General features: G+C 37.5%; 1 protein-coding gene, 3 long non-coding RNA genes and 1 other non-coding gene across 10 annotated transcripts; 3 read left to right on the top strand and 2 right to left on the bottom strand.

Moving 5' to 3' along the window:
• Nucleotides 1–65,424: 65,424 nt before the first annotated feature.
• LOC116858617 lies at nt 65,425–79,049 on the bottom strand. Its single transcript, XR_004380965.1, has 5 exons — nt 79,012–79,049; nt 73,213–73,400; nt 70,186–70,336; nt 65,936–66,035; nt 65,425–65,445 (listed from the first exon to the last, which is right to left on the bottom strand). It is a non-coding gene; the product is annotated as an uncharacterized LOC116858617 (long non-coding RNA).
• A 25-nt stretch (nt 79,050–79,074) lies between these two features.
• On the bottom strand, nt 79,075–256,994 carry LOC116858615. 5 transcript variants are annotated; one of them, XR_004380959.1, is made up of 5 exons: nt 256,890–256,994; nt 238,384–238,432; nt 217,554–217,609; nt 211,411–211,415; nt 204,700–204,709 (listed from the first exon to the last, which is right to left on the bottom strand). It is a non-coding gene; the product is annotated as an uncharacterized LOC116858615 (long non-coding RNA). The 5 variants fall into 5 exon arrangements; XR_004380958.1 differs by lacking the exons at nt 204,700–204,709; nt 211,411–211,415 and adding an exon at nt 79,075–79,178; XR_004380961.1 differs by lacking the exons at nt 204,700–204,709; nt 211,411–211,415 and adding an exon at nt 85,841–85,954.
• On the top strand, nt 79,169–151,135 carry LOC116858616. Of its 2 annotated transcripts, none has more exons than XR_004380964.1 (3): nt 79,169–79,273; nt 97,963–98,193; nt 150,917–151,135. It is a non-coding gene; the product is annotated as an uncharacterized LOC116858616 (long non-coding RNA). The 2 variants fall into 2 exon arrangements; XR_004380963.1 differs by lacking the exon at nt 150,917–151,135 and adding an exon at nt 99,174–99,220.
• LOC116858669 lies at nt 87,472–87,575 on the top strand. The gene has a single exon (XR_004380980.1). It is a non-coding gene; the product is annotated as a U6 spliceosomal RNA (small nuclear RNA).
• On the top strand, nt 256,780–259,826 carry CCN2 (cellular communication network factor 2). The gene is made up of 5 exons (XM_032843456.1): nt 256,780–256,956; nt 257,082–257,304; nt 257,488–257,739; nt 257,875–258,086; nt 258,474–259,826. The coding sequence occupies exons 1-5, from the start codon at nt 256,891–256,893 to the stop codon at nt 258,768–258,770; spliced, it is 1,050 nt and encodes a 349-aa protein (XP_032699347.1). The 5' UTR covers nt 256,780–256,890; the 3' UTR covers nt 258,771–259,826.
• Nucleotides 259,827–288,358: the final 28,532 nt, after the last annotated feature.

Here is a 288,358-nt window from a genome sequence, read left to right as displayed (position 1 = left end):
ACAATATATAAACTGCTAGGATGAGGCAGTACCTAAAAGGGATGCCCAACCGAGACTACGAGGTTGGAAAAGTCTTCCTAAAGATACAAAATCTGTATTGAGATCTGGAAAGTGATCTGATGGGAGCCAAGTGTTCTGGTTACCTCCTGTCACATCACAATCAACCCCCAAACTTAGAGGCTTTATGCGACGATTTTATTATGTTTCAGTTTTATGGGTAAGGAATTTGAGCAGGGCTTAGCAAGAAGATTCCTGTGCTCTATGTGAAACTCAGACAGTGTGTTCTTTTCCAACCCCTGTCACAACTGAAGCACTTCTTTTTTTTGATAGCGGCTCAAGGCTCACCAAGAGTGAGAACCTAAGAGATGGAATCAATAAGACTTCCCCTGATCAAGGCTCATTTACCCTATTGCATTACTTCTTCAACATCATATTGTTTCCTAATGAGTCATGTTTGTCATCCAGATTCAAGAGGAAGAGATACCAAGGTGATGAGTAAAAGGAGGCACAGTTCTCTGGGGAGCTAGCTACCTTAACAGGTGATGGGGAAAGAGGAGAAACTGAGTCTCAGGCGAGAAGAAAATGGCTTTTTAAAGAATTAGAGAGCTTAGCTGCTCTATACTCTGTGGCAGTGAAATACATGATATTTGCCTCCTTTTCTCTTTATCCAATACAAATTACACTTGTCATTTGAGAGTTACTATTTGTAAGATTTTTTTGGAATATACCTAGCCATTTTTCTCTAAGAAACTGCACAGTTTCCAATTTCCCAGAGGGAGGAAGAAACCATGAAAGCCACTGGCCATGATCTGTTGCCATTTGACCCTTGCCTGAATGGCTCAGAAATCTTTGAACTACTCAAACCCAATATACCAGCCAAGTTTGACCTATGGAACAAATATTTTCTGTTATGACATGAAAGGACTGGATAGCTTGTATGTTATACCCTTGTCAATATAACGACTTAATACTAACTTGTCTCTATCATCATCCGATACTATGCTACCTCTTTTCATAATATATAATATGATGTCCTTTTCTTAATTTGAGGCAAGCTTCTAATCTTATTCACTTATTCTGCTGATTAATCTCCTTTCTATTCCTCCTGGTAATCAGAGCCAAGAAAAAACTGGTCCAAGATCTGAGAATGTTGAAAGGGACATACTCCAAACACTATGATTTTTAAAAATAAGGCAAACCCTACTTGTAATAATTCATGTGAGATCATCTACTGTTTATTGCTAATCAAAGGGTGTTACCTTCATGTCTACTACTTTGCATTTTTAATTTAGGTATAAAATATATTTTTTTAGATTTAGGGCCTCAAGGCAAACAATTTCTAGGTTAAAAAAATAAAAAACTATAATCATTTGATTGTGTCATAAATGGCTTAATCAAAGACAAAGACAAATTTTTTTGTCTTCCTCTTCTGGGTAGACGTCAATTTGAGCTGCTGGCACATTAAATCCACACTTTATATATGAAATAACTTCTCACCTGATAGGCCACACATTTTTCTTTTCTTTTTCTTTTTTTTTAAGTTTAAACAGAATATAATGTTTTGAGATCTAGAAGGCATCTTCACTCACTTGTGTTTCAGATATTCAGCACAGTATTGTCTGTGAACTGTGTACCAATTTCTTTTTTTTTTTTCCTATTTAGAAAACTTGCTTAAATTCCTTTGTAAAGAGTGCATGTTATTTATCATAAAGCCTTTGGTTGAGTCTAAAGTGCTGGCGGAGACAAAGACCATTGTTAAGTTTCCCAGTGGAGGAGAGACAAGACACCTTCAAAATCCACCTGCCTAATGTTCAAGTTGAAGTTTGAATAGATGTGACTAAACTTCTCTGTCTTCCTTCTATTCCTTCTAATCTTCAGCGACATTTACTATATACTCCGACACATCAAGGCTGAGTGGGTATTTTTTTTATTAACATATAATGTACTATTAGCCCGAGTGGGTATTTTTTTTGAGAAATTAAGGATGGTTCTGGTTTCATGCCTGGGATGCCATATTGCAGACAGGGGATGTAGGGCATGAATGCCCAAGTCCAGAGATGGAGTGGCTTTGAGTGTGTGAGCCCTCTGGACATTGGCAGAAATCTTGAAGGAGGGTTTTGGACTTCTATGAGCATAAATGAATGTACAAGCCAATCTTACTAAGGTCTTGATGGGGTGGGAGAGTCACCGGACACCTTTGTCAAATAAAGGTGGAGATAATAATAGAAACTATATGAGACCATTTATAAATTATGACATCCTACAGAAAGGTAGTATTATTTTTAAAATATAACTTCAGCCTATGATTAACATTCTTATCTCTAATGGGTTTATGAAAAAGGAAAAGAAAGAGAAAAAAGTCATCATGAAAAATGGCACATTTCTACAAAGAAAATACTAGGTATGACAGACCCTTTAAGAATTACTCTTTTTACTTGGTAAGTGATATTTTAAATTTAGTAGACACCGTACTCTGTTAGTTAAGAACAGGCCTAAACAGTGTCATCAATCTCCAGTATATGTTAATGAATATTGTTTTACATGTAGGTGTCAAAATGAAATGTCTAATATGAAAATAAAGTCAAACCATTTAAAGTATCTTACTCTGTGACAGCATGAGTTATACCTGAAATTACATTTAATAGGAAGAAATCTTTTTTTTTTTTTTTTTTTGCAGAGAAACCGCCTCACAGGATTTTGGAACAATATATTTAAGCCATTTATATCAATGTGTCTATTTTGAGATTATGCATCTTTTTCTTTTAAAGATTTTATTTATTTATTTGAGAGACAGAGAGCATGAGCGGGATGGAAGGGCAGAGAGTGAGGGAGAGGGACAAGCGGACTCCCCCCTGAGCACAGAGCCCAGTGTGGTGTTGAACCCGGGACCCTAAGATCACCACCTGACCCTAAATCAAGAATAGGATGCTCAACTGATTGAGCCACCCAGGTGCCCCAAGATTATGTATCTTCTAGCTGATTATTGTCAAATTTGAAGATGTGATTAGAAAATAACAACAGTATCTTGGTTAGAGCCATTTTTCACTATCGTTAAGAAAATAAAATGCCCATATTTTGATTTTGGAATAATGGTATTAGTATAATACACTGACCACTAGATGGAGACAAGCCCTCCTAACTTCACCTATGTTCGTTTTCTTACTTTGAGTGGAAACCGGAAACAAAGGATGAGGTTCATGCAGTACTAGACGCTCAGAATCATCACTGATATAGGTCTTCTAGGCTTCATTTACCTTCAACCCTACAGGTCTCAGGAGCCATTTAGTCAGAGGAATGTTTACACAAAATTTTCTACTATCATTAGAAGTAATTTCCAAACTATGAAGACCATTATAAAAGCAGGTCCCTTTTCCTTTTCTAAATAATTTATTCAGATCTTCAGAATTCTTTGCTTTTGCTTGTTTATTTTTAGGTTTGGTCAAATTGTTTTTTGTTTTGTTTTGTTTTTATTGTGTTATGTTAGTCACCATACAGTACATCATTTGTTTTTGATGTAGTGTTCCATGATCCATTTTTTGTGTATAATACCCCGTGCTCCATGCAATACATGCCCTCCTGAATACCCATCACCAGGCTCATCCATCCCCGCTCCTCCGCCCCTCTAAATCCTTCACTTTGTTTCTCGGAGTCCATAAACTTTCCTGGTTCAACTCCCCCTGTGATTCCACCCCCCTCCATTTTTCCTTTCCTTCTCCTAATGTCCTCCATGCTATTCCTTTTGTTCCACAAATAAATGAAACCATACGATAATTGGCTTTCTCTACTTGACTTATTTTACTCAGCATAATCTCCTTCAATTCCATCCATGTTGATGCAAAAGTTGGGTATTCATCCTTTCTAATGGCTGAGTAATATTCCATTGTATATATGGACCACATCTTCTTTAGTTCACCTACTGAAGGGCGTCTTGGCTCCTACCACAATTTGGCTGTTGTGGATATTGTTGCTATGAACATGGGAGTGCATGTGGCCCTTCTTTTCGTACATCTGTATCTTTAGGGTAAATGCCCAGTAGTGCATTTGCAGGGTCATAAGGTAGCTCTATTTTTAATTTTTTGAGGAAGCATCACACTGTTTTCCAAAGTGGCTGTACCAACTTGCATTCCCACCAACAGTGTAAGAGGGTTCCCCTTTCTCCACATCCTCTCCAACATTTGTTGTTTCTTGCCTTGTCAGTTTTTGCCATTCTAACTGGTAAAAGAGGATAACTCAATGTGGTTTTTATTTGAATTTCCCTGGTTGCTAATGATGATGAACATCTTTTCATATGTCTGTTAGCCACTGTTTTTGATTAAACATCAGAAATAATCATTCAGGGCGCCTGGGTGGCTCAGTGGATTAAGCCGCTGCCTTCAGCTCAGGTCATGATCTCAGGGTCCTGGGATCGAGTGCCACATTGGGCTCTCTGCTCATCAGGGAGCTTGCTTCCTCCTCTCTCTCTCTGCCTGCCTCTCTGCCTACTTGTGATCTCTCTGTCAAATAAATAAATAAAATCTTAAAAAAAAAAAAAGAAATAGTCGTTCAATCATATCATTCAAAGGATATTTGGTGTTCCAATTTCAAGTGATTGTTTGCTTTGATATGATATATAGGGAAAACTGACATGAACTCATACTCAGGTTCTTACGTGATATTTCATCATATAACTGAAACAGATTTAATAAAATCAAGATTCTAGTCACTACTTTACATTCTTGCATCATTCTTTCCCCTCCCCTAACAAGCACTCTATCCAGAGGTCCTCAAACTTGCTCTAGTGTTTTTTTAAAAAGATTTTATTTATTTGACAGACAGAGATTACAAGTAGACAGAGAGGCAGGCGGGGTGAGGGGGGCAGGCTCCCTGCTGAGCAGAGAGCCCGATGCGGGGCATGATCCCAGGACCTGAGATCATGACCTGAGCTGAAGGCAGAGGCTTAACTCACTGAGCCACCCAGGTGCCACCGTTCATAGTGTTTTGTAAAACTCTGTATAGTCTTATACATTATAAAGAAGATATCTATATTTTTTCATTATTTTTGAAGAATGAGATTTCCAGTGCATTATAAAGTGGAATAAGCTAAAATTTTTAGGTACTTTTGTATTACTTTTTTTTACTATTCCAGTGGGATCTAAGATTATAGCATATGACCATCACCATCACCCATTTTAAAGATTTTTTTTTTTTTTTTTGGACAGGGAGAGAGAGAGAAAACACACAAGTAGGCAGAACAGAAGGCAGAGGGTGGGGGAGAAGCAGATTCCCCACTGAACAGGGAGCCTCCTGCAGGGACTCCAATCTGGGACCCTGGGATCATGACCTGCACCAAAAGGCAGACGCTTAACTGACTGAGCCACCCAGGTGCCCCAACCATCACCCATTTTAAAAAGGCATGATCAAGGCTTTTCTGTGAATGTTCCTTTTTTCTTCTTAAACTCACATTTCCCCCCACCAAATATCCTAATATATTTTATGCTTGGAAGCCATTCAACACTCTACCACATTTTTCTTGCACAAAAATATGTGTCCCTACCATTACATTTTCTATATGTTTGTTATCTGGTTTTTATCTAAATCCTACTTATTAGATTGCAAACTTCATATGGATAGAAATTTCTTTTCTGTTTTGTCACTGCTGACTTCCTAGTGCTTGAGACAGGGCCTCATACAGAGTAAGTGTTGACTAAGTACTTTTGAATGAATGATGAATTTTGAATGAATAAGTGCAAGTGGAATTTAAAAGTTTTCAGCTTATCTATGACCAGGAAACTCTATGTTTTAATTGTTTTGTCTAGTTTGAGTTATCATGACAATTATTATTAACATTCAATTTTAAAAACAATATAAAATACATTAAACTGTTGGTAATTATTAAGACAAAAAGTAAAATGTTGTTAGAAATAGTTCTCAGTAAGGGGAATGAGGCTTTTCTTATTTTTATTAAGCCACATATCCTGGAAGGGAATATTACTTTTTTAAAAAAATTTAAATTCAATTAGCCAAGACAAAGTACATCATTAGTTTCAGATGTAGTGTTCAATAATTCATTGGTTGTATATAACACCCAGTGCTCATCACATGCCCTCCTTAATTCCTATCACCCAATGACTCCATTCCTGGGGTCAGTTTTTTCCCAGAGTTCAGAATCTCTCATAGCTCGTCTCCCTCTTTGATTTCTTCCTTTTTGCTAGAATGAGAGTTCAGTTTCAATTCACTTTCATTATTGAAATTTCATAGATGTAAACTAAAAAAAAACTTTAATCACATAAATAAAACTGGGAGGCGTCTTTTAGAGCACTAGCATTTACTTGTTGAACTACACTTAAGTGCCAAAAATCACCTCATTATCTGTCATTGAAGGAATTTTAATGATCTATTAGTTAATAAATTCATCGGGTTCTTCTTTAGTTTTGCTGGAAGTTGAGAGTCAAAACACTTGGCGGCAATATGATGTCACAAAGACACCAGGGGTCCAGTGTCCTTTTGTTTCATGTCCTTGAAATATGCATTCCCTGGATGTGCATTTCTTTTGTAAAGTGAAAGTGGACTATCTAAAAAGGAAGGAGACAGTCATGACAGAACGGGAGGAAGAGTGGGGTCCCACTTCCTTCAAGACACTTTCTCAGATCCACACACATCATTCTGAGGAAAGGGTGCAAACCGAACTAAAACACCTAACAATGTACTGTCTTAAAACTGTGCCACCCACTATTTATTTTTTGTAGATGCCCAGGCTAGCCCAATATTAGGGCCACTGTTCTAGCCTACCTTCCAATTCTTTTAATTCCTCTGACTCACACTACTCAGAGCTGATGGAGTGCAAGTAGAGTGCTGCCCTCTCTTGTGGCAATGGGAACTGCACCAGCAGAAATATCCCACAATAACGATGTGCGATCAGTTCCTGTTGGGCCAATCAATGAACCACTACATAGAGCATTAAATGATCCTGCACTTATCTGAACAACCCAGTCTTTCCACCTGATGGACACAGTTGGTCATAAGCCAGTCCAGGGACAGTTGTGTTTTCTAACAGATTTTTTAACCATTTGAGCCAGAATAGTGTATCTAATTACTAGATTTACGACCACTATAGTTTATTGAAAGAACCACCATGATGGTGCAATTAAATACATATGTCTAGGCTCCATGGCCATCTAACCTGATGAGATAGGCAGTGCTATCTCCATCTGCTAATAATAATACGAGGGTGAAAGCTGGTGAGAAACTTGTCTAAGGTCACATAGGCAGTAACAGATGGCATAATGGCCACCTAATGAACATATATAACAATATCCACTCCGAGTAGTAACAATGACAATAATAGCAAGACAAGTAACCCTTACTGAGCACTTACTGTTATCCAACTCTAGAGCATTCCACCTGGTGAGTCTCAATGATGAAGTATCAAAAACCTTGTTCTTTGAATCATAGCAGCAGCAAGGAAATAACACTTGAAACGCTCTTGCTTAAAATCATACACTTTGAGAAATGCGATCATTTGAAGTTATATTAAAATCACAAGATAAAAACAAATTAATCTTAACCTGGAATATATCAGAATACCACCCACATTAAAGCAGATGTGCTTAGGGCGCCTGGGTGGCTCAGTGGGTTAAGCTGATGCCTTCGGCTCAGGTCATGATCTCAGGGTCCTGGGACTGAGTCCCATATCAGGCTCTCTGCTTGGTGGGGAACCTGCTTCCCCTTCATTCTCTCTCTGCCTGCTTTTGATCTCTCTCTCTCTCTCTCTCTCTCTTTGTCAAATAAATGAATAAAATATTTTTTTAAAAAAAAGCAGATGTGCTTAAAGCTGGGAGCCAATCAGAGTTGCTCCCTATGTTTGATAGCCTTCTTCAAAATCTCTGCTTGTCTAGAATTATTTTCAGGTTTTGCTTGGAGAGGTTGTGTTTCTGAACACAGATCTGTCTTGTCTGGCAAGTTTGTTAAAATTGGCTTTGTATTTTAGAATCATGCTAAACTCTGAATGAAACATTGTCCTGAGCATTTTGTTTATTTATTTAAAGATTAATTAATAAATTAACTGATTTATTTATTTTAGAGAACAGAGAACAGAGACAGAGAGAGAGGAAGCAGGGGCAGAGGGAAAGGGAGAGAGAGTCCCAAACAAATTACACACTGAGTGGGGCTTGATCTCACAAGCCTGAAATCATAACCTCAGCTGAAACTGAGTTGGATGAGTGTGCCACCCAGATTCCCCTGTTCTGAGCATTTCATCCTCAGAACAGCCTCATGAATCATTCTGATCTCCATCTTACAGTTGAGGAAACTGAAGCACAGAGAGGTTAATAAACTTACTCAAGGCCACATAGGAAATAGCGAAGTCAAGATTCAATCTGGGTAGCTTGTGGCTGTCATATGGTACCTGTAAAAAATTTTTTTTAATTCATAACTATACTAGAAAAACAAAGAAAAACCTCTCACTGACCAGAAACTATAGGGAATAACTGAGAGATAGAAAGCAAACAGGCATAGGGCAACATTGGGTAGATCTTGGGAGCAGAGCTAGAAAGGGTGGATGGGGAGAAGACAGAAGCAGGGGTAGTAACTCTTAGGTCGGTCCAGTAGCAGGAATATCTAGGAAGTCAAACACCTAGTACATGACTTCTTTGGTAGGCAGAATGTTCTGCATCCTGGAGGCACCAGTAGATGGTAGCTTGGGTTAGAGAAATGAGGCAGAAGTGGTTGGCAAGACCTAGGGAAGTCCTTACACGCAGAAGACTAGCTGCAGAAGTATTCAGTGCAGTGACACCTGTTTCTTTCAGGCCGTCTTTGGGCAAACAGTCTGCTGCACAAATACTAACAGTTCATCACAACTGGTAATCCCTCCTTGGATTGTGCAAACACACACAGCAGATAGTCCAATCAGAAATTTCAGTCTTCAATTAAGAGCACAATCAAGAACCAGTGAACATTTAAGAATAGAGTGAAACGGAGCCTACAAATTTGAGTAACCAAAAAATTATACCTGAAAACTGAGAATTCTACAAGTAAACATGGTGCACATAAAAGAAATAATTAAACAGATCATGAAAATTAAAAATCTGACCATAGAGGTTAAAATTTGAGACAGGACTGGTAGATGAAACAAAACTGGTCACATATCAATAATTATTAAAAATAAGTTAATGACAGATGCATAGATTTAATTGTAATATTTTTTCTATTGTAATATGTTTCAACTTTTCCATGATAAGGGACTGCAAATCATTGTCTTAAAAAAGCTGAACAGAAAAATTAACATGATGAAAGATCAAGCCAAGGAATTCTTATAGAACACACCACAAAAGATATGGAAAATGAAACTTGTTTCATTTCTTAAGAAAAGTTAAATAACATAAAAGGTAGTTCTGAAAGTTGTGAATATAATCTTATAGAAGTTACAGAGGAGTGATGGGTTACAACATACAAAGAATTAATGAAACTGTGGGTTGAAAGGGATACCAAAATCTGGGTGCTCAGTCAGTAAAGCATCCAACTCTTGATCTCAGCTCAGCTCTTGATCTCATGGTCATGAGTTCAAGCCCTGCACTGGGCACCATGCTGGCCATGGAGACTACTTAAAAAAAAAAAAAAAAAAAAAAAAAAAGGACACCAAATAGATAATAGACAGTGTTAAAATCAAACACAAATGAGAATTCCCTGAGAAGACAAAACCAGTTAGTCATACAAGCAAAGCTTAAGTCAGTTTCTGTTACAAGACAAGTGAAGTTAACTTGACCTGGGTCACTTCTTGGTTATGCCTCTGAAAATCATAAGCAAAACTTAAATAGTTACCTAAAATTGATATGAGGTCACCACTAAACAATTCCCTTTCATTTAAGAAGATTCTAATATTGTAACCAACCACTGTAAAAATTAAACACTGCCTTCCTACTCTGTAAGCTGCTTTGTAACAATATACTTCCATGCTTCAATCCGTGTTTTACTTTGCATGCTTCTGGTTTGCAAACTGTCTTTTTGCTGTGTGCACAATACATTTTTACTAATTTCTATTAAGTGATTTGTTGATTTCATTCCTGCTTTTTTATGAGCTTTTGATAATAGGTAGGTAGAGTGAGCTAGCTAGCTAACTAGCTAGGTAGATAAACTACCAGTGACACCAAAATTCCTTGTGTGGACATCACATAACAAAATTTATAAATGGCAATGTAAATGTAATGAGTAAATGACAAAGGCAGAAGTCAAAAGTGTGACAAATTTCAAAAGTATTCTTTCCATTGCACCACATCGAAAGCTAGGTTGTAGATTTCTGTTAGTATTTCTTCCTTGTAAGGCTACTGTGAGGATATAGGCTGAAACATGGGTCCACAAGTTATGGAAAGTATGAAAAAAACCTGTAAATAAAAGGGATTAAAATAATTTGAAGTTCAAGAGCACTAAATGTATACATTTCTATTGACAGCAAAAGAAAAGAAAAGAAAAAAGTCCAGATTAAAGTTCTCTGTATTGTGTTTTTGTAATTTTTTTTAAAAGATTAAATATATGCTATTTCTGACATTTTTAATACAAATATCTTTTTCACACTTCCATTTTCTATTTCTGAAGGCCTCTTTCACATAGATATAACCCAAAGAGTTATGTTTGAATATATTATTTTCTGAAGGGGATTTTATCCTCATTAATATAGATCATGATTTAAAGATTGTTTTAGCTGAACTAGAAAGCCCAGTCCTTATCGTTAGGAGCCATATTTTGTTTTGTTTTGTTTGTTTTCATTTTTTGATTGCACATGCCCAAAGACAGTGCCTGATTCTTTTCTTTTCTTTTTCTTTCTTTCTTTTTTTTTAATTTATTTGACAGACAGAGATCACAAGTAGACAGAGAGGCAGGCAGAGAGAGAGGGGGAAGCAGGCTCCCCGCCCGATGTGGGGCTCGATCCCAGGACCCTGAGATCATGACCTGAGCCGAAGGCAGTGGTTTAACCCACTGAGCCACCCAGGTGCCCTGACAGTGCCTGATTATTTTCAGCTGGTAATGGATTCTAGTTCTAGGTTGTTGTTTGTTTGTTTGTTTTTTCTCTCTGCCGTCTCATCCCATTCAAATGATTAATTATCAACAGATATATATGACATTGGAGAAGCATAACAGGACATTATCATTAAAGCAAACATTTTATCATTTCATGTGGAACATTCTCAAGTTCTTTCCCTTATATGTAAAAGTTTTTGTATATCAATTTTTCATAAGACAGGGAATAAATGGTAACTTTCTTAACCCTTTGAGTAGAACTATTAATGATTCATCAGAATGGTAAATATATGTAGTTTTTAAATTTTACCATTCTTTGTTGTCCCTCTAATGAGACTATCCTTAACTCCAAAAAAAGAAACAGAAAAAAGCATGTATCACCTAATGAAGCAAGATTAAAGCATAAGATGTTCACAGAGTTAGAAATTTCGACTCCTAAATGCATTTATTAGAAAATAAGACTGTTTTGAAAATTGATGAGCTTTTTATTCAAGAAGCTAGGAAAAAACCTACAAAAAGAAGAGAGGATCTTAGGTATGGAAAAGCAGAAATACATGAAATGACAACAGAGAAATAATAAAAGGATCAGCAACTAAAATATGGCTTTAAAAATGACTAATAATATGGCAAATATTTTACATGATTGATATAATAAAAAAAGACATAAGTAAATAACAAATTAAATAGTAACAGGACATAAATATAGATCTAATGCAATTGTAGACATCATCTGTGAATGCCAGTAACAATTTTTGTTCCATACATTTAAATGAGATAAAATGCATATTTTATAAAAAGAATTGGCAATAATTGTGTTAAAAGAAACAGAAAAAAAAAAAGAAAATAACTAACTCTTGGCACAATTAAAACAATTATTTCAGCATTTTATGGGACTCCGACCTTTCTCTCCAAATAAGGACTGGAAAATTCTAGATGTGAGTTTTATGAAACGGTCAAAGGATGCAGAACCTCTGCTATGTGTCAACTGTAAAAGGTACGAAAATTGCCAAAATTGCCAACTGGTTCTGTTATATTAATATATATAATATATATTAATACTGAAGCCAAACAAAAATAGTACAAGAAAAGTCAACTATATAGACGAAACTTCATTGTGAAGTTGGAGGTGAAAATTTAAGTGAAGTACTAAGAAATTAAATATAACATTTATTAAGGATCTATCTTAGTAGGTTGAAAAAGAAACATTATATGATCAACTTAGTATTGCTAAAAGAAAATTTAAGAGACTATTTTTATGACCTTAGGATGGGGAAGGAGTTCACTGTGGATAAACTGGAGTATATTGATTTTAAAAACATCTTTTTGGCCAAAAAAAAAAAAAAGAAAGAAAGAAAGCCATACTGATGAACAAGATTTTGAAAAATTTGCATTTTGGAGTGGATATTTATAACACCAATATCCAACAGAGAATAACTATGTAAAAGTAATAAATAACTCCTATACATTTAGCAAAACCAAGCAATGGATTGGAATAGAAACTGAAATCTCATGAACATGGTAAAGAGGCTAGTAAAAAAAGAAATTCACACTTGACAGCCACACTTCAGATTAACAAAAATTGTGTCTATTGTTGGCAATATCTGGTGTTGCTAAGGTTTGGAGCCTGCTAGAAGTGTAAATTGTTATATCTATTTTGAAATTTGACATCAGATAGAGTTGAAATCTAGAGAACCTGTGGCATATGTGCTCAAAGAGACATGTATGAAAATGTTCACCGTGTCATGAGTAATGGCAACAAAATGAAAAAGATCGGGCAGATAAATTGTAGAAAAATCTTGAAAATAGATATGGGACGCTAGGGAAATGGTCGACAGCTGCCCATATCAACTTGAGTAAGTTTCAAAGACAATAGTAACTGAAGAAAGGACATTACTGAAGGATGCATATGATACAATTTACGTAAAATCTTAAAACATGACAAACAACTCTGGACATTGTGTTATAATAGGGCAAACATGCATGAGAATGAGACCCAAATTTAGGTTGGGTCTCTGGGAAGGCAGAGATTGAGGAAGGAAATGCCATAAGATGTGAACATGATGGTGAGGGGACGTCAGTCATATTTGTAATGAGCTGTTTCTTAACAACAACAAAAAGTTAAAGTTGAAGCAAGTATGGTTAATGGTCAGAACTTAACGGAGCTTCATAGCTAGGTCTTGGTTCCAGACACTTGCTATGGTGCAATCTTACCTTCTGTATATTTGAAGTATTTCATGATAACTAAAGTAAATTCATTAAAAACAAGAATCTGGAAGCAATTCTTTAAAAGAAAAGGGGGAGAGGGTTTGGCAGGGGCTTTATACAGGATGGAATTGTATTAAAGTGTTTCACTTCCTGCTCTAAAAACCTAGGGACTTGGTCTTAAGGAAATCACATTCTTATCTTAACCTCAATGTTCTGGATAAAAGTTTAGGTCTGTTTTCCCTGACTTTCGGAATTTTTCCAAATGCGATCTTTCCGCAGTAAGGATTCAGGGGTCTTATGGTAGCAGTGTCTTTGGACAATGTGATCATTAAAGGAAGGTTACCTTGAGAAGTCAGAAAAAATGATTTCTTTAGATTCAAATCAAAGTTTGGATGCATATTAAGGAACAAACAAACCATGTATACATATTCTGTGATTAGGGGGAAAAGTTTGTACCGCCTTTTTTTTGTTGTTGTTGTTGTTGTTAGCTGTTTCTGGAGAAGACTTTAAAAAGAACTCTTTATAGTCTCTTTTGAGCGTTTTGTTTTCTTCTTTTCTGGGCATGGTTAACAAATTAAAAAGCCTATTTCCTCTCCACAGCTGTGCGTCATTACCTTGGGGACTATTATGGGAACAAATTCTAAAGGAGTTGGTTCTGCTGTCTAGCAGCAAGAGCTTTTAACACAAACAAGCCTGGAACCTCCCTGATTGTTCCTCTACTCAGACTGCCTGGAACCTCCCTGATTGTTCCTCTACTCAGACTGCCTGGAACCTCCCTGATTGTTCCTCTACTCAGACTGTCCTGCCAGCTGACTGTGGTACCTTCCCTGATAGCAGACCCCTGACCTCTGATGTAATGCTTCCCTGAAGATACCAGGATGCAAGCACAGGTCTGAAGTAAATTCAGTAACTTTGCTTACTGATGAGGTCCTGAAGAGGTCATGGGTGCAGCATCCGCAAGTTATGGGAAACTGGATTGTTCAAGGATATTTTGTGGTATTTAATTTTTTTTTTTTTGTAAGATTTTACTTATTTATTTGACAGAGAAAGAGAGATCACAAGTAGGCAGAGAGTGAGAGCGGAGAGCCCAATGCAGGGCTCCATTCCAGGACCCTGAGATCATGACTAGAGCCGAAGCAGAGGCTTAACCCACTGAGCCACCCAGGAGCCCTGGATATTTTATTTTAAACCTATTGGTATTTGTTAATTTTTACTCTTTCCATGAAAATGAGAAACTAAAACTAATTTTTTTTTAAATCCATATTTTCCAGTAGGGAAAACTAACATATTTTAAAGTTCTGACTTCTTAAATAGCTGAAATAGCATGTTATACCAAAGATCCATCCACGAAATGAGAAGTTTATAAAGATTATTTAAGGTTAACAGGGCAATAATGAAGCCGTTGCTGGTTTTGTTTATAATGTACTAAAGTAACTAGTTTGACTTCAAATATTTAAATTTACTTTGTTTGCTAGATATCCTCACCTTATCAGAAAAAAATTTACTTAACAAGACTAATTTGGAGAATTGAGAAAGTTAAGACTTTGGGAAATGGGACAAGGGTAGGGACAATAAAATTTTCGAGGATATTAACCATTTATCTGCTTGAGAGACAAACAGAATGATGTGGGTGCTTACTGAGAATGAACTTGACTGTACATAAAAATAATAAACCCTAGGGGCTCCTTCTAATTGACTTGCAACAATAAAAGAATGTTCGTAAATGGTGCTGGCATATGGTCATCTCCAGCTGAGATCACTGATCTCAAGAATCTTGGATTTTTAGAGTTGGAGCAGTTTTTATATCGATGAGGAACTATGGCTCAGACAGATTAATGGACTTGGGTAAAGCCACACATCACAATGGTCTAGGTATCTTTTTCTTTTCTTTTCTTTTCTTTTTTTTAAGATTTTATTTTTTTAGAGCAGTTTTAGGCTCACAGCAAAATTGAGAGGATGGTAGAAAGATTTTCCATATACGTCCTGCCCCCATCCAAAAATCCCCCACTGGAGTGGTAATTTGTTACAAGTGATGAAGTTATATATCATAATCACCTAAAGTCTATAGTTAACTTTAGGGGTTTTTTCCTTGGTGTTATACCTTCTATGGGTTTGAGTAAATGTATAATGACATCTATCCATCATTATGAAAAGTATTTTCACTCTCCTAAAAATCCTCTGTGCTCTGTACTCATCCATTCTCCCTCTGCCACCCCAACCAGTAGCCAACCCTTGATGACCACTGATCTTTTTACTGTCTCCACAGTTTTGCTATTACCCCAAGGTCATATAGTTGGAATTATACAGCATGTACCCTCTTCAGCTTGACTTCTTTCACTTAGTAATATGCATTTTAACTTTCCTCCATGTCTTTTCATGGCTTGATAGCATGAAGAGCTGAATAATATTCTACTGTTGGGATGTACCCCAATTTATCCATTTACCTTCTGAAGTATATCTTGGTTCATTCCAAGTTTTGGCAATTACAAATGAAGCTTCTATGAAACACCCGTATACAAGTTTTTTGGCTTTTTTGTTTTGGTTTTTTTGTTGTTGCTGTTTGTTTTGTTTTGGCTTTTTGATGTTAGTTTTCAACACTTTGGGGAAATACTAAGGAGTGTAATTGCTGGATTATATGGTAACAGTATGGTTGTCTTGTTTTTATTTTTATAAAACTGTCTCCCAAAGTGGCTGTACCATTTTGCATTCCCACAGTAATGAATGAGAGTTCCCGTCGCTCTTTCTCCTCTCCAGCATGTGGTGTTGTTAGTGTTCTGGACTTTGGCTATTCTACTGGATGTGCAGTGGTATCTCACTTCTATTTTAATTTGCAGTTAATGATAACATATGGTGCAGAACATCTTTTCCTACACTTATTTGTCATCTGTATATCTGCTTTGATGAGGTGTCTGTTAAGGTCTTTGGTCCATTTTTAAAGTAGGTTCTTATGTGTTTTTACTATTGTGTTTCAGGAGCTCTTTGTATACTTTGGATAACAGTTCTTTATCAGATGAGACTTTCACACATATATTCTCCCAGTCTGTGCTTTATCTCTCATTCTCTTGACATTGTCTTATCCAGAAGTTCTTAATTTTAATGAAATCTAGTTTATCAATTATTTTTTTCATGGATCATGTCTTTGCTGTTGTATCTAAAAAGTCATTGCCACATCTAAGGTCATCTAGGTTTTCTCCTCTGTTATCTTCTAGGTGTTCATAGTTTTGCATTTTACATTTATGTCTATGATTCGTTTTGAGTAGTTTTTGTGAAGGGCTTAAGGTCTGTGTCTAGATTCTTTTTTGGGGGGCAGTTAGTATGATTATCCAGTTGTTCCAGCCCCATTTTTTGAAAAGACCATCTTTGCTCCATTGTATTGTCTTTGTTTCTTTGTCAGAGATCAGTTGTATATATCTATTTATGTCTATTTCTGGATCTCTATTGTATTATGCTGATCTGTCTCCAATGCAACATTGTCTTGATTACTGTAGCTTTACAGTAAATCTTGAAGTCAGGTAGTGTCAGTTGTCCACCTTTGTCCTCCTTCAGTACTATGTTGGCTGTTCTGGGTCTTTTTTTCTCCATATAAACTTTAGAATCAATTTGTTGATATTTATAAAATAATCTTCTGGGGTTTTTGTTGGGACTGCCTTGAATCTGTAACTAAGTTGGGAAGACTTAACATCTTGACAATATTGAGTCTTCCTATTTGGTGAATATGAAATATTTCTCCATTTATTTAGTTCTTTGATTATTCATAGCTTTAGTCTATTTCATTTCTTTTGCATCCCAGTCATACCTTGATTACATGATCCTTTCAATCTGAGACCATAAATAATGCCCTATTAAACAAGTTTCCCCAAAACTCTTCTAGAGTCATCCTGAGAGCTACTTTACCCAAACTTCCAAAATTCTTAGCAAATTAATGAAATAACCTTTTGTTTTGAAATTCAATATGTTTAGAAATTCAATATGAAAGATATTATGCTCTGTGCTGAAGGTAAAACAAACTAAATCATTGTTCCTCAAGAAGCTAAGCTTGATGGTATAGATGAGACACCTGTAGAAACCTACCCAAAGATTTTTAAGGATATTTGTGCTCAGGAGATATCAGGGATTTGATTTTTCCCATCTCTTATTATCTTGAAACAAGGTTATTACAGCTGAATTACAGTGGGATTATTTGTTATTTGAATGAAGATCGTGTCCACATTACATTATCCCAAGTGATATTATCTGATATATAGGAAGGAAGGGTTTTATAACTGGTGGCATCTTGGCTTTGGCTATGGTGCTTTCCTTAATATTTTGGCTGGCTTAATAAGCATTGTCATTTCCTATATCAAATGGTTTATCCTACACAAAACATAGACCTAAATAGTGCTGTGTATAATTATCATTGTCAGTGTGCTTTTTGGTGTGGTTGTTTTTTTTTCTTTTTTCCTCTACTGTCTTAGGCAGAAATCTGTTCCAAATTAAAATAGACTTCTGATTAATCATTTGGAAGATGGCCTTCTGTTTGTCAAAGACTTATTCAGATTCTTTTATTGCAATATTATTAGCATTTCCATTTTTTCCTCTATAATCCATATTTTAAGATTAAATTTACAAAATAGGAGGTTATCCTTGAACTAGTAAAAAAGGAAAAAATCCAAAATCCAAGAATGTGATTATAACTTGGTGTAGTCATGAAAATTCATGCTTCCAACCCACACACAAGACAAAATTTTATTAGTGTACAGTTTGTACTGTATGACCTTACATTTCAGTCTGTCATGCCCTAAAAATGCTTTTTTTTTTACTTGGATAAGTAATAAAATTTACCCAATGGCTAAGGCTGTTTTATGTCTGATTTCCACTATGCGGCCGTACAACTTTTGGGAATGTCTGATCAGTGCCAAACAAGAGCATAATTTTACCAATTGTACGTCTGTTGGCAGAATGTTTAGTGTTTGGGCTCTGTCTCCCACTCAGAATTTTATCCTTAGATGTAGTTTGTCTAGTTTTTATTTTACAAGTCCAAGAAACTATTTCATTTTGGCCTAAAACACACCTTTTTTAATGTACATTATAGTGGTTTTCTCGCTGTTACTTTTGAGAAGAATTTTAATAACCCACAAAAAGTTGAATTAAATTAAAATATACACAACAAAACATTAGGCATCTAGAGGTTCAGAATCATGCATTCAGAGGTGATCTGGCTGGTTCTACCACTGAGTAGCTCCCTTACTTAAGAATTTGCCAGCAGATACCAGTTCTTCTGTTTCTCATTGTAAAGTTTTGCAGGCCAGGTAAACACACCACCAGGCAAGGTAGGCACAAGTCAAGATTTATTAAAGGCACTCTCCAGCGAAGTTTCAGGGCTCAGGAAAAGGGGAGCCAGGAAAGTCACACCGGGAGAGTTGGCACTCTCTCTTGGAGACTCCGGAAGTGGGAGTTGAGGAAGTCGCGCTGGGAGGGAGTCGGTAGGGTCTTTTATCTGGCCAAGGCAGGGCATGGGTTCACATCCATACATGGTAAGGTATTTGATGATTGGAGGGTATTGGGGGGGAGTCCTGATACTCCTGTTTCCTGCATAGGTATCGGGTTACCTATGGAGACCTGTGACCTGAGCATACATCCTTTTGGCAGGAGAGTCAAGGGTTAAGGAAGGGCGGTGGGGGGGGGGGGGGGGGGGGGGGGGGGGGGGGGGGGTGGAAGATGGTGGCCCCGGGTCATTTCTATTGTTCCTCCTGCATTCCCAGAGCCGCCAACCCAACACCATTACCATGTAATGCACTAAAATGAGAGTCCAAAACCCACTCACATGAAGTAAGCCCTTTTCAAGCCACATCAGTACAAAAATTCAATTAAAAAGCCTAAATGTGTCATCAGACAATTGCATTGATCAAGCTCATTACTAGAAGACAAGCAGTATCTTACCAAGTCGATTTTAAACTTCCTAGATATATAAATTCTTTGAAAGAATGAAAGGACAATATCTTAGGATACGTGAAGAATAGACAGGGCATTAGTCCTATATGCATCTGACTAAACACAATCCAGTTTTCTCAGGAGCTGCTTTGAGAGAGGGAGTCTCAGCTGTCAGCTTGGAATCTTTTTTTCCATAAGCACTTCACTGTGCCATGGGTGGGCAGCACATGGCAGTTATTGAGTCAAGTCTTAAGCATACAAAGAAGCTCCTCTTCTCCAATGGCAGTCTCAGGCATCTCTGACAAGAATGGGGCCATTTGGTGGGTCTCCAGCCTCTCAAGGTCATCCTACATCTCTACTTATGGTAGAAATAAATTTTGGAAAACTGTTTGCTTTTCCCTAGCAAATAGATAGACATGCTCATCTAAAATAACTTTTCCTTTCACTTTGCAAACTTGCTATTTTATTTCTAAAATTCTAGGATTTTCAAAATGTATTTAAATGGAGATTTTTCTAGCTCCAGCAGCAGGCTTAAGAAGAAGTAAAAACTATGTCACCTAAGGGAATGTATAATTGTGAATAAACATTGAGAGGCTACTGATGTGAAGAAGTTTTTTTAATATGTATTTACAAAGTTGATGGTGTTGCTTAATTAACAATATAGTATTCAGAATTCAAAGACAGGAGGTCATAAACTGTGACATGACTTAAAAGGCAAAACCTGAGGAACAGCCTTAACAACAAGAGGGCAAAGAAGGAAAGCCCAAAGAGACAGAAAAAGACTGGCCAGAGAGGAGATGTAATAGGATAATTAAGGGATTGACAAAGGCCGTTGAATGATAAAAGTAGGATCTCATTTACAGTGACTCAAGATGTGATAAGACAATGACAAAGAGACTCAGTATGTACAAATATTTCTTCAAAAAACTATTTGGCTGTCAAAGGGAGGAAAGAAGTAGAGTAATAACTAGGGGAGAAAGTGGGAATTGGAAAGCTATTAAAAATGGAAGAGGCTTGTATACTTTTAAAATACTCATAGAAAAAAATCCAGTTGAGAGTAAGGAACTTTAGATATGGGAGAGGAGGTAGGCAATGAATAGAGTGAATTCACTAAAGGAAGTTGGGAATGTTGGCACCCAGACAATGAGTGAAGGAGTAGCTTCAGATGGAAGAAGAAGCATCTCTTCCATTGTGTTTGTGTGGCTAGATACATAGATAAGTAGATATAGACATAAGTAGATAGATATGCATTACATCTATATCTATCTATCTGACAACAAGATGATTTGCGAATGTATGTACTTATGTAATTTTGATAGTTCTCATCTTACCAGTAATTTTTATTTTGTATCATGATATTTAAAAATCTATCCATTACCAAGTCTCTAATGATTGTCATCCCTAAGCCTGGTTTTATAACTAATATTTTTCTTTAATGTAATTAATGTAATTAAATGTCTTCCTCTGGACAGTCTTGAGAATTTACCATATTTACAATATTGTTTTGAAATTTTTTTTTAAGATTTTATTTATTTATTTGACAGACAGAGATCACAAGTAGGCAGAGAAGCAGGCAGAGAGAGAGAGAGAGAGAGAGAGAGAGAGAAGCAGGCTTCCCGCTGAGCAGAGAGCCCCATGTAGGGCTTGATCCCAGGACGCAGGGATCATGACCTGAGCCGAAGGCAGAGGCTTTAACCCACTGAGCCACCCAGGCACCCCTATTGTTTTGAAATATAAAGTACTCAGGTATATACACGCTTTGCATCATATACAGAATTTTTATTTCTATCTTATATAGTTTCTTTCTTTATAGTATACATTTATTTGGCATTAGGATTTCCCTCTAATGGATGGAAAATCATTTTTAAAATTTTGGTTATAGCTTTTAGATTTAGATGGTAGTCTGTATAAATAACTTAAGGTGTGTAGCTTAAGAAATAAAATAAGCAGAAATTCTGGAAAAATGTTTGCAAAAGTATGTTTATTGTATCATCATTCATAAAAAATACATAGAAAAATTGGACACAATCTAGAATTCAATCATAATGGATGAGTATATTATAACTAATAAAATACATACCCATTTATATCATTCACAGAATTTAAATAATATCAGTGTTTATATGACAGTGATTGATAAATGGCATGCAAATTTTGTAAGTGTAATTTCTTTATTATGTTAATATAACAATGCACCAAAAGAGTGTAGAAGATTCTTTGATAAGTTGGTTGTTTTGATTCTTTGTTTTTTATGCTTACCTGTGTTTTCAAAAAATAGGAATGTAAAAATTTCATAAGCAGAAAAAAATTAATATATTTTGAGAGACATGTTATTAATTCTTCTATTTTGAGGAACATATGTTTACATTGTTTCTAATCACTAAATTTTAGATGATATGCCCATCTTGTAATAAATCTATTGTTTCATCTTAAGTGTCAGACTTGATATTTACTTCAATACCCATTTCTATTTTGTGTGATAAAAATAATGTCAATTACACTTCAATAAAAAAAAGTTCTTTTTCTTCTAAATTTGCCACAATTTTTTTCTCTGAAAATTAAAACATTTGCATATAATAAAGGGAATACAGGCTAAAGGCAAAGGCAAAAAAGAGTCAAGTCCATCCCATTTAAGATTTGTGGTAGTTAACATAAATCATCTTTCTCTGCCTTTCCTCTAGCTCATTCCAGCTGGACTCGTTCCTTGGTCTGTGCCTTAAGTCAGAGGACAGTATGTACTCTACCTGTACTGAGCATTTTATTATTTGTTAGAATTTTTCCTAGTGCTAGGTCATTTTGGGCAAGAAGTCTTTGCCAGTTAGAAAAGAGGCAGAAGGGAAAGCAAAAATAATGTACTCTAAAAAGGACAGTACTTGCAAGTTGCATATAATTGTATTATTTTAAACCAGCAAGAGTTGGGTTTAGTGGTGGCAGCCACATCTATCCTGGAGCTTGTCACTGAAGAGAACCAGGTATTACAGGAGCCACAAGCAGACTGTACAATTAGGGTTAGGTGAAAGGATTGGGTAATCCTGCAACAGTCACTGTTACATAACACCCCAGTTGCTGCCCAGGGATATGAGCGGTAACTGAATATTACAGCGGGAACTGTTAGCTTTGTCGCAGCCAAGGGTCACTTGTTGTTTCCATTATAAACCTTGTTTTGTAGTTAGTTGGTTTATAACCCAGACAGTTTAATTCGCATCAGGCCAAAAGCTGGCATTCAAATTAGAAGCCCAGAGGCACTTTTTCCCCTCACAATGATAGAATTTTGAGCTAGAAAGAAACTGAGAGATCATTTAATTTGCAAAATCTTCTATTTTGCAAATAAGAAGACTGAAGCCCAAAAAGGGAGCGAAATGTGCAGAATGTTAGACGGTGACCACGAGGCAGAACCAAATCCGTGACACAGGTTTTTCTGCCTTCCTGATTAAAACAAAATACAACAAAACAAAATGAACCTTTACCATGCTTTGGTAATATAATCTCGTTGTAATGTAGCCACAGGGAGCAGGTGCTGGCAATCTTATCTATACCAGGGCTCCCCTTTGGTATGTTGAAGTAACTTGCCCAAGGATATGCAGCATGCTGAGTGGCAGGATAGGAAAGAATGCAGGCCTGTTTTGTGACTGTTTTGCATTTGTAGATTCTTTTTGTCCCCGTCTTATCAATTGATATTCCAATGACTCATTCAATATCACCAAAGAAATGACTGTTAAACCCTGATAAGTGGGGCTCCAGTTTAGTGCATTCTCATGGCCATAAAATGAATCAAAAATTGAATTGGGGGGAAAAAAAGAGGGTTATGAAGCCAGAATCATATTTCTATAAAACCACGGTTAGTTGAAAAGTGAGTTGAATCAGTCAACTGAACTTCGTTTTATCTCTATAATATCAAAAGAAAATTTTTGTGGTGGATTGTTTTTCTTTCATAAATTGCAACTGTTGTTGTCAATATTAACGAAGTCAGACTTTTTGATGTAAATAGAGTAAATGGCATTTTCTTGAGCTGTGTATTATATCCAGTTGGCTGGAACTAGATCTATACAACTTGATTTCATGCATAGCTGGCTTTCCTGAAATCCAACCCAGAAAAACATCCTACATCATTACACCATGGCTGAGTATTTAAAAGTGACCTTGTCTCCCAGATCTGGAGGCCCATTCTACCATGGCAGTAGAATAGGATTTTTTATAAGCTTATGCCATAAAATTTAGCGTTCAAATGTCAAAACATAGTTTTAAACCCAGCATGCAGTTAGTACTCCCACTTCTCTTTGTTTATACCCATGACTCCGTTACTTTTTTTGAACAAGTCTTTCGCCCTTATATTTGGTAAGTTTTTTTTAGTACAAGGACCATCCATATTTACATTCCTTCTTCCATACATGGTAACTTGTGTGGAACCATTTTGCTTTTCATTTGTATGATCAAAATTTATATTATTCATGATATTATTTACTTGGAGATATACTTGTGCAAAGTACAAAATTATTTTATTAACAGTGGTCGTTTCCTCTAGAAGAATATGATGAGAAATTGAATTAAGCCCAATTTAGGAGAGGAGAAAGAGGAAAATGCTATGAAAACTGAAACTTTTTCTGACTTTTGTTTATGAGAAATCAGAAAGGAGCTGGGAGTTAGAATTCTCAGAATATAATTTGATAAACTTAACCCAACCAAGAAAACTTATCTCTTGTTTCTTGTGCATTTTTCAGTACTTTTGTGTTCTTTTTCACCTTTATTCCCCCAAATAAGACATTGGCTTATGATTACATTTTGTTTATACTTTCTGTCTGTGGTCCTTGTTCTTTAAGTTTATGATACCAACAGCCTGAAATTCCCATAAACTAGGAAAACCATATGGAGGAAGTAGGTGGTAAATGGCAAAAAGAAAGCATAATATGGAGAGAATTAGTCAAAGGTTGTTGTAATAATTTGGCTCAGTTAGGGGAATCATTTGTTTTGCAGTTCTTGTCCAATATATTATAACATTATTGGAGATGACTTCATAGGTCAAGTGTCACTAAGAAACCTCATATTTTTATTTAGCATGAAGAGATCCAGACTTGCCAGAAAGTCAATATTTATCAGGGTAACTTCATTTAATATTTTTATTTTCTCCATAACCTAATCCCAATTTCTGGAGTTGACAACGTTAGTCAGTGGTTTAGGTTTCCTCATTTTGTTGGAAATGGTGTATGCCACCAACCTAACTTTTTGTTACTAAGCAGTGAAACTAGGCTAAAGGTGTTTTCTCACTGAATAGCACATATCTGTGGTTTTGAAAGCATGGGTATTAGTGGACTTCCTGGAATTACTATTGGGTTTCAGGTATGTTTGGGGGCCTATTTTAGGAGTTTAGGATCATCAGGTTGAACATTAATATCTTGCAGGAAGCACATGTCTTTATGAAAAATCCATGTGCACTCAGATTGCATAATAATGAAAACCTAAGTGTATTAGGGAGAGCTTGACAGACAAATGTAATTGTGCTGTCTGGCTGTAAAGCCACTAAAAAGGAAAACTGAGTTGAGATGAAATGACAGCTATGCAGCATCCTTGTTCTAAAAGTCTGAACTTCAGTCAACCCTTGAAGAAGTTGGTAAAACTGACCCATGTTCTCTCATGACCACCACTGTTCTTTTGTGTATACCCACCCAAGCATGGCTTACCTATAGTCACAGAAGTATCAGACCACGCATGAAACTCCATACTACCCATGTTTCTGGCCTGAATGAAATTGCATCTTGTAACTTCTAGGAACCTATGTAATTTCCACAGTGCTGAGAAGTAATTCAATAATAGAAGGTATCTTCTGAAAGAGAAAGTGACTTAGTCAAATTAGACAACTCTACTGAATAATCAGATACACACACATGGACATCCTTACATCTTTATCTATTAGATGAATATGTTTGTCCCGGACCATTTTCTGTCTGAATATGTAAAATTCTTCCATTGTATATTATATTCTATTACCCATTACTAATGCTACCTTTTATGTGTATAGTAGCTTAATACCCAAAACACTTTCATGTCTATCCAATTTTCATCTGTTTTTGCTTTTCATTCTGGGAGATTTTCCTTGATGTGACTAGGTTCTTAAACCAGGACTATTCTTTTATTCAGTCTTTTTATGAATAATTTTATTTCCACAATCATGGTTTTAAAATATTTTTATTTTTGGAAGCATAGTTTGTTTTTTTTTTTAAAGATTTTATTTATTTATTTGACAGAGAGAGATCACAAGTAGGCAGAGAGTCAGGTAGAGAGAGAGGGGGAAGCAGGCTCCCTGCCGAGCAGAGAGCCCGATGCGGGGCTCGATCTCAGGACCCTGAGATCATGACCTGAGCTGAAGGCAGAGGCTTAACCCACGGAGCCACCCAGGTGCCCCTGGAAGCCTAGTTTTAAGTTCCAATAAAGTTTTTGGTTCTCTGGCTTTTCTTCTTTCATAGCAACATATTTTTGTTTTATTGATAAAATAGTCTCTGGAATCTTGGAGGATGATTCCTTTAAATTCTCTTTTGATACAATTTCTTTCTTTTGCCTAGAGTATCAGCTTCCTTCTTTGTTCTTTTGGTTTCCTTTCAATACCTAGTGATCTATAGTGTTGGTTTTTTTTTAAATTTTGTTTTTGTTTTTATGTGTATGAATGAAAGGCAGAAAGGAAAGAGCAAGATAGGAAAATGGTATGTTGATTTATCCATTGACTAGGTTCATTATGCCTCCCCAAATTTATGTTGTGTTATTTTAATACTATGGCACTAAATCTAATGCTAAATACAAAATTTAATACTATAGTATGTGAGAGAGGAAAAATTATGCCTCATACCTATGGGTGCAGTCTAAAGTCCATCAGTTTGATCACCGAAATCTGTATACTTTGATTCATCAGTTTTATTTCTAGAAATATACACTAAGGAAATAATTAAGGTTATATTTACAAAGAACTAGGTGCAAGAATATTCATCACACCATAAAAATGTAAGAATGCAATGTCAATGTCAAGACTGGTGTGCTTGGTAAATAAGTCACAGTGAGTAAGATAACGGAGACTTTAGAAATTCTATCTTGAAGTACGATTTAAGAAAAAAAGGAAATGCTCACAATATTTGTAAAAAGAGAAAATGCAAAATAGTCGAAACAATATAATACTATTTAAAAAATAAAATAAAGGAAATATGTGTGTGTGCATGTGTGTGTACTACAGGGAAATACAACAAAATATTAACCAAGGTTATCATTGATGATGAGAACATTATGGTTGTTGTGTTTTGTTTTGTTGTAGTAATATTGTTCCTCTTATTTGTAACACATAACTTTAAAAATTTTTATTATATAGTACTCAATATACATAACATATGTAACATATGTATAAGTTCTGAAACACAATAATAAAATAAACAACAATTAATCAATTTCTAGATTTATAAACTAGAGTATTACCAACAGCTTTGGAACTACCTGTGTATACTTAATTATTTTTTCATATCTTATCTTCCTGTGCCCAAAGGTAATCACTCTCCTGAATTTTGAATTTATTGTTCATTTTTTAAAAGTCTTCCAAAATACATTCCTTAGTTTTTCTTACTTTTGAATCTTACAAAATTGAATCATATTTATAATGTTTTATCACTTTTTTCCCTGGCACATGTTTAACGCTTCATTATTTTCACTCCTGTATAGTATTCCAGTTTATCACTATACCCTTTTTTAATTAAAATGTCTTCTGTCCCTGATCATTTAAGTTTCAAATATTTTTATTATTTATTTATTTTAAAAGATTTTATTTATTTATTTGGCAGAGAGGGGTGAGAGAGAGAGCACAAGAGAGGGGAGCAGCAGGCAGAGTTGGGGAGGCTCCCTGCTGAGCACAAAACCTGATGCAGGGCTCAATGCCAAGATCCTAGGATATGACCTGAGCCAAAGGCAGACACTTAACTGACTGAGTCACCCATACACCCCTCAAGTATTTTTACATGAGTAACATTGTTAGAAAATTATTATACTTGGCTCAAGATCTAGAGGTAAAAAGATTACTCTAGATAGTAACTCGCAGAATAGCTGGGGATATGGATATCTGTATAATAGGAAGTCTTCTTTGAAGGTGGCAAAGCTTTAATTTATTTAGATCTTCTTTAATGTCTCTCAATAACATTTACAGGTTTTCTTCATGAAAGCCTTATACATTTTCATTGGATATATTTCTATGTATCTTGTACTCTAAGCTGACATAACAAAATGGTACCTATTTTACAATTTCATTTTCAACACTTTATTGCAACTACATACAGGTTTCTATATATTAATTTTCTCCAAGTACCTGGCCATATTGTCTCAGTAGTTCTGTTGATTCTTTGGGGCTTTTTTCATCTGTAAATTATAAAGATTTTAGTTTTTTTCCCCCAAATTTTAGAACTTACTTTTCCTTTTGTCTTACTTAACTGTCTTAGACTTCCATCTTCAAAGGAATATTTTGTCTCAAAGCCTGATGTTTAATATAGGTTTTCTGTTGACCTCATTTATCGGATTATAGAAACTTTTCTATTTCTGGTTTACTAAGAGTTTTTAAGATAATAAATAATTGAATTCTAGCAATTGTTGTAGCTACTGAGATGATTATATGTCTTTTTATTTTATTATTTTTTAAAATATTTTATTTATTTATTTGTTTTAGAAAGAGGGAGAGAGAATGGGAGTGTGAACAGGGGGAGGGGCCAAAGGAGAAAGCCATCTCCCTGCCAAGTATGGAGCCCAAGGTGGGGTTTAATCTCATGACTCTGAGACCATGACCTGAGCTAAATCATGAGTCAGGCTCCAAACCTACTGTATTACCTAAGTGCCCCTATATCTTATTCTTTTAACATACTGAATTACATTTATAGATTTTGCTGAGCTATTCAACAATGTTGAATTTTTTGATCATAATATGATCATGGATTAAGATTCCCAAAGTATTCTTTTGCTAAAATATTGTTTAAAATACTTGCATATTAGTGCACCTGGGTGGCTCAGTTGGTTGAGGGTGGGACTCTTGATTTCAACTCAGGTCATGGTCTCAGGGTTGTAGGATCAAGCCCCTCTGTGGGGCTCTTCACTTAGCGTAGAGTCTGCTCCAGGTTCTCTCTCTTCCTCTCCTGTTGCTCCTCCCCCCACTCATACACATGCACACACACTCACTCTCTCTAAAAATAAATAAAATCTTAAAAAAATATTTTCATGTATGTTCATAACCTCTAATTTTCCTTTCTCATATTTACTTGTTAGGTGTGGTAGGCAAAAAATTGACCCCACCCATCAAATGATGTCCACATCTTAATCTCTGGCATCCATGTTACTTGGGAAAAGGAGCTTTGCAAATGTGATAAACATTAAAGATCTTGAGAAGAAAAGTTTAGCTTTGATTGCTCAGGTGGACCCAATCTAGTCCTTCCAGTTCTTCAAAGCAGAGAACATTCCCCAGCTGTGGAGAAGCAGACAGTGTGAGAACTCAGCCCACCACTGATGTCTTTGTAGATGGCAGAAGCCACAAGGTTGGAAACACAGGCAGACTCTAAGCCCCAGAAAGAAACAGCTTTGCTCACACCTTAATCTTACTCTGGTGAGATCTGGGTCAGACTTCTGACCTCTAGGACTCTGAGAAAATAATGTGTGTTGTTTTAAGCAACAGAGCTTATTGTTGTAATTTGTTACAGCAACAATAGACAACTAATATATCTGGTTTTATTATTAAGATAATATTTGACTTACATGATGAAATGGGGTTCTTTTCCTTCTATTTACATTTTCTGGAAGAATCTGTACAAGACTGGAGTGATATTTTAAAAGGTTTAATAAAACTTTAAAAAATTATCTGGGCATGCTACTGGCTTTGTAAAAGATTTTTTAAAAATATCAGTTCAATTTTAAATTGTAAGATTTGGAGGAGAGGAAAAGATTTTCCTTGACCCTGTTAGGGTTCCTGGCTAAGTCTGAAAATTTAACTGACCAAGACAGAGTAGCAGGAGAAAAGCATACAAATTTATTTAATATAGATTTTATGTGACATGGGAGCCTTCATAAAGACATGAAGATTAAAAAAAAAAAAATGGAATTGAGTGCATTTATGCTAGGTTTAATGAAGAGTAGGCAGTAGCAAAAATATAATAGGTTAAGGAATCTGAAGAAATTGTAGTAAACTGGGAAAAACAGTAAATCCTATGTTTGGATTCTTCCTGGCATTCCTTTATCTTTGGGGGTAAGGATGCTTCTTTCCTCTGGGTATAGGGAAGGCACATTCCACATGAGGGTTTTATGACCCATTGTGGGGAGAAGAGGGGGAAGGTCAGAGAGACTGTCCCACTTCTGCCATTTTCTCAAGGTCCTTCAACTTAAAATATTTAATATGCCAATGCACTATATTTTGGGGTAGAATGTCCTAAAGCCAATCAGATTATTCTTAATCTTATTATTAAATTCTTCTTATTATAAGATTATTCTTTTGTTGTGCAACTTTTCCCCCAAGAATTTAAAATTTTCCTCCATTTAAAGGTTCACAGAATTCTGCTATTATCTTTTTAATCTCTAATTATCTTCTCTTTTCCACTACAAATATTATTTAGCCGTATCTCCTCTTTATTCTTCTTGAACAATTCAGTAGCTTAACTGTTTTGTACATATATATTTTTGCAATTTCTTTACTTGTATGCATCTTTGATCTTCCTCTTGAAGTAATTTCCTTTTATGCTGAAGAACCTATACCTCAGAAGTTGGCTTACTGAAGTTCTGCTGATGGTGAGAAACTCTCAGTTCTTATTTATATAAATATGTCTTTATTTTGCCCTTGTTACTGAAGAGACTTTGGCTGGTTATATAATTTGAGGTTGACAATTTTGTCATTTCACTGTGTCCTGCCTTCCGTTATTGCTATTAAAGAAGCATGTATGGTTAGTTCAATTTTTGGTTTCTGAGAAAATCTGTTTATTTTCTCAGGTTGCTTTTATGAACTTCTCCTTGTCTGTGAAGTTTTAAAAGTTTCATGGAAGTTTTAGTCATAGATTCATTTTTATTTATGCCATTTAGAATGCACTATACTTCCTCTGTCTATAAATTCTTATCTTCCATCATTCCTGGAAAATCCTTTGTCATTACCTTTTCAAAAGTTAGCTCTGCTCCATGATCTCTATTCTTTTTTTTTTTTTTTTAAAGATTTTATTTATTTATTTTAGAGAGAGAATGAGAGAGAGAGAGCATGAGAGGGGATAAGGGCAGAGGGAGAAGCAGACTCCCTGTGGACCTGGGAGCCCAATGCGGAACTTGATCCCAAGGACTCCAGGATCATGACCTGATCTGACGGCAGTTGCTTAACTAACTGAGCCACCCAAGTGCCCCTCCATTCTTGTCTCAAACTCTGCTAAGACAAAGTTTAGGTCCTTTTATTCTATTTTCCCTGTCTCATTACCTCCCTTAAGTAATTTTCATTTCCTTTTGTCTTTGTGCTGCATTTTTCAGTATTTTTATGATAAAACGTTCAATTTACTTATTGGCTTTTCATCTTTGTTAATCTGATCATCCCATAAATTTTAATTTGAAGGTTATATTTTTATTCTTTGAAGTTTTAATTTGTTAAAATCCCCCTGCCAGTTTAAGAAATATTTTACCTTCAATTTTAAAAATATTTTATACATGTCTTACATCTCACAATTCTCATATCTGCAGTCCATGAGACCTATATTGTTTGTTGATTCTATTGACTCTCATCAATGCCAGTCAGTCCAATTTTGCTGTAATCTTTGATCAGAGATAATATTTTACTGACATAAATAAATAAAAATTCTGAGGACCTGAATTTAAGTCAGCGTGGATTAATACAATAATAAAATCTGTTTTTTCCCAATTAGTTGAGTAAGAATTTTAGGAGAGAATACCTGTTACTGATACAGATTTTTCTAAAGGAGAAAAACTTGAATAGTTACTGTTTATTAAAATTGAATATGTTAAATAACAAAATTTATTTTAAGAAAGATAGTAGTAGAAAGCTTAACAAAAATTCTTAATGTGAAGGTGCTTAGGTGGCTCAGTTGGTTAAGCTTCTGCCTCTTGACTTCTGCTCAAGGTCATGATCTCAGAGTCATGGGATCAAGCCCTGCATTGGGCTCGTCAGTCAGTGGGGAGTCTGCTTGAGTTTCTCTCTCTCCCTCTGCCCCTCCTCACTCCCTGCATGCATACATGTGTGCTCTGTCTCTCTCTATCTCTCTCAAAAATTCTGTGTTTTTGATGCTACTAAGTTTTTTATTTTATTTTAAATAAATAAAATTTAAAAAATTTTTAAAAAATTGTGTTTTTGATGCTACTAAGTTCTTTATTTTTAAAAATTCTGTGTTTTTGATGCTACTAAGTTCAAGTCACTACCAAGGCAGTTATGAGAAAATCAGTGAGGTCTTAGAGTGAGTTAATTATTATGTCTAGTGGGTAACCTCAATTTCATATAAGAAACATAACTAAAAACAACTGAATACGGTGTTTTATAAGAAACAATAAATGTACTATACTATTTTTAAAAAATATACTTGTAATTATAGGTGAAAAATCCTTAGAATCTCTTAATAAAGAAGAAAAACTTTGTCCTTTTTAAATGAACTTTAGATAAAAACTCAAATTTCATAATGAAATATAAGCTAAGTATAGACTTTCAGAACTTATGAAAACAAGCCTATAAATATTTCCTAGCCTTTTTTTCATCGTCCTGATAAAACATAATGGTTATATGAGAGCTTGTTCTTTTCAAAGCAGCTATATCAATTGTCTAACCATTATATTTAAGGTTCTTTATTAAATTATGCTATAGATTGAAAGTCTGTATCCCTCCAAAATTCACATGTGCAAACCTAATCCCCAATGTGATGATATTTAGAGGTAGGAATCTGGGAGGTGCTTAGGTCATGATAATGAAGCCCACATGAATAAAATAGACCATGAACTCCTTTACCTTTTTTCCAGCATGTGAGGATACAGTGAAAAGATGGCCGTCTAAGAACTAGGAAGTAGGTCCTAACCAGATACCGAATCAGTCAGTGCCTTGACCTTGGACTTCCCAGTCTCCAGAATCATGAAAAATAAATTTCTCTCATTTATAAGTCATCAGCTGCTTTTCTTTTCTTTTTTTTTTTTTTTAAGATTTTATTTTATTTATTTGACAGAGAGAGATCACAGTAGACAGAGGCAGGCAGAGAGAGAGAGAGAGAGAGAGGGAAGCAGGCTCCCCACTGAGCAGAGAGCCCGATGCGGGACTCGATCCCAGGATCCTGAGATCATGACCTGAGCCAAAGGCAGCGGCTTAACCCACTGAGCCACCCAGGCGTCCCATCAGCTGCTTTTCTTATAGCAGCCCAAATGGACCAAGAGTTCTAATTAAATTCTCTAGTTTCTGTGTTTAGTTACTTTTCTAGGAAAGACTTACCATTTTTTTTTTTTCCATATTAGGGAGTGAGTCACTCTTGGACACACCTGCTCAAAATGTTAATATTAACAACCTCTTGGTTGAGAAAATGGGCAAAATATATTAAAATTAAATATATCTACTACCTAATCATTCCACCTGGGAAATTATCCAATAGAAATAAACAATACATAGGAATATTATAGCAGCTGGTACTGCTTTTTAATAAAAGAATGGCTACAAATGGGTGAAATGGAGAGTGGGAAGTTGAATTCATTAAAGTACATCCAAACCATGGAATGTGTTGGGAAAAAAATTTCCATGGGTCTCACAGTTTGAAACATCTTAGGAATAGAGGCACTGACTTTTTTCTTCTGGACTACCTTTTTAAGGATGTTTGTATAATGAGTAACTTTGAATGATAGAGATAGTGTTTCCTCCTGGAACAAATTACACGCTTACTGTCTACTATAATAAATGTTGTACTTTCCTCTCAATTAAAGAACAGACATGCTTACTGCTCATTATAAATATTGACATTCTTTATGGTAAGGGTTCCTCTCCTGGAATGCAAACTGCTGTATATGTAGGCTACATCTGGGCCCATCTATGTCACCTCCTAGGACTAGGGAGCAAAAGGAACTCTCAAAAATAGGTTGATGTTCATGTTGCTTATCATGCTTATCAAGGTGTCCCTTAGTGTCTTCCATCAAGGCCTCAACCTTCTGTTCCTACAAGAATATTACCTACAAGAATATGTGCCTCCCCCTCATACAAATTCTAACTTGTTAACTTGCAAGTAAGAGAACATATCAGACCCTGCACAATTCTTTAACAGTTTTGGTGACAAGGATGGGATGCTGACTTCTGGAAGAGAAAGGACAGGTTTCTGCAGGCCAGGTCTGGGAATGTGGCAAGATTCTCTAGGATCTGACAGCAAATGTTGGGTAAGGGGGAGTTCGTGTGGTAAAGTCCCTACTGTCTTGCTCGTTAATAAATGTTTAGAGCAGTGAGAGGTAGGATTGAACCAAGGTGCCCAAATGGTGCCTTGGTTATTCCTCACTCTCCTCTGGGTCCTTCCAGAGGAGAGTGAGCAACATGAGTTAATGTATATGAGCTAATGTTACCTTGACAATGGGACAGCAAGGACTATAGCCTCAGCTAAAAGGTAATGAGGCTACAACTGATGAACCAAAGAGGTTCCACAAGCAAAATAACTGGTCTCAGCACTGAGAACCTTGCTATTTGACACAGAGCTTTGGGCATACCAAAATCACTAGAAGTTCCTTTTATTGAACTCTAAGCAAGAATGTGTGTAATACCTGCTCAAATTGAATGCAATACTTTGTTTACTGGCATGGATCCCCTTTCTCCCTCCACACCCTCTGATTACTCTCTTCTTTTCTATACTAATCTCAACTGCTATTCAGAGAGGTCTACCTGTCATCAAAAGAGACCACAGGTCATACATACCAGTCTCACTCCTTATGCTGGGGAATTCTGCTGGATACAACTGCCCAAGTCACAATCTTACCCAGTCCTGTGGGGTGAGTGGGGACCCAGCTTCAGTGAATGGAGTTCAGGCAGGGTTCACAGTGGGAAAAAGAGGCTAATAGGGCTTTGGAGGTTGAGAAATTTGGGTCAATTCAATGTACTGTTGTTGTTGCTTCTATATCTGAATGTACTTCTTCACCCCAAAAGTGCTAAGGGGATTCTCCCAATCATGGAAGCCACATACAAAAAAAGACTTATAGAACACACACCCCTAATGACATCTTTGAGCTCAAGTTCCACTGACAAGTTTCAGGCAGTTGGGATTTCTGACAAAGGGAGGTAGTCTCTACCCTGAGGGACACTGGGGTTTCAGACTTATCACCTCTCCTGTGTAGCTACCAGGTATGGCTTTCTGCTACTAGGCTTTGAGCAAAGCTGAACCCCTGATGCATGGAAGCCTTGTGACTCTCTGGTTTGATAGTCCCATTTCTGGGGTGGGTCAGCTGGAACTCAATGACTCACACAGTGAGAATAGCTTAATTAGCCAAATCTGTCAGGTGAAAATGATATATATTCAGGAGCAAAGTCAGCCTGGCCTGGCTATATCTCATCTTGATACGAGGGGAAATTCCATTTCCCAGTGTGCTTTCCAAAGTTCAAAGGGGCTCTCAATTCACAGAGGTTCTCCTACATACCTGGTTTGGTTCCCTGATGGTGAATCTATGTACACTGTGTTTTGACCTCAGGAATTCAATTTCTAATAATTAAGAGTACAAGTATATTGATATGTTTGCATTCCGTTATGTTTGCAAGGATGCTTATTACAACATTGTTTTTTATAGCAAATGACAAGGAACTATTAAAAAATCTCTAATTTAGGGGCACCTGGGTGGCTCAGTGGGTTAAAGCCTCTGCCTTCGGCTCAGGTCATGGTCTCAGGGTCCTGGAATCAAGCCTTGCATCGGGCTCTCTCTGCAGTAGGGAGCCTGCTTCCTCCTCTCTCTCTGCTTGACTCTCTGTCTACTTGTGATCTCTGTCTGTCAAATAAATAAATAAAATCTTTAAAAAATAATAACAATAAAATTATAGAAGAATAAACATTTCTAATTTAGGGACTAGACAGAGAAATGAACTGTTCCATACAAACCATGTCAAATTATCCCAAAACATGACAAGTAAAAATAATGTTAACTTTTGTTTTTATGGACAGTATTTTCTCAGTGTTATGTAAAGTGTAAGAACATGGTTCATAACCTTTTCCATTTATTGATCAGGCACATACAACCTAACAAATAACAGTGTGCTTGCTTAGTTAGACAGGAAACCTTAAGGCAAGCCTTCTTGTTCCACAACAACAGCACCACTATGGTCTGAATACAAAGTCTAGTTTCAAGATTTATTATTACATAAAAAGGCAAGGCATTAAAAAAGGTAAAATTATCATTTTCATGCAAAAATAGCACATATAAAGATGTTTGTGTGGACAACCTGTGAAAGAAAACACAAGGCACTGGTAATGGGGTTTCCTCTGGGAAGTGACCAGGGGAACCCTAAAAAGTCTTTGGTGAAAATAAAATTTATTTTCATTGCTATACATGAAGAATCACATGTAGGTTAAGAAGTAGTATCTCTGGGTGGTGAAATCCAAAGGATGATTTATTTACTGCCTGTTACTCATTTTGTATTATTCATACAATGAACTTAAATTTACTCCAAAGATAAAAAAAAAAATAGAAATAGTTTAAATATTTTAAAGAAAGGATAGATCCATAATTTGGCAGCTGGGAGAGCAACAAAAGTTGTTGTAATCTTCTTGCTGAAAAGAAAAATACAATCCTGAATATAAACCCAGATGCTGACATTGGAATAGGGAAGAAGTAAAAATGTCACACAATTAGTAGGCAAATGGCTGGTAGAAAAAAATAAATCTAGATGCAAAATTACCCATAAGAAAATTACACAGATTATATAACCAAATGAAAATTCAAAGACCAATCCAACAATATCTTGCTCTTATTATTTATTTTTTATGCCTTCTTAGGTCCAAGGATATGACCAATCGAAGAAACAAACAGTATTGTAACAAGAAATTCTCTGTTCCATTCAATGGGTTTCAATAGCTGAGTTTCTCCCAGAATCCTATGTGGACTAGCCTCAGTCATTACCATACCATACAGACAGACAGATCTCTCTGGGGCTTTTGGCGGAGATTCTTTTATTCCCACAGCACTTTGAAGGATTTCAGATGGAGAACGCTGTACCATTGCCTTTGCACGTCTTCCAGACAGTGGAGAATGTGTTTGGGAGCAACAGATTGAAGTTCATCTTCTGGGGGCCTGTGAAAATATCTTCTGCTTTTGTAGATTGGTGAACCAAAAGAAAAAAATACCCTCAATCATTGGATTGGTATTATATACCACCAGTACCCTTCTCATGGTAATGGTCCCACACAAACCAGTTTATAAAACTCCAAGAATGTGAGATAGATCCTTCATCTTTTAGGAAAACAGCAACTCTTAAAACAATTATTTTATTTTATCCATGGATTGTTGCTAATGGCAACAGAAAGAATGCACCGGAGTGTCATAATAATCCTCCATTAAATCCGTGGTGTTTAAATTTTAATGCTATAATTCAAGAGCTGACAAAAGCCCATTGAGTGCGTCTATGGAGAGGAAAACAGGCGGGTCCATTTTCTCAGGGGTGATGCTATAGCAACATGGAATGAATTTGGGGTCAGGGAACAAGCAGTCTCCAAGCTTTGTTTGCATTTCCTGGCTAAAAGTAGAATTCAACATTATAAATTTTACCCAACTAAGTAGTTATTTTGAGCAGCAGGAAGATAGCTCCCTTTGCACCGCTGTTTACATTGAAAACAGAGAGAAGGTAACAAAACCAGAACTGGAAGAAAGACATACCGACAAATATATTATGAAATGACTCTCAAAGTGACCACTTTATAAACCCCAAAACTTCCCTATGCTTGATGCCCAACCCTTCTCTCCTGGACAAATGATGCTTTCAAACATGGAAAAATGTCACAATTCCCAAAATGCTTTTAAAATGAGGAGGCAAAAAGTCTGATCAACAGTCCCTGAATGGGACCTCCTTCTAGTCAAGCAAGACATGGCAAAGTACAGGGCTATTGATTACATCTAGCTCTTTATAATGGTACTATTGTTTCAGTGGGAGGATTTTTTCCATCAGAATAAACAAATATACCTGAATCATAACTGCCCTACAACATAAGGCAAAGAACAAAAAACAAATAAAAAATATCCTACCGAATTCCCAGAGGTTTGTGCTGCCAACTTTTCTTTCCCTAAAAGTGTTTTCACTTTTGGCTTTAGTGTTTAACAGCAGCCTACTGAGTCAATAATATAATACGTTTAAGGTGCTTATCCAGTGAATGTGTATCTATATGGTTCACGATATACAGATATGAAGAATGTTAGGTTTTCAAGTGCTAAGTCATAGACAAACGCACCTGTAAACCATGTAGGTCAACAAAACCCAAAGCTGTTCCTTCCTTTCCATCTCCTTGTCAAGACCCTCACTGTGTCACCTCAGCAATGAAAAATCCCTGCCCCTCCCAAACTCTCATGACTGCTGGTACCCACCCTTAACAATTCATCCTATGGCAATATCAATCGTCTTAAAACAAACAAACAAAACATTTCTCCCTTATTCAAAAATCTTTGATGCCTATAGAATCAAATTCACAGATTAATTTTGCTGTTCATTATAAGTAAAGCAAACTCTATAACTTGCTGTTCCACTAATATGGCTTGTTTATACTCTCCTCATAATATATTTAGTTAATGGACCCTGCCTAGAATTTTCCTAACATAACTCAGTTCACCCTTCAAGCTCAATTCAAATGTCACTCTTTCCAGGAAGCCTTTCAGGATCACTCTGTCTAGAAAAGAGTTCTTTTTCTTTTTTCTCCATGCTTCCATATAACATGTAAAAGTGTCTTTCAGAATTTTTTACTTTTTTCTAGTACACCATCTGGCTATTAATCCCTGAGAACAGGGACGATAGATTCAACTTGGAAGAAAAAAAATTTTTTAAAGAAAATCTTCCCTAAGCTGTATCGCTCACCTGGTTTTGCCAGTTAGGTACGCCAACTGTAGTATTATCTATGAGAGGAAGTGATGAAATAAAAAATATCAAAAAGTAATATATTATGATCAAGTATAAGTATCTTCAATAAAAGAATAGCTTAGCATAAAAAGAAAAATAAAGGATTAGTTTAGGTTATTCTGTGTGAATAAACAATCCTAAATCCAAGAAGTAGATCATGATAAAAATTAAATTTCTTCTCACGTTACCCATCCAGTGAACACTGGCAAAAAGATCCTGCTCACCATAGTCAGTGAGGGACCCAGGCTGTTGGAAGTGCCTTCTGTACACATGCTTACATAATCACTAAGTCAGAAAAAGGGAACCTGGCAAACTACGACACACTGGCTTTGAAGATTTCTACCCATAAACGACATATTATATCTCTTCCATTCACAACATAAACCAAAGCACATAACACAGCCAACCTGACTTCCAGGGGAAAAGACAGTGCAATCCTGCATGAATTCAGAAATGGAGACATTTTGAAATGTTTGAAGACTATCCCTTATGAAGACTGCCCCATATTTTCTCAAGAGTTGAAGAAAAACAAAAGTGGTAAATTTCAAAATTTACTTAAAACAGCAAAGTACTTAAAAGTAGGGAACTCTCTAAAGTTGATCAAAGATACCTTTCAGTAACCTAGGAAACTGTTTCCATATGGTGAAATTTTAGATATCTTCCTCTTAAGATTAGATTAAAAACAAAAATGCTTATTATCCTTGCTTTTGCTCAATACGAACTGCAAGTCCTAGTCAAGACAGTAAGACATTAAAAAGAAAATGAGGTACAAACTTTGGAAGAAAAGAAAAAAAACTTCCACTTCCAATAGTACAATATGAATTTGTTGATAATGTTATCTTTTGATTTTTTTGATTTTTCTATCAGAATAATTAATAATCATGAGCAAATTAAGCACAAAAATTATGTTAAAAATCAAAAGCAAAACATCAGTGATCTGCACAAAAGCATCAAATGAAATAACAGTTGTGTAATTGGTATCCTAGAAAGAGAGAGAAGAGGGAGTATGGAGCAGAAAAATTATTTGGGGAAAAATTAAAATTTTATTTAAAAATTCATCCATAATTATAAGAATCTAAGTAACCATCAAGCAGAGGGAAAAACCTTACAGGCACATGATGTTAAGTTTCTGAAAGTCAACATCAAATAGCACATAAGAAGAACAGGAAGAAAATATACTTTAAATATAGGAATCCACAGTAAGATAGTTGACCCCTCATCAGAAACAGTGAAAGTCAGAAGACACTGGAATGACATCTTTAAACTCACTAAAGAAAAAATATAAACCTGTTAACCTGGGAAAGTATTGATCTGCAGCAGATATGTACTGCAAGAAATGCTAGAGGAAGTTTTTGGCTGATGGTAAATGATGCAGGTGAAAATTTGGCTATACAAGAAAAAAATGAAACATTAAATACTGTGATAAGTTTTATGAAAAAAATTAAATCAGATGAAAAGGGTAAACATTTTTTTTTGAGAAAAACACCAAACAAAACTGATAAAAGAAAGAAAAAAATGGAGTTGTCCCATTAGCTAAATAAGACTCATAATTAACCAAAAGGCACAAATTTCCAGGTATAAAATAAGTAAGTGCTGTGTAAATAACATACAGTTTGGTGACTGTTGTTAATAATACTGTATTGTATATTCGTACGTTGCTAAGTAGATCTTATATGTTCTCATCACAAGAAAAAATGTGTAATTAAGTGTGGTGATGGATGTTACTATATTCATTATAGTGGTCATTTTGCAAATACGCATATATTAAATTACTATGTTGTACAACCTAAACTTCCAATATAATGCATGCCAACTATATCTCAATTAAAAAAAACAAACCTTCCCTCCAAGAAAATGCTGGGCTCAGATGGTTTCACTGGTGAATTTCATTAAGCACTTAACAAAATTATCCCAATTATATTTAACTTTTTCTGATTATTTCCCATAGAAATGTGCACTTCAGGGAATAGTATGAGTTTATTTGCTGAGTGGAGATATTTAGAACTCAGATCTGGCCAATTAGGAAATTGACTATAATTTCAAGTGGGTTATAATATTACTGAGCTTATCCACTTGTTCTTCAGTTAATATTTGACCCTGAGCCTTTACTGCAGCCAGTTCCCGCCCTCCACTCCGCACTCCTACTCCCAATAGAGGCTTATGCACAACAAGAGAAATGACAGACATAGGAATCTGATACGGCTGTTGGACAAACAAATCCAAGTTACAGTCTTCTGGAAGGTGATTAAAATCAAGATTGACAGAAAGACAGGATGTTGGAAAGACGAAAAAAGAGGAACACTGATAAACTTGAGCCTAGATCAAGCTGAGTTTTGCATTTCATAAAATGCTTCAGGCCAAATATTTGGTGGACTAAATGAATTGCAATTCCTTTCAGTCTTTTTATCACAGGGTACTTGCTGCAGATAAAAATGAGGGAAGAAAGGATAGTCTTTTATGTGCTTTTCGTTCTCGATCTAACAGTTGCTATTCTGGCTTCTAGGAGAAAATTTCCCCAAACATGAAAGAGAAGAGGTGAAAGCAAGGAAGGGAATGCTGTGTGTCCGTAAACAGACCCTGGAAGGTGAGCTGTCAAGGAAGAGGAAAGCTCTGGCACGTTGAAGCAGCATGCTTTCACGGTATCTTGAAGGACCTGGACTACAGTGCGTGTACTAATGTTGCAGGTCAGATTCCCCAGAAAGCTGGCTGAGATGGAGCTTTGTGTACACAAAGTTTTGGGGTACTTGCTGTCAAGATCAACACTTGTGCAGGATGGTAAGGAAGCAGAGTTGGGCCAAGGGAGAAGCTGAGATGAGTGCGGTAACAAATGCACTTGGGCTTGCCCTGAGGTTGGAATGGCCCTTTAGATACATCGGGAGTTGGGGAAAGGGGACCTGGCCTTCAACCAATCTTGGGAGGCATCTTGCCCTCCAGAGAAATAAGGATATTGTGCAATGAGGCTCTCTTCAGGGGAGAACAAAGCCCAGAGAGGACTGGCAGCTGAGAGCTATCATCCAGCAACACACTCAGTAGTTAAGGGAATTAGTCCTTCCTTCCTGGAAGAGGAATCCTGTCAGTGTAACACAATAGCCATTACTGTCCACTTTTACATGTCTTCACTTCTCTAGCTTTACCTAAGCCCTAAACGTCATTCCTCCAGGGCTGTGGTGATTGTTTTTCCCTAGGGCAAACCTATTAGAGGAAAATTAACAGAGAAATCTCTAGCCCTCACAGCTACAGCTGTGATAAGTTACTGTCTCCTTAGTCCACAATCTATCCTAGATTCTCTTCTATCTGTAGGAGAAGAGAAGAGATCTACTATCTAGATTCTCTTCTCCTACAGATAGTACCTGTGATGATCTTGGTGACTTAGTCTATCAAGACTGATGGGACAGCCAAAAATCATATCTTTTTGCCTAACCCCCCAAGTCATTAAGCCCTTCTGAGACTGTGGCTACTATATTTGTCCATTTACCATCGAAACTGGGCAAAGAAGTACTAAGAGATACCTGGCTCCTTGGCATGAAGAGTATGAAGTCCACAGGCATAAACCATACCTTGTGTTTTCATGGTGGGTGTTTTCTGTCTTAGGAACAAAGACCACTGAACACTCAAGAGGTCAGAATTTCAGAAAAAGGAAGCAGAAATTCCTTTTGGGTCATTCTTTCACCCTTTGATTCCTGGCACCATGTATTCTAACTAATGGGGCACAGCATCACATAGTAGTCTTTGATATTAGTCTATCCTGGGTCCTGGAAGATGACTCCCTATCTTTGCATGGTTTCATTTTTGAGCCTTATCTGTGACAAATAAAGTCTTATCTGACAAATATAAGCTATTCTATTGCTCTTCAATGCCAGCTGCTTTTGGACACTGTGGTATGTTATAGGACCTGTGCTTCTTCAGATTGTGGGCCCACTGTTGCACCTCCTTTGCCATAAAGTGAGTCTCTTAGTCCAGAGTTTTTGAACAGTGGCATATTGACGTTTTGAGTGAGACAGTTCTTTGTCACGGGGAACTATGCTGTATGTTGTAGGATGTTTAGCAGCAACTCTGGCCTCTGGCCACTAGATGTCAGTAGCACCCTCTCAGTTGTGCCAACCAACTGAGTCTCCAGATTTTTGCCAAATGTCCCCAGGGTGGGGGTGGGGGGTGGATTACCTTTGGTTAAAAACACCTTAGTCTGATGCGAAGTTATTCAGAATTCATGTGGATCAATTAAACTTTCTGTAATCCCATGGCTAATAATGATGCTGTCTGAGGCTCTTCAAACAGGAAAGGCAAATCCATACCTAGAATATATGTAGATTCAAAAAGCGTTACTGATTGCTTGGCCTCTTGAAAGAATGGTGCTGTATTTGGGGGTTAGCACTGTTCTCTCTTGCTAACGGCTGGGTCATTTAGCAGTGGCAGGAGTTATATCAGTCTTCGTAAATGGGACATCACATAGCTGGGCCCATACACAGCCTCTATCCTTGACACCACAGTTACTTTGTTTCTTTGTTCACCCCAGTATTCAAACACTGGGGTCAGAGAAAGTTGGCTAACATGGACTAGCTGACATTTTGTCCACTTTGCTTACTTGGTTGTTTGTTTAATGCCTGTTCCAGGGTAGACGTTCTCTTGTGGACACAAACATGCAACACAAAGATCTCCACACTTCATGCCCACTCCCATGAGTCCATCCACAAATCATGATTGCAGACCTTCTTGTCCCTGATCTTCCCACCTTTTTCCTCCCAAGCTGTTTGTCATCTATGAATTTACATAGATTTTAATCCTGGGCTATTTTCTTTCTGCCAAAAGAGGAATATCAGTTGTACCACCTGGAGCTCTGCCTATTGAGATGATTTTCACCGACTAATGTCTTTCAAGGTCACCATGGAGAGTGGCTATAGGGAAGTCCCAACCCATTTTTAGCTTGTACGCTCATACTTAGCTGACAGTTCATAAATTTGCTCTTTTCCTCCTTTGTCAGCTATTGTAAGGCATCGTATGCAAAACAGGTAAACGTTGGTTAACCTCAGAGGTCTTGCTTCGTACAACGGTGGTGAATGAAACGTAAGGTGACACCTCCAGACTTTGCTGCATGCTTGGGCCTTCTGGGGCTTCCTGGGCCCAATCCTCATATACCATTTTTATCTTAAGACCTCGTAGGTCTGATGAAGTGTAATTTGACCTCTATGACTGTTTTCTTAATCTCTAGAATGAGAGGTTTAACGAAATAACTTCTCTATAACATCTTTTCCAATTCTAGAGTTCTATGAGAGGAAGCATAATTTTATACTTTGAAGGACAATAGACATTGGCAGCTACTGTACCCTTGCTTTATGACCGTGGGTCCCTCACATAGTTTTATCTATGAATACCACAAATGCCCCTTTTTATCACCATCACGACCAGTTAAATCATTGTTACTATGAGAAAACCAATGTTTCCAAAGCCAATTAAAATCCTGCACCCACAATAGCAACATTGTTTCAAGTGTTCACCACTCAGTTTCTTGCTCCAGCTTGTGCAATCATCTATACACCCAATTTATAGTAAATGTCACATTTAGAATAATAGACTATAGGTGATCTCTGGGAGAAACCTTAAAAATGAACTTCCTGAGCCTCCTGGCCACATACAGCCTAATCTGTCAGAAGGAAAACTCAGGTTCATTGGCCCATCTGGGACCTCTGTGGTCTTTAATACTTTGGGTGCACTTTGGTCTGCAAAGAAAGAAGATTCAAGAATAGATTCACTAAGCAATCAGTGAGAGCTGTTGCCTAAGTCAGAGAGATACCTTGAAGCGGGACTGTGAGGCATGAGGATTACTGCTTAACTTATTTGCAATGGGAAAATGATTTTAAAGTTAATTAAGTATACTTTGAGAAAACGAAACAGACTATATTAGTGAGGGTTCTTCAGAGAAACGGAACCAATAGGATGTGTGTGAGTGCATGTGTGTATGTGTGTGCAAGGGATTTACATATATATAAAGATTTATTTTAAGGAATTGTCTCATGCAATTATGGAAGCTGTCAAGTTCACAATCTGCAGGATGGGCCAGCAGGCTGGAAACCCAGGGAAAAAGTTAATATTACGGTTTAAGTTCAAAGACTGTCAGGCTGGAAAATCAGGGGAAAGCAGGTGTTGCTCTTCAGTTCAGAGTGTTGCAGAATTCTCTCATGCTTGGGGAGCTCAGTCTTTTATTTTTCAAGACTTGAACCGATTAAATGAAGCCTATCTACACTATGGAGGGCAATCTGCTCTACTCAAAGTCCATCAATTTAAATGTTAATCTCATCTAAAAACACCCTCATAGAAATATCCAGAATAATGTTCAGCCACATATTTGGGCACCATGCCCATCCAAGTTGACACATAAAATTAGCCATCACACAGATTACAAAATAAATTTGTTTCAGAATTATTTTTCAGAAACAAATTTTGTACATGCTACAACATTATACTTGGATGCTACAGTGTGTATCATTTATTTCCATTTTTGGAAAATTGGCTAATGTTTTGAAATCCTCAAGTGACAACAAATTAATGAAGGACTACTTAAGTCCAGTGATAGTTACTGCATTTCCTGATATGAAAAGATATAATTTTTATTGCTTGCTAAAAACATAGCCTATAAATATTTTTTTATTTGACCTTGTGCAACAGCTTGCTCACCACTGATTTAGTATCCTCCCCACCTCCCCCTTTTTTAAGGGCAGAAACCCAAAGTCCTGAGAAATCTATGATACGGTAGAGTTTAATGTCAATCTTTGAAATACTTACTTTTTTCTCTAAAGATTTAGCCAAATAAACAAGCTGAAACATGAATCATATTTATTTATATGACCTAAATATAGTGAAAAACTTTTAATTTCATTGCTAATACAAGATGTGCTTTGTATATGGAAATTGTTCAATGTCCAGTTCAATGCCCACACATTCATTACTCATGTTCACCTCTTTTTGGTAACAGTACTTTTTCTCAGATATTTAGAAAATGATTAAAGTTTAGATCTTATTTTACTTGTCTTTGATATCTGATTAATTAAAGAAAAACCCCACAAAAGACAAGATACATTTATAGACACTCTTAGATCTACTTAAAATATTGAAATCTTCAGCTAAGCAGTATCTAAGTTTTACTCACACATACTTGTCCTCATAATTATGCTAACAAATATTAGTTATTGGAAAATTATTGTAAAAATTACTTTAGTAAGCTTAATTTCCACAAAAATATGCAAATCTTTCCATAATTTTCACAGTGCTAGTTCTGTTTATCTATATATTTTTCTTTAGTTCTATTTATCTATTTATTCTATTATCTATTTATTTTTCTGTCTATCTATTGTCTATTATCTATTTATCTATTTTTCTATTTATCTATTATTCATCTATCATATATGTCATTTAATTTACACTAAAAATTACAGAAGTAATACATTTTTTGAAACTATATTCAAATAACAGGAGAACATATAAAGTAAAAAGAGAAAACAGCAATTCCCTTGCCCCTAAAATCAGGAATTCATATTGATCTGCTTCTTCAATGACTGTATAATATGCCAGAGTGTGAATATAGTATAATATGTCCAAGCATATTGTTATTTATTATTTCTAGTTATTCATGATCATAAATGATGTATAGTCAACATATTATTTATCGTTGTGCATGATTGTTTCTTTACACTGGATTTCTACAAGAGCCACAACTGAGCCAAAGACTAAGGAAAATTTTACGTTTTATTATTTATTATAAAATTTCCCTCCCCAAAAATCTGTGATAAAATTAATACTCCCACTAACTGTGTGTGTGCATCCATTTCCCTACCAATGTTGAAAATTGTCCATCTTTTAATATAGTTAGAATCTATAAAATATTGTTGCCAGTGGAAAATTCTTTTAATGTTATTTAACTCCACAATGCAATGGTCCATAATTATTTTTAGAAGCTAATTTTTTAAAGTATTAACTGTAGTCACTCTTTCATACTCTTTTATTATTCTTGTTATTTTATTTGTACATAGGATCAGTATGTACTCATCCTGGTTTATCAGTCATTGCCTATAGGATTCTACTTACTGTTAATCAGGATCTATATCTCTACCTTTATAGCTATCTTTTTGTAATTTGACTCCAACATTAAACTTAATGTCTGAGTCCATACAATAATCAACCAGTGAATCTGGAATCTCCCAATGCCAAGACAACAGTACATTTATCATTGGTAATCTCAGGTTCCACTAAAATTTGTCTTTAATTAAAAATTCACCACACTACAGATGGCTTCTGCAAAATACTATTAGATATTGTTCATTATTATTCCTGCTACATTATTTACTAGAGTTTTATTTTATGGAAACATAGTAATACTGCAAATATTTTCCCAAACTGACAAAAATATAATATTTATTGTTGGGCAATATAGTAGTAATAAATATGCTTTGAGACAAAAAGGATACCACATTCATTTATATGAGTAGTTAATAATTGAGTATTTATGAGTATTTCATAATTGGCTATAAATCCAGAATTTATCACTGTATCATTTCAGACTGTTAATGACTTTTATAAATGACACTGAAAGAATTTCTCTAATGCAGCATAGGAGAAGTAACTGACAGCAAAATTACATGACCTTAAATGGAAATTATCCTAACCCCAGATACCTGTAGGTAACATAATTTTCACTTCAAAATTTGAAAGTAAGTAATTTCAGTAGCAATTTGACATTATAAACCTTAATTTTGGTGACTTTTACTGGACAGATTAGAGCAGAAATAAATGATATAGAAACTAAAAAAAAAACCAATAGAACAGATCAATGAAATCAAGAGCTGGCTCTTGGAAGAGATCAACCAAATTGATAAACCTCTAGCCAGACTCATCAATAAAAACCAAACAAACAACTAAGTAATATGGGGTGCCTGGGTGGCTCAGTGGGTTAAAGCCTCTGCCTTCGGCTCAGGTCATGATCCCAGGGTCCTGGGATCGAGCCCCGCATCTGGCTCTCTGCTCAGTGGGGAACCTGCTTCCTCCTCTCTCTCTCTCTCCCTGCCTCTCTGCCTACTTGTGATCTCTGTCTGTCAAATAAATAAATAACTAATCTTTAAAAAAAAAAGAAAAGAAAAAGTATAAAAACATATGATTATTTTAACAGATGCTGAAAAAACATTTGATAAAGTACGACATCCATTCATGATAAAAACCCTCAACAAAGTAGGTCTAGAGGGAACATAACTCAATATAATAAAGGCTTCGTATAAAAAATCCACAGTGAACATCATATTCAATGGGGAAAAACTAAGAGCTTTTCCCTTAAGGCCAGAATCTAGACAAGGATGTCCACTCTCATTGCTTTTATGCAACACAGTACTGGCAGTCCTAGCCACAGCAATCAGACAAGAGAAAGAAATAAAAGGCATCCAAACTGGTAAAGAAGAAGTAAAACTTGCACTATTTGCATATGACATGATGCTACATATAGAGAACACTAAAGACTCCACCAAAAAGCTACTAAAGTCACAGGATACAAAACTAGTAAAATTGCAGGACACAAAAATCAATACAGAAATCTGTTGCATTTCTATACAATAATAATGAAGTAGCAGAAAGAGAAATTAAGAAAACAATCCCATTTACAATTGCACCCAAAAAATAAAATACCTAGGAATAAAATGAACCAATGAGATGAAAAACCTGTGCTCTGAAAACTATAAAACACTGGTAAAAGAAATTGAAGATGACCCGAAGAAATGGAAAGACACTTCATGCTCATGGGTTTAGAAGAATAAGTATTATTAAAATATCTATAGAACCCAAAATGATCTATAGATTTAATACAATCCTTATTAAAAAAACAACACATTTTTCACAGAAGTAGAAGAAACAATCCTAAAATTTGTGTGGAACCACAAAAGACCCTGAGTAGACAAAGAAATCTTGAAAAAGAAAAATAAAACTAGAGGTATCACAATTCCAGACTTCAAGTTATATTACAAAGCTGTAGTAATCAAAATGGTAGGGTACTGTCAAAAAATAGATGCAGAGATCAACGGAATAGAATAGAAAACCCAGAAATAAACCCATAATTTTATGGTCATTAAATCTTCAACAAAGGAGACTAGAATATGCAATGGGAAAAAGAGTCTCTTCAACAAATGGTGTTGGGAAAACTGGACAGCTACATGCAAAAGAATGAAACTGGACCCCTTTCTTATACCGTACACAAAAATTAACTCAAAATTTGATTGAAGACTTATGAGACCTGAAACCATACAAATCCTAGAAGACAGAACATGAGGTAATTTATCTGACATTGGCTATAGCAACATTTTTCTAGATATGTCTCTTAGGAAAAAGGAAATAAAAACAAAAATAAACTATTGGGACCACATTAAAAAAAAAAAAAAAGTTTTCTGTACAGCAAAGAAAACAATCAGTGAAACCAAAAGGCAACTTGAGGAATGAGAGTAGATATTTGTAAATGACATATCTGATAAAGGGTTAGTGTCCAAAATATATAAAGAACTTACATAACTCAACACCCAAAAACAAATAATCCAATTTAAAAATGTGCAGAAGACATGAACAGGCATTTCTCCAAAGACAGATAGTCAAAAGACACATGAAAAAATGCTCAACATCACTTATCATCAGGGAAATACAAATCAAAATTAAAGTGAGATATCACTTTACACCTGTTACGATGGCTAAAATCAACAATACAAGAAACAACAGGTGTTGGCAAGGTTATGGAGAAAGGGGAACTCTCTTGCATTGTTGGTGGGAATGCAAACTGATGCAACTATTATGGAAAACAGTATGGGAGTTCCTCAAAAACTTAAAAATAGAACTACCCTACGATCCAGCAATTGCACTATGATATATTTACCCAAAGAATACAAAAATACTAATTCAAAGCAAGACATGCATTCCAATGTTTATAGCAGTATTTTCTACAATATTTAAATTATGGAAACAGCCCAAGTGTCCACTGACTGATGAATGAATAAAGGAGATGAGGTATGTATATACAACGGCATATCACTCAGCCATAAAAATGAATGAAATCTTCCATTTGCAACAACATAGATGGAGCTAGAGAGTATAATGTTAAGTGAAATAAGTCAATTAGGGAAAGAGAAATACCATATGATTTTAAGAAATAAAACAAATGAGCAAAGGGAAAAAAGAAAGAGAAAGGCAAACCAAGAAACAGATTCTTAACTACAGAGAACAAACTGATGGTTACCAGTGGGGAGGTTGGGGGGAATGGGTGAAATAGAAGATGGGAATTAAGGAGGGCACTTGTAATAAGCACCAGGTATTGTATGGAATGGAAGTGTTGAATCACTCTAGCTCACACCCGAAATTAATATTACATGTATATTAACAAACTGGAATTTAAATTTAAAAAAAATATTAATATACAAAAAATAAATGGGATTTATTGATTTAAAAAAGAGATGCAGCACATTTCCATCACCACAAAGATCTCTCATTTTGTCCTTGTATAGCTACCTACTTCTCTCCCATCTTCCTTTCCCTCCCACCTATTTCTAACTCTGGTAACTACTAATCTGTTCTCCATTTCCACACTTTTGTTATTTTTAAGAATTTTATATAAATGAAACTATACAATGTGTTACCTTTTGGGATTGGAATTTTTTCATGTAATGTAATTCTTTGAAGATTCATCCAAGTTGTTATGTGTATCAGTATTAATTCCTTGTTATTACGGAGATATAATTGATGATATAAATATACCACAGTATTTATAGTCATTCATCCATTAAACAAAATCTGCCCCCATCCCAGTTTATATTACCTGTGATGCTCCTATGAACATTTGTGCAGAGGTTTTTGTGTGAACATAAATTTTCATTTCTTTGGGATGAATGGCCAGGAGCACAATTGCTGGGCTGTAGGGCTGTTACATGTTTGGTTTTTAAGAAACCAATAAACTGTTTACCAGAATAGCTAGATCATTTTAAACTCCCACCAGCAATGTATAAGTGATCTAGTTTCTCCACATTCTTACTAGCATTTGAGTTGTCACTATCGTTTGCTTTTAGTCATTTTGATAGGTGTATAGTACTAACTCATTGAGATTTTAATTTGCCTTTCCCTGATGGCTAATATTGTTAAACATCTTTTCATGCGTTTATTCGCTATCTGGGCATCCTGGCCAGTGAATTGTTTCTGCCCCTTTTCCAATGGAGTTGTTTACGTACTAAGTTTTGAGTCTTTCCTATGTTCTAGATATGCATCTCTTGTCGCATAGGTGGCTTGAAAATATTTTTCTTCGTCTGTGGCTTGTTTTGAGCATCAAAAATCATTTGGGTATAATTGTGTGAGTCTATTTCTGGAATCTTTATTCTGTTGCTTTGATCTATGTGTGTATTCCTCCTCCATCACACTATCTTAATTACCATCACTCTATAATAAGTCTTGAAAACAGGAAGAGGAGTTTCTTTAGAATAATCTTTCACTACACAAAAACTTTGCTGGGATTTTGATGGAAATTGTGTTAAACCTGGATGGGAATTTGGGGAAAACTGACATCTTTATTAGGTTGAGTCTTTGAATTCACAAACACTGTATGGCTCTATAGTTATATCCTTTTTGATCTCTTTCATCAGCATTCTACAGTTCTCAGCATATGTGCTTGTTAGAGTTATACCTTAATCCATCATTTTTTGGAGTGAACAAAAATGGCATTGTATTTTTAATTTTGATGTCTGTGTGTTCATTGTTAATATACAGCATTACAATCCACTTTTATTTTACCGTTTTTTAATTTAAAAAATCTTTATTGCATCATTTCCCACCTGTAGCTGCTGCCACTGCTATGGACCCCACTGACCTTGCTGATCTTGGCTGACCATGCCTGACACCTGTGGGAGACAAATTTTATATGCTTATCTTTTATCTTGCAATCTTGCTGAACTCACTTATCAAATCTAGGAGTTTATAGACTCCTTGGGATTTTCTAGAGAGACAATCATATCCTCTACAAATATGAACAGTTTTATTTTTTCCTTTATAATCTGTGTGAGTTTTTTTTAAGATTTTAATTTTTTAGAGCAGTTTTAGACTCACAGAAAAATTGAGAAGAAGGCACAGAGATTTTTCATAGACCCCCTGCCCACACCCATTATCAACATCCCTCACCAGTGGGTACCTTTGTTATGCTAGATGAATCTACATACTGAACATCATTATCACCCCAAAGTCCATAGTTTACCTTAGGGTTCACTCTTGGTGTTACACTCTCTCTTGGTTTGGACAAATGTATAATGATTTGCGTCCACCATTATGTTATCATGCAGAGTATTTTCACAGCCCTAAAATCCTCTGTGCTCTGCCTACTCATCTCTCTATTCCCCAACCCCTGTCAACTGCTGACTTTTTTTTCATCTCCCTAGTTAGTAATTTACAGGATGTAGTATGGTTGGAATAATACAGTATGTAGTGTTTTCAGAGTGGCTTCTTTCACTTAGTAACATTGTGTTTAAGTTTCCTCCATGTTTTCTCATGGTTTTGTTTTGTTTTAAGATTTTTTTGGTCAGAGAAAGCACAAGCAGGGGGAACAGCAGGCAGAGAGAGAGGGGGAGAAGCAGTCTCCCCGCTGAGCAGGGAGCCCAGTGCAGAGCTAGATCCCAGGACCCTAGGATTATGACCTGAGCTGAAGGCAGACGCTTAACCTACTGAGCCACCCAGGCATCCCTCTTATCATGGTTTGAAAGCTCATTTCTTTTTAGAGCTGAATAATATTCTATTATCTGGATGAACCACAGTTTATTTAACCATTCATCTCCTTAAGGACATCTTGGTTGCTTCCAAGTTTGTGCAATTATAAATAAAGCTGCTATAAACATCTGTGTACAGTTTTTGTGTGGACATAAGTTTTCAACTCTTTGGGTAAACACCAAAGAGGGTGCTTGCTGGATTGTATGGCTTGAGTGTGTTTAGTTTTGTAAGAAACTGCCAAATTGTCTCCCAAAGGGGTTGTGCCGGTTCATCCTCATCAGCAATGAATGAGAATTCTTATGGCTCCACATCCTCACCAGCATTTAATGCTAGAATTCCTGATTTTGGCTGTTCTACTTGATGTGTAGTGGTTATCTCCTTGTTTTAAATAGCACTTCCCTGATGACATATAATATGGAGCATATTTTCATACACTTATTTGTTATCTGCATATCTTCCTTGGTGGCATGTCCGCTAAGATCTTTGACCCATTTTTTAAAATTAGGTTGTTTGTTTTCTTATTTTGGAGTTTTACAAGTTCTTTGTATATTTTGGGAAACAGTTATCAGATGTGTCTTTTGCAAATATTTTCTCCCAGTCTGTGCCTTATCTTCTCATTCTCTTGGTATTATGTTGTGCAGAGTAGGTTTTAATTTTAATGAAGTCCAGTTTATCAATTATTGTTTTCATGGATCTTGCCTTTTATGTCGTACCTAAATCACACCCGAGATCATCTAGCTTTTCTTCTATGCTTTTTTCTAGGAATTTTATAGTTTTGTACTTTAAATTTATGTCAATAATCCATTTCAAGTTATTTTTTGTGAAGTGTGTAAGTCCTGTGTCTAGATTCATTTTTTTTTTTTTTTTGCACGTGGATGTCCAGTTGTTCCGCCACATTTGTTGAAAAGACCATCTTTGCGCCATTGCCTTGCCTTTGTTTCTTTGTCAAACATCAGCTGACTCTGTTTCTGTGGGTCTATTTCTGGGCACTCTATTCTGTTCCATTGATCTCTTTGTCTGTTCTTTCATCAATATCACTCTATCTTGATTACTGTAGTTTTATAATCAGTCTTGAGGTCAGGTAGTGTTAGTCCTCTAACCTGTTCTTTGATACTGTGTTGGCTCTTTTGGATCTTTTGCCTCTCCATGGAAACTTTTGAACCACTTTACTGATGGCTACCAAATAATTCTCTGAGATTTTGGTTACGATTGCACTGAATCTATAGGTTAGTTGGGAACTGACATCTTAACAATACTGAGGTCACAAACATGGACTATCTCTCCACTTAACTTAATTCTTTTTATTATTTCATTTTCATCAGAGTTTTGTAGTTTTCCTCATCTTGCACATATTTTGTTAGCATTATACCTAAGTATTTCATTTTTGGGGGGTGTAATGATTTCTATGGTTTCTGTCTCCTTTTCCTATCATATGGATTGACTGGAATTTTCAGTTACTTTTTGAACAGGAACAGTGAGAACACAAATCTTTAGATTTTTCCTGATCTAAGGTGGGAAGCATTCAGTCTTTCATCATTAAGTCTATCTTTTCTGTAGGATTTTTATTTTTGCTTTTGAAAATGCACTTTATCAAGTTGTAGAATTTCCCCTCTATTCCTAATTTTCTGGGAGTTTTTAATCATGAATTGATTAATTGATTATTAATTAATTAGTTGATTGTCAAATGCATTTTATGTACCAACTGATACCATTATGTGATTTTTATTCTTTAGACTGTTAATATGGTGTATTACTGATTTTCAAATAGTAAACTAGCCATGCATCCCAGAAATAAACCTTGCTTTGTCATAACATATAATTCTTTTTATATATTGCTGAATACTATTTGCTAATATTCTGTTAAGGATTTTTACTTTATATTAATGAGGGTTATTAGTCTGTACTTTTAATTTTTGTACTATTTTTGTCTTGTTTTTGTATCAGGGTAATATTAGCTTCATAAAACTAACTGGGAAATGTTTGCTCCTATTCTTTTTTTTTTTTTTTTTGAAAATATTGTATATATAATGGATATTAATTTTTCTTTAAATATTTGTATAATTAGTTTCAAAATTATGAATTCAATTCCTTTAGTGGTTCTAGTGTTATTGCAATTATTTTCATCAACTATTTCTTATTGGGTGAGTTGTGGTAGCTTGTGCTTTTTGAAGATTTGGTCTATTTATTCTAAGTTATCAAACTTCTGTGTGTAGATTATTGATTTGAAATATCTTCTCTCTCCTAATATAAACATTTAGTGATATAAATTTCCCCCTTAGAACTGCATTAGCTATGACCCACAAATTTTGATATACAGTATTTTAATTTTCACTCAATTCAATATATATGTATATGTTTTTAATTTTCCTTGAGAGTTTCTCTTTGGCCCATGGTAACAAATGTGTTGTTCAGTTTCCAAATGATTAGAGGTTTTCCTGTTATCTTTTTCTTATTAGTATGTAGTTTGATTCCAGTGTGGTCCAAGACCACACTTTATATTAACTTCAGTTATTTTAAATGTGTTGTAGTTTGTGTTGCTGCCCAGGGTATCATCTATTTCAGCAAAGTTCCATGGATCTTTGAGAAGAATGTGTATTCTGCTGGTATTGGGGCAGTTTTCTATGAATATCAGTTCAAGCCTGTGGGTTGATGGTAGTGTTGAGTTCTTCTATATCTTTGTTGATTTTCTCTCAATTATTGAGAGAATGTTGAAATCCTCAGCTGTAACAGTGGACTTATTCTCTTTTCAGTTCGATCAGTTTTTGTTTCCCCTATTTGGCTGCTCTGTTCTTTGGTGCATATACATTTAAGATTGCTAGGTCTTTTTGGTGAACTGACATTTTAACATTTTGTAATGTTCCTCCATGTATTTGGTAATTTTATAGCTTCTTCTTACACCACTGTGGCAGGCGAAGTGTGAACATTACCTCACTACTGCTACATGGGTTTTTAGTTTTTGTTTCAGCCTCTGTTGGTTCCTGAAAAGAGAAGGGGCTCCTTATTAGTGCTTGATGTGGGTGAGAATTCAGACCCCCCAATAAACATCCTCTGATACCATCCTGCTGGTAGAGAAAGGAGTACATCCTATTGCTCTGCACGTGACTCCAGAGAATGGGAAGATGGCTTCGTTACTGCTGGATGATGGTGAAAATCCTGTTGCTACACTAGAGTTTCTCTGACCTTGCCCCAATGTTGAGGGGCATTCCTCATAGCCTGATGATGGTTGAAGTCTAGAATCTCCTGTTAGCGTTCACTGGCATGGATGAGGGTGGCGCCAGATTTTTCTTCCGGGTGGATTTTGCTAAAGTAGAGCAGTTATTGTCTAAAATAACTGCTTTTCTTTCTCGCTAGACCATCCTAATCCTGGTCCTTTAGCTAAGGAGAACAGGCTTTTGTTGGGGATTTTTGGGTCCATATCCACTTGTGTTTCTGAGTTACCAGTTTCTTTAGTTCCAAATCTGGGATATATGAGGCAAAAATAAAATACAGGGAATTCATCACTGTGATTTCTTGGGTCCTGAGTTCCTAGTCCGTCTTCCTTCTTCTCTCATCTTTCAGTCTTCCTATGTTTGTTTTGTATATCTTCCTATATTTAGTTTTGTTTGTTTTTTAAGGAAGGTAACCTGGAAATAGAATAGCTGGAAGCTGGCACAGCTTGACTGCCCCTGTATGCCTCTATTTTTTTTAAGATTTTATTTATTTATTTAAGAGAGAAACAGAGTGTGTGAGCATGAGCAGGAGGTGAGGGCAATGGGAGGGAGAGGGAGAAGCAGGCTCCCTGCTCAGCAGGGAGTCCAACATGGGGCTCAATCCCAGGATTTTTAGTTGTCCATGGTGGGACGAATTAGGAAAAGTATGTCTATTCCATCTTCTCCTCTCACTGACAATTTTAATTGAACTCCTACCTCTTTCTATAAGCATTTGCATTTCAAAGACATAGCTTGAAATCAGCTCCATTGACTGTATTACTTCAGTATAAAATGATCCCTCGCTATATATGCTTGGATATAAAAAATGTGAATCATCTTAATTGCAATCAAGTTTAGCCTGTTGTCTTTGGAAGGATTCTACTGGATCAGCGATTCATAATCATAGACAAGCCCCAAACCATGCATATATAGCATCTTCTGATCTAATGATAATATGGCAAATTCAGCCAGTATGTAAAAGATGCACAATATTAGCTGGACTTTCAGTAAATGATTTGCAGGAGGAAATAAATGAAAAACAGAAAGGATTTCACTCATGAAATTTACAATAGAACAAATAGTAGGTGGGGGAAATGCAACTTCTAAAACCAACCACAACAGCAGCCTTTGGAAAAGGTTTTCTGCCATGTCACAAGTTCTCCAGTTTGTTCACTGGGGGGAAGCAAAATTTCTAGTGTTTTGGGGGGTACTACATTGACATCTGTATCATTAATGTCATTATATAAATTTAGACCAATATTAATATAAGAAAATATTCCTTTATTCAATATCAAACACCAACTCTGAGTACAATAAGCAACAAACCAATAGTCCTAGACCCATTTCCACAATTTTTTTTCTTTTAAGAATACTTTTTTCTAACTCTATAATAATTTTATTAAGCACAATATAGACTTTTAAGAAATATATCTGAAGGAATACTTGAAATTAAAGAAATTCTATCTTCTTAAATTTTGAGGAAGCATTTACTCTTTTAAGGAAAGAATAGCTTAATTCTTCACAAATACCCAAATGACTTTGTAGCAAGCTACAAAACTGAAAAAGCCATGATAAATGAACTGTTGTTTGATCTGAATCTGAGTGTCAATTATCAACTTGAACTAGGCCTGTATCTTTAGTGTTGTGCTTTGGAATGACAATGTGGTCATGACAGAAGAAAAGTAGAAAGGAAGAAAGGGAAGAGTAAGGAAGGAGCGGGGAAGGGTGGGATGACAAAAGGGCAAAAGGAAGGACAGAAGGAAAGAAGAGGAAGGGAAGGGGAAAACCAGGAAGAAGGGAAAAAGAAAAAGAAGGTTCAAATATTTCAAATAAGTAGGACCTGTGGGGGAAACTATTATTTTTCTTGCATATACCTCATTGGTTCTAACTTAAACAAGGAAAATAAATAAAAAGCACTGGATTTTTTTTTTTTTTCTTGCCTTCTCAAGCTTCATTCCCATCTGTCTGCTAATAGTACCCCAGTTTTACTATGGAAATCTATGCTCCATGAGGGATGTGGTAAGCCCTTTACCCAGCCAGGTTAATCAGTATGTATAATACAAAATGTTAAGAACTTTAATAAGACCCAATAAAGCAACAGTATTTGTCTCTACCTAAAATTTTGTTCCTTAGCCTCATTCAACTAAAATATAGAGTTTATCTATAATTATTTTGAATAAAACCCACTTGAACATCTAGCTTGAGTGATGACCATAGTTTTGTAGAACACCTTCTAGTACTCACTTTAAAATGCCCATGTTTCCATATGTATTTCATATCCATAAAAATGTTTACTGCTTGAAAAATGATTTTCTCATTGAAAAAATTCAACCAGACTGGTCAGGACAAATGTGCTCTTAAAATGGTTAAGGTAATTGGTCTGCCTTAAATGGCAAAGGCTACAATTTCAGAGACAAACCACTATCAGAACTCTCTACTGGTTAATTTAAATGGTAGGCTGCTCATGAGACTTGCATATAATTTGCACTATGATGCAGGGGAATGTTTGTGGTCTCCGGTAAGCTATTTTATAACATTTTTCAAAAAAACTACTAGGAAATCAGATCCGCAGAAGGTTATTACTTGAAGGTACTGGAAGGCATCAGCCTTTGATTACAGGGAAAAGTATTTCTGTTGAAATACAGTAAAGAATAGAAAAATATGTAACTTCTAATGGGTTGAAGGCACGTTCTACAGTTCATATTGAAAACTAGATTATGTCAGGTGAAAGAGCTAGGGTATACATTAGAGTTAAACATTCTGGAAATTTTCATGGTTTCCTTTTAGTTTAGAGCTAAGTTGACTGAGTATGATGATGTAAAAATTAGATTGAGAGAAAATATATTCAGTTATTTGGTAAATAATTTCACATGAGGTATTTATTATGATTAATACCTACTAGAGCCTGAGGATTTAAAGCAATATCTAAGAGTTAAAGAAACGGGCCTTTGCATGAGACAACCTAACACACAGAAACCCATAAAAGTGATGGTTCTTAACCCACTTATATTGTTCTGTCAGTACTACATATTGGTGTTTATTCTCCATATTAGGCAGCAATCACCTTAAACCTTGCCAGATCCAGCCATTTTGGGGTCATCAAGGCAAACGTTTGCATCCATAATATCACTTCATAGTGAAAAATGTGATTTGTGACATCTGTCAGTATGAATATATTTATAAACATCTGATTCCTTATATAATGTAAGTAGAATAGAAAATACATGTTTTTTATGCATCACCAGAATAACGCATGAATGAAATAACAGTCACAGGATAACAGTATTTTTGGACCACAAATATTCCAGTATAAAGCCCTCATGACTAGATGGTAAAGAACAGAATCAAAACTCAGGCTCTTGGAAACATATCCTGCCTTAACACACTACCCTTTCCAAATCAATCAATCAATCAATCAATAATAGAGAAATAAAAATCAAAAAAATACCCTACACATATTAAGTTTAGAAAAGTGACAGTTTTTAAGAAATTCCATACTCGCTAACAAAAAGATAAAGACTATTAAGAGTTGGATGGTGCATTTTTATCTGATTTATTTTTTTCTATTCTAACCTTAAAAGAAGTCATAGTTGTATTAATGTAGCATCATATAATTTTAGAGCTTACTTTTCCATTTAATTTTATAATAAACACAAACTATAGTTTCAAAACTCTTGTAAATATGCCTGGGTGGTGTTTCATTGAATTGGATGTTCCATAGTTTAGAAAATGATTTCTATTTTTGGTCTAATTTTGGAGTGAAGTCCTTTGGATTTAAATACTTTGCACTGATGCCTGAAAATAAAATCATTTTGCCTTGCATTTCTTGTGACTTTAGGAGCACAATGTACATTCTGAACTCAATCTTTTTCAAGAAGAATCTTAAGAAGTAAATCTCAATGGCAAAGTGTGGATGCAAAAGATCTGCCAATAATGGGAAAAGAGTTATCCCTATGATGTTGTAATTCTCAGAGCCAAGGAATAAGTCTTGGATATTTTGGGATTGGTTTGTCCAAATATCCAATGTGAAGAAGTCTTCAGGTTCACATTTTTCCTGGATTAGCCAGTCTTTGACTCTTTATCCTTATATAGAAATGGCTGGACTGGTCACATTTTAAAAAGAAATGAAGAAAAAATTTTTCAGGCCAAATCAAATTTTATGTTTCTGTTTCTCCCAAATTATTTTCAGATGCAAGAAAAAGCAAACCACACAGAAGAACTGCACACTGCAATGAAGTTGGAATGCAAGTCTTCATCAGAAGGGAGGGAACAAACTTTGGATAATCCAACCACAAAATATGTGAACCACAAACAAGTGTAAACACACAGGTAGACACAACACACACACACACACACACACACACACACACACACACTAACACAGGTCGGCCCTTTCCCCAGGAATTTTCATCAATGTAGTTTTTTTTTTTTTTTTAAACCTTATTAACATCCCAGTATAAAAAAAGTATAAAAATATATAAAAAGTATATAAAAATATATAAAAATTTCATGTCTGTTTCCATGTTTAAATGCTTGGCTTTAAAAATCTTGCAAACATAAAAAAATAAAACAAAACCTAAAAATAAAAAAATGCAATCCATGAAATTCAGTTTCTAATGATCAGGCCATACACAGCTGATTAAAATAAAATATAAGTTACTATGCTTCAAATCTGCCTCTAGGACACAGGCCCCAAATCTTTCCCTAAAATATAGGCATTTTTACCACAAATTGTCTTTTTTTTACCTCTATCATTTAGGCTCCTTCATGTAGAGGACAGAAAATTTCTTCAAAATACAGTTAAAGATATTCATCAGGCTGCCTTTTTCTTGGGTGCCAACAAGTTAAAACTAGGCAATTAAAGCACAGTGGGCTGATATCAATTGTAGTATATTTTTAAAAGTATCTAGTTATGCATAAATGATAGATTTTTAGCAATAATTTGATGTTTTAACTTTCTCAGATAATTAAGATTTTTCACTAGGCTATGAAATCTCTTTCAGGCATCTTTACAGTAAAATGAGTAAGTTTTTATGATGTCCAAATCTTTTGGGGAAATAGTAATGTCTTACATTTTTTGACTTTGTAGTTATTTTTCAAGGATCTTATGCTGTAAGATTATACAATTGATTCCATTCCTTTCTTCTTTATTCCTTTATTGTCTCATATATATCAGGTATGGGATTAAGTTTCAGGGATTTCTTTTCTTTTTTTTTTTTTTTTAAAGATTTTATTTATTTGACAGAGAGAGATAGATCACAAGTAGGCAGAGAAGCAGCAGAGAGAGAGAGGGAAGCAGGCTCCCCGCTGAGCAGAGAGCCTGAAGTGGGGCTCAATCCCAGGACGCTGAGATCATGACCTGAGCCGAAGGCAGAGGCTTAACCTGCTGAGCCACCCAGGCACCCAAGTTTCAGGGATTTCTGCATGCATCACATAACACATATCCATAAAAGACTTTCATTAGTCTCCAGGTAAGCAGGTAATTTAAAGATGATTAGGAACTTTTATTTTTGAAAATATGGTAGGATAGTAGTTCAGAAAGATTCTCCCAGAAAATAATACCTACAAATATGAATAAGTTTTTGTAAAATGATATATTTCTGTATTACTTGTCTGAACTGATGAAAAAGACAAGGAAATCTTAATGGGCAGATAGCAAGAAGGTATAAATACAAAGAAGCAAGCAAGTTCCAAAATCATTGTTTGTCCTGAGAGCATATGCCACAGCTGGTGGTCCACACCTGCATGGGCTACATAGAGACAAAGCCTGGAGTCTATGCAAGGGAAGATACAAGAACAACAGCAACAACAACAACAAAAATCCAACACAAAAGCCTCCAAATGGTGATATCTCAGTAAATGAACTGAGAAAGAACATTCTAAGAAGGAGATTGAAGCCAGTCAAGCAACTGTGAATGGGCATCATCAAAATAATCGGACTCAAAATATTGTAGGTTTTGAAAAGGTACATACAGACCCTGAAGTGAACATCAGTCACATGTTTTGAGAAGCAAGATATCAAGATTACCAAGAGGACAAGAAATTGTTCAAAAATCACCAGATACCTGTAAAAAAAGAACCAAATAATGAATCAGGAAAGGCTTTAAACAGAATATAGTACAGAGACAAAGAAATTAAAATATATGACATATAGGGTTAAGCAGAACAGAAGATCAAGAAGGTAACTGAAGTTTCGGATGGAGAAAGAGAGTAGAGAGAGAGAGAGAGAGAAAGAATGTAAGGAAACTGTTGAAGTGTTAATGAGTTAGACTTTTCTAATATTACAAAGGAGATCAACTTTTAGCTTCAGGGGAGTCCCAAGTGTAAAAAGCCTATCCAGGTATATTGTCAAACATCACATCAAAGATGAAAAGATCTTAAAATAGAAACAAGATAAAGTAACCCCAAACAAATAAACATTAAACCAAAGTGGACCTCTCAGTAATAATACTGGAAGCCAAAATAATATCTTTAGAGCTCTGAAAGTAAATTCAGAAAGAAATGAAGCATCAGCTTAGAATTTTATACTCAGTAAAACTATCTTTTGGGACTAAAGATAAAATGAAATGAAAACCTTTTTTTTTTTTTTTTTTTTGTATTTCAAGGAAAACCTACTTGAATATAGAATACTGGAATTTGAGACATAACCCAAATTATAAAAATAATCTCTTACATTTTGTTCTGCTTTGTAATTTACAACATTCTTTCACATTTCTTTTCTTGCTTGAGCCATAGCAATGTGGTGATGCTCTTGCCCCAAATAAGAAGCTGTGTTTTTCCAAAATTTGAAAAACAAGTTTTATTAATTAACTTTAAAATGACAAAAAAAATATGTAATCAATCTAGCTGACTTGGAAAACACTGAAAGGGGGAGAAATAAAAATCATCCAATATCTCATTCCTCAAAGATAACCACTGTCAGTTAATATTTTGCTCCAAAACCTTCCTATAATTTTTCACAAAGATGTCTTTTTATGTGTTCTTTTCCCTTGAAAATAGATCATAAGCATATTACTATGCCAATCGTTTTTATTCTATTATGTTATTTTTTTTTAATGATAGATAGCATTTTTCATATGAATCTTGCTTAATCATTAAAACACTATTTAGCTACTGTGGTAGCCTGGATTATTAAACAGCAAATGTTTGCTTCCCTCCCCTCCTACAGCAGATGATTTTCTAACACTGTCGATTTCAAGCTTAGCCATGGAACTTATTTTGGCCAATGGAAATTAATGAATTTTATGCAGAAATGATAATTGTCCTTGTCCAAATTGGTTTGGGTCTAATGTTTTGATGACTCACTATAGATAGCTGCTGGTCCTTTCTGTTTGGGACCTCCAAAAAATAAGCACATCTGGAACAAATCTGAACCCAAACTGGACCAAGTACTGTCACCACAGAGCAGCCCACTCAAGCCTGGTCTAAATGAGCCAATCACAGTTGATCTGCAGACACATAAGCATTAGAATAAAGGCTTGCTATTGCATATAACAGACTGTGGAGATGCTTTTTTGCATGCATTATTGTGTCAACATCTGATGGATACAACTGGAATTGAACACTGAGGTTGTTTTCCAGTTTTGCTTTTATAAATAGTGCTTCAATAAGCATGTCACTACAGCTTTCTAAAAAAGTGTAATTATTTCCCTTTCACTGAGGAAGAATCTAGGATTTGGTTTAAGTGTGTACCAATGGTACACAGCTATTAAGGGCCAAAATATATGAATCTGCATCTTTCTGATGCGAAAGCCCATGTTCTTTATAAGATACTACATTGCCAGTCACTGAAATATGTTCACCCTTTGGGATAAATGCATATTAAAACAAGTCTGGTGTTTTATAATAGCACAGAAATGTTTTGACTGACAATGTAAGTATTAACTGATTTTAGTCTCATTTTCATTTAAAATTAAATTTTGCACTGAATTCTTGTTACATGAAACACTAGAGTCTCTATATCTGTCATTTAAAGCAACTTTAATTTGGTACAATATGTCTTTTTTTTTCTGAAACCAGACACTGAATCAGACAATAATTTGTAATGGAAGTTGTAGGTTCAATATGAGAATAAGTGCCTTACTAAAACTTCTATTTCTTAATTCCCCTCTTTAAAATAAGCAATGTTTTCTTACTATTACTGAGGTTTAATTTATATTTTCATAAACACACACAGTGAAATAATACTTGAGAGAATGTGATGGTACTTTTTATTAGAAGTCAGTAATATTCACATTGTTCATGTGGCACAAGGATCATAAGGGAGTAATATACATCTTATGAATAAGCAGACAGGCAAATCAGTAAATGCCAAAAGAAGCCCACATTCCACTTAACGTTTGTTAAGTTAAACATGTTTGATCTTTACGTGGTCCATTTAGAATTAAGGGTATGTCTGTAAGTCAAGAGAATACCATTTTTTTTTTTCAACAAACATCTAACTTGACATCATGAGCCCGAAAAGTAAAATGAATTTAGTTAGAATAATTCCAAAAGGCCAAAACCATTTTTCTCATAAGCCTTCTCTATGGGAGATATAGATTTTTTTTAACTTGGAGGTCAAGGGATATTATTGTCAAAGGGAGAGATTATGGGGGATCAATTTGCAAATGCAACCATTTCTGTATATGGCCCTTTTGTTACATGACTACAGATATGTACGTAATATTTTGATTGGCTGGATTCAGTCACAAAAAGAGAAGTCAAGTTAACTCGGTGAAAAATGCAGATCAGCTCTGTCTTTCATAAGCAAAATTGCCTAAAATAAAAGCTAACAGGTCATTTCTAAAATGTAACATTTGTTGAAGTGCACACCCAATATCTTTGAGCACGTACCCAAAAGATGATGACACAAGAAGGAATGAAATGGAAAATGAGAGACATAAATACATAGTCCTGAAAGCTAGCAGAGGATGAGGTCATTGTCAAATTAAATCTTTTAGAGAAACTTCATCATATCTTTCAGTCGTCTTAAAGGAGAATTAAACAGAGAGTAGTGATACTGGGTAGAGGTAGCAGTGCAAAAGCAGAGTAAGAGTATGATGGAAGGATATAGGTCTGGTTTCGATGCATCATGTAGAATCTTAAGAGTAATAATAGCTAATAAGAGAAAGGTAGATTGAATGTCCATGAAGGATTATTTTATGTATATCTATATCTGAGTATGAATATATATGTGTATATCTCTCTATATCTATACCTACATCTAATGAGCTGGAAGTTATCTTTCCATATAATCCTTAAAATATTATCATCATGAAGGCTTCTGCATGCAGATTTCAGAATTTTCTGAATTTCTTTCTTTCCAGAGCAACATTGCATCCATACCTTACGCATATCAATACTATGACGGGGAACTAACTGGCACCAATGAAACAAGGCACTGATGTCTTAGCATTCAGACTCCTCAAGCAAACATTTTCCTTTAAAAAGTTCCATTCAACAGAAGCTCCTCCATATTAGCTTTATTCACTCTAATGTGTTAGAAACATGTGGGGCCAGTATGGGGCTTGCAGATGTATCCAACTCCTCCCCAAGAAAACTCATGCTGAAGGGTGTAGTCCTGGGTGATGATCAACTATTTCTCAGGCCTTAGAAACTGCTTAAAAACCATTGTTTACTCACTGAACATCCAAGATCCTGCATGTCTGTGGCATTTCTCTTCACCACAGGGATTCTCAGATCTTCTTGGTCCATGAATTGCCCATAAAATGATGTCATAATGAATGCATTGAGGAAGCACTGTCAGATGGTGCTCACAAAGATTGGATAAAATCACAGGACTGTCAAATGCTTCCCTGCATTCCCAGAATCAGACTTGGATAGTCTGTATCAGCCAGATGTGAACTTAATCCACTACAGTCAGCTAACTTTGGGATGACTCTACCCCAACATTGCTGACCATAATTATTTCCTGCTGTAGGAACACTACGCTCACTGCATGTGAATCTTTTGTTAGTTTTCCTATATTGGCTACCATGTCAGGTTAGTTTTCCTATATTGGCTATCATGTCAGGTTTTTGTTCAAAGTATGAAATCTATAAAATCTCTATAAATGTAAAATGTTAATTAGCATCCCCAAATTCTTGCTCTATGGTGTTTATCTAGAGAAAGACTTCTCTTTCAGTATTTGTAAAATATTACTTAAGGTCTCTGTTATAAGCCCAAGAAACTGATTCCCATGGACAATCTAATTCAGCTACAAACCACATGACTAACCACATCCTACTTCATTTAGCACATACATGGAGGGCAAGAAAAGGTCCACTCCAATCAACAATAAACACATGGTGCTCACCTCCAAAGTCTTCCATAATTTTTGAATACTGCTCTCATTCCTCCTTTCTCAACAACAAAATGGTATGGGGATATATAATAAACACAGGTTTCCTCAAAAAGAAGAAATTTTTTATCCTGTCAAGAAATTTACACTATGGGAAAAATACTTTTTGACATTTGAGTTCTACCTAAAGATTCATTAAAGTTTCACGTCCGTGAAGGAACTTGGTGCATCCTGTTATACAGCTAGGTCAAAGTAAGACCTGATGTTGTCTGCGTGGCTGATGGCTAGTGGCTGAATCAGACATTTCAGGCTGAAATGAATTCTTCTGTGCTGTCTCTTACTTGAGAACAGTGGCTCACACACTTCTTTCGGTGACACAGCAAGCAACAGCATGTATGTGCTTCATATGTGGGCATGTGTGGATTTTCACATCTCCCACAAACTTTCAGAACCTAAATATAGTGAAAGACTTTCAATTTTATTGTGCTTTATATGTGGGAATTGCTCAAGGTCCAGTTCAAGTCAGAATCCCCACAGTTGTTAAGGACCCACCAGCAGCAGTCTCTCTCACTTGGTTGTCAGAGGAACTGAGGTGAAAGGGCTGGTCTTATTGCCACACTCCATTCCATTTGTTTAATCTCTACTGAAAAATCTGTGTGTGGGATGGATAAGTGAGAAGACACAGGAGATATATTAGAAACCTGCTCGGTCTGATAATGATATAATGCAGATATAAGTTTGTTAGAAACAACAAAGACTGAGGGAAATTGGAGCAGTGATCCAGCTTGAGTTGAAGAGTTCCACATCTGGCTTCTCAGCCAGTTTCTCTTAAGTCTGGGACATCACAAGTGCCAGTGAGAAGCTGAGAAGATCTGTTAGTTGTCTGTATAAATGTGTCACTGATCAGAAAGGTAAGAAATGGTTGATACGGGCTTTGGGACTCTCGATATTATTTTGGCCTGAACATAATTTGTACTCTCTCCCTCTCTCTCTCTCTCCTGGAACCCGTTCTCCCTTGATCACTTCAGATCTAAAGATTCATTACATTTATGATTTTTGATGAATTAGTGCTACTCTGGGATTAAATGATGGGGGCTGGATTTTCAAGCGACTTCTTTGTCTGTAGCAGACCCCTGTAAAAAAGCTGATTGGAGAATATCAATGCATGGGACCCCTGTTTCAGTCACCTAATCCTGTGAAGTACAAAGCAGCTTTTCCACACCCCTTAATGACACCACAGAGTAGACTCTTAGAGATGTATGTACTCTGAGAGGCCACAACAAAACTTCTGGCTTCAACTGCACAATTATGCATGCTTCTTCCCGGTGGCCTTGCCCCAACATAGGAAACAGATGCTGGTGAACTTCATGTTAGTTTAAATTTCATAATTTCAATACAGAGCCTGACTACCCAAATTTATTAAAGAGACTAGTCTATGGTAAAAGCCCAACTGATTATCATAGCCACACATATTTTGTGTGTGTGTGTGTGTGTGTGTGTGTATTTTCTGGAGTCTATTTGTGGAATCTGATGACAAATAACTTTTAAAGAATAATGTGCACAGTAACTCTTCATCCCACTTGAATGAGAACACACTGATATGGCAGTCTGAAAATGTCATAATCTTGTCTTAAAATCAATCTTTTCAAGACTCAGCTAAAACAAATAAGAAAAGCCTCTTCCTGTCTCCAAACAAAGTCTGATAAGCATCTGGGACAATTTCTCCATAAAGTCTTCATAGAACACATCCCACATCCCCAGATGCTTTCATGAAACCATTCGAGTAATTGCAATCATTTTCCTCCTTCTGTTGTTATGTTCCTTAATATACACACAGACACACACACACAGACACACACACAGGCGCACACATACATCTGCTCATAGTCCAGAGGTATTTGCTGTACAAACATCTCAATATCCTCATTTTTCTTTATCTTGGACTTGGGCATGCAACATTTTTCAGACTTTTCAATAATATGCTGATAGTGAATTGGGCTTTTATATGTTCTATGGATTATGTTCTTCCAGGAACTCCCAATTTTACTCTAATATGATTCCAGTATGCTGAGAGTTATTCCAACTAGAATGTGCTGAAGAGATGAATGTGGCTTCCATGCAGGGCATATTTCAAACTTTTCCCAAATAACATTCTTGTAGAGATTAGAGGATAATCTGGCAGCCAGACCTAGCCAATTAAAACAGTAATTGAAATGGTTGGAAATGTTTTCTTTGGCAAAATTTGATTATTTTGCTTCATTTTGGGTTTCCTTGAATAACAATAAAAACAAAACAAAACCCCCCAAAAGGGTCAATCATAAGACTGTTAATTTATTTTCTTGGTTATCTTTTCTCATCAAACAAAAAAGGATTGCTGTGTAGCTGAAAAGAAAAATTGAACACTGTGGTATGGGTTCTCACAGAACCCATAGAACGATTCTTAAGTTAATACCAGTAAATCTATTCTCAGCATAGACTATGTGGGAATTTCTGTTGTGGGTGGAAGGGGTAAGATGAGGAGAATTCAGTAAGAAATAAAAATACACAAGAGACATCCTTGGAAAATGTAAGTTTACTTTTCCCAGATCAATAGATACTTAAAAATTGAGACTTTCAACTTGAAGATATTGGAGAAAAAGAATTTAAAAATCAACTTATGTGCTATAATTCTCTTCTCCTGAAATCAGCTGTGTGCTACTAAGTGTTTAATAGTCCTCTCTGGGATCCGAAAGCATCTGATTTTTTAGCATTCGCTAATGTCCATGATGCAAACACTTTTTTTACCATGGCTAATTTCAAGCTACCAACCCAATGTTCCTGAACATAAGACTTGGAACAAAACATGCACGGTCAGCTCTTGCAAGCCACCATACACTGTTCCAGCACATCACAGAGTGAAGTCATAGTTTTACAAAGAAGACAGATAAGAAAATGCTATCTAGACTAACATTTGGTAAAAATACTGATAAAAGAAATTAGCGGGTGAAGATCATCATCTCACAAATTAATGAATCTAAGTTTTGCTGATTGAAATGGTAAGACTTGAGAAAATCCAAATGTTGGAATTGATTTTTTTTTAAAGATTTTATTGATTCATTTGACAGAGGGAGAGATAGAGATAGAGAGATTGAGAGAGCACAAGCAGGGGAAGTGGCAGGCAGAGGGAGAGGGAGAAGCAGGCTCCCCATAGAGCAAGGAGCCTGATGTGGGACTTGATCCCAGGGCACTGGAGTCATGACCTGAGTGGAAGCCAGACACTTAACTGGCTGAGACACCCAGGCATCCTTGGTGGAATTTGATTTTAAAAGGAAAACACCTTTTTATGTCAATCCATACTTCTTCCTTTTCAAACCCTGCTTGTAACCTCAAATCCTCTAAAGAAGTCTGAAAATAGGTGGGGTATCTATTTTAGCATCCTCTTGGACTTAACATCAATTCAAAATGCCATGTACTAGCCAGGCTAACCCTGCACACTAGAATCATGTGGGGAGCTTCCATAAAGTACTAACTCCTTGATCCCACCCAGGACCAACTAATGAGAAGGCTTTGGCGGGGGGCGCCTGGGGGACTCAGTCTGTTAAATGTCTGTGTTTGCCCCAGGTCATGCTCTCAGGGTCCTGGGATGGAGCCCCACATTCAGGCTCTCCACTCAGCAGGGAGCCTGCTTGTCCTTCCACCCCTCTCCCTGCTGGTGAGCTCTCCCTTTCTCTCTCAAATGAATAAATAAGATCTTAAAAAAAAAAAAAAAAAAGGCTTTGAGTGAGGCAAGGTACTGATAGTTTTAAAAAACTCCCCAAGTGTTTATTTTGTAAGCAGCTTTGTAAACAACTACTCCATCTATTTATTTGTCTACATTCTCACTGATAATATTCTGAAGGGAGACTGTAGTCCATCCCATTAAATTATGAACCCTGGCTGGACCAGATATGTTATTTCCTTTTTTCTCTTTTTATGCCTTCTCCCATCTCCATAAGAATCAATTAAAAAAAAAAACTTTAATTTTTGGATGGACTAGGAATGTGACACTATTCTGTTGGGCTCACATTTATCCTTACTCTCTCTTTTTTAGATTTCAAATCAAGCTCAGAAATTTTTGAGTTGGATCAAAGTCACCAGAAGCATGTACTAATTAATAATGATTTTCAATGATCTAAGGACACCCATGCAGAATAAATCACCTTTTTACTTAGAAAAGGACACTAATTATACATTTGACTTATTGAATGATTAACACACAGGATTTATCCACATATGTGCTGGTATGAATGTCAATATATAAAGCAAAAAAAAAAAAAAAAGAACAAAGAACAAATATTCCCACCTTTAAAAAAAAATGTAAAAAATACATTAAGATATGGGTGAGGCTTTAGTTTTTTTCCAGGAAGGGTGAGCTATATGATATTATAACATTATTTTATATGATTTAGTTACTTGCACAACTACTTTCAGGAAAAAAAAAATCAGACCATGCAAAAATGAACCTGGCCTATTTTCCAAATGCACAGTCCTCATCATTAGTGGCAGCCTTGATCAAATTTGAGAATCTTGAAAAGACATGCTATCTATGAATCTTGGAAAGACACACTTCACGTGTAGAAATCTGTGCCACCTCCAGGCATGGCAACGGAGCCAAGAACAGCAAGAAACACGACAAAGAGCAGCTGTGGCTCTTCACATGTGTGGTACCATTCGGCTAATGCCCAGGATATTGTATCATTTGTCCAAAGGGTGCAGCTGCACCAGCTGGCAGACTGGGGAAGGTGGCACAAACACAGAAGGCAGAAACTGGCAGCAAGCCTCACCTCTCCCCACGCTCACTCACTTTCTGCAGCACTGCTCTGGGCCATGTTCACAGAGGCGTCAGCATGCGGGCAAAACCTCTACTATAATTCAGCCAGAGAGCAAGTGTCATCACTCGACTCTGTCCGTGGTTGGTCTTCTGTAGAGGTCTATCTAAATGAAATGTGTTAGTTCACCTGTTACACCACAAACTACCCCAAATACAGAGGTTTCAAACAGCCATCATTTATTATTATTTACTCCTACGTGAGCAGAATGGGGTTCAGAGCATCAGGCTTGGGCTTGGCCGTATGGCTTTGTTATTCGCTGTGTTTCTGTGGATTGACGGAGGCAGCTCTGGCCAGTGTGTACGTTTTCCGGGACTGAGTCTGCAGGGGCAGGAGCAAGCTGGGAGGAAGCTCCTAACACAGCCACGGGAGAAGAGCAAGGGTGCCAGGGGAAGCACAGAGCTGTTAGAGCCTAGACTCAGAACTGGCAAACTGTCACTTCAGCTCCTACGCTATTGACGGAAACAAGTCATATGACTGAGTTCAAATTCTAGCAGTGAAGAACCACACTCTGCCCTTGAAGAGACCCTGGCAAAGCCATAGACACAGGATGGAATAAAGAATTAATTGTCCAACGGACAATCCATCACATAAACTTGTCAGTGTTTATGGACAAGAATAATGAGAATGAGAATGGTGATGGCGATGCTGACGATACTGCACATGGCGGTTCAGAGAGGTTTCTGGAGCTCTTCTGCCAATGGCCTGTCTCAGGGCTGCCAGCTGCAATAAGGTGGTTGGTTAAGTTTCTAGGAACTTCCTGGGTTAGCCCCAAGGTCACAGAGGCTTGCTCTGACCCTCACTCCTCCAGTGAGTTTTTTCAGTGCTTAATTCCCTATGTGAAATCCTCTGGCTAAAGTAGCAAGTGGATTACTCTAGATGATTAACCCTGACTGTTTGAGGTGATGAGTACTGAAAGCTTCAAAATATAGAGAAGTGTAAACACTGATGTTTACATTCAAAACAGAATGATTATGTCCAAAATATTCCCAGAAGTTAAAAATCTATAAACAAAAAGATGATATGTTAATAACAGTAATTTAGATTGTGAAGTACTGTTAACAAATAGGAGGATATTGGCTAGGCAGATTTGTGAAGTTACAGAAGAAAAAGTATTCTTTACCTTGCAAAAATGAGAGGTTATTCTTTTTTTTTTTTTTTTAGGATTCTATTTATTTATTTGTTAGAGAGAGAGAGCAAGTAGGGGGAGCAGCAGGCAGAGGCAGAGGCGGAAGCAGGCTCCCCACTGAACAAGGAGCCCGATGTGGGACTTGATCCCAGAACCCTGGGATCATGACCTAAGCTGAAAGCAGATGCTTAACCAACTGAGCCCCCAGACATCCTGAGAGAAGGTTATTCTTGAATCTATGTTCAAAATATACATTCAGGAATGTTTTTGGAAAACAGTCATCATTATTAGAATTAAAAACTACATGTGTCAGTCTCAAATCACTTAATGATATTCAGTCAAGCATAACAAATTTGGAAAACAAAACTTACTCATTTTCTCTCTCATTTGTTTGGCAATTTTTTTCATGACAACCTATGACTGCCAGACAGTATTTAGATTCTGCAGAAACAGGTGCAAACTAAGCAGACAAATCCTAGCCTTCAGAGAACTTATTTTCAGTACTGAGATACAGACAATAAAGATGTTGAATAAATACATTATGCAGGATTTTAAAAGAACTTCGTACAAAAAATAAAGTGGATGAAGAATTCTAAAGTGTAAGCTTACAATTTTATTGTTTAATTTAATTTTTTTCAAGTTTTTATTTAAATTTCAGTTAGTTAACATAGCGTGTAATATAAGTTTCAGGAGTACAATATAGTGATTCAACACTTCCATACAATAACACCCACTGCCCATCATGACAAATGCAATCCTTAATCCCCATCACCTATTTGAAGCTTGCAGTTTTAAACTGGGTAGTGAAGGTAGGCTCTACTGAAAAAGTGATATCTGACTCAAAACTTAAAGTAGCAAGGAACAAGGGTGCCTGGGTGGCTCAGTTGTTTAAGTATCTGCCTAGTGGACAGGTCCTGATCCCAGGGTCTTGGAGTCAAGCCCCACATTAGGTTGCCTGCAAAGTGGGGAGTCTGTTTCTCCCTCTGCTTCTCCCCTCCACTCATGCACTCTCTCTCTCCCTCAAATAAATAAAATCTTTAAGAAAAAAAAAAAAAAAGAAAAGGTAGCAAGGAACAAGTCATGCAGATACTGGAGGTGAGAATTTTCCAGGTACTGGAAACTCTTTTTGGAAAGAACCTGAGGCAAGAATGTGACTGATATGTTGAAGGAAGGAAGAAAGGGAGGGAGGGAGGGAGAGTGAGAGGGAGAATAGGAAGGAAAGAAGGAAGGAAGGAAGGAAGAAAGGAAGGCAGGAAGGAAAGAAAGAAGGAAGGAAGGGAGGAAGGGAAAGAAAGAAAGAAAGAAAGAAAGAAAGAAAGAAAGAAAGAAAGAAAGAAAGAAAGAAAGAGAGAAGGAAAGAAAGAGAGAAGGAAAGAAAGAAGGGAAATAACTGATGTAAGGGTTAAATTGAGGAGGTAGCTAAATACTAACAAAAGATCTAGGTATTTCTAGTTTTTTGGATTTTTTATATTTTATTAATTTACTTAGCTTATTAACCAGCTAGGTAGGTAGGTAATTTTAAGGAGATAATATATGCAAATAGTAAATTTTCAGTAGTACAAAGGAGTGCATTGGGAAGTAAGCCCTGCCCTTCCCCTACCCAGAGTTCCCAGCTCCCACCCCCGAGGAAACAATGTTACTAGGTCTTCTATGTATCTTTCCAGATATTTAATGACTTTTTCTGGTATATGCCCCCAAGTGAGGTAATTTGGAAAAACAGAATGTATCTTTGAGGGAGATCTGGATAAAGTTTGCTCTAATAGATGCACCTTAGTCTTTGTGCTATAATTATAGGTCCCCAATGAGCATGGCAGCCCAAGTCATGCTATCCCAGATGGGTGGGATGGGCCTACCTTGTGACGTCACCAAGTCACCTCAAGAAGAAGTTACCTGTGTATGACCACGATTTATTTTGAGAACTATTTCTGTTCCCACATCCAGAAGATTCCATGACTGTCATTTCTTGTGTCATTTTCTCCCAAGGATAAGGAGTGATTTCACTTAGTACTTGAAAACAGGTGTAGTGAAGTGAAAAAACAAACTATAAGACAAAAAAGTAAAATAAAATATTAACAAAGTAAAAAACAGACGGAAAACTTCTGTGTTTCACCAATGGGTATGGCAAGGTGACAATAGGTTCCTTGTTTGATAAAAGTACAAAGGTACAGGGTAATCCAATATTTTCCTGTAAATGCAGCCAAATTATGTGTCAGGCAGGTGTGATGACCACCACACTATGGAAACCAGCCAAATTATGTATAATGTATACTTCAGACTTTCAGACAATTTTCCGTGCAGGTAAACAAGCAGAAATCCATAAACTCCTTATATGTCTTTGATATTACAGTTGGTCTGCTATTTTAACATGGCCCTCACAGTCTCATTCTGCTCAATGAGATCTCCTGTGTCATTTTCAGAAAGTGTTAGGAAAATGCTATATGATCATTATATCTACCGCTCTAATCTTAGTAAGATAAAGAAAAAAATGCTTTATTCTTCAGAAAGATCCTTATGATCCAAGCATTTGCCAACAATGGCAACAAACTCCTTATGGGGCACCTGGGTGGCTCAGTGGTTAAGCATCTGACTTCAGCTCAGGTCATGATCCCCAGGTCCTGGGATGGAGCCCCTCATCGGGCTCCCTCAGGGTACTGGGATCGAGTTCTGCATCGGGCTCCCTGCTCAGTAGAGAGCCTGCTTCTCTCTCTCATTCTGCCTGCTGCTCCCCCTGCTTGTTCTCTCTTTCTCTCTCTCTGTCAAATAAATAAATATATTTTTTAAAAAGCCTCTTTACCATTATTAGTGCATAAGCTTTCTTGATCCACATAATCCCAGGAAGATTATAAATTAACCACCACCACTACCATCATCATCACCAAAAGATGAGGGTAAGAATGTTACCAATTTAATTTAACTTTGGGTATTTTTTGTAAAGTCTATGGCAACATGTCTCAAACTTCTAAAGGCCACTAGAATGTAAGTTCCATGAGATGATGCCTATTTCCATGATGTTTAGAGGCTGTCTAGCCTGTGCCTAGCCCTCATGTCAGGGTTAATTTTATGCATCAACTTGGCTAGGCCATAGTACCCAAATATTTGGTGAAATAATCTTGGAGATGTTTCTGTGAAACTTTTTTTAAAAGTAAAACTAACATTTAAAACAGAAGCCTTTGGGAAAGCAAATTATCTCCATAATGTATGTGGGTCTCATCCAATCAATTAAAAGGCTCAATAGAAAAAAGACTAACCTGTCCAAGCCAAGGAGCAATTCTGCCAGCAAGACTAACAGACTCAAACAGTAACCCTTCCCTGGGTCTCCAATCTGAAGGCCTATCCTGCAGACCTTGTACTTGCCAAGCTTCCACATCATCTAAGCCAATTCCTGAAAATAAATGTCTCTATATAAATGTAACCAGTAAGATATATACACATCTAGGTAGTTCTATTTCTCTGAAGAACCCTGACTAATACAATTGAGTAGGCATACAGTAGTTCCAAGTAGCATTTTTTGAATGAATAAATGAATGAATGAAATACTAATTCATGACCAATGTATGTGTGTTTCTTTGGTGGATGCGTTTGGCATGTGTTCAAATATTTTATTTCAAAATAATCCTTACAACTCTTATTGTACAAACTCCAGAATTTAGAAGTAAAATTTAACTGTTAGAACTCTTGCCACTATTTTCCTGATAATCTAAATTGATGATATCCAGCTTTCTCTATTGGTAAAGGAGAGGAATGATTGCTTTATTTTGAATTACACCACTCTGTTCTCGACACAGTAAAATTGTCAGAGTTTTAACCAATCTCTAAAATCCAATCCGAAATATCATCTTCTAGAAAACAGTCATTGCATAGCACTAGATTTTCTCTAATCTGCTGGACATAAACAGCTGTTTATAGCTACCAGGGATCATTGATCATCAAGTGAAAACTAGGTATATATTGCAGAGCTCATAGTTTATCTGTGTCTACAGAATCAGCTTCAACACACACACACACACACACACACACACAGTGGTCCTGTACTAAAATGCATTTTGTTGCTTTATCTGAAAAGAACAGCAATGAGAGCAAGGCCACAATGGTCTTTTCACTAGGCTGAGCTGATACCTATTTTCTAACAGGTTATCTCTAGAATTAAAATGTATGGTTAGCTTGTACTAGTATTTCCAGTCTCCTCATTCCAACTTGTTTTTTCTTAACTTAAAAAATGACCTAAACTCCATTTTCTTTTATATTCCATGCCTTGCTTGCCTCCCCTGACATATGTAAACCATCATAAAACTTGATTACCAGCTTTCTTGTTTTGTTTTTCAAAATTGTTACCTAATCTAATGCACATATACTATTCTAAAAGGACCTCTGGACCTAGCAAAATCTCATTTAATGATACACACTTTAGACTTAACCTGAAGACACACATCGATTAACATCACTGAAGACTTTTGAGAAAGAAGTCAATAGATGTATTAAAGATGCCAGAAATACAAGTAACAGCCTCTCAAGACAGGTAAAGAGAAAACTGCGTTTATTCAGGGTCTGTTTGGCACCTTCTCTTATTTGTACCTTAATCTTCCACTGCTATTGTCCAACATGGACTTCTTTTCTCAACATAATCAATCTAGACCATGTGGGCTTACTATAAACATATAACCTTCTGTTCCATGCTGAGATTCAAGATATAAGGCTGATGTACTCATTGGTTCTAATGGGTTAATACTTTGAGCCTGCCAGGTGCAAACTGATAGAAGGTTTTAGAAATTATGTCTTAATTTGAACAATGTAGTCCATTACTTGAAATTTTAGTTTCCCATTGATCAACAGAAAAAAAAACTAGGATAAAAATTGCCTTTTGGAACCCCCTAAATCAAACCAACTAGGAAGGTGCCTACTCAGACTTCATGGGGAGTTTACTATAATTATGATTTTGCTAGACACCCAGCAAAGAATCTAGAGAGACCAAAACAGGAGAGAAGACAGATATAATAATATTAATATCAGCTTTAGGGGAGAATTTTATCATTTAATATAATTACTGGCTCCATAAGTTCTTCATAAGTAAATGAATCTGAGAGGAATGACTTCTGATCAATAGTCGAACTGAGGAGGCCCTTCAAATGTAGCTTCTATGTAGGAACAATTCAACTGGATTCCTCTGTAAAATGGATAGATTACCCTCCAAAAGGCAGGCAGGAGGGAAGGAAGATGAAAGGAAAGGAGAGGAGAGGAGAGGAGAGGAGGAAGAAAGGAGGGAAAAGAATTTATATCTTAGAAATTAAAGCTGTTGGAGATCTTCTAAAATCAGTCAGCATTATCCATTTAAGGAATGGTAAAAGAAGAGAGAGGTAAAATTAGGTTAAATTTTGCAGTTGTAGAGATGAAATAGAACTTTCTCTAAGAGAAGTTAATAAACTCAAGATTAGTTATTAAAATAAATTCCTTCGTTGGAAAGATGAAAAGTATGAAAGGGATTTGTTTGGGGAGTTGCTGTGTAAAGCGTCTGATGTTGGGCGAAGTAAAGGAAAATGTTGGATCTTGAGTTTAATTTTTTAATTTTTTTAGTGAGTAGAAATGAACTCATCTCAATAGCATTTCCTCTTTTGTATTTGCTTAAGCTATTCTTCTAAATTGTAATATTTAGCCCTGCCAATTCCCAAAGATTCTCATATTTCTGTCTCAGTGCTGCTCATGAAGTAAACAAAATTCCTACCAACTGGAGCTACATCTTAAATCGATTTATACTATTAGTAAAAACTATGGTGGAGTAAAAGCACATGGTACGGGGAGCCAAGAGGGTCCCCATGGTAAACTCAGCTCTTCTGCTGGTTACCTGACAAGGACCCCTCTGTGCCTGGGTTTTCTCCTCAGCAAAACAAGAGAGATGTAATAACTAACTCCTCACTGATCTTCCAACCAGCAGAATTTGTGTGTGTTTTATAAAAGTAGCCTGGTCATGAACAACAATCTTAATAGCAGTGAGAAATGCATGGAGCCACTTTACAACAACTTCGACACACTTGTGTCTTGAACAAATGTTTGGCAATCATATCAATTTGTGCCCCATCTTCAGTCAGAACTTCATCTTAACCATTCAAATATGCTCTCGCAGGCAAATCTTCGAGATTCTCCCCAGGAGGCAAACATCCCAAGCTCATCTGTAACCTTAAGGCCAGAAATGGCTTCCTTCCTTCTGGTCTGAGGTGCCTGGCTGGATTTTCAACTTAATGTCATGTCTTCTATCCTTAGCAGGGAGGGAATACAGTGGGGCTGACCATTTACGTGCTATCTATTATTAATCTGAGCCATGGTAAATTTGTTTGTACTACAGTTTCTGTGGTCTTACATTGCATTCCAGTGAAATGATAGAACCTGATCTTCAAATGGAATGTTCTCTCGCAGGTTTAAAATGACCGGATGATAAAGCCAAACAGACTGGCAAGAATACCATGCAGTTCTTGATAGGGGACACAGGGAAGGACATTGTTTCTCTCACTGACCAGTCTCCTAGCAGCCTAATTAATGCACAGTGGCTCTTGATATCACACTCTCTAAAAACCCAAACTTGGAAATATTATCAATTCTTCTACAATGAAATATGGACTCAGGAAATTGTGTGTGTGGTTTTTTTTAAAAGATTTTATTTATTTATTTGACAGAGAGACATCACAAGTAGGCAGAGAGGCAGGCAGAGAGAGAGGAGGAAGCAGGCTTCCTGCCGAGCAGAGAGCCCCATGTGGGGCTCAATCCCCAGGACCCTGGGATCATGACCTGAGCCGAAGGCAGAGGATTTAATCCACTGAGCCACCCAGGCACCCCAGGAAATTGTGTTTTTAAATGGTAAAATTTCTAGTAGTCCGCAGTGCTTAAAAGAGACAGATCTTCCCCCCCCCCCCCCGGAGAGAGCTCCTGTGAGCAGGAGCAGGGGGAGAGGGCCAGAGGGAGAGAGAGAATCCTAAGCAGGCTCCATGCTCAGTGCATAGCCCGACACGAGGCTCCATCTCAAGACCCTGAGATCATGACCTGAGCCAAAATCAAGAGTCAGATGTTCAACCGACTGAGCCACCCAGGTGCCCCCCAAAGAGATAGGAAAATGTGGTGAAAGGAAACATAACAATATTGTGTATCCCCACCTCCTGCCTTCTAACAGGTGAGCTCTTATGATGCCCATTCTATAGACAAGGCCAATAAAATGGAACAGGTACCCTATCAAAAAGGAATGCACCATGTAAGAGGCAATGCTAATAATAGAAGCTATTTAAGAGGGAACAGCACAAGATGTTGAAAGGATGGTGAACACTGTTTTTCTTTGCTGATACCCAAAAAGTAACCAGAAAGAGATTATCCCTTTTCCCCCCTCCTCTTGAGTTGTGCTGCTATCCTGTGAGAAGTGTGGGGGAGGGCAAAGTGGTATTCCCCAAGGATGGGCTTTCCCAGCCTCCTCCAGAGCAGTCCAGGTCTGTGAATCAAGGCCGGGGGTGGGCCCAGCAGTTTTCCTTTCCCCACGCAGGCCATGATTAAGAAGGCATCTGTCAACAGAGACTTTCAGCTGTATTTCCAGCCCAGCTTCCTCCCAACTGACTCAGCCAGTGATGCCACAATCTAATGTTTATGACCTAACTGTTGATCACCATGGAAGGAGCACAAACCTTAGACTGTTGAGGAGTAAAACCAGTATTGAGATGCTGGATGGTTTCGGAAGAGGGCAAAGAAGACCCTTATTATTCATCAAGACCACATGTGAGGACTGAACACCATATTCCTCACGTGGGCACTTCCACTGCTTGCTAAAACTGCCATGTGGATGTCTTCGTGCCTATTGGAGGACCCAAATAAGGACTTCGGGTGACCGAGTAGAAACAAATGCCATGGCATTTAGAAACGAAGAACAAGAAGCCAAAGGGAAAATGTGTATGTAGCCATTTAATGAGGTTTGGATGACAAGTTCTGTTTCCTTACCTTTTCGCCAGCATGTGGAAACGGTTTTAAAAGAGAAAGAAAATGTGCTGAATGCCAGGAAAAGACTACGATCCCCCCAAACTCGACCTCGTAAACAGTGCTGCTGGTATATTCATAAGCCGGGAGTATCAGGATATTTCTGGTTGACTTTCTGGTTATTCCGGGTGCCCCCACCCATAAAAATAAAAGCCAAATGAAAAAACAAGCCAATGGCATAAAATAACTGCTTTTTAGTACAGATCATTGTATCAAATGCTGTCAATGGCAGGAGGTCTTGGCACAGATGTGGTAACTGGATGAGGACTGTGGCGTGGTCAAGGTGAAGTGAGTCTTCTTTCCTGGACTGCCCTTCCCAGACTAATAATCAAAAAGAGCTGTCCTTCTCCAGCCCCAAACAGCCGTGTTCGAACAGTGTCTCCCAGTAGTGCTTGTGGCTTACAAGTAATGTGAGAGTCTTTTTATAACTGTTGAGGTTTAATTTAAAAGGAAGCTCAGAATCAGCGGTAAAGGGAGGGGAATGTTGTGAACTACAGACCATCTGAAATGGGGAAAATCATAAATACCAGAGTGTCTGATTATGTGAGCGTCTCTTGAAGTCGAATAATGAACCTTCTTCATGTTCTGCTTTTCTGGACTTGGCTCCCTCTGACAAATTTGCAGGCATCAGGGTCTGTCTGGAATTCATTCCAAGTTGGAGGGATATTTTTTCCCTTGACATTTTGCAGCTGAGACAGCCCTGAGCAGGAAGCTGAGGAGTGTAACATTACCAAATATGTCCTTTCTCCTGCTCTTATATTTTATTTCCACAGGAAAAGAAGGCAGATGAGGGCCAGTGGGAGCTGGCCAATGAGAATGCGGCCACAGGGGCGGCCTTTACGGGAGGTGGGGAAATTGATCAGATGCCAGTTTTCACCAAAAAAGAGAAACTATTCTAGGTACCACCAGTTGAAATGTGTGCTCTGCTTGAGGAGACGTTTGGCCGTTTCCTACAAATCGCCCAGCTATTCCAGCGGAATTACTTATCACCGCGTCGGTCTCATTTTCTCATGTAGGCCTTTGCTAAGAAAGCAGGCGTGCGGTATATTGCTAACACGTCTGTGCCTTTGACCAGATCACTTCACTTTCTGGGGCTTCAGATTCTTTATTGGTAAAAGGAACACTTGGATGTGATCATTTCCCAGATCTCTCCAGGTTCCCAAAACTAAAGTCTGTAAGCTAGTTTGATCACATGCCTCAATCACTAAAATATATTTGAATATCCATCAAGTTACATGTATATGTATATGCACTGCTTTATAAGTATATTATAAACTTACAAAATATATAAAACATATAAAATACAAATTAAAAAGGAGACCAAATATGTAACTTCAGGTATTTTCCCTCCAAACCTCAATAGTTTCTCTTAAGCACTACCTGGGGTCTCTTTGGAGATCATGGCTCCAGGCTCCTTTTCAGCTCTGTTTTTTTTTTTTTGTTTTGTTTTGTTTTTTGTTTTTTTTTTAATGGGTGTAAGACATTAAATCATCATTTCCACAGGGGCTAAGAGAGAACATAGGTCAGTAAAGTGACTGCAGATTACATACCCTTTGCTTGCATATTAAATACATAACAAAGTTTTTTATTATTTTTAAGACATTTTTAAATTTTTTTACATTTTTAAAAAGATTTTATTTATTTGACACAGAGACAGAAAGCACAAGCAGGGGGAGCAGCAGGCAGAGGGAGAGGGAGAGGGGGAAGCAGGCTCCCTGCTGAGCTGAGAGCCTGACTTGGGGCTCCATCTCAGGACTAGGACCTGAGCAGACGGCAGATTGCTTAACTGACTGAGACACACAGGCACCCCCCAAAAGTTTTTTAAAACATAATCTTCTTTGGTTAATCTTGTTGTACTACTTGTAAAAGAAAATAGTTACAGAGAAAGTTCTTTACTGAGGAAAACAGCAATGTAAGTTTGTTGTAAATGGCAATTGACAATCTTGAGTCAGGGAAATATTTGAAAGCAGGAGAAACTGGGGTAATCTGGAGTGTGTCTGTTGTGTCCAAAGACAGAAGCTGCTCTTCAGCCCCAGCGAGCTTTCGTCATCCAGGAAGGGAGGCCTAGTCCTGCCAAATGTGATTTTTCAAAAGAATTGAGATACACAGATTTTAATGTGAAATTAAGTTAATTTCTCAATTAATGTTGCTCAAAAATTTTAGAGCCAAGCATAAGATGAACTCTCCTCAGCTAATGGGCAGGCTCTTGGTGATCTCTGACCTAATAATCAGCTGATTTAGCTCTGTAATTTTTGTGACAATATTGGTCTTGTATTCAGACATCCAAGTCTTTGGGCAGGGTGGTTATGTATGCGTAAGAGAGAGAAACATGAAATGGCATTTCATTAAGATCATGTTTTTCTCTCACCAGCTTTTCAAAAGGGATCACTTCTTGGATACTTCTAAGGTTGCCCCATCAGACCAATTATCTATGTTTTTTTAGTCATAAAAATAAGAAAATATTACATTGTTCCTGATACACCTGCTGCTTTTGTATATGGAAATACCATAGAAAAAAGTATTATCTTAAATTTTGATGTTGTATTGATCAGAGATTGCCAAACTTTTTCACAGATATTTTTCAGTAAATATGGAAGCCCCGTGGGCCATCTGGTTGCTGTTGCAATAACTCAGTTCTGCATGGCTGCGTGAAAACAGCCATAGACAATACTTTGCAAACAAATGAGCCCGGCTGAGTTCCAATAAAACTTTATTTACACTAACAAACTGTGGACCAGATTTGGCCTGTGGGCTGCAGTTTGTCAATTTCCATATTAAATCATAAGCTCTTCGAGGGTGTAACCTATGTCTGATTCAACTCTGTATCTTCAGTCCATGCAATCCTGGCCTAGAGGAGGTGTTCCATGAATATTTGCTAAAATAAATTGAAGGGTGTGGAACTTAGCAGTTTACGCCAATAATAATTAACTTCCCATTTGGGAGATAGAAAACCTACAGCAGGGTTTATGGGTTGTGTCCACCATGAGGCTTACATCAGCATATGAATTCCCTTAGGGAATTTGTGGCTCATCCAAATGTTCTGACCAAGGAAAAAAGGTCCTCTATCAGGCTAATGAAGCAACCTGAGACTGCTGAGACCCACACACAGACTGAAGGGTCAAAGGGCAAGAGCCACAGAAGACCCTCAGAATTTCATGGATAGGCTTCTTCCAAATCTTTCCTCAGCTCTTCTTTTTTAACAACTAAATGACCAAATACCAGGTGTCTATTGTGCTCTTACACTGTAGTGCTGTGCTTCTCAAAATTCTGGTCATGACCCACTGGGCACACACTAAAATGTTTCCCAAAACAATTCTTACTCTTCCCCCATTTCTAAATTCTGTTTTTAGGAACTGAGGTATAATTGACGTATAATTACACCTTCACATACACAACATCATTGTTCAGTATTTGTATTTATTGTGAAATGATCACCATGACAAGCCTAGTTAACAACCATCATCGTCAGTTATCCTAGAGTTACAAAATTTTCCTCCTGCAGTGAGAAGTTTTAAGAGCTACTTTCTTTGCATCTTTCAAATACACAATGCAATATTATTAATTAGATTTTCCATGCTGTACATTACATTCTTTATGATTTATTTATTTTATAACTAGAAATTTGTGTCTTTTGACCCCCTTTACCCATTTCTTCCATTTCCCAACCCTGAGCTCTAGCAAGCACCAATCTGTGTTCTGTATTTATGAGCTCATTTTTTTTGTTTTTTTAGATACCTCATATAAGTGAGATCATAGATTAGCCTTTCTCTGTCTGACTTATTTCACATAGCATAATGCCTCAAGGTCCGTCCACATTGTCATAGGAATATTATTCCTCCCTCCCTCTCTCTCTCTCTCTCTCTATATATATATATATATACATACACATATTTTTTCTTCATCCATTCATTTTATTTATCCATTCATCCACTGATGACACTTAGATTGTTTCCATATTTTGGCTAACTCTTATGCTTATTATGAGTAATTCACTGGGATATCCTCTCTTTGTTTATATTTGATTTATTTTTATCATGGGTCAAACTTTCTAAATGGATTTTATCACCCACTAGATGTAGCATTTGGTTTGACAATCATAGAAACATTCAGCTCTTATTCTAAAGGGATTTACACGCTAACTGGAGAGATAAGGAACATCTAGCGAACAGAGTAACAGGAGATAAGTTAGGACATCTGTAGCACTTAGAGCTCTTCACTGGTAGTAGCTGGAGTTTTAGAAACCATAGATGAGTGGTGGTATTGGTCTAGGCTGGAGGCTTAACACATGGAAAATTTATCTGAAAGGAGGAGTGGGGGAGAAATAAGTGAATTGGGGTAAGGCCTCACTTTAAGAAAAAAAAAAAAAAATCTTCCAAATAAAAATGTAGCCGAGGGCCATTTCTTTTCTCCTGACTCCATTCCCAGGATGAAGGAAAAGGGTCTCAATTAAAATTCAGCAGGCATTTGTTTACTGGAACAGTATATGAGAGGATTAAAGAAGAATGAGAGGTCTACATGATTCATTTCCAAAACCCAAATGGAACCATGGAAGGGCATGGTCTGAGAAGAGTCTGATTAGAAAAATCACTTTCACTTAGAAAACAGTGAAGATAACTCTTTGGAGAAAAGAGAAGACAAAATTTGAAGATTGGTGAGATCACTACAGACATGCAGTTAGAAAACAAAATCATATTTTTATTGGCTACTAAGATTTTTATATGAGGCAAATATAGAAGTACTTTGGTAGTTTTGTCAAATCTGGTGTGGTTTTGAGATAAAAGGGAAAAGAACCAAAAGGGTAACCAAATAAATGGTCAAGCAGATTAATTAACTTCAATAAGCTGTATTTAAGTCATGAGTAAAAACACACTGATTGTGGGAGTGAAGAGGCAAGGAGTGGAAGGGATGGAATTGGCAAAGGGCCCAGTAATCAAACATATAAAGCAAGTACGCAGATTTCCATAAACACAAGGTAACTAGAAAGCAAGGGACCCTTGCAGATGAGTTCCGAATGTGAGAACCAAACCAAGCTGAAAAAAGTAAAATGAATAGAAATGCCTACAAAATAGCATGGGACAGATAAGCCCAAGAAAGACAAGCGTATTTGAGAATCAAAAAGTAAAAGACTGTACACTACAATTTAAAGAGAAAAGGACACAAGGCATAGAGAAAATAGAGGCATAGGTTGAAATTGGAAGAGGAGGAAATAATGTAAATGCATGTTGATTTTCATTTTAGGTATGATTCTAATTTTATAATAAGAGGAAAAAGCACAACAGTAACAAATAACTTATTTAAAGATCATTTCCACTTTGACAATTCTACAATGGGATTTTCAGTCCAAAGGGCTTTATGAAATAAACAAACAAAAGATATAAGAAAATAATAAAGAAGTATGATCGATGATGTTCTCTCTATGACACAGACGATGGCATCCTGGAAATCAGTAGTCTGGTTTATAAGACACTTAAAGAAGGGTGTTTATAATTATCTCCCAGTGATGTGAACTGCCAAATTTTTCTCAAAATATAATTAATCTTTAACTGCTTTTAAAACATCTTGGATGTTATGAATAAATCTAATGTCACTAAGTTAATCAGAAGCCAGACTTTACTTACTTTACTGACATAATAGGCTTCACACATGTTTAGGAAAAACCAGACATTTAAAAAATTTTTTTTAATTTTTTAATAAACATATAATGTATTATTAGCCCCAGGGGTACAGGTCTGTGAATCACCAGGTTTACATATTTCACAGCACTCACCATAGCACATACCCTCCCCAATGTCCATAACCCCACCACCCTCTCTCTACCCCCTTGCCCCCGGCTCCCCTCAGTTTGTTTTGTGACATTAATAGTCTCTTATGGTTTGTCTCCCTCCCAATCCCATTTTGTTTCATTTATTCTTTTCCTACCCCCCAAACCCCCCATGTTGCGTCTCCACTTCCTCATATCAGGGAGATCACATGATAGTTGTCTTTCTCTGATTGACTTATTTCGCTAAGCATAATTCCATCCATGTCATAGCAAATGGCGAGATTTCATTCCTTTTGATGGCTGCATAATATTCCATTGTAGATATCTATACCACATCTTCTTTATCCATTCATCTGTTGATGGACATCTAGGTTCTTTCCATAGTTTGGCTGTTATGGACATTGCTGCTATAAACATTCGGGTGCACATGCCCCTTCAGATCACTACATTTGTATCTTTAGGGTAAATTCCCAGTAGTGCGATTGCTAGGGTAGCTAGCAATAGTAGGGTGCGATAGTAGGGTAGCTCTATTTTCAACATTTTGAGGAAGCTCCATGCTGTTTTCCAGAGTGGTTGCACCAGCTTGCATTCCCACCAACAGTGTAGGAGGGTTCCCCTTTCTCCGCAACCTTGCCAGCATCTGTCATTTCCTGACTTGTTAATTTTAGCCATTCTGACTGGTGTGAGGTGGTATCTCATTGTGGTTTTGATTTGTATTTCCCTGATGCCGAGTGATATGGAGCACTTTTTCATGTGTCTGTTGTAAAGCCAAATATTATACTCTCTCTTAAGGTTTATCACTTTCCAAGTGGTTTATCCTACGTTTCCAAGCATGTCTGGAAGAAACAATCTTTAGAAATTACATTATGGTTTCAAGGGCAAGGGTTATTGAGCTTGGTTTCAAAGAGCTACTTGAGATTCCTTAACTTTTCTTCAGAAGAAAAGGCCCAAGTCTTTATCCTAAGACTCGTTAAGAGGTAACAAAGAACAAAATCAAGCAGCAGGGCAGGTCCAAATAGTTTTGGGCCTCTATGTAAAGTAGAAGGTAGGGGCTCCCATTGTGGAACCTGGAAGCTCAGGTCTAAGTGCGGGTGCATTTAAAATAAAAAAGAAGGGGCGCCTGGGTGGCTCAGTGGTTTAAAGCCTCTGCCTTTGTCTCCGGTCATGATCCCACAGTCCTGGGATGGAGCCCCACATTGGGGGGGGGGGGTCTCTGCTCAGCGGGGAGCCTGCTTCCTCCTCTCTCTCTGCCTGCCTCTCAGACTACTTGTGATCTCTGTCAAATAAATAAATAAAGTCTTTAAAAAATTAATTAATAAAATAAAATAAAAAAGAATAGCAGGAGGCAGAGACTATCCATCCTAGCTGTAGGGCTTTCCTTCAGGAAGTCGTCCTATCTTTGTAATTTGTTCTCAAAGACAAACCACTATCTTCTCTCTGCTCTGGGCAATTTAACCTAATAGATGGCTTTTACTTATACTATTATAGAAAAATTTTCCTGGGCTCTGTATCAGCTCCCAAAATAGTTTTAACATATTTTGTTACATCTCTTCTCTCTATTACAGTTTATTTACAGAGGTAAATTCATTACAAACATATATATTATATATGTTTGTGGATGCTATGTGTATACGGGCAAACAGACTAATGTGACATCCCATTTTCTCATCCCCCCTCATAATGCATAGGCAATACTAAATGAGGGGTGAAGTTATTACACAGTGTCATGGACAGCCAGCAGTGACCTTTGAAAAGTGAGGTTTCCCTAAGTCTTTCTCTGTATAAGACCAGAATTTATTCTGCACGTGTTCTATATTACAACTCATGAAATGGAAATTTCAGTGACAAAATGTAAGAAGGCAGAACATAAAAATGACTGACTTTTTTCAGGAAGAGAAATTCCTCTTTAGAAAAGAAACTACATTACCAGAACCAAGGGCATGTAACAATATTTTCTGAGTGAATAGTAAGATATTTTCAGGCTAAGATGACATAATTTCTTTTCCTTGTTGAAAGGTCACTACTAATAAGCCAGGTCACCTAACTCTTGTCACTTGGATAGTACTGGGTCAAACGTGAGCAGACAGGCCCAGGAGTAAGGGTTGAAGGACTCAAGAGTTTAATTGGAGGGACATCTGGGTGGCTCAGTTCCTTAAGCATCTGCCTTTGACTTAGGTCATGATCTCAGGGTCCTGGGATCAAGTCCTGTATTAGGTTCCTTGCTCGGTGGGAAACCGCTTCTCCCTCTGCCTCTGCTTGCCAGTCCCCCTGCTTGTGTTCTCTCTTGCTCTCTCCTTCAGACAAATAAATAAATAAAATCTTAACAACAACAACAAAAAAGAGTAAAATTGCGGGGCTCTCTTCAACAGCACATATACCAAAATCAGAACAATACAAAGATTAGCACGTTCCCTGTGCAAGGATGACACACAAATTTGTGAAGCCTTCCATGTTTCTTTCATGTTTTCTGCATATTAAAAAATCCTACTGTACTGATTCATAAACTATTCAACACCTATAAAACGAAGAAAAAAGTAAAATCAGAGGCCAGCATACCGTATTGTCTCAATATTTAAGTTATAAATCAAGCTAACACACTGTAAAAAATGTTTTATTCTCTGACCTTGACATACATCACTGTCATAATGACAAAATTGGAAATATGTCCAAATCTATGGCTTTTATATGACTGGAAGTTAGCAAATTATCAAAGACAAGCACATTAATTTTTATTGTGCACATCTCTGTGTTCCGTTGATGGTCCAATGATACTTGGATGACTAATGTAATGCATATAGAAATTTAATAGTAATATAGTAAATACTCTATACACTAAGAAATTCAAAGTACTATGCAAAATATTCCACAGCCACCATATACAAGCGCTATGAATAGCACGCTCATCTAGCCTGGGAGTAATCTCTGGAACCATGAATCAGGACCCAAACAAGAGCCAGAACAATGGCTGCTCAGCACTACTGGGAAAGCACACTTCATTAGGAAAAAATGAATATGCGTTTCTATTATCTCCAAGGAGGGACTTGATAAATCACTCAGTATATTTTCTCATACTCAAGGGTTTCTGCTGTTCAAACCCTGCCTTCACTCCAAAGTGGTTTCTTTCTCCAACGACAACAGAGACGGAGATACCACTTTTTTTTTTTTTTTTTTTCCCTAGGACATAGGGCACAAGATAGGCATGGACATTTCCCTGGAGCCTGAACAAGGTTAGTCCCAGCGGGAATGTCTAAGGTTCCAGGTTGTCCTGTGTCGGGGCTGAGTGCTGGGTCCATAGTAAGGGCACCTGTGTTTCCTTACAAAATTCCTTTATCCTGGGTTTGTGATATACAGGGCCTCAAGTGCAGGATACCTTTTACTCACATGTGAATGCAGTGCCGGATTTAGGTGATTTCCTGAGCTCTTTCACAGATGTGCAGAATCTAAAAAGGCTTACAGCATGAACGAGCTTCTGCAGAAAGCTGTTATGACGGGGTTTCTTGACAACCAGAATTTGGTGATTGTATGTATAGATTGCTAAGGTGACCATTGCCATGTAGGAATACAGTTGTAGATTCACTAGCAAAAGGACTTCAGCAATCCTTTTTTTTTTTTTTTTCTCATGAACACAGTCAAATCTATTCCAGGAGAAATCAGATTTTCTCTAGTATTTTGTTTGGTTTTGTTATGAGAACTCCTGATTCAACAGAACCTGACAACTCCTTGATCTTGAGTCCTGTTTTCTTGTTCTCTTGCCTCTATATTCTTTCACCCAAAAAACCCCCTGTCACCACTGGTTTAATTCCAGTTTAATTACAAGCATTTCAATTTCTGATCCATCAAAAGTCTGGTCTTCCCTACGTATGCATTTCCCACTGCAGTCTCCTAACACTTTACAGGCTCTGAACAATGGCTATCTGTTCCCTCCTGCTGGGTTTCCAGAAACAGACTTCAGAGAGCTGCCATGTGTTTATCTTTCTTTACACTCCAGCAAGCACCCCTCCGTGACTCACACACTCAGAAAGCCAAAAGCCCTGAATGGTTGTTTATTCTCACCAGCTGGATGACCCTGCACGTGGCTCTCAGCATGGGCGAGGATTAGAGATGTTGGGGAGGTGTGCCATGTAGATTTCAGGACACACAAAACTGCCTCCACTTGTGCCTTGCGTAGGTCTTCTCCGGAAGCTCAGAATTAACCAAGGAACTCAGCTCAGCTTGTCATCTTTGTTTTTTTTTTTCCCACTTATGCACAGATGGGAGAGGAAGAATCAGATAGGATGGCCAAGAGGAATACAAATACGTGGGGACTTGCCATTTTCTAGTGCTTACAGCATAATATTCAGCCTTTAGAACTGATGCTTGGTGGACAGGTGGCACATGACTCTTGATGGTCTGATTAGATCAACTTGCTACACCAGCTTCAGAGATGGACCATCCTTCACCCCAATCACAAATTACATGTGAGCCCTAGGAATTAGTCAGTTTAGAACTTCTTGATCATCTGGTAATTTTCTGCCTAGTTTTATGGAGATTTGTCTTCTGCATTCCCAGTATTCAGCAACAGACACATGTTGTGGGATAAAGAGCGAAAAAAAGCCAACAAAAAGCCTCACATGCCATAGTTAGAGATGAGGAGATCAAAAAGAAACTGGTCCCTCAAAAGTCATTCTGTTTATTGGAGATATCCATCAATTCTGGTCTTAGGGAGAGTGTACTGCTATCCTTACAGAGGATAACAATTGTATCTTGCCCCTTCCTCTCAGACATCTGACGAAGGCTGGGTAGGATCACAAATAAATCATGAGGACTAGCCTATGGGAAAAGGAGCACACACTGGATGAAAATGGAGAAACTTGTGAAAACAGAGATGGTTTTCAAAGATTTAACACAGCCAAGTCATGTTCACTCTTGTTAACTTTGGTTATGCAACACCATTGTTTAGCTTTTTTTTTTTTTTAATTTTCAAAGCAATATATAAAGGAATCCAAAACAAAACCATAAAGATTATAGCTCTTTAAAATAAAAAGCTGTAAATAGAAACCCACATAGTTTACCAATAGTACTTGCCATTTTTAAGTGTACTTCTCTGAGTTTGACAAGTTTATGGAATAAAGCAAAAGAGTAGCTAATTTTTTTTTCTCCTAGGAACTAATCCTCTGCATACTAAGGAAATGTAACCAGAAATTGCCATTATAAGAATGCTGACTTGGTGATTCCTTAGCGATTTTTCTTTATAGAATCACAAATGTCTTCAAAACAGCCAGACTCAAAATACTTGAATGCCACAGTGCAAAGCTTTTAAAGAAATGAAGTTTGGGGTTGGGTTCAAATAAGGTTTAGGGGAGTACAGTCTTCCTAAACTAAACTAAAAGGAAAGTTATCTCTGTCAACCACAAACTAAAGTTTTAGGCTTTGTGAGGCGCCTGGGTGGCTCAGTCGATTAAGCAGCTACCTTCAGCTCACCTCATGATCCCAGGGTCCTGGGATCAAGCCCCGAGTCAGGCTTCCTGCTCAGTGAGGAGCCTGCTTTTCCCTCTCCCACTCCCCCTGCTCATGCTCGCTCGCTCTCATGCTGTCTCAAATAAATAAATAAAATCTTTAAAAAAAAAAAAAAAGTTTTAGGCTTTGACATGCAAGCTGGTAACTGCAGATAGAGGCAACCAAACAAATTAAAGCCTAAACAAATCCAGTATTAATTACCTTGACCTATACATGTAAGGACAATCAACGTTAAAAATGAATATATTTGAATATGTAAGTTTGGGGGCTGTTTTTCTTCAGAAGTGAAGATTATGTGTAGGACTATAAGGATTTAATGAGAGAATGCACATAAAGTACTTACCCCAGGACTTGGCATCTAGAAACACTCAAATGAGAACTATCATTATTATGATATCATCATACCAGCCAAGCCAATTCCATTATGTTATCCTTATTATAAATACTGTGAGATTTTTTTTTTGCTTTCACTGGTGTGGTCTAATGATTTGTCTCTAAAAACGGGTAATATCAGTAGGTCCATTTGAGTTTAGGAAGTGGCAGATGGAAGTTAGCAAACACAAAGTCTCTCCCTCAATAGTCCTGGTACTGAGAAGGAGTCAAGAACTGTTGAGGCTAATGACTAAAGTAATCCCTACTAAGATGTTGCAGTTACTATGGTAAAGGGCTCCCAGTCTGCTCAGGTCTACCTCCCTAAACTACAGCGCCCATCCTACCCCCTTCTACAGGTACGAGGGATCCCAGACTGTGCCAGAGGCAGCCAGCAATCCTTGACAACTCATTAACCAGTCTTAACTAACTATCTCTTTCCAAAGAGTGTAAAATAACTTGGCAACTCTTCAGGCTCATTATTATTCCCTTTTTTGGACCCTTTGTACTGTTAGCTTTAATAGCCTTCACTTTATCCTTACCCTGTTTAATCTCAATTCTAAACAAGATGTTCTTTTTCTGATAAAAGCCTAGAAATACTGAAATGGCTTCAGAATATGCAATGGTGTGGGTCACAAAAATCCTATAAATTCTGCTCTACCTCATTTTAATTTTTAGGGTTTTTTTTTTCCTCCTTGAGGGTCCTTTACAAGGTTTGATAAAGATTGAATGAATGCTTAGTGATTTACCAATAACATTTATTGAAAAAGAGTTGACCATGCTATCTCTGTGACTTTGTGGCCCTTATGTTTCTGAATGTCCATTAAATTTCATATACATCCATGCTCAGTTCTAGGCTCCCATGCAAATTATCTCTCTCAACAATGTCCTCCTTCTACATGTTTCAGTTATAATCTATATGCTGATGACTTCAATATATTTCTGGTCAAATCCAATATCTAGAGCACAAAGTATATGTTAACAATTATCTTACTGCTCTTGGATATCCCACAGATACCTTGACCCTGATCCCATGATCTTCCCCCAACAGCTTAATTCTCTGTAGTTCTATCTTCAGTGGAACCACTGAATTAGTCCACCAGGAGTTCAAACCAGAGAGAAAAATGTCATCTCTCTTTTAACCCACAATTAGTTAAGACTTACTAATTTCACCTCATGTATTTTCTTAGGTTTTCCAACTATGTACTACACCACTGCTTTCCCTAGTCTTAGCCACTAGGATCTCTAACCTAGAACCTTGAAGAGCCAAATAACTGGTCTCACTGACTAGTATTGCCCTTCTTTATGCTCAAGTCATGATGATCTTTCCAAACATCTGTGATATATAACAACAGAAAGGAGAGTACAGAAAATGGGATTAATGCCTACTGAGAAGCAATACTGAGGAATTTATTTGAATTTGCAGATTCGTCAGATCATTTGGGGGTTCAGGAGAAAAATTAGCTCAGATTCACTGAGGGCTTTTCTTAGAACTGCTTGTAACATTGACATAAATGATGATGATGAAAATGATGATTGTGAAGATAAAATAAAACGATGACTTGTAGGTCCCTAACTAATATGAAGAGACCAGTAGGGAAGTAAATAAATGGGGAAGTAGTGGGATTAGGCTCACATAAACCAATCTATCTATTATAGACATCCCCAGAATAGGTGGGGAGGCCAGAACAAGTTTGTGTCCAAACAAGCTGCATTCAGGCAGATATCAATACTCAGAAATGCTGACCTCCTAGCAGAAATGTCACAGGCAGTACATAGGAACAGGTGAGGACAGTATTTTCAGCCTGGACGTCGGAGAGATCCAGAGGACTAAGAGCAATGGGTATTAGAAAGGTGGTAGAGGCCTCAAGGTCATAGCAAAGCAGGCTGAAATTTACAGTAGGGCTATACCTAGAGTGTAGGTAGGACAAAGAGAATAGGATAGAACTACAACTTAAAAACTAATGCAAAACTAAGTTGTGAATACTGAGCAAACAGTTCTCTTCAGACATACTGGATACAGACTGAATGAAAGAGAGGCCTCGTCACCTGGTCTAAATATAGTGGATTTCAGTACTGCAGCTGGATAGAATCAGGTAGAAGAGAGACTAATGGAGTAACAAATCCACTCTTTAGTCCAATAAATGTTTCTTGAAAGACACTGCATAGAAGACACTTTATTGTCATAATGGGTCAGGCCTTGCCTGGGGTTAATACTTCAAATAAATCTTCCCATGAAATTCTTACAGAACCTTACTTAACAGAACCTTAAACAGAACCTTACTTCCATGGCTTTTTGAAGGTTTTCATCAACCATGCAAATGGGCTGTACCAATCTCAAGTAACATGGCAACAGTAACCAACCTTGTCTTGGCATCTAGAAAAATGGCGGGTAGCAAAGATAAGAGAAACCTCCTTTGAAGAGCTGCTATGTTACTCAAAAGCAAGTGAAAGAGGAAGTCAAAGACACAGTTACACTAAAGGAAAAGAAAGTCTCTTCAATAAATGGTGCTGGGAAAATTGGACAGCTATATGTAGAAGAATGAAACTCGACTATTCTCTTACACCGTACACAAAGATAAACTCAAAATGGATAAAAGACCTCAACATGAGACAGGAATCCATCAGAATCCTAGAGGAGAACATAGGCAGTAACCTCTTTGACATCAGCCACAGCAACTTCTTTCAAGATATGTCTCCAAAGGCAAAGGAAACAAAAGCAAAAATGAACTTTTGGGACTTCATCAAGATCAAAAGCTTCTGCACAGCAAAGGAAACAGTCAACAAAACAAAGAGGCAACCCACAGAATGGGAGAAGATATTTGCAAATGACAGTACAGACAAAAGGTTGATATCCAAGATCTATAAAGAACTCTTCAAACTCAACACACACAAAACAGATAATCATGTCAAAAAATGGGCAGAAGATATGAACAGACATTTCTCCAATGAAGACATACAAATGGCTATCAGACACATGAAAAAATGCTCATCATCACTAGCCATCAGGGAGACTCAAATTAAAACCACATTGAGATACCACCTTACACCAGTTAGAATGGCCAAAATTAGCAAGACAGGAAACAACATGTGTTGGAGAGGATGTGGAGAAAGGGGAACCCTCTTACACTGTTGGTGGGAATGCAAGTTGGTGCAGCCACTTTGGAGAACAGTGTGGAGATTCCTCAAGAAATTAAAAATAGAGTTTCCCTATGACCCTGCAATTGCACTACTGGGTATTTACCCCAAAGATACAGATGTAGTGAAAAGAAGGGCCATCTGTACCCCAATGTTCATGGCAGCAATGGCCACGGTCGCCAAACTGTGGAAAGAACCAAGATGCCCTTCAACGGACGGATGGATAAGGAAGATGTGGTCCATATACACTATGGAGTATTATGCCTCCATCAGAAAGGATGAATACCCAACTTTTGTAGCAACATGGACGAGACTGGAAGAGATTATGCTGAGTGAAATAAGTCAAGCAGAGAGTCAATTATCGTATGATTTCACTTATTTGTGGAGCATAACAAATTTAGTATGGAGGACATAGGGAGATGGAGAGGAGAAGGGAGTTGAGGGAAATTGGAAGGGGAGATGAACCACGAGAGACTATGGACTCAGAAAAACAATCTGAGGGTTTTGAAGGGGTGGGGGGTGGGAGGTTGGGGGATCCAGGTAGTGGGTATTATGGAGGGCACATATTGCATAGAGCACTGGGTGTGGTGCATAAAAATGAATTCTGTTATGCTGAAAAGAAATTTTAAAAAGGGGGGGCACCTGGGTGCAGCAAGTGGTTAAGCTGCTGACTCTTGGTTTCAGCACAGGTCCTTATCTGGGGGGAGTGAGATCAAGCCCCAGGTCAGGCTCCATGCTCAATGGGGAGCCTGCTTGAAATTCTCTCTCCCTCTCCCTCCACCCCTGTGCACGCTCTCTCTTTCTCAAATAAATAAAAGAAATCTTAAAAAAAGAAAAAAGATACTTGTAGGCATCGGTCCTCAAAATGTGGTTTCCGGGGCACCTGGGTGACTGAGCAGGTAAGCCTCTGCCTTCAGCTCAGGTCATGATCTCAGGGTCCTGGGCTCGAGCCCCACATTGGGCTCTCTGCTCAGCAGGGAGCCTGTTTCCTCCTCTCTCTCTGCCTGCCTCTCTGCCTACCTGTGATCTCTCTGTCAGATGAATAAATACAATCTTTAAAAAAAAAACAAATGTGGTTTCCAGACATCTAAGTTTCTGGACACCCTTTCAGGGGTCTGCAACCTAAAAATTATTCTCATTATAATATCCATATTATTTGCTGCTTACATTATGTGAACATAGTCAGAGTGTAAAAATGACCAGGTTAAAAGTTCTGGTGCTTGAGCAAGACTCAAAGGCAGTGGACTCAGACTATGCTAGTAGTGATTCTATCCTCACGGTTGTGCCCTTGCCATTTAAAAAAAAATCAAGGGGCACCTGGGTGGCTCAGTGGGTTAAAGTCTCTGCCTTCAGCTCAGGTCATGATCTCGGGGTCCTGGGATTGAGCCCCGCATCGGGCTCTCTGCTCAGCGGGGAGCCTGCTTCCCTTCCTCTCTCTCTCTGCCTGCCTCTCTGCCTACTTGTGATCTCTGTCAAATAAATAAAATCTTAAAAAAAATCAAATTTTGCTTAATGTTTTTGATGAAACAATAAAAAGAATTAATGTTATTAAATCTAAATCCTAAATACATATCTTTTTACTATTAAGTATGATGAAATGAGAAATACGCATAAAGCACTTCTTGCTAAAATATGCTGGCTGTCTTCAGGAAAATGTTTGTGATCTTTTTTGAGTCAGAGTCAGGGAACATGATTTTCATTTAAGAAATGATTGACAGACAAGCTATATTATTCAGAACACTGGGACATTTATCAGACATTTTCTCAAAAATGAATTGAAGTGATCCTACTACTGCAGGAAAAACAACTGACAGTTTCTGATACCAATGATAAAATCAGAGTAAAAGTGAAGATTAGAATTTTGGTCATTTTGAGTTTGACACTTAACCCGTTAAGACTTCTGATGAGATGGGTGGTGATAGTAACAAAGGCAAGATATAGATGTAATATATATTTTAACATAATATTTAATATTTTAAAATATAATATTTAAATAACATTTATAGATAATTTTAATATATTTATATTTATAAATAAAATAATGAAATCTTACAATAGTCGTAAGATTTATATAACTCCATTAACTAATATGTTCCAAATGATACAAGTGTGATTCTGCAAAAAAGAAGACATAGTCAAAATACAGGACAGATTTTAAAGAAAGAGTAAATTAAGAAAGTTCATCCATGGGGTTTAAGATGTCACCCTGTTACTCTAAAGAAATTACCATTTCTTGATGTTTGATACAGTATCACAGAAGCATATCCATGATTATCTAAAAGCACTATTAAACTACCCCTCCCTTGGGGTACCTAAGTGGTTCAGCCGGTTAAGCATCTGACTCTTGGTTTGGGCTCAGGTCATGATCTCAGGGTCCTGAGATCGAGCCTCACATGGGGATCTGGGCTCAGCATGTAGTCTGCTTGTCCTTCTCCCTCTGCTCCTTCCCCCATATGCACGCTCACTCTCTCTTAAATAAATAAAGTATTTTAAAAATAAATAAATAAGATAAAATGCCCCTTCTTTTTTCCACCTACATATTTGTGTGAGGGCAGATTTTCTGCATTTACTTTAATTCCAAGCAACATATCACAACAGATTGAATCAGACACAGATGAGTAGCCCTCTCTTTTTGATTGATCTAGACACCAAAGAGATTTGCAAAAATTTTTTGTTTGGAAAATATAGTTAATTTTCATAAAGTCAGGTTATATGCATGTAGTAGTAGATTTATGATTTTTATTTTAAATGAGTCAATCAATAAACATTTTTTCTTTTCTTAGTTTTCCCATCTAATAGCAATAGATATAATAGCAATAGCTATAACCCACATTAGCAATAGATATAATAGCAATAGCTATAACGCACATAAACAAAATCACTTTGGGGTTCTCAATAACTTTTAAGATTATAAAGGGATATTGAGGGCCCGAATTTAAGAACCATTACCTTTAGGCAGTGAACTCATGAAGGCTAACCAGAATGGCTGGCAATAGGCAGAATGGCTCAATTTGAACAATATGAACCAATTTGAACAAAATGAAGGAAGGAGCTGCAGGAGTACTGTTGAAAACTCAAGGACCGTTCCCATAATTAGGCAAAATCAGTGGAAAATGCTTGATCCTCTCATCCTACTGGTATAACCCCCTTTCCCCCCTCACGTGACAAAGAGCATCAGTATGGCACTATCTCCACTGTGCTGTAGTGAGCACAGTGACCACAGATATATAAAAAACCTTCCATGGCTTTTAGGAAAGTCAAAGGGTGTGCCAGAGTTCTCAGCCATGTTTACATGGGGAGATAAAAGAGTGTAAGAGTTTTGACTTTGCCAGCACTTCCCAGAAAGTGGGGGCATAGAAGATTTATGTGAAATAATGCAAGAACGTTTCTCTTTCAAAGCTGCAGGACCAAAGTGGAGTGGGAAAATGGAAAAAGGGCATATGGAGGGAGGCAACAACCCAAGGGGTACTATTTCAGAACACAGAGATGTAAAATATACTCTCTAAACTCAGTGATACTGTATGGTGTTCTTTGTCATCAGGTTATGACCTCCTGGAATACATTTTTAAGTTTGCCATTTATAACAGTTGTCAAAATGAGTGAAAGTAATCTCATTTTATTCTATTTAAATGGTGTACCTAAACAATATTGCCTGGAAAGAATTTCAGAGACTATAGCAATCTTTCAAGCCATATGGCTAGTATTATTACTACCATTCAATTCCATATATTTAAACACTAGGCACAAGGCTTGAGTACATCCGCAATAAATATAAAAAAATAATTCATGTTTATTGAAGATGAAGCCAACTTACATTCTATTTGATTGTCTTGTTTTTCAGCTCATGCCTATTAACAGTATGATGTGAGTGTGAATTTACTGGAGCACAAGTCAAAACCTGGGATCTGTGTTGTAACTGTGGGAACTGACAGACTTGCCAAAACTTGTATTGACTGAAACACAACTCTTCCTTTCTAAGCATATTCAGCAGTCCTGGATATTCTGATGTATCTACTTTCAAGCTTCTTGCAAAGATATTCCCCACGTCTGAATAATGGAGCTTCCCATGCAAGTAAGTGAAAAGTAAGATTGTTTTCTTCGGAATAATGGTAGGCAAGCCATTATAATACCTCAGAAAACCAAGATGTCAAAAATCTGATGAGATCATTTATTTGGTCAGCTCCCATTACGCACACACTGCACTGTACGGGTGATCTTAGCAGCTTATTTTCATTTGGCTCTTAGTTTTCCCATAGGGCATATTCTTTCAAAGTACTCGCATTTTGTTTTGTTTTCGACTATTTTTGCTTTTGGTTTTAACACTCCCCTCCAATGCTTATTTTCTATGGGTCCCAGGTTCCGATGCTATCTTGGGTATCTGACAGTAAGTAAAATACTACACTTTAGAACCCAAAGGAAAAATATTCTTACTGTTTTACAGAATGATTAAGAACAAAGAAACTAATTTCCAGATCATTTAAATATATATTCTTTCAGAGGTATTATGTTCTCCCAGATAAAGCATTCTCATTTTTATTCATATTAATTTCTAAAACAGAGAAATAAAATATCTCAGTTTTCCAAGAATGTTATTTTTTACACTCAACTCAAGCATTCTTTGCCAATTACAAAGTTCACAAAGCTTATTTTATGAAAATAAGCCCTAAATGAATGAGGCTTATGCATCAAAGCAATCAGGTAGCATTTAGCCAGTTAGCCCACATATATTTTCCTCATCCCTGATTTAACTCACTTGTCTGCATCAAAAACAGTGAGATGTGAAAAGAAAACATAGTTAGCGGGTGGACCCTTATGATTCTGTCCAAATGATTCACTGATCAGTAGCTTTCATTTGCCTTCTATTTCTGTTCTAATGCTCCCTCATGAATTTTTGAGATTAGCAAAATTTCCTTCTATGATTTATTGTTCATGAAAACTTTCTTTACACTCATGTTTTAACACATCATGTCAGTTAGTATCCTGAAGTTCTAAGAAGCTGTATCTATTGGCAAAAATTCTTTGTAAATCACCAGCATTTTTCCCTTTTGCCAGCTGAAGAGCCTGAGGCAGGAGGAGGACATAAGTAGTGATACATGGCGACACATGCATCTGTGGGCTTTTAGCTTCAGCATCTTAAAGAATGCGGACATGGGGAAATATTTCAAAGAAATTGTGTTGCCTTCTGGAAGAGGCCCAGTTCTAATTGTTCTCAAGGTATTAAAATGTTTCCCATCAGTTTTCTAATAGAACAATTACTGAACACCCTCCATATTCCATCCAGGCTTTTGGCTGGACTCCAGGAATACAGATATGAAGGATATGAATGAAACACAGTCCCTGATCTCAAGATGCTCATAGTCTAGATAAACAGAGACACACTCAAGAGAATCAACATAGGTTGGGAATAGCATGCATTCACTCACACATATGGAGTTCCTCCTACACCACTTATTGGTTGATCATGACAGCAGAAGGGAACTCAGGGGAAAGGCCATTAACCCAACTGGAGATTTCAGGGATGTCCTCCTGGAAGAAATCACATTTGAATTTTTGTTATACAGATGGTGACAGGGGCGAGGGCATTTCTGGGTAAGTAAAGGGCATAGACAAAAGCAGAGTCATGTGAAATGTCATGGACAAGGCAGGAATCTATGCTATTTGCTATCTGTAGAACATTAAATGCTAGGATTAGAGAAATGACAGATGAAACTGGGGTTCTTTGAAGGAGAAAGAGCTGGGCTGGAAAGAAAGAGCTCATCTTCTCAAGTCCCCTCGGCTAGATGGAACTTGGAAAGGGTGAAGATATTCTCTCAGCAAAGTATTATAAACTCATTAGGCTAACTTATTAAGACTATAAGGAATTTGGGTCAGAACTTCCTATCATCTGGTACAGAGAGAAAAAGCAGGTTAGATTTGTATTATGGAAATAAACAAGAAGGTTAGCTGGACTGAGGAATCGAATTATTCAGACATACGGCCCACAAATTCACATACACACACCAATGCTGGTAAAGCAATTTATTTGTTTTATCTAAAAAATATTTACTTAGAATGTAGTATGTCTAAAGGCACTACCCAGATCTAGATTACCCCCAAAGTGAGTGAAAACAGTCCAAGCAGTTTAAACCAGAGTCCTGCTCATTTTAGTTCCATGTGCTCCCCCAGCATCTGCAATTTCTAAGACTGGAGATAACCTTACTATATGCTTCTGTGGGGCGGTTAAGGAGAAGACAAAGAAGTCTTATCTCTATATCGCTCACTTTTTCATAATCTCTTTCTAGCTCTCCTTCAAGGAGCTGGAGAAAAATCTGTTCTATGATGAGAACTGCATAGAAACTATTCACAGTTGACCACATCCGCTGGGCAAGACTCACCAATCCCAAGGAATGTACAAACTCAGGTTCCAAAACACAGGCCGACTGATCATTCTGGCCAACTAAATTGGGAACTAATTAAATGTTTTAACTGGAAGTCTCTCCTCACTGCAGCAGAACAGAGTCATTTTGAAGCAAACATTTCAATGAAACACTTCTTAGGGAGAATCCAATTTAACTACAAGAAACGACGGCTTCTGGTTGGCAGCACAACGTATTCCCACTTGATCCACCCCCCAACCCACCACCATGTAGACACACAGGTCAAATGTTACTTATGCTCAGAAGGATAGCCACAGAAAAAGATATATTTCATCCATATCAAAGTCATCAGAAATGGTCTTTTCTTACCTATGTAGGATTTTAATACAGTCCACTGAGGCGGACGAAAGATTATATAAGTTATTCACATAAAGGAGATTTTAGAAGACTATCTAAACATGTTTGGTGTTGTTTGAATGTAGTAAGAGTGGGAGGTTAAGTTATTCCTTTCATTTCCATTAGTAATTAGATGTTGGCTGAAGCATTTCTCCTGCCTGGCAATCCCTTAAAAAGAGGTATAATGTTTTGAGGCAGCAGAGCACTCATCCCCTCCAAGTGGGGAGTCTCCACAAGAATTTACATCCCCAGCATGTTTAGAGGGGCAGTTGGAATTACATTATCCTATGTGGGTCTAAGAAGGGAATCCAATCAGAAACTCTGAAGGCCAGAAAGAGGAAGTTGCCAAGTTTCCTGAAATGAGAAGTCTCCTCTTGGACTTCTGGCCCAAGCTTCCTTAGAATATCAGAAACCTTCTGCATGACAAAGTCTCCCATGTTATTATTAGGCATCATCTACTCACTTGTTCTAGATGCAAAAATTAGTGTCAAATATGAAAACTGATGCAACAAGTACGCAGACAAGACTTCAAGTTGTTTAGCAGCTGCTCTTGGGCAAGAACTGTCTAGATTGGAGATTGCCATCAATGGTGAGTGACTTAAATACTTAATACGAGTCAGAAACTGCACAAAGTGACGGTGCACAGACATGAAAAAGATGCATAAATGGGCAGATACATAAAAAAGATAACTTCAGATATTGTAAGGTAAATTCCAAGAGAGAGACAAGCATAGAGTGGCGTAGAAGCCATTCTAATGGTAGGGCCCCAGGGAAGAAATTCTGAAAGGAAATCAGGTCTAACACAAATTTCGCACAATGAACAGGAGCTGGCCAATTTAGGAAGGAAGGGAATGGGTACTGAATTAGAGGGAGCAGAAGAAGCAAAATAACATGTGTATAATTTTCCTATAAGCAGTTTAACATTATTAGACTTCAAACTGAGAAATGAAGGTTGGTCGGTAATCAGAAAAGAGAACTACATAAAGACAAGAATGCATCTCTAGCGAAGAAAAGAACTCTCGTAAACCAGAAAAGACAGACATTCAAATTTCAAATGTGGTCAGAAGATGTGAACAGGCATAGTACAAAAGTGAAGATATGAATATCCAAGAAACATAACTATTTGATTGTCTCACTAGTAATAATGGGAATGCAATACCATGAAAACATTGTATTATGCTATGATAAGAGACATGGACTTTATCCTCTGGATAATGGTAAGTTATTGGATAATTCTGACAGAAAACCAAGAAAAAAAATCCAGACAACAGAAATAGTTCCACAGAGGATCCAGATATAGATATGCTAGTGAAATGGAAATGTAAAGGGCCAAGAATAGCCAGGATACTCTGGGAAAAGAAGAGTAAAGTTGGAAGGCTCATTTTACCAGATATTAAGACCATTATAAAGCAACAGTAGTAATAAAGACAAAGTGTAATGATAGACAATGTAAACCAATGGAAGAGACCAGACCAAAGTAAACCAATACAAGAGACCAAAGTAAACAAATGGAAGAGGCTTTATATAAGTATATAAGTATATATACTTATATAAACACTATATTTTGGTAAAGTCAACACTTCCAGGCAGAAGGTAACGTACCACATTTCAGTAAATGATGCTGGGTCCTCTGGATATGCACAAAGAAAAGGAAAGTAAAATTTAACTCCTACTTCATATCACATACGAAGGTCAATTTTAGGTATACTGTAGAGTTAAATGCAAAAGGCAAAATAATAAATCTTCTAGAAGAAAAGATAGGAAACTAATTCATGATTTGGGGAAAGGTAGAGATTTCTTAAACAGAACTCATTTAAGGCACTAGTCTTAAAAGAAACAATTGATAAAATGCATTACATTAAAATTAGAAACATCTGTTCATTAAAAAACTATTAGAGAGTGCAAGGGCATATATATATATATGTGGAATAATTATGTTATATTCCTATAATGGAACACCAGAGATGAGAAGTAGCATTCCATAACTATATGCCAACATCTGGGGAATGTTCACAAACATAATACTAGAGAACAAAGCTAGACCCCAAAAAAGCGTATTTCATATGTCACTTTCACAAAACATAAAAGTAGGAAAAACTATTTTATGTTTTTGAAATCAGGATAGTAATCATCTTTGGGGGTAAGTAGTGATTAGGAGATGCAAGAAGAAGACTTTGATGGATGTTGATAATAGTCTAAGTTTATGTGAGTGGTCATTATATAGAGACAGTCAATTAATGAAAATGATCTGTCTAAACACTTATGGTATGGGCATCATTCTAGATACTCTGTATATCTGATTCAACATAAAGGCTAAAAAGCACCGATAAAGATTGGGCAGATAAAGTACATGAGAAAATCAAGTTAGCTGTAAGGAAAGTGCTGCCTATACTTGCTACAGTTTGTTCTTAACAGCATCTTGACAGTCTTCTTTTGACAGACATGTTTGCATATTACATACCTGAGAATATTCTTTATTAAAATTGAACAGGCTGTTCGGAATACCCAACAGCATTGCCAAATCCAATATAATGTTAAGTGGAGGAAGTCAGTCATTGCATGTATATAAAGTTCAAAAACAGGTAAAACTAATTTATGGTATTAAAAGGTAGTTTGGGTAGTGTTTGGGGACATAGTGGGGAAATTTAAGATGCTGATAATATTCTATTGATTGGGTGGTGATTACATGTGTTTACTCTGTGATAACCCAATAAAGCACACACTCTATATTTGTGCATTTTTTGTATGTTGTATAACAATAAAATTATATTAAAACACAAAAATATACACTATACCTAAAGAGAGTTGGTGAAGGATGTAACATCATTATTTAGAACTAAGAAAAAAAAGTAGGAAATTGGCAGAAAAGGCAGAAGATCTGAGTCTACTAAAAATAATACTGTTGGGCTCATATTACATTGTCCCTCCCCAAGATCATTCACAATCTTTGACCAAGTAGACTTTCAATAAATGTGCTCCCCTTAGAGCTGTAGAAGATCAGCCTGGTGCATTTTTTGAACAGAATTTCTGAGCTTCAGTGAGCCTTCTTTGGGAAATATGCACAGAATAAACTTTCACATGTAGGACTTTTTCCCAATTATTTACAGTCTGTTTCAATACTCCGACTGTATGTCAGTTTCTACCCAAAGGCTTTTGTTTTCCAGCTAAACTTCCATCTTGAGACTTAGCTCTCTTTATACATAAGCAAAGTTACCAATTCATTCTAGGCATTTTGCAATACAACTGTAGCCTGCAGTTCCAAAGTAGTATATATTTCAGCTTGGTTTGGCCAATTCTTCTTCTTTTTTTAAATTAATGTTTTTGTTTTTGGGTGTTTGCTGTTATAATGTGAGGGGCTCAGGTAACTTGCCTCCAAATAAGCATCTTCTTTGTGGATTGTTCCCTTGAGGTTAGTCTTTATCCTGTTATTCATTTTCAGCAGTCCCCTGTATGACCAAATCTTTTGCAACCATGCTTCATATAACCACAGATAACTCTTCACCTTGTCTGCTCTGCATACCCTCCTTCAGAGCACGACAGCTGCTTAGAGTTACTTCTAGCCTACATTCTTCATATATATATTTACCCTAGAAGACAGAAGAACAAAGCTGGAGCAAAGACACAGCCAAAGACAATGCATTTTTTTTTTTTTTTTTTTTTTTTTTGCAGCCCAAAGGTTGAAGGTGGTGATGTCCTTAGTTATTTTTTATGTATCACTCACAGTCATTTTGATAAAGCCCTTGCATAAAGAATTTTTAAGGATAACAAATCAAACAATTGCCATGGTACCATGCTTTGGAGACCCTGCCCTGCTCGGTGCACGTGTCTGATTATTCTTTCCTGGCAGGAGGGTGTCCAAGTAAGGGCTAGGAGGGCTAAAAGAGTGAAACCAGAATAGCAGTAAGCATGAGTCATGTTCTGGAGTGGGGTCAGAGGCTGATACTGAGGTGGCCAATCTGAAAATTGTCATTGATGCAAGCGACAAGAGAGGGGAAGCTGAGATATGTATGGGAATCATAAAACAGGGAAATCAGAAATGAGGAGGGGAGTAGACAACCGGACACGTGGTCTAAATTGCTAGTTAACAAACCTCCTGTGAATTAGGATGACCTGAGCATTAAGAAATCATTGATACTGGGTCCCCAACCGTACACACACTGAATGGGAATCTGCAGAATGAGGCCTATGTATCTGCCTTTTTGTAGCTCACACATATTTCTGATTTCCTCTTTCAGTGGAGCGGTCTGTGAGGGAACCACCACTCTGGAGAAACCTGAAGGCCCAAGTGGGAGCTCTCACTAGCTTTTTACAAAACTCCAGCATAGAGCACTCAGGGAGTCTAGAGTAGTTTCAAGGGGCTGGAGTAAGGTGAATTGTTTGTTAGTGATTCACAAAAATGGCATCAGTAAAGAATATTTGGTTCACAAACTAAGAAGGGAAGCCGGTTCAGTACTAACCTCTGTCATGGGAATGAATCTAGAATGTTGCCTGTCTTTTCAAAAATGATGGGAACATTCCTAGTAGAGCATTTCCCTCTTGGTGGAAAAGGTACTTCCTACCTCAGGTGAAACATTCAGGAAGCAAAAGGGCATGACGATGTGCAATCTGACCGTAAGCTGAATATTTGGTTCTCTCTGGTTACTGTCACAGAAGATGATGATACTTGTGTTTTCAAACAAAGGAGGGGGGTAAATAAACTAACGTCAGAGACAGCTGCCCTTGGGTTGGCCCATGCGGAGCTCCAAAGGGAGCCTCACTGGGAGCTATGAAGTCCAAAAAGGAGGAAGTTGTAAAGTATCTCATTCAGGGACAGAAGAAAGCACCAAGACTTGGTTACCTAATATGATGAGTGTTCAGCAAATCCCAAACACGTCTTGGGATGACAACACGAACTGCCTGAAGCAAGACAAGAGTGTGCCTGCATGGCCCTGGCTTGGCTCTCCCATCTCCAAGGCCAGCATTGTGTCTGTGCCATTGTCCATGTCCCTAAAACAGAATTAAGGGAGCTGAGGTAAGCCATTGACCAGAGTGTTTCCTCAGCTCCTGAGGAATGTTTACTGAGGTGTGGTGTTTTTCAAAGCCTTTAATAAGAAGTACGCCATGTCCTCCGTACCTTTATTTTTCTAAATGTGTGGGGAGGACACACTGTTTTTGCTCTTTTGCCAGCATTCCAAAACATTCTTGTCTCTGTGAATTCCATGGCACCCTCTGAGGGGGGACAGCAGGAGGAGAGCTTTGTACTGCAATATGATATTCAGGTTTTCCAAAGAAAAGAAACTGGACTCTATAGAGACATCCTAAACTAAGGTCCCTCAAAGATGTTAAAGGGAAATCTTTTCATAAAAGGCAATGAGCATGAGAATAAAAATAGAATTCACCTTTGTCTTCAGGATTATAAAACAGAAACAGTTAAAAAAAATGCTTTATTTAATATCTTCTTCCTGGCATTTTGATCCCTCCTGAAATCACTATCAATAACTTAGCCAGGCCACAAAACAATGTATCAGAAAGCAAGCTGTGCATTTAATAATATAAATATTTGTCTTCCTAAGGCAAGCAGTGAAACTTTACTGATTTTATTAGTCTCCACCAACCTCTGTGACACAGAAAATGTTCTCTCCTTGCAAAACAACTAGGCTAGTATGGGGCTTTTTCTCTCTGCTGAATAAAAACAATACGGAATACATGTCACCCAGATGACAACAAGTAAAATAGGAAACACGGCAGAGAAGAAAAAACACTTTTGTCTCTGTTAGCTGAGAGATGGAGGTTTACCAAGAATCCACTGGGGAGCTTGGTAACTCAGCTAAACTAAGGTTCTCAGCTAAACTAAGAACAGTTTGCAGACTTTACAAAAATGCTCCTGGACTTTAAAGGATATGAGAAACTTTGAACTTAGTGAACTTAGGGTGCCCATGTTTTGGGAATTACAAGTGTGTATGCTGATTTTGGATTTCTTTTCAGAGCATCCCACAGTTACACTCATGCATCATTTTCCAAAGTGGGGCAGCATGGTGCACTGTGGTTTAGTTGTTAACAAAAATTAATGTCTGGAGAAACACAAAGGGAAGTCTCTGTAGGAACTACCACAGTTGAGGGGCTGGAGGCTTCATCATCCAAAGAACTTTTTTTTTTTTTTTAGATTTTATTTATTCGGTGCCTGGGTTGCTCAGTAGGTTAAGGCTCTGCCTTTGGCTCAAGTCATGATCTCAGGGTCCTGGGATCAAGTCCTGCACTGGGCTCTCTGTTCAACAGGAGCATGCTTCCCCTACTCTCTCTGCCTGCCTCTCTGCCTACTTGTGATCTCTGTCAAATAAATAAATACAAATCTTAAAAAAAAAAAAAAAAGATTTTATTTATTTATTTGACCGAGGTTGGGGGGAAAGAGAGAGAGAAAGAGTATAAGAAGGGGGTGCAGTGGAGGGAGAGGGAGAAGTGGGTTCCCCACTGAGCAGGGACCCCAATGTGGGGCTTGATTCCAGGATCCTGGGATCATGACCTGAACTGAAGGCAGTTGCCTAACCGACTGAGCCACCCAGGCGCCCAGAGCTATCTTTTTAGAAGCCAAAGTTGGAGCCATAATTTGTGAAAGGGATGGTCCAATGGGTTCACTGGATATCAGTGTTTCAAAGAATTGGCAATAGATAGTAAATTACAGAAATTGCCTTAAGATTGGATTGTACCATTAGATCTTATATATCAAAATACGAAAATAGAAAAGAAAATTGACTATAAAGAAGTAGAGCACTTTAATTTTTCAAAAATTAAGTAACTAAGATATAGAAAATTCAGGAAGATAATTTGCTATAAAAACACATACATGTCAGAACGGTAAACCATTATAATTTTTTTTAAAAGAGTTTTAAAAGACACTCCTCTATTAAATCAGCATCATCAAGGCCATTTTATCCATTAGTCATTTGAGCCCAATGCCAATGGGCTGTGAGATTTTTAAAGGTTTAGAAAAATGATTGAAACTCAGAAAAAAAAAATATATTGGCTCCAAACTACAAAATGAAAGCTGCAAGATGAAAATTAATTAACTTAATTGAATGTCTACAAAAACATAACATTACATCAATGAGTCAACTGCAACTTTATGCTCATAACTGGAGTATAAATTATATTTACTGCAGGATATGGGTGGATTTTAATTGGCCTGATATGTTATACACTCAGAGCAGCCAAGAGTAAGAAGAGAAGGTCTCAAAACAACCGTGAATAACATTAATGTGATCAAAATGGCAGCCTGCTTTCCTAAAGGCATTGGAAGTTAAACAAGAGAAAACAGAACTAGGAATGCCAATATTAAGGACCAAGACAGTGGGCTTTACGGAAAAGAGTACCACTCCTCCCAAGAATAAGCAATACTGGCTGAAATCTTCACCTCCTCTTCTCTGAATTCAAGCACTGCTGTATCGTAGTGTCTTTTGTGGGGAGGTGGGGAGGGTTGTTTTTAAATGGCAAGTTTTCCTTAGAAGAGGTAAATATGCCATTTATATCTCTGTGCACCATACTCAGAAAAGTTAGAAAATGAGTTCAACAGCATTTCCTGAGGAGAGGTATCTAGTGAGCGAGCAGGGTCGGAGGTATGGAGGTGAATTTCAAAGATGAAAGAAGATCTGGTTCTAAGCAAGGCAGGCCTGTCTGAAATGTAAGATTAGTAATGTTTGGGCTGAAATGTACTGGGTGAAGCAGTTTAGTTTGGGACTAATTCTAGATGTTGGTATCTTCACCCGATCTTTCCTAATGAAGGAAAATGATCTGCTTCAAATGATCTTCTTCTTATGATCCTCTTTTCACCCAATAAATATAGTAATGTATCCATTGATACCATAACAATATAATCCACATTCAGTGGACATAAGGGAGAAAGCTCAAAATCGTTTCCTTAAAAACTACTCCTTTAAAGCCTTTGTGAAATCTCTCTCTGTCTTTCTCTGTCTCCTGGTCTCTCTATCTCTCTCTACACACGTGGGTACACGCACACAAAAATTGTCAATAATTATATGATGTTAATTACTAAATCAGGAGCTATGAAACTAAGCTGGGGAACCTAGACAAACAGCTCAGAGCTGAAAACCTTGTGATGTGAGGAGTTATGGTATGTTATAGAATATTAAACCATACAATCATGGAATGAATAATTTTTAGGTTTTTATTAATTATTCATGAAGTGAATTTAGACCTCTTAAATTTGGAAGGGCAAAAAGAAACCTGGCCAGGAGGTATATGAGGAACCAAAGGAGTCCGGCCTACAAAGCAGGGTGGGGGTTACAGGGAAGGAAGTTACTCAATTAATTTAACAAAATTATTTTGGATTTCCCAATAACTCTTTATGTTTGTTTTTTTTTACATAACAGTTCTCAGCTTGGAATGGTTCTGTTGATCTACAGAGAAATCAGGACTGAGGTTCAGAGGTAATTTAAATTTATTTTTCATTTCTGCTTGTTTAAAAAGCTGATTACTTGGACAAGTTCTTTCCTATCACCCTAAAGTTTTCAGAAGCAGCTCTTTAATTAAACTTTATTAAAACAAAAAAACAAGACCTGTAATTTACCTTGGGTGAATGAAGCCTTATGCTTTTCACTGTGAGAATAGAGAGAAAATACTGTTTTCATTGTATATAGTTTTTGAGAATTAATTTTAAATAAAATTAATGCCTACCTATTATAAATCAGTCCAATGATATAGAAAGGAAAAGTAGGGCCACCTGGGTGGCTCAGTTGGTTAAGCGTCTGCCTTCAGTTCAGATCATGATCCCAGGGTCCTGGGATCGGGTCCTGGGATCGGGTCCTGCTTCGGGGTCTCTGCTCCGCGGGGAGCCTTTTTCTCCCTCTCCCTCTGCTCCCCCGCCTTGTGCTCTTTCAATTTCTCTCAAGTAAATAAAAAAATATTTTTTAAAAAAAGAAGGGAAGAGCACAAGTACTCCTGTGCCACTTTCCTCACCCTTTCTCGTCCTATCCCCTCATGTACAATCATTACTTGCATTCCGTGCATTTGTTCTCCATTTTAATGGGACAACAAAGATTTTTGCTTCTCATAAAATAGCAATACAGGCGTATTCTGCATAATTAGAACAAACTATTTTCTTTTGTACCCTGCAATTTATCTTTGACTTGAATTTTTTCAGGATCCTGAAGTACATCCTACCACAGAAACACTCATATCTGCATAAATAACTATGAAAATTGTGTGAAACACTGCAAATTCAGAAGTGGCTTTAAACATTCTATCAATAGAAACAAGGTACACCTATATTAATGACTAACCGTCATTAAAAGGATGAGATAAATTTATATGTACTGATATGGAAATACATTTTGTTTGATAACAAAAGCAAAGAAAAAATGTCCTTTTTTTTGGTAAAGGTTATTTATTTCAGAGAGAGAAAGAGAGCACAAAAGGGGGAGGGGCAGAGGAAGAGGGACAGAGAGGATTTCAAGCAGACTCCAACATGGGGCTTGATCCCAACATCCTGAGAACATAATCTGAGCCAAAATCAAGACTCGGTCACTTAACCAACTGAGCCACTCACGCACCCCAAAACATGACCTGTTAAATGCCAAAAGCAAATTACTGAATATGTATTGCATGGTTACACACAACATCCCTGTGAAGTTAACCTAGCTTATTACTATGATTCCAAGCTTCGCTCTGCATTTACATGATCTCTGCATCTGGAACATGGTGAGCTCTCAACAGAAACATACAGAAGGAAGGAACAAATCTTCCTGCTCTCGTATTAGCAAAACTGCACATCATAAATGATGGATATATTAGGCCCAAAGTACAGCGGGAAAAGAATCAGGACTCTATTTATAAAAAGAAATCTACCAAAAGATACAGGAGGGGTCAGAACGGTGAAGAGATTAAGAGGTCATCCTGAAGGTCCGTACCACCCTTTACCAAAGGAGAGTCTTAAAGCTGATGGGTTCTGCATTCAAACTCTTCCAATGATGAAGAACAGCATAAAGAGGTATGATAGTTTCAGTGACTCAATTCAGGAAGACAACTTAGGCACTGCAGAACAATTTCTATATTGGGGGGGAGGGAAAGGTGGCCCAGGAAACCATGATTTATATTTGTTTGACTATAACCTTAGGTCCCAGCTGTAGGTGAATACAAATTAGACACTCTCCCTCTTTCTCTTTTAATGCTCATTGACTTTCTTTAGTTTTTGAACAAAGAACTTATATTTGAGTTATAATTGAAGAATTTAAAGCTTAAATTGGTTGAATTAAAATATATTCAAAAGGGCAGGCATGATATAAATAAACTGGCCATAATATATACTTTTTCTGATGGTTATTGCTTTAAAGTTGAATCTGTTATTAATAAACAGTTTACTATCCTTCTCAAAGTCTTTAGTTCCCTGTAGGACACTTTCTCCTATGACCAATTAAATTTATACAGTAGGAATCTGGATGTATGCAATCTTTTAGAAATTTTTAGGGACACTTATTCACAATCATTTACAGTTAACCCTTGAATAACTTAGGGGTTAGGAGCTCCAATCCCCTACATAGTTGAAAATCCATGTGTAACTTTTAACTCTCCCAAGGATTTAACTACTAATAGCCCGCTATTGACCAGAAGCCTTACCAACAACATAAACAGTCTAACATACGTGTATTTTGTATGTTATATGTATTATGAACTGTTTTCTTATGTTCTTATATTTCTGTATTTTTATATTCTTATATTCTTATATTTCTTATATGTTCTTATATTTCTCCAGTTTACTCTTATAGTAGAGTGAGCTGGAGAAAGAAAACATTATTGAGAAAATTGTAAGCAAGAGAAAATATATGTAGACTTTAACTAGGTTGGAAGCATGTATATTTAAAGTACTGGACTATATCCAAAAATATCCTGCATAAATGGATCCACAAATTTCAAATCCATGTTGTCCAAGGGTCAACTATTCTTTCTTTTTTTCAAATATGGCTTTTATTCCTGATAAGACCTGAGGTACTGGGCCTGGGCAGCACCAAATATTCACAAAGATATGCAGTGTGGTAGAATAAGAGCTTACACTTTACGAAGCCTAGATACGTTTTTGTTACACTTAGCTATTAAGATATACCTGAACTAAAGAAATAATATATTAGACTTGGGCATATGATTCTCTGTGGGGTCAACTGATCATATGTTCTATCTGCCCAAGACAGTTCCTACTTATTACCACTGTCCTGGTAAAATTATTAAGAGGGTCCCCTTTCAAATCTATCCAGCTTTGAAAATAAGTTACAGGGTTATCTTCTGCTACTAAAAAATGGTTGGCCTTATTTCAAATTTCTGTCTTTATTCCCTTCTACTCCATATCATACTCATTTTCAGATGCTCAAATCACAGGCCATTGGTTGGCTAACGATGGAAAGATAATGATATCTGAACCTCCCCTAGGACGTGGAAGAATATGTTAAGTTGGGTTACCAAAGGGCTGCAGCTGTTGCCTGGCAGAAATTCAGAGCAACTATTTCAGATCGTACTTTTGCAAGAGGAGAGTTGCTCGCTATTGGGCCTTCTTATTGAAATGAGACAGTCTGTGCTTCTCCCTTTGTCTGCCTTCCCAAATTCCTCTGATTAGGACAAACAGCATTATAACAAGGAAACTGCTAGTCTACTCCCTGCACATCTTAACAGATAAACTGAACACCCCAGGACAATGAAATAATTTGGGGTCTTTCTTGAGAGAGCTTTCAATCTGCACATCAAAATCAGTTCAATACTTTGATAAACTTGCAGCCTAAATAACTCGGGTCCTAATGTAGCTTTCTGAGCTTATCACTCCACCATTTCTGATTCTGTTATTAAATGAGTTCACTTATCTGATATTCTTAAGATGCCCTTAACATTCCCAGGATATTTCTTCTACTTCATAATCAGATTCTAGTTCCAATTTTTTATTTGGATGCTAATTTGACTGACTGGCACTCTTTAATTAGGTTGGAGGCATGTATTACTCAAAGCCAGAAAAAAAGTGAACTAAATTGGAATGCACCATAAAAGGTGGTCCTGTGTTTTTTTTAAGAAATGGTGGTAGTAGTGATAGAGGTGGTTTTTATTTTGATTTTTTGTTTGTTTTTAGCTGTGGCTACTTCCACGACTCAGATAAGGTATGCTGGAAAGCAACCTCTTCCTCAACCCAAGCATTCAGTGAGCAGTTGACAGTCTTGTACAAATATTTAAGCTAAACATTCTTTGAGTTAAAATAGCATTGTTGTATTAATACCTAGTAGAATGTTTACTTTGGCATTTTGGATCTGATCATCAGCAGTTGAAAAAAAAATCATTGACTCCTACTTTATTTCCCTTTCCAAATATGTTTTGCATTTTATTTGATTATAAGTATCCGCAAATGTACTTCTGACTTCAAAGAGACCAAATTCCCCCTGCCCAAATTCTCAATGGCTATTGAAAGCATCTTGCCTTGGCAGTTTTTGTAAGGCCATATTTCCTACTTTTATCTGTACAGCAAGCTGGGCTGCTGGTCATCTGTGTCTGAGCTTCTCCTCCTCTATGTGCCATTTTGGCCTCTGCTCTATTTTGTACCAGTCTCACAGGTTAACAAGACCATTTGATATCCCTTAAAGCTGCAATGACAAGGTGTCTGAATATGATCCAGCTGAACTAAAAATACCTTGTTTTAATGGGAGGTCTTGTGAGACGAACTTCCCATACATTTTTGTGCTGTTAAACCACACCACAAAAGCTGGCCTAAAAGTGAGGGAAAGATGTTGGCAGCCTAGGAGCAACTGTCATAACCCAGCTGAGGTATTGTGTGGACCTGCCTCTCGATCCAGATCCACAGATGCAATTCCCAGGTTTCTGTCTTCATTCTGATTTTGATGGCCTCTTTTTTCATTCATCTGAAATTGGAAACTTAATCCGTGGCTATATCCCCAAATTCCTCTGGGCTGACTTCAAGTCTAAATGTTATACCCAGCCACCTCCTCACACCCAAAACTCTACTGAGTTGTCCATTTTGGCTTGGTAGTATAGATCTTGATCTCCATTCAAATTCAAGACTCATATCGATGAAAAGAATTCTCGTTTCTAGAACCCTCCATCAGCAGAAATCTCTAAATTGACTCAAGCTATTCAAGACTGCTGAGACTCTGAAACTTGCTCTTTTGATACAGTCTTCTCCCATGGTAAATATGAATATGGGGAAAAAATAGAAAAATCAAGGTCTTTCAACTCTCATTAATCATTTCTCTGCTTAATAACTTCTGGTGGTTCCTCATAAATAATAAGCAAATGTCCTGCTTTGGTAGTTAAATGGCTTAAGATCTTATTTCAACAACCTCTCATCTCTAAACATGAGCATTTTATAACTATCCTTATGTGCCCTACACCTTGGGTCCTAATTAAGCAGGACAACTAACACTATTCCCCCAATTTATGTATTTCAACATTTCATGCAATTATTCTTTTTTCTTTGATCAGTCTGGAAATCCTACTCATCTTTTCCCCAGTGATCTCTATTCATCCTCTCTAGACCCACTGAGGGTCGTCTTCTCCTAGAAAACCTTCCTCAGCCCATCCAGAGGATAAAAGCCACTTATCTATCACTTAGTACACTGTGTTATTCATGTTCTTATGATTTCTTGAGCCATTGTTATTTGAGGGAAAAATATCATGACTATAAGATGTATCTGTACTTGCCAAACTAGAAAGAACAAGTTAGAATATTGGCTTATAGCATATAGCATACAGAGTTGCTGAATCACTATGTCATACACTGGAAACTAATGTAATGTATGTCAACTGTATTTCAATTTAAAAAAATAATAGGAGCACCTGGGTGGCTCAGTGGATTAAGCTGCTGCCTTCTGCTCAGGTCATGATCTCAGGATCCTGGGATCGAGCCCCACATCGGGCTCTCTGCTCAGCAGGGAGCCTGCTTCCCTTCCACTCTCTCTGCCTGCCTCTCTGCCTGTTTGTGATCTCTCTCTGTCAAATAAATGAATAAAATCTTTAAAAAAATAATAATAATAATAAAATAATAATAAGAGTATGGGCTTTTCAGCCTGCAAAGATCATTTGTGCTCCAGCTATGATGTGAGGTTTTCACTAGCCCTACTCTGAAAAATCAAGGCATCAGACAGGAGCAAATTCTTGCTGTATAGAAGAGGCATTATTGGAACTCTCTGGACTCCTCAAAGAAACAAGGCTTCTCTTAAAATCCCGAAACCTTACAGAATCCTACATCCAAAAGCCTTTCTCTACTTTCCAACAGGAAGACTGACTCTAGTAATAGCAGATCCCATCTTCTATGAGATCAACAACCATGCTTCCACTCTGCTATTTTTGAACAACCACCTGTCCATACTCTGAGATTTTCCCAGTGTTCTATACAGTAATTCACTCATTCAGTAAATAGATCATTGACCAATGGTCAGGCATTGTTCAAAAGAAAACTATAGGCCCAAAATAGAGTCACTTATGCTTGGCCATGCCACCAAACCAGGACTTCTAGTATCTAACATAATTGCACATTCAGCCTCTCCCAGAAGTGTAGTCTCAACCAGTTAGGAATTTTCTGGTCAGCACCAATGAGGTCATCTGTCAGATGGACCCTCTTCATCCCCACAAAGGAAGGTAAAATGACCTGAAATAACCCTTTCTTTTGTTCATGACTTCCTTGTCCTGCTTTTAAAAAACTTTCTCTGGGGCACCTGGGTGGCTCAGGGGGTTAAGCCTCTGCCCTCAGCTCAGGTCATGGTCCCAGGGTCGGGCTCTCTGCTCAATGGGAGCCTGCTTCTTTCTCTCCCTCTGCCTGTCATTTCCTCTGTTTGTGCTCTCTCTCTGGCAAATAAATAAATAAAATCTTTAAAACAAAACAAAACAAAACAAAAAACAAAAAAAACAAAAAACTTTCCCTTTGTGTAGCCCTTTGGAGTTCCCGTCTACTTGCCAGTGAGATGCTGCTTGATTCATGAATCAATAAATAAAGCCAATTAAATCTTTAAAAATCTATTTGGCTAAATTTTGTTATTTAATAGTTCTGGTGGTGGTGATGGGATATCAGGTGAACCCCTGATGGCATTTGGGGATAATGAGAAACACAGTGTGGTGCCCCATAATTCACTGTCTTTCTCACCATTTCCAAGGGCCACTGGTGAGCTTATTCTCAGTTGAGCTCTGCGATGTTTCCATTTGCACTTCTGACCCAAATAGCTTTTTAGTCCAAGGTTAACATGTCAGTCTAGACTGACAGGAGGCTCTAACGGAGCACTAGTCCTTAGTCCTTGTTCAGTCCACAATTCCATGCTTCAGAGTCCCTTCCCCAGTTCCAGTCTGCAGTCTCCATAATAGGGTCTGTTGGTTTAGTCCCCACTGGAAATTGTTGGTGGAGAGCACAGTCTTCTCTTGGCCAGTCCACAGTGACATCTTTATGTCACTGCTTGTGCATTAAGGTGAATTTTTTTTGTCCTGTTTTGTGTAAATAATGGCTATTGCTTGTGGGGATCTAGGAGGTGTAAAAAAGAAAACCATAGGCAAAAATTGGTGGGCGCAGGTTAAGCATTATTAAGGAGGGCACAGATTGCATGGAGCACTGGGTGTTATATGCAAACAGTGAATCATTAAGCACTACATCAAAAACTAATGATGTACTGTATGATGACTAACATAACATAATAAAAAATAATAAATAATAAATAAAATTTTTAAAAAGGGATAAATATCTAATTAAAAAAAAAAGAGCTGTTAAGAGTGCTTGCCAACTAACTCAAAGACTCCCATGTTCTGATAAGTTGGTCACTGAACAGGTTAGATTGACACTAGGCCACCTGTCAACTTCAAGGAAAATAGTGCCTTGGGTACATTGTAAATTATGAATAATCTCCAACCCAGTGGCACATTCTTTTTAGGTATTAGTTTAGCTCTGAGTGACCAAAGATTTACTTAATAGGATCTTTTCTCCACATCATTGCCAACATCTGTCTTTTGCTGGCTTGTTAATTTTAACCATTCTGACTTGTGTGAGGTGGTACGTCATTGTGATTTTTAGAGAAAGGGAAACCCTCCTACACTGTTGGTGGGAATGCAAGCTGGTGCAACCACTCTGGAAAACAGCATGGATGTTTCTCAAAAAGTTGAAAATAGAGCTACCCTCTGACCCAGCAATTGCACTACTGGTTATTTACCCCAAAGATATAAATGTAGTGATCCAAAGGGGCACCTGCACCCCAATGTTTATAGCAGCAGTGTTCACAATAGCTAAAGCATGGAAAGAGCCCAGATGTCCATGGACAGATGGATGGATAAAGAAGATGTGGTATATATACACAATAGAATATTACATAGCCATTGAAAATGAAATCTTGCCATTTGCAACAATGTGGATGGAACTAGAGGGTATTATGCTGAGCAAAATAAGACAAAGAAAGACACTTATCATATAATCTCACTGATATGAGGAATTTGAGAAACAAAACAGAGGATCATAGGGGAATGGAGGGAAAAATGAAACAAGATGAAACCAGATAGGGAGACAAACCATAAGAGACTCTTAATCTCAGGAAACAAATTGAGGGTTGCTGGAGTGGAGGGGGATGGGAGGGATGTGGTGGCTGGGAGATGGACTCTGGGGAACGTATGTGCTATGGCGAGTGCTGTGAATTGAAGACTGATGAATCATAGACCTGTAACCTTGAAATAAATATACAATATATGTTAACAATAAAAAAAGATTACAACTTGCTGAAAGCTCAAACAATGGTTAGCATTTTTAGCATGAAGTACTTTTTAATTTAGAAAAATAGAATCCTTAAATTCCAGAGCTGAGTGTGCCACCTTCCAGTATACTTGCTTCTTTTATGCTAAGTAAGAACTGTAGTCCCCAAAGTCACAGATACCTAGTGAAATGGCAAAATCTTACTAAAAGCAACCTAGAATTACAATGCTATTATGCAAAATGTTACAATTAGATAGTATCATTTAAGAAGAGCACTTGGAAGCAAGGGTTCCTAAAGGAAACAGAATTAGATACTTGTTTTAAAAGTTTTCACAATTCCAAAACAGTTTGCATTGAAAGATTTGTTGCAAATGGCTAATGAAAAATTAAAGATGTAAGAGGCCTAAAACAAAAGACTAAGACTGACATGACTCCTATTTCTTCTAACCTCCTTTGAGTAATCCTGTCTCAATTGTTCTTTCACTGTGGGAAAAAAATGCTATATAACTGTAAACAAAAGTCCATTAAGTTTTTCAGACATGCCATATCTACCTTCAGAGAAGGGCCCTCAAATGGGCCCCTGCCAGAGTTGATGAAATTGAGGAATTTTCTGGTAAAATGCTACATTATTCCCTTAAGTAGCCAATGGGAAACTAGATATCAGAGTATGCAGAGGGGATCCTGGAAAAACTGGCAGAAACCAGAGGAAGGTAAGAAGTCTTCCCAGAATCAATTCTAACAAATCTGTCCATAGTGCCCAGTTGAGCGAGGAGAATAAAATTACACATTGTCCCTTCCTTTCCTAATACAGACCCAATGGTTATTGATCCTTTATCTCCTAGGGATAGCTATTGACTTCTCCCTTGTCTCATTCTGCATTCTAAGAACTGAGCTTGGTTTTCTGCATGTCAGGACATAGAGATTGTTAGTTCTTTCTTCGGGGGAGTGACTCTCAAACTTGGGAAGACAGTATCCCTTTACCCTCTTTGGGTTAATTAATACTGCCTAAAATATTTATTGTTTGTGCCCACTGAAGACTGACAATATATTTAAGCAAATATTTTGAAAAGGTTGTTCTACAGTCAAAAGGTTGCCCAAACTGGAAACCAATATTCAGAGCCTGATAGAAATTAGATAAAATTAGAACTATGTACCAGATAGAAAGAAGCAAACTGAAGATAAGGTTATTGGATAGGTGGACCAACCTATGAGATCATTTAGATTACAACCCATTCTTTGAAGAATTAAGAACAACTGCCCTTACCTTACAAATCTTCTGCAAAAGTAGAAGTGTAGCTCTAGAGGAAGGTCAAATTGTACCCATTCCTTTTCACCAATCCCAAAAACACCCCTCTTTATTTCAAAAGGTTTGTAACCTCTCTGGAAACTTATTTAGATCTTCCCCAATTCCTTAGACGGAAGGAAAAAAAAAAACAAAACAGGAAAAAAAGAGGACTTTAAAAAAAAAATACAAATGGCTATAGAAGAACCCTTGCTCAAAATCTAGCCCATGGCTTCTATAAGGTTACTAGTAAAGGACAAATACAAATCTTAAGTGTCTTCTCCATCGCTATTAGTAGAAAAAACTTTAGCCATCTGAGCAGGTAAGCTTAACTTACATCCCACTGTTCTTTTATGAACTCTAGTGAGTTTTGCTTTATTATACTTCTTATGGCTAAAAATTTTAAAACAATAAGGTGTTTGCATCTGTCTGCATGTTCATGTTTGTTCCCATGTATGTGCTGTAGATGTGTGGTATTTTCTACCTCTGGATGTTATTGCCAAAATTCATTTGCAAAAGAGCTCATTTAATTGGCTTAAAAAATTCATTGCTTATACAAATTAGACTTTCAGAAATATAATAGAAACTTAGCCCAAATGCTTTTCAAGTTCAGGTGATCTAGGATTAATCTTTAATAAATAAAAGTTAATTGACATTTGTTGGTTTAACTAAAACATATATTTTTAGTTTTCAGTCTTAAACATAATACTTTTGGTCTACCTACATTCACTATAAATCAAATAAACTCATGTTCTGTCACAGAATTTGTCAGCAAGAAAGGTAACTTAAAGATGGTGCTTAGCTGTTTAATGTCTTGTGATGTTTTAAGACTAATCTAAACATATTTAAACAAATGAATTAAATAGATGTAAGATAAAAAGTTTATAAATGAATTTTTCAACAACATTTATGTGTACTTAATTTTCCCAGATCATTTTGGTATCTTAAAACCTTAGGGTTTTGCTAAGGTAAATTAGATGATGGATAATCATTAAATACCTAGATCATTTCCACATAAGACCCACTACTGCATCACCTGCAAAGCTCAGTCGGCTAAGCTTCTGCCTTCTGTTTGGGTCATCATCCCAGGGTCCTGGGATCAAGCCCCATGTCTTCTCTGCTTCTCCTTCTCTCTCTGCCTGCTTCTCCCCCTAGTTGTACTCTCTCTCTGTCAAATAAATAAATAAAATCTTTTTTTAAAAAAGACAAAATACTAAACTTAATTACTGAACATCGGTTTCTGTATTTTGGCAGCTTATTACAGAGAAACTCGAAAACTGGAAAAAGCATAAGCTTCTAGAGATTATGAAAATGGATTCATAAATTCGCAAATCTAAAGAATACTAGTATAACAGTTCATACATCTTGTACTTAACTTTCACTAGAAATTTCTAAGGGTTAAGAAAAATTTTAATATACATAATTAAAGCCATTAATGTTTGTCAAAAAGGGATCTTTGGAAAGAACTTTTAACATGTAATCAAGCTTGCTTTCATGCAAAGACATTGGCAATAGAATCTGAAAAAAAATTGTGGCACACATGGATGAAGCACATTCTACTGCTTCTTCTTCAAAAAAAGACTTCCTGGGGCCTTCCTTTTGCCAACCTAATGTCCTTACAACATGGCAGTAGGATGCTCCTGAATCAAAGAAACTAAGATGGGTAAACAATGGTTGAAAATTAACAGCTGGGGCTATGGGAAACCCAAGACATCTACTTGATTCTTCCAGGATCCCTGGAAAATCCCATTTTTCAACGTTTGCATTCCTTTACCCACCACAGTACATTTCAGATGACTCAAATTGTGAATAGACATTGGCGGGGAGACTTTCATAAAATTGCGGAAACAGTCTACTGGTAACACTTGACCTGTCAGGTCCATAATCCTGAAACAAAAAATTTGTATCCCCACAGGCCTCAGACCTCCTCCCTCTGGACCCTTTAAAGCCTACAGATGGACTTCATTCAACTGCTACTTAGTACAGGTTATCAATATGGCCTAGTTATTGTACACAAGGTTTCTAGATAGGTTGAAGCTTTCCCCTGCCCCAAGGCTGATGCCCTCAAAGTGGCAAAGAAAATGTGTTTCCCCTTTAGAAAGTACCCTCCATGATCTCCAGTGATCAAGGAACCGACGTCACTGGGCAAATAATATGATGCTCAGGCCCGTCATCAACAGGTTAAAGAAAACATTCTGATTCCAATCAAAGGATCTTGTTGGTCACAGCTTAGAGCCTGGTAACTGAGTATTTTGGACATACCATCAGAGAAGACAGCCCTCAAGTTCCATCTGAAGGGAACTTACCAAGTGCTCCTGACCACTGACACTGCTGCAAAACTAGAAAGTACTGAGCCTTGGATACCTATCCCACAGCTAAAGACTCCACCTGACACTTGGTCTTGTTTAGACACTGGAGACCTCTGAATAAAGTAACTGGGAAGAGTAATAGTTGACCTGGTGATAGACTGCTTCCAGTCCAGATGATGAGTCAAGACTTCCTGCTTAAACAGAACATGAAACCCTTTCTCTTCCCTTCCTTTACTCTGACATTGGCCTAAAAAGATAATGCTTTCACTGTATCTCCTAGGCCATTGGTAAGGAGCGTAACCTCTAGAATTTAGAACAACCTTTTATTACAGGCTAGGAAAAAATCTAACTGAGCCCCTCACTTTTCACAAGCAAAAAAAAATCTCATTGGCTGGCTCCTCTGAATTTACCCTGAATTTACATCATCGAGTTAGAAAGGACCTATTAGGAGGCTCTCACAATTTGGATTCACTTCTTTCACCTGGTTAGTGATAAATGTAAATGAGGCTATGATCAGGATTTTCTCCTTAATTCTTGAAATTATTGAAAAATCCACTGCCAAGCAGTAGCTATGCAGCAAAGACCCTTAGACTCCCTGGCCAAAGTTGTTCTTAATAAAAGAATACCCCTTGACTATCTTTTAGCTGAGCAAAGGAGGTGTCTATGCTGTGGCCAACACCGTCTAGCTATACCTGGGTTAATACTTCTGGGGAAGTTAAAACTCAGTTACATAAGATCATTGAGTAAGACACCTGGCTTAAAAAAGGTGAGTTCTTCAATAAGATCTTTCTTTGACTTATTTGATTTTGATTAGCTTGGGTCTTGAGGACCATCACTACAAAGTGCATTATAAACATTGAGAATTGTTCTGTTTATAGTGATTGTAATAATCTCCCTGTGTGCTGTATTCTCTCAAAGGCTGTAAGTACATGTTTGCAGCCACCAGCCAAGTAAATGATATCCCTAAGCCTGACACACTGGAAAAGCAAAAAGAGAGTGACCAGATTAAAAAAACGTAAACGTGAAGCCATGGCCTGTGAATATCACAGAGGTTAAGCAAAAACAACATGACTATGGGCACCACACGAAGGGAATAACAAACACTGCCAGCACTTCAGAGTGGTAGTGGAGAGCCACACCAATGCCTCAGTTTTTATCACATCTCTCCATTAAGCTGAGAGTCTGATCAAACCAGTTGGGGGAAGGGCCATTTAAGAAAACCACACACCCAAAATGGAGTTAGTCACATGGCTTCCAAGAAAGTATGACTTGAAAGCTCTTTGTATAAATACAGAGGCAACCCTGTGTCTTTTCCATGTAAAACTGAACTTCATTCTATTGGGAAGGAAAACCATGACCGCGATCATGATTCAGAGCTTCTACTTCAGTTACCGACATCCGCTGGCTGTTTTTTCAGAGCTCTGGCATTCTCAGATGGGCGCTGCTCCACCCACAACTCTATCTTAATTTCTTTCTCAGCTCTAAAAAAAACCTACTTTATTTATATACCTAATCTGTTCTAATTTTTTAATCTCCATTGGGAACCTGAATGTTCTACATAAGTTCTGTAAATATGATTACTTGTACCCCAGGGAGTTATGACCTCATTCTGGGGATAACTAAACATAAGAAACAAAGGACTGAAAAGTTTGTTTTTTGCATGCCATCATCACAACTAGGTATAAAAATCTGTATGCCATTTGGAACATATCCTTGAAGAGGGAAGGGTTAAAAATCAGAGTATTAGTTAACTATTGCTGGATAAGATAACACTCCAAACCTCAGTAGATTAAAACAACAAGGATTTATTGTTTTTGATAACTCCGAGTGTTGGCTTGTCCATCACAGGTGTCCATCACAGGTGTCCATCACCTGTGGATGCTTTCAGCTAAAGGGATGGCTGAGGCATGATGAGAGGCTAGACGATGATCCTCATAATATGGTGATCTCAGGGTTCTAACAGGGCCAGCCCTAATGCACAAGCATGTATTAAGCCTCTACTTAGTCACATTTGTGGATGTCCAATTATAAAGCAAGGCATATGTTTAAGGCCAGAGTCAATGTGGAAGGGACTATGTAGACCACGGCTACTGAGAGGTATCACTCATTGGGGCCATTATTATGACAACCTACTATAAATGGTGGTGACATGAGAGTACACTTGATATTCACATGAGACAGAACCCTAAGGAGTAATGACTTATATTCTAGATTTAGCACAGTTGCATAAACCATAGACCAGTAAAGAAGAACCATAGACCAATAAACCATAAAAACCAAAGAACCATAAACCAATCTGTGGGTTGTCAATATAAGACCAGGATTACTGATTAAAGGATTATTGATGTAATACTTACTAGGTAAAAAGACATGGGTTCTCAGATTGAAAGATTACATCAAGCAAAATGTAGGAACAATAAGGATAAATTCACATCTAGATACATTATAAGGAAACTATGTACATCAAGGCAATTACATCAAAGATAAATAAAAAGTCATTTAAAAAAGGGAAAAGAAAAAAAGAGATAAACTATGAATGAACAACATTCAGGAAGACCAAACAAATTTTATCAGTAACACTAGATTGTATAACACAGTGGAGGAGTATCTTCCAAGTACTGAGATTAAATGACTTATAATTACAATTCTATACTTAATTCAACATTCATGAATAAGGGCAAATTTTTAAAATTTTAGACCAGAATAAAGTTTAAGAGTATTTGCTACTTTCAAATGATAGACAAAACTCAATATAATAGTTAATAAGAATGATATGGGATTGGGTGTTGTGTGAATAGTTAAAACATACTGAGATCCATGTCATGCATGAAGTACGTATAGACATTTTGAATAACTTTGAACTTTGTTAAAAAAAAGTGTACTTAAATAACTAGTATAAACTTAATAGATGTCTATTACATGAAAAGAAATATAATCCATAGCTTCCAAATCAGCAAAGGAAATAAAGGCAAATTTTCTAAAAGTTTTTAATTAAACAAAATGCAGAAAAGAGGAAAAATAAACAAAATGTATGGAAACTAAAAAAGTCAAAGTAAGATGTTATAATCATATAATCAGTTAACATAATAAATGCAAATGTGTCCAATTAATATAGTAAAAGAATAAATTGTTAAATTTATTTTATAGAAATTGAGCTAGGTCTATTTTAAGAAACATACCTAAAACAAAGAAGACAGAACTTGACAATAAAGGGATGAAAATATGTTACAAGCAAATGAAGATGCAAAGCTAATTCAGCAATACTTAAAAAGCTACATTAGAATTTAGAGTAAAACTAATAGAAAAATTCACATAGATGCAATAATCAATAATTAAATGTGAATAAAGATAAATATAAGGAAAAATCTTCAGGAAAAATGGACAAATCCACAACCAATAAATAATTGTAACATACCTCTATTAGAATATGCAGAAGTAAAGCAGAAAAAGCAGATAAAAATTAATAAATATATGGAAGAGTTAATATCATTATCATAAGTAATATTATGATAATATTAAGATAATATTATTATAATAAATAATGTCGATCGACAGAATTCCTGGATCCAATAAATAGGGAGTACACATTTATTTCAGGCATAAAAGGGAGAACTAAAAGATTTGACCACAAATTAAATGACAAGGCAATCTCAATAAACATTAAAAAATCTATAGCATATATTTCACATTCTCTGGGCAATCACATAAGAAATCAACCTTAAAAATGTATTCTTAAACCATATAGAAATTAAAAAACATACTTTCTGGTTAATGGTTAGAAGTGGAATTCACACATGAATATTATAAAATGTATAGAATTGAGCAACATTGGATGTATAATATACCAAACTTGTGAGACTTACCTAAGTGATTTTTCAAGGAACATATACTTACAGGCACCAATAATTTTATTAATCAACTAGAAAGATTAAGCATAAGTGATTTAAAAATCTGATCCATACATAACAGAAAATATCAAAATTAAATATGATACAGGAAATATTAAATAGAAAATGGTGAAATGGGGCTTCTCTGATAACGAAAAGTGGCCATGTAAGTTATGGCCACTGGAGTGTCATGAAAGAAATGTATGTTCTTGTAAAATGTAGGCCTCTCTTCCTCCTCCCCATAGTCTTTCCAAGGCTGGGAGGCATCTGAAAATACTAGAGTTAGAGAGGCTACCTCTGGGGGGCACCTGAGTGGCTCCGTCGGTTATGCCTCAGACTCTTGGCTTCCATGGTTCAGGTCATGATCTCAGGGTCATGAGATGGAGCCCTGTCTCAGGTACTGCACTGAGCACGGAGACTGCTTGAGATTCTCTCTCCTTCTCCTTCTGCTATTCCCACTTCTGCTCAAGCTGTCTCTCTCTCCTCTCTCTCAAAATAAATAAATACATCTTAAAAAAAAAAAAAAAGTTGCTACCTCTGACCAATCCCCCTACTTGGACTCACAAAAGAAACATCCTCTTTATATTTCTTATAGAAAGAAAGATCCACAGAGAAATCTAACCCTAAGAATAAAGTGATGATTTATCTCAAAATGTAATGCAATATAATGCACCCCTTAAAGAATAATTAACTTATGATATTCCCAATAAGTCATGAAAATTAATTTCATACTCGTTCATGTAGAAAACAAAATGTAGCAAATAGGAATGGAAGAGAAACAGGCTTAACCAGATAAAGGATTCTTATCAAAACTCTCCAGCAAATAGTGCAAGGAGAACTTGCACTATTTCTTTCATTCAATAAAACATAAAATATGTCAGCCAATTTAATAACACAAGAGAGTTAAATAAAATGGCTTACACCACAGAGATTAAAAACAAAACAAACTTTATTTGTAAATGGTATGGCTGTGTACATAAAAAATCCAAGAAAATCTATAAATTATTAGACTTGACAAGGAGTCTTTTAGGCTGTGAGAAAGCCTAAGGGTTTTCTGGGACAAACTATGGCATCTTTTCCTACAGAAGGACCCACCTGATATTCTGTACTGTTAACTATAAGTGAACTTTTAAATGGATAAGGAAACCTGGCCACTTTTCAAATCAAACTAACCAATCATACTTACATTGGTATTTGTTATATGATGAATGTCTTTGTCAGTCCATGTTGCACTGCAAAAATACCATAGACTAGGTGATTAAACAAGAGAAGTAAATTCTCTCATATTTCTGGAGGCTGGAAAGTCCAATGTCAAGGTCTAACAGAGTTTGCTCTCCAGTGAGAGATCTCTTTATGGTTTATGGATGGATCCCTTCTCCCTGTGTCATCTCATGGCAAGGAGAGAAAGAGAGAGAGAACAAGCTCTCTGGTGTCTCTTCTTACAAGGGCACTAATCTCATTATGAAAGCCCCATTCTCATGACCTCATCTAAACCTAATTATCTCCCAAAGGCCCTGCCTCCAACTATCATCGCATCAAGGGGGTTAAGGTTCCAACACATGGATTGTGGGGTGGGGGACCCCACACAACTCAGACCATAGCAACAAATCTTCCCATTGGCATATTATGAAAGTTTTCTTAATATGATACAGGAGATAAGAGAGAAAAAGGCTTATCTCACCTGTGATAAAGGTGTGCATGTTTGCTTTTTTCCCAGTTTCACTATTTTCTATACAAAATAATTCCTCCTTGAATAATTTCATCTACAATGGGCAAAATCAGACTAGATGTGAAAAGAAATTCATATTTTTAAAAAGGCTTGAGGGAAATGTGGCAGGAATGTCCTAGAGGAAAAAAAAAAAAAAAGATATCCTACAGAGATGTCTACAAAGGTACAAAGGCTAGGCATATGTTTTTGTAGTCTTGTGCCCTGTGGATATTTGTAAAAGAGGAAAATTACTCTCACCTCCCCAGACAGGATTTTATGGAACACAGCTGTCCCTGCATGGTCTGGATGTTGAGAAGACTCATTGGCAGCTAAGCAGTCACCTAAACAGGATGGCCAGAAATCCAAGAAAATAATCAAGATAGAAAAATATACCATCATCAGCTTCTGAATAAGAAACTGGCTCACATTCACACGCCACGCCATAGACTAAATAGAAATTTCCCATCCTAAAAATGAAATGTGTGCAGAATCCCTGGCGATTGATATCCAGGACAACATGCAGCTAATATTGTCATTATTTGTGAACACACTCTGAGTTTTCCTTGTAGGAACAAGCCTCCTTCATGAAGATATTAACACTGGGTGAACGGGAACATCTAAGGAGAAATGGGACATGTGACAGCAAAATTGCGTAGCACTGATACTAGAAAAACCACCTACTTAGCTCAGTCGCAGAATTCTCATTTTGCTAAAACAATCAGGAATTTCCCAACGCAATTGTTTTTTATGTCAGCTGGAGATATCCCAAAACATTCTTAGCAGGGGGAGGTCTAAAGATGTAGACAAGATCTTGTTTAAAGAAAATCTGTACAAGTGTTTCTGTGTGTTTCTTTACTTTGTGTTTCTGTGTATACACAGAAGGATAAAATATGGCATTCTTTATTTATGAACTGACCCTACCGACTCCCCTATTTTCCAGCAGTGATGATCTATTTATAATCTCAAATTGTTTTATGAAAAGTGGAGGGAAAACAAGTCCAGGGAAACCCAACATCCACAGACAATAATGTCTGCAATCGTCCCACGCAGTAACTGAACCCAGAAAGTCCGGGTACCTTTCAAATGCCATGTCTACACAAGTCAGTAATGCGTTAAATTAAACTATTTCAAAGTCGAGGTTGTCTTTTCATCACGTGCAATGTAGTAGCCATGTGTACATCTAGACTCTGGTTTTAGTTCTGAGAGTGGCTGGGTGACCAGGTTAGAGTAACTCGTGCCCTTTCTGCTCAGTTTCTAGATCTGTAAGATGCCAGGGAGAATGACAGAAAAGCAAATAGACATTGCTGAGGTTTAAGTCTGAAAAACTGGTTTGAAGTTCAAAATGACTCAACTCTCTTGAGGCAGAACACCTTCAGGGTAAATATGTACTGAACAATTTCCAGGGCTTCAGCCCTGAGCTAAAGCTGAGATGAGGGTGGGGTGTGGAGGACCAGGTTCAAAGGCTCTGCCCCCCAAAAAAACACATCATATATCCTTCTTCTGTGAGGCAAGTCTCTTCTTATACCAGACAAGAGTTAGCAGTGTGCCCCATATTACACATTACTACCTTTTTCCTTTAGGCTTGTACAATCAATGTGTTGGCCCTAGTTTTTTAAGCAATCATGTTTCGAGGGAATCTGGTACTCTGAAAGTATGGATTTAATGATAGATTGATCCCATTTTTTGTTCCTGTGATTTAAAGCTACATATTCCACCCGAAGGGGCATGCACACTCGAATGTTTATAGCAGCAATGTCCACAATAGCCAAACCATGGAAAGAACCTACACATCCATCAACAGATGAATGGATAAAGAAGATGTGGTATATATATATATATATATATATATATATATATATATATATAATGGAATACTATGCAGCCATCAAAAGAAATGAAATCTTTCCATTTACGATGATGTGGATGGAACTAGAGGGTATGATGTTGAGCAAATTAAGTCAATCAGAGAAAGACAATTATCATATGATCTCCTTGATATGAGGAAGTTGAGAGGCAACGTGGGGGGTTTGGGGGAGTAGGAAAGGAATAAATGAAACAAGATGGGATCAGGGAGGGAGACAAACCATAAGAGACTCTTAATCTCACAAAAAAAACTGAGGGTTGTGGGGGGAGGGGGATAGGGAGAGGGTGGTTGGGTTATGAACATTGGGGAAGGTGTGTGCTAAGGTGAGTGCTGTGAAGTGTGTAAACCTGGCAATTCACAGACCTGTACCCCTAGGGCTAATAATACAGTATATGTTAATATAAAAAATAAAAAAATTACAAAAAAAGTAAAAAAAATAAAACTACATATTCCTTTTAAATAAATAATGCCAGATCTTCAAGTGGAAAATTTTATAAGGGAATCATGGCACCCTAGAGCTTTTAAAAAGAAACTGTAGATAAGGTATCCCAGTGACATTGTTTACATACATCTCATAGCCAGGATATGGCAGATTCCTGTCCCTAGGCTCTTAGCCCAGTTGTATCACCAAAGACAATGGTCTTTCACATGAATCACTAATGCTTGCCAACTGCTGACAGCCTACTTTGTTCTGATCTCTCTTCATAAAGAACATAGGAGAGCTTAAGAAAATCTTAAATCTTAAGATTTAAGAAAAATCTTCCAAGATTTTTCATCAAAACAAAAAAATCTAACCAACAAAACCAATGAAAACCTGACAGGCTTAGCACACAACCAGCAGAGGTTATAAACTTATTTACTTTGTGTTTTTATGATGTAATGAAAAGTATAACATATTTCAGATAACAGAACCTAGGGGTCAAAAACATATATTCTGGAATCATAAAGATCGGTGGCTCTGCCATGGCTTAGTCGCATGATCTTTTTAAGCCTCCATTTTCATATTGAAGAATGGAAATGATCACACGAGTTATTCTTACATGGTTGAGAAGATCATGGGGGATAATCAACACACAGGAAAACTGAATGGGAAGAAATCAGAGAGGGAGACAAAACATGAGAGATTCTGGACTCCAAGAAACAAACTGAGGGTCTAAAGGGGGGGAATGGGGTCGCTGGGTGATGGGTATTAAGGAGGGCACACGTTGTGATGAGCACTGGGTGTTTTATACAACTAATGAATCATTGAACACTACATCAGAAACTAATGATGTACTGTATGTTGGCTGACTGAACATAATAGAAAAATAATGGGTTACATTAGGGGCTCCCAGGTGGCTCAGATGGTTGGGCATCTGCCTTCGGCTCTGGTCATAATTCCGGGGTCCTAGGATGTAGCTCTGTGTTGGGCTCCCTGCTCAGTGGAAAGCCTGCTTCTCCCTCTCCCACTCTCCCTGCTTGTGTTCCCTCTCTCTCTGTCATTTAAAAAAAAAAAAAAAATGGGTTACATTAAACAGACAAATCCCCACTGTGTTAAATTCTAAATAATTTAATGAGAATATCTCAATGCTTCATAAACAAAGTTAAAAAATGCATAGAAGAATATCTCCCCTGATCAGTCATCATTCTTAATTACCTAACCCTGTACCTTGATCTGTTTTTCACAACACCAGCACCACCCTCCTTTTCATCTGAATGGCTAAACTTTCTGAAAAATATCCAGCAACTTCATTCTCCCTTGGGGATAACCAAGCCAGATGAACCGAAGTACTTGTAATACCGACATGCTGTAGCTTCTTTATGGCTGCTCCACAGCTCTGGGGCCACAGACTTGCTAATTCTAGAGACTGGCTATGGACAGCATTGCTCTAACAACTTATAGACATGCTTTCCATTTGTAATGTTGGCTATTAATGTGCATTTCCCAAAAAAGGGTACCCTTGGACAGGGAGACAAGAAGCCACAAGAAGTCATTCCAGTTCTGGTGTGACTGGCTAAATTAATAGGTTATTTGAATGAGTGTGTCTTGCTTTCTTCATCTGAAGAAGGGCTTGGACCAAGACCTTTTGGTGTCTTGTATGGGTTGAACATTCTATGATCCTGTGTAGTTTATCATGAGTTATCATATATTTATAATGTCTTCTTGTGCTTGTTGAGGTGTTTTGTTGTTGTTTTGTTTGTTTCTTTGGTTTACCTCAGCAATTGTGAGGAATAAAGAGTTGGGTAGAAACTTCTCTTATGTCTTTAAACAAGCAGGACACTCTCCCAAAGGACTCAGACTCTTGTGCCCTGGAGTAATGTTTTCTCAAGTCAGAGTGAAAGCTGAATGGTAACTGGCTGAGAGATACAGCTGGGAAAAATTCAGAGTCTTCTCACACCCTTTTCCATTATCCTCCAGGGCACCTTCGGTTCTGTTTACTCTGCAGGCACTGGAATAACCCCAGCATATTTCAGCAACAGCTCAAGAAAGAGCATCTTTTTGACTTCACCATGTAGGGTTTCAATCCAACTGCTTCCCTTCTCACATCACATGCCATTCCTGAGCTGGGTTCTCACAAGCCTAACAGCAACATCTCCCCCAAAAGGGCAAAGGATCTTGCTGACAAGAGGCACATAGAAATTCCAGCCAATCACTTATTCTTAAAGCAGTACTGAATAGCTTAATAGCTCATCTTTCCTGTTATAAATAGGTTCTGGTGCCTATCACACAAGCTCACTGGGAAAGAATGCAAACAGTCCTAGGAATGAAATACTCAGGAAGACTGTCCTGCCTGATCAGAGCTATTTTATTTTAAATGACAAAATTTTCCTCCAGACACAGAGAAAGCCTTACATTTTTGCCCTGTGAGTTTCTCAACCTTAGGAATGATCAGACGTTTTGTATGAGAGAAAAAAAAAAGAAAGAAAGAAAGAAAGAAAGAGGGAGGAGGGAGTTGCATCAGTGGTAAAAATGTGCTGAGCAAATCCTTTCTCTCTCAGCTGGCCCTTAAAGAAATGTTCATTATTTTGACCAAATCTGTGAGGTCATGCTGCATTCTCCAGGAACAAATATAGTTCACGTAGAGGTCTACTCAGAAGGGCATCTAGAAAGAAACAGCAAGCAGCAATAGAAAGACATACAGACAACACAAAGTTCAGTGCATAGAACTGATTTAAAAAAAAAAAAATCTCAGGAACAAAGAAAATAGACTTGTTCTTTTTTATCCCATGCAGAGAAGTGAGTGTGAGAAACATTCCTATTAATACATAAACAGGTATTTTTTTTTTCTCTCTTTGAATAGAAACCAACCCATTTTGCATAGAAGAAACAGATATATGAAGACAGGTACAACTGCAAATTTTTCTGGTTTAATTTTCAGTAAACTTAAATATTATCATATCTGTAAAGGGGATTTTGAGGTTTCAATCACTAAACCTAGAAATATTTCTCATTCCTGTTACATAATAAGGAGAAAGCACATGATGAAAACCTATGTCTCTTTACCATGGTAACAAAATACAATTCTAAAGGATTCCCATGTTTTTTAAATCTAGATAACTTGCCTTTGCCAAGATCAATACACCACAAGCTCATCTGCACATGACTGTGATCTCCAGTTTTGTGTGGGCTACACTTCTTTTCTTGACCTGAATCCGTAAGTCCATAATTGGGAGGTTAGAAGCAAAACATGGTTTTAATGATTCTAGATTGAAGAGTCCTAGATTGAAGAGTCTTAGAATAAATAAACCTGTTCAGAGCTAATGATATATGGAAATAACTGGGTACACAACAGTATTGCTCTATGATATTTACTTTTGACTAGTATGGTACAGAACTTTGAATTCTAGCTTGCCCATATTTATAGCATGAATCAGGAACGGTAGCTTATGTCTATAATGTTGTTAAAGTATTTAAACAAAGAGTCCAGCACACTGAGGTGTCTCTAATGCAGTGGTAACCAGCATAAGTGAATCAAAATCTGAGCCAGAGTCAATGCCCTCAAATCCAAACAATGAAACGTAAGAACAACCAATCACAAACAGTGAAGGAGGCTTTCCCAAATAAGGCAACCACTTAAGCAATAACCAATCAAATCATCTCTTTGCTTTGGTTCAGTGTCTGCTCTATAAAAACCCTGTCCCTTGCTCCTATGGGTAGAATTCTTCTAACCATCTTTGGTTTGGCACTGCCCAATTTGAACTTATGCATGCTCAAATAAACTTGAACTTATGCATGCTCAAATAAACTTGAAAATTTTAATGTGCCTCAGTTTACCTTTTAACTATGAATAACCAATAAGCTTTTTCCTGAAATCAGAAATAGGAAAGTGATTGGAACAATTGTCATAAGAGTTCCGTTTTATTTTGTTTTGTTTTGTTTTTTGACTCTTGTTTTAAGAAATATAAACCTGTCCCAAAGCAGGGAAACATAAGCATAGCAGTCACAGTGTTAGAGTCCTGAGACATTCTAAAAACAGTTTGTTACTTTTTTTTTTTTTCTTTTTGGCTAGCTCAAACTCTGTGTCAGTCAAATCCTAATGATTTGCACGCACAAAGGTTTTATTTCAGGCATTTAAATTTTTACACAAAGTTCACAGAGTGTCTAAGTAAAGCCGTTTTTACATTGAAATTTCTAAATTGCTTTTACTTCAAAAAATTCTTTCCTTCAGCCCTTTCAAAATGAGAATATCTATATCAATTCTCATTCTTACCAAAGTTTAGCAGATATCCAAAGGGGCTATTAAAATGCTAATGTAAACTACCCTTGTAAGAAGCATATACACAACTGACTATATATTTTTTCTAATTTAAATGTAGTCTTCAAATAATTTTTATTCGGGGAGTGGCTCATTTCAGCTTCTTAGCATTGGGGTGTTTCCCATGACCCTATCAATCCAGCCCATAGAGACCACCTTTCTCCTGGCCAATTAATCACTTGCCAAAGCTGTGTCATCTGCTAGCAAAATCCCCAGATGAAATGGAAATTTGATTAATTGCACAGAGCATAATTAGTCATGATATTTATGATGTTAACTCAAGTACTTATAAAGTCTAAGTCTGAAGAATAGAACTTATAAAAAATATCTTGACCCATTTGTTTTTCAAGAGGACCAAAGCAGTTCAAAGAGCAGAAGAGATAGAAAATACAAAAGGTGAAGGAAGGGTTTTGAAGTGACCCAGAACTATACTTGAGGCTCAGTGTACCTTTACAATTTCCAAAGACTCAGGAAAATAGAGCAAAGTCTTTGCTTCATTTCCCATTGTCAAAATAGGCAGAGTTCATTTAAGATCTGGACAATTAGTCTTCTATGTTTTAAATCAAGAAATGAAATCTTTCCATCATGACTACCAATAATGTCTCACCTTGCAGTGTGACAAGTACAATAAGACATATTAGAAGGTTCAGTATGGAGGCACCTGACTGGCTCAGTCCATTAAGCATCTACCTCTGGCTCAGGTCATGATCCTGGGGTCCTGAGAATTAGCCCTGCATTAGCCCGCAAGCCCACATTGGGCTCCTGGCTCAGCAGGAAGTGTGCTTCTCCCTCTTACCCTCCCCTTCCTTTTCTCTCTTCCCCTCCCCCCTGCTCCTGCTCTCTCTGGCCTGCTCTCTCTCAAATGAATAAATAAAAAATCTTTAAAAAACAGGTTCAGTGGGGGCACCTGGGTGGCTCAGTGGGTTAAAGCCTCTGCCTTCAGCTCAGGTCATGATCCCAGGGTCCTGGGATGGAGCCCCACATCGGGCTCTCTGCTTGGTGGGGAGCCTGCTTCCTCCTCTTTCTCTGCCTGCCTCTCTGCCTACTTGTGATCTCTGTCTGTCAAATAAATAAAATCTTTAAACAAAACAAAACAAAAAAAAAAAAACAGGTTCAGTGTATAAAGGTACATGGAAATCTGAAAAATACACTGTCCCTTCTAATTAGCGTTACTGTAGTCCAGATGTTAAACAAAGGGACCTCACTGCTAATTAGCATGCTACCAAGTTAAAAGACAAGTGGCCAAACTTTTCACAAATACAGACATTTCAAATCTATGTAACTGCAAACAGAGGCATCAGTCAGTAGAAAATACACAAAAATTGGAAAATTATCTTATATTAAAATTAGAGCAATTCCCAAAGCCTCCATTTACTTTATACTTAGAAATGATGAGCTTTGATCTTAGTTCCAGCGAAAAACCACCATCCAGGTACTATTTCCCTTTTCTTTACAGTTTGAACTTTTTAAAACCAATGTCAGCAACTTCACATCCTCTCCTGCACCTGGAAAAGTGCTGTTTCAGACTTACAGGTTATCCTTCAATTCCCTATTCATTTCACTTCTTACTGTAAGTGAAAAGTGGGGGGAAATAGTCTCTCCTTTAAGACCACCTTTGGTATACTCTTTGTTTATCCTTATCATTATGGCCATAGAGTTTCCTGGATTTAAGTCAGTCCCAGATGTTAAAATTGTCAAGATTTTCAAACTACAGACTGTGCTCTTTGCACGATGAGAAGAGAAACCATACAAAAAGTGTTTCCAAAAGAAGCATTGACATCTGGTGGGCAGAATGTTTTGTAAATTTCCAAACAGGAAGGCAAACTTCCCTTCCAGACAAGTTTGAATATCATTTGATTAAGACACAGCATTAAGATATGACAGGTTATAAGAATGATTTTGACAAGTGATTTTAATTTTTAAAGATCAAATAGGAAGTGAATATGAGAAGTATCATCAAAGGAGTCAGTGAAAAAAAACAAAACAAAAACTCCACACCTTCTCTGAAAACAAACAACACTGCCAAGTACATTTGTTTTAAATTTCAGCTTTACGGAAATAAAATTGACAAAATGGTAAGATATTTAAACTGTACCTCATGCTGATTTGATGTACATACATTGTGAAACGGTATGCCCATCTAGTTAACTAACATATCCATCACCTCACATTTCTTCCTTCTCTCCTTCCTTCTTTCCTCCCTTTCTTTCTCTCTCTCTCTCTTTTTTTTCCTTCCCTTCCCTTTTCTTCTCTCTTCTTTTCTTTTGGTGAGAACATTTGAGTGTCACCCTCTTAGCAAATTTCAATTATACAGTATACTATTATCAACTATAGTCACCATGTTATACATCAGATCCTCAAACCTTATTTATCTTCTAGCTGAAAGATTGCTTGTACCCTTTTACCAATCTTTCCATATTTCCCAGTCCCTGAAAACCACTTTTCTACTCTCTGGTCCTATGAGTTTGACGTTTATATATATATATGTGATACCATACAGTATTTGTCTTTCTCTGTCTGGCTCATTTCACTTAGCATAATGCCTTCAAGTTCCATCCATACTGTCACAAATGGCAGGATTTCCTTCCTTCTCATGGCTGAATATTACATTGCATACAAATGCCGCATCTTCTTTATCCACTCATCCATCCAGTGACACTTATCTTGGCTATGTGAATAATGTTGCAATGAACAGGGAAGTGCACACATCTCTTTAATATCCTGTTTTCATTTTCTTCGGTATATAAGCAAAGGTGGGATTACTGGATTTTTAATTTTTTGAGGAACTTCCATAACTATTTTCCATAGTGGTTGCACCAATTTACATGCCATCGAGAGTATACAAGGGTTCCCTTTTCTCCACATCCTCACCACTTGCCTTTTCTCTTCTTGATGATAATCCATTCTAGCTGGTATAAGTGATATATCATTGTGGTTTTGATTTGCATTTCCCTGATGACGAGTGATGTTGAGCACCTCTTTATGTATGTATTGACTATCTGTATGTTTTCTTTGGAAAAATGTCTATTCAGATTCTCTGCCTGTTTTTAATGAGACTTTTCTAAATAATCTAAAATTATTAATTTTAGGTATTAATACTTAACACCTAAGTCCTAACTTTGTTCATAAACGGGATGAGTTTTGCCTAAGCTAGTATCTTATTCTAGTAACATAAATTATGCTGCCTAATGCCACTGGATACTTTGCAGTGTTATTAATTTCTGTTGGAGAATTATTCTACATATACCCCTAAGGAGGCTAAAGTTATATACAGACTCAACAAAAACGTATTTATTCACTCCTCATTCATTAATTCCCTCATTCCACATTTACATTACTCTGTGTCAAGTTCTCACTGAGGATGCAAAGAGAAAAGAAACAGTCCATGACTTTGATAAGTCGAGGGGAAAAGATAAACATATAAACAGAGAAAAACCATACGAAAGAAGAAAATTCCATGGCAGTGCCTCCTTTAATAAGGAAGATGGTTTTCTTTTTAGCTGCTTCTTAACAGAGATCAAAGTAATACAAAAGACATAGGCATTTCAGGATGTCACAAGAGCAGGGTTTCTATGCAACCTTGATGCTGGTTACCAAACGTCACAACATCAGAATAAACAGGAAGCTTGAGCTGTTTGATCTTGAAGCCTCTGTACAGTCAGTGATGGTTTGCAGAGTATTTGGGAAGGAATGGATGTGCCCTAGACACCTATTCCAGTCTTGGCAGAAAAGGAAAACAATGAGATACGTGCTCTTCTGTCCCCAGAAACTCCTGGAAAATGGGCAGTGCTTCAACTGATGGGTCACTGTTAGCCTTGGGTCCACCAAAGGCCGGTAGGTCTAAATAAGCAAAGAAAACTGCGTAGTGTTGCTCCTCAGGCCACCTTCACCTATTGGTCTCATTAAGTAGAGTAACTTATGAAGACATAGAATTAGATCAAGAGCCGACCTCTCTCAAGTTATCTTACCACATGGTTACTGAGGCTGGCATTTTAATGGACTCAAATCTTTCTATTAGAGATAAAACCAAAGGTTCAAATGAAGATGCTTACTTCAGATAAGGCACATTACTGAGATTCATTTATACCCATGTAAAGTGGAACCCATCAACTACACTATAAAGGCTAGTATCAAATTCTCTTCTGTTTACACAAGATGGGAGGACTGGAAAGCATTTGGAGAGAATGCGCCAAGAAAAGTTGAGAATGTGGAAGCTGAGGCCTGTGAAAATGGAACATGAATTTCACCAGCTTCATTTTTGGTTTGGGATTGATCATGCAGTTCTGACTGTGTGTTAATTTGATGCTGTTCATGCAAGCTGAGCACTATGTGCCTGGATCCCATCGGTTAAGTAAGGATCACATCACGTTGCAAAAGTCAACCCTGCTATCCATAATTATAAAGATTTTATTTGGTTTTTAAACAAAGGAGGGTGTTAACTCAAGATTATTTACAGACAAAAAAATAATGTTTAAAGTTAGGTAGGGCCTCCAAAGAGGACCACTTGGGGTCAAATCCTGGATCCTTCCCTTCTGAGGCTGTATGATTTTGAGAATGTAACCTGACCACTCTGTGCCCAGGTTCTCACCTATAAAAATAAATGAGACAAACTGAGGGTTGCTGGAGGGGAGGGTTGGGGGGATGGGGTAAATGGGTAATGGACATTAAGGAGGGCATGTGATATTATGAGTACTGGGTATTATAGAAGTCTGATGAATCACTGACCTCTACCCCTGAAACCATTAATACATTATATTTTAATTGAATTTAAATAAAAATAAATTTTTAAAAAATATATGAGACTAGTACTTAACTTAGAGGAGTGCTGTAATGGTTTAAAGAGAGAATACAGAAAGGCTCTTAATACAAAGCAAGCTCTCAATTCATATATGTTATAATTATCTTCTGTAAAAAAGGCTGAAAATGTCATCCAAAGTCATGGAATTGACTTAGGTGAGACAAAATTAGGCATGTCTGGTAAAAAGAAAGACTGGCAACTTAGTAGGATTATTAGACATTTATGTTTTACTCTGCAAGCTTTTCTAGAATATTTTGCACTTTTTTAAGAGCCATGAAATATGGTATCATCAGTATCAAATCCTAGAACTATCTGAAGAACATCACAGAAACTTTCCTGAAGACTTTCAAAATGAGGAGCTCAAATATTTATATCAATGTGCCTAAATAGTAGAGGAGATAGAAGGTAGGTTAAGGTAAAGAAAGTCCAAGGGACCTATGGCTAGTAGAAGTTTCTCTTGTGTCTTCTTTATGACCATTCTCTGTTATACACCAATATATAAATACAGAAAGTTTTCATAAAAAATTCCAAGATAGATGCTCCAGGAAATTTCACTTTGTTCATTCTGGGGTATCAACCACCAACAACCTGCCATGGTTTCCCAGAGGTTCAATTATTCCAATTTGAGAAGCATGAGAACAGGAAATAGAAACAGAATTCCAATTAGCATACTGCCGCTGAGATAGATTACACAAACTATTTAACAGCTGTGAAATAGGAGGCCCAGTGGGGATAAATCTTGAATATTCTGGCTCTCTGATTATTCTCATGTGTATCAACAATTTGAAAAGATTTAGAAAGTGATTAAGTATACTTTTCACCTGCAGAATTTTATTTTTTGATGTATTCAGATGGTATATCTTTTTTTAAATATTTTATTTATTTATTTGAGAGAGAGACAGTGAAAGAGAGCATGAGCGAGGAGAAGGTCAGAGGGAGAAGCAGACTCCCTGTGGAGCTGGGAGCCCGATGCAGGACTCAATCCCAAGACTCTGGGATCATGACCTGAGCTGAAGGAAGTCACCCAACCAAGGAGCCACCTAGGCACCCCTCAGAAGGTATATCTGATTCTCAACATAACTGAAAGCTATCATATTGATCCTCAATTAATGCCTCAGGCTGCCCAAATTACTCTTTTTAAAGTTTTCAGGTTTTCGTAGAAAGAACATTTTATAGTATATAGTTTAAAAATAGATGATAATTTGTTTTTTCGGGTTTTTTTAGTTGATCTTGTTAGATCATGGAAAGGACAGGGAGATATGGAACATACCTAAAAGAAATAAGCATACCCAGTTAAGGTTTGACTTTCCTTTATAGAGCAGGGGGTAAAAAAGGCAGTAACTGGACAATAGTAGCTTAAAACGCTGACCTTTTGCCCTCTAGCAGGAAACAAAGCTAATTAACAAAGTACTGATCCAAACAAAACAAAAGTAAAACAAATTACTGATTAAAACAATTTATATATTATTTCTCCAGCTCTTTTGGAAGATCCTGTTCATATTTCTCAATGAGCAGCATTAAATATCTGCTCTGATTCTTTGGACCTTTCCTAACTCCTTGTGGAAATATGCAGAGTGTGTGGTATCTTTCTGGGCACATAAAAGCCCCTGGATGATTTCCATCAATCCTTTCAAAATACGAAAATGGACTAGTTTAATTGCAGAGAAGTTAATTCTGGATATCATTTTGGCAAGGGCACAAGGGTAAAAAATAATCTCTCTCCGCGGAAACCAAATACAACAAGGAAATTCTAATTGAATCATGTGTTACATGGATATGAGCCACGTTGTTTTGGTCATGGACATTTATTTTCCATCACCTTTTTAAAAAATAAGGTATCACATTACAGTTACATTCCAAAGGCGTTTCTTCCCCACAAAGCAAAATTAAATAAAATTAATTTATCAAAATAACGATTATGGATTTCTGGATAAACATGCTGAGTTAAAGACACAGGTTTATCATTGCTTCAACCCAAAGCCCCTCTAAACTATCATTAAAGGATATAAACAAGCATAAAGTCATGAGGATAAAAATAAGAGAAGATTAAAACAGATGTGAGATGGTGCAGAAATGAACTGTCCTTCCAACTGTTCAGACCCAAAATGGCATTAACCCTGGGTCCACTTGTTTTCCTTCTACTAATATCCTATCCATCGGGAAGTCCTCCTGGATCTACCATCAAAATATATTCCAAATTTTGCCATTTTTCACCTTTTCGACTGCCACCACACTAGTTAAGGCCATCTTCATATCTTGCCTAGATTCCTGGAGTAATCTCTTCCCTGGCCTTCCCTGACCCACTATGGTGCATTCTCAGCATAGCAGCCAGATTGCTTCTTTCAACAATGTCATGTCTTTGAACAGCCTCACTGTGTTTGAACACTCCACTGTCCTTCACTACGAGCAGGAGCCTCATTCTCACAATGGCCCACAACGCCTTACCTGGTCTGGACCCCCACTCCTGTCCTCCTCCTGACTTTATCTTCCCAATCCTGCCCTCGCTAACCCTCTTGGGCCCCAAAGGCCTTCTGTCTCAAACATACTGTCTATACTCCTACCTTGGGTTTCACGGGCTGCTCCTCCTCCCTGGGGTGTACTTCTCCCCAAAATTACACACCTCAAATGTGTGCTGTAATTTCACTTTCTCATCGATACTTTTCCCCACACACCTACAGTGTAACCCCAATCTTTATATATCTGATATCCATTAGTCTGCTTCCTTTCTTTTCCATAGCATTTATCATTCTCTAGCATACTATATAATTTACTTATTATGCATAATATCTGTCTTACCCGTAGAATGTAAACAACTGAGGGCAGGAATTTTTGAACACTTTTCATCTCTACTGTATCACCTATATCTACCAACTTTTTAACCTGCAGGATCTAAGAAAGTTCAAAATAATTAAAGCAATACTAAGTAAATAAAGTCCCAGGATGCTTGGATAAAGCAAACAATATCCTATCTGAAGGAATACACAATCATTTCGGTGTCATAAAATTATGCAGATAAGAGTTCTACGGAAGGACTGGTGTAACCCCTGGGCTTCTGTTTGCATGGGGCTGGTGTCCTCTTGAGCTACTTGTATGAATAAACCTGTGACAGGATTTGTAGGGGAAAAAAAGGAGGAAAGTAAAAAAAATAGAAAATTTGTCTAAAATTTGTAGGTAAATCCCACATATTGATAAATAAATCTTCAGTTGAGGTAGGTAGCAAACAGTTGTACACTAGTTCTTAAACAGTATGTGGAGAATTGATTTCTTTTTAGAGCTAAAAAATGAAAAGGATGAGTCAAATACATAGGAGACTGATACATCTCATGACTGAAAACCTCTAAGAGTATGTATTCTACTTATTAGGTATATTGAGCTTGGAAAACCTTGATACGTTAGAGTTGAAAAAACCAGTATCTGGCCAAATGAAAAGACAAGCTTATTAGGAAGGCGATCATCCAATAAAGGGTACAACCATATATTCTTGGTTCTCATATACATCTTCATAGAACATACTTATATATATGTATATATATATATATAAATAATATATATATTATATTATATAATATATATTATATAATATAATATATATATTAATTATATTAATTGATTATATTAATTATATAATATTATATATAATATATAATAAATTAATAATATTGATAATATTAATAAAATAAATTTATATTTTATATAATAAAATTAATAAAATAAAATAATTAATTAATTAATAATTAATAATAATAAATTTAATAATAAATAATTTAAAAATAAAATAATTAATGAAATAAAATTAATAATATTTATATATTATATTATTATATAATATATATTATATATTATATAATATAATATATATATTATTTATATATTATTTATATATATATACATATATATATATGTATATATAAGGCCTCTTAAACCTAAGAACCCATTGTGAATGAATTTCTGTTATATCTGTTATATCTAGGTAACACAGAAAGCCACTCTACATGGCTTTTATCCCCCCTTCCTATGCAAATAGGCTTGCAAACATCTGAGCTAACAGAAAGTGATCCCCAAACCCCGCAAAAAGATAGTACCAAAGTTGCTTAGATGCTAGGAGTAAACATACATAAACTGTTCTCTGTTCAGCATGAATGACCATAAATACACACAGTGCACTACAGAAAGCTAAAAGTGTACATTATAAAGATAGCAGGACTCTTGAAAAGTCCAAACAGCTGTGAAGTACACTTAGCCCCTGGGTCAAGGCTATTTTATACCATGAGGTCTTCCTTGGTTTTGCTCCATTGTTAATAATTTGAGATTGCTTGGGATGCCTGGGTGGCTCAGTCAGTTAAGCCGCTGACTTTGGCTCAGGTCATGATCCCAGCGTGCTGGGATCGAGTCCCACATTGGGCTCCTTGCTCAGCAGGGAGCCTGCTTCTCCCTCTGCCTCTGCCTACCACTCTGTCTGCCTGTGCTCATGCTCTCTCTCTCTCTCTAACAAATAAATAAATAAAATCTTAAAAAAAAATAATAATTTGAGATTGCCTGTCTTACACCAATAATTTGCATTGTCTTAGGATCAAACTATGTTACTATTATTTAAGCCTGCTAATAGTACCATTATTCTAAATAAAATAATGACTAATTTTTATTTTCCCATGTTTGAAAATATTTAGGTGCAAGGTTTTCTACCTAAACTCAAAATTATTTCTAAAAAACTTAATACCGTTTGTTCTTGATTTTTAAGTCTTTTCAATGTTTTTAACTCTATACCAAAGGATTTTGTACTTAGCAAAAAAAAATGATATTTAAAGCAAAAGTAAAAAGTTAGCTAAATAAATTTCTCTTGCTACCTTAATTCTTAACAATTTAAGCTGAAAGTTCAATAGAAAATTAGTTTTGAGAACTGTCAAACCCAGATCAATTTTAAAGTAACATGAATAGTCTGAATTCAAATTTCCTCTGCTTTGATTTAGTACTGGATTAAGATTACTAGATCTAAAGATCAGGTGGTGTTTCTTACCTATTTCTTTTAACCCACTGAGCCACCCAGGCGCCCCTACCTATTTCTTTTACAAGTAAATGTTAATTTCATAATTATAGGACTGGGTAAGTAACAGATAAATCTGTTACTAGGAACTACTCCAGTGGGACCTGGAGGAGCACCCACACTTTCATATAGACAACTAAGAGAGAGGGGGAGAGAGCATGCACACACTACTCTGTAGGTGCATGGATATAACATACAATGAATATTGTAAATACATATCTTCTATTTGCTTCTATTTTAAGTATGTATCTTCTATTTGCTCTCTAATTGGGCCAGTTCTCCTGGCTGGCATTACTGTTCAGCCCTGCAGCAGATCCCCAGTAGGTTTCATGGAACCTTGTCTTATACAAGCTTGGCTAACCCCCAGCCAAAGATCTGAGGGAAATGCTCATACAGACTGGCTTGCAAATTCCAGCTGCTTCAGGCAGCCCAAATTCCAATCTCTGCCTCCAAAACTTAGCAAGACCCTATATCTGCTTGGGCTCCCTATCATGTGACATAGCAAGAATTTGTCCCAGGCCCCAAACTGGGGAAACAGTAGTACTCATCTTATGTCTTTCCTTTGTCTCAGCCTGTTCTTCAATGGTTAGAAATGCTTGTCTCGCGTATTTACTTCTGTGTGAGAGTTGTTTTTGGTAAGAGGGCAATCTACTACCAGCTGCTCTGTCATGGCTGGAAGTGACAGTCTCCTGTGTTTAACTACTGATTTTATTAATAGTTATAAGAATATTAATGTTTTTTGTATCTTCTTGAGTCAATTGTGGTTTTCCAGGAATTTGTCCATTACATCTAACTTTCCATATTTCCTGACAAAAAGTTGCTCATAATACCTTTTTGTTTTCATTTCAGTGTGTGCAGCACCCATTCATTCCCAGTAGTATTTTTTGTGACTTCTCTCTTTTTCTTAAACCACTTCATCACACGTTTGTCAAATTTATTAGTTTTTTCATTGAACTGATCTTTTTTTGCTATGTCAGTCCTCCATATAGAATGTTTCTCTGCTCTATTATTATTTTCTGGTTTTATCTTTACTGTTTCTTTCCTAAACCTTTCTTTGGGCTAATTGTTTTGTTGTTGTTGTTCTTCTTCTTCATTAGCAGTTCAGCATGTCATTTTTTTTGGTAGTATGTGATTGACTATTCATATGAAAAGTCATGTTGGGTATACTATTCATGAGGGCAGAGACAATATCTGTTTATCTTTCTATTTCCAGTGCCTAATAATCTCTAGTACATAATAAGCCCTCAAATCATGTTTGCTTTTTTTAAGATCTGGAAAACTACATCTTGATATGATTAATCCTTGGGAAAATACAGAACATTTGTACTATGTTACAAAATTCACTCACAATATAGTCTTCAAAAATCACTGGGTTTGTTCAAAGCCATGTTATGAAGTAGAACATGACATCAATTTTGGTCAGTCCTTAGATTATGGTATTGTCTATGTCAATGGAGAGAAGTAACACAGTGAGCCTCATTAACACAGTTTGAAATCCAGCATCTTCAGTCATATAGAGTATTTGACACAAAGTGTGTATATTGTTGAATATGTTGAATTTGTTTACAATTAATTTGAATTTGTTTACAATGTCTCCAATTTTCTCTGAAATATCTCTTGAATTCTTAAAAGGTAAATAGTTTATTTTTTATACTGTTTCTTCTAGCCTTTTTTGATTTCACTTAGAACTGCGGCAATATCTGACAAATTGGCACCCAAGAGTAATTTTAAATAACATTAAGAAATCAAATAGTCTGGAACACCTGGGTTGCTCAGTTGTTAGGCATCTGTCTTCGGCTCAGGTCAGGATCCCAGTATCCTGGGATCAAGCCCCATAACTGGCTCCCTGCTCAGCGGGGAAACTGCCTCTCCCTCTCCACTCCCCCGTGCTTCTGTTCCCTCTCTTGCTCTTTCCCTCTGTCATAAGTAAATAAAATCTTAAAAAAAATTAAACAGTCTGTCTTATAAATATGGCATTACGTAAATTAATCTGTTTTCATGCTCTTTTATTAACTATTACTAACAATTAGATTTTAGTTTTTACAGCAAAACTCCTATAAACTCACCCTGAGTGTTAAATGCATATGGTTTGTGTCAACCTTACCTCAGGCATAACACAAAAATGTAACATCCAGCACATAATTCATTTTTAAATACTGTAAGGGGAAAAGACAGAAAACATAGTTCACAGACCCCAGCACTCAAATATCTTCTCTTGCCAAACTCATTTCCAAGTCTTTCTCTTCTTCAGCTGTTAATGAATTCTCAGATATCCATGTATAGACAGAAGGACTCATACAGAGCATTTAAAGTTCTGAATGCTCTGAAAACTATAAAGATCTCAGAAGCAAAGATACTGTTCTTTTTTTTTCCTATTCAACATTAAACCTAATATGTGAGTATTCAGACCTCAATTTTACCTTCTATTTACATTTTGACTAGAATAATATTAAAATCCATCTGCATTAATTAAACAAAAATCTTTGATTTTGTGACAGGTGTTGTATAGACACGCTTCTTTAGAAACACCCAGAATGATGCCTGGCGGCACAGGCAAATCATACTAGGGTCCATGTACATTTGCCCAGATTATCCACAAAGAATATAATAGAATATACACTTTGGATCAACTACTCTACATGACTGATGTTGCCTGATTCCAAACTGTGTTAACAAGGTTCACTTATGAAAGACTCAAGTGAAAATGAAGCATAATTGGCTTGGTTCTCTTCAGAAGCCTGTAATAAGATTTTATGGATGCTGAAATAACTTTCTAAATCTTGATCTTTGCTAGATAGAGTTTTCCTGGAAAAGAACTGTAAAGCTATCACCTCCCAATCTTACATGCTTCTGTGGGTTTTCCTAGTAGATAACCAAGGCTATATACAAAAGAAAGGAGATTAAAAAAGAAAAAACCCAAAATGTATGAATCTGAATAGTCAGATCATTCTACATACATTCTAAATTATTTCATTAGAAACAGCCTAACAGTTGTTGAGCAGCTCCAGTAGTGAAAAAATCTCTCTCTGGGACCTCCAATACCTCATAGCTCAGGGGGTGCATTGCTGAAATCTAAAGGTATAACTGGGTTGATATTTCCTGATTCCTTCCTACATTCAGTCAGATAAATATTTCTTCTCTGATTTAGTAATGTGATACTAAACAAAGAAAAGCTTAAAAATTCACAATCCTCATTCAAATATTATGTTCTTTTGACTTTATGATTTTGCTTTTAAAAAATGTGCGACTGAAATTTTAATGAAATAGAAAAATATCCAATGAAATGATTCTAAAGTAAATGTGGAAACTAACACTTTACAAAGCAAAAAAGGCTTAAAGTCAAGAAACATTTTAAATAGGAATATTAAAGTATTATTTCATTAATGTTTTCATCATTCTTTTCAAGTTTTCCCATGTCCCATATCAGTAATATGGATAAATAACACTAAAAAGAACTTCTAATTAGCATGATGTTGAGTTCAGTTTCCCTTCGAGGTTCAGGATGAAATATTCAAAGATGACATCACCTGCCACCAATCAGTCGCCTTCATCTTCACAATTCTAACCACTCCACATCACACCACTTATGTAACCTTAGCATTACACCAGTGCCTTTGCTCATTCTGTTGTCCACACCAAGATCTCTCCTTCAAGGTCAGTCTCCCACTTGACATCTCGGTGAGCTTTTACTTGATCTCTCTCCCCTACTTTCCAAACCCAACTCTAATTTTCCCAGCTCAAAACTTCCATGGTCCTTTGTTCTCTCATCTCATCTAGTTTGTTGTATTCCTGGGTTTTTTTGTTTGGTTGGTTTTTTGCTCGTTTTCTTTTTCTTTTTCCTTTTTTAAAATTTAGAGCAGTTTTAGATTCACAGCTAAACTGATCAGAAAGTACAGAGATTTCTCTGATAAACCAACTTGAAATGAATGCCTATAAATGATAAATTCGGGGTTTTCTCCATTCACAATAACATATCATACTGTTTCCCATATCACCCAGAGGTGTGGCTCATTGTATATGGACTTCAAATTACAATCATCAGAATATGGAATTTTATGTTTGAATGACAGTTTTACATCTGCAATATTTTTATCTATAATATTTTTATCTATTTATGTGTACTTGATTCCTTTCAAACAAAAAAGCCCAGAAGCCATTGCTGCTCCCTCTCCCTACCCCCAAAGAGAAGGGGTATGTGGTATAAAGGGGAGACCTGATTAGGTTCTACCTTCTCTGTATGTGGACTGAAGACCAGGCCCAGGGAGAAGGGTGGCATGTTTGCCTAATATTTGAGGAAATTCACAAAACGATTATATAAGGGCAAAAAAATGTTAAACTCCAAGTCAATAGGTCCAAAAGCTTTAAAATGAGTTTGCAAAACATATGACTCATGGAAGAATCTGTTTTGGAAGACTTCTAGAACAATTCAGGAGGACAGTCGGGAAAATGATTACCTATCGGAGAAACTTTTTAACAATAAATTTAGTCTGTTTTAGTGGAGGATGCCTTCAAGAACTACTATGAACTGTGCCTTTTATTTATTTGTAGATTTTACTTTTTTATTCATCAGAGACAGAGAGAAAAGCAGGGGGAGTAGCAGGCAGAGGGAGAAGCAGGCTCCCCGCTGAGCAGGGAGCCACATGCAGGGCTCAATCCCAGGACCCTGGGATCATGACCTGAGCTGAAGGCAGACACTGAACTGAATAAACCACCCAGGGGTCCCTGAACGGTGACATTTAAACGAACACATACATACACTATTTTGATTGCTTTTTCCACAAACCTCTATTTTCATTAAGTCCTCAATCTTGCCCTCCATAATTTTACAGGGCACAATCCTTTTCACTAGCACAACCATACAAAGTCTATGCAGGAATTCCCGGCAGTTCCTTATCTCAGCCCCACCTAACTGCTCCACTAAGCAAACACTGGGTTGTCTACGTAAAGCTAAGCTCTTCTTCTAAGGGGAAGCTGAGGAAATGCAAACATTGCTTTCAGTTAGCATACTGTTACTAAAACCACCATCTCCCGTTTTGACTTCCGAAAAAATACCCCTTCCCCACCTGTGTACCACTCCCCACTCTTAAACTACTTTGGTTTTGGTTAGTAAGAGAAGAAATACAAACTTCTTAATAATTAATATGGGCATTTGTGCTTTTAACACTTTCAAAGGTAGATCTATCAACATTATACAATTTGATTTTCTAAACAATGATAAGAAGATAGATACTATTTCTATTTTATAAGTGAGCATCAAGTCACACAGCTAGAGTTGAGATTAGGAATGAGGTTTTTCAATCCCAAATTCAATGCTTTTACCATCCTAGTCTTTTGTTCTTACCTTATTCAAAGTTATTCTTATTTGGTCATTCTCTACATGCTTCTCTGTATTAATATGGATTATAATATCTGGGTAGGAGGAGGACACTGTTTCTCTTTATACGGCACACAACATAGCTTTAACTATTTTTTAGGTAAGTGTGTATCTGACAAAATTAGTGATTTTTCACTTCTTTGTTATTATGTTAGTTATTATATTTTATAGATGAGAAACCTGAGCCCCAAAGAAGTTAAGTATTTTACCTAATTCACACAGTATATGGTGGAGACAGAATTTAAACTTTAGTCTTACCTGACTCCAAATCCCATGATCTCCCACTGAACCATCAAACATTCCCCCAGGGTGGTCTCTGGCAAATCATTCCAGAAGCAAATTTATTTTGTACAAAAACTTCAATCTCAGCCTATCCTGATTAAAAGGTCACGATCTGTCCATGCCCAGCAGTAAATCTGAGGCAAAATGCTTGTTCACTTAGCACCAACGTTTCCTTCTGGAGATTCGCCATGATAACAAGCATTCCTTTGGGAAGAGTCCAGTTTTTCAGCCTCCCTGGCCCAGTGTGGGATGACTCAGGTCAGAATACAGCAGGTCCAACCATCCCCTTCTAAACAAGACCTAAGAAGGTTAATGACTCAGGTACTATTGTTCTCAGATGACCTCAGGTGGGGGCCATGACAATTCACCAGCATAAAAAATTAAGCAATGGAAGATGGAGAAAGTTGATTTTCTGCTTTCAGGCTAAAAAAAAAAAAAAAAAATTTTTAATACACCAACTGACTACAGCATAACCTGATAAATGGTAGACTTCTCTCAAATTAAATCTTATTTTTTCCTCTTTTGATTGAAGGAAAATGCAAGATAAGACCTAAGAGTAGTTACCCTCTGAAGCCCTCCAGGAAATGTTTATTTTGTCTTATGTATAAAATCATAACTAGTATCCAAAAGAACCTGATATCCCTGTTAAGAATGAAAAGGACCATGGTAAACAGCTGGAGGGGGCTGATAGCATGTCCCACCGCATGCATTCTTTACTGGCCCCTTGAATTGCTCATTTCAAAACGGAGGAAAACATTTCCTGCCTTAGTGCATAACACAGAAGGCAAATGGTCTGGAATGACCTCAGAAGATTTAGCAGTTTTCTAAAAAACTTAAAACTGAGTTTGCTCAAAACTTCAATTAACTGGACATCTGCCAAACCACTTGGAAAATTTCTGCACTCAGAAAGAAGGAGGATTCTCAACATGAGATTCTCCCTAAGAAATCATCACAACCACTGTAAATATTTCTATCACTGGTTGCATAAGTGATCATACCAGAATATGTGCTTCTCCGATTCCCCTCATTCCCTTCCAAGTATAACTTTCCAAAAACAAAATCTGTGATTTACTACTTTGTATAATCCTTATAGAATTTAAGGTTCTCATTCATTCATTCATTTGTTCATTCATTCATTCAACAACAATTATGTTTAACACTGTATCAAGCATTGGGGCTATAATGACATTTGATCCATAGATATTTCTTGAGCATTTACTGTGTTTCCCGCACTGACCTAGAAAATGAGGTATGGCAGTGAACTAGACAGTCAAGGTCCTGTCTTCATGGAGCATTCATTCTAGTTCAGTGTGTTTTAGTCCTGGCTGTGAACCAGAATCACCAGGGAGCTTTTAAAGCAGACCACTGTTAAGGCTCCACCTCATATTGAATTAAACCAATGAAGTCAAAGACATTTGTTTGGTGGTAGACGTAGGCAATAAAACAGGATTACAATGTGATAAATGAAATGACTGACAAAAGTAAAGGATATTTTGAAATAACATAGAAAGTACACACAATTCAGATTCAGGGCTGAGTAACATGTTTTAAATGATGACAGATCGGTTAGCCTAGGAAATGAAGTAGGAGCATTCTGGATAAAAGAAGGAGGACATTCAAAGCAGAGAAACAGACTTCTGATACAGGGCAGTGATACTGCTATTATTTATGAGTAGAGCATGGGAAGCCCAAGGTTTGAAGACAGAAAGACAACCATAGGAACTGGATAAGTAGGTAGGAGCCAGAGCAAGAAAACTCCTCCATTCTCATCTCTGAGGATTTAGAAGTTGTTTCTGGAAACAATTAGAGCTTTGAAGGAAATTTGAACAAGAAGTTAATAATTCATTGCCCATTCTTTTCCTTTCTTTACTCCCAGGCCATAGATACTTAAATCTTGCAGGTCTTAAAGCAACAACACAGTAATTCCAAATTGTATCATCTCAATCACTGGAAGAAATCAACACTTGACCTGCTAAATAATGAGAAACATCGTGTCATTATTCCACTTTATTATGTGTCTGGCTTCCTCTATCTCCCTTCCAGCTAACCCAGTCATTTGTCTTTCTCTCCAGTTTCCCAAGCCTGAGCCCTGGGAGATGCTGAGGACACTTAATACCTTCATTCCCCAGGAAGAAGAGAAAGCACCAGAGTGTGGAAGAAAGGGTTTGGGCTTCGTGCACAGGCCTCCAGTGAGAAGGGGACCTAAGTCTTTGAGCATTTTGCCAGCTAGCTTATCTGATAAGGCAAGAATGAGAATCATTTTCTAGGAAACGATGGTAATTTAAACATTTTTTTTTTAAACTCTCCTATAATTATGTGCCTGTATGGGTTTCATGGAGCCCAAAACATGTTTTTGTTATTTATAACCTTTTATTTTTCCCCACTATTCATAAAACAGTAAAAAACAGTTCTTACAAATAAGGGAAAATTCAAGTACAGTACCTGCTTGTTTGACTCAGTATTTTGATTTTAAAATCAATAATTTATTTTAACTAAATGACAGACATTTTATTCCTATGTACAAAGAACTCACAAATTCCACTCTGCCTCCCACATCCCGTTTGGTCACAAGAGATAATGGCTGCATTGACAAGAAGTATTTCCAGTTCCTGTCAAGGGTCATTTCAGAAAGAAAGCTGAAGCAAAAGCCTCACACTATTATTTTTACTTTAAAACATTTAAAAAATAAATATCTAGTTATTGGCCTCCAGTGTCTTCTTGTTTCTGCAAATGAAAACCGTGGGAGGAAGTAGTTTTATGCTAGTGAAGCATCCGGTTGGTCAGATTAAAAGGGACCAAAGACAAGAGCCCAAACCTGAATATAAGCCTTCTGTAGCTACAAGTCAGACACAGGCTTTTCTCCCATTTGACCCTGCTTAGTGGCCTTCTGGGATCAATAATGGGAGACTAATACTCACTTGAGACAAGTCTGGTTACTGCTTTCCTTTTGAGAAGAGTCAGAGATCTACATCTTACAACATACGTATTAATAGTAACCTCTGTTTGGTTTCTTAACTCTGTTCTAGGCACGATGCCAACTGTTTTCTATACAGTTGACCTTTAAATAATGGGTGGGTTAGGAGTGCTGACCTTCCCCGCACCGAGAAATCCTCCTTAACTTATGACTCCTCCCAAAGTTAACTACGAATAGTCTACTACTGCCTGGAAACCTTACTGATAATATAAATAGTAGATTAACACATATTTTGTATGTTTTATGTATTAAACACTGTATACTTACAGTAAAGTGAGCTAGAGAAAAATGTTAAGGAAGTCATAAGGAAGAGAACATATGTTTATAATATTATACTATATATATATATATATATATATATATATATATATAAATCTGTGTATGTGCAGACCCATGCAGTTCAAACACATGTTGTTCCAAGGTCAACTGTACATGAACTGATTTAACTTATACAGTAACCCTGTCCCAAGAATCTTACATACATTACACTGACAGGAAATCATGAAACTAGTCAGTGGGGCAGAAGGAATAGAATTCTTTTTTGTGACACAGAATCAAGCGCTCAAGAATCACTACACATGTCTGTTTCTCTGTCATTCAACAGACCTTCCCATGCAAACCCATGTTGTTCAGTATTCATATGGTGAATACGTAAAAAAGGTTCCAAGAAATGAACTTCTCCCTAACTCACTACATGCATGTTTGTGTTCTTCAGGTATATGTCATGAAACTGCAAAGACTAACAGGACTGACTTACATCTCCAACAAGGTTCCAGCAATTAACCATGAGCCAGCTGTAGGTCACCAGGCCTTGTAGAACAATTCAGCCTTATGCTCATGTAGCTCTTTCCAGCACGATAGCCAGGAAAAGGAATTGAAGGATTATCAATGACCCTTTTGTTTTAGATCTATTAGCCTTGAGGTAGATCGTCTGCTGAAATATTTACTCTTTTCTTCCCTGGTGATGTCATTCTCACAGCTACTCTTCAGATAGCTAGCTAATTACCACTTAAAGCTACTTTTTGTCTTCTGAATTCTTTTCTGCTGCTATTCCAACCCAGTAATTCAAAACAACAGCAACAAAAACTATTGTGTTTCTCATTCTGTTGTCCATTCTCTGAACTTTCTAGGTCAAATCAATGTAGCAATCATTCTTAGCCTCAATGATAAACTTTATTCAAGATATTCAAGTCTGGGGGCACCTGGGTGGCTCAGTTGCTTATACGTCCAAATCTTGATTCAGCTCAGGTCATGATCTCAGGGTTGTGAGATTGAGTCTTGAGATTTTTCTCTCCCTCTCCCTCTACCCTGGCTCCCGCCCCACCCCCCACATGTACTCATTCTCCCTCTCTCAAAAAAAAAAAAAAAAAAAAAAAAAAGATATCCAAGTCTGTGTAGGAGAAGGCAATGTGTGGTATCTGAGGCACAGTGTGGGTGTTCAGTAAGACCTTACACCTAGTGTTAATGTTTATAAGTTACTTAATCCCTACAGCCTTGAGATTTTCATTTTTAAAAACTGAATATTAATGCCTACCGTTCAGAGTAGTTAAAAGGATTAAATAGAAGATATATGTGAGCCAAGTATTTTCGCATTTTCAAAATAAGGGGTAGATACTTTATAAAGCACAATATTGTCTTATTCTTAAATGCTGTCTTAAATTTTTTTTCTTTTAAGAAATATATTTTAAAAGTTAAACAATATCAAATACATATGAAGGCTAATACATCTCTTTCAAGGACCTTAAGTGATATCTTTATCTCTGGTATATTCAGTCTAGTCCTGATTAAACATTACAAGAAAGATGCAGGTGTAGAGATTTCAAAACATAATTAGGGGCCTCTTTTTATGAAAATACGTTGGCGACTATGAATTCCATAATTTTTATAACTTCATTTTTTTCTCCCACCATTCCTGACAGTTGTGTGTAAAATCTTCCCATATCATAATCAAGAAAGTGTCTATAAAAGTCTATGAACTTTATATTGGACAAAACTATTAACTCCTATTGGGTAAAGAGGCATCACAGAATAGTGGTCATGACACGTGATTTGGAATCACACTAGAATGTGAATCCTAGCTCGGACATACACGTGGTTTGATCTCCCTGCATCGTTTCTTTACCCATATGCTACAAATATAGTACCTGTTGGTGTCAACATTAACTATAGTGAGGTGTGTATTTGGAGGTCCACACACTAGAGGTGCTCTGTAAGTGTACTTCCTCCTTTTGTCTCCCTGTCTAACTTTATTTACCTAGCATTTGGACTCATTAGATTAATTAAATTGAATTACTACTGTTTTAATATGTGAAGTAAAAACACTTCAAAGCCCCGCTAAGCACATTGACCTTTTCTGTAAGTAGGAAAACACACCTCTTCTCACCTCATTGTCCAATAGGCGTGACATTTAGTGCATATTTGCATATGAGCAGTGCACACACCACACATATGTGCTGACATGCAAGTCGGCCCATCCCATGCCAGTTAGTAAACAGCACGCAGAGTCAGGGAGCATCACTATAATGCAGTTTTGTTTAGAGCTCCTCAGTGCCCCAAACTGCTGTCTAAGTGAAGTATTTTGTGTCTTAATTGCTGGTGAGCAGCCAAGCCATTTTCGGGGTTACTGTGAAAATAATGCAATTTTCCAATAGGAATATGTTTTGTCATGTCAAGAGAAAAGAAGCCTTTATCTAATTTACAGTTCAGAAGACACTGTGATATCCTTCTGAGGCCAAATTCTGGTCCCATGATTCCCATAAGAAACACAATAATAATGATATCAAAAAACAGATCTCAGTATGTAGTTAATGTACACAACAGTCAGAATTTCTTGGGTCAGTCCAGATCCATTCAGTTCTCCATGGGGAAAAAGTAGAAAACAACGTAAATTCTTTCATATCCCTCTCAGACGACATCTCGCTGACAAAGTTCAAAACACTCTTAAGAAGAAAGGAAAAGCAAAACAAACAAAAAGACCCAGGAAATTTCAATGAGGCAACTTATTTATTTATCCCTAAATAAATTTCCTTACTTTACTTGTAGTCCTGGGAATCATTAGCAGGTACCTTAAACTTTCAAGAGTTTTGAATATGCGGATTTTGGTAGGTTGCCAAATAATTACCTTGTTTATTCCTTTCCAGTTTCAGGAACTTTACTAATAAATTTTGCTGGTAACCAACAACCCCATAACACTGACACACACATGCATCTGGTGGAACTCTTAGAGCATGAGGCTATAGTAGGCAGATGGGTACCATTTTATGAGGCTCTGCCACCAAAATGATGATGTCAACACAGTGCTCCTTCATGTTATGCTAGTAAATACTTGAAATGGAAATCTTGGAATCATAGATCAAACATTACAAGGTAAAAACATTACAAGGTAAAAACTTCATGTGCCTCAATTAGAAATTATTCTGCTTGGTTCATATTTTCCATTTGAAACTTCTTTTTTAGTCCCAGTTTCTCTGAGGTTTTACTCAGGAGGCTAAAATGTTATGCCTCCCAGGAAAATATTTTGACTTTTTTTCCCTTTCTGTTTCACAGCTGAAACAGAGAATTTACACTGTGAGGCATATCAAGGTTTTCCGCTAATGGTAAATAAAACTTTGATTCCTCCAGAAGTTGATTGTGTAATCTACACCACAGAGTGCAAACCAAAAGTAGGTTACTGCATGTTGAATCCACTTAAAAAAGAACTAAAATATTATTAAACAGCTTGAGAGGTTGTTAAAGAAATGTTATTTATTCACTAACGGAAATTTGGCCCATGCCCCAAGTCATTAGTATTTCAAACAGCAAGGACCTGAAGATTAAGCCTTTCTCTTGTTGGCAGGAATCATCTTCTGAGAGCAGATTTGAGAATGTTGGTAGGGAAGGCCAGGCAACTATGATTTTTTCTACTGCAAATAATTCAGTAGGAAGACATAGCTTGTCCCAATAATATCACTACTACCTTAAAAAATAGCAGAAATTATTAATAAAATAACTGAATAAAAATGGAGTACTTCAGTGGAATAAATATGTTGTACATCTCAAATTAATATAACATTGCATGTCAACTGTACTTCAGTGAAAAAAAATTGAGAGCCTCAATGATCAGGATTGCTTAAAAATTAGATCTAAGAATATTTCACATAATCATAAGTCAGTTAGCATTTGTTGGGCCTTTTCAAGGACTGTATCAGTTTTCTTTTGTCACACAACAAACCACCCAACCACCTGTGGGTTGGTGCTCAACCAACCTTTGTTTAATTATTCATCTTGTAGGTTAGCAATTTGGGCGGGCCTTAACGGGGCAGTTCTGGTCACAGCCAGACTCACGGAGGCATCTTCAATCAGCTCTGGGGGCTAGTTAGATGCCAGGTGCTCCAGGATGATGTGGTGGGCAGAATAATGACCCACCTACCCCCAAGATGTCCTTATCCTAATCCATGTAACCTGTTGAATATGTTACTTTATACTGCAAAGGGGGGATTAAGATTATAGATGGAATCAAGGTTAATTAGTTCATTTTAAAATAAGATCACCCGGATTACACCAGTATAAAAACAAGGGTCCTTAAAAGTGTAAGAGGGAGTCAAAAGAGGAGATCAAAGTGAAGTGAATTGAGAAAGACTCCAACAGCAGTTGCTGGCTTTGGCGATAAAAGCAGAGGCTGTAAGCCAAGAAATTTGGGCAGCCTCTAGAAGCTAGAAAGGAAAGGAAAATGATTCTTCTCTAGAGCTTCCAGAAAACAACACAGCCCTGGTGACACACTGATTTTAGTCCAGTGAGACCTGCCTTGTTCTTGACATACAGAACTGAGAAATGACAAATTGGTATTATTTAAGCCACTGTATGTTTGGTAATTTGTTAGAGGAGCCATGGAAAACCAATACAGATTGTCTCAGATGGGAGAATCTGTCTCTGCTCCGCATGGTTTCTCATCCAACAGGCTATCTTCGGGTTTTGCTCAGATTAAAAGTGGGGAGGATCCCAAGATAGTGAGTGGATAGAGTGTGAGGCCTATAGATACATCTAAAGCTCCAAACTGGCCCATCATCATTCTGCCATATTCTGTTGGCCAAACCAACTCACAAGACCAACCCTATGGTTGCAGATTTAAGGAGTAGGAAAATACATCCCACTTCCTACTGAGAGGAGATACCAAGGAACTCAAATCAAAGGAGGGAGTCTAGTTTTGCAAACAGCCTACCACAAAGACAAAAACCTTCATATCCCACTATTGCATTTCCTTTTTAAGGAAGTGGGCTTAAAATTTGAACAACGGTATTGCCTTAAAGATGAAAACAGTATGTTGTGTGCTTTAAAAATCGTATTAGTTTTGAATAATGGGACTATTTACTTTCTTAAAGTCAAGATCTATTTTTTTCATTTAAATTAGATTAACATTATTTAGGGTGTCCAGATGATCTGGGCATCTAAGCAGTGTTGTCTGATAATAATAGAATGGGACTCACATACATAATTTCACATTTTTAACAGAAGCCACATTTTTAAAAAAGCAAAAAGAAAATGGTAAAATGAATTTTGATATTTTATTAAAGCCAATGTAGCTAAATATTATCATCCACAATGTAATCAAAATAAAAATATTGAGATATTTTGCATTCTTTTCTTCATCTTAAGTCTTCAAAATCCAGTATGCATTTTTTACTTCTAGCATATCTCAATCTGCATTAGCCTCATTGCAAGTGCTCGGTAGTCCCATGCATCTAATGGCTACCCTACTAGACAGAGCATATCTAAAAAATTCAAGGAAAGCCCCAGGTAAAATGAGAAGGAGCCAGAAGTTTGTCCTTAATTCTCCTCTTTTCTCTTTTCTCCATTGAGACATCTTCCTGCTTCTTCTTTCAGGGTCCCAGTGTTTTGCTGTCCACCCCATTACTCTAGGAAAACAAGCAAGCATAGGGCATGGAAATACACTGTGATTTGAGCATCCTGGGATTTGAAATCTGAAGTGCCATATACCAGACCTTGTAATATAACTTCATTTGAGCTTTGGATTCCTCATCTACACCTAGCTCAGTACCCTGCAGAGAATTTTTATGAAATTCAAGTGCAATGTCTATGTAAAAGTATTTAGCACAATGCTTGGCATAGCAAAGACATTGCAAAGAAGCTTTGCTAACTTTTCTTTTAAATCATGTCTGCTAGGAGAAGGTAATATTTAATTTAACAAAAAAAAGAAAAAGGACTGCTTTTAGAATTTCAGGCACCCCTCACAGGCTGGGAAGGATATCCCTTCAGAGGAGGCGAATGAATCAAGGATATGAACTATTGGTGGAGGAGCAAGTATGTTTGAGAGCAAAGTATCCTTTGAAATTCCTCGTACTTCTAGACTCTTCTCTCTTTCTGATACTATAAAAGGGAAATTAGAAAATCATATTTTCAACATCTGAAAATCATATTTCAGATGTTCATTCAATATAAGATAATTTCCAGTTATTTTCACTGTAAAGATTTTTATCAGAGTACAAAATAAACTATTGGTTTACATTTTAAGCCAAGAAGCATACTGCATTTCCCAAAGTGGACAAACTACAATACGACTGAATAAGGCAGTGCAAATCAGGACAAAAGGATAAATTCATGCATTATCTATAGCTGTTTAAACCTCGGTTTTTCCTACAAGGTAGATACATCTAAATGCTGCAACATGATACCAGCATGGTTCATACTGTCTTAGTGAATCACCGCCCTTCCAAACAAATAAAAATATACAATTATTAGCTTCCCAGAAAGTGAATAAAATGTTGGCAAGTTCAATAAAATATTCTTTGTGAGTCAGAACATTCTTTGATATTTCCAAGACATGCAGTCGCAATTGCAAACATATTGTCTTTGGCCTTCAGCCCATGTGATTGGACACCAAGTAGTTATCCGCCAGCTACGAGGCAAAAAGTAGGTGAGATGTGCCCATGGGCTAACAGTTATCTGGTCAGACACTGAAACATCTTTCTAAGTTACTTGGTGTCTTCGTCTTCTATGATTACTGCAACAAAGTACCACAAAGTTAGTGGCTTAAAACAACAGAAATTTATCACCTCAGACTTCTGGAGGCTAGAGGTCTGAAATTACGGTTTTGGCAACACTCTGCTCCCTTTCAAACCTGTAGGGGACTCTTTCCTTGCTATTCCCAGCTTCTGATGATTTGCTGGCAATCTTTGGCATTCCTTGATTACATGTGCATACCCCCAATCTGTCTTCATCATCACAAGCTGTTCCCCTTGTGTGTCTCTGTCTTCACAGAGCTATCTTCTTGTAAGGACAAGAGTCATATTGAATTAGGAGTTCGCAGTACTGGATCATGACCTCCTCTTAACTAATTACATCTATAGTGACCTTCTTCCCAAATCAAGTCACATTTTGAAGTATCGAGGGCTAAGACTTCCACATATCTTCTTGAGAGACATAATCCAATCCGTTATACTTGGTTCCACTGGGATTTGAATAAAATGGTTGAGAGGCCATGGAGCCTAGTGGTTGAAGGCAGGGACTCTTGAAACCTTACCAGTCTGGATCAACTCAGGTAATTCAAATCCTGGCTTTCTGGTCTACTGTGTGATCTCAAACAAGTAACTTAACTCCAGTACCTCAGTTTGCTGTTGCTCTTGTCCTTGTTTTTTTGTTGTTTTGGGGTTTATTTGTTTATTTGCCTCTATCCATAGGAAGGCAATAATAGTAGTACCTAACTCACAAGGTTGTCTGAGGATTGAGCTAACATATAAAATGTATAAATAGTGTCCACCAAGTTGGAATACTATAAAAGGGGTTACTTATTACTTTGTTGTTATTGCATTTTACTGCTTAAGTCCTCATAGTTATTTCCTACTCAAACTTGAAATTCCCTTCTTCACTGCTCTGTTTTGTTTTTGCGCCTTCGGGTATAGTTCTTCTTCTTCCAAAATTAAATGCCTCTCCTGTCACTTTTGCTTATGGTATGTAAACAGACAAACTTTCCAGAGAGGAATTTGGCCACATATATCAAAAGCCTTAAAAATGTTCATAATATTTGATCCAGCCAACTTATTTTCAGGAATTTTTTCTAAATAAATAATTTAAGGCGAGTGCAAAAATTGTGCTACAAGGGCTTTTTAAAAATCATAGTCATATTTATCATAACAAAGTTACATAAGAACTTTTTTGTAATGGCTGGTTTTTAAAAATCATATATCTATTCACATAATCAAATACTATCCAGTCATTGAAAATTGAACTTAAGATTATTTTCAACAACAACAACAACAACAAAAAAACATATTTGCTACACATTATTGAGTGAAATAAAGACAGGATACTCCCTATAGCAGAACTCTTCAAGAAATTTTCTTTGGTGATATAAATATTCTATATCTATACTGTTCAAGATGGTAGTCACTAGCCACACACAATAACCACTCATTAGAAATGTGGTCAATGCAACTAAGAAACTTAATTTTAATTTAATTTAATTTTAATTAATTTGATTTAAATAGTCAAATATGGCTCATGGTTATTATAATGACAGTGAAGGTCTACAGTATCTTTTGTTGATTCTTCTGTCCCTCCTGTCCTCACCTTCCTTTAATGCTTCACTCATGTCTCTGTCCCTCCCTCCTGACTCAACTTGAAAAGTAATCTTCACTCTTTTCCCTCTATTTTTTTAGCCAGTATCATCTGTTTTCAGGAGATAACCCAATAATGAATCTTTTTCAAGGCATAATGAGGCTTTATGGGCTACTAGTTTCATAAGTATTTGGAACCTAACCAAAATATGACTGACTGCCAAAGTAATCTCATGAAATTCCACACATGAAGCTGAATATGAGGGTAGCAAATAAAATGTCTTTTCACCATTAAAATAAGAGATCTTCCACTGTCACTTTTTTTTCCATATTTACTTTTTAAAACATTAAGTGTTGCCCTGAGGACAAACCTATTAAGTGAGGATACTGAAGTGCTAAACTATGACCAAAAAGTGGAGCAACTGCAAATCTGTTGAATTTATTTATTACCTCTTGTAGTTTTCTTGTGGATTCTTTAGGATTTTCTATATATAACATCACATCGTTTGTGAACAGAAATACTTTTACTTCTTCCTTCCCAATTTGAATCCTTTCATTTATTTTTTCTTGTCTAATTGCTCTAGCTAGAACTTCCAGAACAATGTGGAATAGCACTGTTGAATAGTAGAGATCCTTGTCCTGTTCGTGATTTGATGAGGGAAGTTTCAGTCTTTCACCATTGAGTGTGATGTTAGCTATGTGTTGTTTTTGTTTTTGTTTGTTTGTTTGTTTGTTTATAAATGCTGTATATCGTGTAGCAGACGCTCCCTTTTCATCCTAATTTTCTGACGGTTCTCATAATAAAAAAGTGTTAGACTTTGTCAATGTGAATTACTGCCAAGTCATTAACATCCTTTAAACAGCACTGAGCTTTGTGCAGTTAACAATTTAATAAGTGTTTGCTGAGTTAAACCAATTTGAAAACAGCAAACACCAAAAACCTGGAATCACATGTCAAGAAACATTCTTCAAATAAATTATCCTTAGAGATTCACTTGGAAAGGTTGACTTCTCCACCTCCCCACCCCACACACACAAGCCATGTAACACACTAGGAGTTTTTAAAAAAAAAAAAAACACATCACTTTTTACACTAAATAAATTTTAAAATACGGAAAGGGTGAACTCTGATACCTAATACCATTAGTAAACATAGTTGTCTAAGAATACTTCTGAATTTAAGTAGGCTCAGACTAATGGAGGAATCGGAAAACAAAGCCACTACCTGAGGCTTTTGTAGAGAGTGCTTGCAGCCTCAGAAGCCTATGCCAAACATAAAGCATTCCTCGACAGTTTGGTGTCAAATTCGAATATCTGAGAGTTTCCTCTAATTAGATCATATGACATACATTTTTAAAGTGTATCAACATCAGAGCAGCCTATTGCAGAAAGGTCTCTGTGGCTTCCACCAGAAGTCTATATTTTTCCTCCTGGGTACATCTGTGGCATTTCTTAGTAGGTATGATGGCCCCAGGTATGTTATTTTCCTTTCAGGCATCCTAATTGGATCTTGCTGATGAAAAAAAAAAATCCACAAGGAACAAGCTGTACAGAATAATATTTGTCACTGATGTGGCAGAAATAGAAAATTACACAAACAATTTGGGAATTATAGGTTCATCACCACTGGGGTGAAAAGTTATAGACCATTTCTCACCCTCAATTATCCACTGGTTCTCTGTTGTGCCTGAGCCAAATACCTGGTTTCTTTGCATGCCTCTCTAACTTCTACTCACCAAGATCTAACACTCAAAAAACGCCAGCCAAGAGTGACAGTGACCAGGTTCTTGGTGAATACCTTCAAGAGCAATAATATATGTTTGCAAGTAACTCATAATTAATCACTAAACTTCCTTTTGGGGAAAAAAAACACATTTTGGGGTATATTTTACTGTCTGGGGGGCAAGAAATGACAGGATGAGAAGAGAGGAGAAGCAAGTAAGGGGGGATGATTGAAAACATTTGACTTGGCTTGAAATGAAAGTGCATATTTCACACATATTTTTAACCAACCCCAAAAGACAGCCTGACTTCGAACATGCTGAACAGGAAGCCATTTACTGTTGGAATGCCTGCTGAGCCCATCCAAAACACACACACCCCTAATACCCCTGGGCTATCTAAAAAGGGTTGGGGTGAAAATATTTAATTTATATGTGTAATTCCACTTCCTGTTTTATTTTTTTCCTCTTTGCCAACTCTGTTTTTCAAACTTTGTGGAAAATGATAGGAAACCTATTGCATTTTTGCCCACACCCTTTATTGACCCAGCTGTACATTCTACCTCAATTTATAGCTCATACCTGGCTTGAAGACCAAAGAGAGAAAGGTAAAGACGAATTGCTCAACTCTCATGGTTACTGTGGCTAAAAAGGAATCTGGGTGGAGGAAAGCTTGCTGTAGTATCGATATCAAGGACAGGAGGGTGTGGAACAGGAGCCTGCCTTGGCTTCCAGAATGTGTGCATTCAGTAGCATGCATTCACAAAGAGTAAAAGGAAGGGTATAGAGAGGAGGGAGGAAGAGGAATTTTCTGAGTAGTAGATGAGTTGCTGGAGACACCTGAATCCTATTAAATTTCAAAGAAACAGCCTTGGTGATCAAGAGGAATTTTAAAATATTTTGCAGAATAAAATAGAAAGACCCAAATAATTCATAATTATAATTCAAGCAAAAGAATTTTCTAAAACTTGGTTTAACATTGAAGATATGCTCTTTTAGAGTGAAATGAATTCCAGATGACTGTACTTTACATAGTATACCTGTTACCCTTATTATTATATTTTGATTTCTTGAGAATGCTGAGTCAATGTGCAATAAAACTTTTGAAAGAAAATCTGAAACCAACTGGAAATCCAGCAAGCTTGAAGTTCAGATTTCAAAATTCTTGATCTCAATCTAATTTTCCCAGAAAGCTGACCACACATTATGGAAATCCTGTCATAGGAAGGGTTTTATAATTGAGCAGTTTGTTTTAAATACTTCAAAAGAGGTGGGGAAACCTGCAAATACCTGAACTCAAATAAGTATTTCAACATTACCTCCTGAAGCTATGCTTCAGTTTTAATTTCATATCAGACTAACGCCCCAAGTGGAACACTAGCCTGGGAAATTATACCTGTCACTATGGGCTTTATGATGCTTGAATGTCCAAGTCACTGGTTTGCCTTACACTTTTGTGCTTGAAGTAGATAAAGGCGAGGCAGCAAACCACTTTTAAACTGTTGTGGAGGTACTCAACTATAGAGTAAAATAGTTCCTTAGATCTTTTGTTAAACCAGCTTTCAAAGTTGATAAGCAAAAAACGTGGTAACATCAGTTTATAATTTTGAATTCGACAAGAAAGTCAGACTTCCTATTAACCTGAAAATACTATGTGGCTGCAGATGCACATGGCGGTTGATACTGTGTGGCTCCAGCCAAGACTGTATCACTGATTATTATCTCTGTGACATATTTTCACCATGACTTATTTTAAGGAAGGGGATGTGAATGTAGATTTCTGATATGTTTTCAAGGTAAACTAGAGTGGATTATCAGTCCTGCTGCATAGTCCTTGCTGTTTCAGCCATCTGCAATAATCACAAAACCCCTAAGAGAAATTTTTGCATTAAATGACATCTCCTGGGATTAGGTATCGTAATCAGTCAGCTGTGAATTGTGCCAAGCCATGGTGTGCAGTTCAACCAACTTGATGATGTCACTGAACACAGGTATAAGCCAGATCATGCACCCTGTCCCCACTTCGGAACCAACAGAATGTGTCAGAAAAGGATCTCCTTCCCTCCTGAGTGTACCTGAGTTCTAGACACCTTCATGATCTATATCTAGTGACGAACAAGCCAAGGAATTATGAAGCCTGGGGCACTGGGATTACCTTTGGGTAAGTAAGCTCTTGGACCTACCTTGCAAAGTCCAGTCAATCTTCTTGACCTATTCTTTCTCTATTTCTCCCACAGTGGAGCTCTTTCTGTGCCCTGATTCTGCATCTAACTGGCATTCTGAAGTGTCCTCCCGAGGTGGCTGATATGGGTCCTACTTTCTTTCTTCATGTCTACTATACCCGTGTCTCCTAGAACTAAAATGTAACTCTAATTCTCTTACCCTAAGTCAGACCACCTTCCCTAGTTAACAACTCAAACTATATTTGTCTTAGTGTTTGGCTACTGCAAAAAGCCCCCAAACCTTGTCCCCTGATCTTCTCCTCAGATAAGGCTTTCTAACCCTAGAGATTTTTACCTGCCTGTATTGGGATGGCATTTTTGCCCTACTCCCTGAATCTGGGGTTTTGTAGGCTGCAGTCTCATTGTTGAGGGGGAAGGATCTACAGCTAGTCCTGCCTCCATTACTTCCCTCTGCTAAACTTAGTCCCTCCAGCCTACTCCTGGTTTCTACATTGTGGTGTGACCCTCCTGGGAGCCATTCCTGATAGGCACTGAATATGACTGAATATTCTTTTCCACCTCACATATTCTCTCCTATTTTTAAATATAAGGACCACTTTACAGTGAAGAAATTATTCAACTCCCTCCAGGCGTAACTATAATTTTAACATTCTTTAATTGGTTAATAAAAAGTACTATTAGGAGTATTTTTAATCTAATTTATATTTTTTTGGATCACAAGAGCCCCTCATATCTTTGAAAAAATCATCCATAATGGACTAAACTAGATAATGCATGTTATGTCTAGCATGATGCCTACACACAGTAGCACAGAATAAACATTAGCTATGATTTTTGTTGACCCTGTTCTTACCCCAAACGTTTAACTCACATGACCAGCTAGCTTCAAATCCTGTCCCTCTACAGAGCACACAGCAGAAGGAGTGGTCACTGAATACGATCAGGCCATAAAACACAAATTTATTTAAGCTTTCCCACAAAGTCAAGAGTAAAATACCAACTTCTTGGCCAAGCCTACAATGTCACCGGACCCTCCAGCTTTCTTTCTGATCCTCAGAGCAATCTTCTAGCCTCCAGAGGACCATCGCCCAGGCTAATCTTCCACCTGGCAGATGCTTCCCCTAGATCTGCAAATGGCTGCCTCCTCCTGAGTCATCACATCTCAGTTTAAAAGACACCACTTTAGAAAGTCCTTCCATGGCCACCCAATTTAAATAGCCATGCAGTCACTCTCTATCACATGTCCTCCTATTATTCCTCTGTATAGCAATTTTATCTGTATCTACTATTTCTATTGTTTATTCATGTATTGCTTGTCTTTCCCCAACCCCCTGAAGAAAATATAGGCAGGGCACCCACCTACCTTGTTAATCATGGTATTCTTGAAGCACCCATCTACAACTATATTCAGCCTACAGACAAGACAAACATGTATTGTTGCAGATTCCCTTACAATAAATCCTGGGGCTCGTCCTACCTATGGCCTACTCCATTAAATGATACTTTCTGTGAAACCGAGAAAAGCATAATCCTCACTCAACTCTTTGAAACTGAAGGCAATAGTATCCATGTTCCAAACCTTGACAGTCAGTTCCAAACCTTGACAGTCAGTTCCTATGGCAAGGCTGCCAATGACTCTCTCCTACAGTGAGCAACCATTTGAGCTGCCTTCTCTCAGGTTCCTATCTTGACATCATTAGGAATCATTGATTAAGTGCCTTACTATGTAACTGAGAAGGTACAGGCCATATATCTTATATACTATATATACCATAAAACCTGGTTTTCTAAAGCCTAGAATTTTAGCCTTTTAAGTATTCACATCACGATAAGTAGACTGTTGTACCTCTAGTTATTAAAGTAAACGAGAGTGGGATACAAGGGAGACTGAAAACTATATTATGGAAGCAGAACTTTCTGAGTAAGAGTGAAGAATCATCCAGGGAACCCTCAACTGGTCGAACTGAGACTGAGGTTATGGTGCAAACCATGCCCAGGCATCTTACAGCGAGTAAAGTACTACTTTCATGGGCAGCAAATGCCTCTCCCCACCCCCATCCACATCTCGATATAATTAACAGAGAAAAAAAAAATTTAAGAACAAAGAACATTCTTCATAAAATGTGGTTTACAATAAATACAAATTATCCAATTGAAGATTGGCTGCTGCAGACACACAGACTAAGAACTTGGCAAAAGGGACTGCCAGAGAATGACAACAGAGACTGACAATTTGGCAATAGTGACTAATCCAATATGGACTGGCAAGGAATAGAGAAAGAGAATGCAAACCAGAGTAAAAGAGAAGACATCCAAAAACATGAGGACATGGATATTTGGGCAGTGTCTCTTCAAGTTTCACCCAAACATGAAACCACCTGTAGTCACTATAACATAGTTTGTAGTCACTATAACATAACCTCTATGGTATGATAAATTGTTAGAGAACCAACAGCATAGTTATTTCATTCTGGGATACAAATCGTACTAAAGAGGGGTGCCTGACTGATTTAATCAGTAGAACATACAATTTTTTAAAAATTTAATTTAATTTTTTTTCAGTGTTCCAAAATTCATTGTTTATGCACCACATCCAGTGTTCCATGCAATAGGTGCCCTCCACAATACCCACCACCAGTCTCACCACCCCCCATGAGGGTGGGGAGAACATGCCATTCTTAATCTTGGTGTTGTGAGTTCAAGCCCCATGATAGATGTAGAGATTACTTAAAAAAAAAAAAGTACTAGGGAATACATCTTTTGTAATTACTAAGAGAGATATAATTTGAATCAGGTGGACACATTCTATAGTTTTAGTCATTTATGCAGTGAAAGCAAAATAGTTTATAGTCTTTATTGCAGGCTTCCTGAAAATGTTGTTCCCCTTTAGGAAAAGTTTATCAAAAAGAGAAGAGGAATTAGCTTTGTGTGCTCATACTGGTTTTGAAAATACTGATTTAAAACAATGTTAAAATGTTTACACTCAGATGCTTCAATAAGCTAAAGTACAAGAGGTATTTCCAAGGGTCCAGGATGCCGTTGCCAGATGACCATGGACTCCTCTCTTCAGCAAGGATCTATTAACATCTAAAGAACGTTATGTGGGAAATATTGCCATAGGAAACAAGGTTTCATACTTGTTATAGTTCCATCAGGCAAAAAGAATGACAATAGGATTCTTGGTCTTCCACCTCCAGAAGACCATAACAAAACAAAACTAGGATGTTGCAGAAAGCTTTCCTAGAAAAACCCTTACAGGCTTCTGCTTGTGGCTCTGTAGTTTGACCTTGGACACATAGCCAGAGACAGTTGCAAGGGCAACTGGAAGAGTGAGAAGTAGCCTTCTCAGCATCCAGGGTAGAAGCAAATACAGGAAAAGGAGGTTGGGAACGGTTTGGGGACCTCACAGCCATAGTGTGTGACATGTTTGGGAAGTATCTGACTTGTACTGCCAAATATTAAAATGTACTATATACAGTTTCAATGGTACAGAAGCAAAAAAACAAAACAAAACAAAACAAAAAAACCCACCAGAAACAGACTGGCTCAGTAATTACATTTAGCATATTATGATATGATTAGCATATTGTAGAGATGACTTTCTAAGTCTATAAAGAAAGGGAGATTTACTCAGTAACTAATTTTGTAAAATATAGTTAGATATGTAGGGAATACATACGATTAATTCCTACCTCAAATCATAATCAATATACATTCCGATGGGTTTAAGAGTTAATTGTTTAAAAAAAAAAAAGACCTAAAATAAACTAAACTAAAGATAGGTAGGGGGATATTTTAAATTTACTAAAACACTAAGATAAAAAAAAAAAGATAAAAGGTCAGATTTGTCTTTAAAAAATAAAATAAATATAAATCACAAAAAACATCCCAAACAAAATAAAAAAACAGGAAAACAGTTGCCAAAACTATGACAGATCATACCTCAAAATATTAACATATCAAAAATTTTCACAAATTGGGAAAAGGAAATGAATAGACAACTTATGGGAGGAAAGTATATAAATAAAAAACATATTTTTAAGAACTTCTATAAGAGAACTCAAAGAAATACAAATTTAAATTAATTTATTAAAATATTGGTATATTTCGGGGCACCTGGGTGACTCAGTGGTTTAAGCCTCTGCCTTCAGCTCAGGTCATGGTCTCAGGGTCCTGGGATCGAGCTCCACATCAGGCTCTCTGCTGGGCAGGAAGCCTGCTTCCCACCACCCCCATCTCTTGCCTGCCTCTCTGCCTGCTTGTGATCTCTGTCAAATAAATAAATAAAATCTTAAAAAAAAAAAAAATCTAACCTTTAAAAAAAACAAATAAAAAATAAAAAAATAAAATATTGGTATATTTCTTCTTTGAATGTTTGGTAGAATTCTCTAGGGAATCTGTCAGGTCCTGGGCTCTTGTTTTTTGGGAGGTTTTGGATCACTGCTTCAATCTCATTACTAGATATTGGTCTATTCAGGGTGTCAATTTCTTCCTAATTCAGTTTTGGAAGTTTATAGGTTTCCAGGAAGGCATCCATTTCATCTAGGTCACTCAACTTATTGGCATATAACTGTTGATAATAATTTCTGATGATTGTTTCTATTTCCTTGGTGTTAGTTGTGATCTCTCCCTTTTCATTCATAATTTTATTAATTTGGGTCCTCTCTCTTTTCTTTTGGATTAGTTTGGCCAATGGTTTATAGATCTTATTGATTCTTTCAAAAAGCCAGCTTCTAGTTTCGTTGATGTGTTCTGCTGTATCTCTAGTTTCTATCTCATTGATCTCTGCTCTAATCTTGATTATTTCCCTTCTTGTGTGTGGGGTCAGCTTAATTTGTTGTTGGTTCTACAGTTCTTTAAGGTGTAAAGAGAGCTGGTGTATTTTGGATTTTTCAGTTTTTTTGAGGGAGGCTTGCATGGCTATGTATTTCCCCCTTAGGACCGCCTTTGCCGTATCCCATAGGTTTTGGAGTGAAGTGTCTTCATTCTCATTGGTTTCCATGAATTGTTTAAGTTCTTCTTTGATTTCCTGGTTAATCCAAACATTCTTAAGCAGGGTGGTCTTTAGCTTCCAAGTGTTTGAATTCCTTGCAAACTTTTTCTTGGAGTTCCAGTTTCAAAGCATTGTGGTCTGAGACTATGCAGGGAATAATCTCACTCTTTTGGTATTGGTTGAGTCCTGATTTGTGACCCAGGATGTGGCCTGCTCTGGAGAAAGTTCCATGTACACTTGAGAACAATGAGTATTCTTTTGTTTTAGGGTGGAATGTTCTGCATATATCTATGAGGTCCATCTGGTCCAATGTGTCATTCAATGCTCTTGTTTCTTTATTGATTTTCTGCTTGGATGATCTATTATTGAGAGTGGCATGTTTAGATCCCCTACTATTAATGTATTCATATCAGTATGACTCTTTATCTTGATTAACAGTTGTCTTATGTAGTTGGCTGCTCTTGCATTAGGGGCATAAATATTTACAATTGTTAGATCTTCTTGGTGGATAGACCATTTAAGAATGATGTAGTATCCTTCTTTATCTCTGAGCACGGTCTTTAGTATAAAATCTAATTTATCTGATATGAGAATCGCTACCTCAGCTTTCTCTTGAGGCCCATTGGCATGAAAGATGCTTCTCCATCCCTTCACTTTCAGTCTGGATGTATCTTTAAGTTCCAAATGGGTCTCTTGTAGACAGCATATGGATGGATCCTGTCGTTTTATCCAATCTACAACCCTGTGTCATTTTATGGGAGCATTTAGGCTGTTTACATCGAGAGTAATCATTGAAAGATACATTTTTATTGACATCATGTTGCCTGTGAAGTCCTTGTTTCTATAGATTGTCTCTGTAAATTTCTGTTTTATGTCACTCTTGGGTTCTTTCTTCCTTTATAGAATCCCCCTTAATATTTCTTGTAGTGCCGACTTGGTGGTCACATACTCTTTTAAACCTTGCTGGTCTTAGAAGCTCTTTATCTCTCCATCCATTTTGAATGTCAACCTTGCTGGATAAAGTATTCTTGGCTGTGTGTTCTTCTCATTTAGGGTCCTGAATATGTCTTGCCAGCCCTTTCTGTTTGCCAGGTTTCTGTGGACACGTCTGACGTTATTCTGATGGACCTTCCTCTGTATGTAAGAAATCTCCTCCCCCTAGCTCCTAAAACTTGTATGCAACCAGAAGAGACCCTGAATTGCTAAGGAAAACTTGAAAAAGAAAAACAAAACTGGGGGCATCACATTGCCTGATTTCAAGCTTTACTACAAATCTGCAATCACCAAGACAGCATGGTACTGGCACAAAAACAGACACATAGACCAATAGAACAGAGTAGAGAGCCCAGATATGGACCCTCAACTCTATGGTCAAATAATCTTCGACGAAGCAGGAAAAAATAAACAATGGAAAAAAGACAGTCTCTTCAATAAATGGTGCTGGGCAAATTGGACAGTTATATATAGAAGAATGAAACTCGACCATTCTCTTACACCACACACAAAGATAAACTCAAAATAGATAAAAGACCTCAACATGAGGCAGGAGTCTATCAAAATCATAGAGGAGAACATAGGTAGTAACCTCTTCGACGTCGGCCACTGCAACTTCTTTCAAGACATGTCTCCAAAGGCAAAGGAAACAAAAGTGAGAATGAACTTTTGGAACTTCATCAAGATCAAAAGCTTCTGCACAGCAAAGGAAATAGTCAACAAAACAAAGAGGCGGGGCCCCTGGGTGGCTCAGTGGGTTAGGCCTCTGCCTTTGGCTCGGGTCATGATCTCGGGGTCCTGGGATCGAGCCCTGCATCGGGCTCTCTGATCAACAGGGAGCCTGCTTCCCCCTCTCTCTCTGCCTGCCTCTTTGCCTACTTGTAATCTCTGTCTGTCAAATAAATAAATAAAATCTTTAAAAGCAAACAAACAAAGAGGCAACACACAGAATGGGAGAAGATATTCACAAATGACACTACAGACAAAGGGCTGATATCCAAGATCTATAAAGAACTTCTCAAACTCAACACACACAAACAGATAATCATGTCAAAAAGTGGGCAGAAGACATGAAGAGACACTTCTCCAAAGAAGCTATACACCTGGCTAACAGACACATGAAAAAATGTTCATCATTAGCCATCAGGGAGATTCAAATCAAAACCACATTGAAATACCACCTTACACCAGTTAGAAGGCCAAAATCAATAAGACAGTAAGAAACATGTGTTGGAGAGGATGTGGAGAAAGGGGAACCTTCTTACACTATTGGTGGGAATGCAAGTTAGTGCAGCCACTTTGGAAAACAGTGTGGAGATTCCTTAAGAAATTAAAAATAGAGTTACCCTATGACCCTGCAATTGAACTACTGGGTATTTACCCCAAAGATACAGATGTAGTGAAAAGAAGGGCCATCTGTACCCCAATGTTTCATAGCAGCAATGGCCACTGCAATAGCCAGCAATTGCAAAACTGTGGAAAGAACCAAGATGCCCTTCAACAGATGGATGGATAAAGAAGATACGGTCCATATATACAATGGAATATTATGCCTCCATCAGAAAGGATGAATATCCAACTTTTGTATCAACATGGACGGGACTGGAAGAGATTATGCTGAGTGAAATAAGTCAAGCAGAGAGAGTCAATTATCATATGGTTTCACTTACTTGTGGAGCATAAGGAATAACACGGAAGACATTAGGAGATGGAGAAAAGAAGTGAGTTGGGGGAAATTGGAGGGGGAGACAAACCAGGAGAGACTGTGGACTCTGAGAAACAAACTGAGGGTTTTGGAGGGGAGCTGGAGGGTAAGGTGAGCCTGGTGGTGGGTATTATGGAGGGGACATATTGCATGGAGCACTGGGTGTGGTACATAAACAGTGAATTTAGGAACACTGAAAAAAACTAAATTTAATTTTGAAATATTAGTATAAAATGTTTTAAATAAAAATCTCAGTATTATCATCAGTGTAGTGAAATACACACACTCATCAATTGAAAGTGGGAAGGTAAAGTCTTGCAATCCTTCTGGAATGCAATTTAGTCATATATTTAATGTTTTTGCCCCTGAAATTCCATGTCTAAGGAATCCTCTTAAGGAAACAATCAGATGGAAAAGGATAGTTACAAGAATGTTCATCATGGCTTAATTTTTAATGACAAAAATGAGAAACAGCCTATCTAATTGCATTAATCATGCTTATGATGATAGTAATGGGTTGATTACTTTATTATTATGTAAGATAGTAATGGCTAAATATTAATTACTACTAATAATTAGTTGTTAATAATAATTTATGATGCCTTACTTTAATATTATAATGGTAATAAAACTTACTTTGTGCCAGGAATCATTCTAAATGCTTTGATAAATACAGATTAATCCATTTAATCCTTATAACAAGCCCATGAACTTTGTACTATTATTTTTACCTCATTTTAGAAGTGAAGAAATGGAGATACTGAGAGGTTAAGTAACACACCCAAAGACACCCAGCTGGCAAGCAGCAGAGCTGGGATTCAAACCCAGGCAGTCTGATTTCAGGACACTTGGTCATAATTCCTACACATACTACCATGTATCCATAGAGTGGAACATGAATTAGTCATTAAACTGTTTTCAAAAACTACTTAATGATGCAGAAGATGCTTCTATTCTATCGGTGGGAAAATCATTACACAAAAAATTATGTGTGGCATTATCCCAGTTTTGCTAACCAGTCCAATACATATGAATAGAAAAAGTTAGAAGGAAATATATAGAAAGGCCAAAGTAATTATTCTTGCCTGGTAAGAAAGTGGTAAGTAATTTTCATTTTTTTGCTTGATACTTTTGTGTGTTTATAATGTCCTAACAAAGACATGTATTATTTTTATAATCAGAGAAGAATACATATGGAGAATAAAAAAAATAGGGTTGCGTAACTAGAATAACCAACATCTTCTTGCTTTATCTGCCCAACTGCATTTTCTAAACATACAGCAATCTGAGAACTATAGCTCTGTCTTGAAAGCTGCCGAATTACAGAATTCCTCCCCATTTGTGTGAGTATCTGAAATGTTGCCTTTAGCACATTCTTCACTGTAATGCTAAAGACATCCCTCACAGGCACCGTACTGCTATTGCTAAAACAAACAAACAAAAATTTAAAAACTTCCCAGTCCACCAATTGAAAATAAGAAAAAGATACATAAAGGGAAAATGATTCATTTCTTCCTTTTGCTTTTTGGTGTTGTTTTTGCTTTTGTTTTTGTTTGCAAGGACATCAAATCATTCCCATCTGTAGCCAATGCTATGCTTTTTGCAACCATAACCTATTACCATGTCAAAAAAAAAAAGAGCCTCTTAAGTTTGTTCCATGGAATTTAGATACAGCTTGGGTTTCTAAGTTAACTGAAAAAGCTTACTGCATAGAAGCTGCCTTTCTTTGAAGCTCCCAACTCCTAAAGACAAAAGAAACAAACACATATACACATAAACCACTTCTCTATCTATAAACAATCAAAATACTTTAACATGTATTATCTCACTTTATCCTCACAACATCACTTTGAGGCAATAAAGATGCAGATCCTTAAGCCTTTGGGAGGCTTTCAAAATAAAGTTAAAATATGACTTACTTATTAAGAAAAAAAAAACAAAAACTGAAGTATTAAAGCTATTCACATACCACAGTTCCAAAGGCTCAAAGCTGACCACGGTAATAAAAAGCAATGCACAAGTAAATGAATGCAGGAATTATGGTTAAGGCAGATTGTTTTCTGGGGTCTGGCTAAAAGCTCTCCAGTAAAGCCCTGGCAATCCTAGAATGATTTTCTCATCCTGCTGGGGGGATTTTTAAAATATATCCTGAATGCAAATTATTTTTTCCAGGAGCTCTTTTTGTCCTTGACCTTGTCAAACCCCACTTCCCTTAAAACCACCCTCCAGTGCCTAAACCACCAGGCAAGAGTTTTTAATCCATCAACCAGTTTAGCACAGGAGTGGGGATCTGGGGCCCCAGATGTGACTATACCATCAAGGGAGGGTATGAGTTTCAATAACTGAGACACCCAGTGGCAAAACAGGAATAACAGTGCTAATTTTAAATTCGTACTTGATTGGGAATACAGACAGCGGCTTAAAGTTTCTCTCTGCCCACACCGAGAAGAAAGAACTAGCCAGGTAAATGAATTAGGGAAATAGGACACAAGTAGAATTTGATTCCAGGCTTGCTGTGAGCACAGATCTCTTTTGGCTACTTCTTCCTCCCAAATGTCAATGGTTTCCCTATTTCATGGGAATAAAATCCAAACCGCCTGATCTACCCTGAAAGAACAGCCACAATCTGACCTTTTGCTTCTTTCCCAAATCAACCTATCCAGGCTAGTATAACATACACAATTCCCAGAATGCATCCCACTGGTCTTGCCTCTGAGCCCTTGCCCTTCCCCCAGGTACATCCTTCCCTTCAACTCCACTGGCTAAATTTAAAAGAACTGTGATCGTTATCTGTGATTGGGCCGGGCAGCCTTCTAAATGCTTACATCTTTCATCCCCTGTGAGCCCTGCAACAATCCTGTATTGTTCCTCTTATCTTTATTGCTTTTACCAAAAATGAGAAAAATGAGGCACACAAAAGTGGAAAATGTCGCCTTTAATCCAATCTGTACAAGCTTTGGGTGTTTTTTGTTTCATTTTTAAGTTATACTCATTTAATTATTTTTCTCCTGCTATTTATCCTTTGTACCTGTTTTAGGCCATGATCATGACCTGCCTCATAAGACAGCTATTTGCTCAGTGGGCTCTTGAGTGTAAGGAGGGGTGTTTCTCTAAGTGCGGTCTGGGCACCTCTGGGGTCCCTGGGACCCTTTTAGGGGTTCCTTGAGATCAAAATAGTTTCATAATACTACTAAGACTTTATCTGCCCCTATGCTGCGCATTATCACACATATACACAAAAATTGCAGAAGCAGATACAAGAATACTGCTATCTTCTCTTAAACCAAGCATTTTAAAAGATATTTTTAGAATGTAAAACAATGCCATCTTTCTCACTAATTTTATGTACTATCTATAAAATTATGCAACAAAGCTGACATGACCTGGCTGAAATAGTAGCCAAGTGGTTCCTGCACACACCCACCTCTCAATAAAATTGGTGCCTCAGCAAAATTATAGAATAACTCACAACACAGAGCTTCAATCAAAGCAACTTATATGTCCTCGCTTCTCTTGCTGGTACAGAAAACACAGACATCATTCTAGTCCCAAACCTTACACATAACAAGTACCAAATGAATGTTCACCGAATGTGTTTGATGAGGAAAACAAATTACCTTGAACTGCCATAAAGTATTTTAAAAATATACATTGCCTAAAAAATAATTAACATGTTAATGACAAGATTTTGATTTCTCCCCGTTCAAGAGGTTCTATTTGTCTGTTATGGTTATGAGTTTAAAAGTAATACAATTCTACTTCATTTAAAAGATCTTATAATTCAGACTTCATAAATAAATACTGCACTTGTCCAAAATTATAATAATTAGTAAGTTATATTAAAATATACCTAAAAATAACTGAAAAAATATGACAGATACTATTATACCAAGACCCACAAGGTCCTTAAAAGGACAAAATTAATTTTTTGGAATAGAGGAGTAAACATCAGGCAATCCATGTTTGAGAAGCAACTAACATAAATCTTAAAAATTAGGATACTTATCTGAATCTCCTAAGCTTCTAAATCAATCTGGAAGTGCCCTAAAGTATTTCCTGACCTAATAATTTCCTGACCATACAATGACCCATTTAGTGTGAATTGGATCTTTTCAGTCTGACACAGAAGAATAAAACTAAATGGAAAGCTAGGGAAAAGGGAAGGAAGATTCTAATAATACAATAAGCACCCTGGACTTGACCTACTCTTTGCAGTTATTGTCACCCATAAACTTGCACAAATTTGGTTATGATCAATAAACATGGAACTAAGACTATTTTTTTCTTCAGGAAATTTTATGTGAACAATTAAAGGGATATATCAAGAATAATCAAACTCAGATCCTTGCAACCCCATTACTGTGATTATTATATCATTTCCTATAGGTTGAAAGTCAATTTTTTAGAAGATTTTATTTATTCGAGAGAGAGAGAGCATGAACAGGGGAAGGAGCAAAAGGAGAAGAAAAAGCAGGCTCCACACTGAGCAGGGACCAAGGGCTCCAACCAGGATCCCAAGATCATGACCTGAGGTGAAGGGAGATGCTTAACTGACTAAGCCACCCAGGTACCCATAATTTTTAAAATTTTAAATTTAACTCCCTGCTTCTCCTTGTGGTGTGAATTTGCCAGAAGTCTCAGCTTACATTCTGCTCCCTTCCTCAACTCTTGAGTGACTGTCCTCCCTTTAAACTCGCACGATCTCTTCCGATTCAAAGGCCAGGAGAACCCTTCAGGCTCATCCAATATCACTTGCTCATTCTACATTGGGAGTAATAAGGTCAGTAATGACTTGACCAAGGTTTCACAGCTAAATATGAGCAGGGTCCAAACCAGACTCAAGGTCTTGGATCTGGGCAATTTACCTTCAGCACCCAAACACTGCCACTTAATTCTCTTCTCTCATGTTTTATTATTAACAATTTCATGACTTTGTACTTTGTTTTTCCTTAAAATTTTCCAGCTCTTCAAGAGCAAGGACCATAGCCTCAATGCAACATAGCCTTGAGCTTGGGGTTGATACTAACCAATATCTATTGGTTTAAATTCAATCATAAGAATACTTTTTTAAAACAGATTTAGGGGCACCTGGGTGGTTTAGTCGATTAATCATCTGACTCTTGATTTGGGCTTAGGTCATGACCTCATGGTTGTGAGATCAAGCCCCAGATCAGGCTGCATCAGGAGCCTGCCTGGGATTCTCTCTCTCTCTTCCTCTGCCCCTCCCCTCTGCACTTGCTCTCTCTCTCTCTTTCTATCATGGCTTTTGATACCTATTACAACATGGATGAACCTTCAAGACATTATGCTAAGTGAAATAAACCAGTACAAAAAGGACAATTACTGTTTGATTCCATTTACATGAGGGATCCAGAATTGTCAAATACAGAGACAGAAGATAGAACGGTGGTTACCAGGGGGTAGGGGAGGAGGGAATGGGGAGTTACTGTTAAATGGGTAGAGAGTTTGAGTATGGGATGTTTAAAAAGCCTGGAGATGAACGTGGTGATGGTTGCATGGTAATATGAATGTGTATGATGCCATTGAACTATTACATACTTTAAAATGGCAAATTCTATAATTGTATATTTTTCCCACAATAAGAAAATGAAATGATCGAAAATGCAATGATAAAAACCATGGGGATAATGCACATATTTTAACTTGGAAGGAATCTTTCTGTTTTCATTCCATGGTTCATCATCATGTAGACACAACCTCTGCAAGTATGTTATTGATGAGCCTAACAGACTCCCTAACAGGTTTTTCTAAGGGCTTTTCAATGATAAATTATCTTAATTGTCAAGAGACTACACAGATGTTTTACATTTAACCAAAGATTACGTGGCTCCTTGGATGTTAGAACCTCCTTTACAGAACAAGAGGTAAGGCTTCAGGAACACAGATGCCCAAATCCTTTTTCTCCATTTTGGAAATCTTTACTTCTTTGGAACAGTCAGAGTTTGCTGTAGTCGTCCATAATTCATTTTGGGTACAATAGGTCATTTTATTTTTTTTAATCTGGAGTTCTTCATTGTGGGATGAAACACTAGCAAAGCTGTGGACTTTGGAAATATGTTCAACATTCAATGCTATGTGTTTTTTCTACATGCAAAATTATTGGCCTCATAGTAGATATGACCTCAGCAACTGGAAAAATATTTTCAAATCAGATAATCTCTCAAATGGGATGAAAGGGACATAGGCTTGGATTTTCTTGAAAACTAAAGAAAACTACAGCTCAGTATTTTTCAGGAGTTCCCAAAACAATTTTGCTAATCAACATAAAGTAACTGATTTTTTTTTTTATTATGAAATGGTCAACTTCTACCTAAAGCAATACTTTTAAATAATGACAATAAGTGCTATCTTAATACTGGTAATTGAGTGTTGAAATAATTGGACACAAGTCTCTTTTAAAATTTTAGAGATGATGATGATGATGATGATGATGAAGAAGAAGAAGAAGAAGAAGAAGAAGAAGAAGAAGAAGTAGAAGAAGAAGGAGAAAACAGTCTCTTCACTTTTACAGAATGTCGTAAGTAGAAGAGTGTAACATAAAAGCATCCTGCTTTCATACCTTTCAGGTCACATAGACCTCTAAAGGAGAACTTAAACCTATACAAATAAATAATCTCTTGGCCAAAATTTGGTGGCTTTTACACCTTAATTTTAGTGGAACAAAAAAGCTTTGAAATTGAAAGAATTATAGGCCAATGCCTATGTAATGAAAATAAGAAAAGAAAAGAATGTCCAAGCTTGTGAGTGTCCAAGTTGAATGGGAAGTAGGTAGGCTTGCTAGCAAATAAGAAATACAAGCCACGGTTTGCCAGTCCACATGCAGAATGGGATAAAATTCAGCTTTGAAGTCAAGCATTCCTTATTTGCCTATGTGACTTTAAACTTTTACATACACTTGAGGGAATTCCTCTCAGATTTGCTCTAAATCAACTCACACTCAAAAAGTGAATTTTTTTTTAAAGGCTGCATTCTGTGCTGATCCTCATGATTTGCACAGTCAGAAACAGAAATGGAGAAAAGATACTTTGATTTTCATGCCTCATCATTATGCCCCTGTGTTACTGCTTACAAAAATAAACTTCTAAGCAATTATCATTGGAACTAAGGGGAATCTTCCTGCACCCTTCATTCAGGTAAGGAAAATATTATTATCTAATCAGATTTCTGGATGATAAATAATTGGAATATTTTCCTTGATATTTATTTGGGCCAGAGAGAAAATGTATAGATTAGACTACAAATTCATTTATTCCTTTAGATCACTGAGACATCCAAGTCCAGACTCTTCATTTTTTTTTAATAAACCTGTTGCATATGTATGAATCATGACTCAAGTGTCAGTTCTAAACACAACACTAATATAAAAGAGCTACCTAAGTCCTGTCACTTCTCAGCATCAACATATTATTAACTGATTTTTATATCTGTTAAGTCTACCCACTGTATGTGTGAGGATAGCCAGGACTTGTACTAATGATCCCTGGGATCAACATTTTAGAGTAATCTGCATATAGTCAATCACAGCAAGTCTACAAACTCCAACTCCTATAAGGAAACCAATTGCAAAAATTAAGTTCTCTTTGTAGGACATGGAAACAAGCCCAAAGCTTTCATAGTCAGTGATGACCCTGCTGCCATTACAGGGGAGCATGATGTCCTTCCACGCTCCAACAGCTGGAAGATCAACGCTCCAGCACAAGGTTCTGGACCTCCTCTTCCAGGATCTAGTCCCCACTGTGACCTAGACAGCTACAGCAGAGAGACCAAGAGCATCCACACTTATAAGGCAGCTAATGGTCCACTGAAGGTATTTAGGTATCATTGCCTTTAGCCTCTACATAGAAGGAAGCTTTAGTCTTGATAATGTAAGTGAGTTAATATTGAGTAATTCTTTTTACATTGAAAAGGTTCTTTCTGGTCAGTTTGTGCTCATTATGTGTGAACTTGTGAAATTAATATAGTGTGGTTCATGATAAAGCTGAGGCTCCTATAGTTTTGAAAGACCCAAGGCATTTCAACCTGACTTGCCCAATGTCACACACATAGCAGAGCACACACTAAAACCCAGATTATTTGCTTCCCAGCTCAGCTGTCTCTTTGCTCCATCATACCACATCCTCTAAAAATATTTCATCAGTGCTAAGATCAATTAGGTAACTTAAAAATGCATACTTTTTATTGGAATTCAGTGAATGAAAATATTTTCTAGAAGACAAATACTGAGGGTTTTTCCATGATTCCTTTATTATGGGCATCCAGATTTTATTTACTATACCATATTAAAAGTTTTCACCAAAATATGAAAACTAAGTAAAGTTTAAAACTGCTTTTGACAAATCTAACCAGAGCTTCAATGGCGAAAGTTGGCCAAAATAATGAAAAATACTAGTATTGGGGCAGCTGGGTGGCTCAATTTGTTAAGCATTTGCCTTTGGCTCCAGTCATGATCCCAGGGTTCTGGGATGGAGCCCCAAGTTGGGAGTCCCTGCTCAGTGGGACATCTGCTTCTCCCTCTCCCTCTGCTGCTCCCTGCCCCCACTCCCGTGTGCAAGTGCTCTCCCTCTCTCAAATAAATAAAAAATATTTTTAAAAAAAGAAGAAAAAGGAAAATACTAGAATTGCCTTTTACATAAAACCATAATTGTTTGATTCTACGTTACATTTTAATGTCTTGCAATCAGAATGTGCCTTAAAATCAGTGCGTTCACCATCACACACCAAAACATATTTACATCAATGATAGATCTTACAATCACTGTAAAGATGATAACCTGCTAAGTCAACCATAAAACAATTACAGCTTCATAGTTGAGATCCAGGGCAAGTCCATGAATTTAAGATTTTTTTAATCCTGTAGCTTCACATACAAAATTTACATTTTTCATTTTTCTTTCTATCAATCATTATTCTCAGACAACGTCCTCCCTAGTCAATGATGGAAGTTGAAGTAGTAAATGTAGAATGTATCTCATACGTTTCTCTATCACTCTTTTTTTTTCTTTCCAGTCATAATTCTACTATTGATTTATAGAATTACAGAAAATGACCCTCAGGGTCACACTGAAGCGAGCCTACTGATTTTACCCTGTAGCATGCTCTGACCTCATCCTCTTTTGGAGTTCAAAGCTAGCCTGGCCCCAGACATACTGAGAAATCACTTAATACCAGCTATGTTAAAAGCCAAAGACAAAGGACACAATCTGTCAACCCCTCAATGCTGACAAGAGAGGTCACTCATTTTTCCCACAAGACTTACCAGTCTAGGCAGGGATTTCCGTGAGCAGAAAGTACAGCCCTGGAACCATCCATCCGCCTTCTGCCAGTCCTACTTGCTTTAGTGTTTCTACACATTCCCTGTTGTCTAGTCCTTGTTGATGGACTCTGTACTGATCTGAAATTCTCCATCTCCTATGGGGATGCTCCATGTAAAATAATATTTATAAATTGCCAAAGGTCACTATATTTAGTGGGTTCTGCCAAAGCAGTTTCTTGGCAAGTTGCGTTTGGACTCTGATTTCCAATTGTCACCTCCCTGGAGGCTGCAGCAGACGATTACAAAAAGGGGAAAAACGACCCATCCAGTCACATCCAGTCAGACCCCTTCCCTCACTAAAATAGTCCTTGTGTTTTTCTCCCCATCCCAAACCCTTTTTTCTACAAATCTTACATCTCTAGCTTTTATCTTTTTTTTTCTCCATCTCTCCCAAGTGGAGTATTTGTGACAAGTCTAATTGCATGAGATGAAGAAATGGAAAGGGTAAGGAAATGTGAGCTCAAATGAATTATTTCTTGCTTCCTCTCTGCTCACAACGATACCCTCTCTCCAGCATCCTGCCACCTGCTCTATTGGGCAAGGGGGCGGGCCAGTCCTTTCTAAGCCTGCTCTGCCCTGAAAAGTCTGGGACCCCCAAGTTCACTTTTCCATTCTAATTCTTTATGCACCCCAAACCTTGTCAATATACAACTGAGTTTCTCCTTTGGGATCTAAATAACAAACACACACACACAAAAACAACCAAAACAGAGATGAGGAGGATACAGGAAAAGCTTTTTTTGTGTTCCACACATTCTAAGTAAAAGAAAAACAAAAACTGAACTCTGGAACTAAGGAAATCTGAAAACATGGACATACACTCTCTCTCTCTCTCTCTCTCAAACTTTGTGATAGATTTTATAACTATTAGTGGAATGCTGTATTTCAGGAGCTTAATCTATTTGAAAGGCCTTTCTGGGTGTGAGGCTGAAGACCTAATGAACCTAGTCTTCACTAGCAAGTATCACCCAGTGGTTTGGTGTGTATGCTCTCAAGCCAGGATGGGTTTAATTCTCGATTCTTTTATCTGATATCCATGAGAAAAAGTTATTTCATCTCCTTGTGCCTCAATTTTAATAATCCGTGAAAACGGTACCTACCTAATATCATTGTTAAAGAGAAATGACAACACTTAGAACTATATCTGGCATGGAGTAACCATGCAACAATGTTACCATTATTATTATTAATATATATTATTTCTACATGAGTTGCAAATTTCTAAATATCCTTAGAAAGTGGAATCTGTACACTATTTGGGAAGTCCTATGAATTGGCTTGACAGGAAATTTTAGGAATATGTTCAATTTGTATTGAGTAGAACGAGATTGTCCTCTTTATACACAGCTAATAAAAAGTATGAAATAAGCTTGATTTTTGGGGTTTTTTTTGGACACAAAGCCTCATTCGGAGTCCATAGTCTCTCATGGTTCATCTCCCCCTCTGGTTATGCCCCCTTCATTCTTCCCTTCCTTCTCCTAATGTCCTCCATGCTATTCCTTATGTTCCTCAAGTAAGTGAAACCATATGATAATTGGTTTGACTTATTAATCTGTTTGACTTATTTCACTCAGCATAATCCCCTCCAGTTCCATCCATGTTAATGCAAAAGTTGGGTATTCATTCTTTCTGATGGCTGAGTAATAGTCCATTGTATATATGAACCACATTTTTATCCATTCATCTGCTGAAAAGCATATCAGCTCTTCCACAGTTTAGCTATTGTGGATGTTGCTGCTATGAACATTAAGGGTTTTAGAGGGGTGCGAGGTGGGTGGATGGGTGAGCCTAATGGTGGGCATTAAGGAGGGTATATTTTGCACGGAGCACTGGATGTTATATGCAAACAATCATAGAACACTACATCAAAATCTAATGATGTACTGTATGGTGACTAACATAAAATAAAAAGAAAACAAACAAATAAAAAAATGTCTTTTGGAGCCAAAACATGGAATTCCCTTTCAGGGGATTACGTGTAGCATTTCCCTCTGAAAATTTTAAGAAAGGAACAACTGAGTCCCTTTTCTGGATGACTTAAATAGTCCCCTGCTTCAAACTATTAAACAAGAGAATTTCAGACTATTAAAAAAGATAATTTTATGAGGTTCTTTAAGCCCATTTATCCAATTTTTATACAGGCGTTAGTGATCAGGCTCTTAAGAGGGTATCTCTCTAGTCTTGCCCATTTTTGACCTCATGAAGGCTTTATTTCAGCTGAACTTCCTGCTACCTAATATTATTTATCCATCCATTCTATGTTTTCCTATAGGGAATGGACAGCATTGCAGGATTGGAAATGACTGATGGTTTCTAGGTCTTTTGTGGTTAATATGACCGTGTGGTGGTAGGCCAGGCCCAGGCCCAGGCCCAGGCCCAGGCCCATTGTAGTTGGACGACCAAGGGAGAAGGAGCCCACTGTAGGAGATTAACTGGTATATGGCAAGGAGTCTCTTAGATGGCGGTAGATTCTGTGAGTGTTAATGGGTCCATCTCTCCCACCCTATTAATATCAGTGCAGTCATCTGCAATAACATTATTCAAAGGGGTTAATGAAAAGGGGGCAGTTTCATTGCCCTTGTGACCTTGTGGGTCCCTGTGAATGCTGCACTGACCTCTCCATTGACCCTCTGCTATATCACATCAAGGAGGGCTAATGGGCCAAATCTATTCATTGTGTCTTTCTCTGTTAAATACCCAATACACTGCTTGGTTTAATAGTAAACCAGAGAGAAAGAATTTGAATGAATAGAAGTTCTGCTAACCCAGATTGACTCTTTGTTAACCTGGCCTAGGACACTTAACATTTGGGGTTTCCACTGGGTTTGACATCATGCCAATATAACCAGATGTGTTCATCACAGTCTATTTGGGTTTAGAAATTGACATACATGCCAATCCTTGTCCTTCCCTGCATGCCATTTCAATAATGCCTGAAAAATAGTAACAAAATGATAACTAGCAAAAACAAGCTATTGTGCTTCTATAAACTAGGCTCTAATGCTGATGTTTAGAAACACTTCTTTTTCTCCAGTAACACAAAAACGCAAACTGAGTTTTCAGAAACCATTCTCCTCTTTTAAAGGCAAGACCTCTCTAATTCTGAAGCTGTTTACTCCATCCATGAAAAAAGTCTCCCCCTCCCCAGCCCCTAACGGGTCACGTACTAAGCGGTAACAATATACCAAATTCTATAAAGGACATAATATTCCAATATTCCCTACTGGGCTCACCATCTACACTGCAGCTGGCTGCAAGAGCCAGGAGCTGTCACCTGAGATTTTTCTGCACTTGGAGGTGGGCCAAAGAAAAAATCCCTCCCATCAAGATTGTTAAGTCCAGGGAGGCAATATCTTCTTGAGAACACTTGTTCAGGTGACATTTTCCATTCCAATGATAGCACGAAGGGGATACAGTAGAGAGAAAAAAATCAATCCTAAAAATGCCACAAATTCCAAGAGAATCAGAGTGCCTGCCTATTCACCACCTGACAATCACAGCCTGTGACAGCCCAAAGCCTGATCCCTCGGTCATGCCTGGGACCATGAGTTGCTTATGTCCCTGAAATTAACCTCTGAAAGGAGCATTATGTTCACAACGCACAGGACAGATCTGAATTAAATCTCTATTGAGACCCAAAGTGGAAATTCTTCTCCCCTTCCCCCCAACTCTTTCCCCTTTTTAAATTGCCAGAATAATAACAAAAAGTGCTTTTCTTGGTATTATTTCACATTGTCTCTCTCCTCTTCTCGCCCCCCCCACCTCCCCACCAAGTCTAAAACACTATGGACTCTGGCCTCAAGGGTGCTAGTCTGTTACCTTAGAGACTGTTTCTTTACAAGGCAATAGAGTGGCAGAGGGCATGCCTTTGCTGCTTACCTTGGCAACCATGAATTGCTGAATGCTTGCTGTTCTCATGAATGCAAGTCATTCACTACCATCTGGACATGCCCACAGGTATAAACATTTTTTTTAAGAAAGGACCAGGGAACACACATGGCATCAATAAGTCTCTTGAATGACAAACAAAGCCATCCCATAGGATGGAACATTATCACACTGAAATTGATACAACATGAACCTCTAATGGCACTGCTTCCAGTCAAGGTCAAACTAAATGTTCCGTTTGTACACCCTTCAGTCTTCTTAAGCAAATGGCATGAGTCAGGTTAGGAAATGAGGTATAAAGAAGGAGGCAGAAGGAAGACATCACTGCAAATGGAAGACCACTGAGTTTGACCCAAGAATAAATACACCTTAAGGAGGCTAGGAGAGGCCATTCATTTCTCACTAGCACTTCTCTAGGTGGAAACCCAAGAGAAGTAATTTTTTTTTCCCTTGGCTTGGTGAAATAAGACTGGCACAAACTCGATTCAGAGGCATTTTTATGTTCTTCATAGACAAACATTACAGATGAAATTCTTAACATATTTATAAGAACATGGACTTTGTGCTTGTTTGGGGTTGGTGGGGGGAGAGGAAGTAACAAGGGCTCTTCTATGTTTTCCTATAAACAAAGTTGCTATGAACCTCGGAATTCAGTCATATCCAACTCTAAACTTAATTCTTCCATGTGTCTATTTTTTTTTTAACTTGGAGGTTGTTATACTTTGGTGTGAAGTTTTTAAATAATTTACTAACTTCTCAGGTATGATGTCTTTTATATATCTGCACCGTGCTCATACACACACACACACACACACCGGAATGGAAGTAAAATATATAATTCTAGCCCCATTCGAGCTTATATAACCAAAACAGAATTTCTCCCACGAACCAAGTCTTCCCATAGAGAGAAATGAGGGGAGAGAAATCTTAGGCAAAAAGCAGTCAGCAATATTCCTAATATGACCAAAAAAAAAAAAAAAAAATTAAAAGGAGGGTAGCAGGAAGAGATAACACAGAAGTGTGGGCAGGGGGACAAGCAGGTGTCAGAGTTTTCCTAATTTTGCTCCTTGTGGAGCATAGAAATCTAAAGGTCTTTATGGACAGATGAAAGAACTAGGGAAGTGGCCAGGTACATTTCTACAAAAATTACATCACTTCTAATACCCCTACCACAAGCGTGGAATAACCTGGTTGAGTCTCAAACATGACTCAAGATGAACCTGGTTTAAGTTTGGAACAACATATCCTCTTGCCATAACAAGAAGTGTTATTTTTTCCTTCTTTGGTGATAAAGCTTTCCAGTTCAGTAAAAAAATCTCTGTTTACCAGATATAAAAATGTCCATTTTCAAGTTGCGAAGTTGACCTTGGGCTTTTTCTTTCCCTTCCCCCTCCGCCTTTTGCCTTTAAAAGTACAGGATGTCTCAAACAGCAACTGTTACATTCTGTCTAGCAAGCCTGGACTGTGGACAGTGATCTAACCTCTTGGAAAAAACATGGAGTTCACCCAAAAGCGGAGAGAGACATTCTCTCGCCCCAGCCGCCAGCTCCTAGGTTTCAAAGCTCTGGGACAGACCTTATGAACAGCTTGGGACTCTAGCATGTAAGCTGGCAGGGCCAACTCAAACACAGAAAACACTGCAGCAGGTATAAACAGCAGCCACACACCAGGCCCGGCCCCAAAAGGCAGGCAGTGAGTGGGGAGAAGCCAGACCATGAGCCCTTGCCTGCGTCACACTCCTGCAGACCTGTGCTGTATCTGGGGATATGTGGAAAAAGAGCAGACTTCCCAGCTGGACTGCAAGTTCAGGAAATCAAGTCTCATTAAGTGACTATAAGAATATCTGTCTGCTTGGAAAGAGAAAGGTCTTGCTGATGTACACACACACACACACACACACACACACTTGCAACACCAAGTCACCTATAATTATCTTGATTTACTTGAAAGCAGAAAAATTGGCCTTAGATAGGACAGATAAAAAATAAAACCCTTTCTTCTTTGTTTGGGGATTTTGCCCATGTGCCCCAGAGTATTCTCAGTGTGCACACTCCAAACATACTTGGCTTTCAATATTTTAACATCAATGCTGGCCTCAGGCTTTTGACATGGACACAGCCACGAATCTCAGTGGTTCCAGATCAGCGTGTGTGAGCGTGCATTCAGAGAGCAAAAGAGAATGTAACCCATTCCTCAAAAAGAAGGCCATCGAGGTTTTTCAATGTAAAGATACTGAGCATCCTTGGGAGCATTCTCTAGGCTGATTTTTTTAAAGCTAAACTACCAACCATTATATATCTTACTCATTTATGTAACAATTTTCTGACAAGATGGAAGTGCATTCCATTCCCCTAAGAGAGTTTATGAGCTCAGAAGTCTTCTTATAATCGGAACTATTTTTAAGTTTATATTTCTTTGTATTTTTAGTCCATTTTGTATTTAATTGTGGTTCACTCAATAAACTTGATTTTGATAACTGTCAAATTGTTGTTACACACATACTCCACTAGCACTTGTCACTATTACAGAGTATATTGCATTCTTATCGTCAAGAAGCACAAAATCTCTTGGGAAAAATGGACTTCAAAACTATACATTATAAGGTTTGCCATTCATGGTCCTTAAACCAGTCAAACATCATTTTCATCAATGGTCATTAAAGTATTTATGGAAACACATATCATGTTTCAAATTCTAGGCTGAATTTTATGTGGAGACAAGTCACAGAAAATATGGTTTGAACCACAGAGACTCACAACTGACCTGGGTGAAATAAAATATATTTCATTTGTTTCATGCTTTGTATTTGGAAGCCGAGGCTTCCATGAAATGGGCATCTCCTCCCAAAACCACAGAAGCTGCAAAAAACACAGAATCACAGTGTCACAGAATGTTATAACTTACAACAGCTAATAAGGTATGTGTGTAGACATTTGCCATCTAAATTACAAATGACAGGAGAGGACCCGTCCAAATTGGGAAAACTATGGTAAGGCCATTCAAATCATTTTGATTATTAGCTCAGACTGGAATAAGTATAAGAAATAAACTTCTGTCCAAGCAGAAACTGTCTTCTGCTTTTCTAAGTTATGAAAATCTGAACATGTATAAATAACTTCTTTCAGAATTTTATAAAGTTAATTATCTCTGTATACCTATAAAAAAACTCATTATACTAAACCTTTTTATTTAAAGTCTGAATGGCTTCATCCAGATTTGAGAAGTCATGTAGGAGTGTTCAAAACCAAGGTAAGGGCCACTTGGCTATGGAGAAGATTTATTAGTGTTGTTAGGGTCAAGTTATTGCTGAATTAATAAACAGAATTAAAATAGAAACCAGTGAAGTCATTTCAGTGAAATTAAATACACGAATACAAACCACACATTGTATACACGTTAATAGATCATAGGCTCTCAACCAAGAGTGAGAGGGTAAGAGAATACAATGAATGGCATCCTGCTATTTTTACTTGGCTTTTTCTGTTGTCCAAGTCCTCTATGAACTGGGTGGGAATCTACATTTATTGAGTCCAGTCTACATCAAACATTCTGTGAGCCTGTTGACATATATTGTCTTTTATTGCTCATAACAATGCTATGCCTATGTGTATTTTTATCTTTCTATTTTAGATGTAGAAACAAATTCATAGAATAAAGTATCATTCTCAATGTCTCACACTGCTAATAAGTGATGGAGTCAGGATTCCAACCTGGGTATTCTAAGAGCTGAGGTCTTTCTTTACTCAACACATTGTGCTCAATACTATGCACTGTGCTCAATTCTTTACTCAAGACCTTGATATGCCCACATATACCATATCTGTATTACATGTATAATGTGTACATGTATGGAATATAAAAATTCTTTATCAACCAGTAAGAGGAAACACAATATTAAAAATAAAACATTAAGGGCATTATCATTAAAGACAGAAAAAAGATTCAGATGGATACTACCAACAGGGCACTGAACATTATTCAAGAGACTCTGGTTAATGCAAAAGACAGAAATTAAAGGAGTATATGCATTGAAAAGAAAGAAACAAGGGCGCCTGGTGGCTCAGTGGGTTATATCTCAAGGTCCTGGGATTTAGTCCCCCATCTGGCTCTCTGCTCAGTGGGGAGCCTGCTCCCCCCCTCTCTCTTTGCCTGCCTCTCTGCCTACTTGTGATCTCTCTTTCTCTCTCAAATAAATAAATAAAATCTTGAAAAAAAATAAAAAAAGAAAAGAAACAAGTCACCTCTGCAGACATCAGATTAGACATCAAGAAAATTAATAAGAATCAAATAAATTCGTCTCAGTAAGCTATTCATGTTTAAGATAAATATCTTTAACAGTTAACACTTTTCTCTTTATACCAAAAATAACTAGTTACTGGAATAACTGGGAAATTTCCATTTGCACTAGCAAAAATAATTTAAATGACTAGAAATAAGCTTACCATGAATGGGTAAAACTTATATTTAAAAAAAGAACTATAAAACATCAATGTATCACACACGAAAAGACCCAAGTGGAGATACATGTTTCTAAAAGGTCTCAGTATTATAAAGATGTAAATTGTCTCCAAATTACTCTATAAATGGAATGTATTCCCAGTAAGATTGTAGGTGACATGTAATAAGTTGATTCTAATATACCAGAAAAATAGGGATTATTTTTTAAAGAAAAAAGAATATTATTTTTTTAAAACCCCAGTAAATAAAATCATATGATATTAGCACAAAAGTAATCAAGTGGGTCAGAACAGAGTGTATGCAAATAGAGCCATGACTAAAAGATAATTTGGTATATGATAAAGAGGACATTCCAGTTCAAGGAGGAAAGGATGAACTAGCTATTCCAACATGGGACGGAAGGGAAGGAGTGGAATATAGCCTTCATTAACCCCCTTGAAAAATGAGTAAAAAAAATATGATCAGATAACTTACAGACATGATAATACAAATGGGGAAGTAAGTTATTTGGTAGCCTTACCACATACAAGCACAAAAAATAATATCAGATATCAAAGAATTTTATAAAAATTAAAAGGTATAAAGTTAATAGGAGAAAATGAAGGAAAACATTTTGTAACCCTAGAGCAGGGAAGCCTTCCTACACAAGATATATGAGTGCTGTGAAATGTGTAAGCCTGATGATTTACAGACCTGTACCCCTGGGGCAAATAATACATTATATGTTAATTAAAAAAAAATAAATACATAAATACATAAAAGCAATAAATGACCAGTCAATCTGACTATATCAGCCACAAAACTTCTCTGTAGCAAAGGCTATACAATGTTAAATGAGAAAGAACAGCATAGGGGAAAATATTTTAAATATATATATTACAATACTTAAAATACACCCAAAATCGACTAGACCAAATCAATGAAAAAGCAATGACAAAAACAGAAAAATGGGCAAATATTATAAACTGGCTTTCTCCAGACATGTAAATACAAATGACCAAATGAATAAATAAAGCTATTCAACCATATTGCAGCCATTAAAATAAAATAAAAATAAAAACAACTTTTCTTTTGCTCTGAATGGGCAGAAATTTTAATAATAATCCACTTGAGTTTATAAGGAGGCATGGAGGGACACCTGGGTGGCTCATTCAGTTCCTGGGATCAAGTCCTATGTCAGGTTCCCTGCTCAGTGGGGAGCCTACTTCTCCCTCTCCCTGCTGCTCCCCCTGCTTGTGGTCTCTCTCTCCATCTCTGACAAATAAATAAATAAAATCTTTATAAGGAGGCAAGGATGTGGGTATTACTCCCTCTTAGGAGTATCAGTTGGTACTGACTTCCTCAATGATAATTTGATAATAGTTTTATAATCAAATGTACATTTCCTCAAACATAGCAATCTGCTTTACCAGTAGCTTCTTAGAAAAATGTGAACAAAAAAGTATGGTTCAAGACAATTTTGCTATAATATTGAAAAATGGTAATTCCCGGAAGTCCACCAGCAGGTCTATTTATGTATTAGATGAATAAAGCATATGCATACAATGGAATGCCCTATAGCAAATCAAAAGAATGAAGAGGATATATCTGTATGGACACAGATAGATCTCCAAATAGAGACCTTAAAGAAAAATATTTTGTCACATAGCATCTAAGTTTTTTTAAAAAGTAAAATAAAAATAAGAACAAATTAGATGACTAATACAGACAAGACTACATATCTGCAAAATAACTGAAAATCTATACTTGATCTCTGCCTCTGGTTCCTGACACAGAGCTCCTAATCCTTTGGAATTTCCTGGATGATAGGAGTGAGTCTCTTCTGTTGTAAATGAAGCAGTTCTTGGTGGTGTCCTGGATAGCCTCAGGATAGGGGCTGGTCACCAGGAAGACCAAACCACGATTAGAAGCCTCGTATTTTCATCCCCAAACCCCATTCTCCAGAACAAGAGAATGCTAGAGTTTGAGTTAATGACTGATCATTGCCTACAAGATGAAACCTCCACAAAAATCCTAAAAATACAGGGTTCAGAGAGCTTCCAGGATGGTGAACACAGCCCCGTACTAAGAAGATAGCATACTCTGGCTCCCTGAGGGAAGAAACTTCTCCATTTGGGACCCTACTGGACCTTACCCTATATATCTCTTCCTCTGGCTGTTCATCTGTATCACTTACACTCTTTTTAATTAGCCAGTAAACTTAAGTAAATGGTTCTCTGAGATCTGTGAGCCATTCTAGCCAATTATCAAACCCAAGGAGGAGGCCATGGGGATCTCAATTCATAGCCAGACAGTCAGAAGTGTAGATGAAAACCCGGACTTGGGACTAGAGTCTAAATTAGGGGGAGGCAGCTTTGTGAAAACAATATATATATTGTTTATAACCTGTGGGATCTGCACTAACCCTGATGTGTCAGAACTGAACTGAAATGTAGGATATCCCACTGGTAACATAGAATTGCTTTATGTGGGAAAACCCACACACATCTGGTGGCCATCAAGAAGGCACTCTTAGTAGAGGAGAAAACAGAGGTTTTCCTGGACAATATCAAGCTGGAATAAGGACTGGGACAACTAGAAAGTGGGGTAATACTACTACTATTTGCTTCTTTAAAGAAAAAAAAAAAAAAAGAGTATGCTACATATATAACTTCCAAAAGGTTTAATGTTAATTCTCCCCAAATTAGCTAAAAGTGCAATACAATATAAAACAAAACTCCATTTGTTTTCTTTTTAGAACTTGACAACTGATTATCTGGGAAAAAATGCTGAAAATGCAGCTAACACATTTTTGTAAAAGAGTAATGAGGGAAAGCTTGTTTATGAGACCTCAGAAACATACTATAAAGTTAAAATAATTAAGACAGTGTGCTATTGGTTCAGAAAAAGGGGTGGTAGGTCAAAGGAATAGAATAGGAAGTCTGGGAAATGATCCATGCGTGCTGGTTGTAACCTTTTGGGTTACAAGTAGTACTGGGAGTCTAATTTGCTTAACCAAAACAACAAAAAATGTAAAAATCAATCCGTGTACGCCCACAATCACAGCAACATTTTTTACAATAGTCAAACATGGAAGCAAACCAAATGTCTATCAAGAGACAAATGGATAAACAAAATGTGATATAACATACAATAAAAGACTACACAATCTTAAAAAGGAAGAAAATTCTGACAAATGCACAATACAGATGAACCTTGAGGACATTATGCTGAGTGAAATAAGCCAGTCACAAAAGGACAAATTCTGCATGATTCCAACTCCTGTTGGAATAGTCTAGAGGTACCTAGAATATGAGGTACCTAGAATAGTCAAATTCATACAGACAGCAAGTAAAATAACAGTTACCAGGCCCTGGGAAGAGGGAGGAAGAGAAATTATTGTTTAATAGGTATGGAATTGCAGTTTGCCAAGATTAAAAAAAAAGTTCTGAGGGGGGCGCCTGGGTGGCTCAGTGGGTTAAAGCCTCTGTCTTCGGCTCAGGTCATGATCTCAGGGTCCTGGGATCAAGCCCCGCATCCCAGTCTTTGCTCAGTGGGGAGCCTGCTTCCCCCTCTCTCTCTGCCTGCCTCTCTGCCTACTTGTGATCTCTGTCTGTCAAATAAATAAATCTTTTAAAAAAAAAGTTCTGGAGCTGGTGAGTGGTGATGGTTGTACAACAATGAGAAATGCAATGAAAAGACATGGAAAGAGAGATCCGTCTGTGTTGGATTCCTTGATTCTGGTTATTCAGAAATCCCAAGGGCATCTCTTTTTCCTAGGGATTTTTTTATTATGGTAAAATATGCATTACATAAAATTTACCATTTTAACATTTTTGAATGTGTAGCTCAGTGGTATTAAATGCATTGATTTTATTCATCTTTACTACAAAACATATTTTGGTGGAAAGCACAAATGTTAAGTGGCCCCTAACTTTTATACTCAGAGCTTCAAATTCTCTCTAGTCCCAAACTCAAAAGGCCCAGGCAAGGGACTCGCTGATGCAACTTTAGTCAGGTACCCACACCTGAACCAATTAAATAAGGCTTAAAAGATGGGAGTCAGAGTGAACCAAGATGGAACCTGCCATGTAAATGATGAAGACAATACGCTACTTTTTTGATCACCAAATTAGCAAATAATAAAAAGGTAGCCAGGGGCGCCTGGGTGGCTCAGTGGGTTAAAGCCTCTGCTTCAGCTCAGGTCATGATCCCAGAGTCGTGGGATCGAGCCCCGTATAGGGCTCTCTGCTCAGCAGGGAGCCTGCTTCCTCCTCTCTCCCTCTCTGCCTGCCTCTCTGCCTACTTGTGGTCTCTGCCTGTCAGAAAAATAAAATCTTTAAAAAAAAAAAATAAAAAAAAATAATAATAAAAAAAAATAAAAAGGTAGCCAATATGCAACCTCTGATAAAAGGATAAGGAAATATCTTCCATTTCCAGACCATGATGGATTATTTTGCATCAGACCAACATATGTACCAAGATCATCTAGGTAAGTTTGATTAAAATACATGTGAAAACAGCTTGAAGGTGTCAAAGGGCAGCTAAATCAGCCAATACTTGGTGTAGGGATCTGAGGTCAAGCTGAAAGTTATGCTCTAGAGCTTTTATTCTAATAGAGCTGATGAGACAAAATTTAGGGTTCAGAGCTACCAAGGAAAATAGAATTTGAGGATCCAAGACTCCTGAGAAAAGAGAAAATCAGAGAAGTAGGAAGGTAATAAATGGAATGAAAATGTTTTAACAGCCTTACACTCTCCACAATGTGGTAAGGTCTCTCTATTAAGGTAAAGATGAATTAAGTTCTAGGGTAACTTCAAAATGAATAATAAAAGACAGCATAAATAACATACCAAAAAAAGGTAAAAAAATAAAATATATTTAATCTAAAAAAGTGATCAAAGAAGAAAAAAACCAGAGCTGACCAATAAAAAGAAAAAAATGGTATTATAGTAGATTTAAGCCCAAATATAGCGGTAATTTTATTAAATGCAAATAAACTAAATATTCTAATTCATGATAAAGAGTGTCAAAACAGCTATAGACTGTCTTAAATGAAGGACAGAAAAATGATGAAGTAAAGAGATGAAAAGATGTACTATTAGTTATGCAATGAAAGCTGGTATATTTGTATTAATATTAGATGAAGCAAGAAAGTTAAAGGAAGAATTATTTCAAGTAGAAGCTATCATTTGTAATGATAAAACTAGATATCTGGTAACATAGCATTTGGTAACATGGGCTCAAAATATATAAAGCAAAAACAATAAAAAGTAAATGTAGAAATAGATAAATCTACAGTAACAGATAAGATTTTAAATGCCTCTTGCAATAACTGATAAAAAAAATCTGACAAAATAATCAATAAAGATATAGATTAGAAACAAAGGATTAGCAATTTGGAATGTCAACAGAACACCTAACAAAGATATATATTCTTTTTAATGGCAAATGAGACATTCTCCAAAATTTCCCATATTCTCAGCCATAAGGCAAATCCCAAAAAGTTTCAAAGGAATGGCATTATATCATGTTATCATGTTTACTGACTATAGTAAAAAAAACAAATTCTTGTTATATACTAGCAGAATATATATATATATATGTATATATATATATATCTGCAATATGTATACATATTTGCTAAGAAAGTTGAACTTACACATTCTCACCAAGAAAGAAAAAAGAGAAATATATGAGGTGATGAATGTGTTCATTAACTAGATGGAATGAAGCCTTTCACAATAAATACATATGTCCAATCACCACGATGTTCATTCTAAGTATCTGACAATTATATTTGTCAATTATACCTCAATAAAGCTGAAGTTTAAAAAATATATTAAATGTCAAAGGTATTTAATATAAAATATAAACAACACTGAAAACCTAAGAATAAATATGATTAAATATACCCATGACTTCTACTGGATTTACTACTGAGAGACTTAAATAAATGGACAGTTACCACGTTGTGGATTAAGGGACTCAATCTGTATGACTGTAAATTCTCCCAAAGTTAGTACTGAGTGATAGATTTGATGCAATTGCAACCAAAATCCAAGAAGGCTTACACTACTAGGTGAGCACCTGGTATCAAGCACCTGGTTTTGACAAAAAGGGTAGATAAATTGACCAATAAAATAGGATAGTCCAGAAAAAGAGACATATAGAGTCATCTGATGTACAACCTGCCACTGTAGCACTTTTCAATAAATGGTGCAGTCAATTGGCTATTTATACAGGGAAAATATGAGTACTGACTGCTTTATTATACCACATAAAATCAATGAATTGTAGACCTCACAAAGAAAAGTGAGATAATACAGCTCCTAGCAAAAACACAGAGAATTCCTTGAGTAGGCCAAGATTTCTTTCTTTTTTTTTTTTAAATGGGGTATTTTAAACTTTTTTTTTTTATAAACATATAATATATTTTTATCCCCAGGGATACAGGTCTGTGAATCGCCAGGTTTACATACTTCACAGCACTCACCATAGGCCAAGATTTCTTAAGCAAGAACAAACACTAATTATAAATGGAATGGTTGAAAACACAAACCTCATTAAAATTAAGGATTTGCTTATTTAAAGACAAAATTAAGAGAAAAATACCTCTAATTAAAATTAGATATAAAAACATCTAATAAGGGATATTATATACATCAAGGACATCTACCCAGAAAAATAACTCCTACTAAAATAAATAAGAAAAAGACGAGCCATTTTTAAAAATGAACAAAAGGCCTAAAAAGGTACTTCACAAAAGAAAGCATCCAAATGACTGATTATCATATATGAAAAGGTACTACCCCTATTAGTTATTGAGAAAATACAGTTAAAACCACAATTGTAGGGAATGCCTAGGTGGCTCAGTTGGTTAAGTATCTGCCTTCAGCTCACATCATCATCCCAGGGTCCTGAGATCGAGTCCTGTATCGGGCTTCCTGCTCAGTAGGGAGAGTGCTCTTCCCTCTGCCTGCTGCTCCCCCTGTTTGTGCTCTCTCTCTCTCTCTGAAAAATAAATAAATAAAATCTAAGAACAAAACAAAACAAAACAAAACAAAAAAACAAACACAATTGTATACCACTACATACCCACCAGAATGAACAAAATCTTAAAAATAAATAATACCAGAAACTGGCCAGGACATACAACCAGTAGTAGCTTACATTTCTGTCATTGTGATAAACTGCACAATTTGGAAAACTTGTAAAGCTAAATGCACACCTACCCTATGAACTAGCAATTCTACTCTGAGGTAAATTTCCAACATAAATGTGTATATGTACATAATATATTGTGTATATATACATACACACAATGTATAAATTAAATGTATGTGTATGTATATACATATACACGGACAGATACATAAAGACATGTAGAAGAATCAAAATGGTGGTATTTGTAACAAACACATAAAATGTCCATCAGTAACAGAGTGGTTAATTTACAATATATTCCTAGAATAGCATACCATAGAGATGAATGACATATTGACAACTGCAACAACATAGATGGTCATTGAACATAAACATAATATTGAGTGGAAGAAGCTAGACAGAAGTATAGAACACTAACTAGTACACATTGATAGAAACAGGATAGTACTTACCTTTGGGGTAGGAAAAGCAAATAATGACTGGTGAGGACTCAGAGATGACTTCTGTCTTGATCTAGATGTTGGTTACATAAATGAATTCACTTTGGGTTTTGTTCTGTTTTCTTTTAACTTTTATTTATTTGTTTGTTTTTAAGTAGGCTCTATGCCCACCATGGAGCCCAACATGGGACTTGAACTCACAACCGTGAGATCAAGACCTGAGTTGAGATCAAGAGTTGGATGCTTAACCAACTGAGCCACCCAGGCACCCCTGAATTCACTTTGTTGAGTTAATAGTTATGATATGCATTTATTTTTGTATATGTATATTATGCTTCTATTGAAGTTTAATTTAAGTAGTGTGGGGTAACAAATATGCTTTATTCACCAATGATGGGTGTATGCCTTCATAGAACCTTTTTCAAGGGCAATTTGGTAATATTTATCAACTGAATAATTTCATTTCTAAGACTTTCTCAAAGGATATACTCACTAGTAATAAATAAAATAGAAAGAATAATAAATAATAATTTTCTGAAGGATTTATGTGTCTTGTATTCCTTTAGACACTTTAAATGTATTGGTGTATTTATGTACTAATTTCAAGAAACCAATGGATAGGTGATATTATCCCACTGTAAGGAAGTATGAATAGCAGCATCCCTTTTAATAGTAAAAATTAGAAATGTAAATAATCTCCAATATTGAAATAGATATTAGCTCATTCATATAGGAAAATAAATCAGGTAAATATATATATATAAATAGTTCATAACTTACTAACAAAATAAACACCAAGGCTAAAATGATTCTATAAGAGCTCATTTTGTTTTAAGAACTAAAGATAAACATACATACACATATGTAGAAACCAACCTAGAAGGATAAAAATTAAACTGTTCAGTTTAGTTATCTCTGGGAGGTAGGATTGTGGGAGGACTCGTACTTTGTAGTTTACACATTTCTCTACTTATAGAATGTTATAGAATGACTATAATACATGATGAGAAAAAGCCACTTTCCATCAAAACTAATAATAATAATAATAATATGTCTTCATATTTCCATTCTCAAGCTCAGTCAAAACTCAAAGCAATATATTAAAAAAAACAAGAAAACAGTTTATCTTGAAATTTATCTACTAAAAATTAAATGGACTATATCTCAACACTCCTACATCGAAATACCTTCATATTTTTTTCAGCCCAATCTTAAGAGTGATCTTTAAATTCTTTTCCTCTTAACAGCAGCCAACACCAAGAACAGTGTATGGTAGTGAATATTTTTATACCTTCTTTATAAGAAAACTACATCTTTGTTTCTTGCCTCTTTGTGGGTGATACTGAATGGAAACTTTAATTCACAAGGTTTAAAAGTAGATTTTGTGAAAACAGCGCCAGTGTAAAAACCATTAGTGGCAAGAGAATTTGCTAAATACTGACATCTGACTGTGTGATAGATCAAGTGGAGGAGGCTTTGGGTATCTAATTCGAAAAATGAAGGTATATGGAAAAAAAATAAGAAGTCCTTGGCACCTAGGTGAATAGAACTTCTTCTGACAGAACTGTTGTTTGTCAACCTTACCTAACTAAAAAGGAATGTTCCGAAGAGTTGGATTTCAAAATAAGTGGGCTAAATTGCAAGACATAAAGAGTGTGTTTATATGTACACAAAGAATTTAGAGAAATCCATAGCCAGGAGAAATACATTTGAAACCAAAACAATAACTGTCCCCCTCCCCCTCTAATTATGGCCTTCTGATTGCGGGATTCCTCAAGAAGACAGATTGCAAGCCCTTTAGTAGACATGCCTAAAAGGTCAGAAAACTCTGGCAAGTAGGAGAAAAAGAACAAGGAAAGAGAAAGAAATGAAAACAAACAAGAGACTTGAAGGAACCGTGAGCATTCAAACCCTGGCATTAGATTTGGCAACAGGTGAATTTTCTTTGGAGGGTATTAATTTTGTAAGTCAAAGCTATTAAAACCCAACTTCCCGGTTCAGGTCTGGAAGGCATAATGCACAGGTCTCTTGCTCCAGCCCTCCCTGGGGGCTGTATTTTATCCAACTCGTCCCACTCCCTTCACTGGCTCTTATTTTAAGTGCAAAATCTACTGACCAAGACCATTCATTTAGTCTTGCCACATACTGTGCGGAAGTCTATGTCAATGTTAATCTGGCTTCCCGGATAAGGATACGTGGCTCCATTAAATGCACAAGACTACAGTTCCCAAAATGTCTCCTGAGACTTAAATCTCTGGGAAATCTTCAATACCTTTCTTCCTCACAACTCAGATGGAAACAGATGGTCATTCATTTATAAGACAGTGATTCACCATCTTTTATTTTCATCTTACTCTTTCAAGATTTCTAACTCAAGCAATCTTTGGACCACAATGGAATCAAGTAATCAGATTTTCTTAATGTGTAGATTCTCCTATTCTTTCTCTTAAAGAACTCTTTCACACTTTTGTCATTTTTCTTCTTAAACCTTGATCCCTCCTATATTCTCTGCCATCAGTCTGTGGGCTGTCTATGACCCTGGATAATGCCAACTCTTCCACTTGTGCCCAGCTCCCAACCCCTCTTGGCCAAATCTCCCTTCTCTCTCTTTCATTGCCCATTCTTCTCCATTCTACTCACTATTATTCAAAAACAAATTTGCTAGTCCTCTCATCTTTCAAAACCTTCTCTTAACACTTCTTACCTCTCCAAGTACTACCTTATTTCTTTTCCCTCTGTGCCAAAACTCCCCCAAGTATTGTCTATTCTTACTGCTTCCAATCCACTCTTCCCATTCTCTCAGTCTCACTTCAAAGAGCACCCTGCCCCCACACCACTCCAAAAAACTGCTTGGGTCAAGGGCATCGAGAACCTCCACATTGCTAAACCTAATAGTCATTCCTTGATCCTAATAACATACTCAACTACTGCCTCCTCCTGGAAACACATTTCTTACTTGACATCTAAGTCAGGGCTACTCTTCTGCTTTTCCTCCTACCAAACTGTCCACTTCTTCTGTCTCTTTTCCTCTCCTAATAAGCAGTTCCCCAGGATTCTTTCTTGTGATGAGAACTTTTAAGATTTACTCTTAAAAGTAAATCTAGCAGCTTATAAATATACAATAGAGTATTATTAACTATAGTCATCATGCTGTACTTTATATCCCCAGGAATTATTTATAACAGGAAGGTTGTACCTTTTGACCACCTCTACCCATTTCACCTACACCTTCCTTCCCCCACCTTTGGCAATCACTAACCTATTCTCTGTATCTTTGTGTTTGGGTTTATTTTATTTCAGTTTGTTTTTTCTTCAGATTCCACATAGAAGTGAGAGCATGTAGTGTTTGTCTTTCACAGCCTGACTTATTTCACTTAGTATAATGCCCTCAAGGTCAATCTATGTTGTCACAAATGGTAATAGATCTCATCCTTTTATATGGCTGTATAACAACACCATATATATAGTGATATATACATATATATGTATGTATATATGTATATGTACATATGTCCACATATACATATACATATATATCTATGTGTGTGTGTGTGTGTGTAAAATATATCACATTTTTATCCAGTCACCCATTGATGGACATTTCTTGGCTATTGTAAATAATGCTGCAATTAACATGGGATACACATATCTCTTCAAGTTACTGTTTTCATTTCCTTCTGATAAATATCTAGAAGTAGAATTGCTAAATCACATGGTGGTTCTGTTTCTTGAGGAATCTCCATACCCTTGTCCAGAGAGGCTATACCAACTTATATGCCACCAACAGTACACAAGGTTCTCTTTTCTCTACATCTTTGCCAACACTTGTTATTTCTTATCTTTTTGATAATAATCACTCTAACAGATGTAAGTTGACATCTCATTGTGATTTTGATTTGCATTTTTCTGATGATTAGAGATGTTTAGCATCTTTTCATATACCTGTTGTCCATCTGTATGTCTTCTTTGGAAAAACTCAGACCCTCTATCCACTTGCTAATTGTTTGGTTTTTGTTTTGGGTTTTTTTTTGCTCTTGAGTTGTATGAATTCTTTATATATTTTGAATATTAACTCCTTATCAGATATATGGTTTTTAAATATCTTCTCCCATTTAGTAGGTTGCTCAGAGCATTGCTTCTTTTTAAAAGCATTATTTCCTTAAAAACAAACAAACAAAAAAAAACCCCAAAAAACCAGAAACAAAACCCCACCACAGAAGAAAGCAACAGCAAGCTTTCTACCATCTTTAAAATTAAGTCTAACAGGTACAATATAAACAGACTCAATAACAATACCATTTGTTCAATTTTTCAATGTGTATAACTTGAGTTTTTATCTGATTTTTGGCACCAGGATTCCTACATTCTGTAAACTTTTTGGCAAAAACCACATGGCATGTTTCCTTGGTGAGAGTTCATTACATCTCTAGACTTGGTTTGATTTGCTTTTCACAATTTGAAGGAAAACTCATTTATAACAAAAGTGGAAGTAGAGAGAACTCAAAGAATTATTTAAGAAGCTCCTTCTCTTTTTCTGATTCTGAAGTCCCAGTGCTGTAAGTAAAGCACTATTAAAGCCAAGTGCTACTGACGCAACAGACTGCCTTGTGGCTTCTACTGCTCTGTGGTACCAAAACTCTTCTCCCTCCAGAGCACAGTTAGAGGACATTGCCATTCCCCTTGCACTTGAGGCCATGGCTGCATGACTGGGTCCTCTTGCATGAGTCTATCCTATAGTTCTGGCTGAAGCCTTAAGAAACCTCCCATGTGATCCTCTTTTACCCCATTTTCTGGCTAGCTGTGGAGAAGCCAGTGGAAAACTCTGAGGTCCCAAGATGGCAGAGGAAGACTGGATTTCTGAGTGACCACAAGATAAGCTGCTCACTGATTCACTCTGTTTCCGATGTTAAGCCATTGAGATTTGGGAGTTTATAACAGTAATCACTGTTACTTATCTCAGGTAAAATATTGTTAGAAATGGTGCTCCCCAGAGGTAACTGGCATGTAGTCCTATCAGAGGCACATCTTCCAGATATCTGGCAGGAATGCACGCAAAATACACAAATTGCACAGCATCAAGAAAAGCTGGCTTTCATCTGTTTTACTCAAAGGTTACCACAGCATGGCAAAAGTAAATTAAGGTTTCCCAGAACTAAGGAACAAATTCTTAAACATAAGTTGAAATGATGTGCAATGCACTTGTTAGTGAATAAGAACTTTTCTTCATTCTTTAAATCAAATTTAAGCTTAAACTATCCCCCTTTTACTCCCGTTGAATCCAGTAAGTATAGGCAATAAATCTGAGAGTACTTCTGAATCTTTCTTCACCAAACAGAAAACTCTTCCAAAGACTTCTCTGAATATCACTACTACCCCATGACATATTTCCTTTTAAAACTATAAAATAAATCCATCCACACATACTTTTTGAATGTTCATTACATCCAAAGTACTGAGATAATCTTGTGAAGGAAGAAAAAGAGACTATATGGAGCCTCCAATCCCTTCATAATTCAAGCTGTGTGGATTGTTTTTTTTTTTTTTTTTTTTTTTTCACATATATACTTACGGTGATCAAGAAAGATCTTGGATGCAGGATGTAGGCAAAGGTAGATGAGACAGAAACAGAATGATGGAGTGGGAACAGAGGGATAGGATAATGAGGAATGTGAGGTAGGAATTGTCTATTACTAACAAATGAAGGAATTAACCAGATATTCTGAGTTGTAGAGGCCTCTCCATCCCCCACCCCCATCAATACAGGTATCACCCAGCTCTGTGGCTCCTGAACTCTTCAGCCTTAAAGTTTCTATGCAGGTTTACACAACTTGATGACTACTGAACTAGACTCCAACCCTAGAGTCCCTTGGACCAAGGCAGACTTTATAGGCTGAGGATCCTGGGACGGTCCTGTGAAGGAACCCAGGCTCAGGTTTTCCTGGCAGACTGAAATGGAGCCCAGGCTCTGATTCCTTACAACTCTCAATGGCACTAGGTAGATCAAGGTTTACATCTGTAGTTCTATGGCTTATGAGTGGATGATTTATATGTTGCTGCTCTAAACCTCTAGTCTCCTCGGCTATAACATGGGAATGATAAAAGAACATATCTCTTTGGGTTATTATAAGAATTAAATGAGATGATATATGTAAAGGACACAGCAGTTCTTGGCACATAGTAAGCACTCCAGAAATGGTAGCTGTTTTATTATTTCATGCCTCATATACACAAGAGCCAAGATTCTAAGAGAAAAAAAAAGTCTTTAATTTCATCTAATTCTTTTTCTTTTTTAAGATTTTATTTATTTATTTGACAGACAGATCACAAGTAGGCAGAGAGGCAGGCAGAGAGAGAGGGGGAAGCAGGCTCCTTGCTGAGCAGAGAGCCCGATGCGGGGCTCGATCCCAGGACCCTGAGATCATGACCTGAGCCTAAGGCAGAGGCTTTAACCCACTGAGCCACCCAGGCGCCCCTCATCTAATTCTTTCAAACAACCAGAAAATCGAAAACAAACAAAAAACTCCTTCATCATCTGAATAACCTAATTATGAACTAAAGAACGCTCTGAAAATACTTTCTTTTTAAAATACTTTTAAATACAATGAGATACTTTGAAGACTTAACAAAAGGCCATCACAATTTCCCCCAAGTGTATGGCAGAGGTGAAATTATTTTCCCTCTATTTTAAGGTCATTAACAAATAACCTGACTCACTGAAAGAAGAGGTTCTGCAGATTGCCTTGGGTGGCCTGAAATAAGTTTGTTGAACAAACAGCACATTATGTTAGCTAGAAATTATTTTTCAGTGTCCAATCAACTAAGTAAGAGATGTTAACCTGTCAGCTGCTCCAACGTCAGGAAGCCTGTGGTCTATGCAGGGGTGGGGCAGCCAAGGAAGGTAGTGGGAGGACGGGTGGTGTGGTATTCAGAAGTCTCACAGCAAGGGCCAATTATTACTCGTATGGAATACTAAGACTTTGCCAACCAGAATGGCTCTTCCTGTACTTAGAAACCAATACCTGCTTTGGTTATCTTGCCTCATATCACCCAAGGAATAGCTGATAACACAAGGAAGTGAATTTAGAACTCTTAGCACTTACCTCTCATTTGCAAACTAATCCTGATCTTCCCATTTACTCTTTCTAGAAGATCCTTATATTAGAAAGAAAGCCTTTGAGCCCCATCCCTGTGGCTAAAGAAGTGTACCAGTTTTAAAAAATAAACGGAAGTTAACAATGATTACTTTCAATTATTCATGTACAAAACTTGTTCTTGGTGAGTTATACATGTCTGATTATTAACCTGAAGTAAAAGACCTCCTACATTCAGTGGGTGTCCAGTTTTCCTGACACAGCACAGGCAGAAAGTTCACTGAGAATACTGGTACGTTTCACTTAGTTCTAAAAAAGTCAAAAGGATAGACTCCTGTCAAACAAACCTCCTGAAACATATTAGCTATTTCTTTCCTTGGGCTCAGTTTCCTCCTCTGAAAAGTAAAGCAGTGGAAGGAGAACATTTTTGAAGTTTCCAAAGGTGAAATTCTGAGATTCGCTTTTTTTTTTTTAAAGATTTTATTCATTTATTTGACAGAGAGAGATCACAAGCAGGCAGAGAGGCAGGCAGAGAGAGAGGAGGAAGCAGGCTCCCTGCTGAGCAGAAAGCCCGATGCAGGGCTGGATCCCAGGACCCTGAGATCATGACCTGAGCCGAAGGCAGCAGCTTAACCCACTGAGCCACCCAGGCGCCCCTGAGATTTGCTCTTGAGCCAAAAACCTCCAGTAGCAGTGAATCATGGGGACTTTCAAAATAATCTAGTCAAAACTAATACAATTCTAGAATCTCCACTATAGCATCTGTTTGATTATCTCCATTGGAAGAAAATTTACTACCTTCTGAGGCAGTCCAATCAAACTTTCAACAATCATTTTCACTGGAAGGTTCTTTGTCCTATTAAGTTGAAATCTGTTTCTCTATAATTTTGATGTGTAGATCATGAAAACTGAATATTGTAATCATACCTCTCTGTATCAGGTTTGCTATACTGAATTTAATGACTTAAAATAAGTGTGAATGTATGTGTGTGTGTGTGTGTGTGTGTGTGTAGGTATATATAATATACCTTTGTATATTGCTTTATATAATCTCTGTGTATTGCTATAGCTGAAGAGTAGGAACATCATTTAAGTTATGAGATCTTGAACTACATTCTCTATGCCTATATGTTCTACATCCTCTCTACTTACCTATATTTTCTACATCCTTTACACCTGTATATTCTACATCCTCCATACTTACATGTTCTACTTGCCACATTCTACCTTCCAAGAATCATAACAATAATCATCAGATGTTCAGAAGCACATTCGTGTTTACTACAATGCAAAAAGAAATCCACATAAATCTGCATTTTCATGTGGATTTTGTATAGATAAGCTTTTTGAACAACTGAATAAAGGTATGTAGCACATGCATATACTCATAAAGGATGATATTCAAATATCTAGAAAGCACTATAAAGTTGATTCAAGCATCGTATTACCACAACCACTTAGTTCTGATGTCTTTGAAACTTTATCACATTAAACGTACAAGAGAGCTCTTATACGCCAGGTTTTCAGCTAATGAGTTCCATTCAGTTGAGCTCTAAATAATCACATATTCGTTTTTGTTTACTCTTATTTGCTACAACTATGGTCATCCACAACACTTCTCTAAATGCTGGAATCTAAATCTTTCTTCACATTAATCCTAATCACTTTTCTAGGAATTTGGGTTTGTTTGATTGCCTCTACACTTTCAAATGAACATCGTATTACCTATAAAGTCAGAAATAGCTGAATTTATTGAGTATCTTGATTCTAGAGAGCACAAAATGAACATAGCAACATTCATGGTCAAGCATTTAATATATCTTTTTCAGATTATTAAAAAAGTGAAAAGTTGTGTTTGTACTCACAGATGGTATTGGAAATACACGTGAGCACTTCTGTGCTTCAGAATAATCTTGAAGGAGAAATTTAAAAGTATTTGTGAGTGCCTGTGAGGTCAAAGTATTGCCTAGGCAAAGCAACAAAATAAACACTGCTATTAACATTGTGTTTCAGCTGTCTCATTTGTAAAATGGAAGTAATACCACCAAATTCTTATGCCTGATAAGGTGTTTATAGCCACCAGAGGAGCCAAAGGCATATGAAAGAATACTGACAACCCTAGAAAGTATCATATAGACATTAAGACATTAAATTAGTTGCCACTACTGTTGCTATCCATAGTAGTACCATTCTTATTTGAATACCATCCTAAATGTCTGAATCTCATATATTTCTTTTTTTTTAATTCAAGCTAGAATTTTTTGGAGGACAAATTTTCTCAAGACATTTTAGAATTTCCTGCTTATTTTACTTGTAGCCAAAAGTACTACAAAAACAGCCACTCTTGTAATTCTTTCACACCTCTGTTTCCAATCCTGGCCAGACTCTCAAATACGAAAAAGACGTGTTAAGATAGTCAGGGGAAAAGTTCAGTTGCTGCTACCCAAACTCTAAAACAAACTCTGGAACAAAAGTGATGCTAGCAGTTTTCTGGTACTCATTTACGCTCCTTCCACCTATTGAGATGGTCAATCTGCCCTAATTTCCAGAATTTGATGATTAAACATTTTAATTACCTATCATGATTTCCTTATATTTGTAATCCTGATTTCCAGCACAAAATCCTCTAGCTACTCAAGGCCATGGAACATATAGGAGCATCCAAACCTTGCCAGACTTGAAACTTTAAGGTTACACATCTAACATTCAGCAAATCTAGTTACAGAAGCACTTGATAACTAGTTGTGTTATATTTATTGCCTCTAACAGCCACTCTAATAAGAATTCACAAGGTCAGGAGAGTCTGGAAAGGGGATGAAGGCCATCTTGGTCTGAGGGGGGAATCTCAAAGCTCAGTGATTTCCCTCTAGCTTGCACGAGATCTCGGAGTGATAGAGGAGATTACATCAACCTTCTTCAGCTAAAGAGAGAGGGCTGTATAAGATAGACAAAGGATAGCATGGAAAATAATATGGGGGGGATAGAATTCTTAATGGTAAAAAAAATACCCACAAACAAAATGGGAACTAATATTCAGGTAGATTAATTTTGCATGTTTTGATGATGTCATTCTTTTAAGGGCCATTAGGAGTCACTGAGTTATTTAAAGAGAAAGGTTCAAAAGATTTAGGGGAACTAAGAACCTGCAGTTTCCAGGAAACATAAAGCACACATCTAGTCTGGTGTGCCTGTAAGTGTATAATTAAAGGAAGAAAGCCTTAGTGCTTTTCTAGTGATGGCAGCCAGGACTCCTATGTTTTATTTTTTTTACCTAAAAAAAGAAAAACAACAACAGTGAAACTAAAACCACCAAGTTCAATTCCATGGGCCAAATCCTAAAAATAGGTCAGATCCAGCATTCTTATGGAAAGAAATACAAAGTAAGAAAGAGAAAAAAAAAAAAAAACCACAAACAAACAAAAAGAACAGAAGATTGGAACTGCTTTTCAAAATCATCTGAATTTGATGCCAAGTCCACAAGGTGGCTTGGGTTTTAGGGTCTTTTGTTTATTGTGTTAAGCTCTGCACAGTGGCCATGTTCGTGATGCTGGGACGTGACAGAAAAGAAAAGGTTATTGAAGGGCATAGATGCTTAGTTCTTTATACCAATGCTCACAACATACAATTTCAGTTCTTATGGACAAAGTTCATAGCTGTAGTTTAGAGTTGCATATGTTAGTTCTCCATACAGTCATACCAAAAATGGTGGGATTAAACATGTAAGAGTTCATACTCTGCATTTTGAATATGGCTTTCAGTATGTTTTTCTGCATGTATCACAAGGACCATGGTTTAAAATAATCCAGACTTTATTTTAGATTTGTGTCCCATATACATAGAGGGACACTAAAATAGGAATATATAGAATGACAGAATGATTTAGAATCTTGCTTCATTATCACAGCATCACTCATAATCTTCTTTAGTTTAGAATATACTCCAAGATAGAGATTTATGTTAGAGTAGTTTCCCTAACAGATCAACTCAGTCATAACTTTCATAAAGGTGACATATCTACTGAGATAAAGAGAAAAGGCTCAGAAGTTCTCATGTTCTCCATGCATCTGCCTTCTAGATTCACCTTTCAGCAAATACTTATTGCGTATCTACAACCATGACATGTGCTATGCTGGACACAAAGGTAAATAAGGAAATTGGTGTACATTAGTGGAAAAACCTAAAATAATTTATGTAGCATGCTTAGCTCATCGCCTAATGACAGCACCACTGAAGACCCTTCTACATATGAAAACACTCCAAGAAGGCTGTGCTTTCAATTTCCACAATGTACTGTGCTATCAATCTCACTTTTAATAGCAACAGGCTTTCTTCCTGCCAGGCAAACGGGGCCAAACAAGTGTACAACAACATACAATACAATGAGTAACATGAATAGAATGGCAAAAACAAAGTATTATGGTCGCTCAAAATAGGTTGTGGAAATGAGGAAAGATTACCTTCTCGTGGGAGTTAATATTTGATCTGGGTTTTGAAAGATGGGAAGTGGTTCAGTGTGAGAGCTTAGCTAGATTACAGATTACATAAAGGGAGTGATCAGGCAATATACTGACTAATCTTAAATGCCGGGCTAAGAGCTTGTTTTAGATTTTACTCACCAAGGAAGAGGGAGTCAGTAAAAACATTTGAACAGGGAATAAAATATACATATACATGTCTACTTGCATGCGTGAGTGTGTGTGTCTGTTTGTGTGTGTGTGTGTGTGTGTGTGTGTAAAAGTGCAACACTACACTATTCCAAAATACTTTTGTCCTTTCTGGTCTGTAATTTATATTCTAGGAAATAATACAAGGGTCTGGATGCAGGGGACAAGCTAGAAGAGCTGGAGGTGCATAGAAGGCTCTCTGAGGTCAGGAATTGCCGCCTGTGGTTGGCTGGACCACAGCCCTCCGATGGGAGGCTGGGTGACAACCTGGACCCAGGATCTCCTGGAGCAGACTTCACCTCAGGAGACCTATGGATACACTTGGAGCAGGATAGATAAAACCTCTGTAGCCTGCCTGTATAGGTCCCAGGAGGGATGCCTGATTTGTCCTGGAGCACTTGCACAGGAAGACTGTGGTAGAGGATTAAACTTTACTAGATGCTCCACAGGTTGGGAGAGAGCTCCTATTTATATCTGGAGGGATATGGAAAGACAGAAACATTTCTGATCTTCATCTTAATATTCATATTCGGACGATTCTTTGTCTACTGTTTGGTGTATTATTTTCCTAGGACTACTATGACAAACAAACTGTGACAAACCACAGAAACTTATTCTCTCATTGTTCTGGAGGATGGAAGTCCAAAATTAAGGTGTTGGCAGAACCATGCTCTCTTTGAAGGCTTTGGGAAAAGAATCCTTCCTAGCTTCTTCTAACTTCTGGTGACTGCTGGCAACCTTCATGTTCTTTGGCTTGTAGATGCATCACTCCAATCTTTGCCTCTGCTTTTACCTGGCTTTCTCTCCTGTGTCTGTCCATGTCCAAATGTCCCTCTTCTTATATGGATACCAGTTACTGGTCATTAGATGAGGGCCCACACCAATCCAGTGTGACTTCATCCTAAATTGATTATATCTGCAAAGACCCTATTTCCAAGTAAAGTCATGTTCACAGGTTCCAGAGATTGGGACTTCAACATATCATTTTGGGGAACACAATTCAACCCATAATAGTTGGTTAGTAAATTACTGAAGAGAGTATAGAGTGTCTCCTACCAACACTTAACAGTAGCTTCTGATCTAGTGACCTGATATCTTAACTAAGGACTTACAGAGCCATAAGTGTTCTGGATTCTGGAAGGTAGGGACACAAAACTCCATAAGTGCCTGGAAAAAAAAGTCTCCAACCTCCCAGCACTTCTGATATCCTCACAACAAACTGTCCCAGAGTCAAGTCTCAAGAGGGAAGGAAGCTATAATTAGAAGAGAGATCCACCTGAAGTGATGAAATTTAAGACAACCCTATGCTGTTTTATAGCTCTCTTTACCCCAATCCCCCCCACACCCCAGGAGGTACACTCCCTGGCCACCTCTCATAGCTCACACTCAGCTGGACAGTTTTCAAAAGCTTATGAAAGGACACAGATATGAGGGCTTGGGAGACCTCATGGTGCTCACCTGCAAGAGGGGATGTGGTTAGGCTGTCTGTCCTGAGATAGCCCAAAGAAATGCACCAGAAGGGAATTTTAGGACCATTACTGATCTGTGCATAGATAGAAATGTTGGTCAATTTCTACTTTACACTTCTGTTTGATGAATTCTTAAAAAGAGTTTTGTTTGACCAAAAAAAAAAAAAAAATTCAAAAAAGTTTTATTATTGCTTTTTAATTGCCATCTCAGAATCAGAATCTTGACATGTTAGAGATTCAACACACTGGTGAGAGGATTACAGGAACAGATTTTAACTCTATCCTTAGGATGTGCTTATATTTCCACTGACCCACAATGACTGCTAATGATAGCTGATGGGATTTATCACAATTGTAATAAATTCTTTGTTTAGTAACTTATAAAATTGTTTCAAGTCTGCTTGCCTTCCTAAATGCTAAGTACCATGAATATTAGGGCTCTATCTATTTAATTTGCTTCTATAACCCTAGTATGATACTCATTATATAGTAGGAGTTCAATAGATATTTGGGAAATGATTATAGGCCAAAAGGAAATGGAAATGAAAACCCAATAAATCATTCTGTAGTTATGGGCTTGGTCATTACATGAACACGAATCAGCCAGGATTATTGAGCTGGGAAATTATTGACTTTAAAGGTAGATAGGCATAGAGTTGACTTGATCTGTATCCCAGAGAAAACTAAAGCACCAAATCCAGTGTCCAGCACCAACTTAGAACATAAGTAGCTAAAAGCTTGCTCATATCTTGAATTCAAATTCAAACTTATTTTAAAAAGTGATTAAATCTATACTGTTTTGATTTTACAGAAATTTCTCAATTGATAAAGAAACTAATAAAAATATTATAAATTAATCCACTCAACTATAGTATATCGTTTTAAAGTATTAGCATGATTTTATTTTTAGTTTTGTCTTTTACCTATACTTGTTAGTTCTCCCCTTAAAATAGATTACTATATCTTCTAGTTCAGGGTTGTATACCAATATGGACATACTAATTTTTCACAGCTTTACTCATTAAAATTAGTATTTGTGCTTTCACTGCTCAATCCTTTTAACTTTCCTATATGTCTGAAAACTTTCATAACAATACTTTGAGAAAACTAAAGTTAGAAAAGAGGAATAGGTATGGGTCACATCATCACTGAAAAGACAGCAGGTACTTACTTAAATGTTATATATTAATGAAATGACTTTTTAAACTCTTGTTTTCACATTTATCAGCATGCTCTACCACTTAATTGCTCTGCAAACCTTGGGCAAATAATTTCTCAGAGTTTCTTCTGCAACACAAGAATATGTCACATGCCCAAAGGTAGTGGTTTGAGTCAGACAATTTCTTGGTATCATTTGGTATAATTTCCTGATTAATGTTAATAGAAGTAGAATATAAAACTCCAATTGCCTTAATCTATTAACAGTTATAAGCTCCCTCATGCATGTAGGTGAACCATAGGAAATTGTTATTTTTATACTCAGAAATTGTCAAATATCAGAGGTTTCCTGTGATCCAAGATAATACATACTGATATAGATGATACAACTTCTACCAGATATTCTATTTAGTCAACATGTACTTACTTGGCACCTACTTTATGTCAGCAACAAGTGTCTTTGTATGTCAGAAACAAGGAGGAAAAGTCCCTGAATTAGAGGTGTATATAGTGCAGTCTCTTTCTCTCCAGCTTTATGATCTAATAGTGATGCTTATCATGTGTTATGGAAACACGGAGAACAGACCACTAACCCTGACTGTGCTACTGAAGAGGACTTCACCAAAGACATACCAAGAGTCTCTCAGAAAAGAGAAAGAGAGGTAAGGGCACTAAGGCACCAGTGTGAGCTGGCATGAAGGTATAAAAGGATATTTGTCCTGAGACAGGAGGTATAGATTGGGTCCTAGCATAAAGGTCATGCTAAGGAGTTTAAGATTTTGTCTTAGTTTATAATGTCATTATTAGCTTTGATTTTGAAAAAGATTAATTTTAGATAGATAACTATGGTGACAATGTGAATGATACACTAAAGTTGGGAGAAGCTGGTCTCCAGGTGACAAAATAGGAGGCTGCTGCAAATGAATGAGAGCATGAGGACAGAAAAGAGAGGCTGGATTCATAGAGATTTCTGGCAACAGAACTGATAAGATTTGGCAACACCATCAAATATAACTGTCATCAAATTTGAGAACTTTTAGGTCATTGTTTCCTCAAATCTTTTCTGCATTGTTTTCTATCTCCTTTCAGACTCCACTTATATTCATGTTAGACCTTCTGATATTGTCCTACAAGTGACAGAGTCTTTGTTCATTTTTATTTTAAATCTTCTCCCTCTTTGTTATTTAGATTGAATAATTGCTATTATGTATCTTCAAATTCATTGATTCTTTTTGTCATCTTCAATTCGCTCTTAAACCCATCCAGTGAGTTTTTCTTCTTCCTTTCGGATATTATATTTTTTATTTCTACAGTTTCCATTTGGTTCTTTGTTAGAATTTCTATTTCTCTATTGAAATTTCCTCTACTAACTTATTGTGATCATATTTTTCTTTACATTTCTAAATAGTTGTAACAGCTGCTTTAAAATCTTGTCTGTTAATTCCAGTTTCTGGGAGCAATTCTCCACTGCTTATCTTTGTTCTTTAGTATGGGTATCACTTTCTGTTTTCCTCATATTTGGTCATTTTGTTTTGCAACCTGAATCCTGTACAGAATACACTACACTTCTCTGGAGATTACTGATGTTTTATTAGTTTTCACAACAAGATACCTTGGCAAACTTAAACTCCAAACTGTTTGCCCCAAGGTGGTCAGCAGCTGAACTCTCTATTCAATCCCTCCAGTCTTGGGTGGCTGTTCCCTACCACACATGCACATGTCATAAGTCAACCAGACATTTGGACAGAGTTAACATGCAGAATCTGGGACTCTCCTTCTGTGTCTCTCTCCTTTCTGGGATTTTCACCCTCACTCTCCAGTCATTATGGTAACCCTGAATACAGTGCTGACTGAAGCTGCCCTCAAGTGACAAGTATTAACTATGAAAAAGCTCCCTGGGCACTATTCTATTTCCAACTACCAATGCTTCTACAGTTTCTGCCCACCTTTGTTTATCCTCCAGTAGCTTCAGATAGTTGATTATATATATATATGTATATATATATACATATATATGTATATATATATACATATATATATACATATATATATATATATACACATACACACACACACACACACACAAACACAACATGTGCATATGCATCTGTGTGTGTATAAAATTATGTTTGTATTGTGTGTATGTGTGTGTAATTGTTGACAATGGAATGTTGATCTGATCTGAGCTACTCTGCCACTACCAAGAGAACACATACCTAATATGAGATTAGATGTATTCTCTGTTTAGAAAGTAACCAGGGGAAAAATAAGTAAGTAATAAAGTCCTTAAATGAAAAGTGAAATATATCAAGAAAAAAACAAATAACCCTAAGAAAAGTAAGCAAAGGAATGAACAAGTATATCACAGAGGGGGAAAGACAAATGGTCAATAAACATATAAAAAATGATCAACTCTAGCAATAGTCAAGTAACTTCAAATTAAAATAACAATATTATACCTATTTTTTGACAAAAACCAAGCTCTATTACAAAGCTGTCATCATCAAGACAGCATGGTACTGGCACAAAAACAGACACATAGATCAATGGAACAGAATAGAGAGCCCAGAAATAGACCCTCAACTCTATGGTCAACTAATCTTCGACAAAGCACGTAAGAATGTCCAATGGAAAAAAGATAGCCTCTTCAACAAATGGTGTTGGGAAAATTGGACAGCCACATGCAGAAAAATGAAATTGGATCATTTCCTTACACCACACACGAAAATAGACTCAAAATGGATGAAGGACCTCAATGTGAGAAAGGAAACCATCAAAATCCTTGAGGAGAACACAGGCAGCAACCTCTTCGACCTCAACCGCAGCAACATCTTCCTAGGAACATTGCCAAAGGCAAGGGAAGCAAGGGCAAAAATGAACTATTGGGATTTTATCAAGATCAAAAGCTTTTGCACAGCAAAGGAAACAGGTAACAAAACCAAAAGACAACTGACAGAATGGGAGAAGATATTTGCAAATGACATATCAGATAAAGGGCTAGTGTCCAAAATCTATAAAGAACTTAGCAAACTCAACACCCAAAGAACAAATAATCCAATCAAGAAATGGGCAGAAGACATGAACAGACATTTCTGCAAAGAAGACATCCAGATGGCCAACAGACACATGAAAAAGTGCTCCATATCACTCGGCATCAGGGAAATACAAATCAAAACCACAATGAGATATCACCTCACACCAGTCAGAATGGCTAAAATTAACAAGTCAGGAAATGACAGATGCTGGAGAGGATGCCGAGAAAGGGGAACCCTCCTACACTGTTGGTGGGAATGCAAGCTGGTGCAACCACTCAGGAAAACAGCATGGAGGTTCCTCAAAATATTGAAAATAGAACTACCCTATGACCCAGCAATTGCACTGCTGGGTATTTACCCTAAAGATACAAACGTAGTGATCCGAAGGGGCACGTGCACCCGAATGTTTATAGCAGCAATGTCTACAATAGCCAAACTATGGAAAGAACCTAGATGTCCATCAACAGATGAATGGATAAAGAAGATGTGGTATATATACACAGTGGAATACTATGCAGCCATCAAAAGAAATGAAATCTTGCCATTTGCGATGACGTGGATGGAACTAGAGGGTATCATGCTTAGCAAAATAAGCCAATCGGAGAAAGACAACTATCATATGATCTCCCTGATATGAGGGAGAGGAGATGCAACATGGGGGGTTAATGGGGTAGGAGAAGAGTAAATGAAACAAGATGGGATTGGGAGGGAGACAAACCATAAGTGACTCTTAATCTCACAAAACAAACTGAGGGTTGATGGGGGGAGGGGGGTTGGGGGGGGGGGGGGTTATGGACATTGGGGAGGGTATGTGCTATGGTGAGTGCTGTGAAGTATATAAACCTGGCAATTCACAGACCTGTACCCCTGGGGATAAAAATATATGTTTATAAAAAATATATATATATATTTCCTTTTGAAAAAAGAAAAAAAAAACTAAGACAACTAACAACCAAGATATGGATCAATTGGAATTTCTATACAGTGCTTAGAGGAAGACAAAAATTGTACAGTGGAAAATAATGATACTGTTTTGGAAAGTTGATCATTTGCTATTCCATTCCAAAATATACACAACATAGAAAATCTCTTTATGCATCAGGAGTACTAGAATGTTCAGAGAAGCATGTTTCATAATAATATAAAAAAAAATCATGGAAACCAAATATCCACTTCCAAAAGAGTGGAGAAATTTCATACATTCTCAAAGTTAATATTCCACAACGATGAAAAGAATAACCTACCACTAGACATTAATATATATTATCTTAGAAATAGTATCAAGTAGAAAAAGACTAAATACATACATTATGAAACTATTTTTACAAAGCTCAAAAAACAAGGAACTAAATAATATCTTATTTCAATTCATATGTCTACATAGTAAAATTATTTTTTATAGATATTATTTATTTACTTGAGAGAGAGCAAGAGAGAGAAAGAGAAACTGCACACAGGGGCAGAGGAAGAAGCAGACTCCCCACTGAGCAGAAAGCCCAACATGGGGTTCCATCCCAGGACCCTGAGATCATGACCTGAACCAAAGCAGATGCTTAACCAATTGAGCCACCCAGGTGTCCCACTAAAACGATTTTTTTTAAAAAGAATGATTTATGAAAAATTCAGCATAGAGATCACCTCTGGGGGAAGAAACAAGAGATGGATAAGAATAAAAATGTATTGGTATTTTTCTAATTCTTAAGGAGGGGATGGGTTCACAGGCATTACTTTGAAAATATGCTTCATAAATTACTCATTTTTTACATATAATCTTTTGTATGCTTAAAATAAAATATTAAAATGTAGAAGAGGCATAAAATGAATAGAACTTGAAAAAAAGATGAATAGAAGTGTAATACCAGGAGAGATATCTTGCTGTCATGTTTTTAGCTGAGTAAATACTACATGCCTAAATATATTTTTTGTAAATCCCAACTTTAATAACATTTAAATAGTTAGGTACTTGAATGTCTTTTTGAATTAGCATATTTTTTGGAGTAATAAGACTTTGAAAAGTCATATTTTTGTCCAAAAAAATGACATTCTGAGTATTCATAACATAGTGGCTTGTATAAAACATTTTTTGATGAATTAATTTTTCTTTTAAATATTTTATTTATTTGACAGTAAGAGAGAGAGCACAGGTAGGAGAAGCAGCAGGCAGAGGGGGAAGGAGCAGCAAACTCCCCACTGAGCAGGGAGCAGGACACGGGACTCCTCCCAGGACTCTGAGATCATGACCTGAGCTGAAGGCAGATGCTTAACTGACTGAGCTACCCAGGCGCCCCTTGATGAAATAATTTTGACTTCAATTTTAACATTCTGGCACTTGAAGCTTAGTACTTAAGTTTATTACTTAAACAGGCCCTTCCCTTTGGTTTACAACTAGTTTAGAGCATACTAAGCAACTATTATTATTGAGACAGAAAATATTAAAATTCATCATTCCCAAATAAGGTTTCTGAGTTAAGTTCTCTCCTATGCCAAAATCTTGTCTAAACTGATACATGCTTTTTTTTTTTTGTCAAAATGTGGGTCATTTTGAAAGAAATGCTTTCATAAGAAAACCATGTATGATTAATGTTAATTTGAAAAGATACCCTAAAATTCTGTGGTCTTCTGAACATCACATGTTGAAAGAAAGCTATTTGGGATCATATTGTAAGCTTCCCAAAAAGGCAAAGGAGTCTTTTTCTAGTGATGTTATAGAGTTCATCTTGAAAGCAGCTGGAAATATTTAGGGAAATAGTCACAATTTAGAATGTAATTAGATTCTTAGTCATCAGGGTAAAGAACGTACCAGACAACAATCAGTATGCCAGGCTTTTTCAAACCAAGGACAGAAAGTGAATTGCAAATCTAGAAAAGATTTCCAGAAGGGAAAAACATTCTTATTTCTTCTACTTACCAAGTATGTTTTAAGTTCTCTTGGGTTGGTTTTTCCAATCTGGTGATACTGGAACACTGAAAAATTTAAGTATAAGTGATTAAGAGCTGGGAAAAGTTGAGATCCTTCCCATTCAAGAGTAGTTTACAGACCAGATGGGATCTTGGTTGAAATTCAGAACCAAGTCTGGGGGCCACCCAGGCTTACTGAGTCAAAAATCTTCATTTCCACAAGACCCCCCACATAATTTATGTGCCCATTAAATTGAGGGACTCCCTGGTGTAGACGGAGTTTATTTCAAATAAAATTACATAAAAATCATATTCTTTTCTTCAGGTTATTATATTTCACATAAATGCTGTGAATAATAAGGAAGTCCTAAAGAGAGATGATACACTTTGCTTTTCCTCTCTCTTCTAACTAAAACAAAAAATGATGATTATATCTCCTTTCCTGGATATTAATTTTTGTGAACTGGGAAAGTTAGAAAAGCAGGTGTTTCCCTTAGGATGAAGGACACATACAAGATCTTCAAGGGCAAATATTAAGCTAGAATTATTATTCTGTTAAAAATCCTTTCCTGTTGTGTTTTCTTTTAAGTTAAAAAAAGACCAAAACCACACCCACTTATCCCAGTAGACATTAACCTTTCAGTGTATGAAGGTTGAGTTAAGGAGAATTGCAAGAAGCCAGCTAAGATGCTGCCATAAGAGTTTATAGGTAACATGAAACTAAACGTGTTTTACTTAGAAACCAGGCTTTTCCTAATTTCCAGCAAGTCCTGTCAGTTCTTGGTCCACTGAACTATGGGCACCTGTGCTCCATTTCCTCTGAAAGCCTTATCCAAATCATCACAGTCTCTCAGCTGGGCCAGAGCCTCCTAACCAACAGGTCCCCCTCCTTCCCGTTTGGCTTCCCTCTAGCCCTTCTCAGATGGCAGTCGGGGGGCCCTTTATAAACACAAACCAGACCACCCCCTCCTGGCTCAGGCCTTCCATAGCTCCTATGCAGTGGCCCAACGGACACTGCATGGAAAGGCCCCTGCCTCACTTAACACAGGTATCCTCCTGCTCCCCCATGGTATACCCACACCAGCCTCAAGTTCCCATTTCTGGCCCTTTCCTGCCTCTGGTCTCTGTACCTTCTCCTCTCATCCTATCCCAACACAAACACTCTGGCTCATTCTCATCTTTCAACTCAAAGTTTACCTCTGCAGAACAGCCTGTCCTGGCCAGGCCACCTTATCTGAAATAGCAGCTTGCCCCTCATACCCTCCACTCTATGGCTGTCACTGCTTCTCTCCTAGTATCCTATGGTGTAATCTGTAATCATCTTGTTGATTGGTTCTCCTGCTTACTGCCTGTCTCCCGAGCTAGACTCTGTGGTCCATGGAAACAGAGGCTGGTCTACCTTTCTCACTGCCTGATCCCAAGCTTCCAGGACAGTATCTGGCACATAGGAGTGCCAAGTAAACATATAATGAATGAATCAATGAGTGAAATTAAAGAAATTAACATTATAAAGATATGATTCCTAGACAGTTATTAAACATATATTGTAGTTAGTGATTGCTCTGTAACTTTATTCAAATAGAAAAAAAACCCTTAAATATATTCCAGTGATATTACTGAACTATAAATCATCATTAATATCACTTTCATGTTTTTTCATAATTATAATCCGTAGATACTGTGGCCACTAGACTAGGGAGAATATATTGGTCACCCAAGTCAAGCAGTCCAAATCACCTTTTATATTACAAGTATTTTCCTAAGAATCATATCTAATGTCACACTGATGATGGTCTCAGCTAGTTGTCTGCCCAATCCATTTTCCCTTCTCCTTCCCTAATAGACCTCTATTGTTTTGGGAACATAAACGTGCCCAGATGGCACTTCTCAGCCTGCCTTTCAGTCAAGTGAAACACATGTTCTGGCCAAAGAGACAGAAACTTCAATCTTCAGAGAAAGTTTTGCATTCTTTTTTTTTTATTATTATTATTTTTATAAACATATAATATATTACTTGCACCAGGGGTACAAGTCTGTGAATCATCAGGCTTACACATTTCACAGCACTCACCAAAAGTTTTGCATTCTTTTTTTCTTTTCCAAGATTTTATTTATTTGACAGACAGAGATCACAAGTAGGCAGAGAGGTAAGCAGAGAGAGAGGAGGAAGCAGGCTCCCCACTGAGCAGAGAGCCTGATGCGGGGCTGGATCCCAGGACCCTGGGACCATGACCTGAGCTGAAGGCAGAGGCTTTAACCCACTGAGCCACCCAGGTGCCCCAAGTTTTGCATTCTTGATAAAGATTCCACTAATTGCTCTGGGATGCTCCCTTCTATTACCAGCCTGGAAGTTGAACATGGTGGCTTGAGCTGCAGCAGCCCCCACTTAACCATGAGGAAAATATGAAAAGAAGCACAGAGATCTTGCTTCAGATAGTCTCAAGACACTGAACCAAAACCAGCAACTGATGCTTACCTCCAGATTTCTTGGTGAGCAAATGTGACTGTTTAAGCCATTGTTTTCTGATGTACTCTGCTACCTTAAAACCTGCAGTGAATGTTTTCCTATACATGCTACTCTACTCATTCTCTCCATGAGAACCAGAACCATCTTTTAAGAACCAGTTCAAGCATCCTTCCCTCCACAAGCCTTCCACATCCCTCCGAGGCAGGGTCCCTCTCATTCTTCTGGGCCTCCCAGTGCCATTACAACAGTGACTTGTGCTATAACTGTCTTGTTATGTGCCTGTTCCCTCGGGTCTGTGAGACACAGGCCTGATATCTCATTCAGCTTTGCATCTTAATTAAACACCTAACATGCCACTGATTACCACACCCCTGAAAATCATTCACCAAATAAAGGAATGAATGTCCTTCAGCCCATGGGTACTGTTTTGGAACCATTACATCTCACTGTGTCTATGAATAATTCATTTTTAAGCACCTACTACTTGCAAGACTCTATATTAAGGATAAAGTGCTGGACAAAGTGGACAAAATTTTGTCCCTGTGTAGATATTCCTCCATTGAAAAAACTTAAACAAATTGAGTGCAAATCAATTAGAGGGTATTGCAGGATATTGACTCTGAGCAGTAGTAAGTCATGAAGGCAGAGATGTTATATACCCCAAGGCAGTAATGGAATGCAAAAAGTATTATTTAGAAAATAAAAGAGAAGTCTAAGTCTGCCTCGTTAGAATGTTAAGAAGAAAATCAATAATTCCTCTTCCACTATTTATGCTGGATCTAGTTACTACTAAGGAATAGAAGAGAAAAAACTAAGATGAACCAGAAATACTTCTACTTATACACTCAGATACATGTACAGTGATGTGTTTTACATGATTGTTACATTATAACAGTCAAAATTTGGAAACAATCTAAATATTCCTCAACAGTGGATCCATTAAATAAAATACAGTAATTTCATACTACAGAATATTAGGTGGCCATTAAAAGAATGAGGAAGCCCTACAGCTACTGCTGTAGGGAAAAAAACAAACAAACAAACAAACAAAAAAAAACCTTCTGAGATAGATAATGAAAAGAGAAGGGAAGCCTCAGAATAACATAGATTGCAGAGGGAAGGGAAGGAAGCAGGGGTGAAAACTGACACAAGAAAAAAAAAAAAAAAACCTGAATAGTACTGCATCTATGAAAGAAATTAAACTTGTAACTTCTTTCCCAAGGAAAAAACACCAGGCTCAGCTTTAATCCTTGATTCCTACAAAACTTTCAAGGAAAAAAATAATACCTATATTACATAACATCTTCCAGAGAAAAGAAACAAGGGAATATTTACAATCTCATTTTATGTGGGCAGCATGTTGACGTCAAAATCTGATAAGAATTTTACAAGAAATAAATACACCAAGAACAAGCCACTGTCTCCCATAAGCATCGTTGTAAAAATCATACACACAATATAAACAAACTAAATCCTATGGTCCATAAAAAGAATTAAACACCACAACCAAGATTGGCTTGCCCCAGAAATGCACAATTTGATATTTGGAACCTACTAATAAAATTCTACATACTCACAGGGAAAAAAAAAAAAAAAGAAAGAAAGAAAGAAAAAACTCACATGGTCATCTCAAAAGGTCCAGAAAAAAAATCATTTGATAAAAGTCAGCATTCATTCTTGGTAGAAAAAAATTCAACAGATTAGGAATACAAGGGAAATTCCTTAATCTGATAAAAGAAAGCTACAAGAACAAAACAAATCAAAATAGAAAAAATCCTATAGCAAACATAGTAATTCACAGTGAAATAGGAAAAGCCTAACCCGTATCTCACCCTCATTACCCTGCGTATAATAAACTATAAAAATATTTGCCATTAAATTAATAAACCAAATCAGAGAGAGCTGAGAAGTAACAACAGAGATGTTCTAACATAAATGGCTGATATGTACAAGGTCATGACAAACTAAATAAGGTATTCCAAAAATGTTTGTTGTATTATTTAATTAAATACACTCTGGAATTACAATCATTCAGCTCAGGAATAATGGCAGTTCAATTTAAATTTGGCTCAGCAAATTAAATGCAAAATTTGAAACAGTGCAATAGCAAATAGGTCGATTTATTTCTTGTGTATTCATATTTGTTTTCACCTTGTCTTGAATACCTTTTACTCAGTTACATCTAAGAATTTAATTTTATATTCTTAATTGCATGTTACTACTGACTTTTTGGTTTTCTTTGTAAGTTACTTTAAGTTAGTCGTGGAAGTAACCCCTGAAAAAATAAATAAAAAACAAATAAAAGTTGGTTAAAGCAGAACTCAGCTAACAAAGTCACTCTTTTTAAGGCCTCAAATTTTCTTATTGTGAGAAAAAAATATGTATCTAAATAACACCATATCCTAAAACATATTGTTCTTTGCCATTTAAAAATAGTTATTATTATTTTTAATTTAAATTCAATTAGCCAACACATAGTATAAAATTAGTTTCTGATATAATGTTCAATGATTCATCAGTTGCATATAACATCCAGTGCTCATCACATCACATGCCTTCCTTAATGTCCATCACCCAGTTACTCCATCCACCCACCCAACTCCTCTCCAGCAACCTTCAGTTTGTTTCCCAGAGTCAAGAGTCCCTCATGGTCTGTCTCCTTCTCTTGATATCTTCCCAGTTTTCCCTCCCTTCCCCTGTTATCCTCTATACTATTTCTTATATTACACATATGAGTGACACCATATGATAATTGTCTTTCTCTGATTGACTAATTTCACTCAAAGGCACTCAAAATTTAGATACCTGAATTATCAATAAGAATTCTGTTTGGACTTTACTTTAGTAGACATGATAGGGAAGAGCAGAGATTATCTGTGAACAAAAACTACTTTCTAAAAAAGTATGACAGCTATTAACACGGGACATTATCTTTCTGTATTAAGTCTTTGGAGGTTCTAGGTTATTTAAAGTTTGATGAGCCTGGGGCACATGGGTGGTTCAGTTGGTTAAACATTTTCCTTTGGCTTAGGTTCTGATCCCAGGGTCCTGGGATTGAGCCCTGCATTGGGCTCCTTGCTCAGCAGGGAGTCTGCTTCTCCCTCTGCCTCTGCCTCTTCCCTAGCTTGTGCATGTGTGCTTTCTCTCTTACTCACTCTCTCTCTCAAATAAACAAAATCTTTAAAAAAAAAAAAAAAGTATGATGAAACTTTCCCTGCAAATTAAACTTTGTAGTCCACATTAATAACAGATAAAGATGACAATGTTGCATTCCAACATCAGATTCTAAATTACAAAGAACAAAATTTTGTGCCCATTCGGCTTAACCCTTAAAATGTCTTTTTTTCCCCCTAACATTAAGACAACTCCCAATGCATAATGTAACAACTATGCTAATGATATGAGTTCCTTTAGAGAAGGAGTTGTGTTAGTTAATTGGCATTGGTTAGGCACTCGATAAAGAGTTGTCAAACGAATGAATCAGGTTTCATTCATTTTATTCTAAAAGAGAAACACCAAAACATGATTGTTACAAAATAAAATTAGCTTAGGAAGGTAATAACTACCAGTAGAAAATATTTCCAAACCATCTGTTAAAAATAAGCAGAACATCTGATGATGGCATCAGGTTGAGAATTTGCCATGAACCAGTCACTTTGTATTTGTTATCTTATTTAATCCTTACCAAAGCTCTGTGAGGAAAATATGACTAGAATACACAGTTTACTGATGGTGAAACCAAGGTTTAGAGTTATATAACTTGCCTGAGACACATAGCTACAAAATGGTAAAGCAAGTGTTTGACCTCGAAGACTCTGTCTCTCAGATTTACTCTTTTAACCACTATGTGATCCCATCTTCAATTTTGTAAACCACTTTTCACTTACAGTATGTAGTCTTTGAAAGCCAATAAGGGGGGGGGGGACACTAGGCAGACTCTTACTTCCTAAAAGGAGATATGAAACATAATGAAATTGCTTATAATGGCACATATTGGAGCCAAGATGGTGGTTTTTAATAAAACTGAGAAAGGCTGGATTGCTTTCCCACAGAAATTGTGGAAACACAGATGCTGCCCAACTTTAAAAATGTAAAATAGTTCATGTTTTTGATCTCTGGACCAAAGGAAAAACTACAAATTCCACTGTTTGGAACATTTCATGGAAGAGTTTTAAAGGAAACAATTATTATAATCATGGTACCCACCAGCGCTGTGAAAGTCCAAGCTCTGTCAACATTTTCTTTATAAATTCGCTATTAGGACTTTCTAACTCATCCAGTATTACACAGCGAGAGCTTAAAAATCTGAAATGTAAGATCTTAAATGGTGAGTGATATTGTTCCAAGAATTAAGGGGGAAAATGGATATCATGTGATACAGACACAATAGAAAAATGTCTGGCTTATGCAGCATTTTAACAGGAATTAGCTGTCTTTTACTTTGTTTTTCTTGCTTGGGAGGAAGGTTTAGGAGAAGGGGTGGGTTGATCTGGAATAGAAGGTTATATCGCAACCAACCATGAACAAAATTTTCAGTTTTTAGTATGTTACAAGAGTTCGATAAACTTTTAAGAAAGCTAGATGTTGTCTCCACTTTCTGAGTCTGCACAAAGCCTTGGAATCTCATCAAGAGAGATTACGTTTAAGAACTCTGGCACTTTGCTTTTAGTCTAAACCATAAAAAGACTGAAAGAACCATCATTTCTAATCCTGTCTAGTACATTACAGCTAAATGGGAGCAAGAAGACATAGAGAAAAAATAATTATTCAGTCATAGTTCAGAACTTCAGCAAGTATTGAGCTAAATTCCTTTCTCAATAAGGGTTAAAGGTGAAGGGATGGGATTCCTCAGAACATCCTTCTCTTATCTCTACTTTCTGTATCCCCTGCCACTGTTATTTTCTCATCCTCCTTTCTTGAGATGACTTGCCTTTAATATGAAATCAAAGGTGAAAAAAATATATAACAAATCCTATCTTACAAAGGCAAGTGAACTAAATGTTAACAACTCATTCTGGGATGACAGTTCATGTCACCATTTATCATGCTTAAAAACCATAATGAATGGTTTGTAAAATCACATGGGATGGCTACGTCAGAAGAGAGCCAAGCAAACAATGCAATCCACTTAATTCATGATGGCCAATCTACACAGTCACAAAATGTGGAAGAGACCAAGAAAGATTAGGTCCCTTACTGACACTGGGAAAACAACAAAACAAAGCAAAACACAGTGCATTGCTCAAGACCACTCTATTTGCTGGGAACCACACAAACATAACCATATGTGGCTTCCTCTGCTAATCTATCCAATTAGAGTTTTACCTTATAGATCTTTAAAAAAAATACCATCTACTTGAAGTTTCAAATCTAAACTCCCCCAGCCTTCTAGGATTACTAAAACTCAGTTGATTATTATAGTGTAAAGTGATCTAGATTTATTTTCTGGTGGGGTCTGATATTCCCTACCAAAAGACTGAGCAGACTGTTTAAACCAACTTGGGATTTTTGTTTCTGGATTGATTTTACATAGTGAATTTTCACATCAAATATTCACTTAATGAATGAAGGCTTTTATTAATAGACCCATCTTAAACTGTCCAGTAAGTCTTAAAACTTTGACAATTATGGCTCTTTCCATTACTATGTTTTACATCTTATGAGTCACATAATTTTCTTATGGACCTTTTTTTGGTTACAAGCACATCCTAATACTAAACAAAAATGACTGAACAGTAAACTGATGCATGTGTCAGCAAAATCTAAATATGGAAGGCATTGTCTTATAAGCAGAAACGGTGCTAAAATTCTGAAGTTAGAAGGTTTACTGTAAGTAAGAAGCCAAAAGTTCAGACATTCAACCAAAGTTGATCCAAACCTCTTGGGTTGGGAAACATCACAAAAGCAGGCTTTTCCACGAAATGGCCTGTATTTCCTGTTTTTAGCTAAGCTGGAAGTGTAATGGGAACAATAGTTATTATGGCATGGCATTGCTTCTACTTTTGGTCTGAAAACACCAAGCAGAAACTGTGAGCGTGACGAATCCAAAGAAAAAATGTTGAGTGGAGAGGTGTTCCGGGCTATGAAAAGGAGAGTTAACCAGGACAGAATTTCCTAACTTGACCACCAGTTAACCATAGCTCGGATGCCCAGTGTGCTGTGAGTCACTAGCAACTTGCTCCAAAATAACACAAGAACATCTTGGGCTAAATCACTACTGGAGTATATTGTTAATAATATTCCCAGAAAAAAAAATTAAGCAGAAACAATTATTCAATGGGTAAGATGTCACTCACACAAATTCCTTTTTACAGAATAATCTGGAAATGAGATAGCATAAAAAACCTGCTAGACAGATAGTCTGATAATGTGATTCACCACATGCACGTAGAAATTTGGGGCAAAAATCACAGCTCCCACCAACAGGTTGATAATAGCTCTTCACAGGAAAAGCATGGAATTGTTAAAGACAGAACACGAGTTGAATTTTCAAAAGCAAAGCCTCCAAAGTCTTATGGATTGTGAATATAGAGCTATATTTTGCATCTTCCGAAAGGCCACTTATCGCTGTTGTCTCAAACTTACTTTCTTAGCATCTTTAAAGCTAAAGCTTTCTAACTGACAAACTCAAACCACTAATATTCAATCATTTATTTAGTATGATTAGAGAGACCTGTGCATTATTGATTATGCATCCTCAATTAAGAGAGCAAATTTGGGAGCTACAGCTGTTTTCTACGTGATCACTCCATGATAAACAGCAGCCTGTCAAGTTGGACAAGTCATCGAGTAATGCAATCTCTCAGTAACCTCTTCTATAACCTGGAAATACGATTACTCCCTAATAAATCAATCCCCAAAGATGAAGCACAAAACCCTACAATAAGAAAAAACAGGAGAAAAACAAAATGGACCAGAGAGCCTTAATAGGAGAATTTATCAACACCAACCTATCGAGGAGGTTTATGAAGCCTTACAAAGTGAAAAGTAAGAAAACAATTAGACAGCTCAACTGAGACATGGGTCTAGGGGTCACTAGCTTCCCCTTCCATCCTTCTGTGAAGGTCATTCCTAGCACCAGGAGCAAGCCAAGCCTAGTGGTTAGGGCAGTGTCCTTGGGGTTCAGGACTGGGTGGTAGAGTGACTCACCAAGGTCAAACAGAAGAGCAAAGGATGCATTGCTCAAAACTCGCTCTGGGGCAAGTTCTCCACCAAGGTCAGGGTATGAAGCCAAACAGGGCAAGAGTCAGTAAATTCTAGAAGAGGCAGCTATGCCAGAGTTCCAGGCAGAAGGATGCTGAGAGGGCTTAGGCCTCTGGCGGGAATAAAGATGATAGGCCTCGCACGTGCATTTGGTGGGTACAGTCAAACGAGGACCTGCCCTACCGTCTGGGGCAAAAGTCCTGCACTGGTGTGTGCTGCTTTGCTCCGTTCCTGTGTTCTGCTTTGGCAAGCTCCATTTTGCCACAATTCCTTCCTCCCCTCTTTGTTTGCATCCCTGATACCTCATACGTATGTCTCCAGGGGTTTATACTCCAGGCCTAAGTAATACTTCACATGAAAGCAGATTAATCAAAGGCACATACAGTATGTTTATTATTCATTTTTAGGACTGGGTTAATAATTCAGCAATTGTAGCTAACGGCTAAAAAAAGAGAGATAAAGGAACAATGGGTCCCTTGTACCGGGGCAGCCAGGCTTCCTCCCTGGAGCCGTGCCACTGGCAGGTGGGCTCTCAAACAGGCCTGAACTCTGCTCTGGGGCCACCTTCCCTCGATGGTAGAGCCTGGAGGCGTGTTCCTGGACTTGAATTTAGCAGACTATGTGTATTCGTTTGTTCAGCTCTGATCCCATGACAAAAAAAAAAAAGAAGAAGAAGACTGTGTGTGATTTCATGAGAAGGACTGGCCTGGCTGACGTAATCCGAAACAAAGGGAACTCAACTACACAGAAGCAAGACAAATACATACGGAGTGGCTCTCCTCATTTAAAAATGACATGACAATGAAACCCTGAGAGTGAGTTATGCATTGGGGCAAAGACGGCGTCTCATTTTCTATGTCCTAGCATTGGAGGGCATATGGCACATGGCAGACATTCTATTAACACTCTGTGAACTAAACTGAACCGTATTGCTTCATATCCCCACCTCTGGTCTCCTTTCATCCATTCAGTTAACCAACTGCACTCGACCTCAGCTCAGCCATCACTTCCTCAAAAAGACCCGCCCAGACCTCCCCAAGGTGATCAATCCCCCCAAGAACACTATTATGCACACTCCTTCAAAGCACCTATCAGCCGTAATTGTACATTTACTTGCAAAGCTCTTTGATACAAACAATACAAACCATAAACAATAAATTCCAAAGAGGCAAGAACTGTGCCTTTTTGTTTTTCGCTCATGCAGTAAATGTTGTTTTTGTTGGCACTCGGTAAATATTTGTTAAAGTAGAGGACCAAGAACCCATAATTTTCATGGTTTCCTCTCATTCTAATAATACTCACAAGACCTCAAATAATGTGAAATAAATTATCCAACACACACTCACATAACAGTCAGAGCTGGGAAAGCAAGTGTGCAATGCAGGGCCAGCCAGTGAGGAAGAATTTTAATAAGGCAAAGGAAAAATGCAAATATGTTTCATTATAGCTAGAAGTTAAGTCTCCATTCTGGAACGTACCATTAAATTGCTTATGGGGAAATGTTTACTGTTTTATAGGCACCTCAGTTGTCTCATTTTTTTAAAGCATAATCCACTAAATTGAACCCCTGAAGGTCAAAACCCCTCAAATATTGTCTATTTTATATGGCCTAATCTAGCAGAAAATGTATGTTTGCTTACATAGTTTAGTTTAGTCATATGTAAGCAGTTCTTCTGTGAAATTGTTCTCTGTACCTTGGAAATAAAAAAAAAGGGGGGATGCTCTGCTGTTTCAAAGTATAATACTGAAGAACACGAGCTATGGTAAATGACAATGCTATTTTCTAGTTGAAGACAAAGAAGGAGCAGAAACTGAAATTTAGCCATATTTAATCTAATATCTGAACATTTACAATAAACCAATATATCCAATTATTCTAGTCCACAACTTATAAGTAACATTCCAGGAGAATAATTAAGAGGCTAAAAAAGATCATCAAAGAGGGCTATTGCTCCAACTGGACCATATTTATGCAGCATCCCTTGGGTGTCAGCATACTCAGAACAAAAGATTCAGCAGTGAAAAGACACAGATACAGCCCCTGCCCTCAGGAACTTACAATCAATTCAAGAGGTCTCAACAGACATGTACAAAGATGTTCAACATCTCTCAGCATCAGGAAAATGCAAATGAAAACCATAATGAGTTAGCACCTTACTCCTGTCAGAATAGCTAAAATCAAAGAATTAAGGAATAACCCATGTTGGTGAGGATGTGGAGAAAAGACATCTCTCATGCACTGTTGGTGAGAAGGTAAACTGGTGCAGTCCCTGGGGAAACCAGTATGGAGGTTCCTCAAAAAAAAAAAAAAAAAAGAAAGAAAGAAATACCATACAATCGAATAATTCTACTACTGGGTATTTACCCTAAGAAAAGAAAAACATTAATTCAAAAAGATATATGCTCTCCTGTGGTTATTGAGCATTATATTCACAATAGTCAAAAATTATGGAAGCAACCCAGGTTGAATGGATAAGGAAGATATGGTAGATATATACCATGGAATGCTATGCAGCCATTAAAAAGGATGAGATTGTGCCATTTGTGACCACATGGATGGACCCAGAAGGCATGACGCTAAATGAAACAAGTCAGGATGGAGAAAGATGAATACCATATGATTTCATTCAAATGTGGTATCTGAAAACAGCAAATGAATAAATGAACAAAAAGTAGAATCAGACCTATAAATACAGAGAACAAATTGAGAGGTTGTCAGAGGGGAGGGTGGTGAAGTGTTGGGCAAAATGGGCGAAGGGGAGTGGAAGATACAGGCTTCCAACTGCGGATGGAGTAAGTGACGAGAGTAAAGGGCACAGCCCAAGAAATACAATCCATGGTATTGTAATGGTATCCTATGGTGACAGCAGCCACACTTGTGGTGAACACAGCATGAATGCATAGACTTATCAAATCTGCATTGTGCATTGTGAAACTAATGTAACACTGTGTGTCAACTATACTCAAATTTTAAAAATCATTTGAAAAACCCTGGAAGAGGCCTCAGGGTGTGTCTCACACACTTCACAGCTCCTCAAGCTTCATTTTGTTCCCTGAGCTAAACTCCTGGCCTCCGGCAGGTCCACAAGGATGGTCTCCTTCCTCCGTAAGGAATCATTCTCTTCACGAAGCCACAATTTTTGAGGGGTGGCCAGGACTATTGTACCAAGTTAGGGTTCAATAAATATTTTTAGGATAAATTAAAGGATAAATTAATTAATACCAAGAAATATAAGAGGGAGAGCTATACAGTGGAAGCTGGGTGAGAGCATTTATGGTTTGCTTTCAACAGAGGTCAGGTCTTTCTGGCTTGGCTCTGATCTCCTAAGCTTTTGAGTATATTTCTTGATGGATCTTCTACCACCTGGGATAAAGAAATCATTTTTATGGCTGACTGAAAGTCAACCTTACCCAAAAGTAAAAGTTTGACTTTTCTTCTTTGACCATGTAATATGTGCAGCAGATAGCCCTAGCTCTTTGAAGGTAGAAGAATCTCAGTTCTGTTGCTGTGTGACCTTGGGAAAATTATAAAACCTCTCTGTGCCCAATTTTTTTAATCTGTAAAATATGGATAATTATATAGAAATTTTCTGAGAATACATGTAAAGTACCCGGCACAGTATCTGGCTTAGAGTAAGCGCTCAGCCAATGTTGCCATTACGATCAATACTATCATGTTTATTGTAGTATTATTATTCCACTACTGATCTATGTTTTATTGGGGAAATCAAAGTCCTGGTTAGACTGAAGAGCTTTGGTAAGAAACTCAAAAAAAAGACCCAGTAATTTTTTTCAATCATTCCACAAATATTTTATTCAGTTTCTGCAAGTATCTAGGTTGACCAGCTCCTGAGAATCAAATGGGCAACTTACTAAGGGCTTAAAAGGGAGAGGGTAGAACTGAGAAAGAGTAAGTGAACCATAAGTTAATGGGACCAAACTAAAGTCTAAACCCGTATGAATTAGGATACATAAAAGGGATCAGGTGCAGAAGTGAGTGTTACATTAACCTTTAACAAGAGGAGAGCCTAAGTTTGGAGAAACGTCTTACCCATGACTAGACCCTACTTAACTTAAAATGTTAAAAAAAATTCCCCATCTTAAATGAGCATAAATCTCCTCAGAGATGGTTTGTTGAGTTACTGGTCATAATAAAAACCAATTAGAACATGGTCACCTTGGCAAGAACCATCCTTCAAAAATGAACTGGAAGTCTATTCAGAAATGGAAGTCTGCACTGAGCTAAGAATGAAAATCCAGCCTAGTAAACAACAGGAAGGATAATTTCTGAATGTGTTGAGCAATAAGTGGGAAAGTAAAAGCAGCTCCTCGGACTCAAGACTTAAATCCCAGGTTGCTCCGAGCTGGTCTTAAAGAGACTGAAGTCAGCAGTGCAGAAGTAGCAATGACTTATCTCAAAGTCCCCAAAGGCTTTATAGGGTCATTATTTGCTTTCCACCAACTACATATCTGGTTCCCTCAGAAAGGCCAGAGTATCCTGCTAGAAATACACAAGACTCAGGAAACTGGGTGCACATAGTCTCTAAAGGTCTTGTGAGTTTTTCTGATGTTTTGTTTTGTTTTGTTTTGTTTTTTTAATCAGGCCAGAGATGAGGTGGAGTGGCAGGAAGATGCCTTGTGACCCGTTGGAACTGTGAAGACTATTTGCAAGCTAACACTTAGCACAGATGCTGAAAGAAGGCAGGACATACCTGGGTCAGAGAAAACGGACTTTGCTACTCTCAGCCACAGTGGTAACAGGGTATTAGCCTCTTCCTGCCCTGGGTCCCAGAATGCCAAATAACACAGCAACACAAAAAGGGTCAGGTGGCACCTGTACACCGAGTGAGCATTATAGGAGAAACAACCTGCTTTTAGGGAACCTGAATCTTTTACGCTTGTCAGTAAGCATGCCTCCCTTTTGCTCTGGACGGAGCCATTATCTCCATTTTCCAAGGCTGTTCACTGTATAAACATTCTCAAAATGATAGAATGGAATAAAGTGAATTAGTTCCTCTGCTCACCAAACGTGGAAATGAGACACCTATTCCGAGAATTGTCTCCCAGCATGACCTTGACACTAAGTGTGCTCATGAAAAACATGCTTAAGTGCTTGACATCTTGCTGGTTGAACAGCTTAAATGACAGTGAATACGCAAGGCCCTTTCTGGCTCAGAACGTCATCTAATCTGGACGAGCCATTATTGCAAATTTCCAAAAACATGTTCCTGAGCTTGTCAGACCACCTACAGGTAGCTATTTCCTTCTTTTTAAGGTCAGCACACATTTCTAATACTCATCTTCTACCATTTCCCAGGACTTGGGGATTCACATCGTAAGAGGCCTTTGTAATATAGAATCTCTCTCTTCTACTAGTGCCAGAACGGTATTCAAAAATATAGTCCGGAGTGCCTGGGTGGCTCAGTCAGTTAAGCATCTGCCTTCAGCTCAGGTCATGATCCAGGGATCCTGGGATCGAGTCCCACACTGGGCTCTCTGCTCAGCAGGGAGCCTGCTTTCCCCCTCTCTCTCTGCCTGCCTCTCTGCCTACTTGTGCTCTCTCTTTCTGTCAAATAAATAAAATTTGGGAGGGGGGAGTTTAGTCTATACCTATCACGGGTTTAAGGTAGGCACATGCCTCTGCCAACCAGTCCACCAAGTCTCCTAAGTAAGGTCGTCATCGCTGAATGATGATAAAGGCCTATGTTTAATGCTTATTAGCTGTTGCCTTGGATCAACCACTTCTTCCTCCACCTTAATCTCTTCATTGCGAAATGGGGATAATAACACTCACTCTTCCCACCACACACCATTTGAGAAAATCAAATGGCGTAACATCTGGGAAAGCATTTCATAACCAAGAAAAAAAGCTTTAAAGTGATTTAACATTAAAATTATTATTTCCTACAGCTTGCTGTGTCTTCGGGGACCAAGTCTGGTCATTTTCTACGCTCAGGACCTGAGTCACCCTCATGCATCAAGCAAAGTTGTGGGGCAATAAGTTATCTGCAATTAGATTCATGCATTATTGAGTGCCCAGGAGATACCTCTTTACCATCAAGGACTTGGGGAGATGCTGTGGGGTCAAATGGGGAGCAGGAAGGAGGGAACACACTTGTTATTTCTAGGTCAGAAGCCTTTTCCAGATATATAAAATAGCCAAAACTGTATGATACCAAACAATGGGTTTGCACATCAGTGAATAGTAAAGAGATAAAATATATTATCACTTTTGCTTAAAATCTTCATAAATATGTCGTCGTATTGTTATCTCTTCCCAAGTCACCAATAAGACTCCTATAAGAGTATATTTTTTCCCCAACAGTGTCAGGGTGGATCTACAGCCAATGCACAAAAGTCTCAAGAAAAATAGTTTCAAAACCCAGAAAAGATGCCTTGCAGTTGCTGAAGCAGTTTTCATGGTGCAAATTATGAAGGCTTGGGTCCAAAATTCTGCTCTCTGCCTAACTGTACAGAAATGGAAAACCATACAGTCTTTTAATACAGCAAAAGAACAGCAAAAAGGAACACAGCACTGTCAAATCAAAAGTGGGAAGCAAGAACAGGAGGACGGAAGCTGGTAGGGATCTGTTACTGATGCAAACAGTTTTGAAATGAAAACCAGAATAAGAATAAAAAAGAGCTAAAACATAAAAGTATGAATACATTCTTATGACAATCTATAATTTCCTTAAGTAAAAGAGCTTGACCTGGATCAGTCCTACCCTCCAGAACCTTGTACTGTATTCTCTTTCCAGAAGTTGTCTAATATTGGCAAAGATAACCACTTAAAGGAGACAGGTTTTCCCTTAAAATTAAAGCCAGCAAAATTATGTCTTTCCTGAATTGCCTTGAGTTTCAGAAGCTTTGGGTCAGCAACAAAATTCAACATATTGGAGTATGTTTCCAATTGCATCCAATAGTCTAGAAGGAAATGATGTGTAGAGCTCCACAGCATGAACTCTCTTTTTTGGATAACAGAGAGTTCAGAAGTCCACTTTGGGTATCATGTGTTTTCTATGCACTAGTCTGTTTCTTCCATTCTGTTTTCTCTCTAGCTTATTCGACCTGGTCTTCCAGTTTATTCATCCTATGTTCTGATATGTTCCCTCATTTGTTCAAAATATCTAGAGCTCTTAGTGTTACATTTTTCATTTAGAGAAAGTCAACTTGATGAATTTCTGTAGATTCCAGTTCTCTGCTAAAATTATTCACTCTTCAACTACCTTGGTACCTCCAGGGTCTTGGTCATATTATCCATAGCTACTTTAAAGTCCCTATCTCATAAGTGTAATCTCTCAATCCTTTATGGGTTTATTGTGGTTTTTTTTTCCCTCTTAGGTTTTGGTTATTTGGTCCTGTGTTATGGCAGGCCTTGCAATTTTTTATTGAATATTATGGAAAATATGAATAATATCTTTCTTCAAGGAGAGTTAAATTTTTTCCTGCAATTTAGGGAAAAAAAAATCTCATACATCCCCTTAATTGGCAGCTCTGCTAGCTGTTGTCTATTTCAGTTTTCCCAGAGTAAAATCCCTACTCTTGGGGCTTGACAGGCAGGCCACCAAAAGCCCGAGGTTGTTTACCAACACCCCTCTACGTTGGCAGCACTTAAAATCAAATCTCTCCCTGAGCATCATGTGGCCACAGATATCCCCAGTCAGATACTTAGCCATCAGATGCACCTTTGTACTCGGTCTTTTGAAGTCTCTAACCTGTTTATGTGCAGGTTAATAGTTAGCAAATAAGCAGAATTTATGTGTAGATATTTGGGCTACTTTTCCATGGTGTCCATAAATGCACCCCTCTACCCCTAGCCACTTCGGTTGCCCCAGATTCTGACTTCTTTCTACCTAGTCGAGGACGAAGCCACTTTCTTCTTATACTTCGTTCATGATATGGACATCAAAAGAGAAGTCCAATTCCCCTCCTTAAGGCTGGTAGAGCAGTAAAGATAGCCTGACATAGGAAAATGAGGCTAGACAGGATTCATGGTATGGAGGTGGACAGCCTACTTAAAATACCATGCAATAGAAACAGCCTGATTTACCGTAGCAGACAAGGACAGGCACAGTCCAATGTCAAAGTGGCAGAAAATCAGGTGAGCACTCACTCTGGGCAGACTAGGCAATCCTCAAAGTGCTGGACTTCCACTATGAGCAAGGCATCAAGAAGGCCAAGAATCCTGACGTGAAGCCTGGCATAGCTACATGGCCTTCCGGGGTTCCACTTAATTTTCCCTGCTGAAGGAAGTCTTATTTTGTCTAGATTATGGCTGATCAATCAGACTCGATCACTGAGAGGTGTAAATCAACTCTGACTAGTTCCACGGTGACCGTGGCCATAGGTAATAACATAAGGAGATAGATTTCTATCAGGAAACCTACAATTGACCATGATCTCCTGAAGTTCTACAAGAGAGACCCCCACACCCTCATCAGTCACCCAGCCATCCAAGACCATGGGACACCAGCTCCCAGCCCATGGGAGTCGTGACTCACAGCAATAACTAAATAACTAACTTAATAGAAAATCATTCTTTTAAATAAAAATATAAAGTGAATCAATTACCATGCCTTTCTGGTATACACACTGTATTTTACCACGAGCAATGTGTTATTTGATTATTACTATTTAAGACTGAAAGAATCAACATTGTTAACACAATTTTTATTTTCTAGCTAAGTAGCTGTAAGAGATATGGCATTTTTTTATGTGTTTATCTATATTCCTCTCATACTTATTCGGGAAAAGATGACATGCTCATTATCTTGACATTTCCAGAGCATAGTGCCAACACGCAGTAGGTGATCGATAGGTGAGTAATGATTTAGTCAATTAAACATTGAGATGGGTTTGTACTAATCCAAGGAAATGTCCTTCGTGCTGATATCAAGTTAAATGGACTTTCTGATCAGGTATAGCTCTGGAATAAAAGCAGAAAAGAGAAAAGAATCAGGGTTTATCAGGGTTCTAAGTTACAGATTCATCACTAGGAAGGATATAGCATACAACCAAAAGAACAGAAGAGGAGAGGGTTTGTTCACTCCCTGGCTCTGCCACTGTCTGTCTGAGAGTGTGTCTTTGAGCACGGCACACAATGCCTCAGGATTCCATTCCCTCACCTGTAAAAGGAGAGGTCTGTCCTCACTCTGCAGAGGCTGAGCTCTGCCAGGGTGCTGAGCCAAACTCTACCCCTCTCTCTTGCAAGAACCAATTTAACTTCTTTTCGTTTCTATAGATTATATTTGTGCCATAGGTACCATGAAAAGCGGAAGACCACACGATCCCAGAAATTTTTCCAACCCTGCAAGTTTTTAATTCATGTTTAACTAGATGAGGAGAAAAAAAAAAGAAAGAAAAAAGAAGAAGAAGCTGTCAACTTTAGGGGCACCTGGGTGGCTCAGTTGGTTAAGCCTCTGCTTTTGGCTCAGGTGATGATCCCAGGGTCCTGGGATCAAGCCCCACATAGGGCTCTCTGCTCAGCAGGGAGCCTGCTTCCCGCCCCCACCCCCAGCACCCGCTCCTCCGCCTGCCTCTCTGCCTACTTGTGATCTCTCTCTGTCAAATAAATAAAATTTAAAAAAAAAAAAAGCTGTCAACTTTTATAATCAGAACCAAAAATAAAACTACTTTCATGGTGCCCCAACTAAGCACTTCTAAGACAAATTCCCAAGATTTCCATAATTTTTAAACTTGCATATTTAATAAATATTTAATTCATGTCTTCAACTCATTTTCTCAGAATTCATCACATCATCTGAGAACAAATGCCACATCTAGAAGGACTTTCTTTTCAGTATAAACCTGGAGGTTCAAAGCAAAATAATTTAATTTGGTAACTAAGTTGTTAATTGCTCTGGTTTATATAGTTTTTAATAATTGAAAACATTATTCTCCAGTTTCTCATTTATTAGGCTTTACCATGTGCTAACAATGCTTATAAGAGAAATCACTGGAACACTAAGAAACCCTTCTCCAGAAAGTGAATTTCTACTTGAGCTACAATTTAGTTAGTATTTTAATTTGAGAGAATAAATCTTTCCTGTTTCTTTGATAATATTAATTATTAAAGTAAATATAATAGTATCTAACAGTTGGGGGGGCACTTTCATAAACATCAATGCTATACTAAACACTTTAAATAAACTACATTTTGCTGAATTCTCCCCAGGGCAAAAAGTAGGTTCTACTCCATTCCCCATTTTCCAGAAAGGAAGCTGAGACACAAGCTGTGAATGAGAGTCTCACCCAAGTGATCTGATTCCTCAGCGCATTTTTTGGAGACACTGATGTATTGCTACGTAACAATGTCTACTACAGGGCATCAGTACCCTGGGAATGAAAAAAATCAGGATGTTGAAAACTGCTAAAAAACAACAGCAGTAAGCTAGAATTCATTTTATGCTTTTCTGTTTATTTTTATTTTCCTCAGGATATATTATCCCACCATAAATTAAGTAAGACAGGATGAGGTAATGAGAAAAAAGAAAAAGCAATAGAGACAGAGCTCAAGTCAGGAAATGCACGCTTGACATCAGATCTGCCACTGGCTATGTGGCTTTGGACCAGTCTCTAAGGATATATTCCAAGCCTGGGCACCGGGTGGGCGAGACTTTAATTTTAACTACATAAAAATTCATAAGGGCTTTAGGGAGTTACATCAGTAGTATTATTAATCACCAAAACTGGTGTGATCATTCTTATTACTAAAGGAATAACTGCAAATAAGAGTCCTGTGTTAATTTCCAAGTATATTATCATAAACTGAGCTTAAAAAAACTATTCTAAGATGGTTTAAAAATGGTTTCCTTTGTTTCATGGAACTTTTCCTATAAATAGGAGTAAAACTGTCAGTATTTCCTGTGTGACTCTTCTTCATTACTCTGCAACATTCTAAAGACAAACAGAATTAAATACACTCTAGAGAGGCCATATTTAGAGGACAGGGCAATTAGCAAACACTTTTTAAAGTTTATTTATCTTATAGGAGAGATGCCTTGCCTTTTGTTTTTAAGAAAAAATAAAATAAAAGAAAGCACATATTTTTGCTATATTTAAGTCAAATAAAAATCTAGTTTACAAACGGATATACTAAATGGTAAGATTTGGTCAGTATGTAATCATAGGTTTGAATTTCCACAGGTACAGTTCTTTTCTTGTACTTTACCTTTTTCATAGCAGGGAGTCAGGCTCTGTCTGTCCCTTCATGCTGCGACCTGAAACCAAGAGCCATGGTATTAATCTTCATGACAAGCTAAAAAGAAAACTCCTATTCCTAAATGTGCTATTTGTATATTCAAAGTAGAAATTACATTTCCCTCCTATTCCGAATTTGCCCATATAACAATACCTGAGAACTTCTATGTATGTAGAACTTTTATAACTGTTCAGATCAAGTCAGCTTTACCCCACACAATGTGTGGGTTAAATAATTCTAACATCCTTCTTAAGGGAAGGTGAGGAGGGAAGGGAGAAATTTGACCTCACTTCGCATTTGTTTTTTAATTTTTGGTGAAATATATGCATCAAGAATTAGTCCACAAAAATCAAATGAGTATAAGATTGTTATTTTTTTTTAAAAAAGCCATCAATTTTAGTGAACTTTCATTTTGGTTTACTTTCAATTAAATGTTTTAGGTTGGTTGGTTGGTTTTTTAAAGACATTCACCAAAATAGTGACTCTTAGATTGTTTTACACATTCATCTTCTAATTCAATTGTTGGTTCTCTTGACTGATAACAAGCGCCGACCTCCATAACATCCAGACAGTTGTAGAATTCTCTTGGTAGTGTTCTCAGTGATAATGAGTCCATTAATTTCATCCATATATAAAGACACCACATAAAGACAAGCTATTAACATAATTTTTTTGATTTATATATCAATTATATATTTATATATTTTGACATATCAAAATTTATTTTGATATATAATTGATATATATTGATATAGTCTTATATATATCAAATATATATAGATACAGAAATATTTATAGATCTATATGTAGACCTATATATATATATATATATATATAAATTAATATATATTGATTTATATATTTGAGAGAAGCATAGTCAGAGTTACATTTCTACAAAACTCCAGATACTCTAATCCAGAGTGAAGGGAAGAGAAATCTAACAAGGCTGACTTATTGAGTCTGTAATGTCCTATCCAGCCATTTTCCACTCTTTGTGACCACCTGAGAAAATTTCCAGGCATTAGATAGAGTAGGGACTAGTTGCACACATTAGTTAGTGAAAAGAATACTCCATCTCTATGCCTTTAGGATACCAGCTGACTCAAGAGTAGCTTGATCCAATCAAGCTAAATTCACACTCACTAATATGCAAAAGCACTCTGCTAGGGATGTGAAGATATTTAAGACAAGCATAAGCCGGGCCCAAGGAATTTCTAGGAAAAATAATACACTTGATCAAATCCGGAGAAACAAAAAATCTACTTGTGCTAAAAGTAATTAGCCTTCCATCTAGTTTTAAATTTTTTTAGGGGTACCTGGGTGGTTCAGTGGATTAAGCGTCTGCTTTCCACTCAGGTCATGATCTCAGGGTCGTAAGATCCAGCCCCCACACTGGGCTCAGGGAGGCTTCTCCTTCTCCCTCTGTCCTTCCCTCTCCCCCACTCATGCTCACTCTCTCTCTCTATAAATAAAGATAAATAAAAATAAATCTCTATAAATAAAGATTATATTTATTTGAGAGAGAGAGAGCACGAGCAAGAAGGGGAGAGGAGAGTGAATCTGACACAGACTCCATGCTGAGCATGGAGCCCAACAAGGGGCTTGACCTCACCACCATGAGATCATCACCTTGAGATCACTACCTTGAGATCAGATCCTAAGCAGAAACCAAGAGTGGACACTTAATTGACTGTTCCACCCAGGTGCCCCAAGTTTGAATTTGTTTTAACTTCTCTTCCAAATAGGTTCTGAAAACAGAATGACATCACTGCTATCACCTGATCCAAGACTCGTGAGATGCCTGTATCTTCCAACTGTATAATGGCCTATGTGTTCATATAAAGTAAATAAGCACATTGGCTTTATATATAAATTCTGTTTATTCTCAAAAAGTTCTGGTGGGAACTGAAAAGCCCCAATCAAATAAATAAAGATATGATAGTAGATTTCACTGTATTTGTTAACAAACAACATTGCCAAGTTTTTGAAAAATATTTTAAAACTATTCAGTCCATATTTCTAACCTAATGATAAAATTATTATTTGGTAGACTGAAAGGGTCACCAGTAGGGTTTCAACAAGGTACTAGAGGCACAATAGAAGTCCAACACCAACAAAACACATGTATGTCCCCTCCATATGAATAGTACCATATTAATGGTACCATATTAATGGTAAGAGAAGTTTCATTTTACATTTGGCAATTGCATTTTTGCTACTTTTCCATTATTCTTTCTTGTTGGCTCATCTCCATTCTCCAAACTGTTGTAATTCTGGTATTCTTTGGTTTGGTTAGGTCTCTGAATATAGTATTAAAGCTGAGTGGCCAGTTCCAAGCCAGAAGTCTGACAACACCATCATTAAAGATTATATTTGTTCTACAAACACTTACTCAACAAACTCCCATCAAGAAATATTTATCAATAAGGTGCTGGGCTTGGTACATCGGGGAAGGAGGGAAAAGATTCAATTCTGCTCTTGTGGAACTCTGTCTGGTAAGGGATACACTGAACAGTTAGAGAAAAGCTATGAAAGGGTAAGCCCTAAGCCAGTCTGGAACACCGAAAGGGAAAGTGGCTGGTGAACTGAGAGTTGAAGAAAGAGTAAGAGTTGGCCAGCCTGCATAAAGGCATGAAAGCATGAAGCTCTTGCTAAAGTCATCATTAGACTACTAGACCTCACGTTAGCACGGTGTCCAGTGAGTGCACCCATTCCTGAGTGAATGGATGAATGAAAGAATTGGTGAGACACCTTGGCCAACTAATATTCACTTTAGCCATGTTTGTTCCTCATTAATATAAACATTTTCAATACTTTAGAGTTATTGGATGTCCACTGTGTGTAAAACATCCTACCAGAAATCATGGAGAATCATAAAAAGAAGAAAAAAGATCATCTCTGCTCTCAAGAAAGATGCATTAGTTCAACAAATATTTATTGTGCTTTAAGTTTTCTTTATATGCTTGGTATTCTGCAGGTTGTAGGGGGAAAAGTAATATATACTACTTATTGAAGCAAGAAGAGAAATAGAAGCATAACAATTCTAGCATTACTAATTCTTAGTTTTTGAGAGCCTCTTAGTTTTACTTTATAAATCTGCAAATGTCATCTTAAAACTCTCTGATGAACTGATGAACTATTACATAGCAAAGTAATGTATGTATGTTCCAAAAATCAGAGGGCTCAGAATAAAAGTGGTGCATTCAACGTGAGAGTAAAAGAAAGAAATTAGGATTCTGGTTTTTGCACTGCACTCCTTTCCTTACTCTTTCCAGCTCATCCCCATGTTAGCTCAAATCAAAACAACCCTTCTATTCTCTTCCATGTATGCCATAGCATTTAGAAAGACAAGACTGTTCACACAATTCTGAAGGTCTAGAATGCCCTTGCTGCTCCTCTTTTCCTTATCCTTTAACCCAGTTTATGTCCATGAAAAGTCACGCCAGGTTTCTCCATGTTGGTTACACTTCCCTCTTCACTCACAGGGCATTGAGAGCTCTATCCCCTCCGCGTCCACTTAGTGCCTTACCACCAACCCACTGACACTCTAGCAAGAGCTCTTACACCTCATAGCATGTGATCCTATCAGAATCTATGCTTCAAAGTTCCTCAAAAGTTTTAATTTCAGAGTCACGGAATATTATACCATACCACTCCTCCAGAGTGCCCAGTGTCCTGTAGGTCCTATGTCATACAAATGTGAGATCACTTGGTTTAATTCTTGGTCTGCATCTGATCTGCTTCTGTAAATAGACTGTGTGTGTAACCTCCTTGTAAGCAAGAACTAGGTATCTTTTAATGCCCTACTGTGTTTAAAACAATGTTAGAAATGTAGCAAATACTAAAAAAAAATAAAAATATTTATAAATTATTTATTTAGCAGGGAAACAACAACAAAAGACTGATTGACTTTAATTTGGGTTATATGAATAGATTTATCAGTCTGGAATAGTTTCCCACCAAGATCTTCTTAGGCCTTAGGCAACTTTAACGACTGTATTAACTTTTTAAATTACATGAAGCAGCCAGTCAGTCAGCAACTTTTCCTAAACATCTACTAGTGTTACTACTCAATTTCATAGAGAATTATTTACCTTAATAAATTATGGCTTGAATAAAATAAATGCTATAGTCCCTAGTATTCTAAAAAACAAAAACTTACCAGATATGAATATATGAGCCTCAGAAATTTTATTTATATAATCAATAAATACAAAATACCCATGAATTGATATAAATATGCTATAATATAAATCACCATAGTTCCAAAAACTTTAGTAATTATGTAATTTTAGCTAAATATGGAATATTTGTAGAATATTTTAAAGTTCAACTTAGTTCCCAAATTTTACATAGGGAATTTATTCAACAGTGGATTTGTTTGCAGTTGATACTATGTGAGAAGTTATTCACAAATACTCAGAAGTCAACTTCCATGAAAAACCTTAAATTACCTAGAAACTAAAAAAAAAAAAAAAAAAGATAGCAATTTGCCAGTAAGTTCTGCTATGATCTTTGCTATCTTTAAGCAAACAATTTCTTTACCTTTATCATTCCAAAATTTTAGAAAGTCTTGGCTCTAAAATTCATTAAAATGTTATCATTTTCTATGTGTTCCATTATGTTGAAAAAAAAAAAAAGGCTGAAGAGCACAGCTCTATCCCAATACCATGACAGAATTAGAAAACGTTGTTATTACATAAGAAAATACAAATGTAAAAGTAAAACTGTATTCCTTTCACACTGAGGAAGTCTGTATTTGCTAGAACATTTTGTAAGTGTAATATCCAGAAACAGTATCTATCTATCTATCTATCTATAATGACTGATAAATAAATAAATAAATGTGTGTGTGTGTGTGTGTGTGTGTGTAATATCTAGAAACACACACACACACACACACACATATATATATATGTGTGTGTGTGGGTTCAACAAGACAGTAAAATAAACTCAGAGATCAAGACCAGCATTTTTTTTTTAATGGAAAGAAATCAGTTTTAACATATCAAAGGTATCACCTATAGTAACAATAAATACTGTCTCTCTAAAATTTGTTTCACTGTGTATGTGTGAGTGTAACTGTCCTGAACCAAATCTGAAATGAGCTCTTACTACAGTCAAAAGTTGATCTGTTGTAAATCCACCTTACAGCTCCTCCACAGGCTGGTCGAGCAAGAGGAAAAGAGTTGTAAAGGCGTGAAATACATGAGAAAAGTGTAAGTCACTGAAACTAACTGGAGCAAAATAGGAAATGAAACACAGGGAAGAGGGCAGGAGTGGTAGGTAGTGAGACATGAAAGTGGACAAGATAGGAACTAGACACAGGGCCCTCTCATAGGGGCAATGGAAGCTGTGAGGATTTTAAGCAGGTTGAGTAAGCACTTGGCATTGATAGATTCTTCAAGCAGCAGCAAAGGGAATAAACTGAAGAAGGCAGAAGACCAGTTAATAGAAAGACAAATGCGGTGATTCAGACAAAAGTTGCTGATGGCACGATATATTGGGAAGATAAAATAAGAAGGTGGAGTCCACAGAGCTTTGTGACTGATTAAATATAGGAGGGGAAAGAGGGGGAACAAAGAACATCCAACAATGTACAGGCTAATATGGAGTGGTATACTGTTCCTAATCACTAAGTCTGGCAACAAATTAAAGGGAACAGATTTGGGGGTAGGGGGCATAAGTTTGCTTTTGAATATATTTACTTTAAGATCCATGTAGGCCATTCAGATTAATGTCCTGAACACGGAACAGATGAACCCAGAAAAATGTTTCTGGTTGAGATCCATAGAGCAGGGAACCATCAACAATGTGGTAGTTACATAATAACACTAAGTAAGAAAAGGACCAGCGACAAAAGACGATGGGGCATCCACATCAAAGGGAAAGGCAGGGGTAAATAAGACTTCAAAGGAGATCAAAGGAAATGGTCAAAGAGAAGGAGAGAGAATGCGACCCAACGCAACACCCACAGAGAGATCAAATTATATAAGAACTGAAAAGAATCCTCTGGATTTAGCAACAAAGAGGTTGTTTGGTGCCAATTTGCAGCGCTAGAGTCAGGAACCTTATTGCAGTAGGTCGAATGGTAACTCGAAGGTAAGTACTTGGCAATAATAAATACAGAATGTGTGTGTGTGAGAGAGAGAGAGAGAGAAAAAATGTGTGTTTTAGGAGCTTCAGAGTAAAAAGAAAAAAAGAAGAGCTGTATAGAAGGGATGTGTAGGACAAAGGGAAGGTTGTTTTGTTTGGGAACTTTTTTACGTAAGAGAAATGTACACATCATTACAGGCTGAGAAGAAACTATAAGGAAAAAAAAGAAATTGAAAGACCAGAGAAAGGGAAAAGAGAGAACATGGTTACAGCAGACAGAAGGAAGTGGGACCAACAGAAGTCTGTCTGAATCCTTGCTGCCCAATGGAACTTGCCACAACAACATCAAGCGTTGCCACACCATCCAGTATAGTAGCCGCCAGCCCTACATGGCTACTGAACCCTTGAGGTGCAACCAGTACAACTGAGGAACTGAATTTTAAATGTTGGCTAATTTAAATTTAAATTGCTACATGTGACCATTGGCTGTGGAACTCAACAGTGCAGCTCTACACTAAAGGAACAGATACGAAGCTGAAGACCCATCAGCCCTGGGAAGGGCGCTTGAGTTGGTCTCGTGTAGGCAGGAGGGCTGGCCTGCTGAGAGGCAGGGGTCAGGGTAGGACCCTTGAGGGAAAAGGTTTGGAAGGAGGATAAAGGAAAAGATAGGAAAGAGCTGACCAGAATGAGGAAAAGCACAATGCAGCAGAACTGAGGGCCCAGCTGAGACTGGCTATAGTTCATAGCAGGCAGTATAGGAACAACTAAGACAGGGGGCTGGCTTGATAAAAAGTTGGTAGGCTGAATGCCAGAGGTGCTAACAAGAGACTGTTGACATAAAACATGGTGCCATGGACACTATGGAAGGCATGGAAGCAAAGCCTTGTACTCAGAAGAAAAGGAAGGCAAAAAAGGAGAAGGAGGGCTGGAGGAGGAAGAAGATGAAGAAGAAGAAGAACAACAAGGGGGAGAGGAGGAGGAGAATGAGGAGGAGAGGGGGGAGAAGGAGGAGGAGGAGAAAGAAGAGAAGAAAAGGAAGTGGGCAAGAGATCAAAGTCTCAATTGGGTCAAACAAGGGTAAATGAGTGAGAGAGAGAGAGAGAGAGAGCAGGAGAGGATAGAGGGTTTAGGACCCAGGGGATGAAGTAGTTCTAGGTAATGTAAGGGCTTGGGGCAAGTCCTGGTTGGCTCAAAAGAAGCAGGCAACAAGAATATAGAAATAAGTTTGGATGGTTGTTCTGATGAGTACTGGGAAAACCCATGATAGTGGCAGGGGGTAGCGTTCAATGAAAGAACATAAACCAAGTGCAAAGCCCTCAAGTTAGAAAATCAGTAAGCATGCTATACTGACACACATGAAGAAATCCCCTAAGAAGAAGAATTTTTAGGACAGGGTTTCTGTAGAACCCTACACCAAACTAGAGAAAGAGAGGGAGGATGAGGGTGGGAAATGTTGTCTCAAATGTAGCTTATCAGAAAGTCCTGAAGAAGGAGTTTCTGGGAAAAGCAGAGAGAGAGAATGAGGGCTGACCACAAAAGTTAAAAGCAAAACCAAGCCATGTCCCTGTCACACACAATGCCATGGGCCCATGGGTCCCAAATCCACAGCCCAGTGGCACTCCTGCCCGAGTCAGCATACACCGCCTGCGACCTGCTTGATGCCAAGTCAACACACCTTCACCTCAGACTGACAAGGGCTCACACTGACACACTTCCCCTCAAATTCCAGCCCCTGTGCTCAAGTTTGTGCTCAAAAGCAGGCATAATTATAACAGCAGAATGAAGCAACCCAAGCAGTGACACTAATTTTGCGGAATATGGGTAAAAGCAGTGTGCTAGGCTGAGAACATCTCCAACAAGCACATCAATGAATAATACATGCGGTATGATTCTGGTTCCTAAAAGAAGCAAACTTGGGAGAAATAAAACAAGAAGAAACCAGAGAGGGAGACAACCATAAGAGACTCTTAATCATAGGAAACAAACTGAGGGTTGCTGGAGAGGAGGTCGTGGGGGTGATGAGATAACTGGGTGATGGGCATGAAGGGGGACACGGGATGGAATGAGCACTGGGTCTTATAGGCAACTGATGAACCACTGACCTCTACCTCTCTGAAATTAATAATACACTATCTGTTAATTAATTGAATTTAAATAAAAAAGGAAACTTCCCCTCCTCAAAACAAAACACAAAACAAAACAGAAGAAGGAGGAGGGCTGGCCTCCCCACAAGAAGGGTTCATGCTGGTACCATAAACAACCTGCCCGACGGGTAAGTTTCTCGATTTAGCTTCCCTAGGACTTTGGTTGTGCTTCGCTTTTCCTCAAAGAGGCCGAGAAAGTAACCGCATTTTGGGCTACTACTATTACAAAATCAGGTCACAATGTTTGCAGCTATTAAATACATTTGCATTATCAAAAGATACGTCATTTTCCACTTGTGCTATTCTGTTTTGGAGTTATCTAGCTATTGAATTTCATGGGTTTAAATGTCCCCATATGTACGCGGGGCGAGGGGTGGGGGGGGTGGTCAGAGTCATCCACATTGTGAAGCCATGTCACGTTCTTCTATCCAAGTCTTTCTCCTCCTCATTTTACATATTAACAGTTACTCTGGTTCTTTCTCTCCTTCTCCCTCTTTCATTTTATGACTTGTCAAAAACTAGAAACTTACAATTTCTCCTCTCTCCTATAGTGCCAATAATGCCCACATGCACGCGCGCGCACGCGCGCGCGCGCACACACACACGCACTCATTCCCCTCTCCATGTCACAGAGAGACGTTTTCCAGGCACTGTTTTTACAACGATCACAAAATTATTAAACCTAATATGGAACAGTGGCCTAATTTATTATTTTATCATAAATATTTCTATTTTCTCAAGGGTATTAATATCATCTGTTTAGCTGTTTTAGATATGGCCATTCATTCTTAATAATTGGTATCGAATTCCTTAAAACTGTATTATTTGCTTCTTTCAAGAACTTATACTCCCCCCTGTGGCAATTTGATGGAAAAAAGAAAAAAAAAAGAAAGAAGGAAACGGAAAATGGGATACTAAGGACAAAATCACAATTCATAAATCATTCATAAGGGACATAACAATGGTATGTGTCTTGCTAGAAAAAAGCTGTCAACAGAAAGTCACAGCATTCTTCTCATCCTGTGTAATCTGCATAATATATGACCCCAAAACCTACTGGGCTAAGGGCTAATTTTTGGCAAATGCTAAGGCAGAAATTTAGTATCTGAAAATATTTAGATATGAGCTAAAAGGAAAGTTTTATTTTACTTTAGCAAACATTTTTTGAGTGCTTACTCTGTGACAAGCACTGTGCTGGGTACTTTACAAGATTTTTGGTATTTAATCCTTACACATTATCACATCAATCTTATGTGATGGGTATTGCTAGTATCTCCAAGTTGAAAGGAGCTAGCTAAGGCGTAAGTAATATTCCTGATGGATGTCACACACTTAATAAAAACAGTAAAATAATAAAACAAAGAGGAAGGAAGGAAAAGAGGGAGGCAGAAAGGGAGGGAGGGAAGGAAGGAAGGAAGGAAGGAAGGTAGGAGAAAGAAGAGTGAAAAGGCAAGGCAAGGCAAAGGCAAGGCAAGGCAGAAAGATAGAAAGATATAAAGAATGAGAAGACGGAAGGAAAGAAGGAGGGAAGAAACTCTCTCCTGAAATAGTCAAAAAGAGATACAAAGTACAGCAAATTCTATATTTAGGCCAATTCTATGTTATCGCTATTAATAAAACATTAGAAATCAAGGTAACAAAAAGTTGGTCTAGCTAAATCCAAAACAGCGGCTAGTTTTATAAAATGCTTTAAACTACAGAATTAATTTACTTAAAGTAATAAAATGTCATTCTAGAATATCAAACTCAAACTGTTGAGAATCTTGTTTAATGAAATATGAATCAAGCTTATTTTGTCAGACTTCATTCTTGAGATCTTGAAAATGTAAACATCTATTTTTTTTTTTTTTAATGAACTATCATCAATGTCCTTTTTCACCTTTGCTTTTCCAGGCCCAGCCTGACTGAGCATTGGGCTGTGTGCTAACACAGTATTTCCCTACCACCACCACTACCAGGAAAGATGAGAAGTCCCAAGCAAAGTGACCCTCTGAGTGCTTCTCTAAAAGGAGGCAAGGTGAGACACCTGCCAATGCATGTGGGACACTGGTGCTGCTTTGGGTCACCTGCCCTCACATTAGTCTAACAGTCCAGTTATTGTAGACAAAGCAGGTTCCAGATTGCCCTTCATATTTGAAACAAAGTCATTTTATTTTCCCTTCTTAAAAAATTGGATGGGATGCAGGAGAAATATAGGAGTTTGGAGTTCCTGAACCCGCTTTAGATTTAAGCCAGGCTTCCGATGAATGAGGTGAGAACATCAGAGAGGCAGAAGAGGCAACACCACACTGTGCAACGCCCCCCCCCACCCCCCGCCCGCCAACACACACACACCTTGGCAGCTCCTTCAGAAGCTAGCTGGGAAAAAAATCTGCTTGACTGGTGAGGGAGAGGCCTGCCTGGAAAGTAGTCAAAGCCAACAGGGGATACTGTGGCTATGGCAGTGCCCAGCCCTACTGCAAAGTAAAATTGGTTCAAAGTCTAGCTGAAGCTGGACCGGAAGTGTGCTTGCTCACCTACAGAGCCGAAAACACCCAAGTGTCGAGAATCAACCATATATGGAAGTGGCAGGGCAAAGCCCATGAGCAAGAAGAATAAACAGAGAACGGTCAGAAATGATGAAAATCACCACAAAAAATTCACTTGGACAAAATCAACTTTCATCATCTCTATGTGAGAAATAGCTTAGTGGTGCAATATTTCCAGACATTAGCAAGTCTACGGTTATATGAAACTTTTTCCTATGGTTGTTAATTTTCACATACATGCATGGGTCAATAAAAAAAGTCCCTCATTATAAACCTGCCATTCCTGGATAATACTCTTAACCATGGCTCTGGGTAGTTATGACACAGATCTCAGTCCATTAACAACATGAAATTATCACGATTCATGTCGCATTATTTCACTGTGAAAGGAGAGAAGGGAAAAGCGAACTACAAACTGTATTCAGGCTCAGGAAAGTGCATTTTCACTGAAGAGGAAGTTCACAGAATAAGCATTATGTTACCAGCATGCCGGATCATGTCTATCAAGGGATACTCGGGAAAAATCGATGTTAAGGATGGATGTTGCTTCAGTGCCAATGGCCTAAGGCTCTATCACGATATTTCATCATAAGGGTCGCTCCTCAGTGAATGATGCCCTCTTTAAAGACTGTCACGATGCCTGTGGTTGGTCTGAGACTCAGTCTAAACATGATTGCTCTGAGTTAGAGACTGAACGTTTTCAGTGTGGGCTGATGATTATGTCACCCTGGTACACCCATCATCTTGGTTCATTTTTCCCTTTCCAGTTACATCAGTTCATCAGCAGATCGCAAGCAACACATCTGTCTATGCAGCAAAAATCACAAAAGTCTTAACTGCCAAAACATATACACACACACACACACACACACACACACCCCTTCATCTAAGCCAAAGTTCTCTCCTCAGGCAGATCATAATCATTTATGTTTCTTCTTCATCCTTATCTCAGACCACAGCATAATACTGACTCTGCCGATTAGCCCACAGTGTTTTATTTTATATGCTTTCTAGGGTGTGTGCCTTAAAAGTTTAAGAAAATTGGAGATAACTACCTTTAGAACATACAGCGTTCAGAGATCCCTTTATTTAAATGTGACAAAAAGAAGCAGGAGAGTTTAGAAGGAGATTCAAGGGTGTTCCTGTCCCAAGAACTGAGTTCAAATTTACATATGCCTGCTCCACCTCTGACCAAGCTTGTGTTATGTCCTGTAGCCTTCTTGGACCTCGATTTTCTCACCTGTAAAATGGGAAGACTGATACCTCACAGAGTTGTTAAGAAGCTCAAGTGACACAGTGTATGTGAGAAGGTTTTTTAAATTTAAAATCTCTACATAAATGGAAGGTGATACAGCCATACAGGGTATCCATTTCAGGCATGCACATAAAGACCCAAGTAGCATTCTTGTTAAATTGATCTGACAAAATCGGCATTGTACATTCCACTGTCAAATTAAACAGTGCATTATTTCACTTTTACTTCAAATCTGATGAATTCAAGAGCTTAGAGTGTGCTTTTCTTCTTCACATGTGGTGTAAGCTCTGACTTAGAAGATAAGACACCTTCTCAGAAAGCTTTATCCATTTCATAAATGATTCTCAAAGGCATAGTTACTTAAAAATCCACACATAGGAAAACATCTTAGAAACTCTTTGGACAATTTGAACAACGGTATTCAGCATTCTAGAATGTACTGGCTACCAGTTTCTATTTAATTTGAAAACTTGCTTGTCAGTATCATGGTGCTACCGTTCACATTTCAGAATGAAATGGAAGAAAAATGTCAATTCAAATATATGGAGAGTGTGAAAATGTCTGTGGCATTATGTAAAGCAAAACAATTGGTTTCTGAGAAACAAAGAAAACATCATGGACACAGACACTGACAAATTGGTTCTTTCTTTAATACTTACACACTGTAGTCTTACCTAATGACTAGTGGTAGCTCACATGCTTTTCACTGAAGAAAGGACTACTTGGACCTCCCTTTCCTCATGAAAAAAAATGGAAGGAAAATGATAAAATGGCAAGAGAGCTGATGCCATCATGTGACTAAAATAAGCTGAGTGCATAATTTCTTCTTATGTATCCTGAAAACTATGATTAAAAGAGAAACTTACTGTGATATTTCTCCGATATAGATGACATGTAAGGGCATACGATAAATAAATAAAATAAATAAAAAAGTTTCCTTTGTGAAGTAACTGTCAATTCTGAGCATCTAATCTAAAAAATAAAGAAGTAGTATTTGCTTTTGTGTGAACTCTTATAGAGATCTAATCTTTTAAAATTCTTGAAAGATTGAATGGTGTTATAAAGTCAGACTGATAGGCTTTTAAAATCAAGGCTCAATTGGGCTTAATCTTAAAGGCAAGGAAGAACCATTGAAAAATTGAAGAAAATTGTAAATTTAAAATCTTAATACGTTATGTAAAAGTACTTTCGTAAATGTGGTGCCTGGGGTGGAAAACTCGCCTTGAGCACAGAGATTTGAGCTCTGAGAGGACTGGTACCTTTCCTGAGCTTTTATGGCTGATAGACGACAGGTATGGAGCACGTGTCTCCAGCCTTCTAGCCAGTTTTCTGGCCCTACCTTATGTTTTTTTTTTTTAAATGTTCTCCACCAGGGGCAGGCCTGGCTGTCTCAGCTGGAAGAGCTTGTGACTCATGATCTCGGGGTTGTGAGTTCCAGCACCATGTCGGGTGGTAGAGATTATTTAAATAAATAATGAAAAAATATATATATCCAGGAAGCCCTGAAATTGCAAGAAGGTGCTTAGGCTTGTTGGTAGGGGATGGGAACACATTTCAAAAGGTAAGCTGATAGGGCCTGTCTTAGTTTGCCCCACCTCCCCCATACCCCAGCAGAATCTCTAGGGACCCATTCATATCACATGTCTATTTTACACTTGTCCTCTCAAAAATCTATCCCTTCCCATTCTCTCATTCTTTGGAACAAGTTATCTAGTCTCAATGCTCTGTTCCTCCTAAACCTATTGATTTGGTTTCCCCAAATCACACATTTGAAAGCACAGATACCTCCCTTCTTTTTCATTCCCTCTTATCACCTCAAGTATCACCAAAGAGGCTCTTCCCATTTAGGCTGATAAAACCCATTTAGTCTGTAAAGACTCGGGGTTGCTAAACTAGTAAATTCGAGTTGCTAATATGTCAGGAAAACTATTAAACACCCAGCTCTCCCTGTAGTAGCATCCACGTATCATCTCAGATTAAGGTGAGCAGACTAGAGGCAGCACAGGGTTTTAATTAAACTCATAAAATTAAGTGAGACAAGTAGTAAACTGAAGAAAATGTCACTAAAAAAAAAATTCCTTTCCTTTCTCACTCTGACCTTCAGCTGCATCTATAAACAAGAAAATGAACAGGCAAACACAAACACAGACCACATGGAACAGCCTTGACTACCTCCTGGACAAACACCTTTGCATCAGAAAATATCCCAAGAAAGTCAGAGAACTAATTATAAGGAGGAAAGAGCAGGGAGGAAATTAATGTAATTTAGATAGTAAACATCTGCACTTCTTTCCCACCTCTGAACTCCCAGGGAGTACGCCCTCTCTTTAACCTTCATCTTAAGCAAATATAAGGCAATGTAAACCAAGCCAGGGTCTCTGAAGATTTTAGAATAATATTTACAACTATTTTCCCAAAAGCCATCTGGCATATCATTTTTCGGAGTGGAATTCATTTACCTGATTGAATTTGAGGCATGCTAGAAACATCTGAAGCCCACATAACGACAAATGGCTCCCTGTCCAGATGCCCTTATACGGCCAGACTTCCTATAAATCTGACAGCCCAGTGTATGTATTGCGTATGGGTCTTGGCACTGGGTCACATTCCTCCGGTATGTTTCCCTGGGAGCTCTGATTTCCGCTTTGAGGGTTGGCACAGACTCCTACTTGCTCTTATAAGAAAATGTCTATGACTGAAAGTTGAAAATGTGCAAGATTCCTTCTTTAAGTACACAAACACTCCAAAGTCTGGCCACTTTCCTGTCGTCCTGCCAGGTTTTCTCTCTGTCTGATATCTGATCAAATAACCATTTTTTAGGGGGGGAAAAAACAACAAAAAAACATAAGGAAGGAATGTAGTACATCTTACAAGACTTAACCAAACGACCTGTACAAATGATACCTGAGTAGACACACACATACCTTCTATAGCTCTGTAAACAGGACTTAGTGGCCAGCTTCATGAATTCCTCATTTAAAAAAAAAAAAAAAAAAAACTCTAAAAAGCATTTGCTAGATAAACACTTGCTTACAAGACAAAATTAGTGCATCTTAACCATTTTACACACAAATTCAAAGAACTTTTTCTCCCAATTCTAACCTGCTGTCAGTCAAAAGGGTTAGGATAAATCAGAGTTGGACAAAGTTATAAGAAGCCACTATTTCCACTTTACCGCCCAGGTGCACACAAACATTTGCTGAGTCATTTATAATAGTGCAAGAATTCAGATCCCATGGCATGAGTTAAGGATGGAGTGTCAGCCTTTCCCTTTGAATTTCCTGGCACTTGAGGGTCCCCCAACACAATACAAACATACTTTTGAGTTTGTGAATGTCTTGGGCATTTTCTCATTCTCTCTCTGTCTCTCCTTGCATGTGTGTGTGTTTCTCTGTTTCTCTGTCTCTTTCTGTCACTTCCTTAATAATGATCTTTTATTTTAAACTCTTCAAAGGAATTTTGATCATAAAGTCTCACTCTAACCTTATAATGCCCAACATTATTTTTCCTATTCTGAGATTCCATGTTCTATATATTTCAGTATATTTTCTCTTAGCCAATACTAAAACCATCCATTTGGAGCTAACTGTGGACTTTTTGAGACTTTGAGGGACCATGTGAATTTTATAGTAAAACCATATTCTTTTTATAATGTCTTGTTCTTTTTAACAACACAGCAGAATGGTGGTATCCGTGCTACATTTGTGGAGGAAAAGGAAATCAAGAAAAATGGTGGGGGGCGGAGGGCACACCAACTCCCTAAGAATTTTAATCCAATTAACCATCATTAAATCCTGGGAAATAAAACATTCTTATTATCCTCATTCTAATAATGTCAGCTTGGAAATATGGCTCTTACTTCCTTAAGATTTGTGAATGGCAGTTCTAAGAATATAAACCAGGTCACCTAACTGTAAGCCCGTCCAGCAATTTATCCCTTCCATGAATGAAAGTCTCCACTCTCCTGTACATGAGGCTATTGGTGGTGGCTCTCAGACTCTCCAGGGCATTCAGAAATTCCCAACCATTCTCCCATCTACTTCACCCCCGCAAGCCACGAGAGATCACCACCAAGCCCACATCCCACCTTAGGTGAGGCTCTGACTTCACATCCCTACCCTTCCCCAACTACCACACCTTCCCAACCATTAGTGGCAGACATAATTCGGGGTTTAGGTCTTGAAAGATTTCACTGGGGCTTCCCACATATTTTGGACTTTTAAAATCATCCACGAGGGAAGAAGAAGTTGGGGGCCAAGTCGCCTTTAATACACATGTGGTTATTAACATAACTTGGAATGTTCCATCTTTAAATAGGAAATTTTAGGCCTCTTCTCTTTGAGAAATGTTTGGAAGGAACACTAAATAACAATGCTGAAAATTCTTCCTGAGCTTCAGAGCCGCCCCCCCCCACCTCCCTTTGCTGGCCACTCACACTTGACAGGCAACTACACTGTACAACATGGGCGTTGCTTAGGGAGGTAATTGTGTACAGATGATGTGGTCGATGCTGAAGCTGGAGTGGTTCTTTTCTTCTTGGCTCTTTTTCAATAGAATGAACTGAAACAGTAAAAAAAAAAAAATGCGGCCTCTTTAAACAGGCTGTTTTCAAATTAGAAATCTGTAGTGTTGTTTCTCAATCCTCATCTTTGCATCAGGTGCAGGTGTCTTTATCTTAAACCTAACCAGTGAAACATCAACAACTGAAATGAGTTTACTCACTGATAACATCAGTGTCAAACGATGTGGCCCCACAATGGGAAATTAAAAAAAAAAAAAAAAAAAAAGGCAGGGCCCTAGAATCACTCTCTTTACATAAATGGTAACTGGAATTAACAACAACAACAAAAGCAGTTAAACCATAGATTCTAAATGAAAGCATCGTTAATTAATTAAGTCCTTAGTGAAGCTAACTAGCAACACTAAGAAATGGAAATGTGCTTAGACTTTTTTATCTGCTGTGTTTGACTTCTGTGCACAAGCAGAGAGAATGAAACCTGTTGTTTCCTTGACCTGATCTCACTCCACTAGGCTGCAGTCTCCTTGGATAGTAAAAAGTCACAATCGCTATTCATAGAAGTGTAGAGAGTTATTACTAAAATATCTTATTCACTGACACTCTTAGTTTATAACCAGCAATATTAGGGTCCGCTGTTCTTGTTAATATTATCAGATTTTTTTACTGCAAGACAAACCAAGTCCAATACACATTCGAAGATTATAGGTTTTAGTATTAAAAAATCATCCATTTCTCAAAGACCCAAACTGAATTAAAACACCCCAAGTAAATCCCAAGCTTCTTGCTGGCCCTCCTGTCTGGCTCCCCTCTTTTCCCAACACCCAGAGCCTCTACCTACTCAACATGTAATCATTTGCTCTGACATAACAACAGACCCACTTTTCTGGAAATATTGATCCGCATTCATCTCTTTTTTTCTTCCCTATACCCCCAAGAATAAGACTGTTACATTTATTAAGAGAAAACAAAGCAAGAGTGCTGGAAATCTCCCCTGGAAAACTGCATCCATACTCTTGACCTCTGGCTTTGTTCTCTTTTTTGTCCTGCAGTAGGCATCCAGACCGTTATCTCAAGTGAGAAAAGACCAAATTCCTACATCTCCAATATGGAATGTAGACTTCGCAGGTAGGCTTCTTGGAGATCTCAGCCGGTCAAAAGCAACTAACTCCTTTTCTGCTCCCTGAAGAGTGTCAAAAGGCAGACAGCTACTAAAATTAAAATATTATAAAAATAATACAAAGGAAACCCTTCGGAATTTTTTTAGAAATCCCTGCTGTGAGCCTCTTCGGCTACCTACCTCCTAAAAAGCATTTATGTCAGTGGGTAGAGCTGGAACAGCTATTAGAAACAGAAGGGAGTGGAATGAAAAAATAATAGTAATTGCTCATGTATTTTTCAATGATATAAATCAGGAGTAGTGGGAAGAAACATGGGGAAAAATCCTATTTGGTGCTGGAAATACTGAGCCCTTTTTTTTTTTTTTTTTTTTTTTTTTTTTTTAGCCGGAGTGTGCCAGCTTTTTCAGACGGGAGGAATGCTGAGTGTCAAGGGGTCAGGATCAATCCGGTGTGAGTTGATGAGGCAGGAAGGTGGGGAGGAATGCGAGGAATGTCCCTGTTTGTGTAGGACTCCATTCAGCTCATTGGCGAGCCGGGGGCCGCCCGGAGCGTATAAAAGCCGCGGGCCGCCCGCCTCAGCCTCACACAACAACTCTTCCCGCTGAGAGGAGGCAGCCAGTGCAACTCCAACGACCGACCGCCTCCCCCACCTCCGACGGCAGCCGCCCCGGCCCGACAGCTCCCAGACCGCAGCCCGGAGCGCCCAGACACCGACCTCCGGCCCGAGCCCGCGACCCTGCGCCGGGACCGCCGCGCCCACCCCATCGCCGCCACCGCCGCGCCCTCTGCCCGGTCTGTCCCTCCCGCTGCGCCCACCATGTCCGCCGCCGGCCTGGGCCCAGTCCGCTGCGCCTTCGTGCTCCTGCTCGCCCTCTGCGGCCGGGTAAGCCGAGAGCCCCGCGGCGGCGGCGGCGGCCGGCGCCCGTGGGGGGGCGTGCGGGCGGGGCAGGGCAGGGCCCCGGGGCGCCGAGCGGCGTGCGCCAGCTGACCGCCCCCTCCTCCCCGCAGCACGCCGCCGGCCAGGACTGCGGCGGTCCTTGCCAGTGTGCTGCCGCGCCGGCGCCCAGCTGCCCGGCCGGCGTCAGCCTCGTACTGGACGGCTGCGGCTGCTGCCGCGTGTGCGCCAAGCAACTGGGCGAGCTGTGCACCGAGCGCGACCCTTGCGACCCGCACAAGGGCCTCTTCTGCGACTTCGGCTCTCCGGCCAACCGCAAGATCGGCGTGTGCACCGGTAAGAGCTGCGGCCCGCGCCCCTCGCCGCCTCCCCCCGCGGGGGTGCAGGGAGCTCCGGTGTCCCGGCAGCCCCCCAACCCCACCCGCGGAGCCCTGCTCCCCGCGCATCCCCGACTCGCCTACTGCTACCGATGCCTGACACTTGCATCCCACTCCCCCTTATCCCCTCTCCCTCCTTCAGCTAAAGATGGTGCCCCCTGCGTCTTTGGAGGAACGGTCTACCGGAGTGGAGAGTCCTTCCAGAGCAGCTGCAAGTACCAGTGCACTTGCCTGGACGGGGCAGTGGGCTGCGTGCCCCTGTGTAGCATGGACGTCCGCCTGCCCAGCCCTGACTGCCCCTTCCCGCGGAGGGTCAAGCTGCCTGGGAAATGCTGCGAGGAGTGGGTGTGCGATGAGCCCAAGGACCACACGGTGGTTGGCCCTGCCCTTGCCGGTGAGTGGAACCTGCCTCTCAGTCACTATTGTGATCCTACCCCCAGGGGCTGAGTCCTCCCTAACTTTGCCAAGGGAAGGGGGAAATGTCTTATCCTGGCGGCTTACCTTGTGTTTGGGTGCTCTGCTCTCACAGCTTACCGACTGGAAGACACGTTTGGCCCAGACCCAACTATGATCCGGGCCAACTGCCTGGTCCAGACCACAGAGTGGAGTGCCTGTTCCAAGACCTGCGGGATGGGCATCTCCACCCGCGTTACCAATGACAACGCCTTCTGCAGGCTAGAGAAGCAGAGCCGCCTCTGCATGGTCAGGCCTTGCGAAGCTGACCTGGAAGAAAACATTAAGGTACATTTTCTGTTCCTATTAATCAGTTTTCTTGGGATCGTAATAGACAGGACCAAAGTTGGGTCTCACCGCCCTGGTTATTATAGACCTTTTATCTCTAAAAATATCTAACCATGGAGCTGTTTTGCTGGAATGAGATGTTGTGTAATTGGAACCACCAGCTTTCCACTAGGAAATTCTCCACACTGTTAGTTAATTCAAGACATCCCAAGAGAGGCTATGACTATTTTTGGAAAACTGGCAAATGAGACGCAAACATCCTCTCTTAAAATATAAACAAAAGTCAGACAACTTAAGACTAAAACACACAGAGCTTGAAGAAAGCCACGTCCCTTATAGAGTCATTGATTTTTTTTTCTTCTTCTTCTTCTGCTTTGTCTTCCTTAGAAGGGCAAAAAGTGCATCCGTACCCCCAAAATCTCCAAGCCTGTCAAGTTTGAGCTTTCTGGCTGTACCAGCGTGAAGACGTACCGGGCTAAGTTCTGTGGTGTCTGCACCGATGGCCGGTGCTGCACCCCGCACAGAACCACCACTCTTCCTGTGGAGTTCAAGTGCCCCGACGGGGAGGTCATGAAGAAGAACATGATGTTCATCAAGACCTGTGCCTGCCATTACAACTGTCCTGGAGACAATGATATCTTTGAGTCCCTGTACTACAGGAAGATGTATGGAGACATGGCATAAAGCCAGAGAGTGTGAGAGACGTTGACTCATTAGGGTATAACTTGAACTGATTCGCATCTCATTTTTGTGTAAACATGATTTCAGTAGTGCAAGTTATTTAAATCTGTCTTTCTAACTGGGGGAAAGAAAAAGTCCCACCAATTTCAAAATATTGTGCCACGTGACCTTAAAATAGTCTATCAACCCAGACACTGGTTTGAAGAAAGTTAAGACTTGACAGTGGGACTACATTAGCACATAGCACTAGAATGTATACGGAGGTGTGGCTTTGGGAGCAGTGGGAGGGCACCTGTAGAAAATATTATCATCTTCAAGTAGTAGGTGCCTGCTCTTTGTGGAGTGTAATTGAGAAGGGAAATTTTAGCATGCTCACTGACCTCCAGAGACAGCTAGGATGTGTGTTCTCTAGCCTTCATGAGGCTGGGTCAAGTTCTTTAAGTCAGAACACAGATTCAGCTCTGACATTCTGATTTGAATGATACTGTTCAGGAATCAGAATCCTGTCTATTAGACTGGACAGCTTGTGGCAGCGAATTTGTCTGTAACAAGCCAGAATTTTTTTTTAATTGATACTGTAAATAATGTGTGTATATATATATATATTTGTACAGTTATCTAAGTTAATTTAAAGTTGTTTGTGCCTTTTTGTTTATGTTTTTAATGCTTTGATATTTCAAATGTTAGCCTCAATTCTGAACACCATAGGTAGGATGTAAAGCTTGTCTGATAATTCAAAGCATGAAATGGATATTCAAATGGAAATTCTGCTCAGAAAGATAGTCCATCAAAACAGAGTTTACTGAATATGGGGCAGTGATGTCCTTGGAATTCTGATCTGTCAGTTGGAAATGTGGTAGCCTTACTATTAATGAACAAGTAGCCTTTATGAAAACACAAGTGGCTCTGTATAGCTGATCAGTTTTTCCACCTGGAAGCATTTGTTTCTACTTTGACTATGACTGTTTTTTGGACAGTTTACTCATTGAGAATGTGACCAAAAGTTACATGTTTGCACCTTTCTAGTTGAAAATAAAGTATATATTTTTTCTATAAAAAGTGTGGTTATTCACTTACTCTTCTAAACATTTCTGAGTTTTCTTAAGTATATATGGGAAGCTTTTATTTGTCTTAGAACAATTCATCTATAACTTTTTAAATCTCTTATCATATATACTGATAAATTGGTTAATCAGTTCAGTAGAATTTTACATAAACCTATTTCACACTGAATCGAGTCACAAACTTGCAAGCATACACTGTGTGTGTGTGTGTGTGTGTGTGTGTGTGTGTGTAGATAGATAGATAGATAGTAGATAGATATACTGAGCACACAGGCATTTTGTTACCTTCACAGTACTCTATAGACATTTAAATTAAATTCTCTTTAGGTAATTTTAGTCTCCAACAACCCCTATCGGTTACATTTGGTCCTGTTTACATTTAATACCTCTGGCCATTGAAGGGATTTAATTTACAACCTTTCACACCACCAACTAGTCTATGTACTTTACACATAGGAAAGGTTGTAACTAGTTTTTGAGTTTGTATGCTCTACTATAGATCTATTTCTGAACTTCGATAATCTTACTATTAAATCTGCAAAGGATAAAATCTGCATTTAAATGGAACCATTTGATAAATTGCATTTTTGTATAATTCTGTTTTCAGTGGCCATGAAAACCAATCAGAAATAGATGATGGCCCAAGTAGAAAAGGAGCATAATTTCTATTAACATTAAAGGAAATTTGTCTTCAATTAAAAGCAACTCATTCATTGCCCCAAGCTTTGGATTATCAGATTTCAAGATCAATAGCTTAGAAAGTGGCTGGTAAGTGATAAAATGAAATTGTTCAAGAAGCCTGGAAATGATACTGGACCTCTGCAGGCTTCTACCAAAAAGTCACCTGAAGTAAATGGCAAACAAAAATATTCCAAAGACAACTGAAAGCACAGTTTTCTCCACATTGATATAGCTGTGAAATGGCGGCGGGGGAGGGAGGGGGTTGCAGACAAACTAACCCATCACAGGGTAATTAGCAATGTTGTAGTGCCAGCATCATTCCAGGAGACAAAAATACATCTGAAAATAAAGACTAGTTCTACAAACAGTGCTCCTGCCACAAACCAAAGGGAAACCTTCCCATGTTCAAAATGTGCAAAGTATTTCTGGTCAAAACACTGGACTTTAAGGATACACCCACATATGTATATAGCAACACTGTTGGAAGCTGTACCCCACTTCCCCAAATAAACCCACATGTACATAAACACACACACACACACAGTACACTGGCTAGTCTGCGTGTTCTTTCTGTTAATATACTCCTAGATGCAAAGATGAAGGGCCATAGTAAATGAGCCTGAGTGTTTTATATGTTTTTAAAGATTTTATTTATTTATTTATTTGAGAGAGAATGAGAGAGAGAACACAAGCAGGGGGAAGGGCAGAGGCAGAGAGAGAAGCAGACTCCCACTGAGCAGGGAGCCCAACATGGGGATCAATACCAAGACCCTGAGATAATGACCCAAGCAGATGCTCAACTGAGTGAACCACCCAGCCACCCCAAGCCTGAGTGTTTTAAAAAGAGTTTGAGAATTCTGGGAAGATAGAAGTAGTAACAGAAGCATAGATTTTAAATTTTTCAATTTCCCACATAAAAACAGAATAACTATATTGCAATATCAAAATCCCATAGGCAATATTTACAACAAAATTAGGTGGCAAGGCATCCCTTTAATCCCAAAATGTTTGCGGGAGAAAATCATTAACCACCAGCAGATGTACACTGTGTCATCGTACGTATGGGAACAAAGAAATGCAACGGGATATCTGATACTTCTGAGAAGAGAGCTCCAAAATAGACAACAGTGAAGTGTAGGAGTCCAATTTGAGGGTAGGGGTTCTGCCCAGTCAAATAAATCTTACAAACCAGAGCTCCCACAGGAGGACTCTGTGCTTGTGGGAATGGAATCAAAATTGAGATTTGTTGTCAGAGACAACAAAGACATTGAAAGAGAAGGTCTAGGTAAAAATGAGAAGAGAAACAAATGCACAAAAATCTGAAGAAACAAACTGCCATATTTATAAAATCACATGAAAACAATAAAAGAGGAATCTCTATGAAGTTCAGAAAGCTGTCTAAACCAAGCGGTCTTACTGAATAAAATTCAAAAAAATTAATTTCACATAAAAAATAGGAAAACAAAATTATCAAAGCCAAATCCCATACATTATTACATGAAAATAATAAAGGGCATAATAAATATTTAGTGAAAGCATGTCAGAAATACATGACAGGAAAAAAAATCAAAACTATATTATTTCAAAAGAACATTAAGAAAATGAAAGTAGACATAAATGACAAAAGGAAACAACTAACAATATAAATCAGAGTTAGTCAAACTTAAAAATATGTTGATAAAACTCAGTAAAGAATTGGAAATTTAAAAAAATCAAATAAGAAGGAGCAAAAGAATGAATAAATACAACAGATAATTCTTTAAGAGAATATATGGTTGAAGAGGAGGGAAATTTTTTAAATAAAATAAAGGAGGGGGGTGCCTGGATGGCTCAGTCATTAAGCTTCTGCTTTTGTCTCAGGTCACGATACCAGGGTCCTAGGATTGAGCCCTGCATTGGGCTCCCTGCTCAGTAGGGAGGCTTCTTCTCTGTCTCTCTCTGCCTGCTGCTCCCCTTGCTTGTGTTCCCTCTCTCGCTATGTCCCTCTCTGTTAAATAAATAAATAAACAAAATCTTTTAAAAAAATAAATGAAAGCGTTCCAAGAAAAATTGGTTAAGTATTGTAGATAGGCAAAGAAGATCTAACATATGGAGAGCAGGAGGTCCTGGAGAAGAAAATAAAATCTATATAAAGAAAACTTTACGGAAATAAAAAGTGATTTGAAAACACATATTAAAAGAGCATCCCATGTACCTAGTAAAATTCACCAACACCAAGATGTATTCTAGTAAAATTTCTGAAATATAAAGAAAAAGGAAAAATCATCAGAACATCTAGGCAAAGAGAACAGAAATCTTTTAAGTAAAAGAAAATTCATCATCAGGCTTTTTGAGAGCAGCTCTCTCCCCCCCTTCCTTCCTTCCTTCCTTCCTTCCTTCCTTCCTTCCTTCCTTCCTTTCTTTTAGCAATGCTTTATGCCAAAAAAGTGGATTAACATTTAGGATGCTCAAAGAAAGAAAATATGAATTAAATAATTTTTATCCTCCAGAACTGACATTCAAACAGACAAACTGCCAAAAACATGCAAGAATTGGGGCACCTGGGTGGCTCATTTGGTTGAACAGCCAATTCTTGATTTCAGCTCAGGTCATGATCTCAAGGTTGTGAGATCAAGCCCCACATCTGGGTGTGGAACCTGCTTGGGAGTCTTCCTCCTACTCCCCTGCCCATGCTCTAAATAAATAAATAAATAAATAAGTAAAATTAGAATAAAACATGTGAGAATTTATAGCATATTGTTCCTATGGGCCCTTTTTGAAAAACCCTACTAGAGAAAAAATTCAAAAAACAAAATTGCCTGAGAGATATTAATGTAAAAACTTGTATATGAATATTAAATACAGCTTATCTTGAGGACTAAAATTAAAAGAAGGTTAAAGAGGAGAACATATAGTGTAGAGTGGGTATACATATCATGTTCTATCATGTAGAATGCAACCATATAGGGTAGGGGAGAATGGACATAGAGGATTCCTCCTCCCAAATACTTAACTGCTTTTATTGGTGGTGGTGGTATTGTTATTCAGAGACTATTGGGTGTATAATATGGGATAAGCAAGTGAACCATTATGGATATTCTAATTCTATCCCTAGTGTCAGTGAGTACCAGGATTCTTAGTGAGGAAGAGTCAAAATACAGATATAATATAAAAGTGGTTAAATTAAGTTCCATATTTCTTAATTTGAACTAGAAATATCAGCATAAACGTGTGATATATCTTATCTCCTAACACACACATATACATTTTTTCCTACTCCCTGAAAAGGCTTAGATACAAGGACAACTTAAGAGGAATGAGCAGCCCTACTCCACTACCGTGCTCTTGAAATATTGTTTTCCACTAAAAGAAACTAAAGCTTCTTGGAGAATGGCCTCCAGGTCTAGCACAAGGAATGTGTACGATAAATACATTTATTCAGGTACTACCTTTTCATATTGGATAAAAATGAAGCTAACAAGAACTGTAAAGATCATATCAAAAAGGTACAGGAGGCAAATTTAAAAGACTACTATTAAAGATGGGGCAATTTGTGGTGACTGAGTGGCTCAGTGGGTTAAGCCTCTGCCTTCAGCTCAGGTCATGACCCCAGGGTCCTGGGATTGAGCCCCACATCGGGCTCTCTGCTCAGCGGGGAGCCTGCTTCCCTTCCTCTCTCTCTGCCTGCCTCTCTGCCTACTTGTGATCTCTCTCTTTCAAAATGAATAAATAAAAAATCTTTAAAAAAAAAAAAATCTGCCTTCAGCTCAGGTCATGATCCCAGGGTCCTGGGATCAAGTTCCGCATTGGGCTCCCTGTTCAGCAGGGAGTCTGCCTCTCCCTCTACCCCTCCCCACCTGCTTGTGATCTCTCTCTCTCTCTCTTTCTTAAGCCCTCTCTCTCTCTTTCTCTCAAATAAATAAATAGAATCTTTAAAAAAAAATAAAATAAAGATGGGGCAATTTGAGTAGCTATAAGGACAAGAATTACCATACATTAAGGCCATCAACTCTCCTTAAATTCTTAGTTCATTCTGATAGTTAAAGAAAAACACCAATTGGTGACCTGAGAATGACAGAGAACTTATTCATTTTACACAAGCTCTATGATATTTCAGTATCAGATTTTTGGTACTCCACATTTTACAGCACCTCAGTCCAATCTGTACCAACAACTCCCCACATAACCCCAAGATGACTTTTAAAAGAAATAAATCTCTTAATTTATGGTAATCATCTCATGATGGTTAGTTTAAAGTAATTTTATATTCTTTTAAAATAATAATCTTCTGTATTTTTCCAAATTCTCAGACATGAACACACATTATTTTATAATCAGAAAAAAGATATTTAAAATAAATCTTTCAAAAAAATATAAAATAAATCTTTCCTCTCCTTACTAAAAAATAGCAGAGAATATGACAAAAGGTGTTTGAAGTTTTCATGATTTGGGGTTTAATAAACTGTTCACAACATATAAATAAATAAGTGGCTTCGCTATTCAAGCCACTATTCCTTAACTAGCTGCGTGCCTAGGAGCATGGGCAACATGCCTGTAGCCTCTACAGAATCCACATATATTCGTACATATCGGTGTATTTTTGTACCTTATTCTCCCATGCCGTAAATGAAATCACGGAAGATTTTCCTTCATAAGTTTTTAATAACTATTCTTTAACTCATGAATCATACTGATTATATATAGACTGTTGCTAAGACTAAGCATAAACCGTGTAAAACATATTCTTAAAATACAAAGTCAAATTCCAAATCCAAATATAGGATCTGAAGAAACAGACACGAAGACCCATCATCTATATCAGATGTTTAAAGATACTGAAAAAAGAGGAAGAAATGTTGAGTTAGTAAGAAATATTATTGATTAATTAGAATTTATATCTCAAGAACATAAAGCATATTAAGACTTGCGTTTGTGCAACAAATGCTAACAATTTTTGTCAGTGCGGTGAATGTATGTAATTCAGACCAGAATAGTAACTGGAAAACTGTATGTCAGTATCTACAAAAGTGAAATACAAAACTACCTGTGACACGGTAAACTTCCATTCTTAGATATCAATCCAAGAGAAATGAACAAAATACATAAACAAAATTCTCAAAGCAGTTCTATCCATCCCCAAGCCAAAAACAACCCAAATGTGTATCAATAAGAAAATGGATAGAATGCAGAATATTCATACAATTGAATAACACACATCAATAAAAAAAAAAGAACCACTGACATTACGCAGAATGAAAGAAGCCAAATACAAAAGAATATACACTGTATGATTTCATTTTTATGACACTCAAGGGTAGGGAACACTAATGAATGGTGATAGAATTCAGAATAATGGTTTTTTTCCTCCCCACTCTGAATTACTCTCTAGCTAATTTTTTTCTGGTCTGTGGTCAGTATTTCTTACCCTCCTTCTAGTGGGATATTATGATGTACTGCAAATGACATATCATTCATAATTTTTAACTTAGAGTTATTAGGCAAGTTTGCATATTTAGATTAAGAAACTCCAAAAGGTCTAAGGCAATTTCCAGGACGATGTTTGCATAGATGCCTCAATGTAGAGATGTGGTGGGAGAAGGGAAGTATGTGGGGGATGAGCCAACACTATAGTTCCATGGACTTTGGGAGGGAGGTATAGGCTTTATAGGGTGACTTTTGGGAGATAACCTTCTAGGGAAGACAGGGGCTCCCCTGGAGCGCTAGGAAAGTCAGATCATGTGTTCTGCCTCAGTAATTAGCAAAAGAAAGTGGGAAAGGCAGCAGAGATGGCATCCTGAGTGCTTTTATACACACTCGTCATTCATTCATACAATATTGGTGGCTTTCATTGTTTCTGGTTTCAGTCTTTGTCAATTTTCTACAATCTGTTGTGGTAGTCTTTGTGTCACACTATTCCAAACATGGTATAGTTGTCTTGTGACCTTCTACACACACAGATTGTTCAACTAACTGGAGTACATAGGGGATCCCACAATGAGAAAAGACGCCTCAGTCTTTCAAGCCAGAAGCCCAGGATCTCCATCCGTGGGATTCTTCTGCCAGAGGTATGTGGAGTAGCCAGTGGAGATACAAAGAACTCTGAAAAAACAGTGTGACATTATAACTGCCCCTAAAACCTGAATAGGGAGCCTTTTAAGAGCTGGCCTTGAGGAATGATGCTGGAAGTCTAAGCTTCCCATTAGCTATTGAGGAAAGCCAGGAGCTTTTTTGAGAAGGTCTTTGGAATTCAAGTTCTTTAAAATTTAACATTTTAAGTTTTAATGGTATTCCAAGGAAATAGAAGTCAGGAGCTACAGGCAATCGCTTGGAGCAGTGTTCACCAGCAGGAAGATCTGCTGGGAGGTATTGCCACTGGTTAGGACCTGTGACAATGTGGGTGGTCACTGGAAGCTGCTGCTATGGAAACTCGTGCTAACCACTGTTGGAAGTAGTGGTCAATGGAAACTGTCATGGCCAAGAACAACAGATCCAAGAGCCAAGAGGCTCTATTGGGAATGTCGACTAGAAGCATTAGGTGTCTCTAATAGAAAGCTGTGTCTGCGGTAATCTACCTGAGTTTTGGGGGAGGAGGTGGTTTGTTTTCTTTAAACATGCTTAGCTGAGTCATTCTTAATGTTAAGGGAAAAAAGAAGTATACTATTGGTCTTATTGAGCTCCAAACTAAAAGCATCATAGTTTCCCTCAAACCCAGCTTCTCCATGTGATTCTGCATTTCTATTAATAGCACTATTAATCTACTTGTTTCCCAAGTGGAAACACTCCGTTATCATGGAATCCTCCACTTCCCTTTTACCCATGCTCAGATATTTTAACTTTTGTTTATAAACTCATTTATGGGGTAAGTAGTCTCAGACCCAGTCACAGTGGGCTCCATGCTTTCATGAGTTTTACCTCCAGGAGGTCTGTGAATATTGAAGGAAAATCCCCTCTTGCTTCATTCAGAGGAAAGGGAAAATTAACCATTTTTAAATATACCGAAGCACTCTCTTCTTAACAAGGTCAGCCCTCTGGAGAAATTATTTTATCACAGCCTAGCCTAATGGGGTGTTTTCAGAACTTAACCTATCTAGAGAAAGATAGATACCTAATTACAGAATCCTGCTATGTGGTCACACCTAAGGAGTGAAAATAAAAACTGAGAAGTATTGGTGAAGTTCACAGGGGCACAAGCTCACCAAAGGACTGAGACCTAATCCTAAAACTATAGATTGCTTACCCTCCCCCTACACCTTATGACTATGTTACTAAAGGCTTATTTACTATAGTTTCTTTTATTCAGTACATCATGTGTACCTTCCACAAAATATTACAAATCACAGGGCACATGGGTGGCTCAGTCAGTTAAGGGTCTGCCTTTGGTTCATGTCAAGATCTCAGAGTCCTGGGATCGAATCCTGCATTGGGCTCTCTGCTCAGTGGGGAGCCTGCTTTTTCCCTCTTACTCTCCATCTGTGCTATCTCTCAAATAAATAAATAAAATCTTTAAAAAATACTGACGTCTACTCTCAGACTACAACAGAATTAAACTAGAAATCAGCCACAGAAAGCTAGCTAGAACATCCCCTAGTACCTGTAGATTCAACAATACACTTCTCAATAACACGTGGGTCACAGAAAAAAAATCTCAAGGGAAATTTTAAAATATTTTGAACTAAATGACTGTCTAAGTAGAGCTTCCGGGGCCCAAGTAGTCACTGGCTATTTCTGTCACTTCTGCCTCTTCTTAACCTCTCAGATGCTTCAGTGAGGAGTGGAAACTACTAAGGTCATTCTTTTCTCTCTCTGAAAGCTTCATAAACTGATACTGGGTTGGTCTTTCCTCCATCATATTTCACCTTGATGGTTGAAAGCTACTTCTGCGAGCTATCCTGTCTTCACAAATCTCTAGACAAAAAGTAGGTACTAGTCTCTATTCACATGCTTCCAAACTGAAAAAATTCTAAACGATCTTCCAACTTTCCATGTTCATCATTCTTATCACAGATCTCACTATTTGTTGCCATGACATTTGTTTGGGGCTGCTAATTAGCTTTCCTGTTTCTCCACAATTTTCCTTCATTAATGCCACCACCTTAGTATCTCTGGTCCCATAAGTTGGATGCTCCAAAACAGGAAGCAAAAATTATTGTCAAGGTAAACACTATCCTTTCAACGTAGCATTCAAAATCTTCAAAAATTGATATCAAAGGACCTAGTCAGAATAATCTCCTATTACTCTGATATACTTATGCCAAAAACCAAACGGACTTACTCATATTTCCTAAATAGCTTCGCTCTGACTCAATCTAGTCGCTCTATCTGTAAAATTCTTACACTGCTCCTTCCATAACGTGTGTGTGCATGTGTGTGTGCACACGTGCACGCACACACTTACATACACATTTTTATTACAAGTTTTTATTTAAATTCCAGTTAACATACTGTGTAATACTAGTGTCAGGCATAGGATTTAGTGAGTCATTACTTACATACAACATTCAGTGCTCATCACAAGCCCTGTCCTTAATACCCATCACCCATTGAAGCCATCCCCAGCATATATTTACATATAAATCAACTCTACCCACCTTTTAAGCTCTTCCCAGAAGTCACTTCCATGAACCCTCTCACCTGCAATGCTTCTTTTTCCTTTAAATGCTCTACGAAACACTCTGTTTATAACTGTATTATGTCACTTAGATCATTTTTACCCATACTCTAGTTCTTTGCTGTCCAGATGGTAGACATAGACACATGTGGTTATTAAATTTGAGAAAATAAAAATTAAATAAAACATGAAATTCAGGTTCTTTGTGATACTAGACATGTATCAAATGCTGAGGAAAGACATGTGGCTACTGGATTCCACATTGGATGATACAGATGTAGAACACTTTCATCATCTGTGAGCACAATCAGCTTCACCCCAAGCACCTAGGCTAAAAGCTGGGCAATGATGGTTCCACCAATGTAATGATCAGCAATTTTTTTTCTATAGAAGTCCCCATAATAAATACTTTACCCTTTGGTAAAAAGTATGACCCATACAGTATCTGTCTATTTCACTCTACAGTTAGAGCTTAAAAGCAGTCATGGATATCACATCAACAAATAGGGATAGCTATGTACCAAATAGCTATCTTTACAAAATAGGTAGATGAGCCAGATTGTGCCTCCAGGCCATAGTTTGCTGACTCCTGCACTAGAGAGAAATTGAGTACAATTATCAAGATGGAAGTCAGGGAACAAGAACAAACAACAAATGTCTACTGTATGTGTAATATAGTATAGATATATGCCTATTTTCTGGGTCTTTGAACCATCTCCTCCTTTATAATGAGAATCTTAACAGATGACTTTTAGGAGGCTGCTTTTCTTCCATATTTACCCAGCTTCAAATCAAAATGGCCTACTGAGTGTCCAGGGGGGCTCTTGCAACTCTTGGAACCCAGGAGAAAAAGTGATAGCCGTCATGGTAACAAGCCTGTGGGCAGTGGCAGCTCCAGTAAAAAATAATTTGCCTCTAGACTACAACAATTTCATATGCTAAGACATGCATTGTCTCCCCTTCAGCCTCCCCCAGATAATCTGCTACTTTCCCAATCTTTCCCATGACAGGTAATGGTACTGCCTTTTACCTAATCATCCAGGCCAAAGCTGAAGTGTCATCCTTGACTTTTTTCTGCTCACACTGCAGAAAAGTGTCAGTAGCCAGTCACCAAGTTCTATATCCAAATTATATACTGAATCTGACCTCTTCTTCCTACCTTCACTGCCACGACTCCCATCCATGTCACTACAGACCCTCTCCTAGGTTCCTCCAAAAGCCTCACCATGGGTCTCCCTCCTGTTTGCTCTTCTACTATCCTTTCTCTATTCAGCAGTGAGAGTGATCTTTCTCAAACATAAATCTTCCCATGGCTTCCCATTAGAATAAAATCCAAATTCCTTAGCATAGTTCACAAGGCTTTCATGACCTAGACTTTCTCAACCTTCCCAGTGACACTGACTTCTTTCATTCCAGCAACATTGTCTTCTGGCCATTCATTAAATGCCCTGTGCTCAGCTCTGTTTCATGGCTACTCCCTCCACCTAGGCAGACCTTGTCCCGAGAATTTCTAAATCCACTAAAACAGGGTGTTCTCTTATTCTCTACCATATCTGTAGGGTACAGAACGGTACTAGAGATAGTCATTAAATATTTTCTGAATGAATGAATATAGAGAATATGGTAAGACAAATGTGGGGGGCACCTGGGTGGCTCAGTGGTTAAGCCTCTGCCTTCAGCTCAGGTCATGATCTCAGGGTCCTGGGATCAAGTCCCACATCGGGCTCTCTGCTCTGCAGGGAGCCTGCTTCCTCCTCTCTCTCTCTCTCTCTCTCTCTGCCTGCCTCTCTGCCCACTTGTGATCTCTCTCTGTCAAATAAATAAAATCTTTAAAAAAAAAAAAAAGACAAATGTGGGTGGATATATAGACAATGGAATAATGCAAAAATGTGCCAACTGATACAATAATTCCAAGGTTCCAAAAGACAGATATCTCTGCTTTGTTTCTCTGCCTGGTCAGATGACTACATTAAGAAAACTTAAAAGTAGCATTCACTCAATACATAAAAATAAACCAGAAACAACAACAACAAATCTTAGTAGTTGCTACTTTGCTGTGATTGATGAAAGGTTATGTTCTCTGAGTCAAGGTACTTCATTTGTACTTCATTTATCTAGAGTTCAGAAAAATAGCTTCTCACCACAGAGAAATAAGGACCAAACTAAATTAAGCCACTGGGAAATGAGTTGACTTAATTAATGCTGATTTTCTCAGAAGTACAGAAAGAATTTTGCAAAGAATTCCTAACACTAGCAAAATTGGCAACAAAGAATGTTTCACACTTGTAATTGAAAAACGTAAAATGCCTATGTCAGTAAATCCCAAAAGTTATCATTAAGGACAAATAAGCCACTTTATTGGCCATCGAAACAGCTCCATGACCTCACCCCGGGCATCCTGACATGGACTGTTGTGGCTGCGTGACATTGGTGGCACAAGGATTAACTTTAATGTTAACTTTCTAATACCATGCTAATTACTGTAAAGTATGTACAACATAATTATGGAGAGAGTGGAACTTGCTGGTTTTCTTTATTGCTGATTAATGTGAAACTCTTTTTTTTTTTTTTTTTTTTTTTTCAAATTAGTCCAATGAAAGGACAATGAGTAGAGCCCTCTCTCTTTCAGGGGATCTTTCTTCCCGAACACCTTCATTAATCAGCTCTCCTGGAGTGACAAACCAATCCCATATCTCATGGCTTTTACCAACAAAATTTTATTTCTTACACAATTCCATGTTAGCAGTTGTACCTCAGCAGCTGTGGCTCTGCTCCCATGTGCCTTCTCATGCCAGGATCCAGGCCAAAGGAGCAGCCCCTATTTGAGACACAACATCATTATTAGGCTGAGGGTAAAGGACAGGAGATGGAGCCAAATCACACAAGTGCCCTTAAAGCTGTTGCTTGCATGTGGCATTCATACTTCCACTGGGTAAAGCAAATCACGTGGCCAAGCTGATAGAGGCAGGAAATGTATTCTACCCATAGGCTGGCTCAGCAAGTTACATGGCAATGGGTGGGAATGGATACACACCCTACAGGGAGGGGAATGAGTCAGCGGAGACAATAACACAAGCTACCCAAGAGCCAGGAGCACAGTCATGCTGAATTATCCTTCCCCTGAATTTTATAACGTTTGAGCTTCTGAAGCCTCCTACAGTTTTTAACTCCTTAATTAAATCCTTGGCCTTGAGTTCCATTCTATTCCTCCATTCAATTCTGTTCTCCCATAAGTCACAAGAATGTAACCCATCTCTTTTCTGTAGACTCTACTACCAAACTACTAGGTACCAGACCCACTTGTCGTCTTATGTAATCCTCTGTGTATTCAAATAAATAGAAGTCTGAGACGCTAGTGAAGTTGCCAGATTTCTCACTGCTAGAAATTGATATGTCCACGATGTGAATCCCACTGACTTTCCAACACATCATACTGTTACTATGTGAAGCTGTCTTGTCCAGGAAAGGGAAAGGCTGAATATTGGCTGGGTGGAGAGTGGTTTCCAGGGTCATATTAAGGCCTTGGTAAGCTCTGAATTCTTTTACTATGGAGGCTCCATTCTGCATCATATAAAACATATCAAAACAAACCCTCATCCCACACTAAATATAATTTGCAGCTATAAATTTTTTTGAAAGGATGTTTATAATTTTACTTTTAAAATTATTTGGCTACAGGTAGTATTTGATTTATGGTTGGCTATGATTTGTTATTTATTACTATGTATACTTAGGAAATATTTCAAAGTAAGAAATCCCAACTTCCAAAATTATATTCAAATGCAACAAAATTTATATAAATACTAAAATTGACAAGACAGTTGACATAGAGTTATATCTGTAGATTTTAATTAATAGTTAATTACTTTCAAAAAATTTTTTTACTTTATTTGAAGCCCATATATATATATTTTTTTTTCCCCAGGACTCAAACATTTTTCTCAGTCTCTGAAAAGCTCATAGGCTCCAGGATTTGTGCCTATGTTACTCAACGGACTGAATAGCCCCGAAGATGATTTATCCCAGAACCATTCTGGGTGAGGAAAAATGCATCCTCAAAACACGGAGTCCAAGAAAAGACAAAGCCTTGAGAAGAAACTAAAATAAGTCAAATATTGTCCAAAAATCAAAGAATAGAATCTATGTGTGAGACAGCAGGACAAAAGCAAGAAATCTGAGATTAAACCTGAGGAATGGGAGTGAATGGGATGGAGGGGGAAGGGAGAACTTACACAGAGAGATCACTGTAGGCACCGGTGTCTCTGTGCCCTCTGTGGAGATGGGCCTGCTAAAAAGCCGGCATTTAAGAATGGCATCTTCCTGTGGTTGACCTGGGCCGAAAAATGTGTTTTTACATTCTCACTCCAGGTGACTATTCCCCAGGACTTTAGAACTCCTGCACTGACACAGTTCTTACCCTCCTAAGTTTTCTGAGAGCTGTACCTCCCCTCTGGTCTCCTTCCTTGCAGGAGGGACTCCCTGCCCTGAGTTTCCTCCCTTGGACCTTTGGCTATCTTGAATTTAGAATGAAGGGCCGTTGACTCTGATCCTGGAAAAGACCGTATCTTTTCTGATGTGTTTCTTTCTTCATGACTGGACTTGTCCAATGGAAATAGTCTGTTCTGTTGTTGAGGCAAATTCCTTCTGTGGGTGAAGTTGATTTCTGCTCCCAAGATTCAAAGTGATGTTCATGTCCACACTCTCTCCCTTATACTTACACTAACTTACTTGTAGTGCCATGTGGCCTCCACAATTAAAGGGTTTCTCTGTGCTGGAACAGCTCATCCCTCTAACTTTTCCCATTTCCCACTGAATTCATGTTTCCAGTCTGAAGAAGACCATTAGGTTTTCATTTGATTTCAAAGCAGAGATGATGGATGTATCATTGGTAAAACTGTTTCCATAGCTTCTCTCTAATGGTAAAATCAAGTGTCTGTTTACCTAATGCCTGCAAAAGAACTTCTGGAACATATTTTTTTTAAACCAAAAAGAAATATTTTTTTCATCTATAGTAATGACATTCTGTTTGATGAGGAGTTTGATGACCCTGTTTGATTATGAGTCTGACTCCCAGGCCTTATCTCATCCCTTCTTCACCATGGTGGATAAGGATAAGATTTTTTTCTCAAGCTGTCTTTGATCATGGAGTCATTATGTAGGTCTGTCCAAGGTAAAACTCTTCCTGAGAGAAGTATCATCAGAGACAACTTGGCTGCCAGCCCTGGACAGATGTGGAGAAAGGTTGAGGAGATGGAGCAGAGCACGTCATGAAGGAGGCTAATGGAGGGAGAATCTGGAGCTAAGGGGGCCCTCTATGTCTCAACCCATCCCACCAGGCTTCAGGTGAGAAAGCATCTGACCTGAGAGTAATACTGGAGGCCACTGGCTGTGCGTGACAGTGTGAGTGGCGTCCCTTGGAATTACACAGTGCACCAGCTTTGCAATTGCCCACTGTGGACCTGACAAAGGGACCTCAGCCTAGCAACAGAGAAATGGTGTTGGAAGCAGGACAAGCCAGCAGAGGGCAGAGCCTCCATTGTCCTGGGATTCAGAACTGAAAAAGCCAACCTGTGGGTCTGGAGGAGACCGCATAGTTTGAGACTTGATGGAAGTAACTTTACCACAGCGATGTCCCAGATGGCAATTGTTGAGCATTTGAAATGTGTCAAGTGTAACTGAGAAACTAATGTTTAAATTTATTTAATTTTAATTAATTTAAAATTAATATTCAATGCAGTTGTTGGAAAACTTCATGTGACTGGAATAACTTGGGCATGTGAATCTGATTTTCAGCTTTAAATTTACGCAATCTAAATGCATCACGTTTGTCCCCAAAATTTAGTGTCTAAATTGAGATGGGCTATAAATGCAAAATACACACCAGATTTCACAGACTAAGTATGAAAGAAATGTAAAATATGCAATCATTTTATATAATATCATGTTAAAATAATAATGTTATATTGGGTTAAATAAAATAATGTTATATTGGGTTAAATAAAATATATTAATTATTAAAATTAAAAAGTAATTAAAGATTAATGTATTATTAAATGTATTCATACAGTAACTTAATATATACTTACATATAAATGTCGATCATTTACATATTTTATATAAAACAGATAATTACATATGTAAAATTAATGTGTTTTAGAATAAATTAATATATCATTACAATTAATACATTTTTCTTGTTTCTTTTCACTTTTTAAGTGTGACTTTTAGAAACTTAAAACTTACATGTGGTTCATATTTCTATCACCTATTCCTGTATGTCCTCTAAATTATTTAAAAGTTCAATTTTTCATGGTAAAATACTATGTGAACTATTGAATAACCTCTTCTCCACTTCCAAACATGCGAAGAACATCTTCTCCTATGAATAGGTATCATCTGTGACCTCATCTGTGCTAAAATGTGTGAGACATCCTTGTTTATTGGCATGAAGGAGTCTAACGGAGGGAGCTTCTCAGCAAGAAGCATGAGCTTCTTGCTGAGAAGACTGCATGAGTTGAATCTCCATTCCTTAATCAGACTTTTTCCGAAAATATTGAGGGTGGAGAGCTAACAGGTGGCAGAGCCCTGGACCATTCAATGACATGTGTCTCCAGATGTCTACTCCAGGAGTAGGGTCATGGATGACATATTTATGAGCTAAACCTTGGCATCTGTCCTGGCTGCAGAAATGAGAACAGACTATTGTCTCTCAGTGGTAGCTGTGGGCTATTCTCTCGCACAGGCTTATGATCAAGCAATAACACTATTTTTAGGAGGTGACTGTATAGTTGACAAATCCTGCAATAGTCACAGACTGCCTCTAAGCAACTAACACAAAACAGATCGATGAGACTCGTTGCATTTAAAGAAGTATAAGAGAACAGGGAGTAATAAAGTCTCAAAACAGATTTTCTTATAAGAAACTTTCCCCTTACATGTCAACTTCAGAAGTTCAACTCAAATATAGCCAACCTAGACTTTTCATCCATAAGGCATTTTGTACATGTGCCTACATGGACTAACATAGATAAGCTAATGACTTTGCAAATTGCCAGGTCCTAAAGCAATAGTTAATGGCACCCATATTCCTTGCAGAGTAAAAATTGTTCAGAAACATTACTCCCTGACAATTCGACATCTCAGAGAGGTAGCACAGTAGTGTGGGAAAATCATGAATTTCTAGTTCCTCAAAGGCTGGCATTTAAATCCTGAATGCACATTCACTGGTTGTGTGATGTTAGAATGTAATTAAAGCTTCCTAAACCTCAGTTTTCCCATCTGTAAAAAGAAGCAGTAATAAATGCCTTATACTTTAATATGAATATCAAATTTATTTGATATTTGCATTCAGTGGATTCTTTCAAGCACTTACTATGTGCAAGGCACATAGTAACTTATACATAATAACCAATCAGTAAATATTCTTTTTTTTCCCCACCTCATATTACTTGAACATCTAATCTGGTTAGTGAATACCCAGGTAAAAGAGCAAAGATAAGGAGAAAATTGAAATAAAGCCCAGCATCATGCCAGTGTAGGCTAATAGGACAACATGTAGTCTGTTTGTTTTTTTTTCTTTCTACTTGCTTATAATTATTTAGTTTTAAAAGATATTTTAGTGGAAGTCCACTGAAATATAGTCATTTGTTCTTTCCTTAATTATACTGATATTTGTTGTCATCTAAACATGTCTTGGGGAATGCCTGGGTGTCTCAGTGAGTAAAGCCCATATGATCCCAGGGTCCTGGGATGGAGTCCCACATGGAGTTCCTTGCTCAGTAGGGAGCCTGCTTCCCTCTCTGCCTGCTGCTCCCCCTGCTTGTACTCTCTCTCTCTGACAAGTAAATAAGTAAAATCTTTAAAAAAAAAAAAAAGTAGAAAAAAAAGTAAAAATGTCTGGAAATTGACAAAATATAATTCCCATATATTAAACCTGCAGAGATGCCAGATGAGGAACTGAGTCTCTACATTCAAGAATTAACTAACAAAACAAGATGGAAGTATACACTTATTTGGGGGGCTTTATTACACATCATATCAAACATATTAAAATGCACCCATATTCTTAATTAAACACCCTGTATAGATAATTATGAGAATTGAAATCAGCTCACTAATTGGCATGTTGTTTTGTGTTACAGATAGTTAATGAACTACTTATTAAATCTGATTTACAGTTTGGTATTTTCTTCTTTTGACATCGAGATCAAACCTGTTTATCAAATTACAAACATTTTGTAGGCCTGAGAAAACTTTTGTCCCTGGGCAAGTGTTTATCTGGAATACCCAACAGATGAAAGCCCCTAACATGTTCTAGGGCAGGGCTTCCCATACTTCAGTGATCACCAGAATCCCTGCAAGACTTATTAAAATAAAAACTGCTGGCTCCCATTTTCTGAATTTTTGACTCAGGAGGTCTGGGGTGAGATCTGAGATTCGCATTTCTAACATGTTCCCTAGGGATGCTGCTCCTCTTGATCTAGGGACCACAGTTCAAAAATGTACTAGAATCCAGATGTTCCAGGACAGACCCCTAGTGAGGGGAACTGCACTTATATAAGCGAGGATGTATGGAGCGTCGCAGAGGATATTTGGTTTTTACCTCAAATTGCTTACTGTGTGGCAAAACTTAGTGTCTGAAAGACACGGTGTTGGTGCAAGGACCAGTGTAGTTCCATTTTTTCGATCCAATTGTAGAATTCTCTTCGGAAAGTCACTTCCTGTCTCTGGGCTTCCGAGGTGTCTGCGTAGAGTGGGTGTGGAGTGTCAGTGAATTCTGAAATGGTAAGGCACAACATCAATGAATGTGATTCTTTTTCTTAGGACTGAAAATGAAAAGAAAGGAGAGCTTCCTACCCTGGAAGAATATATGCCATCTGAACACTATTGCAAAGCATAAGGGCGGGGCAATCTTGATGAGAAGGAGCCAGTGTGGCACAGTGTTTGGCTGAGACTAAAGGCCTTCTTCTGTCACAGCTCTGGAACACAGACAGCTGCTGAAAATCTGGGAGGGAACTAAAAGAGCTGTAACCTTGCTGTCCAAATGAGGGTGCCAGCAAGGAAGAAACTGTGGCAGTCAACAACTGGTTGACCCAGCAGGACCCATGTCAACAGAAACACCATGTGACAATGACTGACAATAGCTGTGCTGAGGGACAGAACCATTCAGTCAGCCCAGGGCTTGGAAGAGGACTGCCTCCCTTTGTACTCAATGATCCCTAGGAGTTCTTGAATAATTTGCTGGTGGGAGTAGGGCCTTAAAAGAGAGACATTGGGCTCTTTTAATAAAGGTGCTTAGATTTAAAGGGCTAACACAGAATAAGAAAGAAAAGTGATTATATTTGTACACTAAAATTGGTGATTTGGTTCATGCTTGAGCTGTATTATTTGTTTCTGCAATGGGGAGAATCAGCAGGACTCAATTTTCTATATCCCAGACCTGGAAAGATCCAAATAATCAGATAAGAAACAGCTGTCATAGGTATTAACACCCTGTTGTCATATGTGTCTATGGATGCTAAAGACTGCTTGAATGACATCAGGTATTAAGGATTTGCTGGATAGATTTCTGGTTTTTGGAACGTAGAGAACTTGAACATTCTCCCACTACAAAGCTAGAAATTCTGGGTAAAATATAACCAACATTCTTTAAAATGCATTGTTGAGCTCTCAAGAAAAAAAAGGGGGGGAGTTTTATATAACTTTCAAATTATAAGAAATTTTAAAAGCAAAGCTATGAGTGCAAAATAACACAGAGGCTACCTTGGAAGGGAAGAGGGTTTCCAGTCCAGTAACCAAAAGTCTGGCAGGATCTTAGCACCCACATAAGCACAGAATATGAAGCCATTACACCAGGAGGTGGTGATGAAAATAAGACCACCACCTTATGCTTTCCCCCCAAAAGCCTGACTACTTAAAAGTGTAGCCTAGGAAAAAAACAAAAACTAAAAAACCATTAGCACAGGAGAGAAAGTTTTGTTTGACCGAATAGGAAAAGTTCCTTCTGGCATGCATAGCCGTTGGCATCCCATGAGCAGTCTGAAGTTTGAAATAGCCCTATTTATGTAGTCTGGGAACCTCCAAGTTAGAGGGTTAATATAAAGTTAGTTTTACAATGCTAATGTCCTCAGTGTGGCTGACTAAAGCAAAGTGGAAATCTTTGTGAAGAGACATGTTCCCAAGGAGGCTGTGAATCAGCTTCATAGATAAAGATGAATTCACAATTCAAAATTACAAAACATATATTAAGAGAATCTCTCATGAGGGAATGTTAGGGCAGAAAAATTGGACTTTTAGACCCCTAAGAATTAGCAAAACAGAGAAACAGAACAACATTTTGGGACAGAGTGGGGATGAGAAATAGGTCTCTACTCAGCAAATGGGAATGGCAGCTAGCGGCTCCCAGAGCTGTGTTGAGAGGACCCAGAGGCCATGTCCAGGCTCAGTGGAAAAGCCTCATTGTCATGTATGGTGTTCTCTTCCTATCAGAAAAGGTTGTTATTTTTTGTTTGTTTGTTTTGTTTTGTTTTGTTTTGTTTTTTAATCTCTCTCATTAGGAATGACAGGATCTCTCAGCAATGAAAAAGTTTGTGACCAAAAGAGAAAGAAGTCGCAGCGAAATGTCAGGTCCTTCCCCAGCTCAGTCCCTCCTGTATGTTCCCATTGCACTTCGTACACCTGTTTTGATCACTTTCAGGGACTAAGGTTAGAAGCTTACAAATCTGTCTCCAGCAGGACACAGTGGGCTCCCTGGAGAAAGGGGAACAATATTTCATCCAAGTGTGTCTCCCTTGGGCCAACTGAAGTCCTTAGCACCTAGCATGGGTTTAAGGAAGGCATGCAAAATTGTACTGAAGAAGAGGAGTGAGTGAGCAGAATTAAAAGCCAGAAGGCAGAATCATTTCTAACATAAGTGATCACTTCATTCTTTACATCGTCTTCCCGAATGAGAACCATTCACCCTATCCAGAGCATCCAAAAAAAAAAAAAAAAAGATTCACATATTCATTTTTGTATGCTTTCCCTCCCCAAGAACCTGTCACTATTTTTTGCACATAACAGGTGCTCAACACTTTTTGGGTAATTGATTGATAGATCCCAAAACAAAGCTTCTTGAACTGCCTGTCTCTCTGGAATCCTTGAATCCATGGCCTGAGTGGTGACAACAGTTGGTTAGAGGTATAGAAAGCAGCAGTCAGCCCTGGAAGAACCGTCCCAGTGGGGCTCAGGAAGTCAGCTAATGAAAGGGTGAGCAGCAGAACTGCCTCATAGGCCATGTAAAAAGCCACTATTTTTACTCCTCAAGATATTTTCCACTTCAGGATTGTTGACTTTTCTTCCTTGATCTATCTCCTATTTCCCAGTTCAGTCTCAGGCTTGCTTTCTTCCAGTTTCAAACCAAAATTCCCTCCCCGGAGATATCTCTCCAAACATGGTTTTATGAGGAAGGCTAACAGACCCGGGCTGTGGGCATCTTTGATATGGATGAGAGCACAAACAGCCCTCTCGCCTCCAAGGAGGGCTGCCAAACAGGCCGCCGCTTTACATAGACAGAACTCCAGCTCTGTCAGCCTTGCCCTCCTCCCGTTCATCATGCCCCACATCCGAAATCTCTATCCATCATTCACACTCCTGTTTGGTCTGGACAAGGGAGTGACTTTGGCAAGGCTCTCAGAATATTCCTCATGACCTCCGGCATTCCTCTTTGCGGTCTAGCCAACCACAGTGGATTTGTTCAGTTTCCCATTTTAACAGAATTTCAGGAGTTAGTGGACCAATTTCAAGACTCCCGTCTTGAGAGATCAGATTACTTAGAGTGGCAGCATCAAAAGGATAAGGAGAGAAAAGCTTCATGCGGGGAAACATGGCATTTGAGCAAGAGCTGAAGGAAGTGGGGAAGACATCCATGGGGACAGGGAGAAGCAGACACAAGGATAGAGAAGGTGGGAGGTAGCTATGGGCATACCAAGGACCTCAGTTTGAGTAAAGTGTGACAAATATAACTGGATGAATGAAGATGAGAATAAAAAATCATGTTAATAAGTTGGTTGGGGTCAGAGGTGAATGTAGAAGTACAAAGTTATTTTGTGGCAATCCCCAAACACAACCATTTCACTATCAGCTATGCACCAAGTTCTACCATAGCCACTCAGGTTGCACAATGTCTCAGACACAGCCCTCAAAGTCCCCTCTAGGAACCTACAGTCTACTATCTAGTCAGGAGACTCTTGGGAAACACACCTTACAGAATAAGGCTATTTTAACCTGCAATGAACAAAGTGCCTCAGGAAGCCAGAGGTACAGGGAAAGTAGGCATGGGTTGGGGGGAGCAAGTTCAATGTCCTTACGGGAGGAGGTGAATTTTGTTTTGGCTTTTATATTTTGACCACCTTCACTCATTTTCCCTACCCCCATCAATCTGTTCTCTGTTTCTATGAATTCAGGGTTTTTTGTTTGTTTGTTTGTTTGTTGTTTGTTTAGATTTCACATATAAGTGAGATCATACAGTCTTTGTCTTTCTCTGCCTGACTGATTTCTCCTAGCATAATGCCCTCAGTGTCCATTCATGTTGTTGCAAATGGCAAGTTTTGTTTCTTTTTTACGGCTGAATAATATTTCATTGCATATAGATACCATGTTTTCTTTATTTCTTTATCCATCAGTGGATACTTAGGTTGTTTCCATGTCTTGGCTCTTATAAATAATGCTGCATTCAACGTGGGAGTGCAGATATCCCTTTAAGATAGTGATTTTATTTCCTTTGGATATATACCCAGAAGGGGGATTGCTGGTTCATATGAAAGTTCTCTCTCTTTTTTTAAAATAATTTATTTATTTGACAGAGAGAGATCATAAGTAGGCAGAGAGGCAGGCAGAGAGAGAGAGGGAAGCAGGCTCCCTGCTGAGCAGAGAGACTGATGCGGGGCTTGATCCCAGAACCCTGAGATCATGACCTGAGCCGAAGGCAGAGGCTTAAACCACTGAGCCACCCAGGTGCCCCTCATATGATAGTTCTATTGCTAATTTTTTGAGGAACCTCCATATTGTTTTCCATAATGGCTGTACCAACTTACATTTCCACCAATAGGGCAGAGAGTTTCCCTTTTCTCTACATCTTCACCAATACTTGTCTTTTTGATGATAGTCTTCTAAAAGGTGTAATGTTTTCATGTTGTTTGTGGTTCTGGTTTGCATTTCCCTGATGATTAGTGATGTTGAACACATTTTCATGTACCTGTTGAATGTCTTTTTTTTTTTTTTTAAGATTTTATTTATTTATTTGACAGAGTTCACAAGCAGGCAGAGAGGCAGGCAGAGAGAGAGGGGAAGCAGACTCCCCAGGGAGCAGAGTCTGATGTGGGGCTTTATCCCAGGACCCTTGGATTATGACCTGAGCCAAAGGCAGAGGCTTTAACCCACTGAGCCACCCAGGCACCCCTGTTGAACGTCCTTTAGACAAATGTCTACTCAGTTCCTTTGCCCATTTTAAAATTCAATTATTAGGGGCACCTGGGTGGCTCAGTGGGTTAAAGCCTCTGCCTTCGGCTCAGGTCATGATCCCAGCGTCCTGGGATCAAGCCCCGCATTGGGCTCTCTGCTCAGCAGGGAGACTGCTTCCTCCTCTCTCTGCCTGCTTCTCTGCCTACTTATGATCTCTGTCTGTCAAATGAATAAATAAAATATTTTTTTAAAATTCAATTATTATTATTATTGTTTTTAAGTTTTCTGGGTTCCTTATATATTTTGGATATGAACCCCCTTTCAGACGTATGGTTTGCAAATATGTGAGTTCCTTATTTATTTTGGATATTGATCCTTTATCAGATATATGGTATACAAACATTTTTTTTCCTATTCTATAGGTTGCTTTTTTATTTTAACAATCATTTCTTTTACTGTGCAGAAGCTTTTTTTTTTTTTAAGATTTTATTTATTTATTTGACACAGAGAGAGAGAGATCACAAGTAGGAGGAGAGGCAGGCAGAGAGAGAAGAGGAAGCAGGCTCTCCATTGAACAGAGAGCCCGATGCAGGGCTTGATCCCAGGATCCTGAGATCATGACCTGAGCCAAAGGCAGAGGCTTAACCCACTGAGTCACCCAGGTGTCCCTGCGCAGAAACTTTTTAGGTGATATAGTCTCATTCACTTATTTTTGCTTTTGTTGCTTTGTGCTTTCAGTGTTATAGCCAAAATATCCTTGCCAAGACCCATGTCAAGATGCTTTACCCCTAGGTTTTCTTCTAGACATTTAATGGTGTCAGGTCTTACATTTAAGTTTTCAATTGATTTTGAGTTTAATTTAGTGACTGGTGTAAAATAGGGGTCCAGTGTCATTCTTTTATATGTGAACATCCCATTTTCCTGCACTATTTATTAAAGAGACTATCTTTTCTCCATTGAATATTCTTGGATAATATTAGTTGACCATGGGAGGAGATGAATTTGAACAGGGCTTTGGAGAGTGAGATAACCAGAGGTTTGGGAATTAATAGGACACTTGAGTAAGAGAAGAAGTATAATTAAGGGACAAAACAACCATGTCTGAATTAGTGGAATACAGGTAAATATTCAACAGCCAGCTGAAAGAGGTGGAAGGTCCTGGTTTACAACAACTGAAAGTTTCTAGTGCAAATGCTCCCATGAAAGCCAATTTCAAACAACCAAGGTGAAGTCCATCAGCTTGCAAAATCCCTGACAAATTATCAGTTGGCTCTGTTGAACCCCTAGAGGCTGGCCCCATCACACCCTTGTCTACTTTGAACATACTGAATTTGAGATGATTGTCAGACATCTAGATGAAGGTGTCTGGTAAGAACGACAAGTCTTTTGTTCCTCTGAGAAGCTGAGCTAAGGCAGGGTCTTCAAAGTCTCAAGGGTCTGCTATATTTGGGGAAAGGGGCACTGAAAAGTGAAGCTCTAAGCCTCATGTGCCTATTCAAGGAAAGTAGATGTGTTCTAAATCTGTTTTATGCTTAAAGAGTATCACTTCGCCAATTTAGAGGCACCAAATAGAAGAGTATTTCAGATTATATTCACATTGAAAGTTAACTGCAGATCAGCAGCATGTCCAGTATGTTTTTGGAATCCAAATGCCCCGCTCCTAGGTTCTGTACCTAGATGCCTGTTACAGATTTTCCATAATCACTTACTGCCACCTGGTGGCTGAAGGGGTGTAGCACTCAAGGTCAAAGGACCTCAAGTATCAGTTAACTATCTACATAGTTACAACTTCCGGGCTATACAACTAGGTACTCTAGTGTCATTGTTATTGTTAAAGGGAAAGCCATTTGGAAAAAGATAGTCCCCGCAGTTCAGAGAAATGTACCCAGTGGCAACTTCAGTTATTGCTGGCCGTTCTCAGAGTTTCGACATGGCTGGTGAAGATCTCCGCTGATTTGCCCAGACTTCAGTGACCTTTGAGATACAAGGGAAGGCACTTCTTGCCTAGGATGCTCCTGTAAGTAGCTCCTCTTAGTGGTCAGTATTCTGGATGGATACTCAGACACACCGTGGTTCCCAAGGAATTTCTATGGCATCTGTACATTTAGTTCATATGCCTCTAGTATTTCCTAAATTTAAAGATATCTTATGGTGATATATCACTGAGATCTAATGATATTTTTAAAAGTTCGTTTTAACCATTTTATTCTATCAATAAGATGAGAGTCTTTTTTGGCAAAGTCATTATGCAAAACAAAACAAAACAAAACAAAAAACCAAAACCAAAAAACAAAACCCCACACCAATTTTATATATACCTAATTATAAGGGCCAGCTAACCAGTTGCTGACTTATTTTATTTTCTTTAATTCATAAGGATGAGAACTTCCTTGTGAAAAGAAAAACAAGAGAAGACACAAAAGGTATTTCAAATTAATTGGTTAGGTAACTAAAAATGTAATCACTGCTTTTCATATAATTACCTCAAGGTGAAATTTAAAATTATTTATGAATATGCCCATATGGTTACTAATCTGACTAGGAATGCCAGTTTTCAGTATTATTTATTTTTCCCAATTTTTAAAAAAAACTTACTGTTTTTACACAAAAATAATGAACACTCATCTTAAACCTAGCAACTAATGTTCAGATTTAATTTGAGCAAAATTAAATAAAATATCATTTCTTGCATTTTAGAATGGTAAATAAATGATTACATATGTTTCTATCAAGAGGAAACACCAACATTTGCCAAAAAGACTACAACTAACATCATTGTTAAGGGTGAAAGACAATGTTTTGGGGTGCCTGCGTGGCTCAGTTGGTTAAGCAACTGCCTTCGGCTCAGGTCATGATCCTGGAGTCCCGGGATTGAGTCCCACATGGGCTCCCTGCTCACCGGGGAGACTGCTTCTCCCACTGACCTTTCTCCTCTCATGCTCTCTCTCTCTCATTCTCTCTCTCTCAAATAAATAAATAAAATCTTTAAAAAAAAAAAAAAAGAGGAAAGAAATGCAATGTTTCCCTGCTAAGATTGGGAACAAGGTAAAAATTCCACTCACCACTATTACTCCCCGTGATCCTCTAAATTCCAGCCAGTGAAATAGAACAAGAAAGGAAATCAAAGGAAGATAGATTGGATACAAGATAAAAACTGTCCTCATTTGCAGTTGTTATGATGGCCTACATAAAAAACCCCAAGGAACGTGTCCCGAAAGTCAGACACAAATTGTGATATATTTCCACAAAATTCCATCAAGTGTGCCTGTCTCTCCTGCCTCCCCTCCCACCTCCTTCTTCTCTGCGGCCTCTGCCACCCCTGAGATAGCAGGACCCCAACTCCTCTTACTCCTTCTTTATGATGTTCTACTTCCATGTAATGAATAGTAAATAATCATCATGCCATATAGTTCAGCAACCCGTCTGTTGCATATGTATGAGTGCCTTCATGTGAAAATCCAATAACTATGGCAAGAACTGTACAAGATGTTTTTGTGTCTTCCTTATTATCAACTAAGTCATTATATAGAACATTTGTGTAAGACTGGTATGGAAGTGGATAGCCTATCCTCAAGTAGGCATCAGGTGGGTGATATTTAACATAGAATAACTAATGTGTAAGTTTTCTTCCTGTTTTATAACTTTGCTTTTAAAGAATTATCTTGTCAACAGTATACCTCTCTCATAATTGGAGAAATGGTAGGTAGCCTCCTATCACACACAAGTTTTTTTTTTTTTTAAGACCATAATAATGTTTCCAATGGCTGTATGGTATATAGGACTGTAATGTTGTATGCTATGAAATTTTGTGATGATCTATTACTGTAGAAGCTAGGCTACTGGGAAGCAATCATGTTGATTGTACAAGGCTACCATAAAGCAATCATATTGCTACTTCTTCATTTTTTGCTGCATGAATCATTACACCTGTAAGTAAATATGAATTTCTTCCTCACATTATCTTTTCATTTTTTTATGTCTAGTATTAGTAGTATGTGTAACACTTACACATATGATACAAATAAGAATATTTATGTAGGTAGGGCAGAGATTTATCCTGTAAATGGATGACAAATCCTTGCAGTATGGATAAGTACATATTATCCTGTAAGTGTATATTCTCTTCCTTATGATTTTATTAATAACTTTAATAACATTTTCTTTTCTTTAGCTTACTTTGTTCCAAGAATACAGTGTGTAATACATAACATACGAAATATGTATTAACTATTTATGCTTACTGATAAGGCTTTTGGTCAACAGTAGGCTATTAGTAGGTAAGTCTTGGGGAAGTCAAAAGTTATCTGAGAACTTTTTGATTATACTGGGGTTGGCACCACTAACCTCCACACTGTTCAAGGGTCGACTGTAATTATTTAAAAATAAAAAACTGCTTAAAAAAATCCAACTAGAAAAAAATGCTCATTGACAATATAATATGTACCGATGTATGGTCAGATAACCTCTTATTACTGAATTCTAAGGGCAAGAATCCAATGTACAAATTATACCTCTGCTGAACTGTTTTACTGTCCTGTTTATGCCCCAATTCTCATACTCCAGTACATGAGCAACTGCTTAACTCCTTAATGCCTTTGATTTAATGACTCACATGTGTATATCATTCTATTAGGTGTCAAACCCAGGTCCACACCAATGTCTTCTTTGAAACCTCAGAGTTTATAGTACAGCACCTGGCCTATATTAGGGTTGTATAAAGGTCAGTGAATGAAGGAGCTAGAGCCAAATAAACTGTATGTTAATTTGAAGAAATGGAAGAACGAATGCATGAAAAATTTCAGATAACGGCAACAAGAGTTTACAGGAAACATTGTGGTGAATGGAAAGGTAGACATTTTCACGACAGGAAAATCTTCCAGGAAATGTTCCTCACTCTAGCTGCCCAGGTTAGAACTGAACAATTCCAAGATGGCCAGCAGGGGGAGAACTACTCCTTAGTTTAGAGTTAGAACCGGAACCACTTACAGGTATCTCCAGCTTTTTGAAAGTTCACATTAGGCAACTTTGCTTTTACAAAATAAACCTACATGAGTACCTGTTTTCGCTAGCCAGAAGAAATATGAAGAGGATCTTTGGCTTTAAAAAGAAGAAAAAAAGCAAAAGTAGCATTCAGCATTTGTTTTGCAGTGCATCTTTACCAGGGCAGCGCTCCCAGCAGGGAGAGGGGCTCACACCTCCCAGCAGCAAGAGGAGCTCAGCCAAGTTCCTTCCCCGGAACCACCCTCATCATCTCAGCATCAAAATGCCACAGCTAAGAATCCTATGTGAGCATCTGTGTTTTATCCCAATTTATTTTGTGCCTGTTAGCAAGAAGGGTCCTAAGGTATCAGAAAAGCCTAAAAGGGGTCACATGGATGACTCAGTTGGTTAAGCGTCTGCTTTCAGCTCAGGGTATGATCTGAGGGTCTTTGGACCCAGTGCCATTTCAGGCTCTTTGCTCAGTGGGGAGCCTGCTTCTCCCTCTCCCTGCTTGTGCTCTCTCTCTGGCAAATAAATACATAAAATCTTTAAAAAAAGAAAAAGAAAGAAAAAAGAGAATGAAAGAAAGAAAGAAAGAAAAGAAGGGAGGAAGAAAAACCTAAGAGAAGATACTTTTTTGGGTCAGGCAATGCTCAAAACAATTTCCACATAAGTTAATTGTCATTGCTTCTTGTCTGTATGCCATTTCTACTTAGGAAAAGCTTCATAGGAAGGTTCCACTTTTGGGGAGTAGGGGAGAGCCATATTTGTGGCTCTGGTAGTTTCCTATGTTCAATTTTATACAATGCCGGCATTTTGGGGCTAACAACGTTTCTAAA

This window comes from Lontra canadensis, unplaced genomic scaffold (genome assembly GCF_010015895.1).
Source record: "Lontra canadensis isolate GAN:19392208 unplaced genomic scaffold, GSC_riverotter_1.0 scaffold141, whole genome shotgun sequence".
Lineage (NCBI taxonomy): Eukaryota > Metazoa > Chordata > Mammalia > Carnivora > Mustelidae > Lontra > Lontra canadensis.
The sequence above is the reverse complement of the archived record's forward strand: the minus strand, read 5'-3'. Positions and strand labels throughout refer to the sequence as shown.

Excerpts from the sequence above, each read along its gene's own strand:
- CCN2 (XM_032843456.1), top strand. The coding sequence starts at position 256,891 with ATGTCCGCCGCCGGCCTGGGCCCAGTCCGCTGCGCCTTCGTGCTCCTG. Across the intron at positions 256,957-257,081 it reads TGCTCGCCCTCTGCGGCCGG|CACGCCGCCGGCCAGGACTG; the intron begins GTAAGCCGAGAG and ends TCCTCCCCGCAG. Across the intron at positions 257,305-257,487 it reads CAAGATCGGCGTGTGCACCG|CTAAAGATGGTGCCCCCTGC; the intron begins GTAAGAGCTGCG and ends TCCCTCCTTCAG.